This window comes from Tympanuchus pallidicinctus, unplaced genomic scaffold, assembly GCF_026119805.1.
Source record: "Tympanuchus pallidicinctus isolate F22 unplaced genomic scaffold, pur_lepc_1.0 scaffold14, whole genome shotgun sequence".
Classification (NCBI taxonomy): Eukaryota; Metazoa; Chordata; class Aves; order Galliformes; family Phasianidae; genus Tympanuchus; species Tympanuchus pallidicinctus.
In genome coordinates, this window is record NW_026294659.1 from 8,938,974 (window position 1) to 9,227,331 (window position 288,358).

Here is a 288,358-nt window from a genome sequence, read left to right on the forward strand (position 1 = left end):
TCTGGGCAGAGCAGTTTTATGATCTGCATTCATGTCTATAACAGGTGGTGTCTTTATAAAAGTGACAAACACTACCACACTACCACTTAAAAAACAGAGTCAAGGGGAATGTTGGTTATTTGCAAACATAATGGTAAACAAAAAAGAATACAGGGAATTGGATTTTGGGCTATATATCATGATATATCTTACCAACAATACTGCTTGCCAAAATCAGAATCCACAACATTTCTAAACACAAAAGTAGTTTTTAAATCTCAGGCTAAGTTTGTAGAGCTGACATAAAATACTCTCTCCTAACTTAGACATGGACCCAATTTGATGTAAAAATCTCCAGAAGAACATAAACATAAAAGTCTGTATTTTATTTTATCAACTTTACCGATTATAGCAATTCCCTGAAGTTTAGTGGTGTTCCCCAGGGCTAAAAAACGTCCTGCATCAAAACACGTCCCTGGAAAGCATATCTGCTTTACTCACTTCTTCATAGAAATGGCACCACCCCCACTGTGCATCCCTTTCGTCTTCCTCCTGCACAGCAATGCATTGTAATGCTCAGATTTACACAGTCCCTTTTTTATCATGAGATTCGGTATTGAATCCAAATGACTTTTCAATCATTAAGAACTCTTTCAAATGAGTCAAAAACTCCTTGATCTCCATAGAGGTATATTTCTCTTGGTTACCAGCAAAAAAAGAAACTAACAAATATATACACCATTCAGGACAAATGTGGGACAATTCAGCAGTGTCTGAGTGAGGAGTGCCATTCCCCAAATATATGGGAAACCATATATTCCAAGGACAATCAATAGTTACAAAGCATTACCAGTTTTGACTATCCTTAGAAAAGCTATAGATGACCCTATGTTAATTAAAAGTCTGAGTATGTACAGTCATAAGTCTTGTTTTCATCCGTGTGAATGGCCAGTGATGCAGGTAACTTTTGTGCCTTAAGTGTCAGTGACAGTGGCACCACAGCTTGCATGATATTCCCTGTGCTGGTGACTGACATACACACAGGAACTCATCACCTTATCTTGAAGGTTGCTGCTGATATTGCTGTCCACCTATTACCTCATAAGGAGGGACAGAGAAACACATAGGCATCATGTCCTGGTATCTTTTCTGTGCAGCTCTATGCCCTTCTGCTGTCTATTCACTTTACCTTGAGCTCATTCTTTCACTCCTGCTGCTTGAGCATATGGTGCTTCATTTTCAGAGCCAGGACTTTCAGAATAGGCTGTGTATGCCTCTTTCGTTTTCTGACAGGAGTCCATCAACAGTTGAGGACTAGCTAGGAGCAATGGCATTGGTTTGGACATGGCTGCAATTTAGACAGAATGGAGCTCCAGCAGAGTTCACAGGTGCAGTACTCTTCTTGAAAGAATCTGCTGAGGAGTGCAGCCATTGCCACAAAGACTTCTCGCAGTTTTCTGAAACACCTCTGATTCAAAATGTGACACCTGCAACCAGTATCTCAGCTGGCTTGGAGCCCAAGCAGTCAGGGCTCTAAGAAGGGTAGGAGGGTGCGCTAAAGGGCCTGACAGGTTGCTGACACTGCTAACTCACATGGATTGAGTGCCCAAGAGTATGCTGCTTCTCTAATTAGAGGATTGGAGCTCTATACACAATAGCTTAGAAAACTGCCATGTGGTTGTGGAAGAAATGAGGCTGCTCTCTGGAGGATCCTGAGGAGGATAAGCAAAGGGTGTCTCTGAGATTGATCTTCCAGAAGGAAGGGATGTAAGTGCAGAGCGAAAAATCTTCTCAAGGAAAGAAGAGTTGCTCTCATCTGCCTCTTGGCTCTTACAAGAGACCAGCAGTGTCTGAGTGAGGAGTGCCATTCCCCAATACCACCATGAAGGAGCCTGCTCTACAAACAACAGCCAGGCCTCTAACATGGAGCTGTATCTTCTGTCTGTTCAAGTAACAGATACCTATAGGTAACTAGCAACATCTTGTCCTTAAAAATCGAGATCTCCACCTACACTGGCACTGAGGTGGGCACAAGGCATGCTTTTAATGTCACTCTTGTTTTAAGATCTGTTGTCAGTATACTTTATCTGTAATGAATTGTTTTTTAAATGTTACTGCTTTATTTAGTTTAGCTTTATCTGCCAAAACGTACTGGCTATATAATTGTGGTAATATTTTCTCTTTTTATTATTTTATGCTGTTGTAAAATAAATGGTTACTTTAAAAAATCAATCTTTTTGTTTTCTGACTGCATGAAGAAGGGACATCGATTGGAAGAGAAGAAAACCTTGGCCCCACATCAAAACACACTGGCTTAAAATTCATGCAATTGTCTTGGGTTTATATGGCAAGGCTTGGTGGTAGGGGGCTGTGAGGGTGGCCTCTGCAATCAGATCAGAGCCAGTTCCAGCTGCTTTAAAAGTGACCCACCACTGGCCAAAGCTGAGGCTTCACAGTCTGTGAGCTCTCTTATGCTATGCACGAGAGACACAACAAATCCAAACAGTTGTAACTGATTGGAGTGGTCACTGCCAAGAGGTTTCTGATACAAATATGGTTTGCACAAATATTCTGGCGTCCATGGCTAGATCAGCTGGCTAGGAGCAATCTACTGATCTGTCTGCCTCCTGCCCTGCCTACCTGCTGGTGGCTGCTAGGACAGTGCTGGGCAGGTCTTGAAGGCCTTTTACCATAGAGAAGTCAGAGCAAACTCAGAGAAAACAAGTGACAGCTCAGCCAAGGAGGGAGAAGGAAGAAAATGCTCACAATTTTGAATATTGTGGTGTTGAAATTTTAAGGCTTGGCAGAAGCTAAATAACAGAAAAACCAGGATAAGGGGACCTTACAGATGCTTCTTAATCCCTCACATTGATATTTCCAGAAGAAGAAACTGTGTAATTCCTACATTACGTACTAAATTTAAGGATATTTCCAAGTATTTGAAGGATATTAAAGCAGAATTCATTGCTGGCATTTGGAACTACAAAGAAAGAAAATAAATTAAAAAAAAAAGAGAAAATGCAGTGTGTGATAAACTGATCTGAGTAACCTGGCAAGTGTGCAGGGTTAATTGTCACTTTATTGCCAAAGATGGAGATTATAAAACTGAATGGCTCCATTTTTCTTGCTTTGTGTCAAAACTCATATCATTTAGAGATGTAATAATGCTTCTCCTGAAGTTTCATAGATATGTTCTTCTATATTCTTCTGCTTTCTGACCTCTTATCTTTTCCAAGGACCCAAAGTCCTGCATAATTTCTCTCTAAATGCTGGTGATCTTCACTCATCTCGTTATGGCAGTTATGCTCAGTCAAAAATGTATTTTTGGTCGCTTCAGACAGGGCATTTTTGCATAGCTTTGAGGTAATCAGGAAAGTCATCACAAGCTGTTAGGAGTGCCTGCCTACAAAAAAGCTAGAATCTTCCCTTTTTAAATCAAGGTATTTGCTGAGCTAGGAAAAGCTGAAAAGCATATCTGAACCAACATTACTGAAAATAGCTAGATATTACATGCCTGCTCCGAAGAGAGAAGATGTGAAGGACACCCCTCCCACCAAACTCTCCATTCTGTGTCGACACGTGTGTGTGCACAATGGTAGCAATTTGTCCCCCAAAATTGTGTAGCACAGCACTCTTATGAACAAAGGGCATGGAAACATGCAGAGAAAACAGGCAGGGGAAGAATAGGCCACAGTTTCAGCACAGACAAATGTATGTGGCCTTTACAGAATGGACAACTTGGGCAAACTAATCTAGTGCCTGATTTAATGGTTGGTAACACTGCAGAAAGAAATGGAGGTTGGAAGTATATGATTTTTGAGATCCCTTCCAACCCAAGCCATTCTATGATTCTATATTTCTATGACATAAGCACTGAGGGCTGACATCTGAGAAACTTGCTCTAGAGAAACTATTCACCAAAGGACTCTAAAGGACTTAAAACTTTCCTAAGACTTCACAGTCACAGAACAAAGGGGGAAAGAGGGAAAGAAAATAATATGGTATAAATCAGAAAATTGAATTATACTAAAATTAATAGAAAGACAAGGCTACTTACTACTAAAAATGCGTCAGTTCATAGCCATTATATAGCAGCAATTGGTTGCCTTTGGAGACAAACCTGCTTCAGCTTTGTAAGTAGAGCTTCAGAGTGTGACCTTTAATGCAGATTAGCTAATCTCTGTAATAAATTTTGAATTTATAACTGGGTACTTTGTACTGTGAGAGGTGTAAAGTTCACTCCTTTTACTGTTTTTCTCTCCTAAAACTACTTCTCTCAATTCTTATTCCCCCAGCTTATCTTTTAGGTGCAACATAATGCTTTAGTTACAAAGCATCATTCATAAAGGATGACGTACATTTCTGCAAAGCAACTCTCTTAAAAGGTCCAGGAAAGTTTCATAGTGACTTCAACTTTCTCCATAAGTATATGCCACTTACTCAGTTATTTTAGGTGGCATTGTGTCTTGCAGTAACACAATGCCATCCCACAAGCCCCTTTTCCAAAATTGTTGCTCAGTATGTGTTTCATCCTAATTCATACCTGTTGCCAAGCTACATAAGCAGAATGTCTGTATTTGCTCCCTTATCTTTATGCTGCAGGAGGCTGCATCTTCATTTGTTGTTTTTCAAGTGAGGCACCTCAGCTGGTTTTATCAACACCACATTTGCTGATTCACAGGGTCTCTTCCAACAGATCTTTCTCCGAGATTGGCCGCATACCCTTCATGGATTCCTTTGTAACACACAGAGCCTGAGGCTTTCTTATAAGAGTCATGAAGTTTTGAAGATCAGGCCTGACCGCTTGATCCCTCTGATGCACTTGCCAGAATCATGCAGCTACAAGCCATCGAAAGCTACAGCTGCAGTGCAGGAGCTCTGCAGATTCCAAAGTATGGCCCAGAGGTTTCTGTGGGGCCTACGTGGAGCTACCTGAAGTCACCAGAAACAAATGAGCACAACAGCATTATCAGACTTGTGTCCTTTTCCTCTGCTTTCTGCATTCTTCCCAAAAGCTGTTCTTTAATCAGCAGTGGACTGACCCAGGATGTGGGTATGGTTGGCTGAGGGCAACCACAAGCGGGAATGAGAGAAAGAGAAATAACAGAACAAACCGCTGGCATCAGGAGAGGCCTAATCAGGTTTGGATTATGAGCTCAAGTGCCCACTAACAGATGGCAGAGACTGCAGACAGAGGCTGCAGTCTTTACCTTAAACAGGGAACCTGGGAAGGCCAGAGTGAGCACAAAGAGAATACAACAGAGGTTTCCCTGACACTTTAGAGGCGCTAGGCCTTACTACACTGGACAAAATGGCCGCTTACATCTTCGTATCAGTTCCTCCAGTAACCTTGTACTTAACCATCAAATCAACAATGTTAGCCTTGGGTGAGGATGAAAGCATTCATCTTCTTTGTCTATAGTATGATGCTTCCCTGTTGTGGGATAAAGGGGCTCTTTCTGCACAGAGGCACTGCAGAAAGACTTATGAAGAAAGAGGATATTCCCTGTGCATTACGAAGAAAAAGGAGCTCACAGGCACCGACTTGTCAGATGAATCCCCTGCAAACCACCGGTGTTCTAAAGAAATATTTTTCAGATGACACAGTTAGACAAAAATGTCCTTTTTAAAATAAATACAAGAATGCTCTCTCTACAGGGAGACGTAAGGAGCAATTACATTCCTAGCTTTGCAAACACAGATTTCAGTACTGAAAATGTACCTCGCTTTAGAAAGTGTTGCTTGACTTTGTTTAAGAAATGCTTAGCACTCCCAAATCTGAAAAAATAGGATAAAATAATTTTAAGAGGTAAACTTGTTTTGAGGGCCAGCACTTGCTCTGTAATTCCATTTAAGCCTAAAATGTTTTTGATGGTTTGGTGCTTCTGTCACATTTTAATGGTATTTACTGTAACTAGACAGATTTATACCCAGTTCTGTTCAGACCTTCTCATTTTTAATCCAAAATTTGCATCTACATCCAATAAAGTTTATGCTGTTTCACTGTATATCAAAAAGCAATTCAGTGTTTTTCCAGTCTGTGCAGAAGACTGCAGTTCGGGGTGGAGGGAGCACAGAGCCTCTGCTCCTCACTGCTCAGGACATCTTCACTCCAAGGACAATTTATGAATGAAGGAACCACATTTCCTGAGGTGGACTTCTTGCACCTATGCTTTCTTTCTGCTTCCCTGGTGCAAGGGTTTGAATCCTCTGTAGGTTTTAACAAATCGGGAGAGTGAAGTGCTGCAAGCAGCAGAATCCCTGACATATCCTTCTGAGAAAACTCAAGGGCTGATGGTTCTTCTAAAAACAGCTTGCCTTCCCCCACATTAGATGTCAGTGGGAAATCCTTTACCCACAGGGTGGTGAGGCGCTGGCACAGCTGCCCAGAAAGCTGTGGTCCGTGGAAGCGCTCAAGACCAGGATGGGGCCCTGGGCATCCTGAGCTGGTGGGGGGCAGCCCTGCCCACAGCAGGGGTTGGGATAGGTGGACTGTGAGCTTCTTTCCAACCCAAACTACTTTGTGATTCTATGAAAATGGTGAGTCTATGAAAAAATTCACTTCCACTAAGATGACCACATGTGCCTTCCGTTGGCTGGATATTTAAATTCTGCTTGATACTATGCTTTCTTTGTGCTTTATTAAAAGTACTTCAAGGGGAGGGGAGATACAACCACAGCTGCTGAAATAAACAGTGACTGTGCCCCAGCCTGGAACAGCAGCATTTATCATTTCCAAAGCCCATGTGTGAGAGGCAAGAAGATAAGTTTCTTTCGCTCTTGTTTGGCTATTTTCTGTCAAAAATCTTACAGTAGTTTTTGTACAGTGAATATTTATAACTGTTGTTAATGTCAATGTAATTTTTTGCAGTTACTGCACTTATTTACATTTTAATGGCCAAGTCAATAAAGATTTATGCATCTGTCATATGAATTTTCCACAAAAGTGGTGAATGCCTCACAAAACAGTAGCTCCCGCAGTATGCTCCCCCTTCGAGCATCCTCTAAACGCTTTCATTGTTTCTAGAAACAGTGGGCTATCCATTAAAATAACCAACCCTTAAAGTCATAAGTCAAACCCAGCAGAATGTGTTGTGGCATTCTTCCTCACAAAGCTTCTGCATATTGCAAAAGTGCTTGCTCAGGGCTCTTTTTTTTTTTTTTTTTTTTTTTCTTTCTCTCCTCTTCTAAACATTGTCCCTTGAATATCTCAAAGCTTGGTTTATCACCTTGGTATGTCAGCTGCACGAACTACATTGATTTCATAGCCTGAGGACATGCTGCACAGGTTGCCCTTGATTCGATTTTAGTGCAGTAAAAAGTATAGTTTGGAGCACCAGCCTGGCAGGGAGTTCCATTCTTCTCCTCAGCTAACATGGTTATTTCTCAGCCACCCACTCTAGTTGGGTACAGCAGTGTGCTGATCGCTGCTGTGACAATAACTAGAGGCAGGCTCTCTCCTGAGGGCTCTGCTCTCTCTCTGGGCTGGAAATAGGCTGTGGATCTCAGAGGCATGCAGAGGGAAATGGCTTCTGGTCAACTTCAGTTGGGGTTCAGCGTCAAGACGAGTTCTTGGATAGAGTTCAGATTTGATGCTATGGCAAAGGCAAGGTTAGGAATCAGTCTCCAGCAGCATCCCAGAGTCATGACTTGCACTTCCAAGGTGAAATTCATACATACAACTCATTAAGGTTAGAAAAGGCCACTAAGATCAACTAGCCTAACTACCACCCATCACACCATGCCCACTGCCCATGTCCCTCAGCGCCACATCCACACGGTTCTTGAACACCTCCAGGGACAGCAACTCCACCACCTCAATGGGCAGCCTGTGCCACTGCCTCCCTGCTCTTTCTGAGGAGAAATTGTTCCCAATATCCAACCTGAACCTCCCTAGAACGTGAGGCCATTACTAAGCCGACCTCCCCCCCCCTCACCCCCAACCTCCGAACGCTATTCGGGAAAATCTCCCTTCAGGAACGCCCGGCACAGGGGTGCCGCCCCCTGCCCGCTCAGCCTCTCCACCGCCGAGAGGGGCCGTGGCGGCCTCCCCGAGTCCCGGCGCCCCCTGGCGGCCGCAGTGTGTCGCCGGCGGTCCGGGGGCGGCAGCAGGCGGCGCGGTGAGCCGCGCGGCGGGGCGAGCCGAGCGCTGAGCTCACCTCCCGCTCCCCCCGCCTCCCGCCCGCCTCCCCGCCTCCCGCCCGCCTCCCTCCCGCGCCCAGCCTGCAGCCGGGAGCTCAGTATTATGGCATCGAGGAGAATGGAGACCAAACCCGTGATAACGTGTCTGAAAACCCTTCTCATCATCTACTCCTTCGTCTTCTGGGTGAGTCAGCCGCCTTCCGCGGGTCACCCCGGCGACCCCCACCTGCCCGACGGCGCGGCCGGTGCCGGGAACCCCGGGGCGGGCTGTGCGCGGGGCTCCGCGGGGCTGACACCGCCGTGCGTGGCGGGGGGGCACGGATGGGCGTACGTCCGTGTATACAGATATATACGTGCGTATGCACAGATACATACACACGTATTCTATATGTATATACACACACACATATATACGCACCACACGTATACATTCACACATACATATATATGCACATAGACACCTATATGTATGCACATCCGTGTGTGTGTGTGTGTATTTTTTGGCTCTCCACCGCGGGGGAAAGTTGCCGGCACAGCCTCGGAGCGGGCGGAGGAGGGATGGAGCCGCGCCTGCCGCAGCCCCTCTGCCTCCCGGGAGCCGCGTGCCCCCCCGGCCCAGTGCTGCGGGCACCGCTGGGCGATGCTCGCCGGCTCGCAGGCAGTGGGGGGGTTTCCTGGGTTCTGCTGTCCGCCGGTGTGAAGGGAGCGTTTCGTAACGCGGCTCCCGCAAACCGTTTTTCTGACCCAGATACATTAATTGAGTGGCAGCGATTGAGTGCCGGGGAGCCTGGATTTGCAGGCGGCCCCAGAGGCTGGAGATAGCCGCGTTGTCCTGGCCTGTTACTCAGCAGATCACTGACATCAGCAGCATATTGTGGCAGCAATCTGGAGATTAAAGACCTTTTAATGGTGCGCGGTGACAACACAGGATAATGGCCCCACTGTGTACTATTAAAGACCATAATCTGCGCATCATTGATGCGATACGCTGGAGCGAATTTGTCACCGGCTGCTGAGGAAAGCTGATCATGTTTGATGATTGTAATGGCCTTATGCTGGGAGAAATGTCTGTGAAATAAGTAACTGATTTTCATTATTCTGCTTAAAAATGTATTCTAAACAAAGACTTGCTTATTCGTCGCAGTAATACTTTATGTCCTTATCGTGAACGTGTGACTCTTCCTGTTTGACTTCATAGGCTTTTTCAAGCGAAAACCTGAAAACAGAACCAAAGACCATTCTGCTCCCAGCAGTACGGTGGCTGTGACACACACGCATTAAACGTGCCCACCCTTCTTATCTTAACAACAGTAGTGGCACCCACAGCAGGTCTGTTTGAGACAGATAGGGAGCCAGTGTCCTCTGCTGGTTTCTTGTTGACAAGTGACTCCTTCGTGCCAGTCTTGGGGAGGTAGCTTGTGAAGTTCCTGCACTTAACTCAGTGGAAGGATTTCCCCCTCCCCATGCTCTGTTCTCAGCAGATCCTCGCGAAACCTCTGCAGGAACTCCGCTGAATTAATGGTGTCTTTTCACATGAGGTCTTTGTGAAAGCGACGGTCGTTATCTGTTACATCCTGACCAAAGAGAGGGCTTCCATCAGCATGCCCGTTGAGCTAGCGCATTTCATGAGCGCTGATCTGATCTCGTTAAGTAAGAGAGAACTGTGCACCAAGCCAAGCAGCTGGCCGAGGGCTTTGTGCTTCAGGCTGTGCCGATGGCAGGCCGGCTTGGCAGCTGGGACCAATCAGGGCAAGCTGGACAGCTGAGCTTTGGCCTGGACCCTTGCAACGGTGGGATGCTCAGATGCAAACCCTTTTCTTCCAAACAGGCTGTTACTGTGTGACCCAGTCTTTGCCAAGGACACGGCTCCTCTGGGCACCTAAAGCCTAGCAGCTGTTGGCGTTTGTCTGTGTGTCACCTTCCTTCAGCCTGAAGGAGGAATATAAACAGCTGGAGACAGAATCTGAAAGAGAAGTGATTTTATTTTTCCATCATGCTCAATGTTGCATCTGTTCTCCCAGGGAACCAACCTAGGGAAATCTAGGCTGATCTTAGTGGGGGAAAGTCAGCAGAGGGCTTGGTGAAGGGGCAGGGTGGCTGACAGCAGTCTCTAAATCTTTGTCATTTGTTCCTCCTTCCAGGATACAAGAACAAAAACTAATTTATGTATTCTGGCCTTTTTCTGGGTTTGAATCAACCCTTTAGTATAAATCGGAGCAAGCTGCACCTATTGCCATAAAGGACAAAGCAAGAAGGGGCTTCTGTGCATCCAGTGAGCTGCTTCAGAGCATGGAAAAGGAGCTCTCTCTGATTATTATTATTTACACTGATTATAAAAGAAGAAAACCTGTGTATGCAGATTGTTCCTATAATGAGTGGTAGTTTATTGAGGTTACATCTGAATTGTGTTTTCTGTCAGTGGGTGAGATGTATGTGGCTGAAGGGTTTTAGTATAACTGTTAAATAAGGCTCCACTGACTACATAGGAGTGTCAGTGTGTTAATGAAGAGACATGGCTTATTTGCATTCTGTATTGCATAGCTTGTTCCTTTCCAGATAGGTTTTATTTAACAGTATTTGTTACTTTGATAGCTTTCTCTTCTCTCCTGCACCGTGTTTCCCTACTTCTATCCATAAATGTATCAACATGGTGGAAAAATTCCATAAACAGAGATAACAAGCTTTTATGTGCTCATATGTATCGTTATTCATGGTGCACATTAATGCCTGGGGTTACCGCTTTTAGTCCTTAAGGGACATAGTAATAAAAATTCAACAGCCGTTTTTTTTTCTAATCAGAATTCTGCACTGAATGCATCTGGTTTGGAGCCAGTAGATTAAAAAAGGCAGTAAAAATGCTGCTGGGTTGTTAGCTTTTCTTTTTTCTTTTCTTTTTTTTTTTTTTTTTTTTAGTCCCCTTTTGGGTATCATAAATTGCTTACCTGGCAATCTGAGATATCATCTGCTTAATTTTTAAGAGAAGGCAAACTTTGGATTAGAATTCAAAGTGCATTTTCTATACGGGGGTGAAATGTTTAAACCTTTTATTTATCCAGATCTTTTGTTATCTTAAGCTGTATGTATTCTCAGTTTTTATCACCTTAAGGGCTTTGAAATGTATTCTGTTACCAAGTTAACTGCCTGCCTTGGAGTGTTTTCAGGGGGAGTTTCAGGGGCAAGCCCACTGGCCCTGAAGTCAGAGGGCTGCAGAAAGTGGCTTTCATCTTCTATGCAAATATTACTGTTGTCCCAAACAGACCCCAGAGCAAAGTTGTTAGCTCTGATTTTAGGTCCTATGAGACATTTGGCACTAGAATGAGTGCTTTGGTCATACAGTTCTGCTAGTATGGGGATTCTGGAGGTTAATTAACGCAATAACAGCATATTAGTAGAGTTTCAGGTATTTTGCAAGACATATCACTGACCAAGATTGATGTCTGAGATACTGAATTAAGTTTTTAGAATTTGGTTTGACCTTTGAAATGTCATAGAATTGAGACTTGAGATATTTATAATAGCAGTTGTTTTCCAAGTCTTCACTGATTGGGAAATAACCCTGTGCATCCTTGTACGTTCCTGTGGAGCTTGGTAGGTAACAGGATTGCTGCAGTGTGTGACAGGACGGGTGACCAGTGCTGTAATCTTAAAATTACCCATTGGAAACACCCCTTTTTAAATCGTTAACCTTCTTGCAGGCAGTTCCTGTGGTTGCCACAGGGATGCTCAGAACATGGCCCTGTGACATAAAACATGCTCGGTATCACGAGGGCTCGGTATCATGTGGGCTTCTCTTTGGAAGAACAGCCCTGCTTTTCCATCTTCTCGCAGGCTTCCAGAAAAGGAGAGCAGCAGCTAGGGGCTGGAGCAGCAGCATACTGCCTACCCCATATCAGCTTCTGGAGCTTCACTTGATGTTGCTGCGATGACCTTGGTATGGAGGAGGTGGCATTTGCATCTGGTTTTGGGAGCTTACCATGCCGTTTTCTGGGAAATGCCTGAGACAAAGATCAAGTGTGATGGCCTGCCCTGTAATGGGAATTTATGGCTGCATTGGTGGCCCATCTTCAAATACAGCAGTTCAAACTCTTTGTTGTAATTTGAGATTAACTTTGTGTGTCTCTTTGAGTTACCAATGGCATTAGTAACCTTCACTATGGATGTCCAACTGGTTTATTGGAATTACCTTTTTTTCTTCCCAGAACTTCTTTTCAGTGCTTCTGAATTGGTTTCTACGTACGTCTGGTTTTTTAAATCTCTCTCTCCATGCTTATGTTTTTTTTAATGTTTGTTTATTTATTTTTTAATAGCTGGTTAATAGTTGTTAGTAGTTGTGAAGGAACTATTCTGGGAAATGTTTTAGCTTTCCCACATGGTTTGGACTGCTGTGTCGTTTGGTGGTTTTGTTGACTGCGAAGTCATCAATGCCATATTTCTGGAGAGAAATTTCATTGTTTGCACTTGGTTATTTGAAATCCAGAAAGATTTCACTTTCAGAAGTGCACATTATCCCCGACTTGGTGGATTTGAAGTGCTCTATTGTTCGGGCACAGACCTCAAGCCTTTCCTCCTTAGGTCAGTTGTTTCCCCTTCATCTCATAATAACATACGTGAAAGATTAAAGATAATGGTGATGTGAGCATTGCCTAAGGTGCTTTCTGTTGGCTAAATAAATAACTGGATTTACAAAAAGAGGGTAGATGGTGTTCAGAAACATAGCTTTGGATTCGACCTTCTAAATTTCCTGCTGAGGTACTTGCCCAACTGGTCTTTGCGTTGGAGTGGGATTTTTTTTGTTTTCATTGAAGCTATGGTACTAAAAAACCCTTAATTGCAGTCCTGCCTGTGACCACGTTAACTCTAAGCGAGAGAGAACAGAGTAGATAGAGTTGTGGCATAGGAGCTCTGCAGTGGTTGCCCCGTAGTCCCCTCCCTGGGTGAGGATTGGGGGGCATGAAGCTGCCTTGTTGTGTCTGCAGGCTACGGGTAGTGTGCAGATCTAATGCCTTTCTCCTTGGCAGTGAATTGCTTTTCCAGCTTTAGTTGACTTGTATATTTTGGAGCAGACTTGTTGGCAAAACTGTATAGCTTTTGCATTGCTGATGTCCAATTAATAGAATTATACAATAATTAAGGTTGGAAGGACCACGAAGGTCACCAAGCAGCAGCCCATCACACCATGCCCACTGCCCACATCCCTCAGTGCCACATCCACACGGTTCTTGAACACCTTCAGGGACAGTGACTGCCCCACCTCCCTGGGCAGCCTGTGCCACTGCCTCACTGCTCTTGCTGAGAAGAAAATTTTTCTAATACCCAACTTAAGACCATTCCCTCTTGTCCTATTGCTGTTACCTCAGAGAAGGGGCTGACTTCCACTTTGCCACAGCCTCCTTTGAAGCAGTTGTAGAAAAAGATAAGGCCTCCCTTGAGCCTTTTCCAGAGGAGTTATGTTCCATTCCTTCCATATTTTGTTACAATTAGCATTGTAGAAAAGCCTCGTTTAGGGATGTAATTGATTTTATTGTTGACCAAATGCTTCTTCTTACCTTGCTATCTGTGTCACTCAGATGATGTTTCAGTGATGTCCTTGCTTCGTCTTGATCTTGGAGTTTGCATTAAGGACACTTCTCTAGCTTGAAGATGGTAATTTTTTGCATAATAAATCACTTTGGACTGATGGAGAGAGATAATGCTCAGCTTGAAGTGCTTCAATTATATTTGGGAAGGTATAGGCTGGATTTGTAAGTAAGCCATGGTAGAAGACTGATCTTTCACAGGTGGTGTGTGGTAATACTGTCTGTGTAGTGATCACTGCTGCTTAGTGTTCACTTCTGCTCTAAGCAAACTGTGGCGTGGTCTAAATAATGCCAATAAAAATTCTAGGAAGAGTTCTCAGGAGGTCTTGTTAGTGCTTTTTGTTCAAGAAAGCAGTCAAATCCTTTTTCTTGGATGCTGGCTCCTGGTAGCCTCTCTTATCAAGGAAATGGAGACAATTACTGTAGATAAACCTAGGGAATGTAAATGGATCCAAGAATCTGATTTGATCTCTCATTATGTGACTATTTGTCAATTCCTCGTGCTGCCAGTAAGGTAAATTAGATTACATGGTACCATTAGTTGTCTCTATCTCTGGATTTTTATCGTTTCTTCTAGTGTTGCAACTGTCCTACAAATTTGTGTGCAAATGAGTTAATAGATGAATATCTGGAAAGCTTGTTTGTGCATGCATATCCTACAAGTTTACACACTTGTCGAAGTATCTCCTTCAATCTTTCACATGCTTTTAAGTCCAATGCAATTTGTTACAGAGATGCTAGCTTAAGCATAACGCTGAATGCATTCAGCATTCACCACGCTTGCAGGTGAAAATCCTGTTAGCCTCTCTCCAGTGCAGTCACAGAATGTTTAGAAGGACAACTACAGAGGTGATGATTAAGAGCAGGTAACAGTTACAGTAAAACCATTTTTGTTTGCATGGCACCATTTCTTAAGGCTCATCACTATTAATTAGCATGTAATAGTCTCCTAGAGAATAGACCCTTCCTATCTATGGAGGAGCCCTGTTTTCCATTTCAGTTTCTCTCACTTGAGTGGGCAGATGGCTTGCATGTTCTGCACAGTGCCTTTGTAGCAGTTCTGGGTTACAAGAAGGAAGCATTTATATGTCTTGTGTTCTGAAAGGCCTCTGAAGCACACTGTGAAGCATGGCATGCTTGTGTCTTGCTGGATTACTGTTATTTCATAGCGTAGAGCTGAGGGAGTAGGCCATGGCACTTTCAGGAGCTGTGATAAAGGAATGCAAGTGATGCTGTTAATATGCTGTTAATATTAATTTTGCCATGATTTCCATTTTGCATATGTTTTTGCAAATGTGTTTTCCAGATGTTCTTTTTTGATTTTTTTTCATATGTACTGTTTTGGGGAGAGTGCTAAAAACCTTAAAAGGAGAAAGTGCACCACAAGAAGCCTGGGCTGGGCAGAAGGCTGCAATTGTGTCTTGTGGTCGTTTCCTTCTGGGAGTTACTCCCTGGCAGCTTTGAGCAAAGCAAGAGTTGGGTTTTGAATATGGATGGATCAGGGTGAATTTGTTTGTTTGTTTGTTTGTTTTATTTGCTAATGAAAAGTGGTGGCATGAATGATGAGGTGGTGGCCTTTATCTACAAAAGCCTGTGAATCTTGGGGGTGGGCCTAAAGCATGAGTGTATGGTGCAGCAGAGGGAGATGAGAGAGGTGGATGGATTGAAACCCTGAGAACATCAGTGTAAGAGGAACGCCAAGTTTCCCTAAAACTTGGGAGTGCAGAGAGCTCCCTGATAACCACCTGGGGCTAGAATGTACTTTAGACTTTCTTGTGGGTTGCTTTGAGTAGCAAAGTGTTTGAAGTGTTTAGAAGATCTCTTTCAGCATTTCTTGCAATAGAATGTGACAAAGCAGTCATATGTGTGTGATTGTAAAAAAAAAAAGTAAATGGGAGCTGTATCAAAACTGAAAACTTTGGTGGAGGTCGTCCTCTTAGGGATAGAACCAGTTTGAGAAAAAAAGACCTAAAAATCGCAAAACTCTTAAAAAAACAAGAAGTTGTGGAATATGCCAGATAATGCTGACGTTCTTCTTTGGACCTTGATGTTAAACTTAAGCCAATTTACAGCATCACCTGTTGTCACGGGATGTGTTGAGTCAGTCCAAGCAGGTGGAACCAAGGCCCTCCCTTTTGGTAATGTATGGAGTGTGATGGCTTCAAGTCACGGCTTTGGCTGGGGCCTGAACCAGCACTGAAATTTGTTGGTTGTGGAGAAACTGAAACCTCTGGACACTTTCTAGACCAGCAATGACTAAAGAAGAGATAGGAACTCAATCTTCTTGTATGCTCTTCACTTCAATAGTATTTAATATCTAAATTGCTCTAATTAGGCTTGGAATGATAACATAATTAAGTATGTGTCATTTCTGTTTCCCTTTGAAAACAAACAAGTAACCGAAATACCAGTAAGTTAGCCTCCATATATTGTAGCTGGGTTTGATTTCTGCATCTCAGTGCAGTGGGCATTTCTGCTGCTGCAGCTGCTCCAAGGTGGCTGAGGTGCCTTCCGCTCTGTGATATGCATTGATTGCAGTGTGGTTACGTTTACCATGCTGTTTATGATATTATTTTATGTTTAGATTTTTTTTTAACCTCCTCTGAGTTTACAGTTCATCCATACTCAGGAGTTGGACTCTGATCTTTTATGGGTCCCTTCCAACTTGGGACATTCTGTGATACTACGTTTGGATTTCATCAGAGCATTTTTCTGTAGCTGTGTTTTCAAGTCAGTTGAAGCACTCACAATTTGCAGTTGCTAGCTAGTGTTGAGACTGCATATTATTTGGGACTAATTTTCTTTTTCAGGTATACGTAAGGGAAAGTTACTGAGTTAAATTATATGAGCAAAACAACTTAGAAGCTTAAATCCATCTCCCTCATCCCGGAAAAGCTTACAGACTATCTGTGTTTCACCTTCAAACCTCAGTTTTTATTTACAGGCAGGTGCAGTTTAAAGACTCTCAAAGAAGGAATCAAGATACCGGGGCATTGGGAGCTGGCTGGCAGAGTGGTTCAGTATTGTTTCCTGTAACAGAGAGGCCAAGCCCAAGTTTATTCCTTGCTGCCTGTTCTCATAAAGCAAGGAGCAATAGAGAGTGGTTGGATCAAGAAGTACTGGCAGAAGGTCACACCTTTCAAGAAGAAAAAATACATGTTTTGCAGGAATGGCATTGCTAGTTTATTTTTGTCATGACTGGTAAGGTCAAGGCAGCTCATGGCCTCTCTAGGAAGCAGCAAGAGGTGAGTGCTTGCTGGGTGTGTGTGGGATCATAGAATCATGTGAATGGCTTAGGTTGGAAGGGAACTTGAAGATCATCCATCCCCAATCCCTGCTGTGGGCAGGGCTACCCCCCACCAGCTCAGGCTGCCCAGGGCTCCATCCAATGTGTCCTTGAGCCTCTAGGAATGGGGCACCACAGCTTCTCTGGGCAGCTGTTCCAATGCCTCACCATCTTCTGGGGAAAGAATTTCCCCCTAAGAGCTAACCTAAGTCTCCTCTCTTTAGTTAAAGCCATTTCCCTATGTTCTATCACTATCAGACAGTGTAAAAAGTCTTTGTGCAGCTCAGTGTTTGGCAGGATGGTATAACTGGCTTCTCTGCCTGCAGGCTTCTACATAAACACATTTTCTTTATGGAAAAATAGTCTTGCTTTAATTCTTTTCTCATTGTTCTCTCTGCTTCAAAGCAATGCTTTTGTTGTGTGTCTTTCCAGAGTGGAATCACAGAATCACAGAGTGGCTTGGGTTGGAAGGGACCTCAAAGATCATTAAGCTCCAACCCCCCTGCCACATGCAGGGCACCCAACCTCCCCATTCAATACCAGACCAGGCTGCCCAGGCCCCATCCAAGCTGGCCTTGAACACCTCCAGGAACGGGGCATCCACAACCTCTCTGGGCAGCCTGTTCCAGCACCTCACCACTCTCATAGTAAAGAACTTTCCCTGATATCCAACCTATATCTTCCCTCTTCAACTTAAAACCATTTCCCCTTATCCTGCTGTTATCTACCCTTGTAAAGAGTTGAATCCCCTCCTGTTTGTAGGCTCCCTTTAGGTACTGGAAGGCTGCAGTGAGGTCACCCTGCAGCCTTCTTTTCTCCAGGCTGAACAAGCCCAGCTCCCTCAGCCTGTCTTCACAGGAGAGGTGCTCCAGCCCCCTGATCATCTTTATGGCTCTGCTCTGGACCCTCTCCAACAGCTCCCTTTCTTGTACTGGGGGCTCCAGACCCCAGCGCTCCAGATGGGGCCTCACAAGAGCAGAGCAGAGGGGAACAATCACCTCCCTGTCCCTGCTGGCCACCCCTCTTCTGATGGAATCAGCATCTCTGTGCTTTGGGTCCCCATGCATGTGTTTGGCAGTGGGATAAGGCCGTCCATGTCATAGCCAAGTGCTTGCTGTCCAGAGGAGTGGTGTGATGGAGCATGGTCATAAACAGAGTGCTGCATCCCACAGTTAGGGTGTTGTTTTTTTTTCCAACTGAAACTAGCAACAAAAATAAAACCTCCCACCTCCAGGAGTTTTGTGTTTTGTAGACAACAGCTCTTTGCTTTCTTCTGTGAAACATAGTTGTCCTTAAAATAGATACATCTGTGGGAGAGAGAATTTCCAGCTGGTGAAATTGTCCAAAAGAGTACAGAAAAGTTGCCTTAGTTTCTGTGAGCTGGCACTATGTACCTGCAGTACTTAGACAGAGAGACGTATGCTCTTGAGCATAAAACAAACTCGGTCCCTGTTTTACCGAAACCTGAGCATGCTGCTCCATAGCTATTTTTTAACAGAAGTATCAGATTTAAAGTATTCCCTCCTCCCTCAGTCACTGACCTAAGATTGCCAGGACCAGAAGGGATTCGCCCCTGTGTCCTGAAGGATATCCAGTGTTACAGTAAGAAGCCCGGCTGCTTGCTAGAGCAGTGCAATCCCCAAACGAACAAGGACATAACCGAGCCACAACCGCTAAGCTGATATATCCTTTTAATTTCATGAAATGCTGAGCTTTGCAGTTTCACGCTAGGTGTTAGACCAAAATGTCTTCCTATTTTTTCCACAACTCTTGAATATACTGAAGACCTAAGATGGCAGACCTCTGAAGGATACCAAGAAGAATTTAAAAATTATACCCCGAATCATTGCTTTTAGTTACATTCAAGCTAGTAATGCTATTTAAAAAAAAAGAACCATCTCATCAATAAGAAAAAGTTAAACATTTTTTCTTCTAGTACCATTCCCTAGCAAATCAGTTGTACACCCAAGCCAGATTTCACATGGCAGTAATGTTTGCCTTCTAAAAGTTTATTTGCTCTATATATTCACGCAGTACTGGTGAACAAAAGCATATGATGTGAAATGACATTTTAAGAAGTATTAAGTCAGCTGAGGTTGATGACTGCATGTTGATATACTGAACTTTGTCCATATGAAATGTATAAAATTATCTTGCAGGGCCATCTTTCTTTGCTTAAAACTAGTGAGTAGTTTGTCCTGTGAAGATAGTTGATTGTTTTTTAAAATTCTCTCATGCATAATGCTCAGGTATGTTAAAACAGAATGTTTCCCTGACTTGGATATTGGAGTTCCCATAGCTCACCCTTATTCATTTTTCTTTTCTGAATTAAAATAAACCTGGTAAGTGTCATCTTAAACCTGCAGTGCCATTGGTACCTGGTCTTTTCCTAATTCAGACTGTTTTGCTGTATCTGTGTTGTTTCTGGGGAGTATAAGACTTCTTTGTCCTGCTCTTCTGTGCTTGTATGACTTGGAGGTGACAAAGCCATTGTATAGAGGGGAGAACATCACTCATTTAAAACAAAGCAGGGTAGAAGTAGCAGACAAAAGCGTGCAGTTATTTATCCTTGACATACTGAGTGGTTTCTCAGTTTGCTGGTGCTTGTGATATTAAGGCCCATCTGCCCAAAACTGATAAATTGCAGTGGAGAGCCTCCTGTGGCTTGCTGTAGCTTTGCTCAAGTGTTAATGGCAGAATTAAGATTGAGGTTGGGAGGGTTTATCATTTGTTCTTGTGATGGATATCACAGCAGGATAAACCTTTTTTCTTTTTTTTTTTTTTTTCCCTTCCCCCCCCCCCCATCCCCCTTTAATTGATAAGATGGAAGACTTGTAAAGTTCTACCTTGTGTCTTTGGACTTGCCCTTTGATTCTGCAGCGCAGTGTCATTCTGTAGGAAGATGTGGGGTTCTCCTGGGGCTTGAATGGACACCACAGAAGGTAGAACTGTGTGTAAAATATTGCAGCTTCTATAAAAACAAAGCCTAAACTAAAGAATGCAAGAGCAAAATACTTGATCTGTATACAAGAGATAGCATGCTGTGAGATCACACGCAAGTCAGTTGATAAACAAATAAATGCTGAGCATTCTGACCAGAATCAGAGGGCATGGCAAAGTGAATGTACTTTGTATTACAGTCTGGGGAAGAAATGGAACCTGGCTGCTCCTGATGGATTAATAAGGTGGGGACTTTTTTACAGCATCGGTGGTTATGTCTTACATTTTTTCTTTTCTGTTCACAAAAAGCATTGGTTAATTACAATAATTAAAAATTATTGGTTAATTATTAATTATTAATTATATGGAGAAACAAAATCTTCAGATTTATTTACCAGTGGTAGTATGTAAAAAATAATAATTGTTACACCCATATTTAAGAGGGAGATAATGATGCAAGTCAAGCAAGATATCTAAGGAACAGTTTGACAGTCAAAGTGGGCACAATTTTGAATCAGTTATTTTAAGCCTCTGACTGTAATCATTACTAAACAGTAGCACTCCCTTTGACATCTTATTTCAATTGCAGGAATAGCAAGTTGAAATAAAAATTGAATTTTCCCTGCTGTTAAGGTAGTTTGTAGACTCCAGGAAATATTTCTAGGAAGTCTAATGAATACTGCTTGTGGAAATAAATTGGATGGAGCAGTTGGCTGTTTCTGAACTATGAAATTAGCAGGCTGTAATGCTACTTTATTCTAAAGTTGCATACACAATGTGCTGCAAAGAGCATATCGAGTTGCTTAGTATCTTGTGAGAGGGAAGAGAGCTGCCAATGAACGGTACTAGACCGCCAGCTCTGTGGGCATCCAGTGCTGGGAACGACCTAGGCACCTTTCCTGCCCTCACAGATGTGGCAAGCCCCATTGTGGGTAACAAAATTGATTTCCCCTCATCTAGAAAATAAGAATGGTTTCCTTTGAGGAATGAAGCGCACAGTTCTGTAAACGGACACCCACCTCTATTTTGAAAGGTGACCTGACTAGTGACTAAGAAGGGTTTGTTGACACGCTTACCCCAAAGGAAGGAAATGGTGTGCTAACTTAAGAATGTCCTTATCCTCTTCATACCAAATGTCTGTGATCTGTTATCTACATGGTATGTACCAAGTGTGGCAAGCGAGATCAAGTTTAAATGTTGACCTCAGAACAAGCTAGTTTGCGTATTTTATCTTCCTGTGGGCATCAGTGGAGAAGGATTTTGTTAAAATGAAGCTCTGCTTCAAGATGAATGTACAAAATTTTGTGATTTGTGTACTCTGTCATGGATTTTCTGAGTGAAATTGCCAAGTGTTCCTAGGAATTAGACTGCCTTCTTAACTAATTTATCTCTAATTTACGTGTGAAATGGATGCTATGACAGCTGTGAAGACTTCTTGGCAGTTTTCACAGATGAATTTTAATTGGACAGCAACAACGTACAGTCTTCTTGAGGACGGCAGCTCTCTGGAGTCTGCCTTAGTGCAGGAAAAGTGCATTAGTATCAACTTGGGCTCAGGCTGAGTTCTGCTGAAATGGACAGAGTTGGGCTCCCCAGCTGCCGCTGAAAACCAGAGCAGGTTGTGAGAATAAGGCTTTCAGACATTATTGCTCACGGGAAGCATTTAGTTTGGAGACTTCTTCAAGAAGAACAGTTTGTTTGCATGGAGAGCCTATTCTGTAGCCTATGTGATAGATCTTTGCATTTCTCCACATCCGAAGTGAGACCTGTTGGGAAGAAATTAATGCTCTGTGCATTTGATTTTATGTCAGAGTTACATTAAGGTCTCTCACTATCTGCATGTAATGTGTATTTTGTTGTTTTGTGCTAGTGAGTGTCAGAGTGACAGCAAGAAAGCAAGAAAGGAAAGAAGAGGTCGTTCATCTTAGTACTCATGTTGAAGCTGAGTGGATTTAGGGGTATATGCAATTTCTGTTCTGAGGGCCCCTTCCTCCATCAGTGCAGCTTTATCCTAATGTCACTTGTGATTACTCTTGCTTAGTTGTTGGACTAAGAGCAAGGCATGACAATTGAGAGCAGTCACTGTTTTGTTCTTATCTGTATGTATAGGCTGGTGAACAAGAGTTCCCCCAAATTACAGGGATTCAATATTTTGCAAAAGGTCATTAATTCCCATGGCATTTTTGGATATTACTATCTAAACCACAGAATTATTAGGTAAGCCCCAGTGTGATTTCTGTTTCCCTCTTCTTCTTCATGAGCGGTACCATATAGAGAGTGAAACTGTCCTGTGGCTTAGTTCCTGCTTTGGTATCCTTTATCACTTTACTTGGCATAGTTAAAATTATACTTTCCAAGTACGTAAATCACGAGCAACTCTTACAGTAATTTAGGCAAGGCTTCATAATGGCGTTTTTGTTGGCAGTTTATTTCATTCTTTTCACATAAATGTTACCAATCTACTGTTTAGTAGAACTGTCTGCTAAGTACTAACAGATGGCCCATGTAAGCTAGGACAGGGAGGATCATAATGGTAGGAGCCAGTGATTCTTACATATGTGTTTTGGGGCTCAGCATGCATGTTTTGCAGGAGGGAACACTGCTAGCACTGGAATTGTGGCAATCTGATTTTTGGTGTTCTTTATTCCAGCACTTGGCATGCTTGAAAATTAATGTGTGTGGTTCATGTTGGACTGTATCAATAATATTGAAATTACATCCCTGCTTGGGTAAAACTGCTGCGCTTGCTGTTTTTACCCTTTCTTGACTTATCCTGTAATCAAGAGTACTTAGTGACAAAGTAAGTATATAGAAGAGAGCAGTCAGTTCCATTATGTAATCTCACTTCCATTTGTGCTGTGCCGCACGATAGCCCAAAATGTAGTAACTGATGAAAAGCTGCAGGAGGAAAAACAGAATTAGTCATAGGTGTTTTGGACCATCTTTCCCCTATGGCCTCTCTCCTTCACTAAAATGTTTAAATACCATGGTGGGCACAGGGTGAAAGAGGAAAGGGAATGTATTAAGGACCAGCTGCCTTCAAGTGTTGTTCTGGGACCTTATCTTCTTAATGTGGTGAAGGCAGCATTGTCCACGCTCTGACTTGGTTTTCTTGTGTAGCAGTAAGTGTATCTGAGGCAGGGAGAAAAGAGTCATCTTAGGTACAGTCTGCTGAGGTAAATCTTTGATTCTGCTGAGGTAGCTGAAGCTTACCTTGGCCAAACTCACTAGCCTTACAGATTGGTTTGCATAGTACATGATGGTGCTTGCTTGTGAAGGAGTGGCATTACCAGGCAAAGGCTGAGAGATCCCAGATAACAGAATTACAGAATTGTAGGTGTTGGAAGAGACTCTGGGGAACAAGTCCAACCCCCTGCCGAAGCAGGTTCCCTTCAGTAGGTTGCACAGGAAAGCATCCAGGTGGGTCCTGAATGTCTCTGAAGAGGGGACTCTGAGGGAGATGTGGTCTTGTGATTATGATTTGGTAGATCAGGCCTTTCTGAGTCCTTGTGCAGTATGTTTACTGGCATCCGTCTGCTCTTGACACTAAAACAAATCTCTGTGAGGAAGGAGACTGCTTTTTTGAGTAAAACAGACCTTTGCTATGGTGTGAGTCCTCTTGACAGTGCAATCACTAAAATGACATTTTGAATAGTATTCTTGCTATCCTTTTGCTGAGATCAACCTGGCTGATCTCAGACCAGGAAGGGTGAGAGCAAGGTCGTTTCAAGGCTCATTCTGCCTGAGGAAGAATGGCCTTTGTTAAGAACATTTTCATCCTGGGCATATGCAAGACAAATGTGTGATCTTTGTGCAGAACATCTACAAAGCACTACTTCTGTGGGTAGTTCTGTGCTAGCCTATTAGTTTGGCAGAAGCTAACTCTAATATAAAAAAGGATCCAGATTTGTAAAGAAACCCTTGTTCTCTGTACAGACAGTTGAGCAATGTCTGAGCTAGCCTGTCCTCCTAGCACAGTGTAATATTGTTCAGTGGTACCTAGATCTTGGAAGAAGCATGGTCAGGATTAAAGATGTATTCTTCCTTGCTTCTTTAGAGGATTTGGTTGTATTGTGTGCAGTTGTACAGCTGCTCCACAGTGCTGCGTGGTGTACTGCAGATGTAGATCTAGATGTGCTCATTCGAGCTCTCCAAAATATTTGAACTTCTGGTTTCTGTGCAGGTGCCTAATAGATGGTTTGGAATCAATCTCTGGGGTGTTGAAGTGATATTCAGCTATTTGGAGGGATGTGTTATTCTTATATGTATTTATATTCATATACAGCCTTATTTCTTCTGATGAGCAAATCATTCTATAATTTATCTAATCAGTGAGAGGATTTTTATTTATATATTTATCTGTTCTCAATTTATTCAGAATCCCTCAATGAACATCTGACACGGGAAAGGTGAATTGCTGTTCTCAGTGGGAATTTATTTTTGCTTGGAGATTGAGAAACCCAGTGATTTTCCCTCTCCTGTGAGACCTAGAACTCAGCTTAAGTGGTTGGCCCAGTCTTGTGCCCTGCATTTTCATCACCGGTTTCATTTGTGGAGACAGAACTGGAATAACGTGGTTGGTCTTTCAGGGCAAGAAAAGAATAGATCATCCTCACATGCTCCAGGAGTCATTGAATACATGACTGTGCAGTATGGTCAGATGCACTTACCCTTGGTGGAGGTTACAGCTGAGCCTTTTCTGGCTCTTTTATTCTCCATTAGCTATGATAGATATATAGTATACCTTCTGGAGAACAGCAAAGAAGAGAGCATCAGCTTTTGTACCTAAGCTCCTGAAGGGATAAAAATATTTAATGATGACTCTCCCTTGCGCTTCCTTTCTTAAGCTCAGCTCTTGAGAAATTGCTCACTAATTTGCTAGTGGCCTTCCAACCCTTCCTTCCAGCTGAGAAAGGAGGGAGTGCAAGGCCGCTCACAAATTTGCGCCATATTGGGTGTCTCCTGAGCAGTCAGGAGAGAGTTCTTTCTCTCTTTGCTCCAGTGGGGAGATCTGGAGCTGGATGAGGTGGGAAGTGCTTTATTTTGTGCCACAGACTACCTTGCACACTGTGTGTAAAATCTGTTCTTGATGGACATGAGAAGTTGCCTAAGAAATGATGATAAGGGCTGTGTACTTTACATAAAATTCTAACTTAATCATCACCTTCTTCCCAAAGCTTAACTCCAGAGACTAAATGTAGTACCTTTCCTTTCCTTTTCAACAATCTGTATGTATATTAGGAGTTGATTGTCAGAAGGATCTTTAGAATAATACTCTGACCTTGTGTCACCTTTTCAGTAGATGGAGTTGGCAAGTTTCTTTTGTGTGGTCTGTCTAACAAGCACTGCTAGAGGAGAATACAGTTCATTACCTGTTTAGGAAAGAGAATATTGGTGTCCTAACACTGCCCGTTGCTGATCTTTTCTCCAGCTCATTGCTAAGTATATTACGATGAGCAGCAAGCTCTCTGCTTGACTTTGGAACTGGCATGAAAACCACAGGAAAACTTGAAGTGTAAATATTTGCACTTGTTTCCTGTTGTGGGAAGATGCTGTGGATTTTGAAATTATTAATGCATTCAAGTTGAAATTAGGTGTAATTTTGGGCAGAGGAAGTGTCTGTAAAGAAAGATTTACTGTGCTTTGTATTCCAGCAAACAATACGTGAAAGATGAATTATCTTGAAAAATAAAAAGAATTTTGGTAACTTGATCTATGATGAGATAGAAAGATATTTGTTGGAGGAAAAGCCCCAGCATTGCTTATTTTGAAGTTCTCTTTACGAAGTGCCATAGTTCCACAGAAGAGTTGTGCTACTGGAGTTTTAGATGTGTTTGTTCCTGATGGACCTTCTCATGTTTCTAAAACACACTTGGGTTGCAGCTTTTGAGGCTTCTCTTTTCAGGAACGCAGGAACAAATGGCAGTTTGTGCTGGATAACCTGACAATAAAACGTTATTCTTGTGTACATCTAACCTAAATAATAGTAATGAATTCCATAACAATATTGGCAATCCTGAAGGTGATTTTGAAGTTGAAAAATCACTCTGAATCTGATACTGTGGATGCCTCTAGCTGATGACATGAAAAGTTACCTAAAAATAGAAGTATAGAAGTGACTGACCCCCACCTTGCCACAGCTTCATTTCAGGTAGCTGTAGAGAGCAGTAAGGCCTCCCCTGAGCCTCCTCTTCTCCAGGCTGAACAATCCCAGTTTCCTCAGCTGCTCCCCATAAGACTTGTGCACCAGACCTCTCACCATCTTCATTGCCCTTTAGACACAGTGTAGGGCCTCAAGATCTTGAATGCTGTGTTTGTGCACTTCCTGATTATCTGGGGGTTAACAATTCCTTGCAAAATAATCTCTTGGTTTTTTTTTTTCCCCCCACTCAGTTTAATGGGTTATCATCTAGTGGTGGGTTGGTTTGAATGAGCCTGGCTCCTTTCCCACTGCTCTCCCAGTCCCATCTTTGCAGTAGCTTTTGGGCTGCACAATGGCCCAGGCATCAGTGAGCTCACCAGAGTCTCATTTTGCAGTCTAAGGTTTAAGGAGAGGTGCTGCTATGTGTGGTGGTTACCAGCCTTTTGGATGCTGCTGCTGGTGGGCTTTGTGCACGGCTGTGCTCAGCTTTGCCAGGCAGCGCGACCGTTAGCAGTGGAGGCTTAGCCACGAGGGAAAGAGATTTATACAGACACTGAATAGGACAACCACGCTAAATCCATCCTGTGCCAGCTGCATCTTGGATCTGTAATGCTCCCCTAATGAGGCCGCAGTTATTTACTGTGCAGACTAAGCACAGCAGCCGATCCTCCTACGCACCTGCAGCAGGGTGCAGGGCTGAGATGCTCTGCAGTGCCAAGCGCTCTCCTCCAGCCTGCATTTTGCCCTTGGGATGCATAATTTGTCTTCGTTTTTTTTTTTTTTCTTCCTTCAGCATTTTGTAAAGTAAAAAAAAAAAAAAGCTGCAGTGCACTAGTAAGATGGAGCTAGAAGGAATGAGATTTGAAACAAATGGAAAATGGTAGCACAAAGAGGAGTTCAAAAGCATAAACTTCAGTGCAGTGCATGCTGACACAGGTGGCAATGGCACTGGATGAAGCCACAGCATCCACAGGGATGCTAGGAGTGCAAACTGGGCTGCAAGACCCTAAAAGCTTTTGTGTCACCTTACTTACAACAAGCTCCCTAGGTAGTGTTACCTCTTCACTGTCCTGCACCGTGTGATATCAGCAGCCTGCCCTGGGGAAGGGTCCCTGCCCCCTACCCTCAGGTGTTTCTGGAAGTGAAGGCAGAGCAGCCCAGGCTATGCCTCCTCTGCACTGGAAGAAGACATCAAGTTTCTTAAGGGAACAGGAAAGGTGGGTAAACTCCCTCATACCTTTTTCCAAGTGGCTTTGTCACATAGCGGCTCTCTGTGGTATGGTGGTCCATGGTGCCTCCTCCAAAAAAGAAAGATCTGAGAAGAGGCTCAGGGGAGACCACATCACTCTCTACAACCATTTGAAAGGAGGCTGTGGCGAGGTTGGGGTCAGCCTCTTCTCTTTGATAACAAAAAAAAAAAAAAAAAAAAAAAAAAAAAAAAGACAGGACAGGAGGTAGTGGCCTTCAGTTGTGCCAGAGAAAGTTCAGGTTGAGTATTAGGGACCATTTCTTCTCAGAAAGAGTGTTGAGACATTGGCTCAGGCTGCCCAGGGAGGTGATGGAGTCACTGTCCCCAGAGGTGTTCAAGAGCCATGGAGGTATGGCATTGACAGACGGTCAGTGGGCATGGTGGTTGGACTAGATGATCTTAGTAGTCTTTTCCAGTTGAAACAATTCTATGATTTTAAGTGACATCAGCCATTTGCAGTGTAAATGTGAAGGCTGAACCCTGTGCCAGGCACCTGTGCTGTAAATCAATCCCCGTGCCTTTTGGTATGCCCTTGTCACAGCACTTTAAACCTGCATTTTATATCCTGGCTGCACAGGGAAAGGGAGTGCCTATCAAGGATACTTAGCAAGCGTCTCTGGCTGCAAGCACTCGTGTCACCTTCAGAATGACACCTCACAGAAACACGCACAGCAACATCTTCAGCTGTCAGTCTTGGGACAGTGGGTCATGTTGCCATTAGTGAGTGTGAGCATGCAAGCCCCAACATGCCAAGCCATTTGCTGGCAGCTTGGCATGTGCCTGTTTGATCCATTGCTTCTAAATGCGTTCGTGCTGCGGAAATGGGGCCTTTAATCCAATCCTACAGTCCAAGGATCCCTGGTTTCCAATTAGCTCTACAGGTGTGTAGGCTCCCAGTGTCTTGCTGTCTGCTGCACTCTTGTAATAAATGCTATTTTCCTATACTTCTCAGCCAAGATCAGTAGTAATCTTGTTATTTTTAACTATAAATTTCAGAAATGCATGAGCTGCCTGGGGGTGATGGAGCATCCCTTTTGTTTACAGAGCAAACTGTGAGATTTGTGCCAGAACGTGCTTGATGCAGAGTGGCTGTAAGAGGCTTTTCTGATGACAGCAAGGGACAGAATATGTTAAGACAGCCGCAGCTTCGCCATTACTCATGCTTATTGCTTATGGGCGGTGAATCTGTGCCGACAGCCGAGTACTGCTTCAGAACATTTGTGCTAATAAACTTTCTTTGTGCTCCGCTTGTTTATCTGCTTTGTCCCCTGAAATGATGGTGCATTTGTGGATAATTTCCTCCTCTGATGAGCTACCCCCATCCAGTTGAAAGTTGTCTATTTTTAAAATGCCAGCTGCCTCACGCATAAAAAAGCCACCGCTGATGTACTGTTGCTTGCAATGCATTATTCAAAGTCCTTTTTAGACTCCCTCATATAAAGAGCTTCATTAATATTGCAGCAGTTGCTGTGATTCTCTGCAAGGGGCTCCCCTCCCTTCCTTTTACTGCTTGACACCCCTATGGGTTTTTGCATGTAGCAAAGATGCTTGGACTTTGAGGTACTTTTGGTGGAGCAAGCTCATCATTTTCAGAATGAACTGGCTCTTAAAAGAAATGCTGACCTTGAGATTTGGGCTCAGCAAATTGCTGGTGTACCCAGCTTTGTCCAGCAGCTCTGGGAAGTGGAGTGGTGCAGGGTTTGGAAGGCGCTGTTTGTGTATCCCTGGAGGCACTCAAGGCCAGGTTGGATGGGACTCTGGGCACCTGAGCTGGTGGGGGGCTGTTCTGCCCACGGCAGGGGTTGGGGCTGGGTGGACTTTGAGATTCCTTCTAACCCAAACCATTCTGTGATTCTATATTTGGTAATAAATCTGTGGTAAAGCCGAGCTTTCAAGATTGAACAGATTTATTTCCTCACCTGAGGTCCTGGTAGAAAACAAGTAGCAGTGAGGTCTGGGAGAAAGTGGCTTTGCCTTCAAATAAGAAAGATTGAGACAAAACTGGCCAACCATTCTGAGCTCTCTATGTGAGAGCAGCTCTCTTAATCCATAGGGACCTTACTTATTTCTTTCTGATGCCAAGATGAAAGAGTCTTTTGGCTTGATTGTGCATGACATGTTTGCGTGCTGGATGATAGCAGTCTGGTGATACTGAGCTGTGTAATAACTGTACAAGGTAGATCTTCAGTACATCAAGCAGTTAAGTGTGTTGTAGGAAGACAAGCATTGGAAGCCGTTGCTCATCTGTGAAACAGGAGGAAGGGTGGAAATGCATGCTAAGCACCAGTGAGGAAACATGGCAGCTGCAGCTGGCAGTGTCTGCACACTGGTGGAGAACAGGACTGGGGTGTCACCTCCTGGTTCACATGTTGGACAATTTCTGTATGATAAAGATGGAGGGAGCACTCTGCAGAGCTGGGCTTTGCCTGTGGAATCCTGGAAAGTAGTGATCAGCAGTGGCAGATCTTCCAGAAACGTGAACTCGGTCTGTTCTGTTTTCTGATGAAGAAAATAGTTGCGAGCAGGTTTAAGAATAACAGGGTATTTCCCTGCTGAGTCAGCAGTGAAGTGAAATTGTGGGCAAGAAATACACTTGGCTTTTTCCAGGTCCCTGGAATCATTCATGACTTTCACACAATGTATGTAGTGCTTAAAAAAGGAGCTTGGTCTACAAGCTGCTCAGAGGGTGCAGGAGAGCGTGTTGCACAGCGATGGCGTGACACGGATGCCAACGTGTTGCAGGTGTATTTTAACTGAACTGTTGTTTCTCTCTCACCTGGGGAGGGCAGCAGGGAGCCCATGGATGTCCTGCAGGTGCTGGGGACTTGTGCTGCAGCATCCTCTGGGAGGACACCTTAGCTTCGCATCCCTACATCAGCTTTTGCATCTCCCCATCACTCTAGCACCTCTCTCTTCTCTGGCTGCATGTGGGTGTGGAGCCAGGGAAGAAGATGGGCTGCGTTTCTTCCACAGCCTATTTGGCATCTGCAGGAGATTAGCATGTCATGCGCTCACTGGTTGACCTTAATCTTCATAATATGGGATCACCCTCTGTGAGAGAGACAGTAAACAACCCAGATTTTACTGCTGATGGTAATGTGTCTAGTGAAGCTACTGCTTCAGGGCAGAGATGCTCTTAGAAGTCTGCAGTGTGGATGGACAAACTGCCATGGGGAAAATGGATGAGAGGCAGAATTCCTTCTGACATGCCTTTCTGTGTGTCCAGCAGGGCTTTGGGGATTAGCAAGTTCCTTCTCCCCAGCTTGCTTTTCCTGGCCAAGCAATCTTCTTCCCATTATGCCAGCTGTCCCTAGGAGCTTCAGTTGGCCTCCGTCTGTTCTTTCAAACCTCTGGAGACCTCTGTTACTTACACTCTATCTCCTCTCCTCCCCCAAAAAAGTGGAAGCCACTGTGTATATTGTTCTGTGTGTGATTTAGAGGGTGGCAGCCCTGCACATGACAGGGGATTGTTACTGGATGAACTTCAAGGTCCTTTCCAACCCAAACCATTCTGTGATTCTTTGACTGATTATCTGTGATTCTGTGATTCTGGCTCTGCTACATCTGCCTTCCATTCAGCAAGCTTAATTAAAATTAAATATCTGTTACCAGTGAATGCTCCAAGTGTGGAATAGGTAGCTACCTTGCTTTTACCAGGGCTGTATAAGGGTCCTGGCCCAAGGGACCCCTCCAAAAGCTGTTTGCTGCTTGTTAAGTGTTCCAAGCTCGTTATTTAATCCAGATGGAGGCTGCTGGAGAAATTGGTTCCATTGTGTTTGAGGATTGACTGTTGTAAGAACAGATGCTCCAGTGGAAGTTTGGTGCTTGTGTCCATTGAATTTAGGAATGGCTTAGCTTGGGAAATAGAAGCCAAATTTGTTTTAAAAGCTCTTTAAATCTGTTAAATCCATTTTCCCAATTTAGGAAGCAAAGGCTGTGTGTGGAAGAGGAGGAAAGACAGTGACCAAAAACAGTAACAAGTTCAACTCCTCTGGGCAGATCTTTGACCAAGTGTCTTAATGGAATGGGTGAAAACGTGAAGATTTCTTTTTATACCTTTAGCCACTTCTTTTCAGGGTGACATGTTTTCTGACAATATACTTCATCAATCAGTGTTGGCACTGGTAAGGCGTTTTTTCTCTCAAATTGGGAAGTTTATGCTTTTTGTAAAGGCAAGAAGATGTTAAGACTTACAGTGAATTAGTTGTCTCTTATTTCTTTTCTTTTTCTAAATTGGCTCTGAAAAACACCTCCGAGATTTGGTTGTTAAGTGCCTCTCCTAATGGTAAGAAGGCTTTCAGTACCTAAAGAGACCTTATAAACAGATAGGAGAGTGATTTTTTACACAGGCAGGTAATGATAGGACAAGGGTGAGCAAATTTAAACTAAAAGAGGAGATTGGAACAACTTTAAACTAAAAGAGAAGGGATGATTGGAACAATTCTAAACTAAAAGAGAGGAGATCCTTTACTTGGAGAGCCCTGGCACAGCTGCCCAGAGAAGCTGTGGTGCCCCATCCCTGGAGGCTCAAGGCCAGGTTGGATGGGGCCCTGGGCAGCTGAGCTGGTGGGGGCAGCCCTGCCTACGGCAGGGGTTGGGGTGGGTGGGCTTTGAGGTCCCTTCCAACCCAAAACATTCTGTGCTTTTCTGATTCTGAGGCTTTCTGCAATCCTCGTCATTCTTGTTTGCTCAGAAAGGGACCAGGAGGTTCAGTGTGTAAAGCTGGTTTGCTTGGAGGCCAGCCAAGCAAACAGGCACTTACACAAATCTGTGGTACTGATAGAGTGAAACTCTGCGTGGAGTGACTCAGAGGAATTGGCTAATACACCCTGCAGCTACAAAGAAGTGTACAAAGCAAAATGTTGCTGTCAGCAGAACATCTGATGATGCAGTAGGTAAACTTGTTTTTAATGGAAAGTGGGAAGTGATGCTTGGAAAAATGTCAGGCATAGCTTGCTAGGTAGAAATTGAATGCAGTATTTTTGGATGTTTGCAAGACCATAATGCTTATTTAAGAGAGTAGAAAGTTAATTTGTTAATTGAATGTTCTGTCAGCATGCTCCTCAGTGCCAGCACATCTAAGTCACCACTGATCAGCCCAGCCTTCCTTCCTACGTGTGTCATAGAGTCATAGAATCACAGAATGGCTCAGGTTGGAAAGGCCTCAAGGATCATGAATCTCCAGCCCCTCGCTGCATACAAGGCCACCAACCTCCATATCTAATTCTAGACCTGGATGCAATGTGTCACGGGCTTCAGTTTTAAATTTTTACCACAGCTTGATCTACGTGTATTGGAACCTGAACCTTGCTCCTTTAAACCTATGCAGATCTAAGTGGTGGCCTAGCTAGTGTGGTTAAGCTTACCTCTTTTGTGGGCAGCATATTAGAATAGTAGGGCTGGCTCACATTTTATTCTGTGAACAACCACTGTACTTTTGCTGGTAGTGCAGAAATAACTCACGTTTGTACCGATGGACAGGCAGGAAGAGGAGAGCATTGATAAAGCTTGGTGTGCCTGTCTGAGCTCTTGAGAATCTCACTGCTGTTGTGTGAAGTGTTGGGGGGGCAGATAGCAAGTATCTGGTGCAGCATCTACATTGCCTTCTGTTTTTTCCTTACTTTCCATGTCTTGGCTCAGTGCAGCCTCTTCACACCTCCCAGCATTGGAGGCGAATGGGAGACTCAAAAAGGTAACTCAGAGAGGTGAGAAAATCAATGAGAAGCGCCTGCTGAGCTCTCCCAGCCTTCTGGTGCTTTTAGGATGGAGCTCAAAGTGCTCCTTGTTTGTGCAGAGGAGGGCAAGATTTGCCTGGGAGGCTGCCCAAGCCCAGGGGCTCTCGCAGAAGGACGCTCAGGATTCCCTCCTCCTGCTGGCTTCCTACTTCTGGTCCCTCTGTTAAAGGGTCAGTGTTTCTCCAAAATAAAGAAGTGAGCCTTTCCTGCAGGCTTTTTGTTACCTCCTGAAACGGTAGGTAGGAGATGGCTTACCTATTTCCTATTTCACCGGTAGGAAAAGAGATGGCTTGTTCTGCTGAGTATATTGATAGCACTAGAAGTACTTACTAAATCAGTTTTTAAGTTTGAAATTAAGCTGTTGGGGCTCCTTATCTTTGCCAACGACAGCAATTCAAAGCTGTTTTCCTGCTTTCTTTATCTGCTATTTCCCCTCTCACTTTTCTCTTTTCTGCTTTTAGACCTGAAATAATTTAAAATTGTCACTATGTGGACTTTCTGAGAGGGCACTCAGGATTATCCCAAACTATACAAACCTGGGCAGCAAGAAGCGTATTTCCTAGTGCTTGTACCAATTCATTGTTTGTGAATTATTAAAAAAAAAGGGAGGAAATTAACAATTCTGGAAGACCTGCTTGTTGAACAAGTGGAAAACACATTCATACAGCTAGGGAGATGGAGAAAATAGGGAGAAAAAATGCACTTGCCAACCATACCTGGTCTGTTTGGTTCACATCATCCCTCTTGTGTCTCTGCTGTCCCTGGTACCTGGGGTGAGGTGGTGGCAGCACTGCATGATTTGGCTGGCCTTAGGGTTGCATCCTCCACTGGATGCTGTGCTGTAGCCTGGGGTACACTGCTGGTCCCCATCCTGGCCCAAATGGGATGTTCAGGAGAGGACTCCAAACACTTGACACCCCTCTTGGTTATGACCTCCAGCTCCCGTCCATCCTCCCTCATGTTTGTGTCGTGCTTTTCTTTCTTTCTTTCTTTTTTCTTTTTAAGCTATGTTTCTTGGGGAGACTTTCTGCCACTTTCCCCTTGCTTCCTTTTGCAAAAGCTGCAATTGCATCCTGCATCACATCCTGCATCATTTGCAAAAGGGCTGCCTTGCTTGTGGTGGCATACACCTGTCTGAGAAGTACCATTTATCCTCAGTGCACTTTTCTGCAAAGCCATACTTGCTGCCATAATTTGTCCTCATATGACTAGTCCCATTAACTTTAATGGCTTGCCTAATCAAGTTCTCACATTATTCCACTCTTCGCTGCGTTTTACTTTCCTTCTAATTCTCATCCAGGCCCCTGGGGAGCGGCACACAATGCTTTGCCTGGGGACCAGCTCGTGCTGGTTGATGCTGAGGACTGTGTTGCACCTGAGCAGGTTTATCCTGCCCTAAGCAACCTCAGGAATCACGCTTTGCATTATAACTGATTTTAGGGTACATATTTTGATTTTCAGGCACTGCCAACATCAATTTAATAATAATAATAATAATAATAATAATAATAATAATAATAATAATAAAATCGTGATCAGTATAAGTTTCATGGTATGGACACCCAGCATTGGTAAACAATGGGAGTGCTGGCCTTAGTCCAGAAGAAATGTGACCCAGTAAACTTCTTAAAGGACCATTCAATTGTCTTCATTATTATGGAGGAGAAGCAGGCTATACATAGGATGAATAGCATTTTCTTAACTGCTGCCAAAGGAGACATTTTCTACACCATGTGTAATAATTTTCTCTGCTTTGGCATCTTAGATCACAGCAGAATAGAGCTGCTGCACACCTTTCTGCAGGGGTAATGTGTAATGGTGCAGTCTGAACTAAAGGGAGGCACACGGGGCCCGTCATGAATACTTTGCCTCCTGAAAGTCTAACAAAGCTCAGCTGGCCAGTGCCTTGCAGATGGATTTCAGTAGTAGTATAGATCAGGAGTGAAATGACATAGGAAAAAGGTATTTTTCATGAAAAATAATGTTGCCAGTGATGAGGATTGGCAGGATGGAGATGCCATAATTGATGCTGGGATGGTTCAGTCTGTAGGAGGCTCAGGGGAGACCTTATTGCTCCCTACAAGCATCTGAAAAGAGGTTGGTGAGAGATGAGGGTCAGCCTCTTCTCCCAGGTAACAGCGATCAAATGAGAGGGAATGGCCTCATGTTGTGCCATGGGAGGTTCAGGCTGGGTATTAGGAGCAATTTCTTCTCAGCAAGAGCAGTGAGGCAGTGGCACAGGCTGCCCAGGGAGCTGGTGGAGTCACCTTCCCTGGAGGTGTTCAAGAGCTGTGTGGCACTGAGGGACATGGGCTGTGGGCATGGTGTGATGGGCTGGTGCTTGGACTGGGTGATCTTAGTGGTCTTTTCCAACCTTAATGATTCTATGCTCATTCTCTCTTTGTCCATCTCTACTGTGGAAGCATGCTTGGTGGGTGGAGGGCTCTGGCAGAGAATGGAAAGCATCGTTGGACTGTGTTTGTCTGTGTTGAAGCCAAGTTTGTGTGCTTGCCATCCTTGCGTCAGCACATGGCATCAGGAGGAGCCTTGTGAGGGGCTTGGTACACATAAGCCTTACTATTCACTGGTGTGGGGGGAATTAACCAGTTTTGGCTTCCCTAGGGTGGTCAGGCACTGGAACAGGGACTAGTCAGAACCCCAAGCTGCCAGATGTCAAGGAGCATTTGGACAGCACTCCCAGATAGGGTTTGACTTTGAGTGGTGCCGTGCGGAGCCAAGAGCTGGATTCAGTGATCATTGTGGGTCTCTTCCAGCTCAGGATATTCCATGAGTCTATGAGTGTGCTGTTGTTGACCGTTTGATGCCTGCATTGATGAGGCAACTCAACAAAAATCCGCAAACATGCTGGGAATATTGCAGTGTCCTCAGGTGTGTGTTTGTTTTTTTAAGGCCTCCAGCCTTTGCCCTTCTCAGAGACTTATTACTTTCCCTAAATAGGTTTCTTAGGAAAAAAAACGTTCCACTGGATTTATTCCCAAGCGACAGTAACAAACTGTTTATTTATTTAATTGGTTTTATGTCTCAAGAAATAAATTAATTTCTGTGTCTGATTTTTAAGCAAAGAGGAGGGATAATGCATACCAGAGTTGTGCTTTTTGTTCTTTGGTGCTTTTTATTTCTTCATGCCCTTATCAGCTCTTTATTTAAATAAGAAACTTAATTAAGCATAGCTTTCTCCTTACAGTCTGTATAAGAGTGGAGTCTAAAGATCATGGAGTGGGCTTAAGAGCTTACTATTCTTATGCAGCCCAACATTTCCTTTACAGAAACAACTCCTGCATATAATTATTTGGTTATTCCAGTATATTTATCTTTTGCAACTTAATGCGTGAGTCTTGCAGATTTTCCTGACGCTCTGACAGCCTGAGCTTCCCTTGTACTCAGACTATATTTTTCCCCCAAGCTTCTGAAATTACATTAGAGTGGAGTTTTCTCCTTACTTTTTCTAATCTAAATTTGTTTTTTTATGCTTCACAGGTCACAATGCTCAGACTTGTGTGTACAACCCATCTGCACACAGAACAGGAACATGCAGGGTTCATTAGTCAGATAGGGTGAATGGCTTGAAATGTTTAATTAAAGAAAAAACACAAAACGCCCAGTGAATCAGATGCTCACATAGTAGCAGAAGTGGGGATAAGACTGCAAATAATTTTGAAATGCGAGGTCTCTTATTTGCACACTGATAATTTCCACCAATATCTTTATGCAAGGAAGATCAGTCAATAAAATATATGTCAAGTAAACATGATATATCTTACGGAAATTCCATTCTAATGGAATGGCAGACTTATTATTCCAAGTCTGTTCTAAAGGGAGGCATTTCTGGAGTTTACAGTGTACCTTTGTTGAAGACTGAAATGTACAAATCTTTCCAAACAACAGCCCTCGTCTGAGAACTGAAGCCTAAGAGAAGTCCATTCCCACTTACTTTTTACAGAGTAGCTTGTACAGTCAGACTTGGGATATCCTTGCTAATTGGCACTTACAATATTTAAAAAGTACACAGAGAAAGTAAGCGCTCCATTTATCTAGTTGTTGCTGTATGACTACTGTGTATTTTTAAACCTGCCCTGATGCACGCTTTTTGTGAGCTTTGCATCAGTAGAGAAGTTGAGCAGAATATAGGTTATTTTAGATAACTACAAGGTGATGTGATAGCTTGAAATGAAGGACAAAGAATGAACAAGCACTGCCGAGTGCGCTGCCCGTATCTTATTTTGTGCAGTCACGCTAGGAGCTGTATCCGTTGGCACATTTTAAGTTTGTGTTAGTCTCAATAGGGGGATGTCTGCCTGTGGGCCTCCCTCTTACTCTGTTTGGGGCCAGTGTGTTCCTGACAATGCATGCACTGTCTCTGTGCCCTGAGCCGGACGGATGGTTGTGAAAGGGCCTGAGATATTACATAGGGCTGTCAGTGATGCTCGTCATTTGTATTCTGCTCAGGGACCACGCTGCTGAGGAAGAGACTTGCCAGCATGCTTAAAGATCCTTTGCTCACTTTGCTCACTCTAATTTTTGCTTGGCCCGTAGTGAACTTTTCAAGGCATAGCTTTTTCTGCAGCTCATAGTTTGGTTTGGGACAAAAAAGAAATTCTCCCTTTGACTAAGATACAATTTGCTGTACCTATAAATATGTGGGCTGCTTTGGGACTCCTATTTTTCAAGTGCAAAGAGCTGATTCTCCTCGTGGTCCAAAAAGGTGCACGTTTTAAGGCTGGATGTGCTGATTCAGGATGTGTTTGCTGAAGTGGTGCAGTGCTGTGTCTTGTTGTGGCACTGGCTCTCACTCGTGCTGCTCTCACACACTGGTGTGATTCTTCTCTCCTCCAGCCTCCCCACAGCTCACTGTTGCCCTCTGCCCTTGAGAACTCCTATGTAAAGGCCATATCAAACCATCACGCTGGAAGGAAAATGCAGAGTAGAGAAAAGGGAATTTCAGTGAGGCCTGCAGGTCATACATCAAGTCAAATCAGTCCCTTCTGGGGTCTGAGAAGAAAACGTAACATTGCAGGAGCACATGCCATTCACTGAGGCTGTTTCTGAAGACTCTCTCAGCAGTTAAGCTCCCGAGGGCAGCCCTGCAGGGCCTTTGTGCTGAGGACAGTCAGAATGAGGTGGCTGGACGAGGACGGGTGCCTGGCTGTGTGCATGAGCCTCATTAGAACAGGACAAAGCGGTCCCTGTCGTGGTATGCCAGGGACTGCCAGGCCTTGGAGTAAGATGTTGTTTCTTGTACTGGACTGATAATTTCCTCTGAGGCTCCCTCTGTCTGCTTGCCTGTCCTGCGAGGCACATTTAATTCCAGCATCAGAGAATTACAGACCACAGCAACGCTCATGCAAAATTTCTAAAGGAAGTTGTCTTATGTGTCCTATTTCGCCAGTCCTTTTGCTATGTATGGAAGCAAAGCTTGAGCTTTGGTAGCTTTTGGTGTGGATGCTGATGGGAGGAAGAAAGAAGAGCAATTTGGATGAAGGCCTGGTAACCAAAAGAAGGCTCAAACAAATTCGGAGAATAACATGTCCTGGATTCATGCTAAACAAACACACGTGCTAGCTGTGAATATAGAAAAGTGGCTCCTAGTTTAAAAACAGGTCCAGAAAGAGAAAGGTAAGTGCAGCTGCAGACGAAAAGCTGCAATTATTTGTTGTGTCCCAGCAGGGATGTGTATACCCAATGCTGAAGCAAACATGCAGTGTGCTCAGCAACCCCTGCCCAGAAACTTCCACCAGTCCTTGGCATCGTCACAGACTGGTGGAAAGTCCTGGCGCCTCTTTTCCTTCATTGCCAACGGATGACAGGAAGAAGACTGGAAGGAAGGCATGTCGTGGTGAGGAAGGAGTGGGTGAATGTAACGGTGGACCTGCTTGGTCCCTGATTTGTTTGGAACCAGGCCTTAGAGGGCTTGCAGCACTCTCTTAACGGAGTAGAGTGGTCTGCTGAGGTCTCGAAGCACCATTCTTTCCACATATTACAGGTTTCTTCTTGTTGTGGCAATCGTCATCTCAGGAGTTTTCATATCTTATTAGACAGAACATGATTGCCTTGAACCCTAAGAACAAATTGACAACTGCAGGAGCAGTTCCCATGTGAGGGCACAGAGCAGACAAAGGGGAAAATGGCTGCCATGGACGTGATGCCACTAAGCAGCACAGTGTGCACCTGCATATGTCACTCACTGCAGAGTAATTCTGTGTGCTGCTGACTGGCCATTTTTCGCTTGGAATGAAATGTCTCTTGGTCTGTGTGCATATCTTGGTTTGGAATGATGAACATCCTCACAAATCTGTGCATTGGCATTGCTGTACATCTTCCCTTTCTGCTTCTCCTTGTGCCATTTGATGGCAAGAAGAGACCCTAACTCAAACCATTAATGTTGATCCTTCTGGTTTTCTCTTATGTAAGAATTTTCGTGTTTCAAAGCTAATCTTTCAACCATAACCAAACAAATACAAATTTGACAACAAGACAAAGCAATCATCCTGCTGACCACCATTTGTCCAACAGCAGTAATGTGTGGTACTGGCTAAGCAAAGTCTTATTTTAAGGAAGTGAAATATAGCTTGGGATTGCTCTGAGAGCTGGGCACTGTATTCAAGTGTTTGAGTAAAGGATTGGTTCTTTCCTACAACATTTCTAGCAGGCTTAGAAAGCAATTCTGGATTTAAAACAGCTTCCTGCAAATGCCCTCCTCATTGCTCTTCAAGGCCCTGTAGGATGGTTCTGCCATCCCCTCCTCATACTCAAGGCTACTGACTGCATTGAGCCTCGGATGCAGATGTCAGCATGTTTCCAATTATTGTGGTAATTGTCCTTGAGCCATCTCTGATCAGACAAATCTGTACAGATGAACATAGCGAAGTGTTATTTCAGACCCAGTAAGGACTTCTTCCAGCTGACAATGCATTTATTTCTAAAGTCAACTCCAGAACAATTATTTTTTTTTTAGCTTTTTTTTTTTCCTTTTTTTTTTCCTTCTTTCCTTAATCCTTTCTCCTGGAGACACATAAGGAATGAGAAGCCACATATATTGGCATCCAAAAGATACAGCTGAGTATGAAGTCACAAGATTTCTTATGTTTTTTTTTCAGTTAGTGTCATATGCCATTTTTGGCAGAAATCTTTTCCATGAATGGGTTCATCTGTGGGAGGAGAGGGGCTCTCTGATCACATTTTGTTTGGGTTGTTCACATTAAAAAGTTTGCCTTCCTTCCCATTAGAGCTAGATGCTAAGCTTCCTGCCTGGCTGCAGAAGTCCTGTTGAAATATATCTGTTGGCTTTATTACCCTGAGAAACAAGAAAGTGCTTCTGTGTTTGTCTGAAAATGTTCTTTTGTTAAGAAGAAATTTTGCCAGATTCAGCCCATCTTTTATTGCCATATAAAGTTTCCAAAATAATAATGGACACTGACTTCCAAATATTTAGACTTCTCTGATTAAAAGAAATGGTTGCTGTGCTCTTCAGTAGGGGAATTTTATGTGTCTTCCTCTCCCTCCCATCCCCAAAGGGGCTGGAATGAATGCTGTAATGTAAGAAAAAAAAAATAATTGCTAGATATTTACGAAATCTGAATTATGATGAGTATGGCAGGCTGGTGCCTGTTGGACGCTCAGATTCTGCCCAGGGTTTGTCGGCACTGTGAGGGGCTGGTGGGACCAAATCAGTGCTCTTGTTACTCCATGAAATAAAAATTTGTTTTAAGCATGTCCATTTATCCTGTGCTGGTGTGTCTCATAGAATATGGGTTGCAGCATGTAACTAAAAAAGGGCAGATTTAGACTGGATTTGAAGCAGAAATTCTTTCCCTAGAGGGCGGTGAGGCGCTGGCACAGCTGCCCAGAGAAGCTGTGGTGCCCCATCCCTGGAGGCTCAAGGCCAGGTTGGATGGGGCCCTGGGCAGCTGAGCTGGTGGGGGGCAGCCCTGCCCATGGCAGGGGTTGGGATGGATGGGCTTTGAGGGTCCCTTCCGGCTCAAGTCATTTTGTGGTTCTATGACAGCTCTCCAGTGGAAGTGACTTCTAACACTGCAGCATCACCAAGCTGCATTGTCAATTCTGGCAAGAAAGAAGAAGCCCAGTGAACAAAACAGCTGAATTTTAGCATATGGTCACTTCTCTGATGTTTAAATCATGTGGACAAAAAGGTGGAGGCAGACCCCAGCCCTGAAACATAATCTGAAAGGTTATGCTTTTCTTTCTTGCAATGAGTTAGACCTGATGATTCAGTGAAGATATGTTTTGTCTGATAGTGTCCTAAATGCTGTTTTTGGGGAGAAAAAAAAAAAGAAAAGAAAAGAAAAAAAAATAAGGTTCTAGAGCTAGTGATAAAGCTTCCAAGAAGGTTTCCTCTTAAAAATATGCTGACATTCCATACAGACTAACCTCTGTAAGAGTCCTGAAGCACACTGTGGTGTTTTCCTTTCATATGTAGTAAAGGATGCAGGCAAAATCCTTTAAGAAGAGGAATATAAAATCAATCTAAGATCTTGTGTGCAGGTGCTACAGAGCTTCTCTTTGTGGTCAGTTGCATTGATGGGGAAGTGAGTGGAACTGCAAGCACCTGAGCCAGCTGGGCAAGGCCCCCTTTCCAGCCTTCTGGAAAGAAAGCACTTCTCTGGCATAATTTATTGTTTTCCTAAAGCAGACACCAAGCATGGGCGTTTTTAGAACGTATTTCTCTGCTTTGACTTTGCTGAGAGATGAAGGTGATACTGCACAGAATTTTCTCTTGTTCTGTTAAATTGATATCGGCTGAATCTGGTACTCAGTAAAAAGCGCTTCCCTGTCATCACATTGGCCCAGGTAGCATAGACTACTTGACTTAATTTGTAGTGTTAAACAGGTACTTTCTGCATGTACACTTCATTATGCTTTTGTTACAGCTCATATGGTTATCGTGTTGTGTTCTTAGTGCTTACATTAAGGTGACATTCACACAGAACTAGGAAAAATTGGTTTGTACATCAGGAGTTTATCATGTTCTCCCAGAATCCAGGTGTGTTCAGAAGTACTTCAGCCATTCTCTACCAATTTTAATCTAGTCCGTGTTTAAAGAACACAGCATGAAATCTATTCTTGTACTTCCATATCATCAGATGTAGTTTTTATGATGTTTAATCTGAGTCTTTTTTGCTTAGATTTCAGCCTATTGTTCATTAGCTACCTGGTCATTGTTCCTTATCCTGGTTATGGAGAACAGATTGTTGTATTTACTTTTGTGACATGCTTTTATGTACTGAGAAGTCTTTTACCAGCCCACCCATCACATTCTCTTCTCTGGATGAAAACAACATGATTCCTCACAAGTCACATTTTCTAGCTCTCTTTGTTGTTCTTTGACTTCTCTTTCTTTGGTCTCCATATTTTTCTTAAGTGCTTAAAGCAGCAGATAATACCTCATCTGGGTCTTCATAAAGCCAAGCATAGCACAAGAATGACCTCTATTGTAGGTGATATGTGCTCCTTTTTATAGATCGTGGTGCATTTTGTTTTCCTAACAGTATGACTTCACTGAATCACTCACCTTATACAGTCTCCACCTCAAACCCTGTGTTTATGTGGTTCGTTATCTCTCTCTATGTAACAGTGTGCTTCTAGCCGTGTTGAATTTCAAAATGTGTTTTCAAATGCTGAAATCTCATATAATCTTGTCTACCAGTATACTTGCATTCCCTCCAGATTTGTGTGCCGCAGATTTTAATAAACATCTCATAGAGTTCATCCTTTCTTTCACTGATATCAGTACAGAAGAGAGCCAAGCATAGGAGTGTAAATTAATCATAAACTTAAGGATTTTGGGAGCTGCTAAGTAGTATGGTACAGCCATATTCTTGGTTTTAGAAGCTCACGAATGTATAGCTGTTGCAGTGGTGTTTGGTTCAAAGTCCCCATGTTAAATGGCTCCACAGAGATGGAAATTAATGTATTTCATAGACTGAAGTCAAATGTAGGTCATATACATATACGATATGTACTATAAATATCCCCAATCCTTTGCCAATGTGTGGGATTTACAGTAGGTACTTTTCATAGCACTTTAGCTCTTCTATGTGTGTCTTAGATGTGACATCTGAGGAGAGTGGAGACAGCATGTGTGGCACTGACAAATGCTCAAGTTGAAAAATCCTGAGAGTTGCTGCGGAACTTTGTATTTGGGTTTCTGATGATAACAGCCATGTCTACAGTGAAGGAAGATGCAAGCTCCTGCTGTGAGAGACTGTAATAGTGTGATGCATTTGATGAGCTGACTGTTTTGTTCTTACTGATGAGTTGATACTTTTAGAGTACAAGTAACTGCAGCACATTTGATAAAATTTAGTTAGGTGCAACTGCATTTGATTGCAAGAGATGAGGCTTGTGAGGACTGAAAAGTAATTAAGATGTGGTATGGCTGGGTGCATATCTTGGCTTTATTTGTCAACCTTTCTCCATCTCTTTTTACTCATCTACTTGGAACTCAGTTTATGCTAAGAATCTCCTTAGACTTGTCCTCTTCAGGCTTTACAGTCGTGTGGCATCATTTTGTTTGCATGGTTATCAGAAGCAGAGGTAGAGCTGACTTGTCATTACATATTAGTCTCACCGTGCTTTTTTGCCTGCTGCTGAGTGTACCAGAAGAAACCTGTGGGAGTTGCATGGGATGAGAGATTTCGGTGGCTGAGGCCGGCACCGCACTTCATAGCAGTCATTCCAGCCTGCTGGACTGTAATATTGCCAGTGAAAGGGGACTGATACTGAAGTATCTTCACACATCGCCGCTAATCATGGGAAGGAAAGTGCCTGGGGGAAGGACAAAACTCTGTAAACAACTCTGAGATGGAAATATGCCTGGCAGTCCTTGCAGTTGTTTTGACGGAGGGCAGGCCAGCATGAGGTTTTTAGCAAACTGTTGGTTTTTCCAGGTTAAGGAAAACATTTTAGGAGTGTTCTCCCTTTGCTTTATTTTGCTGTCTCTTCTTGCAAAACATTTGGAACTGAAGTGTAAATGGCAGCAGTTACTGCTTTGGAACCAGCACCCCAGGGAGGCGTGTGCAAGGGACTCAGATCTGTAGGGGTTTGAAATAAATATCCCCTTTGCCCTCCATAAGGTTTTGCATTGACTTTGCCTACATGGAGAAGAGGGCTGTTGGCCTTACTTGTGCCGCGTGGTTTTCCCTTGCGCTTTCAGATGTGTGCGCTCGTCTTCGTGCTTCATTCAGAGGCTCCTTCCTGCACACTGCCGGCTCGAAGAGCTGCCTGCAGAGCAGGAGGAACAATCAGTCGCGATGGCTTTGCCCCTTGCCACTCTCTCTCATCTTGTTAGTGGCTCTCCACTGTCAGCGAAGTGCAATTACCAAGATGTGAGGCTAAAAGAAACCGAAATTGGCTGCAGCGCTGGGATGTGTGTGGGGAGAGACGCAGGTCGTTACTCCAATTTATCTTCCATGGTGGCAGTCAGCAATTAAATGGAGGCTGTGAAATTCAGGCAGGCGAAAGCTGGTCATTTTTGGAGCGCGGCTGGTGAATGTGTCACAGAGCTGTCTGCCTTCACACAGCCCTGCCAGCCAGGCCTGATAGCAAAACCAGCTCTATAATTAGCAGGGTGGCAGTCATTAACTGCCTGCTTCTGTCCTAGGGGGTCAGAGGATCTGAAGCAGGAAATAGCAGATGTTTGGGGTTTTTGCTTTAATGACTGTAAGTTTCTTCCCAATGCCAAAACCAATCGGCTTGCTTAACCTGGATTTCAGATTGATTTGTGTTTTTATTTTTGTAATTCAACAGTCAGATTGGTCTTTGCGCTCCCCAAGTAAATTGTGGATGTGTTGAAACATCAAGAGGCCTTATTGATGTTTCTGCGCAACCCCTTCAATTTATAGTGAGCTCCCATCTAATTAAAAAACCTCACTGATTAGAATATGTGCAAGATCTCTTGCTGGAGACTGTCTCAGTGCTTCCCTTTGCCCTATCTCCTTCGCCTTTGGGAGTAGAAGAACTCTTCTGAGGCTTGAAGTTCGCTGAAGTCTTTTTGTGGTAAGACTTAGGACCAATTTTTTGCTAAAACTGACTTCCACAATGGTGGATGGATAAAAAAACGTTCCCCACAAAATCTGACTTTACCTGTGCCTATTTCCTGGAAAAGACTGTGATAGCATATGCTGCCAAATGTTGCGTTTTCACGAGCTAAAGCTAGGGTAGGGCATCACATCCTATTTGCTCTGTTTTTCTTTGTATTTACAACACACTATCATAGAGTCATACGATAGCTTAGGTTGGAAGGGACCTTAAAGATCATCTAGTTCCAGCCCCCTGCTGCAGGCAGGGCTGCCTACTACTGAATCAGGCTACCTATGGCTCCAGTATGCCAGTGTATCAGGATTTGTGCTGATGTTTAATAGTTTTAATAGGGTTAATAGTTTAATAGTAGTAGGGTTAATAGTTAATAGTTTAATAGTTTAATAGTAAAAATTTAATAGTTAGCTTAAGTGATTTGGTACCTGCCTCATCTGTCAAGTTATCCATTCCTCTTTTTTTTTTTTTTTGAGGTGATGGGAAATGATCTTCAAGATGGGATTCAAGTTGGTGCGAACTGCTGGCTTCACTGAAAGTTGTTCAGTATTAATCTGTGTTTCATTTATTTCTTGAATCTAAAGTTTTCAATTTTTAAAAGCAAAGGAAAGCTATGGGAAGGTCCAACAATTGGGAATGGATATGTTTAATTTTAAAACAGCATGTTCATGTAGATTTCTTTACTCATATGAATTACGTATCCTCTATAAGAATTGGTTGCCATCTTTCTGGATTTTGTAAAGCACTCCCGTAATTTACAATACAGCTTTTGAGAATACTTTCATTTATCTTCCAAAGATGCAAATACTGATTTCTGTACATATATACATCAGCGGTCACATATCGCTTGTTCTAAGAAAAGAGCAGCTCTTCTTTGGAACTGGAAAGCAAAGAAAGGTTTGAATTTAGTGTGGAGCAAGATGTCTTGATTCCCCCCTCTCAGTCTTGGCTTCTTGTATCATGACCCCACCTGTTCTGTTCATTTTCTTAGGCAGTGCTAATAGGTAATTTTTTTTTGTTTGTAATGCATAAGCCAAGAACTGGCCTACCTTTCCTGCCTGCAGTGAAAACATTCCCCATATTTCAGGGGCTGTGTTTTCCTGTAACCGGCATGTCATTCTACAGCACTAGCAGGTCTCTGACAGCTTTTAACAACGTAATGCAGGGAAAGGAGAATGAAGTCTCTCGTCTTCTTGGTGAGCAGGGCAGGATCCAGAAGCCTGCATCATATCAGTCTGAGCAAGGCTGGCTTTGACCTCGTTCTATCAAACTCAAGTGCTGACAGTAGGAGCTTGAAACATGAACTCCTTTTCAGTGTCTGCAGTTACAGGGTGTGATCAACCTGCATTTGGCTGGAGATTTGGACAGTTTCTCAAAGTAGACTGGCTGTGAATGACCTTTATGGTGGTGTTTCTTTTTTTCAGGATAGTTTATTTCAATCTATCAGATGAAGTTTCCAGGGTCACGTGTTATGAAATTAAGAGTATGCTCAGATTTGCAGGTGCATCGAACCCTCTGTGAAAGTCAGAACACAGGTCTCCAGGCTTTGCCTTTAATTTGTGAAGTCTCAGCCTACATCTGAGTGCTTGGTGCAGCCTCCTACTCTCTTACGCAAGGATAAGTGCACAGTGAGCTCAGTGGGTCTGTGCCTGGATCTCTGTGGTGCAGCTTTGAACCATTAATCTCTCCTGTGGCTGCTGATGTGTGTTTGGAAGCATGAAATGACATCATGAGGCTTAAAGCCAGCACTGTCAGATATCTTTGCAGTGTTATCTTCTAAAGTAAAATGTTTTTTCTTCAGATCTGTACATATGTTATAATTCTGAACACCTCATTTGTCCCTGTCTCTTTCCTTTGTCTGCCCTCTTCCATGAATTATTCACTGTTTCATAAATAAATAAGGATGCAAGTACTTTTTTGGAGATTTTGCAAATGCTGTTTATAGAATAAATTTGAAGAGTATAAAAAATAGCTCTAGAAAGCCCTGGGCATCAGATAACAAAACTGTAATCCAAAACACCTGCTTCGCACCCAGGTTACCATAACCCAAGGCACCAGTGGATAGGCTGGGAATTTGTAGGAAGAAATACTGCTTGATGTGTACCATACTGGAAGTGCCTGCTGCCTGACATATTGTGGAACTAATGTAAAGCCTCGGTGGCAGCAAGATACACCACAAGCAGAGCTGCTCTTTAGCATCATGGGAATTCCCTGGTGTTACATGCTAACAGAAGGAAGGAGCCATCTCATCGCTGAGATGCTTGGTGCTCAGCTCCTCTGAAGGAGTTTCCATTAGGCTGTGCCACATGCCCTGTGTACTGAATGTTTCATATTGAGGCTGCTGCAAACCAATTTGTTGACACTCTACCATGTGTCTGTGCTGTGCTCCCTCCTTGCCTGGGAGAGGGATCGGGATGGGAAGATGAACATCCAGTCTATGGTGACACACTGGAACAGGTTGCCCAGGGAGGTTGTGGATGCCCCATCCCTGGAGGCATTCAAGACCAGGCTCTGGGCAGCCTGGTCTACTGGTTGGCGACCCTGCCTGTGGCAAAAGGGCTGAAACTAGATGATCATTGTGTCCTTTTCAATCCAGGGCTGAAACTAGATGATCATTGTGTCCTTTTCAACCCATGCCATTCTGTGATCCTGAAGCATGAAGCATCCAATGCAAGGTGCCGGCCATGCAGTTCCGATGCTATCCTTCTATTTTCCAGTCATGTGCTGATGTCCAGTCCATCAGATGTGCTCATGACTGTTGTTCATCTCAGGTGTCCCTCTGATACTGGGAATGGGATGCACAAGGAGTTGCTCGCTAACTCCATCTAAACACCTCCTCAGATGCAGCTCCTTAGGCTTTTGCACTTGGGTGTAGATGTCTATGCATATTCATGTGGTGCAATGCATAAAATCATATGTGCAGAATTTCTAAGGAAGTAATTTGTTTGCCATATGCTCTCGACTGCCTTGCCAGGCTTCGCTCTTCTTCTTAGCCGATGTGCACTCTCAGCCTCGTTTGAGTCCTTAAATGCCTCTGTTAGACATGGTTTTCATTTGTTCAACTCGCCACAGAAACCCTGTTTGCTCTGGACCTCCAAATTTCTCTTCTTGAAATGATTCAAAGGAGCTGTTTAAACAGCCATAACTTTAGTCATGTTCTTGGACTGCTCCTGGACAAGATTTACTCCATACGGGAAGTGGGAATTTTTCCTTTCCAGTGAGACTTGTATCACTTCCATCTTACCTTGGAAAGGACCCAAGAAAGCAATTCTTCAAGTTCTTACTCTCTTTACAAGACCGTGTAAGCATTCTGCATCACCTAAGAGACTTCAGCATCCTCCAAGCTTTGTGTCCATCATATTGAAAGGATTAAAAAAAAAAAAAAAATTTTTTTTTAAATTACCTGTAATAGGATTTGGAAGCTGTTGGGTACATTTCTAGAAAGGTAACATATGGGGAGAAAACAGAGCAGTGGAGTGTAAGGGTACTTTTTTTAACATTTCCACCTTGTAATCCAAACCCAACTGTGGCTTTGCCACCTGTGTGTAATGCACAACTTCAAACTCATGCTGAAATCACCTTGTATGCCCTCCTTCCCCATAGTGTGTTACCATATTCTGTTACAGAGTGATTTAAAGGGGCGCTTTAAATTTGGCAGGAGCACTGTGGCTGCCGACGAGCCTCTAATGCATCCTTCTGTGTTTTATTCATCACTGACAGAAGATTTGGAGAGGGGTGGGGATATGAATAAAGCACGTTAAGATTTGCTGCCAACAGCACGATAATTAAAGGAGAGAAGATAACAGTATAGGTAATAATATTGTTATACATGCAGAAAGCAGAGGCGATCATCGTGTTGGGAGCCGTGTATTTTGGAGCTGTGTGCCTTTAAGACCTACATACTACGGCTGCATTACCTCGGGGTTTTGCTTTTGAATTTCCAGCTTGAGAAAACCAGGATGGCTTTTTTTTTTTTTTTTTTTTTTTGGTAATTCTCCTGACGGCACTCTCAAGACCTGGGGGTGTTTATGTGAAAGAAGACTTCAGTGCGTATCAGATGTTACGGTGTGATAAGACACGTTGTAATAAATAGGGCCCTGGCTGTCACAGACATGGCTGTTGAGCTGCACTTGTTACCTCCCCTCTACAATGCAGTCTGACTTAGGGCAGCTACCGCTGATCTTTCTCTGTTGCTCTCTGACATCTGGTGGCAGCATCAAGTAATGCAGTTAATGTGCTTAAAACCGTACTTGGCTCAGAGGTTGGGTTTTGAAGCCCAGAATGCATAAGCCTGATGATAGCAATACCTCAGGATGGTTTCTTGGTCTAACTATTAATGTGCCAAATAAGCTGGATTTTAGCTCGTGTGGTGAGCTCTGAGAAAATGGCCAACTCCGGAAACAAAATTGCGCTGTCGTTCTCAGCTAAAAAAGAGGATTCTAGCATTTGCTTTTGCTAGAAACCATCGGGCCCTTTCTGTTCCCTTCCTTCTCTCTTCTCTTTGTGAGCACTGAGAAGGAAACTGATAAAGCAGGCAGAATGCCCATGTGTAGCAGGTGCAGCAGTGTATGAACTCACTGCAGTAAGCACAGGAGGTTGAGCTTTGTGTGCGGCTGCTGAGGAGGTGTGAATGAATCCCTCGTGATAGTCAGGTGCTGTGCTACTGACAGGTACCACGGTTTCTCTTTGAAGGCCAGCAGCAGGAATTGAAAATGTGCTGTTAGCAGGAAGGGCAGCTTGCTTTGTGCTGGTTTCATTTCTGTTCTCTGGTTGCCCTTGTAACACTTGCTGCTGCCTTATCAGTGGGTACTGAGACATCAGTGGGAATGGAAAGCGATGGTGATTAATTTCATGTGGCGTACTGCAGATTGCCACTTTCGTTACAATTTTAGGCAGCATGCTGGAAAATCTGTGTTTCTTTTCCTCCCCAGTCTCCAGTAATAAAAGAAGAAAGCAGCCAGCTAATACTCAGGAGCATAATCCCCACAGCTTCTTTGCTGTGCAGTGAGATGTGTTGCATTCACAAAGGGGCTTTTCTGCCACGGCTTCTGGTTTTGCACACTGTGCTGTATTGCCTGTTCTTGTATGGAGATGCCATAGTATTATCAAAAGCTTGTTCCACATTTCTCTAATGTAATCAAATGAGCCAGTGGCTATGAGTAACTCCTTGTTTTTTTCTTCGTTTTTTTTCTTTTCTTTTCTTTTCTTTTTGTTTCCTTGCTCCAGAACCCCTTTCTTGCTGGATTTTGTCTAAGAGATTTCACAGTTCTTATTTCTCAGGCATAGCTGCCATTTATTCATCACCTTGACTTTTTTGGCACAGTAGATGGCTGCATATTCCAGCCCTTGTTGTTTGTTGCTAGACGACCTGGGAGCAGGGCAGAGCAGGAACAGTGGTGGCTCTTTGAACAGTCCTACTGGCTGTCCTCAAAGGAAACCTGAGGCAAAATTTATGTCCATCAACATTGCGGGGATGAACTCCGCATAGAAGATACTTGAGAAAAGGCTGACTGTTTAGTGGATGGGACAGTTTTATGGCAACCTAAATTCCACCAGAACTCACGAGCCTGTTTATTTCCTACTGAAAGCCCATGGTGCACTAGTGCCAGCTCACAGAAAATGCAAGACAGAGGAACTGAGGTGGAGGTTGGGCTGCTCAGAATCTGCTCTTTGATAACTGGCTGAGAATGCTGTCACCAGCACCCTGAGCTCTAACACTCTCTGGGTGCAGGATGGGTGGCATCACAGAAGGTGCTTGGAGGAGAACAAAATTGCTCCAGTACAGCAGGAGTGATGGTGCTTCTGGACCAAGCATCTTCTATTGTGGGGCAACCCCACGTTGTCTTGCTCTGGCAGAGGGAGCCAAGCTGTGACTAAAAGGACTAAGTGTTCTGGAGAACAGTGTCAGGTCAGTAAAAGAAAGGAACATCAGGATACCTTGAACACGTCATATCCATTCTTCATGGTCTGCTTTTGAAAGTCGTAACAAAAATCACACCATAGGAAGGTAACAGAATTTGTACTTCCTTGCGCATAATTTCAGTGTTCATGTGCTGGAAGGAGGGAATGGTGTAGCCCTGGTGTGGCAGGCCTGATGTGTCTGCCAGAGAAGCCCAAAGTACAGCAGTGTTTCAGCCACCTGGCTTCTCTCAGTGCCTTCAGGAGATGTGTTGTCCTTATGAAGGGGAGAAACCAATGCCCCATTTCTGATTATCTCCTTTGCTGACACTAAAAGACTTAGAAACATATCTGAAGTGTGTACATTATACAAGGAAGCTATGTCCTGGCTTGCTAACTTGGCCATTTCCTGTAAGCAGTACTAAAGGCTCCCCCAAAACTGTACGCCTCTGTGGCTTATTCCCCACCTATCTCTCATCTCCACTTTTATTTGCTTACTATTAAATGACAGAAAAAAAGTTTGTCTTGTCTTAATTTTGATGAGCCTGCTTTATCCATTCATTGTAAAGACCGTGAGTTTAATCCATTATTTTGGAAGTTCTTCCTGCAGAGACTTTGGTAACATCATCTACAGAGCCATTTCTTGCTAGACAGAAGTCAGAGGTATTTCATTCTTATTCATAGTGCCATCTTATAAACATCTTGCTAAACAAGGATGTTTAGTGGTCTGAATTGCGGCTGTCCATCCCTGGAGGCTCAAGGCCAGGTTGGATGGGGCCCTGGACAGCCTGAGCTGGTGGGGGCAGCCCTGCCCACGGCAGGGGTTGGGGTGGCGTGGGCTTTGAGGTCCCTTCCAGCCCAAACTATTCTATGAATTATTCCCAAGTCCATTATAGTTTATTGGGTAAATATTTAACAAACATAAAATGTTCAAGGCCAGTCTGGGTAGGACTTTGGGCATCTGAATCCTGGTGGAAGGATGTCCCTGTCCCTGCAGGGGAGTTGGAAGGATATGATTTTTAGTAGTCCTCTCAAACCCAAAGCATAGTGTGTTCCCATAGTGCGTTTTTCCATTATGAAAGACAGCTAAACATGTTTGGAGGTTTAAATGCTAAAATAAGGAGTTTAGAGGAAGCTCTTGATTTGTTGCAGAGGCAGCAGGAAAGAGAACATGACCCTAAGAGCTGCTGCAAGATCTCCCAAGCAGTACAACTGCACTATAATCTTTCATGTTCAAGATGACATAACTTACATAACAACGATTTCCTGCTTACTAGTGAACAAGCAATCAGCATGCAAAAGTCTGCTCAGTCCTTTCGTGGGGAATGAGCAAATCCATAGATTCTGAGAGTTCTGTGTGGAGACTTGGCCTGCCTCCTGCCCTGGGGAACAGCGTCCTCTTGACTTTAATTATTGTCCCTGCCATGTGCCTGAGAACAGTTCCTGCTCTTCTTCCTGTCTGCTGCCTTTCGTGTGGATGTGAAATAACCTTGGTGTGCTGACAGATGGGGTTTCATATAGTGCAATGGCTCCAAATTCTTCAAGACCACAGATCACACCTATGTAGAGACATTGTTTCATGCTTACAGTAGTCACTTCTACATGAAAATACAGATTCAGTGTATTTTAGCTGTATTTATTGCAGTTTAGTGATTGGCTCTAAGAAGGGGCAGCACAGCTCTCTCTGCTAATGCTGTACACAGTGCACAGCTTGCAAGCAAGTAGTTCAGCATAGCTGTAAGAAACATCCCAGTGCTGTGTGCTTTTAGAATCACTTGGGGAATTTGCTTTGGGAACCTGCCACCACAGAGTTAGGAGCTGTTTGCAATTGCAGGTTGTTCCTTATGTATGTAAAATGTCTCTGCATTGGAATAGAAGATTTTTATTTAAAAGCTTCACTTACCACTTGGGAAGGCTTTTTCCTGTCCAGTTAAAATTGTTAAAATAGGTCAGGGTTGAGATCCAGATCATCACAAATCACTCTCCCTTTAAAGACAAATGTTTTCCTATGTGGCTCAAGGGACCAAAGTCAAGTCTGACAGGCACATAGGCCTGCATTTTATTCTTGGCTTTTCTGCAATGCCTCTGCCATACTTTCATCCGTCTGGAAAGTGGTGCTTACCTTGCACTGCTGTTGTGGGGATTAATTAATCCCTCTATTTGCACAGTGCTTTGAACGTGCCCAGATGAAATGCTGTTACTTTAATTGCCTTGTGGCTCTGTGCAGCATCCCATGACAACAGGCTCTGAGCCCAAACACACCAGCACAGCAAGGGCCACCCAACATCCTTCCTTCAGTGATCTGCCACTGTGTCCCCCTTCTAGTCAGCTCAAATTCAGGGGGACATGGCCTTACTGGAGCTTGTGTGCTCCATCACCAGGGCAGCCTCCAGCACCCTCCTCCTCTGGAAGATGAGCTGTCTGCGCTGCAGATGCAGCTGCCAAGGGAAGGTTTTCTTGAGCAAGTGTGCAGGTTGCTGTGTGGCATGACATGGCTTTCAAGGGCAATCTAGAAGCGTGGACCTGAATTTAACAGCTGCACAGCTGTAGTAAGTTTCCTGATGGCTTTTTGGAGCACAAGAGGAAACAGCTGGACTTTGCTTAGATGTCAAAGCATCATATGATGATGTTCTGCACAGTATGAAATGTCTGAGAACAAAATGGGTCTTAGCTGTCTTAAGGGTGGATTATCAATTTCATTTGCAATCTTTGAGGCTCTTTTGCTGCCATTTGCTGCCCAGGGAGGTGGTGGGGTCACCGTCCCTGAAGGTTTTCAAGAAATGTGGAGATATAGCACTGAGGAACATGGTCAGTAGGCATAGTGGGAATGGGCTTGTGGTTGGACTAGATGGTCTTAGTGGTCTTTTCCAACTTTAATGATTTGGTGATTCTATAAACCAGATCCCTAGTACTATCCTTAGAGGGCAGCAGGGTTTGTATATTTCTTTAACAGAGAGCAGTCTTACATACTTGTGGGCTCACCTCAAATGTTCCTTGTTAAGCAGTGTATTTGGAGAAGGGAACTAGTTCACAGCAGAACAGGGGCATTTTAGAGGCACAGGAAGAATATTAATCAGTCATAGTTACAGCAGTAAGTATTTGCATACCAATGACTGCTTTTCTTTACATCTGTTCTTACAAAAGAGTTACATATAAGTAAAGCATATAAGACTTTACAGATGGGCTGTAAAACATGAATATAAACATTGTGGAGACATTTGCTGTTTCATTTCGTTATGTCTCTTCGTTTGCTGTCTTACTTTGTCACACTCTTCCTTTTTTGTCTTATCAGTCTGCATTTCCTCTGTTCCCTCTTGGCAAAGTTATTTTCAAGCGGCACCGGCTGTGAGTGTGCTGATGCTCGTGCAGCACTGTCCCCATCTATTGCCTGCTGCCACTGGAGCATGTCTTGGTGCGGCTGGCTAAGCAGGAGCAGTGGGAAATGCAGCCCACAAATGGACAAGGGCTGGTAAGCCGGAAGACAGAATTTATTTTGCTGTCATCGTGACGGTGGATCCTTTTCCAGTGATATATTCAGGACATTTGGATGCCAGTGGGAGGAAGTGCAGCATAAGAGCATGTAGAGAGAAAAGCCCTCCAGGAAAACATTGAGGATACTATTCGTGGGTCAGGAAGCAAATTAAGGATGACGGTGCTGCATGTACAGTGGTGGCTGTGGTCAGCCTGTGGTGTCCTGTTGGACCGATGGTGCAGGCTTTTCCTTGCAGGGAGGAACAAAGTTTTTAGGCGTGTTGCTTTTGTTTTTAAAAGGAAGCAACTGCTGCATTGGCGTAGCCCTCAGAAAATTCAGGTCTGTGGGGAAGTTCAGGCTACTCCACTTCTATTTTAGGCCCATGAAAAATAATTGCATTCTAGCCATCTTTATTTTGTCAATTCTGTGCTGCATTAAGCATTCCCACTAAGTGGAAAGCATGTTTGTGACTCAGAGCTGTGGCAAATGTGGTGTTAGACCTCTGTGTTTCCTGGAAAATCAGAGTTTGGAGCTACCAAACTCAGCCAGGACCTCATGCTGGAGTGATACCAGCGTGTGATGAGCTGTGGATTAGTGTCATTTCCATCTTTCTGTACGTACTTTGCCACAATGTAAAACTTTATTTATGCCATTTGACATAAAGTAGCATCTGTAAGAGGGTGAGGAATAATGATTGATTAGCAGCCCAGCTGACTGCCTTTATATCTATTGCTTCAAAATATATTGACTTTCTTGCTTCAGTTGAAGCTGCATGCTCTTTGCCTTCCTCCTGCCATGGGTTGCTTTTCACGGAACAATCCAAAGACTTCTCAAGGCTCTCTCTTAGTAATCAGGTTGCTCTTGGCCATCCCTGGAGCAATTTTTTAATTTCTTGACAGTGTCCCCTGTGCTAGCTGCTCTGACTGCTAGCTCCTCCAGAAAATAAATAAATAAATAAATAAAATTAACACAGTAGCCCTGGGTAATGTTCATTCTGCTTATCCATTCTGCTAGTGTGCTTTGCTGCGATAAAAGGAACGACTGTCACTTGAGATAGCTGGAAAAGGAGATGAGGGATTTATTCAGCAGAGTTCAAACTGTAGCGTTTGAGTTTTCAGGGAGCCAGCAGGTACCAGTGACTAGCATGAGGTGGAAGATGGCATGGTATCAGAGACATGACTATGATCCAAGCCACAAAGATTGCTCCTCTTCTCCCTCCTTCCACCAAAAAGAAGGAAGCTCTTGGCTCTTGCTCCTTGACCGGTGGAAGATGGCTTTAATGGTCTTCTGCATTGTGTCTTTGCAATTAAAACACTATGTGAGGGCCATCCTTCTGCCCCTTCTGCTGGGCCTTGAGCACTGGGAGGTGGGGGGTTGAACCCTGAGAGGACCACAGGTGAGGATCACCACTGTGTGTGGATGCTTGCGGCCAGTGTCAGGGGGGGTGAGGCAGTGTTTAGACCTTGGCTTTCAGGAAGAATGCCTAGGCACTCCCACACAGCTTTACCTGCTGGCTCAGACCTTTCTGTCTTGGAGCCCATCGTGTGCTTGTTTGACTCCAGTTTCCAGGATGGTCAGCCTTGTATGGCCTGGGGATATTGTGAAGATGACACATGAGTGTTATATTCAGGCAATCCTGAAGCTTTCTCCAGCAAAGTGCTATCTTTACGTGGAACTGGCTGACCAGAGAAGTGGTAGAGTCACCATCCCTGGAGGTGTTCAAGAACCCTGTGGATGTGGCACTGAGGGACATGGGCAGTGGGCATGGTGTGATGGGCTGCTGGTTGGATTTTAGCGGTCTTCTCCAACCTTAATGACTAGGAACGTGGCATGGAGTCTGCTTGAGGCTCCTCCTTGTCAGAGGCAAAACCATTCAGGCCAAACAGACAGGGCCTATCTGGGATCTTGTGTGAGGTGAATCTTCATGAGAGTGTTTTTAGGAGCAGGTAAATTGGCATATTTTGAGTTTTTGTTGTCCTGATACATGATGCCATCAGTTATTAGAAGTGCTGCTGTTTTGTTGTCTTTTACTTCTAAGGTCCCTTCCAACCCAAGCCATTCTATGATTCTATGAGTCTATGAAATAAATTTATTCAGAAATTCTGGTCAACTATTTATGTTGTTTTCTTGCTATGTCTTAAATGCTTAAAGTTGGTTCAGAACCGAGTATTTGTAATTGCTCTATATTCACTTATTTTTAACTTGACTCTAAGCCCCAAAGCAACCAAGCAGAAAAAGTATTTAATAACAGAGAAACATAGAGAACAGTACACGCAGCACAATGTGGTTAGCATCCCTCAGCAAAAAAGATTAAGTGTTACTGTCGTCAGTGAAGCTTTGGGAGGTGAAGGGGGGGGGAGGAAGGGAGAGGGGAAATGTCTGATCCACTTAATGCAAAGTATAAATAGATGTCGCTTTAATTTTCTTCTTGTAAGATTTACTGCTTTACATGTAAATACCAGCCAGTGATGTTCCTATGCTAGATTTCCTATTCATATGGAGAATGTGTTCATCGACTGGAACTTAACTGATCACACAGAGTTAAGGGGAGGATAATAAAAAGCTATGGAGTGAATAATGGAAGGATTTTAAAAATGAGGCATGGGGGGTAGGAGATAGAATACAGTCTGATTTTGGAGGTAAAACTACAGTTGAGATTAAATGTATATTTGTGGGTATCTGACTGATCTAATGTTTTTCAGAAAATTACCTTGTAATTGTTAAATCTGCCTCCTTTATGGGTAGGATTAGGTTTGTTAAATACACACGCAAAGAGGAGGACGCTCACTGGTTCTGTGCAGCACCACTTGTGTGAATCTTAATTTGGAGTGGAATGCTTTTCATTCCTACTTTAGTTCATACATGTATGGTTCATGTTTTGCTTTTTTTGCAAAAGTATTGTCAAAATAGGAGCCTTTGTGAGGAGCTTAGTGGTAGGAGAGAGTTTAAGATAAGAAACTGTTACCATTTTTAGAGGAACTATTTGAGGAAGAAAGAGTGGCTGTGCTATTAGGCTAAAAATGCATCTTCTGAACAGCTGTATGGAATTAGCGCCTAATAATTCTGCGTCTGCATTTAATCACTTTCACTATCATAGAGTTTTAATTAAAGGCTGACTTTGCCTTTTCCCCAATTAGTTTCCTATTTTAACCTCTGTGCTTAGTGAGACGTGGTCACAGGAGCTCTGCTGAACGTTCTCAGCGCTGTCTGTAAAGAAAGAAAACAACTAGGAAAAGCACATTAATAGCAGCTCTCTTAGAAACACTCAAGCATTTCATTAGTAGTTGTAAGCCAGAGAAACAATAGGAATGGCCTTATTAGAGGAGAGATGGTAAACGGGAAATTGGTAATAGAAAACCAAAGTTTGATAATCCCCCCTAACAACGGCAACATCGTCTTATTATCTGTGTGTTTGCATTTCCATCATGCCCTGATCACAGGTTTCTAAGGCCACGCAATAAATAACAAACCAACCTTAACGAGCAAGAAAAACAATACGGTGGCTCAGCGCCAGCAAAAAATGCTGTGCAGCCATCTGCTCAGAATCAGCCCAACCAGTGCTTTGTGAGCGGGTAGTACAGATCATTCCTGAAGGCCTGATGGTCAAAATGTCACTGATTTTATGTTCTTTGCAAAGTGTATTTAATGTGACCTTTTCATTACAGAACCAGTCTCCACTAGGTTTTCTAGTTACATATCTATGTTTAAAGTTCACTGTAAGCATATAGTGTCTATATTAAAAGGCTAAGAGTAGGGAGATGAAAGAGCATTTTGGTACGTTACCCTAAGACAACTTAAATGAAAAAATGAATAAATGACAGGAGATGTGGGAAAAGGGACAGGTTAATATGGGTATGAGTGGCCAGAAAAGGTAATGTTTATGTTTATGTAGGTTTCTGCAGTTGTTTAGTTACTTAAAGGTGCAGATGGGTCCTAGGGTTTTCAGGCGGCCTGGCAGCTGCACCTCAGTGCAGCAAAAGACAGACTTTGGAAAAAGGGTGCCTGTTTTTGGTTGCCTTATCCCTTCTGAATGCTTGGTGCTTCTAAGACTTCCCTGTTCGTATATTGGCCTCCTAACGACCTCTGATAATCTGGTTTTTAGTTATGTTATAGCTATGAAAGCTGCTCCCCTGTGTTTTATCTGTGGGCTGTGCTGCCCATTCCTGGGCAGTGCCTTCATGGTTCCATCGCTAGTTAATATTGACAGGCAAGCGCCAATACTGGGATTATGGGCTGAGAGAACAACGAACTAAATAGAGGTCATCGCTGCTTAGCATTTATATAACTGAAATCTGATAAAGTGAGTGGGCTGTATCCTCCAAGTGCCTCAGTGGATGGAGACTTGTGAGCTTTTCTTTCAGTATTTCTGTATAGTTGGGCAGTATTCTTATGTGGGTGTGAGTGCTCTTTGTACTTGGAGGAGCTAATCACTTGCTTATGTATTAAGAAAAGAATAACGAGATCTGCAAACCGTTAAGTAACACTGAATGGATTTACTCAGACAGCCATACATGATTGATGATACTGAGCTAGGGTTTGTAGGTTTAACAGGCATTGTTGGGTTGGAATGGAAAACCAGTAAACAAGAATGAGATCTTCCTCAGAAATACTTGTGCTCGTTTTTCAGCCAGTTCTCAGTTAACCTGGCTGTTTTGGATAGCCACTTGGGCCATGTGTGCTTGTGAATAAGAGATTGTGGCTGGGAACTAACCTTAGACCTTGCATTTATACAGTTGTGAGAATGACTCTATAGACAGTAGACAGATATGTTAGAATTGGTGTGCAAATGCATCCCCAATGTGTTGTGGGCATTCAGTGCTGGCAGCTCGAATGCAGAGTTGCTTGGTCTCCCAGGTGGTATGGATTACTTCAAACTTCTGTCTGCTTCAGGGTTTGGGTTCTTTGTGCTGAGCGAAGACCAGGAAGAGCAGAAGTTTCATAGACGAAGCCAAGCAAGGTTAAAAGACAGATTGTATGTTATAGCACTAAAAGATATGACATTAATATGGCTTTTTTTAGTGCATAGGTGTTTCTAGGATTGTAGAAATGTTTGATGGAAAGCACCTCCAGGAGTGAGCAACCTGACTCCTTGCTGCTACCGCTATCTGTATCATCTGATGCATTTATAAATCGGCCAAGCTCTTCTCCAAGTCAACAGGCTGTTGCCTTCAACAGTCCTGTGCAAAATCTATTCAGAAGCTCATTTGTATAGGGTTAAACTCCTAATTTTATCTCAGTTTGATACTGTTGTAGTTTTGAACCCAAACCCATGCAGTTCCCCAGCAGATCTGAAGGACAGTGGGACTTACTGCTGTGCTGCATTCAGCAGAGCAAGCCACCATCTTCTGGTCTTTCCTTTTATGGTGGGTTGACCAGAGATGGAATAGCTGACCATTTCTTCCCTGGACCTTTCCCACTTTCCTTTTATCATATTTCAGCGTAAATATCCAGAACTATTATTCAACTCTATCAGTGCTTTCTTGTATAGCACTCCTATTTCCAGGTACATGCTTGAAATGCGTCGTTTGTACAAGATTTTGTCACACCTGCATTGCATTGGTGGCATTTAATATTCATCTTCTGAACACCTGGTATCTGAACAGTTTTGCATCTGTAACTCCTGACTGCTGAGACCAGCGTGTGGCAGACTCCTGTGTTCTTGTGCAGAAGACTCCTCTCAGTTCATTGTGTGCCTTTTGTTCTGGTCTTAAACTTGTCCATTTCCTCCATCATCCTCTGTGTGCTTGTTTGTGTATTTTTCACGTTGAAAGTGCTGGCCAAATTATATCACTGGTAAAATTTCCTTAAGATATCCCTATTTTTTTGAAACCTTCTTCTGTAAAAACAGTCAGACTGAATGCGGAATGCCTGATGAATTTCTCCACTGATTCCAACAGTTTTGCCACCAGCAAAAAGCTACAGCAGCTTTCCCCACTTTCCCAGCTTCTTTATCAGATTTTGTACAGCTCTGTCCTGTTTTCTTTGTGGTGCTCTGTCAGCAGGTTTACTGAAGGGAACTCAGACAGTTCCTGTGGTATTTCTGTTGTCTAAAAAGTGAGTCAGCTTTTCAGGAAGATTTCTTGGGATTAGCTTGCAGTAACTAAGCTTTAGTAAGCTATCTTGCATGGCTTTATACCATTTTGTACTTATCTCCATAGTTTCATTTAATAGAGCAAGTCAGACAAACATTTGGTTTTGTTGTTGTTAAGAAAAAAGACATCTGTTTAAATTAATAAGTTTTTTTTCCCCTTTCATTTAGCAGCAGTAGTCCAGGTAATGTTGCAGGAGATGTACACTGGTGACCTTTGTTTGAAAGTTAATGCTGGCTTTAAGTTTTGAAAGAAACATGTTCACAATATTTATGCATTGTAATGGAACATGATCAGTTTAAGAAATAGCAGTGGAAATAATCCCTTGCTGATAGCCTGCTGCCAGGTGCCAACCATTGCAAATGGAGCAGGCAGCAGCTCTTACCAAAAGGTAAGCTAAATTGCAAATGAAAAAATACATCTTTTTTTTTTGTTTTTCCCCAATAGGTAGCACTTATTTTTCTATTTCTGTTGACACTTTATCAGTATGAACAACGAAAGTGAGCTCACTGATTTCTAGTAAGTTTTAATTTCCACTTTATCTTTGCTTTCTTAAACAGTGCCATTCCTATAAAGATGCTGCAATAGGGCATTTCCTTGCACTGAGTTAAAAATATCCATTTGAATGAGAAAATTTTTGATCTGGAACATGTGTAAATGTGTTTCAGAGGCCTTTCCAGATCAGAATTTTTCAGCAAATTCGATCAGGTGGTGCCATTTCATTCCATCCACTGCTTCTGTCCCTTGTTTTGCATTCTTGGGAGTTGAATTCCCTATGTCAGATCAGCAGAAAAGGGGAATTTGCCTGTGTCTGTGTGGTCCTGTTGGGAAAAAGGACAGTGTATGTAAAAAGAACGTTTATTCATGACAGTTGAAGCACAGATTGCTTTGAAAGATGCTTGAAGTATTCTTCATATGGTATCAGAAAGTGAATAATATGGTACAGTAGAAAATAAAGTGCCTATGTAGGATTGTCCTTGCCTTTACAAGCGTGTCCTCTTATGTTTGGATTCAGAGTCAGGCTGTAACAAACTAAACATGAATATTCATTCTGTGTGTTTGTACGTCTGAAGGATTTGATTTGTGCTTCTGACCTATGCTTAACATAAAGTTGGAGTACTTCACACTGGAGTCCTGCTGGTGTTTTCATGTTCACAAGTAGCCATTTGCATTTCTTTCCAAAACCATTGTTTCATTGTAATGATGACAAACTAAGTAGATGTTTTGAATCTTCATTTTCTCAGGTAACAGCACTGGTCTAACATCAGAGGTACTGTGCATTGCTAGATCAAACTACCCAGGGACTTTGAAGCAGATCAGGTAGTTATTGAGGAAAGAATAGATTGTTGAAGAAAATTATGAGAAGTTCATGTACATGACTGCAAGGCAGAAGATCCAGTCAAGAACAGAAAAAAATTCCACTCTTTTAACATAATCTTTGGTGGACGGAGGAGAAAGGGAGGGCAATAATGGCTGTTTTTGACAAGCCCATTCTACCCCTGCCACCTACAGGTGCAACTTTGAGCAGCAGTTGAGACTCTGAATACCCTATGATTTTTAAACTCCATGGACAAAATTATTCTGTTCACATTAGGCAACTCCTTTGAAATCAAGTGGCAGAGAGAAGAGGTTATGTGTGTTTTATTTAGGCAGTTGAGTGGGAGCAATATTTATTAATTTACTCTAAGACATATAGGAAGACTGATAAAGAAACTTTGGGAACATACCTATGCATTGGGATAGGCAAAGACAAACTCAGAGGTGAAAGGGGGAGAACATCTGAAACAGAAACGTCTGAGGAAGGTGTTACCCTTGCTTCTGTGTAGTAATGCCGTATGAGACAATTGTCCCAGCTGAACTGGTAGTTGAATTGGCTTTCTCTTCTTGGAAGGCGGTGGAGTTGTAACAGCCCAAGGCGCAGTCTAGACATGTTTGTAATACTTAAATGGAGAATGCCTCTCTGGGGTTCACTAGCAGGAGAAAATGCTGCTATACGCTGGAGTCATTCTGCTCTACCTTTCTCTACCCAGCAGATGTGGCTTTTGAGTGTACCTCTGTGGAAGGAGGAGATCTAAAACCATTGAAAGCTTGGGAAGCTCCTCTTTGTTCTTTTGTTGTTGTTGTTGTTGACTTTTGTGTGTTTTGGACTGGCATTTAGAAAAGAATGAACCTACTTCTGAGTTGGAGAGTCCAAGTGCTTGTCAGGCATACCCAGAGGGGGTGCCCAGCCACTTCTGAGGAGTGAAACATGGCGATGGAGCAAAATAGCAGCCCAAGATGAAGGAGAAGGAGGGAAAGGTGGCACAGCCCCCTAGAACAGCTTTGATTTTCTTTTTTTTCTTTTTTCTTGAGGAAAACATATTTTTCTTTTCAAAATTTGCTTTGTTGTGTGTTTATCTCTGCTATTTTCTCTATTTCGATTTTCCTGCTTTCCCTCATTATTTATCTTCTTTCCATTCCTGCTCTCTGAGTAACTGAATGTACTGCTGTGCTGTCGACTGTAGCACAAAATAGCTATGGTAAAACTTCTTCCAAACATTATGTACTTTAGGGCCAAGCCTTGAACTGTACTGGCAATAATATTTATGTATAATGGGGGAACATGTTGTTATACTGTGGGAACATTCTCATGTTCTGATTTCCCAATCTAAACGAACCATTTCAGTAAAAATAGAATTACCTTTTGAGAACTTGACATCCTCTTATTATACGTATGGTGTATCCACTGAGTAGGTAGCAATAGCAGACCAAATACATCATAATATTCTAGACTTAGCAGGCTTCCTTCAGGTTTGCTTTCAGCCTTGTCTCCGATGTAATGCTGAGGTCTGGTTTTTTTCCCAGTGAGGGGTACAGGGACATCCATGTGTGCAGCAGTGCTAGAAGTACTGAGCGGTGCCCGCTTGTTAGGACTGCCATGCATTAGTCCTCTCTGGTGTCACAGGGCTATGACTCCTGTCCACAGCTGGGGAACTAATAAAGGCAAGTCATTCAGCAGGAATCTAGGAACCTAGTGGTCTGAGAGTCAAATCTTGTGTGATTGTAAAAGACAGAAGGGGTTGCTTGTAAGTGATTTGTGTTGCGCAAAGTCTTTTTTTTTTTCCTTCTTAATGTATTACAGAATGCCACCTTTTCTAATTGGCAAGCCATTCGTTTGGTATTTCATTTATGTTATGCATTGTGTTGGAGTAACCTGTAGGTCAATGAGTTTCAGCCTATGTGTGTTTAAACTGCAGTGTATCTGAAGCAGCTTTTGAAAGTCTGGCCCTTTTGGTGCAAGCAAAAAGCATTTGTTTATGTTAAATTGTCTGGCTCTTCATGTTTTTTGATGTGGCATGTTTTGAGGTGCTTGCTATTGACAGTGAAAGCATCTCTGCAACTGCAGTCCAGCGAAATGCAACATTTGCTGTGTCAGGTGTTTGCGCTGTAGAAGCTTGTAACAGAATGCCAAGATTGTTCTAAGTATAAAGGAAATGTATATGAAACAGTGGAAAAAAGGTTAAAGAACAGCATGTGTTAACTGCTGTGGAACATTCTTTATATTAGTTCATTCAAGGAACCAGACAGCAAGAAGCAGAAGAAAAACCTAACCCGAAGATGGCATAGTCTCATGAAGAATAAGACTGGAGCCGTAGGGTGGCTGGATAAAGAAAACAAAACAGCAGTGACATTCAGAAATATTTCTGAGCAGAGTAAAGCAAAATAATGAAGCAGTAGATTCCAGGTGATATTCCCTCCCAAGTAGTATGGAGGATGAGCCCCAAATCTTTGTTTTCTTCCCATGAAGAAGAACCAAGGTGTTGTGAGGACTAGATGTCCAATGTTTCCTGAACTCTGTGGTGTGCACTGGAGATCCTGGCCAGACTGACTGGGTGGGCACAAGCGTCCTGATGCTTATTTGAACATGAGTGTCCCTAAGAAAAATCAGCATAGGAGTTTTGTATAATGAAATTGTGTTGTTGTTCCATAAAGTCTTACTCTGAGCTTTATTACACTAATCTCCTGCAATTCCAGTGTTTATAGATGGAGAAGTGAGAGATAATGTAGATGGACTCTCAGCAAAGTTTCTGTTATTTGTCTTCTTCTCGGCAGGCTGATCTGGGAGCACATGAATGGAAATAACCTGATTTTAAAGAACTGAAACATAGGCATACCAAAATCCCAGGGTGTTTGTCAGGGCTACCATGGCTGGAAGGAGGCTTTGTTGTGCATTTTACCCCCTTGAATCCTAGGAAGGTACATGTTTCCTGAGCTTTATCCTCAGCAGTGGCCAGCCAGAAATCCCTGACAGCCTGGAATGCTTGGAAGCCATGACATCCATCTGTTAATTAAAAAGAAAAAAAAAAAAAAAAGACAGTCTTTGTATTTTTATATATTAATTAAGCAGGAGGATGTGCACCTTTTCTATATGCCTGGAGTACTGATGTGGAAGCACTGCAGTGTGTCAGCAGCATGATTGGCAGCACAAAATTGAAGAGGGACATCTGGACTTCTCCAATAGCTTTTTGTCTAGTTTTTTTTTTCTTTCTCTCTCTCTCTCTCTCTCTCTCGCTTTAATTATATGTGGGTGAGAGCAGCAACTTTATTTGCTGTGCCTTTTTTGGTGATAGCACTGTTTTGTTTGCAGGCAGGCAGGCTCCAGTACCTTAAGCTTTTCATAGCCCATTTGGTAAGCCACCATGTCAGTGGCGTGTCATCCTAGATTAAGAGTAAGCATCAGCTAGAGCCAGATAGAATGGCAAATCTGGGAGCTACTTCCCTGCCTGCAGCCAGTCACAGCATGGTCTTAGTGACAGCTGCTGGCAGCGTGTAGTAAGAGCTGCCGAAGTAAAGTAGGAAAGCTTCATAAACGTATGGGAGAGAGTAATGGGCTAGGAATCTGTATGGCTCATGCCCAGCCTTTTAATGCCTTCCATTTTCTCTCGTTAGTAGGTGGCTCCCCAAATTGCAACCATTTAAGATCATAGATGAGGCTTGAGCAAGCATGGCTGGCAACCGTGCAGACATGAATTTTACAACGACCGATCAAATGAAATAAAGCAGAATGATGTGTATAATGATGGGAGCATTAGCTTGTCTTGCTGTTAATATGAATGCTAGTAAGATAAATATTGGATTTCTGTAAATAAACTATCATTATGCTAGTGTGAGACCTTCCTCCAGACTGTAATTCTTCCTGAAAAAGAGACGATAGTTTTCTTTTCAACGGGAGCCCTGCACTGAATCATTTCCTTTAATTGCTGTTCTAAAATATATAACAGGTTTTTTTTAATGCCTACTTTTTATATTTATGTTTTTACTTTCCATTAATTGCAGTATTTCCATTCAAGCTTGAAAATGAAATTGCTTCCTCAATGTATTTCTTGTCTGCTCTATGTAAACATGGGCTTTTTTTATTAGCCTTGTTCCAGTGAGGCTGAGAGCACACCAGAGCCGAATGCACCGAGAGGCTTCTCTCAGCTGTCCTATTTACAGGCATTTTAAAGGGAACGCAGAAAAGCTGCCATGGAGGGCAAACCTCATCTCTTTCTCTTATGGAGAATTCATCTTTTGTGCTGGGGACTGGTCTGCAAAAGCTTCATCATGGAATTTATCCTTAATTGGGTACAACTATCTACTAGTTAAACCTCAGGTTTCCTTTCTTTTTTCTGAATGTGCCTCACCTCTCTTTCTGAGAAGAAATTGTTCCTAATATCCAACCTTAACCCTGGCACAACTTAAGGCCATTCCCTCTCATCCTGTCTCTGTTATGTGGGAGAAGAGGCCAACCATCCCCTCACCACAACCTTGCTTCAGGTGGTTGTAAGAGAACTATAAGGTCTCCCCTGAGCCTCCTCTTCTCCAGGCTGAACAACCCCAGTTCCCCATAAGACTTGTGCTCCAGATCCTTCACAGCTCTGTTTCCCTTCTCTGGACACACTCCAGAGCCTCGTTGTCTTTCTTGTAGTGAGGGGCCCAAAGCTGAACAAAGCACTCAAGATGCAGCCTCACCACTGCCAAGTTTTGGGAGATGTGGGCAGTGATTACATGAACCTGCATCTGCCCTGCTTTTGGCAGGTGGTAGAGAACAGCACCAGGCACCATGATGGCTGCTCAGCTCTGCCTTTAGGGTGCCTGCTGCAGGCAGCCCAGCAAGGCTTCCTGGTGCCTTGATTTGTAAGTGTGAGTCGGAATGGTGTGTGCCAGAACGAGGGATCGTGATAAAGTCCTTCTCTCCTTCTTCTTTTGAACAGCCCACCTACTTGATTTATTTGCTTTTCAGTTTGAATTTTATTTGATTTTATTTTTGATATTATTTTTTTGATATTATTTGATTTTCAGTGCATTTGGTTAGCGACTATGTTAGCGTTATGTTAAAACCTGACTGGAGCTGATGAGATGCTTAGCAAAAGAGTAGACATATTTCAAAGTGATTCATCGTTAATAGCAGTAAAATGTGCAAAGCTGGGTACAATTTGGCCCATCTGTCATTAGGTACATCTCTGTAGCTTTCTGAAGAAAAGAAGCCTTGAAGGAGAAATGAGCAAATGAGCTGCAAGTGCTGCATGTGGTGTGTGAGAGTTTGGTCCATACCTTCTGCAAACCTCTTGCTGCATCTCATGCAGAAGGAGCATGCTTGCTCAGAAGTTTTTAGGTCTGTCGCTATTTTTGACGAAGGATGTTCTGCAGGCCATCAGTATTGGAGGCCTGAATGGTCTGCAAAGGAGACTGGCAACCACTGCACCAAAAGACTTCTTAGGTTCTTCTGAAGGGTTTCAGAGCAGCTCAGCTACAGTATTAGCGCCTGTGTTCCCAAAGATGCTGTGATGAAGCTTCAGGGTGGGGTAAATGTGCCCCATAGCTTCTGGATCCATATCAAGATGTAAGATGAGTCACAGTAGTGGGAGACCTCTGAATAAAAGCTCTTCTGATGTCCTTACAGTCTTCGTGGATCTGAGCTGCAGATCAGGTTATCCATTTATTGATGACCATACCAGTATCTCTTGTAACTTAAAATAGCGTTTTGGAGATGTCTGAGTATTTGCATCTTAGAACAGCATTAAATACAAACAATATAGTTACCTGTGAGTTATCAGGTGCATATACCTGTGTGTTACACATATGTATATATACATACACATATACACAGAAATGTAAAACACAATTCAGTTGCTTCTTTTATATAATGCAGAATCTTCTAGTGATCACTTTGCTTACAGACCATGAGCTGTTTTGAAAGAATATTTATCAACTGTGGACTGTTTGTCAACTGTGGACTGTAAGATGTGGAGGTGATCATTTTGAATTTTGGTTCTTAGGGATATTTTTCCTTTAATATAATGTACTGCAAGGCCAGTTCACTGCAGTCTTGTGCTGGATGCTCTGTAGCTAGGAGCATGCTAGGGAGTTGTTCCTTCTCTTCCTCTGCACTATTGCTCTTGCCCCGTTCAACCAGTCCAGCTTGTGGAACAGTCATCTTTTTTCTGCTGAGGATCAGTATATTCTGATAGCACAGCTTCACTACACAGTTGAGCATCACTTGCTTGAATGACCAGCTTGCTTGCAGATGAAGAGGTGGTATCCCTGTTAAACCTGTGAAGGGTGTTGATATTCACTCTAGCTGAGATCTGATCTTGCATAGGAGAACCCTGACATCTATGCTGTGTTTCAGAGGTGTGTATGTGATTTGTTTGTAGGTAGTTGCTGATTTTAAGGACTGTGCATTCTAAAAATGCACAGTAACACACTGTCACAAATGGCTGCTTCTTTAAGTCTTAGAAGTTAAGAATTGTCAGTACACGGTGTCCATTTGCTGTGCAGGCTCTGGAGGAACTGACAAATTGGAATTTCATCAGCCTTCTTCCTCCTCCTTTTTTTGCTGTTAGGAAGATGCGACTGGAGAGAATACCGTTGGTTATTAAATGCAGAGGAGTGCAGAAAGCATCTGCACACCATAGTTTGTGGGAATGCCTTCCTGTTTGGATTCACGGCTGATATTTCCTTCCCCTCCCTAAAAAAAGTATACGAGTCTTAAAAAGCACTGCTTCTGACTTTGGCTTTGGTTTCTTTAGTAGGAACGGCACGCAGAAAACAGTTACAAATGACAAACAGAACAGTATGAAAAACTGCTGTGTAGGTGCTAAGAGAGAGCATTGGACCTTGACTGGGACAAACACAGGTTATTTTGGAGTGGTACAAACCATGACTTGGTCCTCCTTTGCCTTGTTTGGTTGTCTGCTTTCTTGGATGCATTGCTACCTGATTTTGGGAGAGGCAGTAGCCAAGGTGTGGGTGAGAGCAAGTGTAGGTAGCTATGGAGAACGTTGCTTTTGATGAGCTGAATTGGGTACACTGAAATGAGAACGCTTGCTTTCTCATGATGACTCATTTGAGCTGAACTGCAACGTGGTGAGGGTGCACTATGTGTACCTCTTTCTCAAACAGTCCTGTATGCACCAGATACGTTTTATACAGCACAGTGCCAGAAAGAGCTGCAAAGAAAACATGGGTTGTGCAAAGGGAGAGAAGGAAGGATGAGAAGTCTTCAGGAGAAAAGAAATACAGACTTTCAGGAAGGAAAGGGTGTAGAGAAAGAATGACACTTCTCCAACACTTGTAAGAATGATTAGGAGAATGTAAATAACCAGTGGTTTCAATAAAATGGGATCAGTACATTAGGGGTTTATCTGCAATAATAAAATCCTTTTTAAACTTTAAACAAAGTACTTACCAGATCACTTTGCGTGCTCCCAAGCTGATTTTTCATAGCTTGAACTGCAATGCAGGCTGCAGCTGACAACTACCTTGGCAGAGGAGCCCTGGCACTGAGCAGATGGAGGCTGCTTGCCCCCCCCTTCTCTCACAGGTTCCAGCCAATCTGAGTTTATAGCAGACCCCCTGCTCTCCACTTGCGCCATTGCCCAGCACCCCTCCTCCCCTCCATGAAGGGACACAAGCTGCCCACTCACCATCTTCTGCAGGCAGTGACCCTAGGACAAGGGGGAATAGCCTCAAGTTGTGCCAGGGGAGGTTCAGGTTGGATATTAGGAAACAATTCTTCTCCAAAAGAGTGGTGAGGCAGTGGCACAGGCTGCCCAGGGAGGTGGTGGAGTCACCGTCCCTGGAGGTGTTCAAGAGCCATGTGGATGTGGCACCGAGGAACATGGGCAGTGGGCATGGTGTGATGGGCTGCTGGTTGGACTAGATGTTCTTAGAGGTCTTTTCCAACCTTAATGATTCTGTGACTGTGAGTCTACCTTCTTCACCCTAGAGGAGATTCCCAGCCTTTGGAGTAGCATCTCTAGGTTGTGTGTGCCTTCTTCTCAGATCTTTGTGCTGTGAGGGGTGCCTCATAAACCTGTGGTCTGCTACGTGAAAAATCCTTTTCCTGCTCGACTGTTTGCAAATTTAGGAGCTTGAAACTTCTGGCCTTGGTCCCAGCAGCGCGACCTTGAATTTGCAACTACTGAATTTCATCATACATCTATTATCGCCCATTTCTGAGATGTATGTCTGAATGCAAAGTTGTTCCAGGAGAGATTCATTCCAGTGCTGTTGTATGCTGTGATTAATGAGCTTGTTAATGAGTTTTTAATTCAAGGACAGTAGATAAACAATCTGATAGATCTGCTTTGCCTCCAGTCTCCTCAGCCAGCAAAGAGAGCAATCGCTGTAGTTCTCATGCTGCTATGGATATCATTACTGCCTCTCGTTACATTTGGGAGGAAGCTGTGTGGGACTTCTGCAGCCCTAATTACAAATATTCAATTGGCATACAGGCAGCAGCAGACCAGTGCCTGGTTAGGGATGGAATGGGACCTATACTGCCCTGCATCTGCCCGAGAGTATCCATGAGCCCAGCAGGCCTGGCTGCTGCTGTTGTTCTCTGGGCACATTGCTGAGGATGGTGCAACAAGAGACCCTTTTCCACATCCGGACGTTGCACATGTTTGAATGAATGCAGCAAATGAAAAAGAAAAAAGAAAAAAAAGGCCAGACTGCTGGATTGTAGTCATGGCCCCAGCTCTCAAGCTCTGAAGTAGTGTTCTCGTCCACCCGTTGCTGCCTTGCCAAAGAGGGGTGGAAAGCATTATGAGAGCAACATATCTGGACAGAAGTCATCTCTGATTATACAGGCCCAGGGGCTGGTCCGGAGGGGGGATGCAATCCTTTCCATTCCTACAATACAAGGAATTATTCTGATGGTTTCCCTGTGCACGCCGTGCCTTTTGGCACACACCACAGTCCTGCTCTGTTACAGAAGCACTATGTTGTGGTGGGTTTAGTGACCACTGAAATACTATGAATCTGGTTATCAGTCATGGATGGTAGGAATGGGCCCTCTTTTGAGAAAAGGATATTCAGAAGATAAATCAAGGAGCCACTTAACTGCAGATGGGTTTTTGGCCATGCAAGGCAGTGCAGCATGTGCAGAGCAACCTGTAGGTGTGCTGGCCAGAGCCCTGCTGCAAAGATGCTGCCTTACTGTTGCATCAGGCCTAAACCATGAAATACACACACACTACACTCTTTGTTAGTGCTTCATCCCACAGAAAATACAATTACTCAGATTACCTTCCCCCAGTGAATTAGAGGAGCATTGGCCTCTTCTCTGGGTGTCAAGAATATCCCTCTGGGAGAGTTAGGGATATGGACACACTCTATTTCCTATAGGGTCAGTGGTGAGCAGTCTGACCAGTTGTGTTCTGTGTGATCACCTACTTGTCACTTTGATGGTTATTTGAGAGTTATTATTTTACTTCTTTTCCATAATATGGGTAGCAGCCCTGCCCACAGCAAAGAGGTTGGGATTGAATGACCTTTGAGATCCCTTTGAACCCAAACCATTCTATGATTCTTAATATTTTACAACTAGATTTACGTTTTCAGCTCTGAGGATATGAGAGCTGCAGCAACTCACGACAAGCATTCATGCACTTGCAGTAGCATCTCAGCAAGAAAGAGCAGTGAAGCTCACAAATATTTTTGAGAAAGAACTAAGAGTTAAGTCTGCGCAGAGGAAGCAGGTTGTTAAGTTTGACGTCAGCATATCTAATCAAAATCTGTATGTCAGGGCAAACTTACGGCTGTCTGCTGACCCGAATGCTGCAGCTTGCTCCTGCTGGTATTCCTGACTGTTTCTGCAGGGAGGGTACGGACCAGTAGTTTTAATAAACAGGAATCACACTTGAGTATGAACAGTGAGAGCTGTGCTAGGTAATCTGTTTTGTGACAGCAGCTGGTACTAGATGGATGCTCAGCAGTGTGGATCATAATTCAAAGAGATTGCTGGGGCAGAGGGACAAGCCAGGAGCTGCTGGACTTCCTGCCCACTAAGCAGCAGGAGGCAACTGGGAGCTCAAAGATCTGGGCAAAACAGGCAGTGGATTGCAGAGAGGGACAAAATGTAACAAATTCAGGTTGCGGCATTCTTCTTCACATCCTTTAGGATGGATTTCTTTAGAAAGGCATTGTTCAGGGGGAAGCTGTCAGAAAAAGAGAGGAAGGAGAGGGACAAGCCTGAGTTAGAAAAGATGGGAGACACTAGATTAAAAAAAAAAGTTTTTAAAAAGTTCTGACTGAAGCATTTGTTTCATCGGGTTTTTCTTAGCAGCTTCATTTTTTTGTGGAAATACTGGGCTATAACTTTAATAATTGCACCTTTGGTGGTGGTTTTGTGTTGCTGTTTTCTGTCAGTGTGCATCCTTTGTTTTTCCCAAAGCAGACAGAAAGCCATGAAAGAGTTGCCTTCTTCCAAAGACACAGCTTTCTTTTAGTTCCAGCAGCGGTCAGTACTGTGCAAAAGGTAATTGAGGTAGGTCTGTAAGGTACAGTGAAGATGCCCAGATACGAGGACAGAACATTCAGCTGTGTGGCTGGCTTACGTGCATCTCCACATTGCATCACATCTTCTCTTACTGCTTTGCTCCTGCCTCTGAAGAGCTCACACTGACGCTCCAAGGAAGATTTACGTCTGGTTTAGTCCCCTGCTGCCTGATGAGAGCCCAGTGAGGGAAGCAAAGATTCAAAGCCAGCCACTCTTCTTGCTCGGCAGGCTGCAAAGCAAGAACATTTTGAATGTGATCCTTCACTTATTTTGGGAAACTCATAAAATTTTCAGAGGTAGGCCAGTTATTTTTAAGCCTTTCCAGACATGCTTTTAACGCAAAGTATGCTCTGGATGCTGTCAAGGTCGACCATTTCTTTGTGACAGTTTCCCTCCCTTGGGGAAATATCTGGTAGATGTAATTAGCTGTGTGCCTTGGTCCTCTCTCATTTCCTCACAGCCTGCCTCACAACCGATCACTAGGCCTTTCAGCTTCAGCCAAGATGGATCACATGAATTCTTGTCTGCCTTGCCATGGCTTTGTCCATTTGATGTACAGACATTCTCTAACCTGTTTGAGAAGATTGCATCAGAATAGTTCTGAGACAGCATACCTCTACTGTGGTACAAGGAGGCTGGTGTTTGGAAATCAAGTAGCTGACATGGGTATTTTTCCATTAACCTCTTTTCTGCTGCTTTGGATCTCTTTTTAAGTTACACACATTTTGCATTCCTTTACCAAGGGTGTGAATATGAAACAAAATAAAATTAAAAAAAAAATGCCAACAATGAGATCTCGATTTATGAAGCTCACCTCCTGTTTCTTTTTTCTGTGGATAAAGAACTAATCCAGAGAAATGCTGAACTCTCTCAGATGCTTTGAAGTCAGTAGGGCTTGTTGCGTGCTCGGCATCAATGAGTATTGGGTACCAAGTCTTATTTTGCCACAGCTTAGGAAGCAAAATAGCTGACATCTGTAATGAACAGGAGGACATGAATTATGTAGACAAATAAACTAGCAATTACTGCTGCACATTTATCTTCACCTCTGTAAATGATAAACTTTAATGTTCCATATGGAAGCCCTGTGTATAAATTAGTTTCTCTGCATTTGGGGCTGTTGAAATCTCTGTGGATGTGAGATGGAGTTCCTTTTATATCTCCTGTCTCAGTTTGAGGCAGCAGCTCCCTCTATGCCATGCTGCAAATGCTCTGTGAGGTTTTGGGTGTGAAGAAAGCAGACTTCATTAGGATGCTGTGTGCATCCCGCTTGAAGGAGTATACAGTGTTTTCCTGAGTAATTCTGATGGAATTAAAGATAGAGTACTTTCAGAAGTTATTCTCTGGTTCTCTTATTTTTGTATTTCTTCCCCGTTATCCAGGGGAAGAGGGAGTTGATGGTTTAATCTTCATCCTGATACTATTAAAATATTCCTAGGCATTTTTGTATTGTGCCTCATTGAGAAACTGGATGTGTTCAGTCTTACTTCTGATTTCAGAAATACATAGCATTATCAAATTATCATTCTCTCCTTAGCTTCTATAAAGCTGCAGCATATCCTTGTATAAAAGCTATTGGCCATGTCTTTGTCTGCATGTCTCCTAGAAGGATAAGGTTTATTGGACAAGTGAAGTTACACCTAGCATTTAGTTCGGTTGTATGTCTGCCTGACTGAAGCATGCTAGCTTTTTCACCCCATCCAGTCAGCTCCAGGATTGGTGACAGTAAGGACCATGACATTGAGAACATCCATACTAACTCTGAAGGAAGGCAAATGAACTAGAAAGCTCGCTTTTTACTATCAGTTTTAAACTAAAATAGAGGAGGTTAGATGTTGGGCAGAAATCCTGTACTTAAATGATAGTGAGGCGCTGGCACAGCTGCCCAGAGAAGCTGTGGTGCCCCATCCCTGGAGGCGCTCAAGGCCAGGTAGGATGGGGCCCTGGGCAGCCTGAGCTGGTGGGGGGCAGCCCTGCCCATGGCAGGGATTGGGGTGGGTGGGCTTTGAGCTCCCTTCCAACCCAAACTGTTCTGTGATTCTATGAAAATCAGTGACTGGTGAAATGTATCAGTGATTATATGCTTAAGAAGAAGCAGAGCAAGATGCTTTGGTGGTCTCTGTGTTGTCAGAGACAAAGCCCAGTTTGTTCAAATGCTGAATAAGAGTATCTATACGTAGAGACATTAACTGTAAAGCAGCAGGAGATGATTTAGATTGAAACACTCCATGGGTACTTCATTTCAGTGGAGTTTTTCTTGGAAAATGACCAGGTTGCCTACCTGCTTCATTTCCTGCCATCTAGTCGGTCAAGGGTTTCGGAGCTGTGTTTGCCAAGCCTGAGTTCAGGAGCAATGAAGTGTGAGACTTTCTAGCTCTAAACAATACAATTTCTAGTTGTGTGTAGTCTTTATAATCTTTGCCTTGCTTGGATATATGTTTGATTTTTTTTTCTCCTATAAAATGGTTGACTTAATGATGGGCAGTCCTGGTGATGTTGTATTGAATGCTGCATCTCAAGTTTCCATGCTGAAGAAAAATGAGTCTTAGGGCTTCTGCAGTAGTGAATTTTTGTAAAGCCCTGCAAGGCATAATCTATCTTCAAAGAAATCCAGGATGAAATATCTTCTTAATAATGTTTAAGACTGGAGAAATAGCACAGAAAAGAACAAAAAATTGCATAGTGGTTTCTTACTCCTTTTTAGATCCTGAAGCACTGGGGGACGTGGTTACTAGGCATGGTGGTGATGGGTTTATGGTTGGATTAGATGATTTAAAGATCGTTTCTAACCTTAATGATTCTATGGTTTAAACCTTGTCACCATGTCACAACCAGGGCCACATAAGTAAAAGCTGAGGCCTAGTGACGCAGCTTAGGCCCTTCATGCCTCCCCTAGGCCATGGGAGTCCCAGTCTACCAAAGGACAGCTGCTGACCTTTCTCTCACAGTTCCTAATGTTAGGGCAAGATCTTCCCTATTGGCTCTTTTTAGAGGCAAATCTTTTTTGTTTTGTTTTGTTTTGTTTGTTTGTTTGTTTTCTTTCCAGTGCTTGTTTGAATGTGCCGCGCCAGATCTCTGGTCTGGGGCTCTGCAGTTTCTTCTGTGCCTGCTGCAGAGCTCGGGTCTGGTTGTGCTTTGAGACAACATGGCTTTGTATTAGCAGGGACACTGAGCCTTTCCAGGACAAATCTTAATTCCTAGTAAGGAAGGCCAGATTTTGCTGCTGCTCTCCTGCCCTATCTGTGCCAGCTTTTGCAGATGCTTATTTGTAATGTAGCTGTGGACTGTGATCCGTGGCTCAGGCAGGCTCTAAAAGGCTTTTAGCAACTCTCCTGTGTCTGCTAGGAGAGCTGAAGTATCTCCAGGGGATGACATGATAATCATATGCATGTATGTGCTGCCGTTTATCTTGGTGATTTGCTGATGTCTTTTCAAAGAAAGAAATACGTACATGCACAAACATACATGAGAAAGGCTCAGTATTCCAAATGAAAACATACATTTTTCCCCAATGAAATCCAATGTTTTCTAGCATATATTTCTATAGAAGGTCTGATTTCATAATGAGCAGAGCCTTGGAAAGAGTAAGGATAGCTCTGAGGACCCTCTCAACATTCTGAGATCTAGTGACTAAAATCTAACAGAGCATTCCAAGGTGTAATGTTTTTTTCTTTGAAGAGCCGAGAAGTCTGAAATCTGAATAGCCATTCACCACTGGTGTTTCAGATTTGCTGAGGATAGGTGGCCCTTGGTAGCTTTCAAGTGACAGAAGGAAGCTGCCATCTTTCACCTGGATTTCAAAATGCTTCAGATACCATAACTGCTCAAGATCCTCATGAAGCAGATGGCGTTACCTGTTTCACTGTGCTTTGATGGAAGCACATTCAACCTTATGCCTCTTCCATTGAAAAGTGTGAATGGAAGGAAAGGGAGTGGAGAAGATGAGGGAAATGAGGGAGAGGCTGTGCATTGCAGGAGGTACTTTAAGTTTACTTTCAGAACTTTCGTTGTGAATATCCCCACTGCCTTTAAAGAAAGCAGACCTGAAAACCAAAGAGGCAGCCAATACATAGGTTATGTGATGGATTCTTCCCCAAGTCTTTCCATGTCATAAACTGGAGAGGAACCCTTGAGATACAGGGAAACCAGACTCTTAAAATGCGCAGTAAAGGGTTATAATTGTTTCAAATAGTGGAGCATAAATGCTTTTTATTGTAAGACCAGAGTTCTCTTTGCAGTGTGAAGCCGCTTGTTTGTTTTGGCAGCAAAGGCCACTTTTACTGCTCCCTAGGGGTTGTGGTAAAACTTTCAGCAGCTCAGCTCAGGCACAGAAACCAGCCCTTTGTCCAACCAGAGGCAAGAAACCAAGTTTTGCTCTTCGGATTTCAGAATCCCTTGCAGCTCGCTTCCTGGCTGAGTAAGGACTGAGAGCTTTTTATGATGCTGCACTGAGAGATGAACAGGAGTTGGATCTACTCTTACTCTCCTGTAGGCAAGAGAGCCAAAGTTTTTGCTAGTCTAGAGGTGTGGCAGAAATACCAGCACCTGCTTTGGCAGGTCAGGGGCTAAGGGATGTTTAGAGAAACAGCAGGAATTGGTGGGTTTCTCCAGCAGTGCTGCACCCTGCTGTGCTCTGGGCAGGGAGCCAGACAGGGACATTTCTTTTCCTATAACTCAGAGGTGAGCTGGGGAGGAATACAAGGAGATAAAAAGAGTTAAAATTACCAGATGAAATTATTTTCTCTGTGTTATAAAAAGAGGGGTATGTTAATTTGATTTTCTCTACCTGCCCTCCAATCCTTTGGTTTCACTTTAAGCTACTCTTTGACCTCAAGGATAGCAGTGGCACTTCCTTCTGCTCTATGCCCCAACTCCCTCCATTATCTCCATCCCTGCCACTGTCCAGGGAGCTCCACTGGGGACTGCCTTAATGCTTTTAACTTAATTTATATATATATATATATATTCTTGTTAGCAATACATTACCACTGGGTTTCCAGGGTGTGAATATCTAATTCACACCTCAGGTAAGAGACTGGCTGTTCCCAGGAACCCATACTTAGGGGAGAAGATTCTGCTTCGCTTGGGGTCTCACTTGCTGAGCGAGGGAGTGGGAAAAGCTCAGCTTCCAGAGCCACACACTATAAGGGATGCTGTGTTTCTAGAGCTAGGTGCTTGAGCCCAGGTTGAATGGGGCCCTGGGTAGCCTGATCTAGTGAGTGGCATCCCTGCCTGTGGCTGCAGAGTTAGTATGGGTGAGCTTTGAGGTCCCCTTTCCAATCCATACCATTCTGTGGTTCTCTGAAAAAGGGCAGGATTTGTAGAAGCAAATTTGGTGGTTGTTCAGTTTTTGTGGCAAAGCTCAAGTATGGGCAGTTGCTGGTTTTTGGTAAGATAGATGGATTTGAGCACCTTTCTTGGCATGCTGTAGAACATAGAGCCTGTTCCTATCCAGAGTGGGGCTACCAGCAAGCTCTCTATTCTCCCTTGGCAATCATAAGCCTTGCAGTGATTAGCCCTAGGTGTCTGACCTCTGTTTGTGGCCTTAATATAACATCTGCAGATACTGGAAATTGTCCATCCCTTTTTCTATCCATCCCTTTGAAGTTAGTAAAAGTCCTGAGGTCTCCTACCAACAGAACCGCACCGATGAGTCTCTTCAGGATCACTGTGTACTGAATTTGGATGTCTTCACTGATAGCTCCTGACGGCTTTCTCCTCTTGCTTTGCAGATCACAGGCGTTATCCTTCTTGCAGTCGGCGTCTGGGGCAAGCTCACTCTAGGCACGTACATCTCTCTCATTGCGGAGAACTCCACCAATGCCCCCTATGTGCTCATTGGGACGGGAACCACAATCATTGTCTTCGGGCTTTTCGGTTGCTTTGCCACTTGTCGTGGCAGCCCATGGATGCTGAAACTGGTAAGTGTGTTGAAGTGCCAAAGTGCAGAAAAAGGGTTTTGTCAGTACGTTATGATTTCTTGCTCCTACCCCAAGCTTCACCAGATGTTAACATGTTTTTTTAGGCACAGAATCTAGATTTTATGGATCTTAATGTTCAACACATGTTTCTTTTGGATAAAGAAGTGAAAAAAAGTACCTGCCAAAGCTAGTTGTTGATTGAGTATGAATGAATTTTGCTACTGCACAGCATACAGGCTCGTGTGTGGCTGAGAGCAAGGGTAAAGTGCCACTGATGAATTACTCCGTGACCAATTCTATGGCCATTCTGTATTTATGTGAGCCAGACAGGTGTATTTACAGTCTTAAAAATGTTCACAGCACCATAAATGTGAAATGCATTTGAAATATAGATTAAGGGGGTCTTTTTAATACTCTGGTGTGAAATCTGCAGAAAAACATTTGATACTTTCTAAATGCATGCCAGCCTTGCTTTTTTTTCCTAACATTCACTCTAATAAAGTATGTCAACCCCAGAAAACAAAGCTCTGTATTGTATGTTTTTCCAAAAAGCACTGTGGAACGGAGCTACTCAAAGCAGAGGTACAGCAGTCATCGCTCAGTCCAGTTTAACCTCTCTCACTATAAGTTTCTCTGAGTTTTCCAGTTCACTTTAAAATGCAAAGTTACTAGTAGTTAAACAAATCTGTATCACGGACTGTGTATTTTAGGAATATTCAGGAGCAAAATCTTACATATGTACATATGTAGTCATTTGTTGGGTAGAAATACCACTTGTGAAACACTGACATGATAGAAAAGCACTTGACAGTAAACTCATCTGCTGCCAAAGTATTTTGAGGCCAATTTCCTAAGAAGATGAGCTGATTCTCCCCTTAAAAAGGGCTTTGTAAAGGGAGTTAATTTGCTAAGGTGGTGGCACAGTGGGGCATAAGCATGAGCTGCAGACTGACAGCGGGTATGTGCACCTATACCTGATGCTGTTGAAGATGCACTACTGTTTCTGGCTGGTGATGTGTTGTCAGGGTGTGTGTACAGGCTTGTCAGTTATTGCAGTCCAGATGTGAAAGAAATAAAGAGTGAAAGAAGATAAAAGTCCATAGGAAATCAGGCTCTGCTGGTTGCTCCATAAGTCATGTAACTTGTTTAAAGGTATGTCCTCTAACTTAGCGTGGCATGGTGCTGTTCCAGGCAGATCATTCTGTTTTCATTGTGCACATGAGAAATACTTCAAAACCTTATTTCTTTGCCTGAAAACAGGCAGTGATGTGACAGCAGCATTAGTTGTGGAGAGTGATTTTTCTTGTTCTGTCTCTACTTTTGTCGTCCCTTCTCCAGCAACCTTCAATTAAAATTAAATTTCCTTCTTTCCATCAGAACTGAATTTAATTTGTTTCCTTTTTGGAGTAACTGTTGAGTATTTAGAACATGTTGCAAAAAGTCATTTTCCCACAAGAAGATTAAGACCCAACTTCACGTTTTACCACCTCACTTTGCATTTATTTCTTCGCTTTTTTTTTTGAATATTTTTGGCCTGCATGTATTTTTCATAGTTTGTGAGAGGAGCTATACTGAAAGCTACTGTTCTCAAGGTTTATTTAGCTCTGAATCCAAATGCTGCAAAAATTCAAACGTGGGCTTTGGCTCAGCAAAATGTTAGGGGCATCTGTCTGGTATTCCCATGAGAATGTTTCCAGTGAAGTCAGTCAGTTCATTCTTTTGAGAAACTTCAGGAGTCAGGCTAGAAATCCCAATCTAGCAGCAAGAGATGGATAAACGTGAGCCAGAACATCTGGAGAAGCTTATTTACTTTATCAGAGGGCCATACAAACAAAAAGGGACTGTTTGTATTCCCTACTGCAAGATCAAAACCCTAGTGACTTGTGATCCATCTCTGGAATGTGTGTTTTAATTTATATGAAAACGCTAAGAAATACAGGAACAGAAAGGTCAGAAGAGCTAGTAATTGGAAAGTGCATGTAATTTGTGAGTTGCATAAATACATGCTACATACTCGTGCAGTAGCCTATGTATTGCCTTCAAATAAACTTTGTTAACATCTTTAAATGGTATCAAGAGCAGAAATTGTGGATTAAACTCTGTGATGAACAGTATTTGTGCTGAAAGAAAATCCTGTCACACTGTGACTTCTCATGCCTCCTTTCTTTTCAGTACGCCATGTTCTTGTCCCTGGTGTTCCTGGCTGAGCTAGTGGCTGGCATTTCAGGGTTTGTGTTTCGCCACGAGGTAGGTGGAAATGTGCTGAGGTTGCATGTGGCAGTGCCTCCCTGGGCACGAGCTGCTGAGAAGTGCTCTGGAGCATGGGCAGTTTGTAAGTGGCTGAGTTCAGCAGCTCCGTATGCATCTCCAGGGATGTGGCTGATGTTCAACAATAACGTGCACAGCTCTTAAAAATGATGCGATTCCAAATGAAGGGATTTAGCCAGAGCTCTCAGCCTCAGCTGTGTGGTATTTACTCTGGAGCTATCGGTTTTTGTGTGTCCATCGCATAAGATCTTCTTTACTCTTTTGCGTATGCTGAAAACTGCAAAACAGATTAAATACTTTTCTTAAACACAGCTTCTTCAGCCAGGCAAGCACTTGTTTATGTAAGGCACAGAGTACTTTTGCATCAGAGCATGTTTGATGTTTCATAAATCTTTTTTTTTTTTTTAGGGAGGAGGTGGAATAGGGTAGTATTTCTATACTGGGAATAGGGAGAGATTAGAAGTAGCGTGAGATAGGAAACTGGGACAGGAAGAAGCTTTAAAAAACCATGATTTGTAGTAGCACTTCTGCTTCATCCACTGTAATCAGGTCTATCTCTGGTTTTAAGTCCATGAATCTATATGCAATTAATGCTGAACCAGAACAAAACCCCAGAGACCTTCGTAGTCTCCTCTCTTTGTTATTAGTTTTTTTAGTCTCCTCTTTTGACATGAGAATTTCCTTAGTATGGATTCTTCTGGTTCCTTACAAGTGGTGAGTGGCTTTTAATTCGATCTTGAAAGTCCTGTCCATCTGCTCAAGGTTGCCATTTTATCTGGCCTTGGCAGCCTTGGTGTGTGACACTGCTGCTCCTCCTTGGCAGAAGCAGTTTCTTGTGAAGGTCACCACAGCGTGGGTTGACCAAATCATCTCCTACCTGTCCCCTTTACCGCCCCGCTGGAAGCACCTTTTGCAGTGATGTACCTGACTTTTGCCCTGAGGGATCTCAATTTCACCATGTGTGCTAGAGATGTTCTCTTGGTGCCCTCCTAGTTCCTTAGGATGTGCTAAGTAAGAATGATGGCTTTGTATCTTCTTCTGTCCGGGGGCAGTAGACTGTGACCTGTAACCCCCCTGCATGGGCCATGTCCTGGGACTGTGGCATCATAGTCACTGCTACATGCTGTGTCAAGAAACTCCAGCTCTCATCACATAGCCCTGAGCAAAGAGATTCACGCAACCTCTTTAAAAATCAGTGCTGAAGCAAAGCATTCGGGGAAAAAAGCAACAAAAGATATCCTTCTCATAGGTGAAGTCTTTTTATCACCCCCTTTTAGACACCTGGCAGGCTTGACTTCCCGGGGTGCCTGCAGCCGATGGTGGTACATCCACCTGCTTCCTCTCCACATCTTCCTAGTGTTTCATAAGGGACTTCCCTATTTAACCACTAACAGTTCTTGTCTGCTTTCAGTGGTCACATTTTTGCACGTTCCTTGGTTGCTGATTAGCTTGAAAAGGAAAGAAAATCCTTGAAACCAATGATTTTCTCTTGATCTCGGGGAAAAAAAAAAAACAAGATTAAAACCTTAGCTGGGTAGTATGCCAAGGATCTGTGATCCTGAAGCATCTGCTTTGAACTGTGATTTGTGGAGCCATCCTTTTGCTGTCCGCTTTTGCTTCTAGAGAGCCGTGGTTCAACTGAACCAGTACATACAAGCCCCAAACATCCCCAAAACTTTTTTACATTAACACCCAAACCATCAGTATTCTGTTTTTAAAATTAAAGCAGTTTGCTGGGGTAGTGTTCCTTGAATATACCCCAATTGGAAAATACCATCAGTAGACTCCTGGCAGTAAAGAGGGACCTCCGCCATCTCTGAAAGCATTCTTTAAAAAGAGTTTGAAGGGCTACCTCAGTTTGCCTTTTTAGGTTTAAAAATGTGTTTGTTTCCTGCAATTAGTGCTCAGATGTTACACCTTTCATTTTTCACTGGTGGTGGCTTTTTCTTCCTCGCCTTCTTAGATCAAGGATACCTTCCTTAGGACATACACTGAAGCAATCCAGAATTACAACAAGAATGATGAGCGGAGCCATGCAGTGGATAATGTACAAGAAAGTGTAAGTCTGAAATTGGATATTAAAAATGAATAAAGAGAGACAAAGCATACTTTCACATTCAATCACTGAACATGAAGTGCCAACGTCTCAATCTGCGAGCTGTATTTTGCAAGCAAAATTCAGCCTTTAAGGTTTGGTCTTGCTTCGCATTTCTGACTGTAGCCCTGCCTGTTTGCATGTCTGGTTTTTTACTATATGAAATTAGGCTTGTGTATGCTTGAGATGACATGCTGCTCTGGCAAAGTTAATGGGAACTTTACCATATGCACCAGTGAAACTAGGTTTTGCCCTGAGCGTCTACCAGTTGTAGAATAGTTGCCTCACAAAGCATGCCCTATTTTGTTTAGGAGATTTGCTGGATGCCATGCCTAAGGCATCAGGAAATACTAAATGTCAATATTTCAAAAACAATATTGCAACAGCACCATACTGGTGTACTCTTAATGCTGTTGTTTTGTCAAATTGATTGCAATTACTTCTAATCTTGTGCCTGGCTGATGTTAGAAAACGTATACCAGTGGGATGGAAACTTTTTACAATTGATTCAGATAAACTGATGTGAGCCCAAATTAGAGAGTGGCAAAAATCGAAATAAAAAGTATTGCATCCAACATGCTTGTACAAGATTGCTAAATTTTAATGAGCTCAGTACAAACTGCCCAATAAAGATGAGACCTGTACTGTTTGACCCCAGATCCTGAACTACATTTAGGAGGCAGTTTTTTCTTTAAGAGTGGTGGTCACTGGGCAGCCCTTATTCTTCAGGGAATCTGTCATTAGGATTATAAAACATTGTAGATCTGAGCTGGATCAGATTTTTTTTTTATTCTCTAGTATCCTGCATCATTCATCAACTGCAGCTGTTTTGTTCACAAAGCACAATGAATGGCTGGCAGAGGAGACCGATGAATTAACAGAAGAAACTGAGTGTATTTTTTCCAAAAAAGAAAGCAGATGTAGCTACTGATAGGTACTTATGGGTGGGATGTAAAAAGGGTATAAGGCTCTGATTATTCTTGTTTAGCAGCACAAATCAAGTAAGTATAAAATTGAGGAAAGTGGGAGATGGTTTTCAAGAAAGTTTGAAGTAAGATTTCAATGTCCATTTTGTCATTCTTTGTTTGTTTGTTTGTTTGTTTGTTAAACCTACCTCTTTTTTCCCACAGCTGAGCTGCTGTGGCATTCAGAGCTATACCAACTGGAGCACCAGCCCTTACTTCTTCAAACATGGCATCCCTACAAGCTGTTGCATGAACTCCAGTGACTGCAATACTCAGGATCTGCGCAATATGACCGTGGCTGCCACTAAAGTAAACCAGAAGGTACTAGAAATGTTGTGCCAGTGGAAAATGTTATGAAAGTATCTAGTATGTCAGTGGAGCATATGGCTACTTGTAATGGCATTTCATTTCACGTGGGTGTTGATAACAATGTGTATTGGGGTGGAGTGATGGTAACGAGAGGCTTTGCCTCACTCTTGCTTTCAAATTCCTTAATCTGACCTTTCTCAAGTGTGTGGTTGCAGTGACATTTCTGATAAGAAGGAAATTTGTTCCCCTTCCTTGTAACACTGATTCGAGTACTGCACTGCACACAGAAGCAATGCTGACCACGCCAAGAGTGCATGCAGCACGTGTTTGCCATTAAGAGCAGGGTCTGTCACTGCTTCTCTGCACTCTGCTGCTGAATGCTGTGCTTTTCTGTAGTGAGGTGGAGGGAAAGATAGGTTTTATTCCTGCTTGTGTTCCAGTAGAAATATCAGTCATAGGGCATAACTATGGGAAAGCAGAACAGGAGTAGGAAATCAGGTTAGGAAAACAGGGAGGAAAGGAATAACTGGGAAACAAAGACACAGGGAAGGGGAGAGTAAAGGGCAAACGATGCAGCACATATAGCAGACGCAGCACTGGAGAGATACAACTCGAGTTTTACCCTGAAGTACTGCTGCATCATCAATTCTTTCTATGCAAAATTTGCAAGAGGCAACAGACAGTTTATTGATAAAATGAATTGTTTGTAGCCTGTTTACCAAGCTAAGTTGTGGCGTACCTCACTTTGACTTAAGGATTATTTTCTTTGCTATTTTTGTTTTCAGAGCTGAATACACAAAAGAAGGGAAAAAGAAGAGATTAGGGAAAATGGAGAAAATAGACATGCCTTTCTGTTTTCTGTTTCTGTCTTTTTCACCTCAGTCACTGTGGATCAAAAAGTTGGAATGGTGGCTGAGCAAGCCTGCAACATCTTTTTTTGAAAAGCAGTCAAGTGGACAACATTTTCTAGCATATATTAACAAAGGGATAGAAGAGAATTATTTCCCAATGACTTTTTCTCTTCTGAACAGTTTATTTTCTGTAATAGTTTAGTGAGAGCCACTTGTTGCAGATGTACTTGGAGCAGTAGCGACATCCATCTGTTATGAAACTCACAGTAGTTGCCAGCAAAGTAATGCTGCTGGGTTGCATAAGATATATATATAGAGAGAGAGAGAATATAAAGGATGATCAAGGCCATTCATTTTCACTTTGTGAACTTGTAGTAACTTTCTGTTTTCATCAAAGTGGAAAAATGGTGAGAGGCAGGATAAAGGTGGATCAGGAAAGCATTCTGGTGTGTATGCATCCTCGGAAGGTGTCCTGTCCTCTAATGGGGGGTCCTATTTGGGACGGCCATATGCTTTGACCCTTTCCAGGCTGCATAACTATGCAGGTGCCATTTCGTTTTCACTGCCAAGTGTAGTGTTGCACTGAGGACTTTCTGTCCATTTGTGAGTTCTCTTGGCAAAGGCCACCCACAGATTTTGTAAGGAGCAGCTGAGGAATGAACTTGTGTTAGACCAGTGCTAGTGAGTCACTTCTAGCCACGCTTACTCCTCAGCTTGTATCTTCTGTCTAATGCCCAGGTCACCCAATAGAACTGTTGATTCCTCAGTTGGAAAGTCCTGTGACTTCTGAAAAACTGTGTCCAATTTTCTGAGGTAGACATTTGTATTCAGAAGTTGTAAAGATTTCTACTTAGCATCTGTCAGATCTTGGAGTTGTCCTTAATGCTCGAACAAGGTGAGATGTGAAAGGGGCATGAAAAATAAGAAGGAAATTGTGAGAAAAGGTTGTGTGGCCTCCTGGTTTCACTTCAGATAAGAATCAAAAGCCATTCCCTCTGGCACTTTGCTCTGTGTGTTTTGAAGAAAAATGAAAATGCATGTTCTCCTCACTGCAGAAGATCCTTGTTACTGTTCCTATGAAAAAGTATATTTGAAATACAGATTTTTGGTGGATCCTGCAAAATGATCAGTAGGACAAGCTCTGTTCGATGAGCTAATCAAGTTACTGGTAGTCTGTGAGAAATAATGATAAGCTATCCAAGAGGATTAACTAAAGATCAAACTGAAGGACTAGAAGAAAACACTCTCAGATTTTCTTTGCCAACACTGCCACTGACTTGCTTAGTGACTTTGGGTATATCATTTAGTCTGCCAGTTTCTTCATCTAAGGTGGGACTAACACCTAGTTTTAAAAGCTGTAATTAAGATTAACTCATAGTGCTCTTAATCTTCAGAGTTTCTTACCAACAAATCTCAGGAACTATTTCTCTCTAAAATCTTAATAAAGGAAAAGATGGATGTTGTCAAGAATACTTGCTAGATTGTAACTTATGTCCTCCGAATCAGCATCCGGATGCATGCACACAGCTTCACATACTGCATATGCATCTCTTGAGTGCTTCTTGCACTCTTCCTCACATGCACTATAAGAACTGAGCAATTAGTTGTACTTATGCAATGCACTTCAGGAAACAGAATATTGTGATTTGGAAAAACAGTCTTCAGATGGGGAAAGTGATGACACCTATCTCTCTTGCGTGTGTTTTTAAGGAGATCTTCTGACGCCTTCAAATTACCATTGCTGTTAGGTGTTGCATCTCTCAAAGGTTGTTGAACAGAAGAGATTTCAGGCAAGCTAGGAGAACATGAAAGATCTGGTTGAGAAATCTAATCTTGTTTCATAATATGTAGAACACACACAGAGCTATAGTTGCTTGATATGTTAAATACACAAACTTGAATTTAACATACTGTACAGTGTTGTAAGACATAATTAATCTGTATGCGTAAACATTTCACAACTGAATAATGGCTGTGCTGGTCCTTGGTTAGTAGTGGTTATTAGGTTTACCATTTCATTACTCCCAGGATTAAACAAAATGTCTTCTGATATTACAGAAGAGGTTAGAGAAATGATATCTTTTAGGCCATGAATGGCCTGTCTGCAACAGATGACACTGTCCTTTCCTTCTAGCTGTTATTTCTTTCAACCGGTATAGAGTTGGATGCTGCTCCATATCTTGCCTGGTCTCTTTGACAGATGAAGGCAAGCAGAATGCCTCACTTGACACCTGAAGCATGTTTGTATTAAACATCTGGAATATTAGGAGATCAGCTTTGTTTACTCATTTTTGACACCTCTGAAATAACAGGGAGAGTTCCTTGAGTGTTTGCAAAAGTAGTGTGTGTGTGGATAGAGGGCAAATGGCAGAGATGCATATCCAGCAGGACTGGAGGCCAAACTGGGAAAGGGAACTCACACTTATTTCTGTCATTTCCATCTTCTGATAAAGTGGATAAAGTTCTAACATTAAATGCAATGCCTTGGGACTGACTTTGTGCTGAGAGTGCTGTTGATCTTTTGGGTAATGGTGGCAGAAGGGCTGAGAGATGGCTCTCTATTGTGTGGGCAGGTGGTTTAGTAATGAAAGAAAAAATAGATTCCTTTAGGGACCACAGACTAGGGAAACTAATTTCGAAGTTTTTTGTTTCTTTGTGTGTTTTAAGGAACAGTAGGCAAGTGGAGAAACTCACATAAAGTTAGTGTAATGATGGGGACATCTCAAAATAGCCTGTCCCAGAGAAGGGCAGCTACATGAATTTTCTGGTATGTGCTGTGAACTGAGAGGTATGAGGGAGCAGGTCAGCTGGTGCAGTCAGGGTTTGAGCCAGAGATATAAAATCGGATTTGGAGAGCTGGACAGATTATTGTATGTCCTAGAGCAAACAGACAAGGAAGCTTCATACAAATGTTTGATGACTTCATTAGATGGTTTAGAGTTGGATGCTGCTCCATGTCATGCCCTGGTCTCTCTGACAGATGATGGCAAGTAGAATGCCTCACTTGACACATGAAGCATGCTTGTATTAAACATCTGGAATATTAGGAGATCAACTTTGTTTACTCATCTTTGACACCTATATTGTATTATAATATTACTATATGTTGTTACTGCTATGGTTTCAGATCAAAGCTATATTGATGTTTATTCAATCAATGCAAACTGCAGTTCCTTTAATAAGACCTATAAAAATGAGTGCAGCGTAACATTTAGCTTTTAAAAATATTCCAATGCAGTTTTTTGGTAGAAAGAGCCATTTTTGTCACATCATTTTGTTCCATCATTCATTCAGAAATCCTATTAAATAAAAAGGCGACTTTGTTGGATACAGCAGCAAAAAATATCATCTAACCCAAGAACATCTGAAATGAGGTGTGTGTGTATGCATGCATGCGTGCCAGGGAAGATCTGTACAAGGAATGATGATGTTTGTTTTCCAGGGCTGTTACGATTTGGTGACCAGTTTTATGGAGACAAATATGGGAATTATAGCTGGAGTTGCTTTTGGAATTGCATTCTCACAGGTAAGTGCATGAATGCGTCCTTCCCCCACTTTTTTCCCCCCTCTCTCTCTTTATCCTGACTTCAAGGAAGGAGGGATTATGTAAGGGACTGAACTCAGCATGCTCGTTAGTCCTGAGGTCATCTGTTCATTGATTTTCTTTTTTTCAACTTAAATGAAGTTTCTCCTTGGGAATATCAGTTACGGTAGAGCTAATGACTAGCTCAAGGAAAACAACTTGTCCCTTCACTGGGTCAAATAGAGGTTAACCCAATAAAACATTGGCTTAAATGGAGCATAAACAGCAAAGAAGACAAATAGCTTGTCCATTGTTTGGATAAGCTTCTATCTTCTAAGCACTCTTACTGTTTTTTAAAGGAGTGAAGAATACAAATAAGGCATTTCAGGCCTCCCCAGCCTGAAGAAGGGGAAAAAGAGCCTGGAAGAGACGCTGGGTTTGGTGATTGATTTTTTTTCCTTGTAGCTGCGAACTCTTGGAACAGAAATCTGCCAAAACCAGGTTATTAAACCAGCTCCTTGCCTGCACCAAAATATATATTTGGCATATGAAGGATAAGAGGAGAGCTAAAGAAGTTTTTGCTTGTCCCTAGTATCCAAACTGCCTTTTCCTAGCCATGAGTCGGGGAAACTGAAAGGCTAGTCAGAGTCATTTAATCAAGAAGTGGCAGGAAAACACCTACATCTTTCAGCAAGTCCTATGCTCCTTTATGCTCATCGTTTCGTATATGATGGCAAGGACTTTCTTGGAGATGGGCAAGACTGAGAGGGGTGGATATACCAGCAGTGAGAAACTGCTTTCAGAACGTTGCAGTAAACTGCGTGACAATGTATGTGATGTCCAAGGCAGTTACTTAGGAGAGGCAGGCTGCCTTCTCTCGTGGATATTATGTGGTATGACTGCAAGTGCCATATTCAAAAATTGTTGTGCAACTTCTGCTTGCCTCATTCACACGGCATTAACGATCTGTTTCCTGAGGCAACGCTGGAAGTGTATCTGTTGAATGATTCAGGTTTATCCAGTGCATGAAAAAAATGAACTGCTGCGACACATTATTTGACTTCTTAAAACTCATGAATTCAGTTTGCAAGATGTAAATTTACACTGTGCTGCACTAAAATAAGTGATTTTCCACTGCTGCTACAGGTGATGGGCAAGTGAATTAATGCAGGGGATGTAGTTGCTCTCTTGCCCTTGCTGCCCCGTATGGTCATCCTGCTCTTGGCTGCACAGTGCTTTAGTCAGAGCTCTCTGGGGCTTAATTTGCTCAGCAGTTACTGTGGTTCTTCAGAGTTAGTGTTCCCAAACCCTGTAGAAAAAGACCACCATGTCCTCTTGGTCAACATATGCACAGCTCTAGGTAACCCTGAAAATGCGTGTGCTCAGACCTGTTGCTAGCTCTACATTGGGCATATCTGGAAACCTGATTCCTTCTTGCTTTGAAGGCGTAGTGTTAGGTGTGAGAGGCCCCACACTTTGCCTTACATCCTGTTTTATATGAGTATAAAACTTGGTTTGCCAAATCCATCTCAAATTCTCCAAAAAAATAGAATAAGTAGAACTTTTTGAGTAATTCATGTGCTGCTGGGGCGAGTTCCTCAATCAGGACTGATGTCATGTGAAACACTTTAATCAGTCTACCATACATAGGATAGACAAATAAACATCTTTTCTTGTCCGAAAGTTGCTTGCAGCTGAGAGAGAGACTGTAGGAAGAGTTGGGCTGGAATTGTTAGTATTCTGGGATGTGTCGAGATGCTTAGTCTGGGTCATCCGTTGTCTGTGAATGTGACATGGGAAGGCAATGCTGCAGCAAGGGCAGGCAACGTATATAGTGCTTGGTCCCCAAAACCAAGGAGGCTTTTGGCCTAAGGGCAGGCAGCACAGCAGGGAGTGCTCTTTGCTGCTGTGTCTCCAAGTGAAACCCAAAGTGTGTCTGGATGTGGTGTTGGCAGGTCGCCCTGCCTAATGGCAATGTGAGCCTTGCTGCCAGCTGGGATGTCACTGCTTTCCTTAAACACAAGCTCTGGCACACTGAGGAGATATCCCAGGGTGGGAAAGGTCTGCTCAGGGTGTTTGTGAATGTGTGAAAAGGAGAAGAGAGGTGCTACAGGGGAGAAAAATGCTCTCCTGGTGTGTGAAGAATAGAAGGCGGACAGTTGTCATTTACTGACTAACCCATTTTGCTGGACCTGATTAGGAATGGTGTTTACAAATTGCTTTCAGGTTAACCCTGGCTGGCAGTGATGCCAGGCAGTGTTCCAGCTGTAGGCGGGGTTTCGCTCTTCCTACTGAGAATAGTTTTAATCTAAATAAAAGAGAAATTAGATCGTGTAGCTCTTCTACAGCAAAGCATGCTCCAGGGGCCTTTCCTTGAGATGATTTGTTAGCTGGTGAGGTTGACTAACATGAAGAATGTGCTGATTCTCCAAAACAGGGAAAGCTGATGTAACAGCATTACACATCTTGCAGGCTTGGCACGGATCTCCCAGTCAGAGTCAGAGTTTAAAAAAAATCTGCTGTGTTGCTGACATTGTCTGCATGCTCAGAAGCAGGCACTGCTTCTTGGGTTTGAAATAATAATAATAAAACACCATTTGATTGTTTTCACAATCAGATGCGAAAGCTTACTCCCAGCTGGAATAATTTCAGGTTAGCAGGTGCTCTTCAAGAGCAGCAAAATGATTGCTCTGTTCTGCCCAACAGAGAATAAAAGAATGCAAGATAGATGATGAAGAGCTTTTTCCTAGAGAAAACTACAGTGCAGGGTGAAAGAGAGAGGGTTTGTCACAGGGGTTATGGACTGCATTTGCTTTAGGGTCACTGAGTAGGAAACTGTCAGTGTGCTGTTGGGGCCACATTCTTCCCTTCTCTACTGAAGGATTGGAATCCAGGTGCTGTCCATATGCTCGAAATCAGACACAGCGTGTATGTACAGCTCCCATCTGTAAACGAGTGCTCATGTGGCTTCAGTCCCTCTGTGCAGTGCAGAACCCGCCTGCCCTCTCACATGTGGGTATCTCTACTGATTGTGGACACAGTTCTGGCACAGGCATCATCCACCTCGTCTAATTTAACTCCTGCCTAATGTATGGAAGCTGATACTTGGCTTGGTCCTGGCACAGCCCCCAGAGAGCAGTATTGCCCCTTTTGCAAGGGCTGGGGAGCTGGACCTTCATTGGGATCCAATGTGTGACTTGAAATCTGACATAGGACTAAGTCTGCTGCTTCTGAAGACCAACTGCTGTGAATCGAGTGTGGAGATATGACCTGTGCCAAGGATGTATCAGTGCACAGGAGGCTGACTTGGGTATGATGATGGCATGGAAAACATCATGTCTTCTAAAACAGAGGTAGGGACCCTGGTTGCTTGAAACTCTGCAGATTGAGAATATGGCAAGGTAAATCATTGAACTACATACACTATTATTCCTGATGGATAAAATAAGTCATTTTAGGTTACCCAGTACCCAGTTACCCAGATGAATTCACCATTACTTCAATGTATGTGTATTTGTAGACTTCATTGTGGCTCCAATTAATGAGAAATGGTGAAAATGCCGAGAACCAAAATAAAGAAGAAATTCAAATTACACTTCAGTTTCTCTTCAGTATAATGAGATATAAATATGCCCTGCAGGACAGCTTTCACTGTTAATTCCTGTGAAAGACAGTCTTTGTGTGTGTGAAAAGAGATAAGATTGCTAGGAAGTTGTTGTGGATAGATTTCAGTGATCACATCTAACGTATGTCTAAGATTAGTCCTACATACCATGGAGAAATGAAAAATGCATGTACTGCATTGTGCTTCCTAGAATGAACTTTGGCCAATAGGATGGTTGTAAAGAAGATATGCCTGAGGGGTGTTGGTTTTCCATTGCTCTACCCCAAAGAATTTGTCCACGTTTTCAAGTTTCCTATGGCAAGACCAGAGGTATCAGAGTGAACCCTCTGGTTTTCATTTAGTATTTCAGGAGTCAAAGCTAATCTTAGAAGAGAGGGGAGGAAAAAGTGAGAAAGAAGACACACCTTGTAAAATACACACTTTTATGTGTTCAAAGTAATTCTAAGATATTTCTTACAGCTCTGCTGTGTCCTAGTGATAGCTCAGAGTGCCTTATGAAATCAGTGTATGCAATAGCTTCATATACACACTATTGTTTTGAAATACAGAAGTTGAATATTATGGTACTGTAACCACTTCAGTGCATAAACCAGCATAAATAATCAGGGCCAAGAGTTAAAGAGCAGACCAGAGATCAGAAAGACATTTGTGCGTTCATGCGTAACCTGTCATCTTACAAGTCACTTGCTTACACCAAAACATGATCATGAGCTTGCAAGTGCTGTGAATCTTTGCCAGCTACATACTAGAGAGTTGCAGCCTGCATGAAAGAGAAGAATCAGTGATTGAGGTTAGCTGGGGGAGGTCTTCTGCAGCAAGCTTTTCAGACTGCAAACATGGGATCGAGTACAACAAAACCACCTCTGGGTCAGTTGCTGGATAATGTTGCGAAGAGTAGATGTAGGATCTACCAGCAGCTTGGTATTACTGGTTTCCAGCTGAATTTTCTGTCAGTGCCTATCATACTGCTGTCCTTTGGAGGACAGCCAGACCTTCTCTGGCCTTCCCCAAATCTTTTGAGTGTAAATGACACCAAGGTCCGTCACCAAAAGGGACACTCTGTGTCACACTGTGTGCAACAACAACAAATTGTTGGCGTCACTGGTCACAGGCAAGCCTTGAGCACACTCTAGCTACCAAGTTTTCTGCAGGACCATCTGTCTAAAGACATGAAGCAGAAAAGGCAACAACGTGGCTAAAATGTCTTCTTGCTATCCAGTGAGATTTTCAAAGCTGTGGAGGGTTTTTGGACCCACATCTCTCTCAGCATCTGTGAAAATGTAGCCCCCAAAACCTAGTAGCTGAGATTTGCATTGGAGGCTGTTCAGGAACCTGTGACCCAAGACCAGTTATAACCAAAACCATATCATCCTTGTTACTTGGTGCCGAAATTGGTGTTTGTGTGTTGGATGGAGCTGGTAGAGATTCAGGCTGATGACTCCATGCCCTTTGGAGGTGCCTAGCATAGTCATGGCGGGACGTGATCTGACACCCACCACTTGTGCCATGCTGCTCCTGAGGCGGTTGTGCTGGCTGGAAATCAGGCAGTCTCTGAAATAGGAGAGAGAGTGATAGCAGCAAATTTCCAGCTGGTGAAGTTTGGCTTGACCAGAGATATGAGGTCTTAGGGACATAAAGCAGTTTATCTGGATGGGTGGTACCACAGCTTGGCCTCACTCTGGGCTTATGCCAGCTCAGCTGCGACATGTGTTGAGTCACTGAGCTGTGCAAGACTCCTGCAGCAGAGTCTGCCTTCTTGAGCACAAGCCAGTCCCAAAAAAGCTAGCTGGGAGCTGGAGCAGCTGGGACGCCCCAAGCGTTAGCAAGAGCCACTGCAGCTGGTTGGAGCAAGGTCAAGGAGAGGCTGATACTCCCACAGAGGCAGCCCCCTCGCCTCGCCCCGTGGCTGGTGATGAACTGTGACAATCTGGATATGCTCATGAGTTAATTAATTGACCAGTCCAAATGAGAAAAATGAGGCTGAATTATGTATAGCGCATTAACGCTGTTAGCATATGGAAGAAACGCTAACAAATTGCAATAGGCAAAACGTTAAAATGACTGAGAGTTTATTGAAGGGTGGAGACGAGGGATCTGTTTTCAATAATCTGAGTTATATCCAGGGGAATAATGAAAGGCTTCTTGTTTTTTTTTTCCCTTAATTTCCAGATTTATAGTGTTCATTTATCGAGTGCTGCATCATTTGTAAAGAAAGCATAAATGCCCGGGGGGGTCAGAAACTGAGTGGAGTGGATGAGTGAAATGCAGCCAGGCAGCAGCCCATCAGGTATCCTGCCTGTGCTGGGCTGGCAGTGGCAGCGGGATGGAAAAGTAGCAAAATATGTGCTATCAAACAAAGAGGCTCTGATAATCACAGAATCACAGAATCGTAGGGGTTGGAAGGGACCTCCAGAGATCATGGAGTCCAACCCCCCTGCCAAAGCAGGTTCCCTACAGCAGGTCGCACAGGTAGGCATCCAGGCAGGTCTTGGACATCTCCAGAGAAGGAGACTCCACCACCTCCCTGGGCAGCCTGTTCCAGTGCTCCGTCACCTCACTGCAAAGAAGTTCTTGCGCACATTGGTGCAGAACTTCCTATGCTGCAGTTTCCAGCCGTTTCCCCTTGTCCTGTCTCCACTCACCACTGAAAAGAGCCCTGATCAAGAGGAAGATCCCATGAGGAAGGACAAGAAATTTTAATGCTATTTCTCCGATCAGAGGACAGGGGATAAGTTCTGTTGTGGGCGATAGCACCAGACGGTGAAGTCTCTGCTTACCACAGCCTCTCCTTTGCTCTGCATTCACTCAACCTAACTTGTTCCGTTCTTGTTTGAAACAGTTGATTGGGATGCTGCTGGCGTGCTGCCTGTCCCGGTTTATTACTGCTAACCAGTACGAGATGGTGTAACAAGGTGAGCCTTTCCTTCTTTTATTAAAGGTAGTGGACAAGTGACATAACAATCAAGATTTTAGTCTTCCCATGTGATTTCTTGCTTTGTGTTTTTCATTCCAGCGTTCTGTCTGGTTGAAAAAGAAAAGGGGGCAGAGAAGGAGGGGGGAGGGAGGATGTACGATTGACTGTCTTGCCGCTTCAGCTTCCTTCTTGAACAGAGAGTGCACAACAGCTGCTGCCGGCACCCAAACCGACCCACCTCTTGTCTTTTGTCCCTTCGTCCAGTCTTTCAGAAGCGTGAAGCCCAGCGCCTGTCCCGAGACCAGGAACTGCAGCGTTCAAGGAAGACTGACACGAATGTTATAGCACACACTGTCTCTCGCACGCACGCACGCACACCCCCACAAGCAAGCACGTGCGCGCGCACTCGCCCCCCACCCTCCCGACCTGTCCCATGCGTAGTGAACCATCCTGTGAAGCACCGCGTGCGCCCAGAGCCGACCCCCGGGCCAGGACGGCGCGCTCTTGGTCACGCTGTAGTTGCATTGTAAGTTAACACAGGTAATTCATTAACAGCATCGATCAGGCTGTGCATGTAGTGACCGGAGGGCACGATTAGCCTTTCGCCATGGTTAATAAGTGTTGCACACATTCATATAAACCGGTATATGAACTATGTATTCTTTTGGGTTTATCTTAATTTCTCGGTTTGTTTATGCTTTACTAAGGTTTTCACCCTTTCCCCGCTCCCGTTCCCCACAGACAAAGGAGTCGGTAACATAACATAAAGATACTTGAAAACGATGTGAAAATGTTGTGCTTGAAGGGAACCGTTCCTCCTGGTGTTCTTCGACATCTTTGATTCTTACTCAGTGTTGTATGCCCAGTGCGTATCCCAGTAGGCTTCGTCTAGTGCATTTTGCCTCTGAACCTGATCCTGTGTAATACTGTTATGAAGCTGTGTTGTCGCTTACTGTGAAGGCAGTAATTTTGCTCCCTTTATTTTTATTAGATAGCTATGAACTAATTGAACCGTGCTGTACCGCGGCCTTCGGACTTTTTTCCTCTTCTTTCTTTTTCTTCTTTTTGCATTGAGGTTGCAGCCACCAAGTACATCGTTGAATCAAATCAAAATAGAAACAACAAAAAACTCACAGACACCACCACCAACAGGCATATGGAATATTTCTGGGGGAAAGCAAAAATTTAAAACCTTTTTAAAAAAACAATAGGACTTTTTTAATAATGCCTCTGTCTAGCATGCCAACGAGAATGCATTGATATTGTGAGTATTTGTGATATATGTATTAATAAATGGAACCATTACAGATTTCTCGCTGCTTCCTTTTTGTTCTTTAGTCATAACAAAACTCTTTTGAGGGGGGAAGTGAAAATGAAACACGAGTGCACAGCTTGGAGTGACATGCCTTTATGCATATTTTAACAACCAACTTGTTTTTGACAGAAAAATGTTATTACCCTGGGAAAAAAAAAAAAAGAAGAGCTGGAATTGTTTCAAAGCTCCGAGAAAAGCCTTCCACAGCTGGTTTCGCCATGTGACAAATACATTCCCTCTGCTTTGCAAATTCTCTTCTTGTGACTGATACAATCTGCAGCGTTTAATTATCCCGTCCTTTGCACCACGTTTCTCTTTGATTTTGGTGAGCGTGTGGGTGGGGGAAAAGGGACGGCGGGGAGGGGGGGATCACAGCCATCTCTGCTGCATTCGTGGAAGAGCCTTTATCTCTTTGTCATGCGCAAAGGCTGAGTACATCTGTGTGAGAGGAGCACTGCGTGTTGGGGAGCCTGCAGCGTGCTCTGTTGCAGGAGCCTCTGGTGGCTGGGGATGCCCTGACTTCCAGTGCTTTGTGCCTGAGCTGTTCCCTCACCACCATGCAGGTATAGGAGGCACAGAATGTCATGGTACGTATCCTGCGGAAATGCGCTTCCCTGCCTCAAACGGACGCACTGACGTGCCTGATGTGAAGGCTGTGGGCTCACCCAGAGCTGAAGAGGAGCTGAACTTTCAAGATCTGAGCAGCTCGGGCTGAGAGCTGTTGCACACCAAATCCTGCTTATCTCATAGAAGCATTTCTATTCCTTTTCTCCTACAAACCAAATAACTCCCTTCGATCAAATGAAGCTCACAAAAGCAATTTTTCCATCTCCCTTCTCTCTCCCCATCTTTCCCAGCAATCAAGCTGTCCTTGAGATTCAAATCTAACTCAAAACATTGACTGCATGGGGTAGAGTGGAGACCGAGCTTTTGTTCTGCTCTCTCATTAGCCCTTGCTTGTTGTTGCTTGATTTATTTGCCTTGCATTTGTTTTCTCACACAAACACTAAGCCCTGTCAATTGGCACTGAAGTCACTTATGAGCCCTGTGGATTCAGGCTTAGCACTTGCACCTGCAGTCCATGCCCTCAGATGAAAAAACACTAGTGGCTTGAGCAATTGCTTGGGCCATTGGATGCTAGAGCAACGCCTCTTACTGCATGTCCACACTGGGAAGATCTCACCCATGAGCTACCCATGTTTTTCTCCCCTGTTAACCTCCAGGTAGGTGTCCCCCAGGAATAACAACCAGGAGCAGGTCCCAGCATCACTACCAATCCTGGTGTCAGTGAGGATCGCACATTCCTCTGAAAATACACACACACACAGAGCCAGGTGCTAGAGCCAAATTGCTTCTCCCCTGAGAGCACAACACGGCACTGGCAGGGATGAAGCAGTAGCAGAGAAAGTTACCAGTGTGAGCTGAAAAGGTTTGTATCGATGAGCATCACTGTGAAGGAACCCCGTGTCACAGGACCTGGGCCTGATCAGGCTGCCCAGGGCCCCATCCAACCTGGCCTTGAGCACCAGGGATGGGGCACCACAGCTTCTCTGGACAGCTGTGCCAGCGCCTCACCACCTCTGGGGAAAAAAATTCTGCCCAACATCTGACCTAAGTCTCCCCTCTTTTAGTTTAAAGACATTTAGCCTTGTCCTATCACCATCTGCCTGGATAAAAAGTCAGTGATGACGAGCAAATTGATTTACTAACAACACTCCTGATCTGGGTTTATCATAGAATCATGGAATCAGTAAGATTGGAAAAAGACTACGACCATCTAGTTCAACAGCAGCCCATCACACCATGGCCACTGCCTGTGTCCTCAGTGCCACATCCACACGGTTCTCAAACACCTCCAGGGACGGTGACTCCACCACCTCCCTGGGCAGCCTGTGCCACTGCCTCGCTGCTCTTTCTGAGGAGAAATTGTTCCCAATAGGCTGTCTGGCAGGGTAGGAAGCCATGCTTCGTGTGCTCTGTCTGCATGAGAGAAACAGAAAACACGGTACAAGAAATGATTGTTGCCCTGTAGGAGAAATTCTGGAGCGGGAGAAAAAAGCGAAAATGTATCCCTCTATTTTTTCAGTCAAAATGGTTTTAAGTGGGAAGCATTTCAACGTGCTGTAGGGACTGCAATACTGCAAAAAGCGTGTGGTGCACATACAGTGACGTTCACGGCCAGCTTAAATCCATGGCATGGCCTGAGGCTTTGTGAGAGCGGTTTGTTCCCATGGGCTTGTTGTGCTTATGTGGGATTTACTTTCATCATTGTATTTGTAGTTTATTACATATCCAAAGAACCTGTTAATCCTTTTGTTGATTATTCGGTGTCTTCAGGCTGATAGTTATTTGTAATTAAAAGCCAGTAAAAGTCGCCTGGAATTTTCTTCCTCCCAGGATTCACCGTGATGCACGTGTTGGGTGTGTTAGTTCTTCCTCCAGCTACAGAAGCAGGCCCACTGAGCCCCTGGGTTACTGTGCATGCCACTGCTTTTACCTTCCTACAAGTCTCTGGTCCTCAGTGCAGAGGATGGCTTCCCCTCTGCACAGAGAAGAAGCTCAGCCTGCAGTTTGTTTGGATGGCGTAGTTTATCTGCTACAGTATGGAAAAGAAATTTAAAAAAAAATGGCTTTATGAGACCAATTCAATAAAAATGTTATTGGCAATTAGCAAGCTCTTTTTAAAAAAAAAAAAAAAAAAAAAAGTAATTAGCTCTCCTGCCCTGAGAATTAATGAATGCTTATCATTAGACCCCAAGGAGCAGTCAACCCACTAATAATCCATTTCAGGTTAATGTTGTTCTAAGCCAGCGTTGTTTGAAAATGCAGGCTGTGGGATGATCACAAACACGAGGCACTCGTACTGCTGGTGAGCACTGGAGCAGGAGGCTTCAAAATGAAAGGCCATTAAGGGTAGGTGTGGCACTGAGGGACGTGGGTTCATGTACAGCATTGGTGGTAGGTGGGCGGCTGGACTGGATGATCTGAGAGGTCTTCTCCAATCTTAACAATCTTAATCTGAATTTTAAGAGCTGGTTCTGCTGAACGTCTGTTTCCGTGTGGCCACATCTCTTCTGCTTCACCATTACGTGCAGCAAGATGAAGCTCCCAGGTGAGCAGAATGCAATGAGTGCTCGGCATGCAGTGCTGTACTGCCTGGGGCGATCGCACAGTATCACAGCACTGCCTTTCTGGATGCGTCAGGGAAATACAGTCATGCATGGAGCACAGGCTGCGTGTAAGGGCTGGAAAAAATGGGCAGAAGATAGAAAGGAGAGTATTTGGAAATGCAGACTCCATTGAGGTCATCTCAGTGAGCGCAGAGCCACGTTACGATTGGTTTAGGCAACCTCAGTCTTAGCATTTTGTAGATTGTGGATGCCTAGCTGCAGCTGTAAGCAGTTCTCAGCAAGCATTTGTTTGCATGTAGTTACTTAGTTTTAAAAAGAATTATACAGGGGAAACTTTTTAATTTTTATTCATCACAGTCATGTTCTGAGGGAGGCTGAAATCCCTACAACAACCCCTCAGTTCTTGCTGGACGGGGTCACTGCATGATGGCAGAGCAGCACTTGGCTGTGGAGAAGTGGGGATGAAGGGGGAGGCCGATCCATGTGCTGCACTTTGATTTCAGCATCAAGGGGAAGAAAGCATTCTTCCATTTAACACCAGTGATTTACCTCTTCTTGAGCCGTTTTTGCTGGAAGGGTTAGGAGAGCTCTAGGGGAAAGTTTTACAAGGGAGAAAAAAAAGACTTTTTTTCTAACTTAAAAGGTTTTTAAAAGGTCAGCCAGCTGGGATTAGTTTTGGAACTTGAGTAACTAATCACTTACCCGCCACATTTACAGTATCTGGGCATAAGGATTACGTGTTGGGGTATGGTAATGGCATATTTAAATTAACACATTTGCAGTTACTGCTTTGGGAGAGTTGCCCTGTCTTGCTCGACTTTTGTTTTTCTGTGAACTAAATGGATGAAGATTTGGTAGGATCTTAATACATAGAATTGAGGAAGGCTGAGGTGGGTCTCCCATGGATTCATACAGTACTCTGGAGCCCATCATTTTCCGTTATTCATTTTCTTGCAATATCATGGTGAGTAATATTGGCAGGAATGGCTGAAGCTGGAAACCACGCTATCAAAGAATATCCCGAGTTGGAAAAGATCCACAAGGATCACCTCGTCCAATTCTGGCCTCCACATAAGACCACCAAAGATAGAACCCTATGTCTGAGAGCACTGTCCAGACGCTCCCAGAACTCCAGCACTGGTGGCCGTGCCCACAGCCCTGTGCATCCTATCCCATGCCCACCGCTCTGTGGTGCAGCCCCTTTCCCTGACCCCCAGCTGCCCTCCCCTGACGCAGCTCCATGCCGTTCCCTCGGGCCCTGTCGCTGTCACACAGAGCAGAGCTCAGCGCTGCCCCTCCGCTCCCTGTGAGGAGCTGCAGCCGCCATCAGGCCTCACCTCGGCTCCTCTGCTCTGCACTGACGACACCCAGGGACCTCAGCTGTCCCTCATATATCTTATCCCCAGAACCCTTCATCGTCATCACAGCCCTTCCTTGGACACTCTCTAATAGTTTCATGTCCTTCTGCTGTGCCCAAAGCCACACACAGCAACGAAGGTGAGGTCACAGAGTAGAGCGGGTGCAGGAGCAAAGCCACCAGGTCCTGGTGGCTGCTTGCTGCTGAGGGGCTGAGCAGGCAGACGGGGGCAATTGCCAGGCTCCGGGCAGCCAGCCAGGTTGGATATCCAGAAAAACAAAAAGCTCATTTCTGAAAGCATCAGTTACAAAGATTGCAGCTCACAGCCTTGCTTCCTCCTCTCAAATTATTGCTTTCAGGTGGTCAGCCTCAGGTGGGGCGAATCCTCCGGCCAGCTCTCAGCAATCAGGATTGTGAGAGGCTAAGGGTGCTGCTGGTGTCGTGCCACTGCTGGGCTTCAGAAAGAAGACAAGGACAGATGCACCAGATGAATAAGGAGGCCCTTTATCTTGCAGGTCCTTATGTATCCTTAGATGAGGTTGTGTTGCTTGTTTGTGCCAAAGAACTGTACCCTGCAAGGGCACAGTGTCTCCTCTTGCTCCAGGCTGCGTCCCTCATCCTGACACTGCATCACCACCCAAAGGATCTTTGCAAACTTAGCTCTTCCACACCACGCCTGCCACAATGACATGATGGGTCCACTTCTTCCTTCATGCTGGAATTACCGTGGTCTCTCTCCAGCTGGTTAAACTTCAGCCATGCTGTGGAAGGAACCCCAAGCCCAACTGCAGGGATTCAGGTCAGCCTTGCTCCTCCATCCCAGCAGCCCCTTGCAGCCCTACATCAATGCAGACAGTGCTGTTTTCAACACTGCATTAAAACCCCTGGCATTCAGCTTTTTCTTTCCCAGTTAAGATTCTCAACACTTTGGCTGCTTAAGACAAAGGTCAGTGCCCCTGGGGAAGGCAGGAGATGGGGTCACAGCCTTGAGTCTGAGGCACAGTCCCCAGACAGCCTTGCTGCCAGCAGCTGCCTGATGGAACCACATATGTTGGCAGCAGCCTAATGAGCTGCCCTTAAGATGTGTGCTGCAGAGGGTGAGTACAAAGTACCAGCCCCCATGCAATCCTCATCTCTGTTTTGTGCAAGTGAACGAGCAGAAGAATCCCTAGCTGTGAAAAACTCTACATGGGCTTTCCAGTTTATCAATACTCTTTATTTTTACCACTTACCCTTCATGAAAGAAGTACAATCAGATAAACTATAATTTGGTGACATTTTAATATGCTGAATATTTTCTGTAACAAAGAAAACAAGTGTGTGATGGTACTCATGTCGGGTATGTGTGTAAAAGGCAGTTATTATGCCATGTATCACAATAACAACAGTAATAATATCATTGTATATAAACCCATTTATCATGGATGAACTTGAATACATTTTTTGCCTTATGGAAAAGCAGAGCCCCATCGCAATCCCACTTTGCACCTCCCATGCACCCATGCACAAGATGGGCAGATCTAATTTCAGGCCCGCAAGCGCCGCAGCGTCCCTTCAGTGCTCTTGCAATTGCACCTCTTACACCACTGCTCCTTATTCCCACTCAGTGTATTGTAGCACACTCAGTGGTGTTGCAACAGCGACTGACAGCTCCCTTTGCAGATCTGTTTCTGTCGGTTGCAGGTACTGCTAATCGGATAAGGCTGTTGTTTCAGTTGTGCTCACGTTTGCCTATGCTAAATGACAAGCAGTAGCCTGTATTCTGCGTTCTGGTGCTTTCTTTTCCAGTCTCACGGCTGTGGTTGCAGTGTCACCTCTGGAACGTATCAAAGTTGTTCTCTTTGCTTTGCAGTACAGTGGCTCTCAGTTGCAGGGAGGTGTCTGGCAGCGGGTGAACCTCATTAGCCCATCATTGAGACAGCTCTGAAACTGATTGCGAGCGAAGGGCAGTCCCCTGATTCTGGTCCCAGTCTAGTTTCTGTTGGTTGATCTGCCAGATGGAAAACAAGTCATGCCGGATGCTGTGTATCTGTGGGTTCCCTCTCCTCATCCGAGGAACGTACTTAGTAAGGAGCTGAGGAGATAAGCACAGGAGCAGTGGCTGCTTCTGTAAATCTTGTTCTCACTAATGAGCCTTGGGGAGAAGGCGGCCTAATCGAAAGAGGGCGAAATTAATATATCACCCTCATGTCTGAGATCAGGGCAACTAATCTTGCTAATAACACGATCTCCCACTATGGCAATGATAAAGGATGTCTCGTTCAGCGCCGCTTGGAGGAGCCTGTGCGAGGTTCAATCTTTACACACAGAGGTAATCTCCAACGAAGTGTTAAGCCCAGCAGTAAACCTAAAGCTCCCGTGCTTCCTAATTGGTTCTTGTTCAGCACCAAGCTTCCAGCTGACTTTCACAGCGCCTTGAACAGGGAGCTGGGAAGCGGTTCCCAAACAGCGCTGAGCTAGACTACAGCTAGACAGCTAGACTACAGTGCCACTGGGGGCTACTTGGCAACTTTCCCTTTGCTTACTTCAGAAATGCATCCTACAGATCAAGTGCCAGGCTTAAAAGATTAAATGTAGTGAAGGTGGAAGGATACCTTGGAAAAAATCCAAATTAAACCTTGCCTCTTGGCCTGAGGTAGGGTAGGAGGTTGGGAAACAGCCTAGTGAGTGGCACCTATTCTCAGTAGTGGTTTCAGCTACAAGGCTGAGTGATGGTAAGAAGGGTAAAACGTGACTTCAGAGACAACACTTTTAAGTGAGTGGCCTACCAAAGTTCAATGTCCCGCATAAGAACTTAGAAAAAAGAACATACATATTTTAAACAGAGTCAAAAGAAATATTAGATTTAATTACCCTTCTTAATCTGGCATGTAAAAGAAACTCCACAACTCAAGGATGATCAGTTCTTGAGAATTCTTCACATAGCACCCCACAAGTGTACAGAGTATCTCCCTGTTGAGCTTCCAAAAATGACAACACAGGCCACCTGGGCACGGACACCAAGACCCTACTGGGCCAAGCAATGTACCCATGCCAAGACACAATGCAAACACAACACAGTGGAACGTGTTGTGTTTGCACAACAACCCTTTGACCCTTCTCGAAAGGGTCAAAGAGCGTGTGGCTGGAAATGCCAAAGTAAAGCTTAGTGAGCATGGTGGTGATGGCTTGATGGCTGGACTAGACAGTCTTAGCGGTCTTTTCCAACCTTCATGATCCCGTGGTTCTACATGGTTCTAAGGCAGAGGAAAAACACACACAAAAAGAAGGAAAGTCTTTTCTGCTAGGGATGATAAAAACACAAGTTTGGTGCACATTCTTCCAGCTCAAATCAATCACCAAAACTTCAGAAAGGAAAAAGTTGGAAGCTAAGATAGAGTGTGAGTAATTGTTACGAGAATGAGATGAGCAATGTGCAATAAGAAGACACTGTGCTAATGTTTAAGGATATGACTACGAAAACATGCAATGATGGTCACTGCAAAGCTAACTGCAGCCACACAAAGGAGTAGAAGAGCACAAAATTTTAAGCAAAGACTAAAACTTGCAACATCAAACTTTCCAATAAGAGATATCACTAGACTGGCTACTTCCCACTAAGCCTACTAAAGTCAGTGGATTTGACAACAGAAAGCAGTAGGTCGTGAGATTGCATGTATGAGTGCTGTTGGGCCCAACCAAGAGGGTGTATGTTACCCAAAGCTGGAACAGAAATGAAACCCTTCTCAGGAGCAAGGGGACATACTGTAGCCTTGTAAAAGACAGAGGCAAAAAAAGACACAAAGGTATGTCATGGTAAAGGTGAGCCTCACTCTTACTACCACCTGTATGGTTTCCCAAACCTGAAATTAAGGGATTAAAAGCAGTATTGCAAAACAGGAGAGCAGATAGCATAGCTTGTAGCACATGGGACTTGAGAAAGAAAGCTTCATGCTGGCGAAGGACATGGGACAGGAGAGGGACCTGGTTGTGCTGTGACCCTTTGACAACTACACTGAAAGCAGGAGGGGACCAGAATCTTTGGCGAATCAGTTGCTTTGGCAGGGTTTTATCAGCTGCCAGAGGATAAAGGAAAGCTCCAAAGCGGAGCTGCAGCTGGGTGTGAGGGGGCTGGCAGCCCTGGCAAGAAGGGTGGGGACTGGGACCCCGGTACACCACTGCGGTGTGCTGCGGGCTCCAGCATGCAGCTGAGGCTGAGACTTGAAACACCCTTCTGAAGTGCTCTGAGCGTCAGAAATACTTCCCAGCCTAGGGAAGCACTTCCAAGCACTAGGGAGTCTGGCAGGAGCAAAAGCATCCATTGATTGTGTGCCACGCGGGGGCAGCGTGGGGATCAGAATCCCAGATGAGAGAGGGCACTGAAGCAGCCAAAAAGATGCCAACCAAACCTCAGCCAAGCCAAATGCCAATCCCAGACAATTTAATTACGTCTGGAGAAAACAGCCACGAGGGGAGTAAAGCCACTGTTATTAGCTACAGTGAACAAGCTGAGAGTGAGAGGGGTAAACAAGGAAATGTAGAAATTGCAAAAGAGGTTGAAATAGGTCGATATGTTCACACCCAGCAGTGCAACACAAGCCTCTTACTAAAGAAATTGATTCACTTGGATACAAAATAACTTTGGTAGCTAGGGCAGAGAGCAGAGAACAGTGAGAGCAACTATTCGTGCCACACAGCTTGGTGATCTGTAGGCAGCAGAATCTCCCATGTGAACACGATAAAGCCTAACGTGCTGTCTCTCCAGAAGAAAAAAAAAATGGGAAAATGGGAAAGGAAACAGCCAAAGAGGAAGCGCTGCAACCAGCAGCAAACCTTCAACTTTGAGGACAGTGCAATCAGCCCTCCCACACAGCTCCCAAAAATGAGCATGCAGCCGTTTCAGGAGCGTTCACGAAAACAGTGGACGCCGCATTTCCCACGGTGCCAGGAAGGAAAGCACACAAGGGGAGGGTGGGAAAGTACTGCGCAGTCACTGCAATCGCTGACGTGAAAAAGGAGAGAAAATAGCCTGATGTCCAGGGGTGGGCAGTGCAAAGGACCCCTGTTTCCATTCTGAGAGGGTCAAACACGTGCTGTTGACCTCGAGAAAGCTCATATCGACTGCGTTACACCCATGCTGCTCCTTGTCATCCCATGTGCTCCAGCTGTGCTCTTGCCCAGACCCTCCAGTAATGTGCCCAGGCCCTCTGGGAAATAACTCATGTTTCAAGCACAGGAGGGTTGCAGAGTCAGCTAAAGTATTTATGGACTTTTAATGTCAGGCTGTAACTCCTGGATACCAACTGCTCTTTTAGGTCCAAATCTGCTCTGGGTGATTGGTAGCTGGGATTTTATCATTGCACAACAATCACTGTCCTCTTTAACTAGCAAAATCTGACTTCTGAAAGGGCATCAGTCTGTCCCCCATCTTACTTCAATTTACTAGATTGTGCCATCTCCCCATCTGGCAATTGGCTGGAGCTTTGCTTTTTGTTTTCCTCTCGAGTTATTCATGGAGACTCAGAGCTGGCTGAGTACAGTGGGTCATTATATGCGTTTTAAAGTAGTTGCTGGATTTATTTGAATGGGGATTAAAAAGACTAAGAACGTTTTCTTTAAGTGAATATAGTAGCCTGCAACTTTAAAATGGTGGTTTGGGCCCATTATATTGATTTGTAGTTAGAGGACTTTGATGTTTTTACTACAGTGTGAAGAAAGCTGTAGGTATTGATGCTGGGGAAACCCAGCAATTCTAGAATTTTGTTCAAGACTGTGAAACAACAGGTGCACAAATCCCACTGCAATTCAATGAAAATTGGTCTCTCACCCCTCTAAGTTACTTTGTAAAGCTCGTTTATAGTGCTTCCTGTAGATTTACACCCAATTAGTATTTCCTATCAAAAACGCTTCGTACATATTCACATATTGTTATCTGGGCAAAAAGAAATTGGAAGGGTGTTCCTGACAGTGTTACCTGCAAACATGTTTCAGCCTTTTCCTTATCTGTCTTCATCTCTGAAGTCCTACAGCTCGGTTTAGCTCTGTGGTGCTGACATCCACACAGTGCAGGAGGAAACCTTTCCACATGAAGCCACGGAGAGCTGAAGGTGTGCCGCTCCTTTCCCCCCCTAATGCTTGTATTATCCAAGCTTATCCAAGTGCTGACCCTTACACCAGCCCATGGTACTTTGCTGTTTATGCCTATCCTTAAGGCTTCAGTTGCTCTTGGCTTCGACCCCCTGTCAAAGATCATTCAGTGAGCGAGTGCCAACTGTGTACAGCTCCTTTCCGCACTCGCTGGCATAGCGGTAAGCTAACAGAGCTGCTAATGCCTCCCTTCTGCAGCAGTATTATCTGCATGTTTACAGACAAGGCCTAAGCTGGGCTGTAGGAAAGGAACGCTTAATTATTCGGTGCCTGTATCCTGCACAAGGTTCTGCATGAAAACCACGGGATTTTATTTTTGTTGCTGAAGGGAACAGGATGGGGAGAAACGAGGAGCACAGAAAGCCTTTTCTTTCCTAATCACGCTGCGTCTATCCAAACCATTCAGTCATTCTCTGTGCACGCTCGGTGGGAGAACAATAATAACAATAATAACACCAAAAACAATAACAGTATCTTAATGAAACGCTGCAAAGAGGAGCTAATTAGTAAGTGTCACACTACCTTCTCTGTGTGTTTGCTAAACTGCAGAGTGAGCACATCTGTGTGCTGATGGCAGGTGAGTAATGAGAGCTCAGCCTCTTCTCAATATACAACCACCACTCGTTTCAGAATCTGTAAATATTAAAAAACAGCACTCCGTAATTTTGTCTTTCTGTGTCTTTGTATATATATCCTCATACCTGTGTGACTCAATAGCTAATATTTCTGCAAGCACATACATTAAAAAATAGCCATGCTGTCCCAAAAGCTGATCTAAATTGCATCTCAGCAGCAACACCTCTGGAGGGTTTTTGATGGTCATTTCTACCTCTTCGAAGGCATCCTTGGCATCTGGAGGCATTCAAGGCCAGGCTGGATGTGGCTCTGGGCAGCCTGGTCTAGTGGCTGGTGACCCTGCATGTAGCAAGGGAGTTGAAACTAGACGGTCCTTTTTAACCCAGGCCATTGTACGATTCTATGATTCTATGATCCAAGCCCTTAGAACTGGAGCATTTACCAGTTTGGTTTTGAGGCTGCATTTGGAGCACGCTGTGGATCTTTTACAGTCTGTGCAGTGGCACATCACTGCACAGCTTATGTAATCAACTGCCATCATTAGGCATTCACAGCACAACTCCGACCCTAACTCAGCTCCTTGTACTGACAAGCCATTGGCCTTGGGATGTGTTAGCTACAATAATCCTCACTTTTTTGCCTACTCTCGTCAAGAAAACAGTGAGTAAGACGTGTACCATTTAGGTCCTGGCTTTCTTGCTTTAGCATAAAAAAAAATCTTTTTTTTCTTTTTTGGAAAGAGACTCCATCTGAATGTCTTTGTCTAAGATTTCCTCTCCTTCCACTACTGATGTGCAGTGCATTGCCAGCCATGTGATTGCCTTTGTCCCATCCAAAGGGAGACTATCCTTTAGAAATGCTGCAAAAATTATATATAGGTCGTATTGCATTTGGAGAAAATTACTCTGAAAGCAGAAGAAAAGAACCTTGAATAGCACTTTGAGATGTAAGCTATTACTTAAAAGGTCAGCTGTTATTGTCACTACTTTATTAGTCATCATTGTTGATAATAATGAAAACGCTTGCTTGGCTTCAAAAAGGTCATTCTTTCTGCTGCTGTTTGATTCCATTTTGAAGTCTGAAGTTTTCATCCCTCTAACTTAGTATTGATTAGCTTTGAATTTGCTAAGGAAGCAGGGCTAATTCCATCACTTTGGTTGATTTTCAGTCCTGGTAACCTCAACAGTTCTTAAATTCACCTGTCAATTTAAGCCACTGTGACAGAGGGCCAAAGATGTCAAAGATAAAAACTTTCTATGAGTTACAAGAGGGTGGAAATCTGAGTAGAAAAGACCCTGTTACTGTTCCCAGGAGGGAAAATGTACGATGTGAGTGTAACTGCTGTTAGGCAGTACAAAGTCCTCTTAGGTGCTGAGCTTCAAGCCATAAATCTGTAGAAAACCAGGTCTCACTGGATCTAGTCTTCAAACACTTCTTTGTTGTTCTCTCTTGATAATGAACCCAATGAACTCCTAAGTAAAGATTTTAATTGTAGATGACAGTATATCCTGTGCTAGCATGTAAAGTTGAACCTTGGTGTTATTCATAGCTCACCAAGCCTATGGGGTGTGGTGTTGCTTTTCTTGAAAGTTGCCAAGTTTTCTGGTTGGTGGTTCAGCTGCTGCCTTGTTTTCCCATGGAACAGGTGGTGGAGGTTCTGAATTCAGCTCGTCACCTTACCATCATTTTCTTCACTCGTTCCTCACTATGGCTCATACCCACCTCAAATAAGTTTGTTTTACTTTGCCCCATCACCATCCACTTTTTAACATACTTAGCATGAGATTTTTATACTCATCCTTACTTAAATAATGCTGACACTCATCCACAACAAGTTCCTGTGCCTATGATGTATATGTGGATCCAACTGCAGAAGGAATTTTTTTTATAAAGACATCAGAGATTATTTCTAAATCAGTTTCTAGCACTTGCTTGCCAACAGTGAAATTTTTTTTCTCTAAAGGAAAAGAAACTCAAAGTCCAACCTGTCTCTTTCTCCCTCACTGCCAACTTCCACTCACGAATCAGGAGACTTCAGTTCTGCACACCCAGAGCTGACTGTGGGGCGGCCAGAGTCACTTCTTTGCCTTCTTCATTTTGGATGTGACTAAGGTGAACTGGAATCAGAACTAAAAGCAAGACATTTACCAACAGTTAATTTGTACTTAATAGAAAACCAGGCTGGATCACATCCCCAGCTTTTTTTTTTTTTTTTCTCATATCTAATTATAATCTTAAAAAAGTCATGGCACTGAGTTTGCAGACGCAGCATACCCTACATGAGCAGGGAGAATGGATTTTGGAAGTAAATCATAGATCTGTACACGAGTAGCCCTTGTGTTTCTTGACCAAAGGACTTAGCACAGCATTACTCTACTTCTAGCCCATTGATTCTAGGGCTCCCCAAAAAACTGCTCGCTCACACGTTGCAGGCATCCCTACGTTCACTGGAAATATTCACCAAATGCACTCAGAAAAACGAATACACTTGAGGAAATCATGACCTACTCATGGACAATTACCAAAGGAGGGGAAGACCCACAAAAATTGCTCCGGGTCATTATTCACTGTCACTGAAAATTATTCACCTGGCTCTGCTCCCAAGCTTCCATATGTAAATCACGTCGGGCACGACTAAGCCGCATTTGCCAAACAAGTTGAGTGCTCGGCTAATGGCTTCGCTCCCTCCGCAGCTTCAGCACTAAATCAGGCGATCCAGTGATTCCGAATGACACTAGATGTCTACTTTTAGGAGGTATCTAATCAGCTAAAGAAGTTTCCAAATGAGCCACAAATAGCGCGGGTGGCCGTTGGTAATTTATCCCCTTCCCGTTGCTATTGACAATGTGAAATAGAGTCTCTTTGCGCCGGGGTTATCCAGCCATTACGGCACATAAAATATTGATGCAAACGAATGGGAAAGAAAAAAAAAAAAAAAAAAAAAAAGGAAAAAAAAAAAAAAGAAAAAAGAAAAAAGAAAGAGAAAGCCGGAGATCCCGGCAATTCCGGCTTGCTGAGAAGCCTGATTCCCCTCGGCGAGGCAGGAGCGCGATGCGGGCGGGCGGCACTAGATGGCGGGGCAGCGCCGGCTATCGCGGCTCGGCCCGGCTGCTCCCGGCTCGCCCAACCCGGGCTGATGCGGCTCCCAGGGCTGGACGCCCGGCGAGTCCCCGTGCTCGGAGCAACCCCTGCTCCTCACCTTCACATGGCGGGGATGGGCCTGCAGCCCAGGAGGGGTTCGATGTTGATCTTAAACGACCAAAATGGTGCGGCTGGCTCTTCTCTCGACTGCTGTTGTTGGCATCGGTTGCTCGCTTTGCAGCTGCCCTCCTGAGCTCCGGACCCCGGGTGAGACGAGCAGCCCTCTCTCCAAAGGAGATTACCCAGCAAATGTGTGTAAAAACTCGCCTCGTGTCCTCATTGATCTAAAAGAAATTTGCATTTAACAGTCCCACGGGAAACACCTCTCCTATCAATTTTATGTCAGTCTGCACACTGCTGTTTTACTGCGTGAGGAGCTACCAGCTACGCAGTTAAGCTGCGAGGTCTTTTTATTAGGAGTCTGTTCTGCTTTTTCTACATGCAGATAAGAGCTGCTTATGCGAAAAGGAGGAACGGAGGAAAATGGGATCCCATTCTGGATCAAATAACCAAAATCTAAGCTGAGGAAGGCACTGATCTTTGGGCAGGCCAATAACTTCCCATCCTGTTTGTTTTGGGTTGTTTGCTTTGCTTTGTTTTGGTTTGGTTTGTTTTTTTTTTTTTTTTGTAAGGGTGTGATCGTTACAGTCACGTCAATAAACTCCTCCTCACAACTGTAACCTTTATCCTGTTTTAGGGGTAGCATCTGCACTGTATCTAAAACCTAATCTCAAAAATGTGGTTTAAGTTGGAGATAGAATAGGCAATACCAAATGCTCTGTTCTTTTAACACTTAGGAATGCAGAGACTCCAAGAGTGATGTTCCTCTCAGTGTGGTTGCAATAGAGTTTATGTGGCTCTGGGTGCTAATGAAAAAGATGGGACTCCCTTGGAGATGTTGTAGTCCTCTTCCTTGGTTGCAGTTGAGCCCAAATGGCCATTCAGTGCTGCAGAATGACTTCCAAAGCAGAGATTTCTCTCAGAAGGTTTTGCAGAAGCTTTGAGCTGTGTCCATCCCTTCAGTTTTTCTCTCCATCCTTGTAATACTCCACCCTTCCTATTCTCCCCTGCCTTTCGGGAGGTGTTGGGCAGGCAGTCCCAGATCACCCTTCCATAGGAAGCTCATCATATGAAGAGGCTGCAATGATTCCCAAGCTGCACATAACAGTAACCTAAGGTTATCTTCTCCTTGGACTGGAGAAGGCTTGGCAGTTGCCAGGCCCAGACAATTTTTGCATTTAGGACAGGAAGAGGCTGACTTGAAAAAATCCTGCTTTCTGCTGGTGTGGACTTGTGGCAAGTAAGATGTATTGCGCTCATCCTTGGCCATTTAAATAACATGGTCTCACTCCGTATAAACCAACTTATAATAGGAATGAAAAAATAACTATGGATCATGAAACAAGTGGGAATGGATAATCAATTTTTATCACTAATATTGTGGGAAAGACCAATAACTCCGAATGAGTTATGAAAGGCTTTCTCTGCTCTGAGCAGATATGTCTCTTTTTCAAGCAGTCTCCTTTTATCTCCATCTTAATAACAGAGGTTATACATATTATATGTTGAGTTACACACATTAAAACTAACTTCTTTTTTTCCTTATCCACCGTATTTCTTTTTAAAATAAAGGAATATGAAATTCACACAGGTGGGCTGGCTGTAGAAGGCACCACACTGATGAAATAGAAAAGCCTTTCAGCTTTACAAACATGGGTTCAAATCAAGCTTAAGTAAGTGACAAGCGAAATGGGGCTATTGATTTCAATCTAGTCCCATTTGGCTACAGCAAAAACGCAGCTCAAGTGTATCAGTGCTTAAAGGGACACTGCCAGCTGAAAGATAGTGCTTCTGCTGGATGGCACTAGTGGCCTTATTTATGCCAGTTGAGATTAGTGGATTGGTTAAGATTACTCAAGCTGAAAGACATCTGAGAGTAAATTCATCTCCCCCTGTGTTGGGAGGTGCGGATGTGCTTCCTGCCAGACCCGTACCCCAATTCTCCTTTCCATTTACATAGCAGAGCACATGCAGAGCATTCAGGAAGGTCAGGCTGGGAAGACATTTTCTTGAGACTTGTCTATCAAAGAAACCCATTTGCATGGAGTCAAAAGTCCTAGCTACTCTGCACCCCTCTAGTCAGCATCCCACTTGGAAAAACACTGGGGAGCATTGAAGGTATTGCCTTCCAGTCATGTTTCATGGTGCAGCTTCGTTTTCTGGGAGTTATAATGCAAGTACTTATAAATTCAGACCTTGGTGGGGAAATTAGCGTGAGAGAAGATAATCTTCTGCCTTGTTCTGTACTGCTTCTGTTGTTGAAGTCCAGTACTTGAAGAAGTAAAAAAACCTGGCTTCTGTTGGTGACAGTCGAAAACAGGCTGCACAACATACTGGGAGGGAGAGAAAACAGGTGGAAATAGAGCCGTTAGATTGTAAAATGACAAAATTATTTATAACCTCATCTGAAAAAAAAAACCAAACAAACTCGAAAGAGCCTGGCACATATCATTAGGGTTTGATTTTTAAACAATTTGTATGTAGCTCCTTTGGATGCGGAAGTCTCGAGGGCTCAGGACTGAGCTCAGAGAGCCGTGTCCAAAGTTTGGCTTTCCCTGTGGCTGCTTCACTCCCAAATCCCCGATCAGAGGTGACCCATGGAAGCCCACAGAGGCAGAGACCTGGGGTTAAAACGCAAGGGTTTCTTGTTCTCACAGGGCTCTTTTACCCGCCTGATCCCGCTCTGCTGGAGCCCCTTTCCCGCTGCTGTTGAAAGACACAGCAGGGCTCAGCGGTTGGCTCTTTGGCTGCCCCTCTGCTTCCTTGCACTGGGGGACTTGTGTCAGAAGTTTAGCATTGCTAAATGTCATTTTGAGGGATTCTGTAGTTCTAGGTTAATAAACTGCCTAGTGTCATGGAGGAGCTGAACCATGCTTTACTCCAGTTGCTACGGGGAACCCTTTTTCTTAACCATGCATACAAAATATGCAGTTCAGAATGATTCTCAATAGCCCTACATTTCCAGATTCAAATTTTTAGTTAAACAGCATTTTCAGTCTTCTGTTTCTAAATGGGCACACGCCTAAGCCAAGCAGGGGGAATTAAATGTCCCCGACCTCCATGACTGGAGCATCTCAAGCTCCACTCCGGCTACAGAGAAAAAAATAGTAAAGAGTAGTGAACTATCATAACTTGCAGAAAGCAAGCTCCCAGCAATTATTTTGCTATTAAATTATGAAGAAAAAAAAAAAGTCTTAGCAATTCAAAGCATCTTCATAGTGATCCAGCTTCAGTGCTGTCTAAAGATTACGTTTGGCTCTAATTTAGGGAGGTCCTTTCTCAGTTCAGGAGGGAAACCGAGTGAGACCTCCGACCCTGGTGAGAAAGAAGATCATTAGAAAAAAATTACTGGTGTTACTGTCTCTAATATAGCATAAACACACACGTGAAAGGGTTGGATTGCTAGTGCCGTTGTGAAAATGACTTTAAAACACATGCAATTAGGTGCTTTACACATACATAGGTAGGTATTCTGAGACTTTCCTTGATGCTGTGGGAAGTCAACTGCCTAGATATCGCAGACGTCACTTTTTTTGCCGTAGGCTGCTGAACTCTGTATGCATGCCCTCCAAAACCACCATTTGGTCTAGATCCAAAACAAAAGACAGCTTTTGTTCCGGGCCCCACTCGGCACTGCACCCCGTGGTACCTATTGGAGGGGTGTCTGCCAGAGTGCTTCTGTCCGCTCGCAGTTCTTCCCGCAGGCACTGCGGTCTGTATTCCTCACGAGCCTGGCCGCAGCTTTCAGAAACATTCAATAAATCAACAGTTAAAAGGGAAGGGTAGACACGGGGAGCAGGTGCTTATTATCTGTGCATCTCTGGAGAAGAATAACCCACAGTGTATTTCCATGCCCATTTGAAATGGAATATGGCCATGACCCTGCAAGTGGCTCTGCTTGAATTGTTCTTGGCATCGTGCTTTACTCCTAATATTTTCATTGTCTGCCTCCATCAGTTTTACCTCCCACTGTAGCATTAATTTTGTATGTGAATATGGAGGCTGTGCTTTAAATAATACAGCATATGCTTTTTATTTGCCATGTAGAATAATATTTTTTTGGCTGATTTATGTTCCACCTGGACAAAATTATTTTTTATGATGGGTTTATTTCATTTGTTCCCACTTCCCCAAATGGAGGGGGGAGTGGGGGGGAAGGAGAAATCTTGTAAACCACCAATAATGATGAACATAGAAATCTGCTTTGAAATACAAATTTCCTGCAAAAACAGATCCTCTCCAACCATGCAAATGAAAAAATGCTGTTGTAATAATTTCAAGCTAGCAAATGCATTGTACTGCTGAAGAGGGTAATCTTTGGGCTCTTGTCTTGTCCCTTACACAATGGGAGCATGGAGAAATTATTCATAAGGATAGAGCATGGATTTAATTTAACTCTCTTCTGAACTTCAGCAAGAAACAAAACCAGGACAAAACCCCATGGTCTTCAGTTTGTGGATTTGCTGCACGACTTCACAGGCAAAGCTGCCAAACCCACTTCATTTCCCGTTTTCACAAGGGCTGTAGAAAAAGATGGTACTTACCACTGAAACGAGTTAATTCTCCCGGCACGTGGCTGTATAGGGCTAATTTGGGGATTAATAGCAACAAAAATAATACCTGACGTACCTACAGAAATATTCATATCAACAGATCTGTTAAGAAAAAAATATGCCTTACGTAACGCTTAGCACAGTTTAGTTGTGACTTGGACTTGCAGCTTTAGGTGCTTTTAACAACGAAGCGTTAATCACACGAATCCATAACAGTCATTGCACTCAGAGAGCTCTGGTTCTATTTCTGGTTGCAATAGACATCTTTTACCATAAAACATCCTCTAGCCAAACCACATTTTAACAGGAGTGCCTACAATAAGGACACGGAGCGTCATCTCCACATCAACTCTGAACTGCCAGGTAAAGTAAGAGATCCTTCAAGAGCAGCTTTCCTTTCAATACTGAATGTAACGAGAGAATACTTCAACAGAAGAATCTCACTGCTGCTTGTCCCATCCCATAGCTCCCCAAAAGGTGGTAGAAATCCAAGCTGATGTCAGGCCCTCTGCATCCTCTGGCAGCAACTGGAAGATTTGTTCTTATGCAACCCCTCTTCTCCCCAGACAAAGCTCTGTTCCCACCCCTTTTCCTGCCACAGCCCGAGTTCTTCTTCCATCAACTAGCACAGAAAGCTTCAGTAAAATCTGGCGCACATCGTTTCTGCTCCATCTAATCAAGTGCAAAATGTATCAAACAGCAAGACAAGCACTGAAAATTGCATCACTGGTTGAACATGAGGGAAGGTGAGCTATGGGACAGGTGTGTATTGGATTTGTTCCACCATTGTTCCCAGCCCTGGGCCTTTCCAAGCCAAACTGAGCTCACATTCTTCCATCAGCTCCTCGGAATGAAGGCAGCTCCTGCAGGAATCGTAAGCCTGCAATAAAGCTACAGTAGATGGTGCTAGAAAGGTGCAAAAGACGCAGCTAGTCATTTGAGGATACCTGCAAGATTTACCCCTAAGCTAAGCGGTTTAGAAAATGTGCAATTTAGATTTATCAGTTCAGGAGGGAGATTCAGATAAAAACAGTTGAGCCGGTGAGATTATTAAATGCAGAACCCTGCGCTGAGACAATGCCCACGTTATCTCCCACTCTGACTAAGGGGAAATAGGGAAACGGGCCCCCACAGCACCCAGGCAAGCAGGCCAAAGGCAAGGTGTGGCAGAGTCTGGGAGGGAAGGGCAGGCAGAGGGCTTACCCTCCATCTGGGGACTTCTTCCACGAGCTGCAGTGGGGACAGGCAGCAGAAACTGCACACGTGCTGCAGGTGATGCAATTCCTGATGTCAGTGCCATGCCCAAACTGCACACATTACAGAAGGACGGCATTGTGTGTTTACTCTGATGGATGCTGCATTCGGTGCATCGCTTCTGTGCGGATTTACTCGGTGTTTCAGTGTGTGTGCTGCCTCATCACAGAGATTAAAGGCTCTCTTCAGAACCCAGCGTATTACACACAGATGTATAAATCAAGGCTTAATATATAATATTTGTCCATAAAAGTACATCATTGTGGCATTTGTTTGGATCTGTGCATATTAAATACTGTTACAGGTTTACAGGTTCACAGGTTTACAGAGGATTATTTCCTTATGGCAACGAAGTCCTCTCCCATTTGAAACAGGTACCTTATGTGTCAGAGTATGGACGCAACTGCAAAGGGGAAGGGGCAAGGTTTGTTCCTGACCCTGTGTGTACTTTCATCTGTGGCTGCCGCACAAAGACCTGCTATCCCTCAATTTGGCAGTAAGGATATTGAAAAGACCTCGTGGGAAACGCTGGTGGGGAGGCGTAACAGGCAGTGCTGAAAGGTGATGCCCACCCTGCTGACAGGTCTGCGAACTCAGGCACATCGGTGCCGCATCTGTGCCATGGCGTGCCTGCACCCAGGCCAGACCCAGCCAGGCAGGGCAGCGAGATGACACCGCACACCTCTAAAGGAGAAAATTGCATGATGTATTGCCACTCAGGAGCACCCGCTGGAGAGCTGTTCAGAGTGAGATTGCAGTCTCAAAGGAGGCTCTCATGCCTCTCGGTCACAGGGTTACTATGATGATGCAGTTGCAGCTTGTATGCAGGAGGTAGGAGGGATTTAAATGATGGCCGGAAAGAAAAGCTGGATCAAACCTCCACAAACCCTGCTCAGATTAACCCAGATTCCTAAGTCCCCAGCTTTGAGGGTCTTGAAACCAGCCAAATTGATTCTTTTCCCTTAAATAGAAGAAGAAAAATGCAAGGGAGAGGATGAAGTTTATAGCGCAGACAAGAGTTTACAAGCGGCATTTAAGACTGAAGGGAAACAAAGCTATTTAAAATCAGAGTTTGTGCAGCCCAAAGTCTCAGTTCTACTCACACCACTTTGCTACCAACACGGCCAGGTGGATTTCTCTGTGTTTGTTTCCTGAGAAGCAAGGGACAGAAAATAAGATTCGGTATTGCAGTCTGACCCCCTTCATCCTCTTCACACTGAAGGTCTTTGTTTTTCCTTGTAACTTCCTATTACTAGCAGAGGAGGAAAAAATCCCTCGGATCCCTGGTGCATCCTTGGCGCGGCTGTGGCTGCATGGCAGATGACTAGGCACAACTGCTACTGTGCCACCTAATGAGGAGCACGCATGCTGCACCGGGAGAGACTAATGAGGGAGCTACAGCCCACTTAGCCCTCTCCAGTAAATCCGTGTCTGCAACCCATGTTTTATTTATCAGGCTTATTATGGGAGTGCTAAGGAGCCACATGAAAGGGATCACCATTGTCCCGGGCACCGCACATCACCGTGTCTACTCTGACGGGCTTATGGTGAGAATAGATGAGACTGGCAGAAGGTGGGAGAGAGGGAGGTAGCACAAGAGCAGTGTGAACATGCAACGGGAACATTTATCGCATCACCGGCTTTCTGGCGGATTTCAGGCTGCTTTGACCTGCTGGTGGTAGCTGAGCACCACTTGGGAGGGACTCCGGCCCCCAGTTAACAGCTTGAAGCCGAACCTGTGATGATTTCCAGGCATGCTGCTGAGGAAGCCAGGGCTTGGCAGGTTGCCGAGTGCCGGGTGCAGAGCTGGATGGCTCTGGGGGTCTTCCCAGCAGCCCAGCTCCATGCTCCTCCTTGAAGCAAGGCTCCAGCTGCAGCCCGCTGCTGCTCTGCACCTCGCAGGCAAGATGCTGCTCCGAGCCGTGGGGATGCAGCATAGCAGAACCCTTGCTCTGTCTCATGCAGAGCTGTGTGTCTGCCCAAGGGAAAGGGGATTTATGAGCTCTGCTCTGTTCTCCAAGCGTCCTCTTCCTGACCCCTCTTTGCTCCTTCCCAGAGGCTTCTATCAGTGCAGGAGGATCGTTCCTCTCACAGAGGACCAAAAGAAACGAGGGCAAAATCAGATGGAAGTAAATCTTTGCAAAAGTCATGCCACAGATCTCAGCAGGACTCAGACAAATTGGTCTGCATTCCTTTAACGTATTAGATTTTTACTCACCCTGTTCATTAGCATGTTAAGCTACGAGTGCTGATTATACAAAGCTCGTGGAGAGACATCAATTAAAATGATAAATTTACATACATTCCATCTAGATGAGAGATGACGGGTTTCCCCAGTTCGGAGTTTGGGAAAGGGTGGGAAGGAAGTGCATCTGTCCTGCCACCCAAAACGATGGAAGCATTTCATGAGTTTGGGCAATGTATACCATTTAGGAACAGAATGAAAGCACTTGCCGTGTCCTACACTCAGCTATAATTGCCTTGTAAGATCTACAACAAATTGCAAGAGGAAGTGAAATTCCCAAGAAATACTGCTCTTACAAGGCCGACCCAAATGGCACTCCCAGCCTTCAGAATGTAACACTAAACATTTGCACGTTTTTTATCGCTTCTCACCCACACACGACCTCGTCTGATTCTGCAAACACCATGCAGCAGAACAGCTTCCCAGGTGCCAAAATGCAGCCACTGCCAGACTGCAGTGTGCCCACTGCTGACAAAGGCACTTTGTTGTCCGGTTGAAACAGTACCACCAGAGCTGCCAGCCTCTTCTAGAGAACTGCTGGGCGCTGGCAGCACTGCTCAGAAACAGCAGCAGCTCTAATGTCCCTGTGACTGTCAGGGAGGCAGCCCTGCTCTGTAAGACCTGAGCACCCCCAGCTCTCCTTGGCACCACTGGGGGCACCGTGCCAGCGAGGGATCTTGCTAACAGCCACGTGCACAACGCTGGAGCCCCTTAGCCTTGTACCAGGGCACAGGGAGCACGCAAGTTTCCTCATTGCTCAGGGCATGAGATAAGGCACTTCCAGCTGATCCTCATTCCGTGTACTGCATGGTCAAAAGGCACTAAATAAGGGGATATGTGAAGTGAGTGTTGCTTGCATATAAAGCCACAAATGTGAATGTCATTTTGTATTGGAGGGGAGGGGAAGGTGAGGCCAATTGTCAGGCCCCGTATTTTGGCCACAACAGCCCCAGGTAATCCTATAGGCTTGGGGAGGAGTGGCTGGAAAGCTGCCTGGTGGAAAGGGACCTTGGGGTACCGATGGACAATTGGCTGAATGTGAGCCAGCAGTGTGCCCAGGTGGCCAAGAAGGCCGATGGCATCCTGGCTTGTGTCAGGAATGGTGTGCTGAGCAGGACTAGGGAAGTCATCCTGCCTCTGTTCTCAGCATTGGTGAGGCCTCACCTCACTGTGTTCAGCATCTCAGTACAGAAAGGACATGAAGGTGCTGGAGCAGGTCTGAATAAGGGCAAAAGGTTTGTGAAGGGCTTGGAGAATATGGCCTATGAAGAGAGACTGAAGGAACTGGGGCTGTTTAGTCTGGGGAAAAGGAGGCTGAGGGGAGACCTTATTGCTCTATTCAAATACCTGGAAGGTGATTGCAGTGAGAGCGGGGTAGGTCTCTTCTCACTGGTGACAGGTGACAGGACAAGGGGAAATGGCCTCAAGTTGCTCCAGGCTAAATTTAGGTTGGATATCAGGAAAAACTTCTTTACAGAAAGGGCGTTTAAGCACTGGAATAGGATCCCTAGAGAGGTGGTTGAGTCACCATCCCTGGCTGCGTTTAAAAACCATTTGGATGTGGTGCTCAGGGACATGATTTAGCAGAGAGTTGTTCGAGTTCGGGCAGTATGGTCAGGTTGTGGTTGGACTCGATGATCTTTAAGGTCTTTTCCAACCTGAGCGATTCTATGCTGCGGCACTGCTCCGGTCACTCTGCGTTATCAGAGCTGAGCAGAACATGGCGAATTTGAACCTAACCCTACCTATTGCCACACACCGTGAGATGTGAGGCAGCACACAGGGAGCGGGGAGCTACGGCGCGGCTCCCCACGCCCTGCTCGCGCTGCCCCGAGGTCGCGCAGCGAGTCGCCCGCGCCGCCCCCTCACCGCTCTCCCCCCGGCCCGCGCGGCAGACCCGTTACCACGGCAACGCGCTCCTCCCTCCCCGTGCTGCTCCGCCCCACGTGACCCGCGGAGGCTGTTACCAAGGACGCGCCAGCCGGAGCGCAAGCTGCACGGAAGGGGGGGGGGGGGGAAAGACTCTTTTTTCCAGATTCTTGCTTTTGATTGGCCGCAGCCCCCCCGCTCGCCGATTGGGCGGGGGGCGGCGGAGCGGGGGCGCCGATTGGCTAGGTTCGGAGGTGAGGCTGTGGGGTGATGCCGGCCGCCCCGGCGCCGCCGCCGGCGGGCGGCTGTGGCGGCCTTTTGGCCGGCAGACAAAGACTGAGAGGGGAGCTTGGCGCCCCTCCTCCGCTCGCGGCCCGCACGCGGCGAGGGAGCCGGAGGGGGGAGGCGCGGCAGCGAGAGGGGCACGCGGAGCGGGCTGGGCGGCCGGCGCGGGCGTCACGCTGCGCGCGCGGCCGACAGCCAATGGGCGGGCGGGGAGAACGCAGGCGGCACGCGGGGCCCGCGTGTCCCCGCCGCCCGCCCGTCAGTCAGCCGGCCGGCCGGCCAGTCACTCGGTCGGCGCCGCCCGCCGCGCCGCGAGGAGCGGCGCTATAAATACGGCGCCGGGGATGGGAGCAGCGCTGCGGGCGGTGGCTGCGGGCTGACGGCGGAGCGCTGACAGCGGAGGGCGGCTCCGGAGCGCGGTGGGTGCCGGCCGGCCCCGCGGGTTTTTTTTTTTTGTTTTTTTTTTTTTTTTGTCGGAGGGAGGCGGGGCGGGGAGGGGCGGCCCGAAGGGAAGAGGCCGCCGATAAAGCGGCGGGGAGGGAGCGGGGCAGGAAGGCGGGCCGGCCGCAGTGCAGCGCATCACGGCGGCGCCTCCCCGCAGGGATCTCCGGGGCGTCGGCGAAGCGGTGCGGTGCGTGGCGGAGGGCCGGGCGGCCGGCAGCCAGCCCCGGCGGCAGGATGCAGATCTGCGATTCGTACAGCCAGAAGTACTCCCTGTTCAACGCCATGAACCGCTTCATCGGCGCCGTCAATAACATGGACCAGACGGTGATGGTGCCCAGCCTGCTGCGCGACGTGCCGCTGCTGCTGGGCGAGCTGGACGCGGCCGGAGCCGTGTGCCCCGAACGGGAGGCCGCTCCCGGCGACGCTTACTTCTCGCGGCGGGACATGTATAGCCACTACGTGCTGCTCAAGTCCATCCGCAACGACATCGAGTGGGGCGTGGTGCAGCAGGCGGCCGGCGACGAGGCGGCCCGCAAGAAGGACAAGCTGGGCGGCGGGCCCGCCGAGGAGGCCGAGGGGGAGGAGGACCTGGAGCAGCAGTTCCATTACCACCTGAGCGGCCTGCACACCGTGCTCTCCAAGCTGACCCGCAAGGCCAACGTGCTCACCAACCGGTACAAGCAGGAGATCGGTTTCGGCAGCTGGGGGCAGTGAGCGAGGCCGTCGGGAGCGGGGTTCCCTCCTCGGGGCGGCTCCTGGTCGGCGCTCCTGCTGTCCGGAGGGCGTGGAGGCGAAGCGTCGAGGCTCCTTGGCACGCCGGCGGGACTGCGGTTTTTTTGTTTTTTTCTTTTATCAACGCACAAATGAGAGAAAGAGAGAGACGTAAATTAATCGATACTAGCTCATTAATTTTATTATTTTTGTTTGTTTGTTTTTCCCTTTATTATTTTGTACGGGCTGGTCGCTGAGCCGGCGACATGTTCCCGCTGGCCCATCTGAGGCTCCACACAAGCCGATGAAAGCGAGCGGGGTGGCACGGAGCTGCCCGCTCACGGGGACGGGTGCCCGACCCCGCGGTGTTGGCTGGCAGGGTGAAGGGCTCCAGGTTGAAGTCTATTTAAAACTTTTTTTTTTTTTTTTTTTACTCAGACGTGTAGAGTATATTCTTAAAAAATAAACGCGAATGTATTGACTAAAAGTGACTTTAACTTTTTGGTATGATTTATGTTTCGTTAATTAAATGATATTTTTAACATCAGAAATTCATCTGTTGTTCTTCTTTCGGACACTGCCTTAACAGAAATGCTTCTGGATGTGTGAGATGTGGTGTTGGTGTTGTTTGTTTTCCCATTTCTCCAAAGGGAGTGACGGGTAGCAGCGGTGCTGGGAAGCGCTAGGACTGACAGATGACTGTAAATGCACTGCACGTGGCCTGATGCTGGCAAGCTGTCCCCAGCCGCTCTGTGCTGCAGGTGTGGATGAGCAGCAGCGTGAAGGTCAGTGCCTCTAGCAAAATCTGAGAAGATGAGAGTCCTGGCTGCTTATAGGCAGCAATTCAAGGGGCTGGAGCAGAACCGAGGAATGACTTGTTTTTCAGGAGGTAACTCAGTGTACTGTGCACGGGGAGCTCTTTTCTCTCCCTCAGAATAGGAGTGGGACGCTTGCCTCTCCTGTCTCCTCTGCTCCTCCCTAATCCGCTTTGGTAACTAGAAGTTAATTGGGTTTATGCTAGGCAAATCGTATTGCTTTCATTCTATTTTTTTCTATTTGCTGAAGGAAACGTGCCTTAGAATTGGGTCTCTATATTGTTTGCTGTGTAGGACCAAGTAAAGGCTTGACATGGAGTAAGCTCTTACGAGAAAAGTGTACTTGATGATTATAATAATGTGTGTGTATCCTAGAGCATAACTTCATTACGTAGGTATCTCATTCTGTAAAGTACACTTTTTCAGGCGCTGAAATGCTAAGTTTCTAAATGTGCTGAAATTTCACTCTGTCTTCTTGCCCTCAGATGAAGGACTTTTTTTTTTTTTTTTCTTTTGGCTGTAAGGATAAGGATTTTTGTTTTGTTTCCATTGCATTCCCTAGCATAGGAGTTGTTTTCAGCTCAAATGTTAGTACACTGTAGCAAAGCATAGGTACTCCAAACCTTATACTAATTGATGTTTTTAGCATAGCAAAAAGAAATGAGCCTATGGGTATGCTTAAGATGGTATTAGAAAGCTTTCCCTTCTAAGGTAAAGAAGAAACTTAAGGCTGAATGATTTAGCTCAGTGATGATTGCTCTTACTGGTAACGTTTTTAAACACCCCTCGCTTCTTGGGAAGATGCCAGGGAAAAAATCAGGAACAGAGGGATTATCCTGGCTTCCTTCTGCTTGCCAGCACTGTCATAGTCTGTGTGGCCCATCAGATGCAATGCCTTGCAACAGATGATGTTTTGCTCTCCTGAATGCAAATGGTGAGAGGAAGAAGGAACTTGTTCTGCTCTGTTCCTCACTTCTGCCTTGCACTCGGCCAGCCAAAAAACATGTCACTACCTGGTTTAGAAGTGCTTGTAAAACCCTGAATTAAACCAGCTAACACTGTGTCAACGCTGCTCCTTTTGAACTCCTGGTAACTTCTCCCAGATCCAGACAATGCTGTTAAGTGTTGCATAAGAGGCAATGGGGTGCTGAATTAAATGATGAGTAACATTAGAAAAAGAGCTGGCATTGCAGTAGTGCAGGATCAACGTGAGTGTGACATTGGTTCTGTTTGCATCCTAAAAAGGGAAAACTTCCAGTGAAAATGAAACTAAGCATTAGTGGTGTAAAGGAGGAACTTCCTTAGAAATGCAGTTGCAGGTAGCAGAGAGCATGGCTGTAGCAGGATGGCACTGCACTTTAAGGGTTTGTCCCGTGTGGGTTACACCCTGCTGCTTTTGGGTTGCTCCTGCCTGTGGCCTGGGCAATCTGGATTCAGACTGGACAAGAAATGACTGAGACACGGGCCAACAAGCCAGCAGAGGGGGGATGCTTTGGAGTTCCCCTTTTTAAGTCATCTGAGAGGATCAAGAGAATGATCTCATGCTGGGAAGGAAAGTAACACATACCCCCTGTTTATCCCCCCTGTTTATCTCATGCAGAGGACAAGGAGGGGAGTTGCTGTTGGCTAGCACTGGTGAGGAAAACAACTTGCATAAAGTATGGTTGGGCAATTACATAAACACTGGCACATGACTGCAGTAAGCAAAGATAAAACGACAAAGTTTTCATCCTCGGATTTTGTGTTAGATGCTGAACTGGAAACAATTTCCATCAGTGATGCTGGATAACAAATTCATTATTAGGAGATTGCATTTCCTTCTGAAGGACGCTTATCTTCAAGTGCACCTGATTGGATGCTAAGTCCCACAAACCTTTAGTCTATTCCAGTAAAATGATTCTGATACCTGTAAGTGATAACGAAACATGACGCAAATCTAACTTAAAAATATCTTAATGATGTCAAATATTTTGATCTGTGTCTTTCCTTCCAAGCTAGACTTGAACAGAAAGTCAACTTGCAGAACCACAGCAGCTGTGCACAAACCAGTGGAGTAAACAGATACACTGTGAGAAGCAGCTGTAATTTTTAGCTTGCTGAAACTAAGCAGGCTCAGTATACAGTAAGGTAGACATTAGCAGAATAATAAATGATGAGATTCAGGACTGTTTGCATTTACAAATGGATTATAGCCAAGGAGCCTCAAGGACATTCTTCATTGGATGCATCAGTTAATATATAAAGTGAAATTGCATATTTATCATTATAGTTTATGGGTTAACTCTTGGTTTTGTGTACACAAAAGAACAGGACAAACTGGGATAAAGCCAAGGTTTGGTCTCCCAGCACTGTATGCATACCTGTATACAACAAGTGTGCTGAGGAGTAGGGCTGCAGAAAACAAGTGTGCAGGGAGTTGGCTGTTGGTCTGAATGGACAAGAGGTCTGTGCTGAGTCATGTCTCTTTGCACTATCAGGTTTTTTCCCTTGCCTGCCAGAGATGTGCTGCTGTACCTGTTGCTACTTGGGGAGCTAAGAAGCCTGAGACCAGCTTGCTGAGCTCTGTGTTGGCAGACCCTCCTGCTGGGTGGGTTGCATCTCTCCTCTGACTCCTTTCCAGTGCACAGGGCCCTTCTGCTGCTGCAAAGAGCTCTCTGTGGTCAACACCAGTGGGAAGGAGATGAGTGAGGCTGGATCAGACTGGGCTGTCATCTTTCTCCTGTTTCTCTAAAAGCTTTTTCTTGCAAAGCATATTCAGTAGATTAAGATATCTCTGTTTTGTGGTTTGATCTCCCTTCTTCCTCAGGAATGTGCTTCAAGAAATGACATCAGTGTAATTTCACTGAGACATGCGCTACCATTAGTGGCCAGATAGAAGGTTACACTAGGACCTTGTTATTATGGAGTTAAGACCTTGTGCCTTTTTGTCTTATTTCTTTGTGGAAAAGTCAGTAGTGATTTCTCCTGCACTTACTTCTCTGAAACACTGAGCAGGGGAGGGGATTGTCTGGTAGCACTGCTTTTTATTTGTATCTCACAGTGTGCTAGGTGCTATATTCCAAAGAGCTCAAAGATCTTAGATGATAATACACAGAGGAGAAGAAGCAAGACCACATTGGATTATAACCTGCCATAAAATCTGAGCAGACTGCCGGGAAGGTGAGCACTGCAAATGCAGTTCCAGCTTTGCATGCATTTTTTATTTGTTGTTGTTACCTTCAGACACCCAGAAATACCCAAATGTTTTAGTGCTGAAGCTGCAAATCATTCTTGTTACAGATCACAGACTTGCATGACCGGTTTGGATCAAAATTAGTTTTAAGGAATTAAATTATATGCTCCTTTCCAAAAGGAAATCTGCAAATAGGAATGCAGTAATTGTATACCTTGTTAACGGCCAACTGCCAGAATCAACACGCTTTATAAGTAGTATTCCTTCTACTGTCAAACAGACTTATATTACTAGATCTAGAGGCAAGGAATGAGGAAAACACTTTCTAGTTCTTGTGCTTGTGAATTTTGTTCTGTAAGAGACGGCACAGAAGAAGCTTGGAGAGATAACAAGGGCCTGTGTATTAAATCACAGGGCAGCAAATGAGCCTGCCTAATGATGTTTGTAAGGTTTGTCATAGTACCAATTAGGGTGTTGTACCTTTTTATCATGTTTATCTACATACATATGAATCTAATGTAATTCTTTTCTCTTTGTTCTGTTCTGTTTTAGCTTAGCAACTGCAGGCTGCAAACAACAGAGTTGACATCCCACAGACCTAGACACAGTACTTAAGACTGAGACTTTTCAAACACATCTCCCACTTCATCTGTATTTGAACTGGAAAGGCAGGCAGAGTGTCTGCAGCAACAATTCAGAGCAGAGCACAGCGCAGCAGCGTGACAATCCCCTTGCTGTTGCTTTGTCATTGACAAATGTCAAAGAAAAGGGAATAGTGGAGCACCTTCTCCCTGCTCCTTAACAGCAGGGCTGCTGCCCATGCACAAAGGCTTTCCACCAAATGTGGAGCAGAAGAGATTGATCAGAGGCCCATGCTGATGGTATTTGTGGTTTATCACAACACCTGAAGGCTGGCAGATTAGAGACCTGCCAAGTCAGCACTTGTCTGCCAACAAGCAGATGTGGCACGGATGGAGGCTGCGTGAATGCAGAGATGAGATATGCTGGATAGACTACACCCCTTCACTTTTTTTCTATGGTCTGTAGGAAGCCTGGCTGGCCAGCTGCTTTCACTTACACTGTACTCAACTGAGACTTTATTGACATCTGAGAGTGATATTTTTTTTTTTTTCCAGGTTTGAAGAAAGAGTTTTTTTAGCTTTCCAATATTTTACTGTAACATTCTGTTCCCTTTGTCTCTTCTGCAGGTAGATGATCCAAATACAGACCCAAGGAAACAGAAGGTTCTGATTAGACATCAGCAAAAGCAATTTTTTTTATCTTAATATCTGTACATCTGAGATACTGTGTTTCATCTTACTCAAATTTCTTCTTTTTCTGCTGACAGGAATGAGTGTATGCCCCTGGAAGTCTGAAACTGCAGCTTGGTTTTCTTCAGTTTTCAAGCAGGATAAGTAACCTGCAGGACATCGTGCATTTTGTTCATTTGGGTCATGTTTCATTCATATTATCAGATCCTTTTGAAATGGGAGTGCATATATTTTCTCATGCAGTGTACTTCTTGAGCCTGGCCATATGCAACTAACTGAAGAGCTATGTAAATATGCACAAGTTTGAGTATATTGACAGGTACAGGGCTGCTTGGCATTCTTGCAGGGCTTGTTACGAAACTACCCATATACAGTGCTGAAGCAGACAAAGCTACGGACCCAATACAGAGATCAAACTCATCACAAAGGAGCTTGTCCCTGCAGCAGTGAGCAGCCTACAAGAGAAAATTGCCACAGCCACTCTTTCAGCCAAACCCCTACTGACCTTATACATTTATTTTCTTTGACTATCTGCCAGCAAGTGGCACTCAGGATGGCCCAAACCACCTTTCTTAAACACTGCTTGCTTGCTCTGGCTCCCCGTTCCCTTCTCTTCACATGTTCCCTGAAGGTCATTTCCCTTAGGGGTTTGGCCATTCCCAGTTCCCTTTCCCAACTTTCAGTGAGGCTTTTCCTCGCTGAAATTCCTGGTAAACCAATCTCATTTCACTGCTCAGAAAGGTCTCAGTTGTGAACCCAACTGCAAGAGGTAATAACAGCATATTAGGTGATCTCATGATATTTCCTTGTTTGAATCGTGTAATTAAACCTGGCCTCTTTTATTAACCCGAGTACTTCTGTAGTGGAGGCCCTGCATTCTTGAAAGCATGTTAAGTATGATGGCTGATCACCAGCCCATATTTGAATTGTATCAGAGTGGTGTTTAGAAGGCAGATCCTTCATAGAATCATGCAATATCCCAAGTTGGAAGGGATTCCCTAAGCGTCAAGTCCAACTCCTGGCTCCACACAGGACCACCCAAAAATCAGACCATGAATCATCATCATACCGTATGCGTTCCTGATGCTGACAGTGTAATACAAAAATGGCCTTGTGTAAACAAGCAGAGAAATCTGGTTCTAATGAAGCAGAAGATGGATTACTTTCAGCTTTCACTGGTATTGTTCTTTCAGTATTTAGCGAAAACTAAAATAATTCCACATCTAGGTGAATGTAGGGCCTGTAAGTCTTATAAATAAGACCAAACTAAGAACACGTGTGCTATTTCAAAACGTTATGAATGCTAGGACTCAGACGTGGCTGTTTCTTGAGTGGTTGGGCAGCACCAAAAGGGTTGATCCTGTCCTGCACCATCTTACTCCTGCAGCCGTGCAGTTACCAAACTAGGGCACTGATCCAGCTGAAAATCAGCATGCACAAAAAAGCTTCCAGCTGTACTAATTCCCTCATTCAGCAGAACACGTGGCTGCATTAGCAGTGGTGCCAGTGCAGAGGAAGGACTGGGAACACGCTGCCGGGAGGCAGAGTGGGACTTCCCCTGCTGCCAGCTGCTTTCATGTTGATAGTATTAAGTTATGAAAGTGTAGTCTTGAGTCTGTCTTCAAAAGACATTTATATGCTGATGAGTCTGAGTCTCACTGAAACTGGCAACTGCTCAGGTGAGACATGGAGCGGGACTTGGATACCTTCATCCACTCACAGTGGCCATTACAAAGAGCAGATACTTCTATGTGGTCTTCAAGACCAAGATACTTTGCTCCTTTGTAGCACAGCCAACAGCTATGCTATTATGCTGCCACCACTGCCAGGTGGCTTCCCAGCCTCTGCCTAAGGGATGGCTGTGATGTGCAATGTCACAGTTCCCTGGAGAGTACCTCAACCATGGAGCTGCAGGGTGTTATGGGACAGCAATGCCAAGTATGCCGTGGTAGCAATTATGCTCAGTGTGGAAGGCTTTAATATTTATAGATTACATGGGAGGGAAAAGAGAAAAGAGCAACGAGAATGCTCATCTCCTTGAGTGTTGGGTTCATCTCTTGTGAAGGCACTAATACATGCCAAGCCCCAGGTCTAGGCACAAGCACTGGAACTGAGGAGTCACCCTCCCTGCCAGCACCCCCACCACAAGGTCTGCCTTGCCCTCTAATTAAAGGATGCCATGCAAAATAAAGCCCTAACTGGAGGGCTGGGAGCCAGGTGAGCAGAAGGGACTGGAACAACTTGTGAAATAACTTGGGGAGGTGAACTTGGGGGATTGGTCTCCACCAGCACTCTAGAGTTGCTCTAGAGTGGGTAAAAAGACAAAGTATTTTGAGGGGAGCCCCTCTCAGCAGATGTGCCCCAAAGACCACTGACAAGAGCGAAACCTTTTCTCTTCGAGGTTGATGACACAGAGGAGTGCAGATTTTGGCACAGCTCTTCTCTTTTCTGGCCTGGCTCATTTCCCACGGGAGATGGCATCTGGCTACGCTGCAGGAACAACCAAACTTCTCTTGCTTCCACACTTTTCCCAATTATCTCTGCTGGGTTGATGCACGGCACTGGCTTTCCCAACCAGTCTCCCTGTCTTCCCTGTGGCACTGGAGTCTTGCCATGTCCAGCTCCACCTCTCCTCCTCTTCTTGTTGAGCAGCCATTTGGAAAACACAGCCGGGTGCAGGCAGGATCTTGTAGCGTCAGGACAGAGAGGAAGGCATTGTCTGTTGATTTTGCCAGCAAATGCAGCCTTCTTCTGAAGGGGGGGTTGTAGTGGGAACAAGGGTGCAAACCAATCCACTGGGCTCTTCCAAACTCGTTTATCTCCCTTGGGTCCTGAAGTCAGCCTTTCTGGCTGTTTATTTTGGACAGGATCCCTTTCTATTAGCATCGATGCAACCACTGTTTGTATACCCATCTGGGAGAGGAACTTCCCTTGCTTCCTGCTCCTTTACATGTGGTGCTGCAGCTCGAAGAGGGGAAAGGAGGCAAGCACCATCCAACGAACCCGCTGTCTGCGGGCTGTCAGCACATAGCATGAGGAACACAGCGTGGCTGCCTTCAATGATTGGTAATTCAGTGTCTGTTGGCTGAGTTACAGTCCGTCTCATTTGCATTCAGTTACCCAGAGGACACGGGCTGGGCCAGTGCATGGTTTATGCGACAGCATTCTGGTTATAAAAAAAGTGTGGTCCGTCCCCAGCTCACAGTAAGAGGCCCTTCCTGGAAAAGCAGCATGACTCATGCAGTCTGAGCATTCACTCCCAATTCATAGCTTCAATTCTAGAGAAACTAGTCTTCACTTTTCTTTACTTCCCTTTCCTTTAACTGTTGTTAAAGAATGAGACACCTTTGCTCCAGCCTCAAGGCAGCAGATGTAAGTAGTTAGGAGCAATAATACAAAGAGCAAAGTTAAGTATAGATGCCACAATTTAACTAATGTCAGAGAGACGGTGAGCTTTTTTTGACCTCAGTCTTCTCCATTTTCTCTGTGGAGGAAACACAAATGCATTTCTGAAGTCTTTTGCATTACTTATGAGAGGCAAGCATGTATGAAGATACGTAAGTATCCCTCAGTTTCCACTAAGAAATCAAGATGCTCTTATGGAGGGAAAGAAAAGCACACCAAAACACACTGAGAACATGGTGCATGATCTGCCACTTTGGCTGGTGCCCCTTCAGTTCACTGCAGTGTGCAAAAGTGGATTATGAGCACTGCAGAAAAGCTATACTTTGCCACTTGGAGCACAGGGGCTTTTCTGAGGATGCTTCTTAACCTGTGCTCTGTGATGCACCTTGTGTCCAGAACTACATTAGGCACAAACTCTTTGGGTTAAAGTTTGATGTATAGAGATTGCCAACAAATCAGTCCAAAAGGGGAAGACATTGTTTGAGGAAAGAAAAAATATCTTTTCATTTCTAATCAGATGGAAGTTCTAATTTCTAAGAAACCACAATTTCTCTGAATTGGCGGATCTGAGTTCCCCAGCATAAAGAAAACAGTATTATATACTGCTGCTTTGCCAGCAGACATGCTGCCTTAGTTACTGCTTTATTTGATGAGTGGTAAAAATCTGCTATATTTCTCCTTAATATTCTGATTCTAGGCAACTAAGGTCATGTATGTGTAGCAAATCCTCACTATGTGGCCTGTAGTAGATAGGATTAGCAATCAAGAGAGGGGAAACAGCGTATGTTGAATTTGTCATTGTTTCCATATTAGCTCCTGCTGCAGGAAAAGATGAGAATTCAACTTACAGGGGCCTAATTCTGATGGCAAGAACATTATGGAAAATGCACATCACTTACTAGTAATACACTTAACACATTGTGGTGACTAGATAGGACAAGTCAAGGCAGTTTTTGCTTACAAGCACATTGCCAATTTGAATTTGGGTTAATTAATAGATTTTGAATGATTTTCTACAACTTTATTTCTTTTTCCTTCCATGTGCATCTTTCTTTCTCTCTCTTTCCTTTTCCCTTTTTAAAAAAGCTGCCTGGCAGCTCAGGATGCTTTTTCTGCCTGCATTTTCTGTGCTTATCTTCTGTGCTCTGGAGCAGCGCTTGCCTGCAGCTAAGCCAGCCCAGGCTGGAAGCACGCCTTCTGAAGGACGTGTGTTGACTGACCCTCTCCATCATAGTTGAAAAGTCATAGCTGTCCAGAGAAGTCCCTGGTGACTGGAAAAAGGGAAACATCACTCCCATTTTTAAGAAGGGGAGAAAGGAAGATCTGGGGAATTACACACCAGCAAGGTTCACGTCTGTGCCTGCAGAGGTCATGAAGAAGATCCTCCTTGAAGAAAAGCTAAGGCACATGTGAGATGACAAGGTGATCTGGGACAGTCAGCCTGGCTTCATCAAGGGCAGATCATAACTTACCAATCCAGTAGCCTTCTATAATGGAGTGTCAGCATTGGTGGATAAAAGAAGTGCAACTGATGTCATCTACCTGGACTTCTGCAAGGTGTTTGGCATGGTCCCACACCATATCCTTATCCCTAAATTGAAGAGATATGGATTTGAAGTTCAGTGGATAAAGAATTGGCTGAATAGTTGTAGCCAGAGGGTTGTTGTCAATGGTTCTATGTCAGGGTGGAGGCTGGTCATGAGTGGTGTCCCCCAGGAGTCTGTCTTGGGACTGGTGCTCTTCAACATCTTTATCAACACAGTGGGATCAAGTGCACCCTCAGCAAGTTTGCTGCTGACACCAAGCCGAGTGGTGCTGTCAATACAACAGAAGGAAGGGAAGCCATTCAGAAGGATGCTGCACAGACTTGAAAAGCAGGCCCCCGAGAACCTAACAAGGTTCAAGAAGGCCAAGTGCAAGGTGTTGTACTTGGGTCAAAGCAATCCTAGATATGAGTACAGACTGGGAGATGAACTCCTATAGAGCAGCGCTGCCAAGAAGGACTTGGAGTTGCTGTTGAATGAAATGGTGAATATGAGCCAGCAGTGTGCACTTGCAGCCTGGAAGGCCAATGGTATCCAGGGCTGCATCAAAAGAGGGGTGGCCAGCAGGGACAGGGAAGTGATCATCTACTCTAACCTTGTCATGCCACATCTGGAGTACTGTGTTCAGGCCCGCAGTGCAAGAAGGACAACGGAGCAGGTCCAGAGGAGGATCATCTTCACCTGAAGATGATCAGAGGGCTGGAGCACCTCTCACATGATGAAAGATTGAGGGAGTTGGGATTGTTTACCTTGGAGAAGAGAAGGCTCCAGGGTCTGATTGTAATCTTCCAGTACTTGAAAGAAGCTTACAAGCAGGAGGGAGACCGACTATTTTATGCAGATAGATAGTGATAGGACAAGAGGAAATGGATTTAAACAATGAGGGGAGGTTTCAGTTATATGTTAGAAGGAAATTCTTCACTCAGAGGGTGGTGAGGCACTGAAACAGACTGCCCAGAGAAAGTGCGGATGCCTCATCCCTGGAGGTTTTCAACACCAGGCTTGAATGATTCCTGGGCATTCTGATCTAGTGTTGGCAACCCTGCCCACTGCAGGGGGACTGGAATCAGATGACCTTAGAGGTCCCTTCAAAGTCAAGCCATCCTAAGATTCTATGACCTCATCTTTGTCCGTCTTCAGTTGTGGGACTGATGACATCCCCAAGCCCTCAGCCTTGTGGAAAGACCAGGGATTCCAATATGAGTGTCTCTGTGTTTTCTGGTTTTATGGAAGTTTTTGGGATGGAGAGAAACAGGATCCTCTTTACTACTGTCAGGTATATCAAATTCCTTCCAGACCTGCATGAGCATCTGCTGTGATTCAGTATGGGTGAAGCAGAAGTTCTACATTTCTGTACATTTATTTTTTGGTTTTGGTTTTGGTTTTTTTGTTTGTTTGTTTGTTTTGTTTTTCCCCAGAATAGCACGCATCTTTGAGGAAAGCAGCAACTGTGGGAAAGTGGCTTTCTTATGAACTGTGGCAAACAAATAGCTGAAGTCATAAGGAGTGGATCCTCCTTTAACATGCTCTCTAGGTCAGCCCCTGGAGGCTGACCCCGGGGATTGCTGATTTGTTTTAGAGAAATACAGATTTCAAGGGAGATCCTGAGTACAAGGGAGAAGACCACTCTATCTGCGTGCTTCTTCTAATGACCCTTTAATTCCTGTATCTTCTACAAATCTCTCCCACATCCATTTCTTTTTCCACACTTCATTTTGCAACCCCTCTTGTCCCATGTCCTGCTCCTGCTGAGCTTACTATCAGTCTTTCCGTTGGCATAAAAATCATTACATCAGGCCTCATCTCCTCTTCTGGGAGACAGAGACGGTAAAATTCTCATGTGTTTAAAAGAATGAGTGCTAACTACAGTTTTCTGTAATCCACGTCCCTGGCACTCTGTTTCTCCAAGACATCTAGGGGCATGGAAGGCGGAGGCGGAACTACTGGAAAAAACATATCAATCTTTTCAGCATAGTTTGAAAAGGCGGGGGGGAGAGAACGAGAGAGATTCCAATCTTACTATGTATTAGGTGCTCACTTACAACAGCAGTGGGTGTGGACTGGAAAGCTCAATAGTGGCTAGATGGTAGATTAGGCAGCTTGTTTGTCTTGTGACAGACAGATGAAAAAGTGGAGGAGAAACACAAGGAGGGGCTGGAGTAGAATGTGTGCGGTGAGCAATGGAAAGAGAAGTTCAAGCGAAGTGCAGGGAAAGACTGAAACAGGAACCGGGATTTGTGAACAGAAAGAGAATGCGGCCCCTCCCCCCCGGAAAAAAAAGATGTGAAGATGAAAGCCATGGGAGATAGGTTATGTCCTATTACAGCTGACAGCATTATGCTTTAGAGATAGCAGGTCTGGCTGGCAGAGAGATTTTGAAATAGGACAGAAGAAGGGAAGGCGGACTGATAAACAGAAGACAGGCAAAAAGAAAGAATGAGGAGAAGGAGTAGGCTAAAGCAGAATTAGAGAAGAAAGAGTGTTGAAAATGAGTACTGAGAAGCATGCTTCATGTGTAGGAAATACAGTGGAAAAGGGCAGGGACATTGAAATGAGAGCAAAGAAAAATGCATTAGATCATTTTATGATTTCAGTGTCCTGGCTGTGGAGAGAAGGCCTTGAGAAAACCCTGTGGCACATGTGAATATGTAGACGGGAGAAAATTCTTATAAACTATAAAATGTATGATTTTATGCCCGTTAGATGTGACCTCACTTTTGCTTAAGTATTACACTCTTGAAGCAAAGCAGGCTGGTCGAGCATCCTTAGAAGTTGGGTAGGAAAGCTAAAGAGTAGTGGGTGTGAGGGCTACAATGCATGCTTTTCTATGATCAATGTCTTGGCCTTGACTATAGAAACAAAAGCTTCAACTGAAGTTTTTCCAGAGTCTGGGACATCATGAGGTCTGTCTGCACCGTGTTTCTTCTAGCATGTTCCCTCTGATCCCAGGCCCTGTTTCTGGAAGGTAAGCATGAAGGGGCATGCAGCACGCTGCTCCGTGTCTCCCAGCACACCCACCCCCAAGGCATGCACAGCCCAAGAGGTAGCGCGCGCTCTGCCTGGAAATACCAGCTCTTTTCTCAAAACTGGTTAACCTGGGCTGATGGCTTCAAAAATCTTCCTGGGATATGCAGACATTGATGGACATCCAAAGCAAAATCATGTTGTTGGGTTGGGTTTTTTTGGTGTGTATGTAAGAAGTTTAAGCAAGATCCATGCCTGGGGGCAACGCTCTGGTTTTACTCCTGCTACTCATCTGCTCCTCCAGGGCCAGATCAATAATGCTTGAGTGGGAAAGCACCAGCTTCAACTCTCCATGTTATATACCGCAGACCAGGGGGAAACGCTTGGCTGGGCTCTTGAAACCTGCTGAAACAACTACAGCCAGGCTCCTGCCACTAGGAATACCACCCCAACTCCACATTGACTGGCATAGCAACTTGCACCCCTGCAGAAGGAAACCTGCTGTGACACAGGGGTGCTCATGCTGAGTCAAGATGCTTTTCTGAGCGCTCTGTCTTCCCCTCTGCATTTTCGTGACATGAGCAAGTGCTGATGAGATCATCTTATTTTTCTGCTCAGTGTTGTAGCAGGCAGAGATGGGAGTGGTTCACGGATCTTTGCTGTTGCAGCTTCTGGTGCTCAACCCAGGACTTAAAACATACCTGCAACAGGAAAAGAGGATCTTACAAAAACAGGGCCCAAAGGGCCCAAGTAAGCCCAGTAGATTTATGACAGCACTGACAGCACAACAATGAAGAAACAAATTCAAGAAGATAAACATATTACATTACATATTCTTGAAACTCAGTGTAATGCTGGAAGCTTTTTGTGCATACGCATCATGGTTACAAAAAGCAAATTCCCAGGCCTCATTTCCTTGTAGCATCCCTCAAACCACAGCCCCCTGGGTGCAGCCAGTATGCCTGGCACGGGATACCAGTCCTGACTCCTTGGGGCTTCAAGACTCTTGCTTCAAGCTTCATCAAGAGCTTGCAAGAGATTTAAAACCCTCAGGTCTTCTGTAAAATTGCAAAATAAAGATGCACGGGGGTTTTTTGCCATCAACAGCTTTAAATCCCTTAATTATTTTTTCCTAGTCTCATTGCAAACTAGGAATTGCATTGTGCATATGCAGCACAGATTCCCCAAGCTTTGGGACTTTTTTTCTTTGTTTCCAGCTGTAGTGCATTTTGTTCACTGTTTTTCAGTTTGTTTACAGATTCTCAGCTTTTTCACGACTTCAAGTGCCTCTTATTCTGTACTCCTCCCTTTCCATTCTCCCCCTCCTCCCAAAAACATACCAGCCTGCATTCTTTCAGGCTGAATCTCAGTTTATTACTGCCTTTTTAGGAGCATGTTTTTCCTAAGGCTTGCTGAAAGAGAGCTGTCCGCTAGATCTAGTGGATGGGGATGTTTTCCTCCTGTTGAGAAGGACTTGCTCTTTTTCCTTGTGGCAGATGTGAGACTGCTGAAAACATAATGCACTATTTTTTCATCATTCTGGTTTCAAATTGTTCGGGCTGAAGAAAAGAGAGCCTGAACAATGCAAGGGCTGGAGGAAGGGTTGCGATGAACAGTCCCATCTGAGTACTTTTCAGCTCTGGGAAATATACAGAATACCAGTGCTGCAATAGCTGCTAATGCCTGCTTCTGCATGAGGCAGTTCTTGAACCCCAGATAACCCTCTCTAAGTGCCAGAACTGGCTGTGCTGTTTGCCTGGTGTTTCAGTCTTGCATAGCGCTTCAAAAACTGATACAGTGCAGCTCTCCCAGAAACATTGCTGTGAGGTGAGTGAATTTAAATAAGCTTTCTCTGTTATTGCTGAGAATGTACAGGATGAATGCCTGAGATTTGCTGTGTTGATTTTGGTGACAGGCAATCAGATAAACCTTTGCCAATGTTTTGCTCTTTAAAAAAAAAAAAAAAATCAATAAAAGTGTGCCCTGGCAAATAGAACATTTGATATGTGGCCTGTCTGCTGGGGTGTTTGAAAGGCTGACAGACACTTGGCATCCACAGTGCTGTGCCTCCATGCAAGATGAAGGGCTCAGGGAATGGAGAGGCTATGTCACCCCGTCATGTTTGAGTTGGATGGGACCTTTAAAGATCACCTGGTCCAATTCCCCTGCAATGAACAGCTACATCAAGTTGCTCAGAGCCCCATACAGCCTGACCCTGAATGTCTCCAGGGATGGGGCATCCATTGCCTCACTGGGCAACCTGTGCCAGTGCCTCACCACCAGTACTGTAAGAAACTTTTTCCTTATATTTGGTCTAAATCTTCCCTCTTTTAGTTTGAAACCATTTTCCCCATGTCTATAACTATAGACCCTGCTAAAGAGTCTGTCCTCTTCCTTCTTATGCCTCCTTCCCCCCCTTCAGATACTGAGAGGCTGCTCTCAGGTCTTCCAGGACCCTTTTCTTCTCCAGACTGAGAAAACAGCACCAGCTCTCTCAGCCCATCCTTTTATGGGAGGTGTTCCATCCCTTGGATCATTTTTGAGGCCCTCCTCTGGACATGGTTTAACAAGTCCACATCTCTCCTGTACTGAGGACTCCCCATCTGGACACAGTACTCCAGATGAGGTCTCACCAGCGCAGAGCAGAGGGACAAGATCACCTCCCTCACCCTGCTGGCCACGCTTCTTTGGATGCAGCCCAGGATACAGTTGACTTTCTGGGCTGTGAGGGCACACTGCTGGCTCATGTCCAGCTTCCCGTCTCCCAGTACCCCAAGTCCTTTTTGTCAGGACAACACTCCATCCTTACATCCCCCCAGCTTGTTTTAATAGCAGGAGTTGACATGTCTCAGGTGCAAGAACTTACACTTGGATTTGTTGAACCTCATGAGGTTCACCTGGGCCTACTGCTCATGCCTGTCTAGACTTCTCTGGATGGCATCCCATCCCTCAGGTGTATCCATCACACCACACAATTTGGAGTTATCTACCCAAGGCTCGGCAAGGCTTCGCACATAGTCATGTTCCTCCCCTGCACACCCCATGTTTCCACTTGTAGGTTGATAAAGGAAGCACTGCACATCTTCTACTGAGCCACCAAGGATGTGTGTGGAGCCCAATGAAGGCTTCCACTGAGACGTTAATGATTTATTCATGATCCTATGTGCACTTTCAAATCAGGCAGCAGTTGCTAGCACATCTGATGGCTAGAAACAGCTGTTTCTTGTGCGCATCTCCAAGGGAGGAATCTCTGCTGCTCTTATGCTATGCGGACCAGGTATGCTCCATAATACTTCACTCCTTTCAAATAGTGCTCGGCAGTGTGTCTTCTTCATTACTGCTTTTGGTCAGTGTATGCTACAGCAAGTAGAAGTGATTGGATAGTCTCCCTCCAATTATATTCCTGCTAGCATAATTAATTGTCATTTAGAACATGATTTGCTGCTAGAGACATAGTTAATTTGGATTAAAACACCACTGAATAAACAAGGATAAAGAAAAGAAAAATGGCTGCTGAAAATACACCATCTTCGTACATTGGTTCATATCTTCTAATTAGCCATCAAAAAATAAGAAATACTGGAAAGTTTCTTAAGGGTTGAGAGAAGTCTCAAAGCAATCTATTGATTGTTTTGGAATTAGTTTGAGCGTAACTAGTGGTGTTAAGCATGGCAAGCATATAAAGATTGACTGGAGAGTACCTGTACACTTCCCATACAGTCTTTTGTATGGTCTCCTCATCCTTGTAACCCAAGTGAATGCTGGTGTAGTGCTGCCTGGATATGATCAGCCAAATGTCTAGCTGAAGCCATGGTTCTTGAGATCTGTACTATGTGTTCCATAAAATTGGAAGGAATGGAGAAATTGAAATCATGTTCCTTTTGGCACCTGTCTGTTCCATAGTCCATGGATGTTCAGATGAAAGTTTACTCACATTTCACTGTAGCTATAGATTCAAGAAAGCTAATGTTCCTATTGCTGATTTGAAGGACGAGTTCTTATTCAAGAGCTTTTGGCATTCACATTTCTACTATGCTCAAGTGGAATATTAAAATGTCCATTTTTCTAATAGCTGCAGAAATATCTTAGCTTGACAAAGTTACCATGTCTATGAGCAGATAACTAAGCGTAAGAACAAACTTCTACATTACACATCAAATAAGAGTTTAAAATACTTTGTGCTCTTCGTAAGACTGAAAGAGAGAAAGAATGCATCACTGTAAAACTACCCATTTAGCTCTTAACAGTCCTCACCCTGAATCTTTCTGCCTTCCTTACAACAAGAAAAGTAATTTGGTTTTGGAATAGTTCACAGGGGTTACTTTCAAGGAAAGTTGCCTGGGTAAGAAGTAATGGAAGTAGCCTCCCAAGCCTTTATTTGTTTATTTTAAGCTACTTGACGTGATGTCTTTTGCTTTCTTTTTTGGCTGACAAATGTCGTCAACAACTTTCCTGAGAACAGTACTCTTGAAACTAACAATTCTGCCTAAATCTCAGCAGCTGCATCAGGAAGTTGCATAAAATTTAAAAGCTGTGGCGTTTGACAGTGGGCCACAGGTTGTGACAGGTGAGCTTTTGTCAGCGTGTGCAGAAATTCCAAGTGAGAAACTTAACTATGGAATTGGCTGATGTACTTTGTTAAAAATTTGGTCAAGTTAGCAATTTGGCTTAGTCTTTATCCTTTTAGGGGAAAACATAACAGAGAAAGTTTTTTGCTGTAATTTGGCTAAGTGTGTCTGAGCCAAATGAAATTTGCTCTGCGTACACTTTCCCAGTTAGAACAATTATACTCCTAAAGTCTGAATGAAGTCAGCAGTATCATTTGTTGACCCACCTGAAGGAAGTGACCTGCCAGGGTCTGTTGACTTTCCTGGAATAGCTGTGGTAGGCTGAAAGGGGGACGGTGACCTGCAGACCAAGACTTTTGGTGGAATAAAATCTTTCGTGTTGACTTTTGCTTGACATTAGAGGTGGTAGTGACATTCATTTACATACTTCTGTTAAGTAAGCTGACAGTTCTTGTGTCACCGTAGCCCCGTGTAGCATAACCATGGGTACTGTGGATATGTACGAGAATATGAAAGAAATAACTACCATACCTTGGAGGGATAAGAGGTGGAATGTTTACTATGCAATATAGAAAAACCAGCTATGCCTGGATCCCTCAAACTAGATTTGAACAGGTGAAATTCCTTCCATTGCTGTAACTTCGTATACTTCCAACAACAGTCTAGGGAATTAAATCTTAAAGGAAAAAAAAAATCAGAATGTAATACAATGAAAACTGTGAGAGGAAACTGGATATGTGCAGCATATGGTAGACATTTGGTGTGACCCTCCACTTGCTAGTATTGCACAGAAGTTTTGTGAAGGAACTCTAACAACCCAGAATTGCTGCATTTTACAATACAAATCTACCCTGAAATGTGCCTGGTTAACTTCAGCCTCAATTGGTTTGCTTCCTGAACATACCCAAACTGAGCTGGCTGAATTTAATGATAGAAAGAATTGTTATTACTTCATTGCTCTCACTAAGCCAGATCCAGCTACGCTTTGGGAATGTAAGCTTTCATGGCCCTTTCGTTACAGCCAGAAGTGCTCAATGAATTCAAGCTGTAGCAACTTGACTTTTGGGGTAGGTCATTATCCTGACAAAAAGATCAGTTCACAGGGATGTTGCAAGATTTGCACTATCTGAGCTGCAAGAATATACAGGTCCATAGCATTCTCTCCAGTGGTCTCAGTCATACCACAAAGAAAGCTAGAAGCAGAGGGCTGCAGGGTATTCCAGTCTGCTCCAAAGTCTGAGATCTCAGTTTAGGCACCACGTAGGGGAGCAGAACGTAGCTCTGCCTGCACAAATGCTCCAGCCTGCCAAAGATCTCAGCCAGCTATGTTTCATATTGACTGCAGAGGTGTGCCAGAGTGGGTCATGTCCTCCCTGCCTCGGGCAGCTCACTCAGAGCCAGCTTGGCTGGTGCAGGGCCATGCTGCTCTCTGCAGTGCAAACAGACACTCTGAACCCTGTCCCCGAATTGCCTAGGTCATTTCAAAGTATCCTCAGATGCAATGAGGAAGAATGAGGCCCATTTGGAATTAAATCTCAACAGGGATGTCAAGGACAAGAATTTCTTCTTCACATATGTCTGTAGCAAAAGGAAGACTAAGGAAAATGAGTGCTTGCTGCTGAACTGAATGGGTGCCTTGGTGAAGACAATGACTGAATGCCTACTGCTAAGGCCAGCCCTCAGGAATCCCAGAGCCTAAAGACCAGGTAAGTGACACTGGTCACCTTCCCTTTGTCCATCAAAGCTGTCACTCCATTGTAGAAGGCCACCAAATCGGTTAAGCATGACCTTTCCCTGGTGAAGCTGTGCTGGCTGTCTCGGATCACACGCTCATTCCTCGTGATCAAGCATGCAGTCCAGGGGGATCTGTTCCATGATCTTCTCAGGTGCAGAGGTGAGACTCACCGGCCTGCAGTTCCCCAGGTCCTTCATGCTCCCTTTCTTATAAATGAGAGTGATGTGACCCTTCCTCCAGTCATCTGGGACCTCACCTGACAGCCACGACTTTTCAAATATGATGGAGAGTGGCTCAGCAATTACCTCAACCAGCTCCTTCAGAATCCTGGGATGCACACCGTCTGGCACCATGGACTTGTACGCATTCAGTCCTTGAGAGCAGCCCTGCAGAGAAGGACCTGGGGGTCCTGATGGATGAAAAGCTTAACATGAGCCAGCAGTGTGCCCTTGCAGCTCAGAAAGCAAGTGGCATCCTGGGCTCCATCAGAAGAGGGGCGGCCAGCAGGAACAGGGAGGTGATTGTCCTTCTCTACTCTGCTCTTGTGAGGCCCCTCTGGAGTACTGTGTCCAGGTCTGGAGCCCCCAGTACAAGAAAGACAGAGAGCTGCTGGAGAGGGTCCAGAGCAGAGCTATAAAGATGATCAGGGGGCTGGAGCACCTCCCCTGTGAAGACAGACTGAGGGAGCTGGGCTTGTTCAGCCTGGAGAAGAGAAGGCTGCGGGGTGACCTCATTGCAGCCTTCCAGTACCTAAAGGGAGCCTACAAACAGGAGGGGAATCAACTCTTTGAAAGGGTAGATAACAGCAGGACAAGGGGAAATGGTTTTAAGTTGAAGGGGGGAAGATTTAGGTTGGATGTCAGGGGGAAGTTCTTTCCTATGAGAGTGGTGAGGTGCTGGAACAGGCTGCCCAGAGAGGTTGTGGATGCCCCGTCCCTGGAGGTGTTCAAGGCCAGATTGGATGGGGCCCTGGGCAGCCTGGTCTGGTATTAAACATGAAGGCTGGTGGCCCTGCATGTGGTAGGGGGCTTGGAGATTCATGATCCTTGAGGTCCCTTCCAACCTGGGCCATTCTGTGATTCTGTGATCTGTGTGACCAGAGAGAAATTCTAGAGAAAGGAAGACTTTCCACTGGTCAAGGAAGACTGCATTAGAGATCGTGTAGGCAAATCTGACACCCCCAAATCTATGGGCCCCAATGGGTGCACCCACAATTGCTGAGGGAGTTGGCATATATTATTTCTCTCTGTTACCTTTCATAGGTCATGAAGAACAGAAGAGGTGTCTGAGGACTAGAGGAAAGCCAGTTTCCTTCCAGAACTGCCACTCCAGTTCAAAAACGGCAAGAGGGCCGACCTAAGGAACTGCAGACCAGTCAGCTTTACCTCTGCCCTTGGAAAGGTAATGGAACAGCTCATCCTGGATGTCACCTCCAAGCTTGTGGAGGAAAAGAAGGTGATCATGTAGTCATGATGAGCACAGATGCATAAAAGGGGAACCGTGCTCAACCAAACTGATGGCCTTCTATGTTATTATGTCTGGCTGGGTAGATGAAAGAAGAGCAGTGGATGTTGTCAACCTTGACTTGAGCAAGTATTTTAATACTGTTTCCCATAACATCCTCATAGGTAAGCTCAGGAAGTGTGGGTTAGATGAATGAATGGTGAGGTGGATTGAGAACTGCCTAAATGGTGAGTCTCAGGGTCTTGTGATCACTGGTAAGTCCCAATGGAGGCCTAAAGCTAGTGGTGTCCCCTGGAGGTTGGTACTGGGTCCAGTATTGTTCAGCTTACTCTTCAGTGACCTGGATGAAGGGACTTAGTGCACTCTCAGCAATTTTGCTGATGATATGAAGCTGGAGGGAGTGGCCAACACACCAGAAGGTTGCCATTCAGTGAGACCTGGACTGACTGGAGAGTTAAGTGAAGAGGAACATGATGGAGTTCAACAAAGGCAAGTGCAAGGAGTACTGTGTTCAGCTCTGGGTTTCCGAGTATAAGAAAGATGTGGAACTACTGGAGAGAATCCAGTGGCAGAGTATCTCTCCTATAAAGAAGGGCTGAGACAGCTGAGCCTGGAGAAGAGAAGACAGAGGGAATCTTATCAATGCATCAGGGATCAATGTATCTTAAGGGATGGTGTAATGAGGATGGGGCCAGACTCTTTCATGGTGTTCAGCGGCAGGGTAAGAGTCAGTGGGCACAAAATTAAACAAAGGTAGCTTTGTCTGAACATGAGGAAAAACTATTCTGCTGTGAGGATGACAGAGTACTGAACATGCTGTCCAGAGAGACTGGAATCTCCTTTCCTGCAGATACTCAAAACCCACCTGGACATGACCAGCGCAACCTGCTTTCTGTGTCGCTACATGACATGGTTGGACCAGACAATTTCCAAAGGCTTCTTCCCACCTCAACCATTTGTCTGTGTGTGTGTATGTGTGTGTGTGTGTGTGTGTGTGTGCAGCAATTGCAGTGCTGCAGAGATAGAGAATGACCTCAAAGGAAAGCAGGCTTGCTGCTTGGCCTGGTTCATACCCACTGATGCATTCCAACAAAAGCAGCAATAAAAGCCCTGTAGATCATGGAAGTCCTTATATATCCCAGAACATGTTGACAGGAGCATGTGCTTTCTCATTATAAAGTTTATTGTAATGTTGTTAATTGCCCTAATTTTCCTTCAGGTTTGATCCTGAAAAGAGCAGAAATTGTGCTCCTAGAGAAGAAAACCAGAAGGCTTGGCAAACTTCACTCCCCGAGACTCTGTTCTTGCTCTCATTCCCAGGTGGGGAAGTCACAGGTTTGTGCTGAAGTGTTTTTCAGTAGCTTTCACCCCAGCCCAGAAATGAAACCTCTGCTTATTCCCCGGTAAGGAACCAGCAACACCCAGTGGCCTGGGCATTTTAGGAGCATGACATCCAGATCTGGAAGTAAACATCACAGTCTTGGCTCTTCTCAAACTCAAGAACTGTTTACTTGAATCTAAATTCTAATACCTGTCACAGGAGAGAGCCATTATTCAGGAAGATGTCAAATGATGCACTTAAGATAATTGAGCAACTAACTGGCTGCTGGGGGGTGATGAGGATCCTTCTGAAACATCACTCTGCTGTTTGCAAGGCACTTCAGATAAACCAACTAATTAACACCTCCATCACCAACATAGCAGACCAATCTCCTTGCTGTCTCCTTGAAATCAGCTGGAATCCATTGGACAGCCCTTGGCGTGTTCCCAGATGAGCTGGAGCAAACTCCAGAGATCGCCTGTAACCAGATCCAATGCAAAGTCACACAGTCAGACTGGACAGCCCAGGGAAGGGTTCATCTGCAGCGTTGCGTGGTCCAGACCTGGCCTATGGTAATTTGTCAACATACAGACAGTGCTATCTTCAACATCTCTGCTCACAGAATTGAATTCTATGCACATGGCAGCTTGTGCTACATGCTCCCGTGGTAAATAAATGCAAGTTGTTTCTGCAACTTCTGAATTAAATCAGCCTCCCAGCCTGTGCTGCACTGCTGCGAAACCTTCGTCTGTGTGACCGCATGGCATGGCACATCTTTTGGAACGTGTTGGCTCTATGAAAGCTGGATTCCTTTTCTCAATGGAAAATTTTAAGCTGTTCCCACCAGTGACATCACGGTGCTCTCCACTCCTACAGCCACAAAGGCGTATATTGATAGGCATGACATTTTCCTTTAATGCTGTCATTGTTTCCAGCATTTCATTTGGGCTGTTGCTTGAAGCCAAAAAAACAAGACAAAAGGCAAAGTATGTTAAAAGGAGACCTAGGCTGCGTGCAAATATGTGGCACGAGAGAATCTCTGACTCCAGGCAATTTTCAAGGAATTTGCTTTCCACGGGGGATTCTCCCGAGTGAGTTAGGATGACGCCGTCATCTCAGGCTCCTGAAACTGCCACCTCCCTTCTGTAACTTGCTTCAGGCAGATGCTTCGGTATTGCTGAGCTGTGCAGGGATCTGGCATTGGCTTTTAGATCTTATTTTACAAGATTTGTGTCAACTGCATAAAAGAGCACACTGATGGGAGCTCCTGAAGCCCTGCCGTGCTTGCTTTGTGAATTTCTCAGGAGTGGAACACTGGATCCTCAAGGGACGTTTGTGCGTTTCATGCAGGGCAGAGAGGAGAAGGGCAGCAAAAAGTGTTGCCCTTTGTACCTTGTTTCTTTCTAAAGTGATAGCAGAGCTCAAAGCACTTCTTACAATATTGATCCAAAGTTCCATACTGTTGGTCTTCCCAAAAAATTTGGCATAGGTCAGGGTTGGGCACTGAGTTTCCCAACCATGTTAGTTATCAGAAAGGAGAGAGTTGAAGAATTGAACTGGTGGAGGTGAGCTTTTGGGCTGTGTGTCTGGATATCTGCAAAACATTTAGTGCTTGGAAACTGCAGCTCCTTCCACAGTGACAATCTTTGACATTCAGGGATCACCTTTTCTACAAATGAATTGTCTCTAGTTTTCTGACCAGCTTACTTTCCACTCTGCTTGCCTCTATAGATTATTCTTTTTTAAATATTATTATTCCTGAGCATTACCCACAACACTTCCAATGAACTCTGTCCAGGTTACTCTTACATTTATCAACACTCCATTTGTCAACACTCTTATATTTGTTTGTTTCACAAGAATTACCCTGGGCTCTTCCGAGGAACTGTTGTTCGGAATGATATGACAGCTTATAGATAACCTCACTATTATTTATTTTATTAAATATGCCTTAAGAGTTGCTTTGTGTTTCAGGGAGTTTTCAGACATCCATGCTGATTACTTTTTGACGTTAGTTTGTCTGGCAGTCTGGACAAAACAGTGCGCCAAAGGTATAAAATGAATGCTGTGGTAAACCGAAGTTAAATGAACATTTGGAAAGGGGAGCAGCTACTTTTCTATTACACGGTGCTGCTGGAAAACCTGAACAAACCTGTTAGCTAGATGAAAAAGAGCTGAAGAAAGAAAGGGTGCCAGGTTTTGTGTCTCAACAGCCTCTGCCCTCTCACTGTGTGGTCTCACATAGTGTTTGGACCACTTGACAGTTGAACACTTGATCTCACAAGCTCTGCTGGCCTTTTTTCCCTGTTGTTTTGGTTTCTTCTACAAATTAAGACCCGTCATCAAGACAGCCTGTGAGCACAAGTGCTTGCCAGTGCTGTCCTGACTGGGCAAGGAGGCTGCAGAGTGCAGCTGGGCACACCTGGGCTGGCCAGAGGCCGAAGATGGTTGAAGGTGCTGAGAAGACCACCAGCAGTCCTTTGGGGCTCTGCTTTGCCCTTTTAATTCAGTGTGGGCATTTCCCCTCTCTCATTTTTATCTTTCTCCTTTTGGCAAAATGCATGTTGAAACCCTGTTGGTTTTTCCCACTGAGATCAGTAATAAGTGAGTGCCTTCTCACAGGCCTGCTGCTCAGAACAGAGGGGAAGGAGGAACCCCTCCTACCAGCAACCAAAACCCTATTTCTCCCTCTCCATATGGCAGAAGGTGGAAAGTCATAGCCAAAAACTCCATGCTGCTTCTGCTCATGCTTCATGGATGTCAGGTAGGTGAGCAAGGTGGGCACCTGAGAGTGCCAGGGTCACGGAGAGCACTCAGGAGCAGTCAGGAACTTATTGCAGGCAGTGGTTAGAGCTGGCCTGCTGATGTGGGAGGTCCCTAAGCCTCTCCTGAGATGGAAAAACATGCTCGGCCCTTTTTGAGTTACATTAGTTATATGTAGCAGACAGGTTTTCACATAGCAAACATCTGACTGCTGCCCGTGCTCCTGCAGAAGCAAAGATGGTGACAGCTGTGCTCCAGTGAAATGGTAGCATACTTCTGCAAAAACTATTTCTAATTCTGAAAGCTTTTCTCTCCTCAGGATTGACACAGAAGTTAAACTGAACCTCTGGTTGCATAGAGTCCCCTGCACTTGACTCAAAGCACTTACTCGGCCCGAGAAACTGCTGTAGGGGGTGGCCTGCTTCATTTTGCCTGCTACCAGCATGGAAGGAGAGCAGTTTGTCTGTTAGCAGACTGGGGACCGAGGTTGAGTAAAAATGTGAAAGCGGGCTGGGAACAAGGCTTGTGTGAAGTGGTTTGTTGTGAGAAGATCTGGCACAAGGTGAGCTGAGACCAAGCTAAGCCACAGCCCTGCTGAAAGTGGCCTTTGTTACCTGGCATCAGCAACCCTGAGTGCCCTTTTTTTATTTCCCTTCTTCCATGCAGTTACCTCAAACAAACAAGTGAACCGAAGCAGCCGGGCCTTTTGCTCTGGGAGTTCTCACATTCCCTGTAAGCAGGGAGGGGCAGCTTGTGTCTGGGCATCCAGGCAGGTTCTGGTGGGTCACGCTCCTTACTAAGACCTGGTGAACGCTGTGGGCATTTTAGTCTTAAATTCCAGCCCCAGAAAACTCAGTTCTTGTTTGCACTGTTAGCTGTGTCCCTGCAAGAAGCAGCTCGTATGGAGCAAGGCTACATGGGCATGTTGCAGAGCTGTCTGGGCCAGTGGCTAGGACTCTCGGGCTGCTCTGCTGATGTGAGGAGCCTCCAAAAACATCTTCATCATACAAAAAGCAGCCTCTTGGCAGGGAGCTGCATGGTGGCATGGGACGCCCATCACTGCTCCTGGAGCATCTGGCCCCAGGAAGGGGCTTTGGGGCTCCTAGCCCAGGATTTGAGGGCTGAGCCTGGGCTGAGTTGACAGATTTCAGAATCTTGGCCAAGAGGAACCATATAATAGCACTAGAAAACCTGGCACAGCAGTTGCTGCTTAGACTGCATGCCCTGTGCTGCTTGACATCTCAGGCTGCTTGACATCTCAGGACACAAGCCTGCTGCTGGGCAGGGCCTGAGCCATTCCTACTCCTTGTTCCCCAGTGCTTGTGGAGGAGACACCTCCCCCATTCTGAATTGACAGCCCTCCTCCCAGCTCCTTCGGTATCCAGGAAAGGAAGCCAATTTCCTTTGCATAGTAATCTGAGCTCCAGTAGTCAACAGTGCTATTTAAAGAGCAAGGCAATGCTGCTGTACAAGGAGCTTATGGTTTGGAGAAAGCTCTCCGCCTCCGTGCGTAAAAACTAGGCTAATAATGGTTTTCTGCCTCACACGAGCTGCTGGGAATTAATTAATTTTCAAAGCAGTTTGAAACACAGCCACAACAAAGGTGCTAATTTTTATTTATTAATATTTCATGTTTGCAATGCAAGACTAATTATGTGCATGGCAAAGAGTGCATTTTACATGTTATTAACTCAACGGTTGAGATAGTACTTATATTCATCTGTACCTCAAAAAAAAAAAAAAAGTTTCATGAGATAAAAAATGGGGAGGGGGAGTCTCCTAAGTGTGATCTTTATTGTGCTGTTTCAATCTCGTCTCATGCTGAGCCTGTCAAGACCAAACATCTGGCTGTTGCTGTAGCACGCAATGCCTCCTGAATTGCCAACTCCCGCTCAGGAAGAAGAGGATCAGAAGAGCCAAGCAAAGGTAGAGGGGTAGGGAAGGAGCCAGGTTTGTTACCCACACTTTAGCAGTGACAAGAAGGGGGAAGGGTCTGTGTTGCTGCAGAGCAAGCACGAGCACAAAGCACAGAGGACTTCCACATGCACTGGTGGGGATGTATTACTCAATCTCAACCCCTGCTTGGGCAGGGCTGCCCCCCACCAGCTCAGGCTGTGCAGGGCCCCATTCAACCTGGCCTCGAGAGCCTCCAGGAATGGGGCACCACAGCTCTGGGCAGCCTGTGCTACTCTAAGTGAAAAATTTCCCCCAACATCTAAATTATGTCTGTATGCATATGTGTGTCACTGGCGTGTAGGGAAGATGTCCACTACAGGATAGCAATTGTGTCTTTCTGCATGTTTGTATAGTAGCTAAACTAATAGTAGCTCACTGTATAGTAGCTGTGAAGGCAGCTGCTAGATGTCCTGTGAATATGCTCCTTGTCAAGCTCTAAAGAAGAGCACCTTTAAAGAATATCAGAAATGAAACTGGAAAATGAAAACATTGTTTGGAGTATTTTCTCCCTGCCAAGTCTGATAAAGTCAAGAGGGAACAGGAAATCCTGGGAAGTCTAGCTGCAAAGAATTTGTGGCTATAAGCAGGTGTGGATGTATGCCTTCACATACGTAGGAGATGTGAAAGAAGCACTCTACCCTTTGCTCTGCTCTGGCTCATCTAGAACACTCATGTAGAAATATAGGGAACCCTAGTGTTTCCTAGTCCTTCAATCATGTGTACAACAAGGACAATAAAAATGAATACAAAACATCCAATTTCCATCGTTTGGGCTTTGAAGCAGCCAAAATCAGAGTTTGTGGGGTCAGTCATTAGTCTAAAACTTAAATGCCTTGTAAGTAAAATGATCTCAGTCTGGGTGATTAAGAAAATAGGTCCCTGTGAAGAGATAAGGCACAAAGTTCGATGCTGAGCAAAAGAGACATCTGAAAGGCGACTCAAAATTATAAGCAGAAGTTGGAGAGGTGCCCAATGTGACAGACAGAACTCACCTTAGTTCTCGTTAGATAAAGAAGGTAAGTTAACAATTAACTAAGATTTTTGCAAGTTGAAAGGTGAGTTGTAATTCCCTATGATAAAGAATAGTGAGAAACAGAAGCATATTTAATGATTTAACATGTTGGTCTCAAAACACATGAATCCGAGTTTTGCTGTCACTGGATTTAGCTCTGTCTCATCCACACTTGCTGTTGATTCACTAATAAGTGCTGTTTGCCTCCAAGTAACTTCTCATTCATAGCAGCCCTTCTTTAGCTGTGTAGCCATGAAAGTGGGCACGAGTCGATTCTCTGTCCCACACGCTGACGGTGCCATTTCACCCCAGCCTCTCACTGTCAGGGTTGTGGGAGAGGATTTAATTCCCAGCAGTTTATCAGATTTTTCTGTCTTTTGGGGTGATGTGCATTTCCCTCCTTGAAATTACATTTTCCTTTCCGACTTAGGATTTTTGTGGACTTACGTTGCCGCCTAGATTGTGTGTTGTGAGCTGGGAAAGAAATCTCCACGTCGCTTGAAGCTGCCACTGCCTGTAAGGTAACTAGAGCTGACAGTGGGCTTGTACGAGCACAGAGCTGTAAATCACTGAAATGTATTGCACATAATTTCCTGGTGCCTGCTCTCCTTGGGAGCGGAGCCCCGCTGGGATGAATGTCATTACAGCGTGGAGGCTTCTGGCTCTGATGCTCCTTTTGTTTGTCTGGAAATGGGGCTCTGCTCAGTAGAGGCGAAGGGAATGACCCAGGCTGCTCCAGGGACACCAGCCTCCTGCCTTTACAGTCACCTCGTGTTTCTGCCATCCCACAAAATGCGTGGCATTTTATTGCAGGTAGGCAGGCAAGGTGGGAACTCCTTCCTCAAGTGCTATTTCTTTAATGGGCAAATTCATCAGTACAAGGTCTCTGAGCAACTGAGGGCACTTTGTTTCTGTGTCCCCTGGCAACTTGAGCCAAAGCCTCACAGGCAGGAGAGAAAAGCTCTTTATTTCACTTATTTCACCCTAGAACAGTCTGTAAGAGATGGTTATTGTGTTAGTTATTAAGTACAATTTCCACGCTTTCTGCCAATACATGCAGGTCAGTGTTTGGTACTTTAAAACAAAAAGGGAGCAGACCCCACAAGGTTAAAAAAAAAAAACAGAATAGTTTCTGAAAATACCTAAGCCATCATTTTTTTGTGGTTATCTGCCCATTCCATCAGTGCAATGTCTGCAGCACCCCTGGGGCTCAGTGGCATGGTGGTACTGCTCCTGCTGTCACTGGCATTACCCTGCCTGCTTCCAGTCCCATCTGGCTCCCAGCGCTGCCAGCAGACCCAGATACCTTTGTGACTGTGGCTTTTTGTTTTGTTTTTCTTTTTAACCAATGCACTTTATACTATTTCAGTGTGTATTTATTTTCACCCTCACTGCTTCCTTTTGAAATTATGCAAGCTGTTTAATCCTCTTAGCATTTTCATGGAAGGGTGGACTCAGCAGTGCATGGAGCAGTGATTTCCCACCAAGGAAAGTGGACAAAGCACCACCACCTCCTGCACATCTCAGGATTCTTAAGGTGTTGGCATCTCAAAATTTGACTCAGTGGGATCCAGTATTCCAAAGGCTGGGCCAAGGGTCTCAAAACTGAGCTAACAAGTCTCAGTCCTTTTGAACTTAAGAGACAGGACTACCTGACAGTGATTGCAACAGATTTATTTCTGTTGTGTCCTTCAAGAGCTGGGCATTGGACCAGATGGGGCATGCGAGCCAGCAGATAAAAGAAACACCTCTCCTGGGTCAGTGCTGGCTCTTTGTAGCTGTACCAAATATGTGATTCTTCTGCAAACAGTCATTTCACAAACCATTGCAAACATTTCATTGGGAAATTTAGAGCCTTGTGTGATCCCCAGCCCAGCCCCACTGAGTCCTAGGGTGCCCATTGGCCTCAGCTGGGCTACTGGGAACTCTGCTCAGCTGGAAAACAAGGTTTTGGCTGGGCAGAATGGAGAAGAGGTGGTTTGCAGTACTTCCCTTTGATCCCCAATGCCTCGGGTGCTCTGGCTGCAAAATGAGCGGCTTTTGATGGGCCCACTTGCACCCACTTCACTTCTTTCTCTTTTCATGGTTGGGTAGATGAACCTACCCAGACTGATGATGAATGAGAAGGGGAACTGGACCTGCTGGTTCCCTTTTATCACTGTACCCTCAGTGCACCGTTAGCTGCCTTCAGTCCTTCTAACTGGCTCCTCTAGCTTTTGACTGTGCATCACAACTACCTATAAAATATTTTGTCATTCTGGTCTGGGCTGCATTTGAAAAGTGAATCCTATTCATCCTGGAACATGCTGCACTTACTGATGCATTGCACATGTTTTGATACAAGCAATTTCAATTTGGTCTTCCCTACACAGTGCAGTTTTAAAACACTTCTGTAAAATGTAAGAGCAGGTACTTTAGACTAAGTGTGTGCAATCATGCTGTGAAATGAAGGCAACTCTTAGGACCATATAATGCATTTCCAGCATTCACTCAGAGGACCATCCCTGTCCTGGCTCCACCACTCCGTCCCTCTTGTGAACTTGGGAGCACCTTTGCCCAGCAGTGCAGAAGGGTAGAGCATGTGGCTTCTGTCAGACCTAGGATATTTCTGAGGGCCCTGTGCATACGTAGCTGTAGAACTGGTAAGGATGCTGAGTTACCAGCTCTCAGATTCTCAGAGGAGGATGGAGCTGAGCCATTGCCAGCAGATGTGCTGCTGGAATGCTGCTGGGGAGCCTTGAAAGAGATGTACTCAGCTCCAAGAGGTGTCTGAGTCAGCAGGAAAAGGGGAAAAGAATGGCTTGAGCACAAAACAGTTTCACAATGTAGAAAACAGCTGTGGATTTGATTGTGGGAGAAGAGGAGAGAAAATATGCTTGTGGGGATCACAGGAGAAATCAGTATCTGGTAATTGATAATACAGCATGAAATAGTACCATGAATTCCCAAATTGTGACTGAGCTACTCAGTGTTGAGCCTGGTTTAATAATAAGCACAGCTTAACTGAAACATAAGAGGAGGACTTTTTCTTTCCACTGGGGGGTTCTTGCAAATTGGTTATGTTCTGTTTTCAAGTTTGTCTGATCTGTTAAGAATTCTAAAATGCTCTGAATCTTATTGCATGTGATGGGTTTAAGAAGGATGTTTGTCTTATTTTAAAGAAAAAAAATTAAGATAGCTAAAAACCTGGGGCTAAGTTTGGCCAATTTCAAACTTCTCTCCTTGCTAAAAATGCCATTTTCTAAATGCAAGACCGAACCACTGAAAACAACACCTGGTAGAGAACTTCTTTTTCTTACTTTTGGATTTCTTTTCAGTGTTTTTAGTGTGCTGCTGAATTCTGATATAAAGACGTAGCATTCCTGAGATAGGCCAAATACGTTCAATATCATAAATAGTAAACCACTGTATAAAGGATACTATCCCAAGTAGTTTGACAAGGAGACTGAAATATGTTATCTACATGTGAAGTATTCCCTTTTTTCTGAATAATGGAAGTGGCTGGGGAAACTGGATGCTTGGAGTTCTGAGAAATACTGACAAAATTAATGATGGCCATAAGATTAGGCACAAAAGCCACTTTATTGCCATTGAAAGTGCAAGGTATGATATTTTTGGGAAGGGGTTAGAAGCGTTACAAAGGTGCCCACTGTAAGTAAATGCTTTTATTGCAAAGGAAAAATTCCTGGCAAAAACCAAACCATACCTTTGCTGAATATTAAGACAGCATCCTCATAGAGCCAAGATGAAGCTGCTCCTGCATGGGAGGTGAGCAAAAACCTGGGTACTGTTTAGGTAGGATCTAAATCCACTGAAGCCAGGGAGTTGTTCACAGGAATTACATGACTAGCAGCAAAGATTCTGTTGTAAAATTGAACTTCAGCTTTTATTCAGTTCCCAGTAAATGTTCTGTTCGGTTCTCAGTAACTGTTCCTGATATTGACCATTCCTTAATATCCCCTTAGGTATTTACCTTGTAATGTACATCTGGAGAAAATTTTCTTGTAACTGAATATTTATCCTGAGACTTGTCAGTGATTAATGTGCATTTAATCCCCTACATATGTGATGAAACTTGAAGATGCAACTACCTGAATACTGAATTATGTCCTTGGAATTTGGCTTCCTATCTCCCACTTCTTTTCCTCACTATTTTAAGGACATTTTCCACAAAGAAAAAACTTTGCTGAGCTGTCTGCCTGGCTCATGCAGTGCCCCAACACTTGTGTGGGCACTGACCAGGAGCCGACCCCCCCTGTGAAATCTTCCCTGTGCGTGAGTCATTAGGCAGCAAACTTGGCAGTGTTTATTCTCCCTGCCCTGTGTGATGGGGGGGATGACGTGTACTGCAGATCTTGAAGCCTCTAATGTAATTTAAACCTGCTTCTAACAAAGAACAGAGAGTAATATCAAACTTCATTTCAGTGCACTAAAGAGAAGAGGTGCTGTCTGTGTGCTATATGGAGGATAATGTGCAGTGTGGGGAGTCTCCAACTCTCCAGCCCATGGCACCCACACCATCTTGTACTGAACAAAAAGAGGAGGGAGAAAGCTGCAAACTCCTAACAGGTTCAGGTTGGGTATTAAGAAAAAGGATTTCTCCGAAAGAGCGGTGAGGCAGTGGCACAGGCTGTCCAGGGAAGTGGTGAAGTCACTGTGCCTGGAGGTGTTTGAGAACCGTGTGGATGTGGCACTGAGAGACATGGGCAGTGGGCATGATGGGGATGGATGAGGTTGGACTAGGTGATCTTAGCAGTCTTTTCCAACCTTAATTATTCTGTGATTCTGTAAGCCAGGCAAATGTGAAGCAGGCTTAACTGCAGCCGAGCAATGACAATTGGTGCCAGAAAAAAAGAGCTCCTCTGCTCCTGGCCGCAAGCAGCTCGTTCCTAATTGTTCGCAGTTAGCTCAGATTAGCTGTGAAACTGCACAGCAGAAACCCGGGCGTGATGCATGCTATGTCAACAGGAAATAAAGGAGATGTACATACATCTCTCTGCATGTGCAGGCAAAGTGGAAGGGGCTGGCGAGTGATCTCAAGCTGCGGAAATGCCTGTATGGTTGTAGGAGCACAGTCTGTGATAAGATCGCATATGAGTAGGGTTTGGGTTGAGACCTTCTGGGAGAGATGAAAGAAAGGTTTACAGCTAGTGCTTGACAAAGAATGAAAGCTTGTCAGGAACAGGAGGTAAATCATGGAAGGAGGAGGACAGCCTCTTGACAGAAAGGACAAAGTAAAAAATCAAGATGCTGCAGGTAAAGGTTTGACTCAGGAGGTCATGCAAAGTTAAAAGTCAGATTCCAGCAAAAAAAATGGCCTGGAAAGAGGCACATCCTGTGATAGTCATCGTGAACTAACTGTTCTTTGGATCAGGGTGGTGTGAAAGGATGTGTTACATCTGCAAGAGTCAGTGAACAAAGAGGAAGAAGATCCCAATTCTCATTGCAAGGAAAGCTTGTGGAGTGGTGCATTTTGGAGTCTCAGAGTACACTCTTATTTTCTCCCTTCTTCTTCTTCTTTTTTTTTTTTTTTTTTTTTTTTTTTTTTTGTGCTATACCATTTATTTGCTCAAATGTGTGATCTAAAATTACATCGCTCCTGACTGTATTGCTCTGCTATAGAAAACTGCCTCGGGTCTGAAACACTTTAGTAAGGACCTACAGTGGGGGATGATCAAATAAATGCTAATTAGTGTATCAGGGTGACATTCCCAGCTCCCCACCCTCCCCAAGTGCCAGTGCTGCAATCACCAGCAGAGACAGGATGCAGGTGTGAGAGCCTGTGCCGTGCATCCGGTCACCTGCAGTGGCTGCTCCCTGCCCTTGTGGGGCTGGTGCTCACAACCTTGCTGGTGACTCCTTTGCAAATGCTCCTTTTGTTGACCCATGTAAGAGCCCACAGTACCAGGGGTGTCCAGATCCCTGTCAGTCCCTCCCTATTGGTGTTCCACCCCAAAGTGCCACCTATTTTCCAGCTGCAGAGGCAGATGTGGGCTCTGCTCCCCATTCCTCAGACCTCAGACCTTCACAGCATGATTAGGATGCTCAGAACTGCAGGGTGGGAGCTAAATGCTAAGGTTGTTGATGGAGCTGCTAATGAGGACCTGAAGATGACATGGTGAATGATAGCAGATTGGTAATTGCTTTTTCCCTGTAGTGACTTAGCAATTAGAAATGGAAGAAGAAAATCGGGATGAAGTCTGAGAGCTGCACTGTTCAGAGTTCCTGCTTCTGTTCGTCTTTAACCCTCTGTTTCACTCGTGTGACCCAGCAAGTCCCTTCCCGACATTTTTGCTGACTTGCTCTGCACAGCACCATATTATATTTGCAATGCCCTGCCACTTGCACCATGTCTGCAAGCTGTCTTCTTCACGCAGGAGCCTATTTAGACAAGTTGTCAGGCTGAATGGGAAAAATCTTAAATCAATGTACTTCGGCATACAATCATATACAGGCTAATTTATCTGCTGCCCTGTTCAGCCTGCCAGTTTAAAATGAGGTCTTTCAGGCACGCTGCCGTGGAAAGTCGCCTGATTAACAAAGCAATTTTTATTGGTGGGGCGACAGCATGACTGTTTTATGGTAATTGTTATCATTTGGATGCGTGTATATGCAAATGGGGGAGATTAAAGTAAAGAAAACCTAAGGATGATGAATACGCAGCTATGCGCCCAGATGGGAGAGGGACAGAAATGCCAACGATGTTCAATGCTAGTGCTGAGGCGGGCATGGTGGGAGCTGGTGGCCAACCCAGCTGGATGGTCTGGCATTCCATGTGGTGCTGGGACACCTTGGCCTCACTGCCCCACAGCCACTGCCCCCCCTCCCCCCGCCCTCCTTGGTCTTGGTCTTGGGATGAAAAGCAAAAAGTAAGACATAAGTACACAACAGTAGCATAGCACTGTGCTTTGGAAGCAGAACTTCTCAAGACGCCCGCTGCTCCTGAGAGAACCAAGTCTTTCAGGGTGGCTTTAAATGTATTTTCAGCTGTTCTTATACTGACGTTCCTGGTTATTGCTTCCCGATTGATTTTATTTGTCTCTCTCTCTTTTTTATTATTTTTATTTTAAGTGAAATTTGAACACATTGCCTCCATGGTCATGGAGCTATTTTACCCTCGGTGACATGTAGCCATGCAGCCAGACTAAATCATAGATTCATAGAATTGTTTGAGTTGGAAGGGACACTTAAAGGTCACCTAGTCCAACCCCCTGCAATGAACAGGGACACCTACAGCTACATCAGTTTGCTCAGAGCCCTGTCCAGCCTGATCTTGAGTGTCAGTCCACTCCAGGGTTGGGTCATCTACCACCTCTCTGGGCAATTTGTTCCAGTGCCTCACGACCCTTATTGTAAAAAGCTTCTTCCTTTTATTCACTAAATCTGCCCTAATCTCCTCTCCCACTTGGGAAGAACTACCCTACCAATGAAAAATATCCCAGTCCTTGCCCCTCCATCTCTGCTGCCCATGAAATCAGATGCAAGACCCCAGTGGCTGCCTGTGGACGGCCTGGGCCCTCGGTACATGGCTTCCTCTATAAGGAATATACAGATGCTTGCTGAGCCCAGATTTCCCCCCAGAGAGCTGGACTGAGATCAGCATCTCACTTTAGACAAAGTACCAAGCATGAGATCATACCCCTTCGTTTTCCTTTTTACATTACATTACTGAGACTTACAGGAAGGGGAGTAGGACAGCAAATTTTATCTCCATTAAAAACATGTCAGCCTTTTTCTGCTTTGCAGTATATTTTGGTATCTGTGTTTGAGAGGTGGTCTGTTCCCTGCGATGCTACAGCTGCACAGCCCAAGTGTTCCCTGTGCTCTGTTGTAAATCAGAAGACAAACGTAGCCCCTCCATTTTTCTTAATGTGCCACAATCCTCAGCTCGCTCTTCGTGCCTTGCAATTCTCAGCTGCCTGCTCTCGGTGCATCTCCGAGCTGCCAGAAGCTCCATCTATTTCAGAAGAGCCACTGAGGCAAGTGGAACTTCTGAAGGAAGTGTGGTGATGGGCAGAGAGCTGGGCATGGAGACTTTCATGTCCAGGCTTGTCATGCAGCCCTGGATTGGACTGTCCAGTGCTTTTCCAAAGGGGCCTCACAAGTTTGCTGTCATTTGTGTCTAGCAAGTTAGGTATGCAGTGCTCCTGTGTGAGGTGCTGTCTGTCGCCACACTTTGAAGGACTACGCTAAAGTTGGTCCCATCATCCAGGTCGGAAGAATGCCCATATTCTGCAGAGGTTGGTTACTTCAGCTGCCCCCACTGAGAGCCAGCACTTCCACAGCAGGGCTCTGTTGAGGGAGAAGCCCTGGTTGAAGATATGCTTCCATCTGCTTTTCTGTCCCATGTCTCTCCTCTTTTCCTGTGTTTCCAAAAAATATTTACAGTGATTTCTGTACAGCCCCTGTTGAGCTATGTTAATGCAGTTTCCTTCTCAGCACGTGCTCAGTTTTGTTTTTTGTTTTTAGCACTGTGTGGATCATAGACACAGCCATGGGTGTTCTCTTATGGTTCTCCTCCCTTGCACTCTTGTTGGCACTATGGAGATAAAAAGTCTCACAACACCTCCACTGAGTGCAACAGGTGATTAAATTGCTTTGTCCTTGAGATTACCTCCGATTCTCATGCATTTACCACAACACGGCTTTCCTTGCAGGCTCTCATCATGGATCAGCAGAAGCGTGGCAGCCTGCTGCAGCAGGACAGTGACTCCCACACTTGCTGCACCTTGCACTGCAGCATCGCTTTTCTCACTGCCCTCACAATTCATTCATTTGAGATCTTTCCTGTAAACTAATCTGCCAAAACACATATTTGTTCACCAATTTCATCACCTCTGCAGTTTCCAGTCATGTTTTTATTAGAAGCTGTCACGATAAAGGCACAGGCCCGTTCCTACATGCTCTGCTCTTTGAGGAGCATTAGCCAAGCATCTTGCATAAGTTGCTTTCATTCATGAAGCATGCACACCTGAGGACACGTGTGGAGTTGCCCCTACCCCATGCCACAGGCAGTCTGTCTCAGCTTCACTGAAGCAGGACCTCAGCTCATAGTAGAGGAGGGTACTGGTACTGGAAAAGCTGATGAACTGAAAGTCAAATTGCTGGAACAAAATCCTACCATTTCAACTGGAAAATCTATTCAGCTGGAGCCAGGCTGCAGGAGAGGATGGCAATCTCATTTTGCATAAGACAGCAGCGAGTAATCAGATGATTTTCTGTGACTAATACAATAGGTCGTATATGAATGGTCGATGAAGAGACAAAAGCTTTCATATTCTGTTACCAAATCCCTAAGCCATCTGGTTCCTAATGACTTCTTTCAAAACAAAAGGTATAAAACTTCTGAGTTGTGCAACGCATTTTGACATCCTCTTTTAGACAGAAGATGGCCATTGCTTCACATCAGCAAACAAGATCAGTGCCATCAGTCAAAGCTTCCATGCATCTCTTGCAAGTTTTTCTGACCACACACCTGGCAAATATCCCTTGCTCAAGCTGGTATTGCCCATCACCAGGAATCAGAAAACAGGAAGCAGCACTTTTCCCAAGGTGGATGCTGATTCCCAGGGTCAGCATGTGGGCTCAGAGGATCTCCTTTGCTCACGGGCTGGCTCTGCTGCAGTTTGGCAGGTTTTGGGAAGGACTCCTCAAAAATGGTCATGGGCAGCAAACTCATCTGTCCACAGAGGGGTGTCCAACCCTTGGTTAGTTAGAATCATAGAATCACAGAACAGTTTGGGTTGGTGGGGACCTCAAAGCCCACGCCTCCCCAACCCCTGCCATGGGCAGGGCTGCCCCCCACCAGCTCAGGCTGCCCAGGTCCCATCCAACCTGGCTTTCAAAAGACAGAAGGCAAAATACGTGCAGAACAACCCAGAGGAAGAATGCATTTTGAAAGGGAGAAACTGCTTTTGCATGCTGAGACCATTCCTCCAGCACAGCCCAGGCAAGCCAGCTGTGCTGCTACCATTTATATCCATGATCCTGACTGCAGTATCCACACAGTGATAGCCACCTCAGTGAGAGCCTGTGCTAACCAAATTCCACACCATGCTTACTAAACTGGTAAAGTAAACCAGGCTGGCTTGCTGAAATGACAGCTCAGCTAATAAAATCTGTGGTTCCCTGCCTGAGGGAAACCCAGGCCAGAAGCTTATCCACTGGTGCTTTCAGTGTTTGGATGTTTTCAGTGCAGTAGGGTTTGCTTGGTCCCTAGCACAGCCCTGAGCCCCTCTGGTTGGGCAGTGCTGGGTCACAGCAGGGCAGCACAGAGGTGCTCACATCTGCCCAGGCTCCCTGAAATTTGAGTTCAAACCATGCAGCCATGAAGAGGTATAAAGTGGACATATTTATTATGCCCTAGTTATATAGTTTAGTCAAGCATATCATAACACAACACTGTTTGTGCTATCTGGGATTACATATCCAATAAGTACAGTATATTATAAGCATAGCTTAGCACTATTATGTATAATTATATATGTTTATAGATTCCCCCATTACACACCAGCTTAGCTCTTGTTACATTTGTGATATGCTGCTTATTGCATCACGTCACAAATGATATGCTACCTATAATTATGTACATTTATAGCTGTATGCCATATTTATTGCACACCGTGAGATTTGCATCATGCATCAGAGTCATCCTGTTGTTAGGTCAGCTCTTGTTTATTTGTTTTATTTCTTCTGATTCTTTAAACATCTGTCCTTTAAGTGCTGGGTGCACTAAATTCATCCAGTGGTTGGACCTGACTTACCCAACTGCTTAATCCAATGGGTAAAATCCTGGCTCCCTAAAGCCCCATCCAAGCATGCCTCTTGTTTCAGAGCACCCTGACTTTCAGCACATGCTGCTCCAGTTGCACATCTGCCCAATTCAGCTTTTTCAGGAAGAGCTCTGTTCTTCTATGTGTTCAGGGTTGCTATCTATGAGTACCCAGCCCTCAAGTGCAAGGCCAATCAGTGGGCTGCAGCACCACCTAAAATTTGGCCTGCCAGCTGCAGAGCCTCTGCATTGCTTGCTCAAGGGTAAGGATTCTTGGGTCTGCAAATAGCATTGATCTGCCATGCTCCTTTGGTCCTTTCTCTAATGTCTATTGAATTGCTTCTCTCCCCGTAGTGCATAATTTAGGTCTGGTTGAGTACAGAGTATTTTATTTATTTATGTATTCAAATTTTTAAAATGCATCTCTAGGCATCTTAGCAGTACACTGGGCGCCTACCACATAAATTAAAAATAGCAGCATAAAGTTAGACAAAGGACCATCCATAAATAACTCCTCCTCAATTCACACCCTCAGCAATAGCCTCAGCTTGGGACAGGGAAATAGATGGGCTTTACAGCTCATTGGGAAGGCTAATAAATCTGGAGGCTGATGGACCAAAAGGGAAAATGAGTTTCAAAACCGAGATGTCCCTCTCCATCCTTTTCCTGGAGTCACCTTCCCTTGAACTTTTCTCATACTGAGAGGAGACCCAGTTGTGCTGGCCAGCACAGGGCTGGGGACAGGGATTGACAGGGATGTAAAATCGTAGATTCATAGAATCACAGAATGATTAAGGTTGGAGAAGACCTCTAAGACCATCTAATCTAACCAGCAGCCCATCACACCATGCCCACTGCCCATGTCCCTCAGTGCCACATCCACACGGCTCTTGAACACCTGCAGGGACGGTGACTGCACCACCTCAGTGGGCAGCCTGTGCCACTGCCTCAACACTTTTTCAGAGAATAAATTGTTCCTAATATCCAGCCTGAACATCTCACACTCCTGCCATGCTGCAGAATAGCTGACCATATTCTGATCACATAAATGGCATGTTTATCAATAACTTCTGTCCACATCTCCAGAAAGTATTCAATTTAGTACAATATTTAGATGCTCTGTCTAAGACACATAAGAGGACTGGGTAGTCAGAAGATGTCTGTAAGGATAAGGCAGTGTTAATAGATGTCAGATTGAGCACCAAAATCAGTTTCCTGTTCCGAAGAGATATGTCTGTGTGCAGGCATACAGAGAAAAACGTCCTCTTTAGAAGTAATTTGCGGAAAACAGTTTTAGTATTTTGTTCCTGACCTTAGCAATTTATGAAACACAAATGAGATATTATACCAGTAGAGATGCTGAAATAAATCAGTCTAAAAACAGAACTCAAATTTTATTTCATTACTAAAGTAAATATAAAAGTACTTTAGCACAGTTGCAAATTAGATTGAGGTTTGGTCAAGCTTGATATAAATCCAATGATTGCAAAGCAAATGGCTCGAGATGAACTCTCAGCAGAGCACCATTGCAAGCAGGGCTAATAGGACATGTGTGGTGCAGAGCAGAAAATGACAGAACGAAAGGGGTGGGCTTTATGCCTGTGGTACAAGAGGCAAAGGCAGTGATATGGCATGCTGCTTCTGCGGCTGTTGTCCAGTTTTCAAAAGGATGCTGAAAAAACAGAGAGGGGAACAGAATGTGCCTACAGAATACATTCATGGCCTTGAGAAAATACCTTCCTCTGAATAAAAAAGGTAGCAGAGGTTCTGCTCCTGGCTTCTGTGCTGCCAGCACTCAGCATAGAGCTGAGTCCTACAGACTAGCTGCAAGTGAAGCATGGAGGAGGGCACGCTGCAGGGGAGAAATGTCTGCAGAAGGAGAAATGTCTGCACTTTCTGAGACCAGACTTGAAGCAGATGATGCTGTTACCTCCTTCAGAGCAGAGTTGAATCTTGTGCTCACAGCTTGAGGGTACGTGCGCTAGTGGTCCCACACCTGGATCCATCTCCTCATTGCAGGAGACCTCGGGAAAGGTTTGATCAACCAACACTGTAAGTGATGTGGGCCTGGATGATCCTGCCTTGGTGCAGAAACAGGCTCAGGGAGCTGGACTGCTCCCTCCAGCTTGCACCTCTTGCTGTTGTGAGTTTATAGAACAGCCAGTGATCTGAGTGCTGCCTGCTCAACCTGGCTGCTTCAGCAAAACAGAGAATAACTTGCTCTTGTGCATCCTGCTCTCATGAGACTCTACCTGCAGTACCATGTCTGGGCCTGGGGCCCTCAGCACAAGATGTGTAGATGCTGGTGCAGGCTGGAGCACCTCTACTATGAAGAAAGACTAAGGTAGCCAATCTTGTTCAGCCTAGAGAATGCTCCAGGAAGACTTCATTGCAGCCTTCCAGTACCTAAAGGGAGCCTACAGGAAAGCTGGGGAGGGATTTAGTCATAGGACAAGAAGGAAAGTTTTAAACTAAAATTAGGGAGATTTAGATTACACGTTAGGAGGAAATTCTTTCCTCAGAGAAGCTGTGGTGCCCCATCCCTGGAGGTACTCAAGGCCAGGTTGGATGGGGGCCTGGGCAGCCTGAGCTGGTGAGGGCAGCCCTGCCCATGGCAGTGGTTGGGACGAGACGATATTTAAGGTCCCTTCCAGCCAAAGCCATTCTGTGTTTCTATGATACTGTGATTCTACTGGCTGGGTTTTCTGTAGCCTTTCTCTCTGTACTGGGATCATTGCAAGGATGGTGAAGAGGTGGTGAATTCCCTGTTCTTGGAGACACTCATGGTCAGGCTGGATGGAGCTCTGAGCACCCTGATCTAGCTGTAGATGTTCCTGTTCATTGTAGAGAGTCGCAATCTTTAAGGGTCCCTTCCAGCTCAAACAATTCTATGGTTCCATGATATCAGCATGCTGCCTGGCTAGCTAATGTCACCTGAACCCATCCTTGAAGGTGCAGCACCTACTAATGTGTGTGGAGCAAACTAGCTTTAAGAGGAAGGAAGCTCTTTCAAGGGGCTTGAGCCTGACTGTGGATGAGAGATGGGCCCCGGTCTTCAGTCAGTGTTGACCATTCCCACTTGTGATGTCTCACAGTATAGCCAGGACTTTCTTGCTAGCTGCTTCCTGAGAAACCATCCTTCAGGATTTAATCCAGTGTCAGTGGGACCTGCTGGAAAAGCCCATGAAGCAGCACGTGCTCTTCCCTGAAGCCTGTTAAGCAGTGTGATTTTTCTTCTCAAAAGGAATATGTTCAGGCTGATAGAGAGGGAGCTCTCTTGGTGTCATCAGCACACACTGGGCACAAACAGGTTGGTTCAGAGCCATAAAAGCTATTGGAATGATGCTTGTTGGTATGGAAAGCTCTGCATCATAATGACCAATGAATAAGATCTGCTGCTGAAAGGGAAGGTTGAAACTACAGTTGCAAGTAATTTCATAGCAGGGTAGATGCTGCAATCTGTGCAATGTTCCAGAACTGACATGTTTTCTATGTGTTGTGATATACCCTCATCTCACAGCACCTGCACTGATTTAAATGTGCCTTACACATGTTCATCAGCTGAACAAAAACCCTGTGGAATGAATGATTCATTATAAAATGGTTTCTTTTGGAAGAGAAAGAGGTTTTTGTGTAGTTTTTAAAAGTACCACAGGAAAACTCCATCTATTTGTGCTTGCTTTGTTTGACAATAGCTCCTTTGTTCCTCCCTGCTCTTGCTTTTCTGGTGCCAGTTAGCAGCAATGTTTGGCAATGGCAGATAGGGAAAAGAAAGGAGAGGCAGAACCATTGTCAATAAGGGAAAAGAAATGTGTGCTTGAGAAAGAAGAAATTAAGAAACATGTTTAAAGCAAATAAACCAAAGACATAGACATCTGAGCTTTTTCTTCAAGTACATTTACATTTTCTAGTGATTCAAGCCTATCGTTTTCCACTGCTTTTCTGATTTCAGCCAAGGAAAGCATTTGCCTGTGCTGCACAGGCCTGTCCATCTGTGCTGCAACCAAGACTTGGGTATGCTTGCTCTTGTTGGGTTTGGGATGAAGCTTCCTGAGATCTAATACGGTTTGGGTACTGACTGTACCTCAAAAAGCAAAACAAAACAGAAAGAGTGGGCTATTTTATGAGGTATAAAAAAGTCACAGTTGCTGGCTGAAACTACTTATGTGAGCTCCAGGAGCTATTCGGGAGGCCTGGGATGCCTTTGGCTCCTGTGATTGACCTGTAATTCCTGGATGCTGCCCTGTCAGGTGATTTTCTCTAAAGTTTTTCCATTAATTGAATTTCAGATGCTTTCCTTACTCATTTTCAACACTTAGCATATATTCTCCGTAGGATCTCTGCAAAGTACTCTAATGACATCAGAACTGCTTGTGTCAAAAATACTATCCATCAACCTTTAGTAAGCCCATAAGCCTTCAGAGCACTTAACTTTACCATGGAATTATTTCAGCATTTAAATTCAGTTATCGTGCTGCCCCAAAATGGCATTGTCAGACCTGAAGATTTTAAATACAGGGTAAGGAGGATGTTTCCTTGTCCTGGGATTGGCATTCTTTTCACTTGTTTGTTGTTGGTGTTTTTTTCTAACCAAACCCATGGAAAGGGAGAGGAGAACCCAAGGGAGTACAAGAGGATGCATCTACCCACTGATAAAATTAAGCATTAGTGAGTCTTAGTGCCTTAGAAACACTTTTATTAGAGTGATAGACATATTAAAAAAAATACTTGCACATCCACTTCAAGGCTTCCCTGTGGAAGTTTGTAAAGTAGCCTTACAGAAGGAAGAGGAATCTGTAGTATAAAAAGGCAGAAATGAAAATGGGCACACAGAGGGAAGCGGGAGCATGTTAGAGTCTTAAAATTTGCCATTCACTTTATAATTCAAGGCACAATTGGCATAAATAAAAGGGGATGCAAAAAATCAATGTGGGTAAATAGTAAAGGATACTTCAAGGGAGATTGGAGAGGAAAGGCGTAATTGCTGCGGAGAAATGCCAAGAAATAAGCGAGATAAGGGACATTAGGACAATGGTATATGGGACTGGATGGCAGTCTGCAGAGCACAGAGATGAGCAGCCACATCATCTCATCCCACCTCCCTTAGATGGGGCAGCCCAACCACTATGTCTCCCACGGTATGGCATAGAGCTCTGAGCATTAGCCTGGTTCATCATGCCGTGAACTCATCAGTGCCCAGCCAGGTGTCCGTGGGCTCCTTGGAGGTGTTTGGAGCTTCAGCCTAAAAGGGAGGCGCATCTGCGGTTGTATAAAATCCTCTTGCAAGGCAGATGTTTTTCCCAAACAGACAGAGACAGAAATGTCAACTCCTATGACAACTATTTAAGGAAAAAATCCACAATCATTGATGAATTCGAATGACACAAAGCAAAGGAGAGTGAGGACGTGAGATGTGCTGGTAGGAGATGAAAAGCAGTGGCACGTAAATCACAGTCCACATGCACGTTTCATATGCCATGAAGTAATAAATAGTGCAGGAGTTAACACAGTGCACCATGGGTGGGTGTGCAAGCGCAGAATGTGATGAGACCTATGCAAAGCGTAACACATCAGAGGAGGGAGGGAGGAGCTATAGGGTAGAGTGGATGGAGTGCAAGAATGACATGCGTGTGTGCACACAAACACACAGAAGCCAAAGTAAGGTGTGAAAGAAATATTGCAAAGAGGTTAAGGTAAATAAGAAATTTTTCAGATATGCACAGAAAGGTCTTTGGAGGAGTGTTCAAATTTACACGGAAGACATGGCAAGCATAATTTGTGAGTATGTTGGCCACTGGTAAATGGGAAGAAAAGACATAATTCAGTGTTTTTCTTAACAGTCCCAAAGGAAGGTAGCAGGAAAGAGGCCAGGACATACCTGGCACAAATTTATATGATGGGAGGACACACTTCATGGGAAGAAAACATGAAAAGAGTGAGCCAGTGATCACAGTGTTGAGGAAGCGATGAATCTTTGGGGGGGTCAGAGAAAAGCAAGCGAGCCCTGCTCCTAAATTTGCATCTTCTCCCTGAAGCCCAATTTCCCCAGCAGACTCCCACGGGTCATAAGCTTCATCCAGATACCAACTGTGTCCACATGGAATTCATCTCTGTTCCTGGGTTTGGGGATCTAGCACCGCTTCCCTGTGCAGGTGTTGTTCAAGACAATCAGTTGTTTGGAATGGGGCTTGAGCCCATTTAAGAGATCCAGGCAACTTTTATCATCCTCCTAGGTCTCAGGAAAAGATATAAATCACAAATGGAGAGATCCCAACTCTCAGCCAGAGGGTGCCTGCACCACTCTCCCCACAAGTTACTGTAGTCTTCTACTGTATTAGTAGCTTCCTATTACATCTCATGTTTTCACTTTAGCAAGATCTCACTGGGGAGATGTCACCTCATGCTGTCAGTGTCTTGCTGCACAAAGGCAGCAGCTGGGAAGTGGCTGGGTATCACAGGGTACTTCAGGTGGCACAGGACACCCATATTTATGCACCACATCCCACCTGCTGAGTCAACATAGCCCTTTCCTAGCAGATCAGGATCCGATGCTGGCGTGGGGAAAGAGGGATAAAAAAGCATGGGACTCTCCCCACATGCAGCAGCATTTCCCCATGTGCTGCTGCTGAGCATACCCTGGATTTAGCAGGCACGGGAAATTCCAGCAGTGAATGTGAGACGAGGTCAGTCTTTCAACAGGTTTATTTTTAACCAGGGTTGTAGCATTGCCTGGGAATACTACAGGCTAGTTTGGGGATGTTGAATTTCCCAAATGTGTTGTCTGAAGGAAAAAGAATAGACTCTTTTAAATCTTTATTTGCTTCTTGCTCAGCTATGTTGGTTGTCATTTGTGTTCATTTTTAGTTCTGCATGGAGTTATGAAAAGGCCAAACTGCATTGGTGCATGTCCCCTCCTGGCTGAGCACAGCTTTTATCCAATGTGAGCGAAAAGAGGAGGCACCAGCGACCTCCTTGTGATGGGAATTATCAATGTTCAATAGATGTGGTAGAGCTGGTGGGATCTGCCTTTCTCTGCTGGTGCCGCTTAGCAGGCCTGGGAGAGGAAAAGGGTTTTAATGTTCCTCCCATGAGTGAAGGTAGGATCTAATTCCTCCATCCCTAAATCAAAAGCAGGATGAGAAGGCAAGCATCCAGTTTTGTCTCATCTCAGATTTCTGTCCCTGGAGGATACAGGGCTGTAAGATCATTGTGCCTCGGTAGCTTCCAGCTACAGAAATGACATTCAGAACAAACACCAAAACTGGTTAAAAAGGATCGCTTAGAGAATAAAAGCAGGTTGGGGATGCCTTGCTGTCCCAGATGAAATCATTGTAATTGTGTCAGCCCTTCCCTCCCAGGACCGAGCTGCCATGGGGCAGTTTGCTTTGCTTTTCCCACACACCCATCATCGCATGGTGCTTTGCAGGGGTCTTGTAAAGCAGTACATCTCTTCTCACACGCCGTACGTACAACTGCTAAATGCCCAATGGTCAGTTATGGTCATGTTACTCCACCTCTGCTAAACAAGTCCAGACTGTGTGTAAACATCAATCCAGGGGTCTGCCAAGCCATGAGCTTTTGTTCATTCTGCTGTTTAGGAGGCATCTTTAATTTTGTTTTCCTTTTTGCTGTATTACATGGTGAGAAATACTTGGCATTTATTTAATTAGCTTGGCTACAATGCAGACGATCATGATTACAAACCAAAGGAAAGAGAAGCCTAACGTGAATGGCACTTTTTTGTACCATTGGAAATTAAAAATCGGTTGCGCTATGATTAAATTGATTCTGGATTGTTTCTTTTGAATAATTATGTTCAAAAATTGTCTGCCAGCCCAATTTGCTATCAACCCTCACTTTGGTATTCCAAATGCAGGTGCATAGACAATATAAACCAAACATCCTACAAAATTATCCTTCTTTTGTGGGAATGAAATGCTGATTGTTTATTATCTGATTTAATTTCTGGTGGCTAAATCTGAGCAGTTTGATTTAGCAACATTTTCAATCAACCTTACAAATATTTGAATGCATTTCTGCAACAATCAATGTGCAAAATAGCACAGAGCAAAATCAGCTCTTCCACTACCTACAAAAGAGGGGGCAGTAACTCTCTCTCCTAGGGAAAGGGACATCTCCTTGGCACCTGGTGTGGTACCTCACGTGCCCAAGGATGAGGAAAGGAGCCCATGAAAGTTAGCCAGGGCTGCTGCTCTGTGGCTCTCGGTACTGCTGTTCTTTGGAGAAGGGCAGCAGGAATACACAGCATCTCTTGCTTGGTGAATTCAGCCAGGACTTCAAGCAGCATCCTAGGCAACTAGCTGTAATGTAGCACTGGATGAAGTCAACATCTGTCATGAGAGCAGGACAAAAACAGTCCTGAGGCTGGATGTGTTCATAGCTGACAATGCTGTGCAGGAATAGTAGTGGTTTCTGAGCTTTGTTTGTGGCACTTTGTGTTGTTAAGGGCAATTGAGTGCTGCTGTGACAGCTGAGGCACCCAATATTTTGTATAGCCACCGCTGTCCTGAATGCCTTGCTTCTATGCAGCACACGGAGCTGGTAGCTGTGCTGTTGACAGAGATGTGACTCATTTCCACCTCTGAATCTCCTCTGTACAATGCATCTATATCCTGTTTAATTTTGTATCTATCCTGTTTGCTTAGTTACATAGCATTGCTGATATATTTGGTGAACTTTAGATTGTATTATAAGGGATGCATGCTAATTGCTCATTTCATTTTAACTTGGTATTACGTTTATAATACAAACAGTTAGGAAAGTGACTTATAAGACAGTTTTAACTAGATGTGCAATTTGAGGATATAAATGTAACATGCTTCACAAAATCTTCTGGGGCACAATTGCTGTGCCCTTACTCAGTTAGGCAAATGGAAGATCACTTGAATGAAGAAGCATTCACAACCCCGGGAGTATTTTGGGAGCACTGTTAATTACAGTATTTACTACTCACAAGTCACAAATTCGGATGTTGTGCATCACTAGATCTATTCCTGGCTTTGCAGTGGATGGGCAGCGTGACGTTGAGCAAGGAGCATAGCCACTGCCAGCCTCTTACTCACCCCTGTGAAGAGTCACTCCTGATACTGATTTTGTCATGGGATTAATGAGAAGATGACCACCCTAATTTTCATTCAATATTCGGGAGTTCCTCAGGCAGAGGTATGCTATTGGAATAGGAGCCACACGACTTCATTACACTGCTTACTCTTTATTTGCTTTGGCTAGTGCTTTGCACCCGGTGGATGCTTGATCATAGAATCATAGAATCACAGAATGGTTTGGGATGGAAGGGACCTTAAAGACCATCTTGTCCCAACCCCAGCCATGGGCAGGGCTGCCCCCCACCAGCTCAGGCTGCCCAGAGCCCCATCCAACCTGGCCTTGAGCGCCTCCAGGGATGGGGCACCACAGCTTCTCTGGGCAGCTGTGTCAGAGCCTCACTGCCTGCTGGGGAAAGAATTTCTGCTCAACATCTAATCTAAATCTCTTTTAGTTCAGAGCCATTTCCCCTTGTCCTGTTGCTGTGAGACCATGAAAATTGGGTCCCCTTCCTGCTCATAAACACCCTTCAAGTACTGGAAGGCTGCAATGAGGTCTCTCCAGAGTCTTCTCCCAGCTCCCTCAGCTTCTCTTTGCAGGAGAGGTGCTCCAGTTCTTTGATCATCTTCGTGGCCCTCCTCTCAACCTGCTCCAACAGCTCCACATCCTTCTTGTGTTAGGGGCCCTCAGGCCTGGATGCAGTAGTGCAGATGGAGCCTTGCAAGGGCAGAGTAGAGGGGAATACCCTGACAGCAGAGAGCTTAGAGCTCTGTGCTCCCTCACTCCATCTGGCTCTTGAGCACCCTCTGCAAGACAGCATCCTCTAGGCACATTCTCTTTATATTCCTGACTCTCTTCTCCTCTTGATCCCGCTGAATTAGCACCTTTAGGTGTCTCTTAATTGCGTGGAGGAGCTGAGGGAATGCACAGGAATGGAGGGAAGATCAGAGGACGTGCTCAGATGGGTACCGCAAAGCTTGTCAGCCCTTGAGAGGACCCACCATGGTCTGGGTGGACAGTTTCCAGCTTGTTACTGTTTCTGCCCTACACAGAAAAGAATCTGTTCTCTGTCTCTCTTTCCAGGGTAGATTTCAGTATTGCAAATACCAGTCAGGTGAATGACAGTGAAAGAAATTGTTCAGAGTGCTCAGAGGTTGGGTAGATATTATAATTTGACTTGATGTGAACACTTGTACTTGAAATTTCCGATTTCACAGTGGAATTAAATTTTGACCTCATCAGCATAACTGACCTAGCATTACTGGCAGGTTCGCTAACCCTTTATTTAATGTTCTGATCTACTGTTTGTTCCAGCTTTAGTAAAACCTCCCTTTTCTTCAGCAAAGTATAGCAGCCAAGCTAAACAAATATCAGAAAATCCTTTAAAATGTGTCCACTTCTCCCTTTGTTTGAGTGCCCAGAGCTCCCCACCCTGCCACGGACTGTGCACCCCATTGATGCTAATCATGGCACTCATGGCAGCTCTCTGGATGGGTGGAGTCTGTGCCCTTGGGGAACAGAAGGGGACAAGAGTGTCTCTGTGCATGCAGGGTCATTGTAAGAGCAGCAAAAGATTTCAACAGTGTGAGCAAACTATCCGTGGGACAGATTTTCAAGACTATGTCAGCTCTGCTCCTTTTCCCTTGCCAGAGTGGTTTTGTGACAGCTTGAGATCAGCCATGGTGTTTGGACCAGAAGGGGAACCTCTATTGGGCTGCACATCTTCTTCCCCAGAGGCATCTGCTCCCTGTGCAAGCTGAAGCACACTCTGGGAAGCTAGAGCAAACCAAAGGGAGGTTGGGAGAAAAGTATTTATGCCATGGTATCGCAGCTGAGACAGACTGCTGTGAAAGGGTCATCAGGAGACATGGAAACCGTACAACTGTATGGTTCAGTTGTGATCACCGCTGAGGGCAGCCATAATCTGCCCAAAGAGCAGCCAGAAAAGAAGAGAACGGAAAGGAAAAGAAAGGAGAGGAGAAGAATAGTTCAGGTGGAAGGGATCCTCAAAAGCTATCTAGTCCAACTGTCTGATTCATACTGTCTCTTCAGGGCAGATATGTGCCATCTCTAGTGAAACACCCAGCCCTCAGCAGCAGTACCTGCAAGCAAATGCCATGCTTTGGACCCGTGCACATTTGCTAGTTTCTCTCCTTATTGCTGCTCCACTGACCTGCTGAAAGAACCATTAGCCTTTGGCTCACGGCCTCAGAGTCTGGGACTGCTTCTGAAGCCACTCCACAGCACGGGATTGCATCTTCCTAAATCAAGTGCAAAGTCAGGGGATAAACTGAGATTAAGGATCAGGTATTTTAGTCTGCGGACATCCTAAGAGCTTCATCTGAGTAGTTTGGCTTAAAATAAATAACCCATTTTGAATCCAGTTTTGTTTGTGACATACAGACCTCAATGAACACAAGAGAAGAGGAAGAGGAGGAGAGAGATGGGACGTGGCTCTGGAGCAAATTTTCCTGAGCCCTGCCCTGCAGCTACGCCACACTGAGCCGGCACAGGCTCACAGACACTTATGTTTTTCACTTTAAGCAACATGTCCCATTTTTCCTGCTATGTAGCATATAAGTGGTCGTGCTTTGCTGACAGTTTGGATTCCTGTGAGACTGTTCCCATAGGTCAGCCCAGGAGGAAAAAACTCAAGGCAGTAAATGGATTTTTTCCCAGTGTATTCATTGCCTTTTGTCTCAGGTCTAAAACGTTGCTGATGCTAAAAGTTTATGCACTTTTGGCTGCACACAGTTGGCTGTCCTTTTAATAACTCAATCCAATCCATTTGCAGAAACAACAGTAATACCAGCATTGGGATGATGCCAGGTGATGATAAGCTATCCTGGTTGCACTTTAATGCGCAAGACAGCAAATGTCCACTGCTCCTGCCTTGGACAGATTGGTCCCTTTTAACTCCGGCAATCTAATCCTGCTCCCCATTAGTTCCAAGTACTTTCTCCCGTGGAATCCCACCCTTCATGGTCTATATCCTATGGGATACCAATTGTGGCTGTGTCACCTGCACTCACAGCCCAGCTGCAAATTTTGTTCCTTCTCTTGTTGCTGTGCTGGTTCACAAACTGTGGGATTCATAGTCTGGAAAACATTCTTTTTTTTTCCCCAGGGTGCCAGGGATTTGGAAACAGAGGAGAGATAAGGAAAAAGGAAGTTTGTTTACTGATTTCTTTAATGTGAATTATAGCAGTGTATGGTGTTAGAGCAGGACCTCTGATTTTGGGGCATGCTAGGATGCACAGATTAGAAGGCAAAGCAGCATACTGCCTGCCATCTTGCCTCACCTGCAGCCAAATCCTGCGCTCTTGTAGTGTCTTCTTTGCCTCCAGGTAGCAGAAGGTTTGCACTCATTTCTCACCTGGATTCACCTGCCATGCTATGCCACCAGCACCACAGGGTGTTCCTGAGGCTCCTGGACTGACGGTATATCATAGTCATAGAATTCCCCAAGTTAGAAGAAAACCATAAGGATCATCAAGTCCAGCTCCTGGCTACGCCGCACCACCCAAAAATCAGACCCTAGTGTTGTCCAGATGCTCAAACTCTGGCACTTGGGGCTGTGCCCACTGCCCCGGGCAGCCTGCTCCATGCCCACTGCCCTCTGTGAAGAGCCTTTTCCTAACCCCCAACCTGACCCTCTCCTGGTGCAACTCCATACCATTTCCCCGAATATCAGAGCAGCTCAACCCCGCTATCCCACTAATTTTTGTGCAGCAGATAAACACCACATAGCAATGGGGACAGAGCGCAGACTGGGGTGGCTGAGCAGTGTGGCATGGTTGACCAGGTCCACAGAGCTGCAGTTACAGACTGGTCCTTTCTTCTCTGGAAACAGCATCCGTGTCTTGTCACAGCCTCCATGGAGAGTCTCAAGCCATTGCTTCCTCTGGGGAGATTTCTTTCTACTTCACTGATTTTTTGAAAAGAGTAGGGTCTCCTAGCATCCCACAGGACTTCTAAGAAAGGTATTTAAAAGAGAAACCCTCCGTTCTGTAGGTTTCCATCAAAATAATGGTGCTTATGATGACAGGCAAAGTATAAACGCTTAGGCAGACAAAGATGAGCACTGGTTTTGTAGCTGCCTATTTAAATCAGATCCCCACAAACGCCAGTCAGGTCGGGAGAGACCCAAAGCCTTTCTTGCTTGTTACATGAGCCTTAGCAGAAGACCTTTATTTGAAGTTTTCTTTGCTGCTTTCATATGTCAGCAGCAGTGTTCTCCAGCAGTGGAGGGCAGCTTTTCTCTAATTTTAGATCTTTCACTGGGAAGATGGCAGCTGACAACTTAGACATTTCTCTGAAAAGGCTGGGTTTGAAGGCATGCCTTCTTACTAAAGACATACATGCTGTGCAGCACGGCAGTTCCTGCCAGATCAAACTGAGCGGGTTTCACATTCAAATCCCAGCCCACTTGGAGGTCACTCTCCAAGCAACATGTCCCAAGCTGCTCGCTGATGGGAAGGCTGGCTACGTGTTTTTTTTAGTAAGCATACAAACAGGGAGAGCTGCAAAGGGGGAGCAGAAGCAATGATTAACACGCAGCTGATCCACTGAGGAAGTCAAACAGATGCATTATTGTCTCTGAGGACTCCTGGCTGAAGTTACCTGTTTTTAAACAAAGCTTGCCACCTCTCAGTGCATCATTTCAGGCAGAATGTTGGCCTGTGAGTTCCAAGGCAGAGCTTGCCTGCCTCCTTCCTGACCTACTCATTGCACCTGAGGAGCAGCAGGGCCACCTCACTCCACTTCAAGTAATGTGCAGGAGAAAGCCCCACCAGAAAATATGTGGGAAGTGTTTTGTGCTCACAGTGTACCTGATGGGTTTTCCACAGCAAGTCTGATGATACCTCAGAAAGATGCTGTGCAACATCTGTTCAAGTTATTGAGGTGATGTGGTGAAACCATTGGTGTTTAAATAGAGCATTTTGAGCGAGTAGCCTTGTGGCTTGTGACATTTTGCAATTTGGAGCAAAGTTTCCACAAGTGCAATGCCGATGTGGGCATGCAGAAGCTACCAGTTGAGTTACTCATGATGGGTGTGTTCATCTTTTTCTTCTACTCCCATATCACAGATGTGTCACCCTTTGTGTCCTTCCTTGTGCCAAGTGACACGTTCGCTCCAGGGCCCGTTTTTGTCACAGGAAGGCAATGTGAAGCATCCCTCATGTATCTGCCCAATCTTGCTCTGTCCTGATGAGGCAAGGCCAGGGTAACAGACGTGAAAATTAGGGGTTGTCCAGCAGGGCCCGGCTTTCCTTCTGACCGCCTTCCCATAGGGCATGATCAATCTTTACAGCACGGAGGGCAAACAGACAGCAGCCCGCAGGCTGAACTTTGAACTGCCATCTATTTGCATTCAATTTTTAAAACAAACTCTCTATCAGTCTTTGCTCAGGCACGGATTCACCACGGATTGATGTGTTGTGCAGGACTTTAAAGGGATGCTGGCAGGCTAAAAATAATCCTGGCCAGCCTTCCTCCTCCTGGTCCGTTCCCAGTGGCCGTGTGAACTGAATGGAGAGGGCCTGGCCGAGGGCACAGAGCCTCCCAGGGACAGCCTGGTTCAGGAGAACAGTCCCTGCTCAGAGCTGTGGACTTTAACCACATTCTTTCTTGAGAATTCAGCCACCCCTCACTTGACTTTACAGAGTGAATTTTGTCATTGCATATTATTAGCTTTTTTTTTCTCCTTTTGGACTGAATTGTACAAAAGGAGAAAAAAAAGAGAGAAAAAAATGAATCTCTGTAGCCAGGCCCTTGCTTGGTTTTCTGATGCATGAGGCCTTGCTGCAGATTTGCAAATGCTTTTAGAGAGTATTCGTTTACCACAGAACGTGCTGTTGTCAACTGAATTTTAAGCCCCCTCTCCTCTACCTTTTTATTAAATGAAATAAAATCAAGCAAAAAAATTGATACCTTCAATGATTTAGTCAGCACTCTGAGTAAGGGGCTCTGTAGGAGATGCCAACACTGATTTAGCCCATTTCATTTACAGGAAAAGGAGCAGGGGAACATTTTCTGTAAGAGAAATGACTCTCCAAAGATGGGGAGATGGCGGTTGTCAGGTACTTGTCAGCTGAGGAGTGACTGAGTTTGTGGCCTGACCCACAGACAGCTGCCCCCTTTTGCCATTTCCCAGGGCAGAGAGCTATATGAGGAGAGAGAAGAGCCTTGCATAGCCTAAACAGGGGATATTTCCAGTGTCTCACTCCGCTTTGCCAGAAAACAAGCAAACAACTCTCTTTATCTTCTTCCCCTCCTTACCCGAGTGCTATGCAGAGCCAGCCCATCTTTAAAATACCTTGGGAAATGTGTGTAGATCTTGGCCGTGGGGGAAAAGGGAATCGTGCAGTGCAACCAGCCATGGTGAAGATTACTGTTTTCTACAGGGAGAAAGAAGAAGCAAAGGTCTTCAGGCAGAAAAAAAATGCAAATGCAAAAGAACACACAAGCCATGAATCATGCAAATCTTACACTTGTCAGGCAGCGCCTGTGCACTTGGGTCTCCCCTGATGAGCTTGTGGGTGGAGGAGAGGCTTTTAATACCACTCAGATAATCGTGACATTCCACTCCTCTGCTCCTGCTGGGAACACATCCCGAAGTGATAGAGGTGGCTCTCCCGAGCAGCTGGAGCAGAAGGACAGCACCACTGGGGGGAGGCCCAAGTGTCCTAGATGCCCATTTCCCTTCTCCCTGCGCTGTTTCCCACATCACAAGGTGCTTTTGGGGAACGCTGCCTTTCCAGAGATGTTGACTGTGACGTTTGCACTCCCTCAGTCACCAGGGCCTCCGGCTGGCGACTGGTGCTGCTCTGCAGTCTCTTTTGCACCAAGCACATTATCACCGCTCATAAATCATCATCACAATAATTAGCTCCAATTAGCGACTTAATGGAGAGTCTGTGGGGATTCCTGAGCGTACCTCACCGGCATGGCTTTTTTAGGACAGTGGAAGCTGAGAAAGCCCTGAGGAATCCCAGTGGCGGCTGTCCCTGATCCCAGGCCTGCTGGGTAGGTTTGCACGCACCCTTCCTGGCCCTCACCCCCATGGGGGAATGCAGCCTGGCCAGCTCCAGCCATGCGTGGTGGCATGGCCGCCAGCCCCAACACAGCCCAGCTCCACTTCTTCCTGCCACCCCTGGTGTCCTCACTCCAAGCCAAGAGAAGGGAGAGATCAGCTGCCAGGACTAGCATGTCACCCAGACTGTAATTAACATGGACACTTACGTCTTTTCAATCCGAGTAACTCCTTTACATCTGTGAGCATCTCCTCCTCCCTCTCTCAGCTGTGTGGTTTCAGGCAGATTATGAAGCTCTCTTTGGCCTAGCTGAATTCATTCTTTCTTTCTTCCTTTCTTCCTTTCTTCCTTTCTTCCTTTCTTCCTTCCTTTCTTCCTTTCTTCCTTCCTTTCTTCCTTTCTTCCTTTCTCCCTTTCTCTTCTCTCTCTTTCTTTCTTTCTTTCTTTCTTTCTTTCTTTCTTTCTTTCTTTCTTTCTTTCTTTCTTTCTTTCTTTCTTTCTTTCTTTCTTTCTTTCTCTCTTTCTCTCTTTCTCTCTTTCTCTCTTTCTCTCTTTCTCTCTTTCTTTCTCTCTTTCTTTCTCTCTTTCTCTCTTTCTCTCTTTCTCTCTCTTTCTTTCTTTCTTTCTTTCTTTCTTTCTTTCTTTCTTTCTTTCTTTCTTTCTTTCTTTCTTTCTTTCTTTCTTTCTTTCTTTCTTTCTTTCTTTCTTTCTTTTTTGTGGTATTTCACTGGAAAGCCACAAGTTACAGGAAGACGTGTCAATAGGAGCAAATTGCACAATTACAGCAGCTCGATAGACAGATGGTTCTTAGGCCAGTATGTAAATTGGTGTTTTTAGAAATTACACATCCTTTCTTTTCATGTGGGATCTTGACTTATCTTTCCCTGACTGCAGGGATTCTGCTGTGTAATGGGGTCTGCTATTGTGTGAGAAGTTGTTTTGTAACATGATGGCAGCAGTTTCAATTCCACCAATCAATACAGGCCTTGGAAGTATAAAATCAAATTTTTACCTCTATTATCCAGTTTAGCTTCTACCTGTCCTCTGCAGGTGTACAGGGAACGTTAGATTCATCTACATCATTTAAGTCCAAATTCCAGATCACTATTTGCTTGGGATAATTTTAATTGAGCTGGCTGAAGGTGAAGCTCTCTCCAATGAATAATAATACTTTCTCTTTTAGAAGAATGACAGAGATGGAAATAGAATTAATTCAGAGATCCAGTTTTATGGTCTACCCACTGGGCACACATCCTCCAAATTAGATAGGACAGAATGGGAACTTTGAAATTACCAAGGAGCCGATTTGAAATAAATGCAAACGAAAGCTTTTTCAGACCATGTGTAATTAAACTATGGAGCTCACTGCCACTAGATGATGCGAAGGCTCCTAAAACATAAACAAGTGTCAGCAGGGCTTGGCCAGGTTTGGGAAGAAGGACTAAACTCTGAGAGTCAGAGTTAAATTTCATTTCCACCAAGAGCTGAGAAAGTGTCAATCCAATGAACCATCTTCTTCTTGCCTTGCTCCTCTTACTTCTTCCTTCCTCACCCACCCCTGGCTGCTCTTGGGTAGTACAGCACCCTTGTTTTGACCCTGCACCCTGCTTCCATTTTCTGCATAGCAGTGTGGTTCAGGTTAAGCAGTGCTATCCCTGGACACAGCAGATTGCACACATGAAAATGTCAATGCGGAGGTGCTGTTTGCCCCTCTGCTCCAAAGACAAGATTGTCCCAAGCATCTCTCCTTTCTGAAGTACTGAGGTTTGCAGGAATAAAGCCATATTTTACTGAAGGGTAAGTCAGCTCATTCAGCCCAAAGCTGGCTTTGCAGTGCCTTGGTGACCCTCCAGAGGAATTCAAGGCAGACCACATTTTTTGTGTGTTTGCTTGTTATCTTATCTTTGAAGTCCTGTGGGAGGCCGTGATCTGCCTTCAACTAACATGAACACAGTCTGACTACAAATCGTTGTTTGAGGAAGTGATTGTGTGACTTTTTAGCTCCAAGATAACAGTTAAAGAGCCTGCCCAGGTCTCTCAAATTAAATGCATAGCACAAAACTTTCATTACTATGGCTGCCAAAGGTGCCAGGTCAGAGCTCAGCCCTCCATCTTTCATGGTCCCAGTTCAGTCAGTGCTCTCAGATCTCTCACTCTTTTCCTAACTCACCCTCCCAGGGTCTCAGAAAACACTTATTTTGCAGCTCTTCCAGAGCAAACTAGAGTGTGGGTTTTCCCTGATTTCTTTTTTCATGGGGCTATCTGTTTTCTCACACATAATTACTCCCCCTGTTCTTTTTAAGGTTCTGCTGCTAGAAACTGGAAATGACTTCATGCTTCAAGTGGGAAATCACAGGTGAGCATTTATGGATGTGGAGATGCTAAGACCACCAGCAAAGCACAATTGCTATGAGACCGGAGGCTGTCCGCCTGGATCTCACACGCCTGCCCAGCAATATATTCTTCAAACATTTTTATCCATTCATGCAACCCCATAAATGTGAGTAGGTGTAATTTTTCTATAAATACTGTGCACAGGATCTGCCAAGTGATATAGGCACCAGTTTTCTGTAGAAATGCCTATATCTCAATGGTGGGTGGGTGTGTGGCAGCTCCGCCTGTTTGCAGTGGCGCTCAAGAGGCTGATTTTCATGTCTGCTCAGATGCTGTTACACACTGTGGCTGTGTGAAGAAGGCAGATATAACAGGCTATGTGTAGTGACTCTCCACAACCTACAAGTGGTGGGTAAAATTCACCCTGGAAGACCTTTCTTCAGAATGTGTGGCCCTATTTATACATGAGAACGGTGTCAGCAGCATGTCTAAAGAGAATACAGTTGCACAGTGTTCCATGAGAAGTTTTTCCACGCTGGCTTGAAAGTCAAGATGGAAAATAACAGCCCAGAAAACAGATCAGAAAGGCACACAAACCTGGGGTGGGTGAAGATAGGGAACCCAAAGGAGTTTAAAACTTCATCAGCTGGCTTATGTCTTGGGAACAGGACTTTTGGATAGAGAGGACATTTCTCTTCTTGGCACCAACTGATATAGCATTAATTCCCTTTGTGGTTCCTTCTGTGTCTGTGGGAGAGATGAGGAAAAAATTCCTGATCCATGAATGAGGTTTGGATCAGACCCTGTGCTATCAGCTGATAAATCCCCACGTCTCAGCCCTGCTGTATCAACAGGATGGTACAAATTCACACCTCACAAACAGGAAGCGCTTCCAACTTGCTATCAGGCAATCCTGCTTAACTCAGGGGTTTTCTAATATAGCAGTTTCCCTTGTGACATGACTGTACATATTCACCTGGTTTCAGGCTTATTAATAATTGAGAAATATTTAGTGACACCTGTTCTGGAAGTAGCAATGACTGATGCCAGCAGAACCATTTCCGATAGTGGGCTGGAGTTTATCTACAGATCTTTCCTGACAGAGAAATAATTACTTGATTAACATTAGTATAAGTGTTGTGACTTAAGTACTAAAGAGAGATGATCTTGTCTCTCTCATTCTCTTGCACGTGCTTGCTGTGGTGTTTAGAGTACCCACAAAATAGGAGGTTGTAAATGAGCCCATTACAGGGCAACCTACTGCTTGTACTGATAGGCTTACTTTTGTAGAAAGATTCTAAATGTGGAATTCATCTGTGCCAGTTTACAGGCACGTGAAGGGTGCAGCTGTGAATGCAAAGCTCATAGTGGTGTTCTGAAGATAAAATTCAGGATGGCTCTGGTGTGATGGACTGATGGTTGGACTAGGTGGTCTTGGAGGTCTTTTCCAACTATAATGATTCTATGGTTCTGTGTCCTGAACTCTCCCATTACTGAAGGTGAAGCATCAGAAAAGGCCTCAGACAGGCCACAAGCATTTCTGCAGGTGTAGGGAAGATTCTTTTCCGTGGTTTTGTTCCTTTAACTGTGGCCCAATTACTCCAGTTGTTGAGGTGTGCTAGGAGAGACATACAGCTGAATGCTAAATTAGTTTATTTCTCTAGCTAAACTATGCCTACCTATTTACCAAGTACAAATGCATGTGTCTCTGCCCTCACGTGGACATTCCCTTGTTTTCTTCTCCCATTGCCAAGAAACAGTTGAGTGTTTTGCAACAGCATATTGCGAGCACCCACAGCCTGGCAGCCTGGGACAGATGGAAGATAGAGGGTAGGGACGCTCCTAGCAAGAGATGGGAGCAGTGGATCATGTTTCCACTGGCAGAGTGGGAACTTAACTCTAACGTCCCACATCCTGCATAGATGTCCCAGTCACCTCCTGTTCTGCTTATCTGTAGGTCAAAAATTCAGGATTATAAATTTTAGTCAAGCCGCGTTTTTGTGCGGTGTCATATAAATTGTCTTCAAGCCAAAGTGTTTTCCTGCTTTGAAAAAGAGGGTTTGGGTTTTGTTTTATCAGATAAAGTACCCTGAGTGGTACAGGCATTGTTTAAGAGCAAGTGTCATCACAGTGACTTAGGAGAAGTAGAAGGTGTCTCATTGGAACTGCAAAGAGAATGTAAATTCTCTTGTGCTAGAGTCCAGAGCACACAGTGAAGGCCTGGAGCCTGTCTGGTACGTGGAAGCAGCTTGCTGAAGTGATGCTGGGATGATTTACACCGGTGTTTTGTTTTACTAGCATTATAAACTGCCCCATCTGAACTAGTGGCCAGGATTTAGGAGTGGGTCGATAGTGAAAAAAATCCATTAATTGATTATGGTGCTTTTCAAACTTTCTGAGCTGCTGGTGCTGTATTGTTCGGTCAGCACAACTACAGGAGGAGGCAGTTTGCAAAATGGGTGGCTTATTTAAACCTCCCTCCCCAGTATGCAGTTTTCATCTGATGAGGGATATAAAAATGCCATGTGACTTCAGCCAGGAATTGTGCCCTGTGAATGGAGTGCTGCAAACAGGAATCCTGATAAACGCTTTGCAAGAAACAATACCAGATAGTGAAAAAGTCACCCAACCCATGTGAAGAGCAGGCTGAATTCTGCTCATGATTCATCTGACCTTTTCCTGCCTAGTGACTTGCTAACCTTGTATGTTGAACACACAACCTTTCAGCAGTGTTGCTTTGCATCCAGAAGCATCAGAACCTCCCCAGAACCCTCAAAGGAGGAGATCCCCAGCTATCAGCTCCAACCACTTCCCACCACTGGTCTGAAAACTGCCCATTTGGCCTCATTCTTTGCCTAGACATCAGCCAAGAACAGCAAGAGGCAATGGCGAGAGGTGCCATTTGGAAAACGTGGTCTGTGAAATGCAAATGCTTCTAGGTGATTGCAGAGATAATATGGTCTTATGAAGGAACCGCTTGATATGTCAGTGTTAATACCCATATCCCTTCATTCGCCCAGTGTTTGTATGCACACTACATATTTTGCTTACAGAATACAGATCAGGGTTGTAATAGAGGTGTCTTCAAGCTACATTTATTTGATGTATTTGTTTTTACATTATTTTTATGCTACTAGTGAATGGGCTGTTTGGGAATCAAAATGCCAAAGCTGAGGTATGAACAGGATTGCTCATCTCCATCCCACATCAGGCATGATAAAGAAATCAGGGTGGTATTGATTGCAGCTGAGAAGGGGACAGAGCACACAACACTATGCATGCAAACCCGGGCCAGCCACTTCACACCCTGGAAAACATGGCATTTTTATATCTTAAATTTCTGTGCAATTTAGAATTGAGCTGTGTACTGAGAGGCAACGGAATGTCTTTCAGGGAGATGAAGAAGGAAATATCTTTCCGTAAACAACAATTAATGAGCAGCTTCAACAAACAGCGGTGACTAGCTGAAAAATCACAGGAAAAATATATATTTCTTTAATGAGCGCACCACAATTACTCACACCACTGTCAGAGGGGAAACTCACAGGCCTTGTCCCAGAGCTGGCAGTTTGCAAACCCCTCAGCTGTCCCACCAACTCTTCTACATTTGTGCACTCTGTCATTGGTGTGCTTTCGATGGCATTGAGACCAGGCGTTGACATCTGTCCCTCTGCAGAGGTTGCAGCCAGGGCAGCTCACACCTCTGAGATCCCAAAGCATCTCTGTTGCAGTTCTGCTTCCTATAGCTCTGTGTCCCGTCTGCATCTCCTTCCTGCAGGAAGACCCGTCCTGACCTTCTATTGCTCACTGGGGATTTGCATGCATTGCTTGCTGGCAAGTGTGAAGAACAAGGCCTGAGAATTTGAGAGCAGAGATTTTGTTTCTGTAATTTTGAGGCCAGCGTGTGAAACATCAACCTTCAGCTCCCAAAATAAGCTGCGGAGGTGTCACCAGCCTGTGAAATGCGTCTGCCCGAGGAACAGCTGCATTCACACAGGAAAGAGGGCTTGCTAATTGATTTGTGCTAATTGGTTTGTGCCTGTACGTGAGCATGCGTGTGTGTGGACAGACTGGTAGGTACCAAACATAAAAAACAGAAAATGGCAATAGAAGGAGACAGCAGTATTAAAAAAGCGGGAGCAGGTGTTTGTTTTTATGGTGTGTTTGTAACAGGCTATTTGCAGGTCTGCACAGCTGGTGGGCCACTGTGAATGCAAAGTGAGATCCCCAGAGACAAATAACACTTTTTATCAGATAGCTGATAACAGTCAGAAGAAAAAAACAAGTGTACAACTGTGGGGTAGTGTTCAGATCCACGCTCTGGAACTGTCCAGTTTGCCTAGCATGGCAGTGGCCCTGAGAGCCTGGAAGTCTCACAGAGCACTGCCTTTCTCATTTGGGCCAGTCTGCTAAAGAGGAAGCACTTCATAGAATGAATCATAGAATGGCCTGGGTTGAAAAGGACTATAATGATCATCTAGTTTCAACCCTCCTGCTATGTGTGGGGTTGCCATCCACCAGACCAGGCTGCCCAGAGCCACATTCAGCCTGGATCCATCCACTTAGGGAAACCTGAACTGGAGGATGCTTGCTTTGGAGCAAATGCTTATGTTAGGGTCTTCAGTCCTCAGAGATTTTCTACTGACCAGCTGGTGCACCCTCAGTGACCTCCCCACCCTCAACATAATATTGGAAAAGTAAATATAAACTGTTTGGAATTCCAGGAGCGGAGTACAATTTTGATTTTGTAGCACATTTTAGAACTTCTCCTTTAGTTCCATGCTAGTATGAGGCTATTTTGCATCTGCTGAAACTTGGAAACATCCTGTAAGCTCCCAGCTCCTCGACCCATTCTTTCCAGAGCCTTTCTCACCAGCAGAGCCAAGAAGACTTTCATAGTCTTTCCTTTGCTGATGTGCAGGGAGCATTTGATTCTCTCATGTATCTGTAACAAGAGAAGCTAAAATAAGTGCTTCCATACCTAGCATTGCTCTAAATATAACCAGTTTGCTGCTCCTGTGTAGTGATTTTAAAAGCACGATGTGCAGTAGTTGCAAGGGGCTGAGACTGGAGAGTGAATGATGATTCCAACAGGCCAAAGCTGTTGGTCACTTAGTGCATGGTAACCTCAGATTGGCTTGGCCCTAGACAGGAGCTGACACTTTCGTTTGTCTTTTTCTGACATAGCAAACCTTCTGTATTTTCTGTTTCACACACACACACACACACACAGACATAATAAAATAATAATAATAACTGATATTCGTGACCTGTGCAGCCCACTGTAAGGATCCTGCTTTAGCAGGGGAGTTGGACTTGATGATCCCCAGAGATCCCTTCTAACTCCTACGATTCTGTGTTTCTATAAAATCCAAGGGAGTAAAGAGGATGTGGTATAGAGGAGAATTTAGTTCACCCAGAGTTAAATGCCCCAGCCAGCAGTGCCAGTTATATCAGTCACTAATAGTAACCGTGTGTAGCTGCATGTATTAAGGTGGTAGAGGATGATAAGGCTGAAAAGCAAAGCAATCTGTTATGCTATAGCTGAAAATAGAGTCACTGCTGCAGAGAGAAAAACTTCCATGCCTTCTCCAGCTCTCCCTTCAGACGTGAAAGTGCAGGGAGTGGTGCTGAGGGATGGAAAATCTGATTTCCTACTGCTGAGAGACAGGGTGGCAGTTGAGAGGAGGTTTTCAAGGTAACAGCAACGATGCTATCAGGGCAGCAGGGAAATAAGCAGGTAGATGCCTTATGAAGGAGGCATTGCACTTGGGCTCAGCAAAGGCCACATGAGCTTTAAGAGAGTTCAGTCTCAATCCTTCAGCTCTTTCAGTAGAAGGCAGAGACTGGAAGGCAGGATGCAGTACTTACAACAACGCCATATCCCACCAATTGTGTTGTGCTCCACAGCAATGTTGGCTAATCTCGAGCAGAACATTTGCCAGCTTGGCACCTCTGTTCAACCCTCTTGGTATGGCAGAGAGAAACCCAACCCACTTCACAGGATTGCATTAGGGCTTTATAACTAATATTTACTTGCATCTTGAAGATACCTGGGTGGGAGGCACTGCAAAAGGGACATCAAAGGTGTTTGTGTGCTCAGCGCTGGTGGCTGGTGCAGGAGTACAAGAAGTGGCTTTTCCAAAGAGGCTGCTTGACCTCAGGGCAAGCAGCACAAGCAAACGTTGCACAACCCTGTCACAATATGTTCCAGGGCTCTGTTCAGACCTTCATGAACTGAAGACTTTCTAGAGGGCAGTGCAAATCTTGCTTTACTAAATACATGTATGAGGCACTCAGGAATCGGTAAGTTGATTTTGGATAACCTTCCCTTAATTACCTGATTTGATGAAGGGAGGAGAAAAATTACAGCTTAGCATGACGGTAAGAACTGTGAGCTACTGCTTGTTTTCTCACCAGATTTCTCTTACTCAACATACTCTTTCTCTCCAAACTCCAGAGCTGATCTGGACACTTGAAAGCCTGCAGTCAAGGGGTTTGCTGATTATGCCAACATTCAGCAATCCAACTGTCAGAGACACTCACACATCCTTGGTGCTATTTTGCAATTAGGGAACAAGTGCATTCTTGCAATTTAAGCACTGTGAAGGTAAGTGAGAGATCTGGCTTAATTGCTAGCTTTGACAAAATCCTTCAGAAGGATTCCAAAAAGTTGAATCTTTCTATAAATACACGTGGTTCCCAATTGGTGCCCAGTGACACCAATGTAGACTTTTTTTCTGGTGATACTGGCTACCTGAGCTGCTCTGTGCTATGCTATCTTAACTATGGCTCTTGCAGCTGTCACTGTTCAACTTCTAAACACGGATTGGTCTTCCTTTCTCATAGAACATGCAGCACAATCCTCTTGGAAACTATACATGATTTTTGGACAACTCATAACACTGGCACTCCTCTTATCATGTCCATACAACCAAGAAGTTACAGAGGGCTAAGTAATCTAACAATGCAGGTGGTGGGGAGCTAGGACTCATGTAATGGAATGAGTGCAGCTGCAGCTACTTAATATTGACCAAAAGCTGCTAAGTGTGGTGGAAACTACTCTGCAAATGTAAATACAGTAAACCAGTTCCCTGTTGGGCACTGAGCTGGAGAAACAGTGTTGTTTTAGCTGTACTACATTCACCACTGCCTTCTTCACCAAAACTTTACTTGTAGTGTGAGCCAAAGCCTTTTTCTTTGGTAGGGCTTTCCAACCAATACTATATGAAGTCTAGCATAAGGCATCACATTTAAACAAGGAAAATAGGTTTTGCTAGCTTCAAAGCTTGATCAGAAATAGGAAAACTGCACCGTTACTACAACACAAAGTTTCAGCTAGAACTTCAGAAACTTTCATAAAATCTGTTTTAATCCTGCATCATGGCATTCCGTGCCAGCAAAGCATGCTGGAAGGACAGCCTTTGATAACTAGGGGAAATGGCTCAGCTTGAGCAGCAGCCATTAATTCCTTGTGGAAACGGGAAACCAAGCAGCTCCCTTTAGGAAGCCTTTCCCTTAAGGAGGGCTGCATGAAGAACCTCAGCAAAAACATAGAACCTTCCCTGCTGTTCTCACAGCTGTGCTGCTGCTTTCTGCCCTCCAGAATGGATGTCATGCTGCATGCAGTACAAAAGCATGACTATTAGCATGGCTACTGTGGACTACCATATATTCCAAATGCAAACAGAGGCAGCAGGAGAAGGGATTTTAAGGGCAACCCAGAGTCTAAGGCTGGTTTTGTCAAATCCCAGGGGAAAGAAGCCAGGAAAGGAAAAAGGGAAATGGGAGGGGATCTGGGGTTCCAGGAATTGTAATCTAACATACAGGAAAAATAAAACTGCCCTCCCTTTCTTGGTAGCAGAACAACGAGCAATGGAGACGCTTTATCAAAATGCCAAAAACATGTATGTCTGCATATCCCTACATATCCCTACAAGTGCCTCTGCCTGTAACAGTTGCCAAGGAAAAGGAAGAGTTCTCATGATTCTCAATTAATTGCCAAGTGTGTATCAGACAGGGAGGAAATTGGAGAACTGATTCCAGCCCCCATCCTCTCCTTTACACCCAAAATATGAACTCCTCTCAAGTTTTCTAATATTTCCAGTACTTTTATGTTACACAGAGAACCTGGAGCTCCCACAGTAGTAGACAGTGAGAATTCAGCAGTGTTTCTGTTACCTTAGCACATACATCCTGAAGATGAAGGTCTTTATGAACAACAGGATTGACTCCACAATCAACTGAGGTGTGCTAGGAATGTCACCTGTATCTTACGAAGAAGAGTTTCTAGGTAAGAAATGAAAGACTGGAGGATTATCTCTTCCAGGACAGAAAACGGAAATGAGCAAAACAGTTCTTTCTGTTAACAAACAGATTCTAAAATTACTTATTTCCGATTTCTCTGCAGTCTCCCTTTCTGTACAAGTGGTTATGTTACTGCATCTCAAGTTTTGATTTTGCTCAGTTTCAGAGTCTAAACGAGTTTCTGTCTTGTAACAGTTTATGGGGATGCCGAAGACAATGCCTGCATGTATTTCACCAGTCAGTCTTGTCTTCTGCCGAGTACTCAGGAATCTCTGTGAAAATGTTGTGGAATTGCCCCCTTCATCTGTTGAGGAAACACATGGTCAAGAGCAGAAGCAATCATTTAAAATTCCTCAAAGACATTTTGATTAACAAACATCCTGTTAGATGGGCTGGGTCAAATTTAGTCCTGCTGTAAACCAATGCAACAGTGTCTGGAGGGATCTGACTTACGTCCTCTGGGTACTTATTAGACTCCATTTGCTCAGATAAATGATCTCAGTCAAAACTATTTTCATCTGGGAGATTTCTTTATGAAATCAGGAAATTATCTTTTGTGGGGGGGTTCACAGCTTTAATTCCAAGCCTATCAAACTCAACACAGGTTCTCCTGTTGCCATAGGCTGTACAGGATGCTGTCATTTCTCATGATTTTCATCTGTTTATTCCCTGCAGATCTTTCATAAATTTCTAAAAGAAACTCATCTGCCAGTTTGTTCAGGAAGGAGTCAAACCAACAAAATAATCTGAACATAATGGAATAACTTAGGAGCCAAGGAAACAGGGTACCTTTTGATCCTACCATGGGCTCCCCACATGACATTGGACGAGTCACTTTTATCTGGGTTTATTCCACCCAATTCTTGATGTCTCTGTGGAATTCCTATGAGAGAAGCACTGTCTTAATTGGGAAGATGGGTTGCTTTGAGGGCCAGTGAAGAGAGCTAGGAGCCTGAATAGATCACCCTCCTATATTGCATGTACAGAAGAAGAAAGTTCTGAAGAGTCCAGGCTTTGACTTTCCTGTGGGTTTATTTCTCATTTCTGTATGAGGTACTTAGTATTCAGTCCGCATAATGATATGGTGAAGACAAATGTTAAAAATAGTGAAGCAGTAGGATCCATCCTTCTATCCCAGTTAGATAGGTGGATGGCTGCATAAGCTTCAGGAAAATCTGAAGTCTGGTTTGAATGCTGACAGAGAAGTTGTTCCAGGTCTTTTAAAGCATGCAAGATTTCCTTATATTTCTGAATATTAATGTCTGTGGAATGATGGCAAAATGATGATCAAAGGTCAGAAGAAAGAATATCTCCCACTACAAGCTATGCTCTTCTTTGGGAAAAACAGACAAACAAACAAACAAACAAACAAACAAACAAAAAACCCAAAGCTTTGAGATTTGAATCTGTTATTAAATTCAAAAGTCCACATTTTGGATGATTTTTGGAACTGAGTGTTTTTGCAAAATGTTCATGTTTACATTTCACCTTGACTTGTGTTATCTTCCATCATGAAATGTAGGCTTTAGAGCACAGCTACAACCTTGCTGCACTCCATGCTGTTATGAGCCTTTGATCACTTTAATCACTGTACTTAAGAATAGCTTGATCTATTTTTTTCTGCTAAATTGACATTCTACAAGGCAAGAAGGTAATTAGCGATGTCTACTCTGCTGAAATAATACAGCATCTCACTTGTTCCCTCATGAGCTGTACAGCTTGGCTATAGCCATTGTTAGACATAAAAAAAGCTTCCTTCTTCTTAAAGAACAAGAAATAAAAGACAACTTTGTGTAAGCTTATTAAACACTGCGTTCACGTTCCAGCATAGATGTGTCTCTTGAAACACAAGCAAAGAGTTCTAGCTTTCCTTTGCCCTGGGAGGCCTGGATGCTGGAGTAGCCCATGCACTCCTCATCTGTACTTCTCATTTGGCTCAGGGCTCAAGCACATGGCTAAAAACTAAGCTTTCTTGTTTGGGGCATTGCTTTGCATCCCTAAGATGCTTTAAGCAGGATGTTCCGCTTTTACTGCTTGATCTTATCTGAGTCATTTAAATACAAAGAATCTGAATATTATGTAATGACCTGATTTGTGTGTGCTTTCATAAAAGATCAGATCCGCACACCAGAGTGGCAGTGCTTTCACTCTCCCCAGAGGACTCTCTAGCTGATTTGGCAGTGTTACACTGCAGAATGACTCTGCCCCTTGAGCAGCAAGCCCATCCTTTTTACATAAACCAGCCGAGAAAGCAAAGAGGTGAGAGGTGTCCATCTTGAAACATCTCAGGTCCATCTCAGAGAAGGGTTAACACATATTTATTTATGTATTTATATATCTTATTTATTTATGTAATAAATTTCCAAACTTCATGCTTTAGGAGTGGAATAGGTTTGTTTTAGAAGCGGAATAGCTGCCTCTGTTCATATAAATGCCACCGCCTCCCCAGTGGGTGGGAAGAGTCATAGAATCATACGGGTTGGAAGGGATTTCTGGATATCATCGAGTTCAACCCCCAAAGAGCCTCCCTCAAGTGCAGCATGCACAGCTCTTCGGAGCATCTCAGGGCTGCATTATTACATTTGCAACTGCTCCCACAACAAGCTGATGCCAGCAGGGAGGGAGAGGACACACAGAGCTGCTCACAGTGCTGTGACCTGCACTCCCTGGCCTGTTCTGCTTGTCTATTAAGGAACAAAATTAGGATCACCAGTTGTCACTGCATAGGGTCTGCCAAAGTGCTGGCTTCTGGAAGTCGTGGGATGAACTGGTGGTTAGGCCACATATTGTGTTGAAAATGAACGGCTCACAGGCCCCTACCCCTCAAGTAATAAATGGTATTGTCTGCATTAGAATGTCCTCCACCAGCAAAACTGTTAGTCTTCCATTAGAAGGACAGGAATCAGTTGGCTGCATGTGGATGGACAGAAAGTATGAGTTTCTCCTAATTCAAGAGCTGCTGAGATGCTTGATCCTCTTCTACAGAAACTGCTTCTTTCAAAGATGACAGGATCTAGGCCATAAGTAAGTGAAGAGGTGAAAGAAATCAGTCTCTTTTATCAAATAAACGTGTGACTGGAAGCATGTGTCTAAGACAGTGATGCATTTCTTTTTAGGCACAAAAATTAACAGTCCATCAAGAATCTGCATTTCTACACTGCAGTGAAATCCTGAGGAGCTGATGTCTTTTCCATGGTCAGACAATCTGGTTGCTGAGCTGGTGGCTGCAGCAGTGTTCTGTGCTTCTGCAGGCATTCCCCACAACAGCAGTCTCCTCCTCCTCCCTTTGCTCCTATCAGCCAGGCTCCAGTGAGAGCTACATCCACAGCACCCCAATACTTAGCCTCTCAATACCTGAAATGGTAATAGCACTGTTTTGGTTTTATTTCCCAGACAGAAGACTGTGCTGTTTCTGGCTCCTTGCTGCAATAAATTGGCAGATGATGCTCTAATGAGAACAATAACGCACCCACCCTACCGCCTTTGATCACTTATGTGCTCTTTTGCAGCTTGTGAAAGGCTCTAAAAGCTTTCACCAGACAGGTTGTTTGATTTTTAAGGAGTGTCACTAGCGCTGTTCACCCCAGGCAGGCAGAAGCCTGTTTTTGCACTGTGTGGTTGCTGGGACAATTGACATCAGCTAAGTGGCCAATATGTAGTTTGACCCAAGAAATGCCGGGTTCCGGCCATTTGCCAGCAATTTCAACAGCAGAAGCTGCCTCAAACCAGCGTATCTGAACTTAGTGCTTCAGCGAGCTGCTTAATGGGTTGTATGCTGGGGTGCAGTCAGTGGGCACCAAATGTGCTGTGCCATTTCACATCAGCTGGTGGTCAGCAATACTATTGCATGATGGTGCTGATGGTCAGCAATTGCACATATACTGGTACTAACTATATTCTTATGACAAAGTGATCTGTGTTCTTGACCCTTTTCCTTTATTCTGAGCTACCCATGCAAGGAACAGAGTTGCACTGAATTTGCACAGAATGGACTGTGACAATCGTTTCCGCTTGTGCACTCCTAGCTACAGTCCCATGACCATCTTTGCTCTCACTGAAAATTACTTGGCAACACAGATGAGCTCCCGTGGGAAGTCACCAGGACGTGATTAAAGTTACCCACAAAACAGATGTTTCTTTGGAAGAAAAGTATTGTAATCAATCTGTAAACTCAGAGCAGTTAAAATGGAGGCTGGAAACAACAACCAAAAAATGCTGAATACATCTTATCTTACCATTTGGCTTGCTGTTTCCCATGCATTCTTCTTGCACCAGCCACCTCATCCTGCAGCATCTCAGTCTGAGTGACTGAACTGACAGGTGATCTTTTGTGACTTTCTGCATACCTTTGTCTACTTCAGCACCTAAATCAATGGTCTCTGGTTATTTATGCATCTTTATCTGAAGGAGAATCGACTCCATTTTAATTGCATATGAACGGGATGATAATAAAGCACTAATTGTTTTTTCTGCCCATGAACTGATCTGTTATCTAGTTGAATTTGCCCTTGATGATCTCATAACAATGGCAAAATTGCAAACAAGTACACACAGGCCTGCTGCTTGCATTAGAAGAATCCAGGTATCTCTCTCATTTTTCACAGGCTACTCGGTGTCTTTTCATTTCAGCAGCTACACAGCATCACTGATGTGTAACTGCTCAGCAGATATGCAAATACTGCGTATCCTGTATACTGGCTATCCCTATATGTGAGGTTAAGTGAGGTTTCCGTTGGGAGAGAGTGCGTTGTCCTTTTTGTGGAAATGAAATCTTTGTTCTCATTGATTAAACAAGCAAGGAATGGCCCACACAGAGGAACCCTGAGTTCACAATACCCTTCTAAAATGCAGAGCTGGTGAAACATATATCCGTCATCCATTGCTTTCTGTGTCTTATAGCGTACCTACTGCTGTGATAACTGAGCACCTGTCAAGATACTATATTGCTAGTCATGGAAATGGAAGTCATCTCAGATTTATCAACAAAGAAGCTGACATTGCTGTCTGGCAAGTTTCTCAGCTTTTGTGCCTCAACCTTGACCCTCAAGGATCTACTTCTCAAGGCAAGAAAGCAGCCAATTCTCCTCACGGATTTAATCACCATTTCCTCTGCTATGGGTTCTGATTCATGAGGTGGTAGAGATCTCCTTAACCAAACAAGATCACCTGGAAGTAGTCACTGCTACAGGACATAGAGCACACACATGCCACAAGCTGATTTTGGAATCCCAGGACCCAGTAATACCCACAGTGAAGTGGAAATCTGCCCCTTACTTGAGACCACAAGTGGATCACTGATGCCAGTGGGCACCTTTCAGACATCAAGGCTCTGGCTGTATTTGAACTGCAAGACATTTTTTATACCCTCATTGACCTTTGAGCTCACAAAGGATGCTCAAAATCTTACAAAAAAGCCACGCTCCAAAGTGATCAAGTGATATTAGGTTGTGTCTCAAAAACCACTAGAGGTGAGTGCTCAAAGATTCCTGTCTCTTAATACTGAATTGCTCCATTATAACTACCAGTAAAAACAAGTGTGGTTTGTCCTGTGCGTTGCTGTCTTTCTCAGTTAACGCTTTTCACAGAAGTCCAAGTTTAAGTTCTCTCCCTTTCTTTTTCCAGGTTCCCTCTATTTCCCAGAAGGTGTCCCAGAGCTGGAGCCAATTCAGCTGCCAAGATGCTGCCTATCTCACCTGCTGATTGCAATTAGCCACTGCCAGCTGGGACCTGGTGTGCCATTGAAGAGCTAACAAGAAGCAGAGACCAGCATGATGCCTCGACAGCACATACACAGTGAATAAATAAGAAATGCTGCACTGTATTCCTGAAGTTACTTCCTATGCAACTTCAATTGCTTCCTAAGCAATTCCTATGTCCCAACATGCATGTCAGGGGTTCAGCTTGCTTCTCGTGCTCTTACCTCATGCTGTCACATACTTGCCAGAAAGGAAACATGGGCAATAAAGGTTACTGATGGTAAAAACAAATCCAGCTGTGGTCTTGTTAAGAAATCTTTTGGCTCATCTCCATCCTCAGGCAGCACCCATCATCACAGGGGAGAGGTCACTTCTGATTATGGTGGTAGCCTAAATTGAGAGGAGGGATTTTGTCCTCCTGGGGCACTGCTCAGCACTTGCTTCCTCATCTGGATCTCTGGAGCTCTGAAGGGGATGGTGATGCTTCTCCCCCCTTTGGGGCCCAGCCTCAGAACCAGGGTGTTGCAAATTTCCTCCATAATGAAATTCTGCACATTTCAAGTACTAATCTGAGAGGTTCCAGGAGATTTGCTGCCAGGCAGGCTCCAAAACAGAAAGATATCTTCAGGCTTTGCTTTAGGCCAACATGCCCTGGCTTAATCCGGGCCCTGAGTGATAGGGACAGGTGTCCTCTGTCCAGCTTCCTGTCCTATCTCCCAACACAACAACCCTAATGCTTCTGTCTTATGCTCAGAAAAGCACTGAATTTGCAATATTTCAAAAGGATTATGGATTTGGGATGCTGTATTTTTGAATAATGACAATGACATCTGCCCATGGAGCCTTGCTAGATTTTATAGCCATAATAAGCCTTTCCAGCTTAACCTCTCCATATGAGATACCTCTAGATAAAGCATGTCAAGAGCACGAGACCATTTTCCTTTCCAATTTACCCTCTTTGGGGATTCCTTCCTGACACAAGTGCTATATGAACTTATTGGGATTAGCTCACACTTACTGCAGCAAAAAGAGATGGCACTGTCATGGGGAGCATCCAGCCAGGATCAAAGACTTCTTATACAGTGAAGGAGAGCCCTCATTGGTCCTTGTCGTGTGACGGTTTTTTTTCTGTGTGGTGTAAGAAAAATATGATCCCACTTTCTGACTACGGATGCAGAGGATTCAGGTTGCTTTTGACTTCTTTGAGATGTTGTGCTCCACTTAAGCACATGATCTGACTGTGTCCAGCGAATGTCTGCATCCCATCCTTTCAGGATGACACACACACAACCAAAATCATTCAATGAAAAAAGAGTTAAAAGTTACAGAGGCCTGTTGTAATGTAAAGGACACAGCTGTGGAAAAAAATTATCACAGAAAGGTTGGCTAATGAGCACATGCTATGCATGGAAAAAGCCAGGCTATAACTTTAATAGAATCCTGGAATATCCTGAGTTGGAAAGGACCCACAAGGATCATCCTGTCCAACTGCTGGCTCCTCACAGGACCACCTGTGAATCAAACCATAGTTCTGAGAGCTTCCTCTAGGTCTGTAGAAGAGTGTCCAAGCTCACTAGGTCTAGAGGAATTCCTTGAAAGAGTAAGCTATGCTACTGCCTAGCTTACACAGTTAGGTTTATAGATGGAGTCTGGAAGTTTTCACAGTACTTACAGTCTGGCCTTTGCCTATTGGCAAAAGCGTGCTGAACTCATGTTAGGTCTGTGGCACAGCTCTTTACCATCTGATTTTATCTGGAAAGGTTGCCACAATATCTTTATTCTGGTGGCTATGGAAAACATGATTGAGATCATTCAGCAAGTCAAATATTTTACTGATGAGTTCTACGTTTTTCAGGATTGGTTCCCAGGGAAATTACAGAGGGGTTTGGATCCCTATCAATTTCAAGCACAAAAGGATAGTAAAAAAGACCACTCTCCCCTCTCACTCGGCCATTCAGCACTTTGGAATGTGCTGTGAAGTTATTTGCCCTGTCAGCCTTACAAGAGAGGCATCCATTAGTCAACTTCTTTGCCAGCTTTCCCTTCTGTGGGACAGGTTGCTGATGATGAGTCATAAGGACATTGATTTTAAAATTTGCTTTGAGCCCTAATTGCATTTCTAAGATGACATAGTGGCTCCCAGGGATCTACTGAGTTTTTAAATCTATAGTTGATGCTTCTTCTTCTGAGTTTAGTGCTACATAATGCACAAAATGTCCTGATAATTTTTTATTTTTATACTCATTGCTTTTTGGAAGTGGCATCTTACATCTGGAAAATTAGGTCAATATGAAAAAAAGCTTTTTTTATTCCAACTGTGGGTTTTGTTTAAAAAAAATCCCGTGTAGTGGTTCAGGTGGGTAAAACAATAACAATGCATTATAATTGAAGGTTAGTATCCAGATTAAGTGAACATCTGAGAGATTCCCATTGTGATTTGAGAGGCCGGCATTCTAAGCTGTTATAAATCCAAAATAATGGCTAAAATTATACAATTTATAATTGTATTCACTCCTATATATATAGGAGTGAAAATGAGATACACAGTCTAGTCACCTGGACTGTGGAATGATAGACATATCTTGCAGTCCATATTCACGTGGTTTGGTTGGATATCAGGGGAAGATTCTTCACAAGATGGCAGTGGACATGGAACAGCTGCCCAGGGCAGTGGGCACGGCCCTGAGTGCCATAATTCAAGGAGCATCTGGACAATGCCCTCAGATAGAGAATATCAGTTTGGGGTGGTCTGGTGTGGAGCCAGGAATTGGACTTGATGATCCTTAGGTCCCTTACAACTTGGGATATTCTATGATTCTAATGCTTCCTGCCTGTGCTATTATTAGTAGCAGTAGTATTATTATTACTGTTGTCACTTTTCTCAAGTTGGACTGTCCTTAAAGCACACTTTCCTTTGACTTCGTTTTGAATCTTTACCACGGGAGTGCCTGGGCAATAGGGGACACTTCGTCCCCTACAGCTGCCCAAGACTTCCTGGAGCCCTCTCAGTCTAGTAGCAGTCTGATAGAGGAGGAGTTGAGAGCCTCAGAAACACCTCGATGTCCATACTTTTGACCCTATGAGATGAGGATATTCTGAGTGAACATGAACATATTGAGTGGACATTGACTGAATTTCTGATTAAGAAAATACAGTATTTTACTTGTCTTCAGAAGTCATGAAGTCAGTAAGAAACTTTCTGCCTTGGTGCTGAGACCAAGGAAAACAAGTACTATGTCTTTAATGCCACAACAGTAAGAAATTTCACCTTCTAGCCTCACATTCAGCCATTTTCTTAGTAATTTGCTAGGTCAAAATAATAAAGTAAAAATCCTAAGGCATTGGTGAGGACAGCAAGAGACACGTAGACCGTGAAATTAAGAATAATATAAGAACCTGACAGGGTCTCTCTACTTTGTTATATTGCTGTTACCTGCTCCTCTTTTCCCTTATTTTTTCCATGTACTTCCAAGTATAAAGCTGGTGAGAAGTAGATTTAAAAGTGTGCAAAAGGATTACAAAATATCATTGTCATATAAGTAAATAGAAGAGAAGGGAAGGAAAAGGCAAAGAAAAAGAGGAGGAAAGGAAGGGAGGAAAGGAGGAAGGGAGGAAGGGAAAATCCTATTTCTATTTGTCAGTTTTTAGTACTATTTTGAACACAGTCAAAATGGTTCCTTCATCGTGACCTACCTGTGTGAACCAGGCTGGCTTAGGTGGTCTGAGTCTCACAGCATCCTGCTGGGGCATTGCTGACTACTTCTGACCCTGGCAGGCAAGAATCCCACAGGGCAGGTTCTCTCTTCAGGTAAGCAGGAAAGGGGCATTTTATGAGGGATGTTAAACGTGCTTGAATCCACTGCCCTGTTTGGGTGGCAGTGAATCTTGGTTCCTTGTTGTAGAGCTTTTAAGATTTAAAGTGCTACATAAATGGTAAGTATTGTATTCCCGAGACTAAACAAGGAGGCAATCCTTTTTATCCTACAACTGTAAGGTCAAGGTAAATGTGACTGTTTAGAAACACTACAGAGCTGAAGGCCCTGGGGAATTTTAATGTGTTTTATAAACTTGTTTCCAAACCAAGCTATTAGGAAAACAAGATATTTCTCCATAAAGCCTTTCTTTTTGTCTCTTTAGGGACAGCACTGCCTGCCTTACAGTGCTTTAACTCAATCAGAATCATCATTTTTATAAACAGGCCATTTTTCATGACTTGCTTGATCAACTTGGGAAGGCAGTTTTTAAGAAGTTATAGTCATACACAGAAAAAAAAAATTATCTTACTACATGTATTGCAGCCAGAGATGTAATAGAAACCATGTCCTTTTTCTGAAGGTAAAGGCAAAAGGGAAAATACAGACTTATGCACTTGCTTTCCTCCACACTCAGCTTCTCTTATGCAACACTACCAAAAGGAACAAACGAGCTGTTTCACAATTAAACTTCAGAGATAGGGTTTTTTCTTTCTTTCTTTCTTTTTTTTTTTTCTTCCATACAGAAGTTAACAAGGTGTGATGCCAATATTTACCCATCGTTTTACCTGTATCAGGAAATTTGCAAGTGACAGCTTTGCAATATTCAGGCCGGGACAAAGCATGGCTCTGGGCAGCCAGAAACTGCGAGACACTTCTAAATGTTACAGAGCTGCAATGTGATTTCAAGCACTCTTGCTGGCCTCAGCAAAGCCGCACGTTTTCACATGCCAGAAGTGAGAGCTTCCCCTCTCCTTCCCTCTCCTCCCCAGGCATGTACTTCAGATATGTAAAATACTCAGCGAAATAAAGATTTCACATGGAATCTGAAAAACTTTTATTCTGAGTCAAAGTAGTGTCTGAGTAGTGCTGACAAGCGAGCTTAGAGTGATCCAAAGAAGAGGGAGTTTTGAGACACCGTTTTAAAGGAAATGCAGCACCACATACCCCACAGAAAGCAAACAGGGATAAGAGGAAATGTCTTCTTATCGGAGCATTAGCCTTATTCAAACATGCTCTATGAGGGCAGGAAAGGAGCTGCGTCTGCAGGTTTAGCTGCAAGCAGAATACCTTAGGCAGGTGTGTTACACTCCATAGGAATGGACTTTGCACTGCAACACGGATCTACATTCCTCCCTGCCTCACAGGAAGGCAGCACTGTCGTTCCCTCAAAAACTTATCTTGCCTGCAGAGCTTCCAGATGGAAAAAGCAGCTTCCTACTGGCAGCTGAAACTTTTCCAAAGTTTGACTGGGAAAAAAGAATGCACAGATGTGTAGGCCTTTCTTCCTTTCTAATCTGCAGCTCAGCCACTTGTGGACTTGGTCAAACTATTCTGAACTTGAAAGTTGTCAGTAAAGTGCTAAAACACAAGAATAGAAAGTTTAGAAAGTTCCTTTCTTTCTGTGATCTCTCTTTACATCAGCAGTAGATGTAAAGACTCTGCAGGTGCTAGTGCAAGCAAAACATTTAATAAAAAAATCCTCCTTTTCGGATGATATGCTCAACTCTAATTGATTGGGAATGCATGGCAGAAAGAAGCAGTAACAACTGACGCATCTCTATTCCTACACACTGTGAGACAAAATACATAAAAGGAGAGGAGAAGGCATTTAAAAGGGGAATGAGGAGGGAGGAATTAAACCTGGTACACTGAGCCTGGTTGTTGGAAATGGCTTCAAGTTGTGCCAGGGTAAGTTTAGGTTGGATATCAGGAAACACTTCTTTACAGAAAGGGTTGTTAAGACTGGAATAGGATCCCCAGGGAGGTGGTTGAGTCACCATCCCTGGATGTATTTAAAAACTGTTTGGATGTGGTGCTGAGGGACATGATTTAGAGGAGAGTTGTTAGAGTTAGGGTCAGGTTGTGGTTGGACCTGGTGATCCTTAAGGTCTTTTCCAACCTGAGCGATTCTATGATTCTATGATTCTATGATTCTATGATCCATGTTCTGCTGTTGAGGTATAAACTGCCCTATTTCAGGAGCAGAACACACTGCTCACATTCCACAGGCAGTACTGGGAACTTCTCTGGGAAGTCTGGACAGTGTGGTGAACCAGGAGAAAGTATTTTTACATCCTTACTACAGATTACAAACAAGCAGTAGTGTGGGCAGTAGTGAACATCAGAAGATTGCCACGAGACATGTCTGATGTCATGGTGATGTAAGTTAGCAAGTACTGAGGAAGGAGCTGGTGAGGCAAAGGCAGGGGCTGTGCTTCCCCACATTGCGTAGTGTGCTGCAGCCACCCCGCATCAGCTCCTTCAAGCTGGCACATCTTACGTCTCTACCGGGCCTACATTTGCTCCCACAGAATGAAATGACCCAGTCAAGGTTTCTCAAGAAGTGTGTGAATATCAAGCGCTGACTAATTGAGAGGCTCCCCATTTCTTAGCCAATTTCCTTAATAACAAAACTGTCCTTCCTGCGTGATGCTTCGTTTTAAAATGAAACCTTGACCCCAGTCACGCTCTTCTTTGCTCTGCCATCAGCCAATCCCACTGTTGGTCTGTTGTCTGTAAAATCTTGGTTGCGTTTATCACATTACGATGTTTTTGCCTCCTTGGTCAGCCTCTGAGGGCAGCAACTCCTCAAATTGCTCAGTTTGCAGCAAAGCTGCAACAGAATGACCTCTGTTGCTATTGCTGGTCTGTTTCTTGCTTTCTGAGGTGCGGATGGAAATCTGACCTTCACCTTGGAGTGATTTCCCATTTATCACCCAGACAAATGGCTGTCAATCCACCCTGCGCTGCCTAGAGAGGTGCCTCGCGAGCAACTCTGTGCGCACCTCCCCACTGCAGCAGCAGAACTGCTCCACCGTGCTGTTTGCACTGGGTGAACAGTGCTCATAATCCAAGGCTTAACGTCAAATATTTTCTGCAAGGGAAATAAAAATGTCAACAGGAAGTGAAATGTGACCTGATTAACAGCTAGACCTCTGACTCTGCTTCAGTTTTGACTGATGCAGTATTCTATGAGGATAATAATACCACTGATTCCTCTTAATTGATGGAACCTGATGGAAATATAAATTAAGCAATTAATACAATTCTCTGAGAGTCATAAAAATAAACTGTGCAGACAGATGGTCATATTTATTTTTTGAATTGCTTTAAAAACAAGTGTCATAGAAAGCATTACAACATTTTTTCTAGAAGAAAACCAAGGCAAGTCCGACCTCCTTAAGAGCCAGAATATGCCATAAGAGGCAAAGCAAATAACCTGCCACAGGCTGGGGCAGTTTAGGACAACTGAAGCTGCATTTTGTCTTGTGAGTTCTGGAATCCATGATTTTCATGTTTTGTTTAAAACAAAGCTAACCAAAACCTGTTAGTGTTTAACACAGTCGCACCCAGCAGCCCAGTACAGGATCAGGAGCCTTTTGTGAAAGCTAAGAGCACAGTAAACACACGGGGAGAATCATAGAATCACAGAATCACAAAATGGTCTGGGTTGGAAGGGAGTTCAAAGCTCACCCTCCCCAACCCCTGCCATGGGCAGGGCTGCCCCCCACCAGCTCAGGCTGCCCAAGGCCCCATCCAACCTGGCCTTGAGCCTTCAGGGATGGGGCACCACAGCTTCTCTGGGCAGCTGTGCCAGCGCCTCACCACCCACTTGGGAAAGAATTTCCTCCTAACATCTGACCTAAATCTCCTCTCTTTAAGTTCAAAGCCATTCCTCCTCATCCTATCATGAAACAGGAGAAATGGGTTCTGTGGTGAATGGCCTGATTCCTGATGTATTTTTTAATGGTTTCTGCTGTGGGAGGTGGATTTAATAGTGAATAGTAGACGGGTGCGACCTTGAGAGATGCCAGCTTGAAGCCAATGGGAATTTTCAGGAGAGAGCAGGAATTCTGGGAAAGCAAAAACTGAGAGGATTTGCAATACCCAAGTGATGCGAAGCAGTATTTACAAACATTTACGAACAGGCTGCAGTTGCATTCAATCGCGCCTGCATCCTTCCACGTCTGCACTAATGGGCTTCTTTTGACTGATGTATTCTCCGTGTTTCTCATCCAACTTCTGTTTTCTGAGCAGTCAGAGTTCATATTCAAAAGCTTTCCTCTGCCACCATGAAAGCCAGGCAGCAGTGTTAATAGAGTCTGGGATTCTCTTGTAATGTCTTCAGGTGTAAAGAAAACAGCTTGTTCACCCAGAGGCGCTCAGTGCTTGCTGTTCTTTAATTCTGTTTGAAAAGTTACTCCCTGACACTAGGAGCAGAAACCACACCAGAAATTACAGGGAGGGAATAAAGCAGGATTGTTGCACACGATGTCTCCTCCCTGCCTTTGAAATTTGAGAGCTGAATAATTTGAAAAAGGGACCGGGCTTCTTTTAAAATCAAAGCGGAGCAGATGCCTGTTTTCTGGTTGCTTTTCAGCTTGCAATAACTATGCCTGTGTCCCTGTGGGCTGCTGGCTGCTCGTGCCACAGAGAGCTGCTCTGCATGCCAGCTGTGGGTTGGGAGCATGGCCTGAAGGGGTGCCAGGTGTGTGGTTTCTGTGCGTCCACGGCAGACCTGTGGATTTTCTTCACATCTGCTGGGCTGCACCAGTAGAAGGGCTCAGCAGCACTGGCTTCTTAGATGGGAGGAATGGGTGGCATTACTCCCCTCCCTGCAAGTACTGAAGGCCAGGCTGGATGGGGCTTTGAGCAACCTGGTCTAGTGGAGGTGTCCCTGCCCATAGCAGGGAGTTGGAACTAGGTGATCTTAAAGGTTCCTTCCAACCCAAACTGTTCTATGATTCTGTGATATGATTCCCCAATACTTACACCTTCCCACCTCCAGAGCCACAGTGATGCTTGGAGCCAGGCCATATTGCGTGGATCCCTTAAGTGGTGTGAGGTTTCTCTGACTTAAGGGAAAAATCTCTCAGCAGCTCTGGGAGCCGCCGTTTCCATTCAAAGATGTTAAGGATCTGGAGGGAAAGCTGTGTGAGGAATGGCTGAACCTCCTGGCTGTGCTCAGCGCGGAGCAGAGGAGCTGAGGGGAGGCCTGATGGCGGCTGCAGCTCCTCACGGGGAGCGGAGGGGCAGCGCTGAGCTCTGCTCTGTGTGACAGCGACAGGGCCCGAGGGAACGGCATGGAGCTGCGTCAGGGGAGGGCAGCTGGGGGTCAGGGAAAGGGGCTGCACCACAGGGTCTCAGCATGTTCCCAGGCTCAGGCTCAGGCAGATACGGGCTGTGACTGCGTCACAACCTGCAGCGCCTTGTGCAGGTGAGAGCACACCAACAGGGCTGTGCTGATCGCTCTTTCCATTGCCAGCCCAGCACCGCGCCCACATGACGGTGTGCTCGCATGACTCCGGCCCGTGTCCCTGCCCTCCCAGCATGCAGACAGCATTAGTTTCTCCTGACAAGATTTGCTTAATTTCTTCAGAACTTCCATTCCAATGACATTTCTTTGTCATCAGGCCAATTTTGACTGCAATTGAGATTTCACAATCCTTTTGTATCTTGAATATTGCTCATTCATGTGCGAAGCTCAGGGAGATGCTGACATGAAGACTTTATTCTTGGGGATAGAAGAACTGAAGACCAGAACAAGAAATATATATATTCTTGTATCACATACACAAGAAGACCATTTTTCATTTTTACAAAATGCAGAAATGAAGGTTGAAAAGTCAAATTAGGTACATAAAGAAACATTACATGTGCATCCTTAAATTGGCCTTTTTCAGCATGTATAATTCCTACACACGTACACATGCTTTAAGTATAACATATGCCTCTGCCAGTGCAAAACAAGACATCTTTCATGACTCCTTGCTTTGCCAGTGATTTTCCACAGTAGCTGCGGGTTGGATTAGATGAACTCCAGAGGTCCTTTCCAACCCCTATGATTCTGGTGTAAAGATGCAACCCTAATGGGTCTCCTGTGGCAAACTTCCAGACAAGCTCAAGTGGGAGGTGCAGCATCAGCCACTGTAGCATACATGCTGGCTTTGCCCATACACATGCATTTCCAAGGAGCCAGCTAGGTCTAACTCAGACATACAAATAAAACACAGAAGAAAAAATGTGCATTGCAGAGGTCTGTGTGAGTGATGCAATGGGAGCAACTGAGTTCATGTATATTTCTGCTCTACGAAATTTTCCATGTTCTGTCTTAGTGACAAATGATGATAATTCCCAAATCCTCAGATTAATTCCAGCTCCTAGCACTAAGATAAAAGATCTCAGTGAGAGCTCTGTTGCCAGACTGCTTCGGCAAGGCAGAGAAAATTTTCTGGGCCTCCTGAGTGATGCCTGCACCTCGCAGCAGAGACAGTGCTTGTACACTGGGGGCTGTGGTTGTCATATCTCCCATCCAAGAGGCCAGGAGACTCCTGCTATCAGATGTACTGTGCTGTGTGGGGCAGGGCATCTTCACTGGTCATTGTGACCCATGGAGAGAAGAGATAGTGGGAGAGGCACGTTTTAATATCCACCCCCCACTCCAGCTCAGTGATAGCTCCACAGCAGAGCATAGTCCAACATCGTCCTTGGGATCCAACAGGAAATGCAGCTGGTGCCTGAGGTGCAGGAAACTCAAAGACAGGGTGTAAATGTTGATTAGACAGAATGCTGTTGACCCACAGATCAACAGACTTTTACAGCAGGTAGATTAGATTGGATTGCTACTACTGGAACCATGTCTCCTAACAGGTTGTGCTCTGTGGCAGCATTTTTCAAAACCAAGCTATTCTGCTCAGCACTACTCATACCACAGTGTTAAAAATGCTGTTTATAAATGCAGATGCCCTAGCCCCGAGTCCCTTAACCTCTGGGCTACAGCCTGCAGCAGGGGATTGAACACTCCCCATCTGTGTCCTCTTTTTTCTCCGAGATATGGGAGGAGAGGTCATACAACTTTTGTGTGTTCAAACAAGGGGTCACACCATGGAAAAGGCAGAGAAGCCCTGAGCAAGTCTTTTCACTGGGCAATTAACAGCTAATGGAAGCTGGCCGAGCTCTGGATGGACTGTCTGTCTGCACAGCCCCTCTTGTGAAGGGAAACTGCTGGACAGCAGCGTGGGGGGAGTAATGCTGGCTCCTCACAGATGTGTCCCCTCTCTGCATACTGCTCAGCCAGCTTAGGTGCAGGAACAGGCCCAGAGCATTGTGAATTTCAAAGCAAGCCACTTAGGTGGAGGAGATGAGGAAGATGCCTGCAAGACAAAAGACAGAAGCAACAAAAACTTCGAGGCAGGCGATTCCCCTGCTTGCCAGTGCAGAAAATTTGCTGTATTCAGACTGCCTTCTGCAGTGTTAGGCTTAAATGTCTTGGCTCCCTCTGTTGTGTGAGGCAGCAATGAAGAGCAGGGGGCTGAATCCCCTGTGGTCTTGAACTACACATCAGAGCAGCTATGATAGTTGACTAAGGAGGCTGAACACAGTTCAGAGATTCATGGCATCTTCATTTTAGGCTCGGTCCAATTGTACCTGAAGCCAACAGCCAGACCTCTGTTGGCTTACATCACCTCTGATTCAAGCTCTTTTGTTCACCTTTGATGTCTGCAGTCTCAGTGGTGCAAACAGGCAGAGGTGGCACCTCTCTCACCAGTACTCTGTCCTTCATTCTGGAGAAGCCACACAGATTTACACGAAGGCAAATGTGTAGGTCTTCCAATTCCTGGGTCCTTCTGTTTAGAGACAGAAATGGATTCAAGGCACAAAAGATCCCTCTATTGAGGTTTTGGACTAACAGTGTTACCCTGAACTACAGTCAGTATGGAAAGTGAGGCTGAATGTTTGCTCTCTAGCACAGGAGACCTTTTCTTCTATGGAATTAATGTTTGCTGGTTGTTCCAGCAATGCCCAGAGTGTAACCTGTTTAGTAGAAATAAAATTCACTTTTCTTAGCCATGCTTTTCTGACTTGGGAATATGTCGCTTCTTTACATAATTTGCGTTTGCTTAATTGTGACTTTTTTTTCCCATTACATAGGGCAAAAGCCAATGGAAAAAGAGCATCTCTAGAAAGGTCGCTAGGGCAAATTTCTAATAGGTTAGATGAGAAGTCCATTTATGATCTGCTGTAAAGGTGACGATGTGTCTAACTGTATTCTAGAGGGTTAATATAGGTAGTGAGTATTTTGTTTATCTTGAGGGGAAGTGGCAAATCCCACTGGCCTTATTTGCCCTCCTAAATAGCAAATTGTTTTTATGAATAATTTTTGCAGAAACTACCTGCCCTGCTGTAGTTACCCAGGTGCCAATGTAAAGACCAGCTTTGGTGTTAGGGGCTCAGAACATGATAGGGAACACTGTGGTTTGTGATTAAATATTTAGTCTGGCAAGTCACAAGCAAGTCAGAACTAATTCCCGTTGTTGTTTTCTTTATTATTATTTCCTTCTTTATTAGGAGTGGGGGAGTGTAATAACAACTTTGGGGCATTTTAAAATTAAACAACAAGGGTGAAAAACGAAAACCAGACCAAATGGAAGTGATTGATACTGCTTATTTGCTGGTATGTTGCCAGGGAGCACTGAGGGAGAATAAGAGCAGGGAATAAACAATGGCAAAGGGGGGTGGAATAGGCTTTTTTAATTATATCACATCATTTTTCAAAAGAATGTTGTTTTATCTCTCAAAGGATCTTAAATAAATATCTTGGAAACACGTCACATTATATTTTTACATGTTGATTGCATCCTTAGCTCTGGTTAACTGCTGACTTCCTGTTCAGGTTCCTAACATAGATAGGCTACACTGTCATGCTTACCCCATTGAAAAGATAATAGCCCGAGAGAGATAGGAAATCAGAGAAGAACTGCAGGAATGTGTTCAGCATCCAGAGGATCTCCCACCGAACACTTTCAGAATAAACCCTCCTGCTAGCGAGATGAGCGGAGCAGTGCCTAGCATGGAGGGTGCATCCTAACAGTAGGCAAGTCATCGCTGTCTCTGCAGAGATGTCCCCTACCTGGGGAACTGGAATGATCACATTATGTGGGGGCACACCAGGCACAGGTGGAGAGCCCCCAGCTGAGGTCTGGAAGATGTGCTCCAAAGCTATGCCAGCTGTAATGGAAACTGTGTTCTTCTATCTGTTCCTGATAAGCCAAGCAGTTGTGAAATACAAAAAGTAGAGAGATCCTTTCATTCAGCAATAATGCAGCTAAGAGTCAAGCTTGGATGTTCAGCTTCCCTCGTGGTGCTTCACTGCAGCTGCAGTGGTGTCCAGAAAAATCCAATGAGGAGAATCCTTTCTTCCAGCCCTACCCAGGCTGGAACTTGTCTGCTATGTTGTGTGAGATGTTCTCCAGACTAGGTGTTGTTCAGCCTGGCAAAACATAAAGTAAACCCAGAGCCAGCAACTGGAACTGCTGACCAATTTGGTAATGTAGACAGAGCCACACAACCTGGGACTTCATGCAGTTACATCAGAATTGGCCTTAATTTCAAAGACTGGATCTGTGCAGCTCCACAGGAAGCCTTAAAGGACTGAATGCAATTCATTCCATGGCAGCTGTCTGTGTCTACAGAAGACTCTATACATCCCAGATAAGCATCAAATACAAAATCTGTGGTTGCAGAGGAACCACGGTGACATGAAATCACAAATGAACTTGGGTGACTGGACAATAAAAGTAGCAGGCATTGTTTTATTGCCCTTTCCTGTCCAACAAAGTATTTGCTGGAGGAAGCTGTGCTGCTGCTACCTTATCAGTGTTGTTTATGGGCTACCACCATGAGGTAAGCAAGAGGAAGGACACCTCGTAGGTGTGACAAAGCAATACTTTGCGTAGGGACTCAAATGATATTTGCCCAAGCCCTACATCCAAAGAGTGAAGGAGATACTTATAAGAAGAATAAAGTAATTGGGATCCCAGGCCATTTTTATCGCTTCCCTAAAAATCCCAGGCTCCTTTCCTCTTCTTTTTGTGAATGAAAGATGCATCCTTCTCATTTCAGTCAAATCCAGGCACCTTCTTTCCCCCTTGATTCTCAGGGGCACTATATTTTTCTTCAGCACATTCCCAGAAGAATGGATGGAGGAAAAACATTTTCTCCCCACAGCGTTTTGCCACAGCGCCACAGTATTGCTGAGGCCAGAAGACATGTTTGCAGTGCAGAACTAAGCTTTATAGGTAAGACCTGAGACCCTACCTTCATGTCTACATATGTCCATGGGCATCTCCAAATCAGAAGACTTGACGTCATGCAAAGCTTTACTGATAGACAATTTAAAAAACAGAAAGCAGCCCAGAAGGCCAACTGTGGGCTGTATCAGTAGAGAGTGGCCAGCAGAGAGAGGGAGGGGATTGTCTTCCCTCTGCCCTCCTGAGGCCCCACCTGGAGTGCTACATCCAAGCTTGTGGGACCCAGCTTAGGAAAGATGTGGAGCTGTTGGAGAGGGTCCATAGCAGGAGAGAAAGACTATGAGAGGGTTAGAGCCCTCTATCTACCTAAGATATACTTAGGGATCGGGGCTTGTTCAGCCTGGAGAATAAAAGTCTCTGAGAACACTTTGTGGCCTTTGGGTACTTGAGGAGAGCTTTTAAGCAGGAGTGGAACTGACTTTTTACATGGTCTAATAGTGATAGAACAAAGGGGAATGGTTTTAATTTGAAAGTGGGGAAATTTAGATTAGATGTTAGATAGAAATTCTTTCCCAAGTGGATGGTGAGGCGCTGGCACAGCTGCCCAGAGAAGCTGTGGTGCCCCATCCCTGGAGGCTCAAGGCCAGGTAGGATGGGGCCCTGGGCAGCCTGAGCTGGTGGGGGGCAGCCCTGCCCATGGCAGGGGTTGGGGTGGGTGGGCTTTGAGGTCCCTTCCAACACAAACCATTCTGTGTTTCTATGATACTGCGATATAAATGATAAGGACTGTACATTTCTTACTCTTATCACAAGGAAGAAAAAAAAAAAAGAAAAAAAAAGAAAATGAAAGTGGTACATTAAAAAAAACTAAAATTGAGGTGCCTGGCAAAGCTGGGGTGAAGACAGTCCCCACATTTCTTGCCTGGCTTTATGTCTGCAGAGTCTGTTTTTGCAATGATTAATATAACAAACAAGGGACTCACAAAAAGGCTCCTAATGCTCACTGATCAGAAGTATAATGACGTGTAAGCTGCAGCTGTTCCAGTGGATTTCTGAACAGCAGGCTCTTGTTGAATGAGCCCCATGATTATTTATCTCCATCATGGGCTCTTTATTTCAAGGTATTTGTTGTCTTCCCTGCATTTTGACCGGCTGTCCTTCTGCACAAAAAGCTCTGATAATGGATTTTTTTTATTAGGCTCCTCTTCCTCCTGCATCTACAAACACAATGCAGCCCTGAGTCACTGCATTATGAAAGGGAAGGTGCTGCCAGTGTTTTAACAAGGGCCTCCCACAGCATTCTCCCCCATTAGCCTCATAAACACAGGCTAGCGCGGGAGCATGTGCTGCAGAGAGAAGGGTCAGGAGACTATTTATTCTCTCCATTTAAACAAAAATGCTTTCTCGTGAGCAAGGAGAGAAGCAAACAAATAAATTAGGCTGTGCCTTGATGGAAGCATTTATACTGTGTCCTTGGGAAATGTACCGAGTGTGGCAATAGTGCAGGTCAGTGTTTAACTTGGCTGATTTGAAATGGTTTGTGTGTAAGTGGAGACCTTGCAGAGGCACAGAGTGCTGTCCGCCACTCTGTTTTTTCTTCTTTTTTCATATCTTGTGTCTGGTGCAGTCTGTACTATTTAAAGGTAAAGTGCTCGTGATAAAGGTGCCTATTCTTGATAGCATTGTGAGCTGGAGCTGCAGGCCTATTGCTTGATGAGAGAGGTCCCAGTTTTACTGTTTTCCTGAGAAAATGCACTGTAGCCAGGCACGACTGATCACAGACTTCTCAAATAGAAGGAAAAACCCTTGGCCAGTGTCTCCTGTCTGTGTCCCGGCCCTTTGTTTTTTCACTGCTGGGAAACTGCACACTCAGTCCCGCCAAGTGGAAGTTACACTTAGGAATTGATCAGTCCAAAATAGAGCAGGGTCAAAGGAAAAGCTCTTTGGACAGCATGAATTGGCATAGCAGAAAGTATTGCTGACTTCTATCCAGCAGCGATAGGGTTCTAAGTGACTGTACTCGCTAACATTTTAATATGAAAAGATATGTTTCTAGTATTGTGATTCATTTTCAGCTGGTTCTTTTTCTCTTTTTTCCCTCAGAATGACATCACTGGCAGTAACACTTCTCTCCTGTCACTGACTGGACAGACAGTATTTTCCTCTCTATACAGTTCTCTCAGGGCCGTATACTAAGAAGGCTCTTTGATTACCATTTTTGTGCAAGGTCAGCATATATAGCATGACTGCTATTTTTAATAGAGCTTTAAACTTCTTTTTTTTTTTTTTTTTTCTGAATAAGTAAACATAGAAATGAAGGGGCTGACTCTTTGAAGCTCTTTTGAGCTCCTTCACTATACCTTCTTCCTGGAAACCAGTGTTACACGGACTGCAGAGGGCACCAAGTTTATGCATTCCTTGAATGGGTTGGCTCCATTTTAAAACGGGTCATGAGCTGGCACAGGGCAAACCTCTAGGTACAAATGAAGCCTCTGAAGCAGTATCAGTGTGGGAATAGGCTTTTCTGGTCAGGCAACTCAGTATGAAAAGAACCTGCTATTAAAAAAGGAGGGCATGTAGAACTCAGAGGCGTGCTGAGGCCTCTGTCACAGCAGCACAGAGAAACCCTTAGTCTCACAGTGCTGGAAGAACAGCCATGAGGTTGTGTTCTTTCACAGGATGTGAAGCAGAGCCAGGAGGGCAGGTAGATTAGGGTTCTTTGGATGTGTCCTGGCAACCCCTTGCTCTGATAGCCCATTGGCTCAGACTGTGACAAGACACAGCAGCTGAACAGGCTGGACAGCTGAAGGCAGCAGCAGGCCCAAAGGGCAGGAGGCAGCCTGCACACACTGAGTGGCAGCTTTGGTTTCCCAGCTGCCCATAATGTTATAAGTAAATTTTTTTATGTCCAAGCAAGAGTCAGTAGGGGTTGGTTTTTTTTTTTGTGATGGAAACATATAGGATAGTGGTTTATTTTTTACATAAAGCAGTCCAGTGGATTCACCAATGGCTGCACAGCTCTTGCACGTCATAGGCATTGATCTCATTTTTAGCCCCATATCTTGTTCTGCAGCTCCTTCAAGAATCTCTTTTTAGGACGTACTGGGCAATTGCTCACCTTCTATGTCTGTGTTGGCCTCAAAGAGCTGAAGAGGAGCACTTCTCAGCTCCTGTATGGGACCGTGCATCCTGACCATGCTCTTACACCATGTCATGTCGAGCCTGAGAAGGAAACAAGGCTTTCTGGGAGCCAGAGATGCAGCATCCACTGCAGTGGGTGCTTCATTTCCTCAGCTGGGCATGAGCCTGCTGGAGCTCTGTGAATGTAGTTCAGCCAGTGAAATGTAAGGGCACTAGGACGGAGGTAGCAGGGAAATCAGACTCCTCCACAACTGTATTGATTGTAGCAGGGCTGTATTTTCTCCCTTAGTGCTGAGAATGCATCACGATTATTATTAGACACAGCTTCTTTTCTTGTTGCGGATGGTTGCATACATTAATACTCAAAGGAACCAGACAAAATTACTTGCCCACAGCTTTTTATAAACCTAGAATTTAAAAAAAACATGAGGTGCTTTTAGCTAGATTGTAACATTTTTGTCTCATGCAGCTGATGGGATGCCTGTTCTACATCCATTCTTTTTCTGTTTAAAAGGTCGTATTTAATTTACTAAATGAGCCCACCTCCCCAAGCGCTAAATTCTTAAATATCTTTTGTTTCTCTGTGGCAAGACGTCACTGCATTTTTTCCTTCATTACTGTGCTTAAAGGGTATTCTTCCTTACAAAGCTTGTGTGCAGTGATGGAGAGAAAACATCTGCCAACAGTGACTTCCTAGACATGGTATATTTACAAACCTTGTTAGTTGCCATGAACACGTCATGCCTGGTTGATGCCCTTATGGGCAAAGTAAAATTGTATGGAGAGTATTCTCTTTTCTCCCCTATGGAAAAAGAGGCTTCATTTTGTAAAAGTAGCACAAATAGGTTTGGGAGTCCCAGGGGATGGCGAAGAACATCCTGTAATTCACCTATAACCAAAAGCAATCACCCATCTTTAGAAGTTCTGTCACAGCTAGGTGACTGCAGTCTCTCTTCCCAGTCCCACAGCAGCATGGCACCTGCCACATGCCAGTTTTGGTCAATGCCTCCGCCTAACAAAATGCGATGCCAGAGGAATACTATTCAATATCTTCTGTGGTAGAGCTGTGCACCAGTTAGTCTTCACCAATAGAAGTGATTATCAGACATCGCTATTGCTCTTAGCCTCCCTAGAAGACCTAGAGGAGGTCCTCTAGTGTTATCTGCCAAGGCTCTGTCACACTGAAAGGCTCTGTTGTGTATATCGGTAATGTTTTAAACCTCCAAAGACCAGCTAAAGACAGGTATGGAACTTGCATAGCTCTCCTGTGTGTTCTTATGATTTCTGAAAAGGTAAATTCTTTTTCAAAGAATTTTTTTTAGTGGGATCTATTTTAACAAGATCCTCATTCTGGTTGGATTGGAGCTCAGTGATCTTTAAAGTCCCTTTCAATAGGAGCCATTCTATGATTCTGTAATTTTGTTATTCTCTACTGTTTCCAGGAACAATTTTCTTCATTTCTTTAGCCTATTAATACTTTCTGACAACATCTATCTGTTACCAGTTGTTATACATAGCAATCCAAAACTCTTTTCCCTAACTTGATTCAGAGGACATTACAGAGTAGTAACTGAGCCTCATGCTCTCTGCAAAGCTGATTATTTCGTAACAAGGCAGCAGGTTATCATTAGAAGTTCATGTAAGCAATAGTTAAACCTTATGTAATAACTTTTACTCACAGACTCTGTGAGCATGATGGACATGTATATACCAGTAGTCAGAGGGTTGGAATTCCTTTTCTATGCCAGCACCTATTTCTGTACTGAGACCTTTTATTTATCCTGATTCAGTTTCCTCAGCATTTAGCTGAAGGATTTGGAAATGCTCACGATTGCACCCACTGGCCAAGCAGTCCTCCCGTCAGAACCCAAATGATGAAATTTGGGAATCACTCAGATTCAAAGCCAGTTAGATTTATTCAACTGCCTTCTGTTGAGCATTTAAATTTGAAAATCATTCTCTGCCACTTTTTTTCAGGTACATCTGATGCTTCCTCTTACAGCTTTCCATAAACAATTGCCTCTCACTTTTAAAAACTTACTGCTATCTCCCTGCTTCTGTAATGCGGTGGTAGCAGAGCCATTTGCGGAGACTATTCTTACAGTCTTAGAAAGGCTTCACAATCTCTCCCTGCGTATAACAGATTGCATAAAGGAAGAGCAGCAGACCACTGACTTCAGGTTTCTTACAGGAGCACTTTAGTGATACTGGCTTATAGTTTTTCCCCATGAACTGTGGAAGTTCTTTGTTTGGCGCACCAACTGCATGTCAGTGGGCACAATTACTGTACTTTACAATACACTGGTACTTTCTGGAGCATCAGACACATGCATTATGCTCTGAGTTGCGTGGTGGTCTGCCTCTATACTTGCATGCCTTTTCCTTCTCATGCTTGAACTCTCAGGTTTGCAAATACTGCCACTTACCAGTTAAACAGTGCTTAGTCAGAAACTGCTGCATGTGAGCTCCAACACTGCCGGTGTACGGCACTGTGCAACACTGCATGAAACTGAACAAATGCATTTTCCTATCCCATCTGCCTTTTAAAGGTGTGCTGGGGAGCAAGCAGTTACAGCTCAAGGAAAAGCAAATTTTGGGAAATAGGAGTGTATTATGAGCCCACTCCCATAAAGCAATGAGCTCACTCTGAAATTCCATGTTCCTGAGATTCAGTTCACAAGGTCCTTGCACAGTTAGATCTTTATACCTGAAATCCCTCTCTAAAACAGAATGCCATTTTCTGAGTTGCAAGCAAGGAAAGACCAAGCTCTGGAAACAAGAAAGTGCAAACTGCCACAGGTCTATAGGATGGCAAACCAAAGGTACAGAGCCAGAATGGAGACAAAAGATGTGATTAGAGCAGCAGTAGCAGCAGGTGAAAGACCACAGTATAAACAGAGACAGAGCTCACCTCAGCGTGGCTCAAAAGAACGGAAGCTAAAAAGAGGCTGGAAAGAGGCTGCTGATGGCCAGAAGAGACGATAAATCTGGAAGCAGCACAAACCAGTCTGCTATCTGTCTGAAGCAGTCAGGCAGCCCTCCCTCATAGACGAATTCAGGAAGCAATGACATTAAATAGATGTAAACAAGCTGTCTCAGCTCTAAAATTTTGTTACTATCCAATTAAATTCGATCATCAGCTCTTAGCTGGCGATCCAGACCTGCAGTCCCTTCGTTCTTATTGTTCCACAAAGATTAAACATGTTATATACTATTTCCATCAAAACTGGAAGACGGATGGAAAGCCCTCCCCTCTTCTAATGAGGCTGAAAGACACCTTACTCTGCCTATCAGAGAGTCTTGTCACACTTACTTTAGTTGATGCTGAGAGTTTTGGGATTGTTCAGAAAGCATTCAGGGCCAAAGAAGGAGTGGGAGACCCATAGAAACTTGATTAGAAAGAATCTGACTGTGCATTAAGGTGGCCTGTAATTTTCAAACCACTATTACTTTCTGAGGTTTAGCATTTGTGCTGCACCAACCATCTGGAGAGCCAGAGTCCCTTTGACTGTTTCATCCTGCAAGCAGGCTGTTTTTATTAATGCTGAGAAGCCCACAGAGCAGAAATGTGCTGCTGCAGCCATCACCTGCCTCATTCTGCCAATGATGTTGTCCACACAAGTATTTTTGTAACTGTAAGTGACAATGCTGCTTATAATTCTTATGTTTCAGCTTTTACCTCTTCAGTCCTTTCAGTGTTCTCAGAACTAATGATCTCAGCACCTTTCATTTTGCATCACCTTCACCATTTACTGAAATGTCCCTTTCTTGGGGACAATTTCTTCTTTTTATAGCAGCTTTTGCATGAAGCTCTTCACTTCCAGACACTGCTTGTTGTGTGATGGCCAACAGTAAAGTTGAGAGAGAGAGGGGAACAAAGTAATTAATTAGAGAAAGTGGAAACTTCTGCAAAAGTGCAAGGCTTAAGCTGTTGGTCCTGGTAGGCCAAAGGCTGATGCCTTTTGTGAACAACATCACTAAACACAGAATGATTGAGGCACTGGCACAGCTCCCAGAGAAGCTGTGGTGCCCCGTCCCTGGAGGTGCTCAAGGCCAGGTTGGATGGGGCCCTGGGCAGCCTGAGCTGTTGGGGGTAGCCCTGCCAATGGCAAAAAGATGAACTTTAAAAGATGAACTTTAAGGTCCCTTGCATCCCAAACCATTCTATGATACTATTATTCTATGATTCTATGATATATGTATGATATGTGACTGACCCCAGTTTTACAAACATCTCTCCAATTTCAGCTGCAGCGCCAGAGCCTCTGCCTGCATGCACTCTGCTTGCCCCAGCTGAGGCAGCCTCTGTTCCCCCATACTGACAGAGGGGTTGTGGCAGGGAGATTTCTCAGGTGGCGACCACAGGTAGTCCTGCATTTTGCACATGGGCTGTTGTTGCACATTTCCCCAGAAATGAATTCACCTTGGCCATTCATCATCACCACAGGCAATCTAATTACAGCCCTGTCTGGAGAGGAGAGGCTCATTTATAATAGAGACTTTGTTATGAAAGTGTAATACCTCGAACTACATTTTTACAACATTTTTTAAAGGAAAATTAATTAATTGTCTGGTGCATTTTAAAATAACCAGCCTCCTGAGGTTGCCGCAGCAGCACCTCTCAGTGTATTCTCTCCCCACCCAGACTGCTTGCTGTGTGACAGCGAAGTGCTAAAATTATTTTGGCATAGAAATAGTCTCGGAGGCTGTTGTTTATTTTCTATGGCAGAGGAATATCTCAAAATGCAGCCTGCACCTCTGCCCTGTGGGACTGTCTCTAATTGCATATGGTGCTCTGTAAAAGTGTTCAAAATGCACAGTTCAGAAAGCAGAATTAAATGGGGGGGGGGGGGGGTTGGGGGGGAGAGGAGAGAATACCACATCTAGCATGCACCCAGCTTGCTCTTTAAAAGAGCCAAATGCAAGAATACGCTTCTCTGAGAAGCACAAAAATGGATAGTGGAGTAAGGCAGCTAATCTCTTACTAACATGCAGGCAGCAAAATTGCGAGTGAGCCCGTTTAAGAGCTGAGGATCTGGACGGTATGCTTGCCTCCCTCCAGCCTTTGTCCCATCGCTTCTTGTCCCATTATTGGAGCAGTCTCGTGTATGGGACAGCTCAGGTAAGTGCTATTCAGGAGTGGTTTCAGACAGAAGAGGATCAACTGCAAAATAGCATAAGGTAGAGAAAAGGTGTGAGACCCCATCACTGACAAGGATGCATTAGAAAATTCAGTGTATGCTCTTAACCAGATGAAAAGCCTGAAGCAGACTGTGGCACTTTTTAAAGTGAGGCAGGTTCTGTTCTGAACCTCTCCTGTTGCCCATATACACCACCTTGGGTCACTCCAAGAAAAATGTGCAGTGGATGGATGGCTTTAACTCATCTTTTTTTTTTTCATATCTCCAGGGCTCAGTGGATAGTTGTAGCTCTTCCAACCATATTTTTTTTTTATGTAGAGAGGCCAAGTGCAAGAAGAGGTTTTGATGCAAAGGAGCAATCACAAAAATATTAAGTCAGATCCCAAGGCCATTTACTCCCCAAGGAATAAACAACAGCAGAATCTGGGAGAAGGGTACTCCAGAAGCTCAGGAAGGGATCTGCTGTGTTTGGCAGTAAAAGGTAGAAGATACACTGTGGAAGAAAGTCTTTGCAAAAGACTTCTTGCTATATTGCAAGAAGGTTCTGAGGGAACTTCTTGCCATTTTTTCCTATGCAGAAGAGAATGAACACCTACTTAAAACTACATTAATAGAAGAAAGGGTTTTCTGAGGAAAAGGTTGAGGATAGGGCAGAGATGGTAGGAACACTTTTGAAAACTTATTCATATGACACTACCTTTTATCTGCTGGATGAAATGCTAAAGAAGAGATGGAGCCAGAGCAGTAACCATTAAGAATAGGAACTCCCAGGGACAGGAAATTTTGGATGTTCTTTCCAGCTGTTCTTTCCTGCAAGCATGCTGCACAAAGTATATTCTATTAAGTTTGTACACATCTCCTCATTCAGCATTGCTCTTCACAACACCAGGAGTTCTTTGTTACTCTCTTGTTCTTTCAGGTGATGTTTTTCATGCTAATCTGAATATCTGGACTTGGATGAAGCCTCTTGTTCTGATTGCTTGGAAGAATAGATCACAAGATACTACCATGAAGCCACTGAGAACAACAGATTTTCTGAGCATTTTGCCACGTACTGCTCTAGATTCTGACCCAAACCAAATGTAGGCAGTTTCTGCACAGAACAATCTGGCTTCCCAGAATTTGGATGACAATCATGGGTTTTCTCTTCCTGAGCACCACATTAGCCAACACAAGCCACCTTGGTTTGGACAAAGCAGGTCAGTGTTTTTATGAGAAGTCTACCTTGTGCCCACACATTCTGCTCGCTTAAAGGATGAGTAGATGTCTTTACAGGTTGGAGGCCTACACTTTAAATGCAGGACTGCGAATGGGTGGAGTACCAGAAGGAGTGCAATGAAGAGATTAGAGTGGTTGCCCGGCTAAGGCATACCTTCATCTCTGCAGGATTTCTTACTCGACTGCTTAATGGTTCTTCCTTCACAGGGTTTTCATTTCACATTCTAGCCTGCATCCTTGCAGCTCCAACTGTGCGGAGCACTGCATGCTTTAACCCGTAGTTTTGCTATTTTGATTTTGAGCTATGTTTGGTCTAATTAGGTATTCATACAATGATAAATATTTGTTTCTTACACTCATTATGCAGAACTTTTCATGTTTTCCTGTGTTTTTCTTTTATTTCTTTTGTAGTGTTAAGAATGAGTCATGTTTTGTTTGAAAAAGGAAAAAAAAAGAAAAAAATTTTTATAATAGGACCCTACACAATCAGGAAAAAAAAAAAAACAGTGTAGTCCTCATCAAACTGGTGGACAGCACAGAGCTGAGGACCTCTGGACCTTTCACTAACATTTAGTGAAAAACACTAGCTAGCTAGGTCCACTAGCATTTGCAAGGCCTACAGAGTAATGTTATGCCGGCCATCTCAGCAGGAACCTGTGCACTTGCTCCACTGGAGTCCAGATCTGCTAAGCCAGCCAGGTGCTCTGCTATTATCTGCTTGTTTGGCAGTGGTGGCAGCCACTTTTCAGCAAACCCCAGGAAAGGATCTCCTTCAGAGATATGGGGAACATCATATAATTCAGACTTTATAAATCCTACCTGTTTTGGCCACCTCAATATGCGTGTTTTCACTCTTGCTGTGCAGGTTGTATGAGTATTTTCATGGCAGGGTTTTGGAGGATTACTTTTGACGTCATGTTTTCTGGTATCCATTGACTGTCTTCAATGAGATGATACAGCTACAATAATCCAAATGTGATATGAGCAAGAGGAAAGTCAATCTTACAGATTTCAGAGGGGAAAGAAGGATCCTTGAACTTGACAATACCTTAAAGCTTAGTTCAGAAACTTACTATTGTTAGGCTTTATTCATTTGGTTTTGTCTGTTTTTTTCTTTTGTTTTTAAGGGAAATCCACAGAAGCACACACGTAGAAAGCAATGTTAATGGGTTTGTGTAATAAAAAATGGATTCATTTGGAAAAAATGTAATGTAATATAGCCTAAAGCTATACGCTATGCAAAATGAAGGAGCATACACAAAATAGTTGGAAATAATGCATGCTGTACATTGTACTGTTTATTGTTAGGGTTTTCTAAGCTGTACAAGAGACACTATGTCAAAACGCAGTCCTCTGTACAGAGATGATTTTACAACATTTTACATAAAAATCATAGATTTTACAAACCTATCTGCTGGTCAAGTTTTGCAATTTTTGCACTGTGTATTCAGGTAAACAATTTCACATGACATACATTAATGCAAAATTTGGTGCTGCATGTATCATATGCCTGAAAAGAAAGAAAACCAAAGCTAAGAAAAGGGGCACAAATGGGCACAGAAGTCTGACAATTTAGATTGTAGATTTATTGGACCATATAGTTCATCCTCCCACATTGCAGAGCACCTACCAGCATCTCTTTGTTTCATTTGTGTCCCTCATAATCAGTTTTTGTCCACGTCTTTCTTTTTCTCCTGGTTCTTCCATATCCTGGAGAACTTTGAGGTTTTGTAAGGGCCATCTTGTTCCTAACAGGAGAATTGCAAAAGGCAGCGGATGGCTTTCAAGAACAGAAACCAGGTCAGCACCAGCAGTCAGTGAAGATGCACAACTGTAGTGCCTGCACAGTGTTCCTACTGCCCTGCACTTCAAGTAGCCAGGATGGAGAGGACATGCGAACATTTCTTCTCCACAGGCGATTCTTATGGTGCTGAGCCATACCCAGACACTTTCCTCTGGTCTTCTTTCCATGACTAGTTTTGGTTTTATCTATTGCTTTGCCATTGAAGCTGGCATTTTACAGCCAGATTGTGTAAAACTGCTCAGTACCAATTTTGTCTTGTAGATTGAATGGTGCCAGGGGAGCAAAAGGCTTCCATTGGCAAGCAGAGCCTCAATGTTCCAGACTGGAGGAACTTGATATGTGACTGGAACACCTGATAGTGTTCAGTGGAGGAAGCAAACGATGTGGTTGGTGTGAGTCACCCGGAGAAATCATGCTCCACTTGAATTTTAACATGGCTCAGCTTTAGAATGCACTCATTTTTACATGCATCTCCAGGAACTTAGAGCATGCTTTAAAATTTCAGAGCTAGACAGGCTTTTGCTCCAGAGCCTCCAAGGCACCTGCATAATCTGTGCAAACACTTTAATCCATCACAGAGATGACGTGTCAGATGTTTGGAAGCACAGAATGATACTGCACAACAGTTGGGGTGAGGCAGTGAAAAATGCCGTGTTCTGTGGGAACTGTGGGAAGGAATTAGGCAGAGTGAAAGCATTTACTCAGTGGGGACATGGCTGGGGCATGTGCATTGCTTGTGAAAAATGCTTTCATATCTTCCATCATCAGCAGAAACAGATAGAGCCCTGGTAATGTATCTCCTTCAGACAGTGATGAAAATTGCACTCTTTTGATATCCTGAAGGGAAAATGCTGCCTGCTGAATACTGCCCACAGCCCCTGGCTGTGGGCCTACTGTTGGTCTCTCTTCTAGCCTTACAAAGCCCAAACTCAGGTGATTCCTGGGTTAGTGTGGGCTTCCATTATTGCAGCCTGAAGCATCTGAAGTCTTCTGTCATCTGTGTCTTCCACTGTTCACTTGCAGCTGTTCTCCTTTGTTTTTGCATCTTTATTGTAGAAATCATAGAATCACAGAATGGCTGAGGGACCTCAAAGCCACGCAGCTCAACGCCTGCCCCCACCAGCTCAGGCTGCCCAGGGCCCCATCCAACCTGGCCTTGAGCGCCTCCAGGGAAGGGGCACCACAGCTTCTCTGGGCAGCTGTGGCAGCACCTCACACTGGAGGAGTCCTTACAGCTGTTTATACTGGAGGAGAAAAGCAAAGAACACCACATCTCTTTTAATACCAAAAGAGGCAGAATATGGAGGCTTTTGGGGGACTGAGTGTGGGAGTAGTGTTTCACTGAGAGACCTGATGGGAAACCAGGAACAAAAAATAATCAGCTGTTGAAGTTTTAGCTGCCACTGTTGAATTTTTTATATTAGAAAATAGGAGATCTATCATAATCCATGGGCAAGCAGATGAATTCAATTGTGTGACATTCTTCTTTGACCTGAAACGCACGAGCAAGGAAGAGGTGGTTCAATTTGTGTATCAGCAGGCTAGGAAATCAAGGGAAGGAAAGGTTCCTAGGCAAGCTCACCGGTGTAGAAGAAGACAAAAATTTGCCTCATGCAGCGTTGTTGTGGGAAGCTTTCAGTAGAACATATTGGAAAAAAAAAGATTAGTAGAGAGGGCTTCTCTAGGTAAAGGTGTTTTTGTCAAAATGTAATTATTTTGTGGAAATGTGTCAAAATTTAAAATGGGAAAATGAGAAACAATTATCTTCTTGCTTTTTCCATTTCGCTGTGATACTGTCAAACTGTTTCATTTGTGCAAGTGAAAATGTCGTACTCCGATTTCCTCATTTAAATCTGGACTTATCTACTGCAACATTTGCTGCTATATTTACATATTTCTCTCTCTATATATTCTATACTTACATTGTTTCAGTGTTGCAGAGGTACAGAATTTCTGGTTCTGCAGAAATGTTGCCATTTTGGGTTTTTTTATCCTGATTTGAAACACTAGTTTTATTTACTTTTTTGAGTGATGGTCTTCCCTGCACATACATAAAACACAGAGCAGACCTGCAGATTTCTGTAGCACCTCTGCTTTTAAATAGAATAATTCATTTTGCGCTAATTTTGTATGCAAAGTAACTCCTTCTGATATGTCAACAGCTGTGTTTTGGATCTGTCACTATCCTCTGTTCCGGTTTGATTCTGAGAACCTAATGTAGTAGTAAGCAAACTCAGAGCCACATATGTCTTCCTAATGCTTTCCAGAGGGATTCAGATTACTTTCAGCTCCTTTCCAGACTTCCTTTAGGAGTCCTTCCTTTCATGCCCCAATGATGCCACCGTCAGTTCCACTGTGCAGTCAAGCTACAGTCACTTTATAAATGTATGCCATATTTTTACCATTTCAGCCCCATTTCCACGCTCAAAGTTAGGCCAGTGTGCAGTGTGCATCCCTACTTCATCTGCTTGCCGTGTTTTTCCTTTGGATTCTGTGCACTGTCAACTTGAATTTTGGGCTGCTATTGGGTTGCCATGTTGTAATTATTAACAGCAGCGCATGGATGAATTAAACAGTGATCAGAAATCAGCAGTTTTGGGAAATAACTGGTTGTGAATCGCAGTCCCTGTGCCTTGCTTCAAATCCTTTGGCATGAGTCTGCAATTTGGGAAAGGGCAAAAGAGATTCCAGAGATGGAGACAATTTTCACAGGAGGATATGCGTATGTGTGCATGCAAGGGGAGAGAGTGTTTATTGTTCCCTTCTGCTCCTTGTGTCCAAGCTGACCTGGCACAGAAATTAAGTTGGATTTAGAGCAGATGTAAACCAGGAAGGCCCTCCCACACTGAGCCTTGGGAGGTTGCTGCTGCATTAGTGGAGGATGACTGAAACATGCTTTCACAGCAGCAAAAGTCGGTTTTAAACAATCTCCCAGGTGAGCGTCAGCATGCTGCTAATCAAATTGAGGGTTGATTGCAAAACTAAAAATGAGGTAAATGCTTTGCATAATTTGGTAGACTGCTGCTACGCCTGTGTGTATGTGTTTATAGACTCTTCTTTAAGCATTGTGAATTGAATTAATCATGGAAGGAGAGGCACTCTGTTCGTGTGCTTAGTGCAGTTCAGGAGCTGTTTTGTATGTTCTGGCCTGGAGTAAAGACTGGGTTAGAAGATACTGGAGAGATCGCGCTTTGTTCTCAGATTGCTATATTTGTGAGCAAGGTTTAAAGGCAGTTCAACATATTTTGCCTGACATGAGAAAGTTTTGAGTGTGTTCTTCCTCAACTGTGTAGAAAGGGAAAGAACTGCTTTATCTTGGTGTCTAGAAATCCTTCAGCTAAGTGCCCATGTCTATTTTGGTAACCACAGCTATCAGAATAAAGCAGATGACAGCCCAGACCCAGTTGCAACACCCCAAAAATGCAGCCCTAGTGCTTTTCAGAAGGCCCTGCAGATTGCCAGTTCTCATCAAGCATCAATCAATACCTCTGAAGCTGAGCCTATTTACATCAGCCCAGAGGCTGGAGCATGAAACAAATTCATGTTCTTTCTCTCACTAAGGCCTCAAAAATTCCCCAGCCCTACTGAGACTAAGGCATCTTTCTACCTCGTTTACATTGGTTTGTGTTGGATGAGTTAAGATTACACAGAGGATTGCACACTAAGGAAGATGGTCGACTGTCAGTTGGCTATAGATGCGTTCAACGATCTCCCTTTCTCCCTGTGAAGATTTCACACCATAAACTGCTTCCCCACAGTGTACATGGACTGTGGCACTCAAGCCTGTCCTTTTTTGTTCTGTGAGACAAAGCAAAATGACCACAGCTTATTTGACTAGCTCTAGAATTATTGCTTTGACATGTTTTCCCAGCAAAGCCGAACCCAACCTGTGCCAGTTACCTCAAGCACTGGACTAGACCCATCATTTTTTGTTTCTCTTCTGTCTTTGAGGATGGAGGAAGTTTCTTAAGGCTTCCTCATTTCCCCCTGTACTAATCCTATCTGTCAGGATCTCACCATCAGTCCTAAGGCATTGTGAGGCTGCTGTATAGCTCGCCTGGTGTGCCAGCCCCTCACCCCCACAGCTGCACACTCATAAAGAAGTGTGCTTAGGCAACACAAAAGGAAGTTCTTCCTAGCTGTCATGGTGAAAAACACAAGTTTCAGTCTCTATGCAGAGCTCTCCCAGTGACTCTTAGCATTCAAGTACCTCTGTTTTTCTGATGGTAGGAAGGGCCAAATAGAATGGGGAAAATGGAATGAAATGGAACGAATGCAGAAGCTTTGGGAAGCAGCCAGTGGTTGGAAGGAGCTGGGAGAGGTCTCAGAACACACCTCCAGCAGCCTCCCTGCTGATCTGCTGCTGCAAGAAGAAGGTTAATTCTGTATTGTCCCTCAAAAACTGCTGCCTTGTTCTCTATGGATGCCTTCTTCTAGCTGCCAAGGAGTATGTGGAGCAGTGCAGCCAGAAAAGCAAGTGGGGCAAGGAAAGTTTCCCCAGCACCATTGGCCCAGGGGACTCATGCTGGCAATGACAGAATTTGCAGTAAGTATGGGACAGCATATGGTCACAGTGAAGTGGTTTGAGGAGCAGTGAGAAGACAGAGGGTACACTGTCAGACTGTGTCTTGGGTGATCAGAAATGCATCTCTATCAAGGACGTGAGATGCATGTTTGTTAACATGGTTGCAGAGTGGCAGAATCGAGCAGACAAGGATGAGGAAATTGCTGGTGTCTTTCTGCAGAGGTGGTGCATGGCAGGAAAACTGCACTGTTGGACAAGAGAGAAAGGGGAGGTCTCTGGGTTTCCTGAGCACACTGAAGAGGGCATGCTGAGCTAGTGTTTCCCACCTAGCTGTCATTCTTTCCTTGCCCATTCTCTTCTGCTGCCTGGCCCAGTTCTCCTCGCCAGGCAGTACCTTGTGTTGTTTCCTTTTTGCTTCTCTCAGTCTCTAATAAAGGTATAGATAACCTTTTCCACGCCACGTGGATCTTTGGGCCCAGCTATACTCCTGCAAGGTTAAAAATTGTCTGCAGCTGAACAGCTGCTGTGTAGAATTTATCCAGGTAAAAGATGAGAATCCCTGATTCTTATGAGTGGTACAAGTCCTCATTTATAAAATAGATCATAGCTATAACCAACATGTAAATCACAATGCTCCCTACTGAGTTGCAAATCTACGCATCTATGAAAATTGCCATAACTGCATTGATTTCAGGAGGCTGCTGTGATTTATGCCAGCTGGGGACACATCCTAGCGTCTGCCTGTCCTGCTGGAACAGATGAGGATCTCTCTGCAGTGCAGCCTCTAGGCATCCAGGCAGGCTGGGTCAGTTCTTCTGCTTCTCTCTGGCAGTAAGATGGCTCTTAGCCCCAATGAACACCAAACCTTTGCCTTTGCCTCTTTTAAAAAATTGCTATTGCTCTGCTATAAGAACTGGCTGCAGTGTAGGAATGATGGAGTGGCAGTGCTTTGGCTAGGAGAAGCCTTTGGGGGGTTTTCATAAGCTTATGTGGCCTGTCAGACATGATTCAGGAAATGCCTTCACAGAATACTTCTGTGTTACTGTCCATAGACAAGCTCTCAGGGCTGATTCCTCAGAATAGCAAAGGATGCATGCACAATAATCACTGAATCAGATTAAGAGCAATTGAGTCTTTACTTTGTACAGTGAGGAATCTTGCTTTCTGTATGCTGCATAAGCAGAAACTACTGCAAGATTAAAAGAGGGTGAGCAAACAGCAAAGGGGAAATACAGAGAAAAATCCCACACCAGGCATTTTGTTATGCTTGTAACTCATAAGGAAGCTCAATTGCTTATCATTAACTGGGTTTCTGTGGCATTGTTTTCAAGTAGAACAGCAATTTACCTTATCATTTCTGGAGTAAGAATCAAAGTCACAAGAATTTATTAAAGCCTTTGCTGATGGTGAATGTTAAAGCTATACTTGCACTTATCTTACAGTGGTTTTCTTGTGCTTATAATTTTCTGAAAAAATATTCCTCTGGATTAAAGTTTCCATGCCAGGCCTTTGCTTGGGGGAAAACTGTCTTGTGGAGAGAAGTATATTTACCAAGTTTCTGAAACAAAAGAAGTGGAAAGCAAGCTTTTACATTACTGAGTTGCATTCTTTTGCGTACAGTTTAATAATGATGAAATAAATCTGCAATTGAAAATACCAGGTTTGCCTAATTCTCACCCTGGACTGGAATCAAGGTCAATTGATTTTGGACATGTTCAAAGAATAGCTTCCACTGTGCCTAAATTCATGAGAGTGCAAGTCACAGCAAACAAATATTGATGGGACCATGAGAGCACAGAGTGCAGCCAAATCCTTCCTTTGGCCACAGTTATATCTCTGCAGGGATATCCAGGCCTTGGAGGACTTTCAGGGATGAATTCTGCCTTAAACACTTTTGTTATGGTGTTAGGACCTGGAAATACTAGTGAAAGATAATAATATAATAATAGATAACAATATTAATAATATGTAACAATACAATAATAGATAGTAGTATTAATAATAGATCTTTTAGTGACCTACCTAAAACCTGCAACTCAAAAGAAATAAACAATAGAGCCATAACATTTCTCCCAGCTCTGTTGCAACGCCACTTCCAGTCTTGAGCAGAGAATTCTGAGATCCTATCAGGAGTATGAGTCTGCCATAGGTTTCAGTCATTAGCAAATAAAATAGACAGTGGCTCTCAGTGCAGGGTGTGCACCCTCCTCCTCACTCCTTCTTTGGCAAGGAAGGGGTGTTTGGTCATCCAGCCTCCTTCATCCCCGAGCTGCACGCTTTGTTTCAGTGAGTGCACCTGGGAGTCTGCGCTGTGCTGGAAAGCCCAGCATCTCATAGAGAAAGCCAGAGTTGTGCTCTGAAGCATCTTTTTAAAAATTAGCCTGCTTACATTTCTGCTTGCAGTCTCAACCTCCATTATTTTGAAAGGGAAGTCAGCCCAGGCACATTTGGGATGAAAACTGTCACTGATTGCAGGTTTTATTGGCGTGTACCACAGCTGGCTCCAACTCAAGTTTCTATGAGCTAGGTGTGGTCCCAAAACCTCCATCCCACTCAGGCCAGTCTTGTCTTGCTTGCTTGCACGAGATAAAGAGCTCATACGTGGGGCACAGAAGACTTCTATGTTTAGGATCTCTTGACATAGCTGCAAACGGGATGAGGATGCCTTCTTAGTCAGTGCACTCTTCTAATCCTCCTTATAACTTCAGATGCTGTGCTTTCTTTCTCACCACCTTACTACTAAGGAAACCACTGGAAAATGCTGATCTGATGATGAAACCATTCAGGGACATCCCTGCCTCATCAGAAACTCTGGTTTTGGCGAGCCCACTGACTGGCTTGCCTTGAGGGTGATGACTCAACTAATCTTCATATAGGTGAGTGAAACAACTGACTGGCATGGCAGCTGACTGGCTGAGGAGTGGCCATGCTGCCTGATGTCACCTCATCAGTGACAGCAGTGGGGACCCAGCTAATGTGCAGTCTGGGCAGATCTCTGGCTGAACATGGGCTCCCCAGCCAGCTGGTGGGAAGTGGGCTGGTGCCTGCCGCTGGTTGTTCCTTGCTGCTTGGTGGGTGCTTGTACTGCAGTGCAAAACGAAGCAAAATATTGAAGCTGGCTGAGACAGTGTTGTGAGGAAATCCTCTGATCTTCCTAGCTCTGCTCAGCGTTTAGCCTTTCATCAGGACATGAGCTCGTTTGTGTTTCAGGGTAAAGACAGCGCTTTGTGTAGAAGCTCCGCTTTCACTCTTAAAATTCTCTGTTTGACTTGCAGTTTGTGTCAGAAAGGGCCTGATCACAAAAAATGTTAATGCTCTCACCAGAAAAGTTAGTAAGCACTTACGCATCACTCTTGCAGGGATACAGGTGTGTAAGCAGAGGAGTCACACATCTCTCTTTGAATCGGGTTCTCAGAGCATCCGTCTAGATACTAATTATCTTCTGCAGAAGATCTCTGCTTTCTTTTATGTCACTGAGAGCTCCAGTTGCCTGGCAATACTCAGAAACATCCAAGTGCCTCAGAGGACTGGATGTAAACTGCAACGCTGCTGCACTGTAAAAGGAGGCAGGCGTGTTTCAGGATTTGTGCTGAAGAAGAGGCGCACGGAAGGATTTAAAGAGACAGCCGAAATGAGCTCCTTTTTATTCACATATATTTTACTTTTGCTTTTATTAAATAAACTCCAGAAAAACGTCCCCCAGCCTTGGTTGGATGTTTTATTTTTATGTTCTTGATCTGTATCTCACACTCATGGCTCTGTTTCTACCAAAACTTAGGCAAGGGAGTGCTTGACTAGGATATTCAGAGCCTTGCCAGAATATGCAGGGCAGGACTGAGGAACACAGACTGAGGTTTCAGCCTGTTTTGGTGCAGACTGAGGGGTCCAAAATCACATAGACATGGGCTCACATTCTCCGTAACAGTAAGCATGGACTGTGTGAACTGCTGTGCAGCTTACAGCAGGTGCAAATGGCCATTGCTTCAGTTTGTGATCACATCTCTTTCCCCAACACGAGCTTGTTAAGTGCTCATTTAAAACAGTCCAGAAGACTTAGGGATATATTTAGTCTCAGCTTCCAGAGTCAGGAAAGAGAGGAGCACACTCCGGCAATCCTCTGTCATGCCTGGTCTGCCGCAGAAGAGTCAGTAGCCCCACTCTATGTGTTTGCCCTCAATGTATCCCCAACCTAAGCGGTGCAATTGCCTCTGTCTTACTTCCTTGGTTTCATTTCTTGCCATGCACTGGTCACGCTGTGCTGCACAGCCAGATCATGTACCTCTGTGCTGCTGCAGAAAGAAACCGACTCCACCACTCAGAACATTTAAACTACAATTTATGGCTTAAATCCAGGGTCAGCAGCAGGTGGTTGCATATACTAGTGCCAGCCTTCAACGCTGCAGCCATCTATTGCTGAAGCAAGAGAAAACTTCAGAAAGAGGGGGCAGTGTCAGACTTGTTTTATTTTCTATTCCATTTGCTATTTCATCTAACTGCCAAGGGAGTATAATTTGTGGATGCCCCATTCCTGGATGCATTCAAGGCCAGGCTGGATGTGGCTCTGGGCAGCCTGGTCTGCTGGTTTGCAACCCTGCACATAGCAGGGGGACTGAAACTAAATGATCTTTGAGGTCCTTTTCAACCCAGGTCATTCTATGATTCTATGATTTTTTTTTTTAATTACAGTCTTTTTCTTTGTGATGCATCTGAATACAGGACAACAGGTGAATGTATCTGCCACATTGCTGGGGAAATGCATGTTGCCTTTATTAGTGATAGGAATTAGTTGTAATCAAGCACCATTGTAGAAATCACCACTGCTTAATTCTAAGGTGAATCCTGTTTGTGTATATTGTAAAAAACAAAGACCAGTTCAAATTGTGCTCTTCAATTCAAAGATATGTAAAATGATTGTGGCATGGACAGTGAATCCACAATTCAAGTGCTTTTTGTTGCTCCTTTTGTAGCTCCTCAAAATCTGGAGTAACAGCTTTCCAAATGTGTGATAAAGCAATCCCAAGCTGTTTTCTGGGGGAACTGGGTTTCTAAACTAATTTTTTCCTTTTTTTTTTTTTTTTTCAGTCTTAGAGTGATACTTGTAGGAGGTAGAGGAGCTGCCATATGCCAGCCTATAGCAACTGGAGATAAGACCCTGATGATGTCTTTACTGTCCAACAAGAGGCTCCTTATTCCATGACTGTTCCATGAGTGGAACGCTTTGGCACCTCTTCCTACATCCCATTATCACAAAGGTGATTCTGGGGAAAGACTAACCATTATATTTTGAATCCAGAAAGCACAGCGTGCAGAATGATGTGCTCTCTCTGTTGTCTCTTTGGACTCCACAGTCAGCATAGCCTCCTTGCAGTTCCTCTCTTTTCCTTAGTATACGAGAGTGGCTCTCAAGAAGACATTGTGCTCCATGACTTTGGGTGGTGTTTGGTACAAGCCAGTGAAAATTGAATTGTCGCTGCAGTGCAGTTCATCTTGTTCTCACTGCACAGCTCTGTGGAGGCCAGGCTTCAACCTTTCCCTTCAGTGTAAGCACTATCATTTTTGTTGTTGACACTGAATCTGCAGGTTTCCATCACTTGCCTTTTCTTCTTGCAGTGCACTTCTTGCAGTAGCAGCAGGCTGCTGTTGATCAGCAAGTGATTCATTTGAATATTAAGAGGAATATAGGAGAAGTATGCCAGGGGCATAGGGAATTTGGGCTGCCATAGATGGAAGGTTGCAAGATTCTTGTACTTTCCAATTTTGATTAATTTTTTCCTTGTTTATTTTTTAATTGGTTAACTTTGCTCTACACGTGATATGAGTAAGTTATACAATTCACTGTAATACTTTTATCACATTGTGAAAATCAATCTTCATTAATTACAACCAAAACACTTCCTAGAAGCAATAAGGAAAAAAGCTACGTTTCCTTGTCAGTGGACTCCCATATCTCCATAGGAATGCTATTAGCAAACCTGCAGTATGTCATCTAGATTGTGTTTAGTCCAAAATGGTTTTCCAAAGCACCTGTTTTTAATATCTCACCATTTATTTTATTTTATTTTATTTTATTTTATTTTATTTTATTTTATTTTATTTAATAACTGTAGTAGCTCTGTTTTTTTACACAGAAAGATCCATTCTCATGATTGCAGCATCAGAACATTCACAGATGTAAATATTCACAAGGAAGGAGACAAAGTAGTGTCATTGCAGCTGATTCTGTAGTGCACTGCGCATCGCACAATCCTTTCTGCTTTTGCCACTTTGGGTATGAAACACCCTTGGCTTAGATTAGTAGAGGCTTTAAGTTGCTTACTGTGGGTCTGAATTACTATGTAAATTGCAAGAGGCAGAGAATTAGATTCTGCACCTAGAAATTGTATCAAACCAGCTGCTTGTCAAATTTCATCTTTGCTTGATTTGATCATTAGATATTACAGTGAGAAAATTGTACATTCTGCTGTGAGTTCTTTTGGTGTAAATCTGGAATAAGAGCCTAATACTTATCTCGTTTGGACTGGTATCACTGGAAATCAATTCCTGGGAAATTTACTTTAGATCTAAGCTACTGTATTTGTAGCATAACATGGTCCTTGTAGTTCTTAAAACAAATGCAAGAAATGTCTGTGGCTGTAAATGATCCATGTTAGCTGATTTTGTGTCATAGCATTCACTTTTCTCTGCTGCACAATATTCTGCTGCACACCTCTGAGCATCAGACATCCAAATGGCTGGTTGTTGAGTTAGCTGTACTTAAATAAACTCTCAACGAGTCAATTCTCAGGCTTGTAGGAAGAGGCAAAACTGCTAATTGTTGCAAGGGTACCTGAAGCACTTGGTGTGGTTAAGCTCACAAGTATCTACCATTCAAACAGAAATCAGCTTCCACCTCAATGTCTTGGAACAGCCTCTCAGTGCGTTATATCATCCCTTCTGCTCACTTTTCCTACAGATTTATCCTGGGAACAGAAGGGATAGATAGGGTAATATGCCCTGCTCTGTTTGTCTTCCGTGTGGCTGAGGCCATTGCAAAACAGCAGAAGAGATGCTCCAGATCAAAAATGAGGGTTGGCCACTGCAAGCAGTGGGGCAGGAGCAGCTGTGGGAAATTCCAGAGTGGAATTGGTTGTGTTCCAATTGAACCCGAGCCCTGGTTCTCCACAAGAAAGTACTCTGTAGGTGGAGAGATGTGAGTTATCTTTGGTCTTAGGACAGACCCACAGTACACCCACGGGCCGATGCATTTTAACACAAGAGGTGTTAATGCTGCCATGGATGAAGGGCAGAGGATCTGCCCAGCAGGGAATTTATCCAAACTGGTGCCGTTCCGCTTCTTCCTGGCACTTCCCATGTACAAAGTATTGAGAGAAGGACATCTCGCTAAAGGGTGTTAGCTCTCCAATTACCCTTGCCTCATCTAATGGCTCCCAGAGGCCCATTCTTTGCTGCTATAAATTAGAATAACCCTTAAGGTTGACTAATTTGTCCGTGCCCTTTACCGGGAATGAGGGTGATACACAGGAGATGGAGAGCTGCCTTCTCCCCTATAGCCTCAGGGCTCTCTTATCCACCTCAGCCCAGCCAGCTGAGGGGATCAGCTATAATCCTGACTTGTAAGAAAAAGCTGCCTAGGCAGGATGTCACATAGGCCAAACTAAATCCCCGCAGAAGCATACTGCTCTTCTGCGTTGCGAGAAGTCTGCCCAGCGAGGCGTGCAGCAGCCTGGCACGCTGTGCTGCTCTCAGCACCTTGCTGCTCCCTCTTCATGCCCCCCTACAGATGTGTCTTAAACCTGGTTGTGAACAGGTTTCACTGGCTGGGCCTATGCGAGCCAGCAGGTGTGTGTTTGGGAAGGACCACCCTGCTCACACGCACGCAGGTGGCAGGGAAGGCCAGGCCTCTTTTTGCTTAGATATGTGCCTTTTTCTCTACAATGACTTGAAAGGAGGTAGTGGCAAGGGAGGTCAGTCTCATCTCTCAGGTAATAGCAATAGGACTAGAGGCAATAGCCTCAAATTGCAGGAGGGGAGGTTCATATTGGATATTAGAAAACATTTCTTCTCAGAAAGAGTGGTGAGGCAGTGGCACAGGCTGCCCAGGGAGGTGGTGGAGTCACCATCCCTAGAGGTATTGAAGAACTGTGCAGGTGTGGCACTGGGGGACATGGGCAGTGGCATGATGTGAAGGACTGGTGTTTTAGTGTTTTTTTCCAACTTTAATGGTTCTGTTATTCTATGATTCTTTAGCTGTCCTAAAGTTGCATTTTCAGCATGGAAAGATACTGGCAGGAGCCCAAGGAGGCATTGATGTACTGATCTACATGTATAGTTTAAAGAAAAAGTGAAAGACCTTGCATGGTGAAACCTTCACCCTAAATAAACAGAACTGTTTTAGTTCCATTTTAATCTCTCTTGTTTGATTGATCCTTTCTGGTGATAAATTTAGCGCTCTGCTGCTGTACCTTTGAAGCCAAGCAGCAAAGGTCATTCTCCCTAGAAATGCTAATTCTGACAAAGTGCTAGAGGTGAACGTGCAAGGTAGGGATATTACCCAACCCGAAAGTTCCTTTAACTCTAAATTAGCACAGATATAAAAAGAGGTCCCAGAAGGACCCCTGCAGCCACACTGGCCAATGGAACTTGGCACACCTATTTTGATGTGATACAGCTAAGAATGGAGGAGTCCATACTGGTTTCGTGCAGGCACCTCAGAGGGCTTTGTTAAGCTATGGGTTGGTATAGATCTTCAGGGTTCCTTGTCCTCTCCTTTGCTCTCTCCCAGCAGCTGTGTGATCACTCAGTAAACCAGCTTAGGGAACTGAGCCCCCGAAGAGTAATCTTGGGAGGAAGGAGGGAAGCTGAGTTATATTTCAGCCAGATCAGGTTTACTAAGCCAGAACTGCCACCAAATAAAAATGCCTTGAGTTGCAGTGAATCTGTCACCATTTCCCTTCCTTCCTTCCACGGGGAAAAAGCCTCTTCATGACAAGGACAGGGAAATCTTAATCTGAAAGAATCCAGATATTCCTTTGTTTACATTTGTCTGGACAAACCACTGTCAGCTGTCCCATTTCCTTGAATTATCTTCATTGAGTTCCCAGCAGTGCCTTGAATTTACTCCGGTGGGAGTGGGAGCAGGCCTGAGCTCCAGAGGCTTAGTTCCCTGTGTTTTTCTGAAGCACACCATCCTGTGAACTGGGGAGCCCTGTGCCTTACCTGTTGGCTCAGTCAGGAGGGAGGTGAAAGCATCTGAGTGTTTGCACAAAAGGGCTTGAAGTGACTGTTGTCCGCAAGCTGACAGGTCAGACGAGATGGTAGCAAAGGACGAGGAAACTGACCCCCATACACTGGCATGAGTGTTTATTAAGAGGCTTCTTTTGCATTATTGTTATCACCCTATTGTAAACAGAGCAAACGGAAGAATCAGGCCCAAGTTCAAATAAGCCTGACCCTCCGTGCATTCACCTGATATGACTGCTCCCTCCCCTTGCACTGTGTGTAACAAGCACAGTTGTTATTTGTCACAGTAGTCCCACCTCTAGCAGGGCTGCACCACAGTCAGACTTCCTCCTCTCCCCCCCCTGCCCTCACACACACACATTCTGTAGAGTCTGCAGTTGTAGCAGTCAGCAATTAGGGGGAACTGACTGATGACCACAAGCTCAATTCTTTGCTCTCAGCTGTGCTGCTGAAAACAAACCCTTTTTTCTTTTCTTTCACCCTGTGTTCTCCTGTTGCTATGTCAAGGCAATAAGGAAGCCCTGGATCTCACATGGATTCCACTGGAATAGGAGTGTATCCAGCCACCCTCAGACTTTGTCCACAGCCTCAATAAGGTTTGATCTGGTTTCACAAAAGGAAAACAATCTGAAGGTGTGGAGATGTGGTGGATTTTAATGTTTATCCCACTGGGCAATCTACATGGCTGGCTAAACTCGTCCATAAGTCTGAATGTTGGGGCCCATCCCAAGTCTTATCTCACATTAACATATTAAAGAGCGTGGAAGTATTTCTCCATGAACGATTTCCCAAAACCCTGTGGAGAAAGCTTCTGCCTCTGTCACTTGCACTGGCTAGAAACCAGAGGTGAAGCTAGAACCCCTAACTCTAGCAGGTTGGACCAGTTCTCATCTCTGTTCCTCCCTGACCTGGGGCTGCTACCAGCTTACTCAGACAAAGTTGCCTCCATCCATGCCCTGACTCAGGCATCTGGCCTGAAGATGCAGGTGCTCCTGGTTCCTGGAGAGCCCTGGGGTTAGTCTGCAGAAGGAGCCAGCAGAGTGGGACAGATACCATCTACGTGGCTTCCATGCCATCCTCCAGTTGGGTGTTAATCTATGAGGTTGTTCTTTATTTCTTAACATCTTAGGGCAAAAGCATAGAATCACAGAATGATAGAATTGTTTGGGTTGAAAGGTGCCTTTAAAGGCAACCTAGTCCAGCTCTCCCACAATGATGAGGGACATGTACAGCTGGTTGCTCAGAGCTCCATTCCACCCAACCTCAGGGATGTCTCCAGGGATGGGGCATTCACCACCTCTCTGGACAACCTGTGCCAGTGCCTCACCACCCTTGTCATAAAAAGCTGCTTCTTTATATCCATTCTAAACCTCTCCTCATTTAGTTTGAGACCAAAAATGGAGACTAGTGATGCCCTTACCAGCCTTACCAGCAGATAGATCTTCAGTTGGTGCTACTCACCAGGATGTCACTGGACTTAATTCCAGCAAAGATCTTGGCCTCACATCCTTTAAAAGGAAGCAGTACTCAAAAGCAGCATAGAAAATAAATGTCCTCTCTTTAGCTGTAACAAATGACTGTCCCTTTGGAGATGCTAATCATAATGTTGTTTAATTCTTTTACTCAGTGTCCTGCCAAGGAGAGTTCAGTGCTGGATAATACAAGTAAAAGCCATCCCCACCCTGAGAGGCTGACAACTCAGGAGATGACATACTGCAGGCTGATTTTGTCTGGGAATTAATAGGCAAGCCTGGTTTCACATTCAGTACTTTTACTATCAATGAAGGGCAGGACAGATTCAGAAATCAGTAAGTCTGAGAGAGTCTCTTCTCTGATTTGTTTGTGGAAAAAATATGCCATCCAGCGAATTTAGCTGAATTCAAAGGAGCAAGCAGCCAGAGAGGAATGGTTCACTAGTTTGAGGAAGACTAGCTGTTCAGACCCAATTCTCTCCACAGGAGGAAATTACCTTAAGACATTTCCTCTTTTATCAACAGTTCTCGAATGCCCTTTAAGGCGCATGTATTGTTAACTGTCTGATTTGTTACCCTGTAACAAAACTCAAGTAGTTAAACTACATTTTCTTATTTAAACAGAGTATCTGAGAGCAAAGGGCCTCTCAGCAACTTAGTACACTTCTTCAAAGGTTGGAGGCAACTGACCAAACTTTAACTTGCTATTCTGGCTATGTGAACCTACGTTTCTGTCCTTGCCTTAGCTATTAAGAGTTCTCAGTTACAAGGAAAGCATGCAGCACTCAGATCTGTTGCTCCATAAATCTGCACAGGAAAACAAGATTCTTGGATCATTATACCACGACAGCATTCACATGCATCTATGCATTATTCTTTGCTGTGATTCTCTTGTTCTTTGGCTATTGCTCGTTAAAAGTTTTCAAGCTTTCTCCAGATGGCTCCGGGTAGCCTAGTCTAGTGGTTGTGACCCTGCATATGGCAGCAGAATTGAAACTAGATGATCACTGTGGTCCTTTTCAGCCCAAGCCATTCTGTGATTCTATGATTTACAAAAGCTTGTATAAACTTTACCTGCTTCACGCACAGAAGTCGAACAGCAGTGATTCACACCTGCCCCTCCTGGAGGGGATACGCACCTCTTGCTGCTTGTTTTTGCAAGTGGGCCTGTTCGGCCGTTAACCCAGTATTTACAGCATCCATTTTCACAAAGAAATGCATTACATTTGATTATCTATTCAAAGCTGTTCATATGTCACAGTTCATCATTAAGCATATATGATAAAGGAACGGGGTAAAAATGAAATAGAAAACTCTGCGTTAAAAGGTTAAACACATGCAGAAATACGATGAAGTAAAGTGTGATTACCATGGTATTGATGACTGAGCGTTTTGGTATTTCTGGGAGCCTTTAGAACCATCTGCACTTATAGTACACACTGGTACTTTATTGCACCTTTTCATTTGAGAAATTAAAGTATGACATTCTCATACACTAGTTCTCCAGGCTTACAAAATTTTTATACGCCGTCAAATCCTACTGGCATTCATAGGAATTTGCTATGAATGTGGGATCGGGCCCTGCTGCACATTTCTGTTTTGTAAGTCAATTAGAGAAATGAAAGAATAAGCAGGCAGTACATGTGCAAATTTTTACTTTAATCTCTGGGTGGGCATGAGCAGTTGGTCATTAGTTAATGATGACATAAGAGCTGGCATTCCTGATAAGCCCACAGTTCCTTCAGGCTTGCTGGAGGGCTGCAATCCTATTAGTCAGATGCTATAAAAGTTGTTTTTTAATTATCTCGGAGTCAAGATAACTCTGCCCCTACCGAGCTGCTAGGAGTTCCTTATGGATACATGTCCAAGGGAAGGATTTGCCCTCCATGTTTTAATTAAGATCATGTTTAGATACAGGGTAAGCTGGGAGGGCTGCAACCTTTTTCTGCAGTACCCACCAAACCTCTGTCCTACTTGACCATTCCCAGGCCTTATAACCAGACCTGTTCCCTAAATCTTTATCATATTCCTTCAGCTTTCAGTATTACCCACATCCCACTGGCATCCTCTCACCTGCCCCTCAAAACACTCAATTTACCTGGAGAAGCAGGGGACCTGAGGACAGTGAGGGGACAGGTCTGTAACACAGTTTGACTGTGTCAAAGTCAAAAAGGACTGTAAGAGGGGATCTGAGGACAGCAAGCTGGCAGACAACCAAGAGGAGCGTGTCAAGCTGCTATGTTTTGTAAACTAGCAGCAATCCTTTTGCCACCATGGATTGCAAAAGCAGCAATGCTGCCAATGTTTGTATGCCTTTGGCATCCTGACTAAGAATATTTTAGTTACATCATAGGTGTGTGCAATAGGGTTTGGTTTTTGATATCTAGCAAGGAGATTTTGGCTACATGAGAGACACGTGGCAGAGCATGCACCTGCATATTGGGATTATAACTGGGGCAGATGGAACTGAAAGGAGACAGCCTTGTTTTAGCAGTGGTTGGGCTAGTAATAGAGAAAAGGGGGATGACTGTTCTCTTAGGTCAGAAGCCTACCAGTTGTGCTTCATTTTTTTGTAGCAGACTGAAGTACAAATTTTTCAGCAGTCTGATGGACCTGCAGATATGATGCTAGATATCCACCTAATTTGCTGCCACTGGATGTTTCTTGCGGAACAAAATAACTGTCATCAAAAAATCTCTTTCTCTGAATAGAGGTTTTTCTATTTTGAAGACTTCCAAATATCAAATACCAAAAGGGTGAGCACAGCTTGAATTTTCATAAAATGACAGCATGGTTGGGGTTGAAAGGAACCTCTGGCTCCATCTGACCCAACCCCTGCTCCAGCAGGGACACCCAGAGCAGGGTGCCCAGGACTACAGGCTTTTAAGGTTCTCCAAGGAGACTCCACAGCCTCTGTGCCAGTGCTGTGTCACCCACACATTACAGAAGTGCTGCCTCGTGCTCAGACAAAGCTTCCTGTCTTCCAGTTTGTGCCCACTGCCCCTTGTCCTGGCACTGGGCCCCACTGAAAAGGGCCTGGCTCTGACTCAGTCCTCATTGCATCTCCCTGCCTGCATTCAATGAGAGCACTGTGGTTCTAGCAAACTTCAAAAGGAATCTGAGATTCTGCAAAATACTTCATACTTCTCTGTATCAAAGTTTTGTATTTTTCCAGGGCTGTGCAAGCTAACACCACCTGCCTCATTTACCCACATCACTTTCGTCTGCTTCTGTGTTGAAGATGAAGGCTCAAAACTTGCAAAGGGTCCACTTTGGCTGCTTTTGCACAACCTGAATTCATTCTCCTTCTTAAATCCCAAAGTGCTTTGTCCATTTTTCCAACTGAGAATTCCAAAAGAGAATTTCCCTTGATAGTGAGAGGCACAGCAACAACACCATGGACCAAAGGTTCCCACTTTCGTTTTGCAAATTATTTACAGGGAAACAAAGAGGAGACAGAACCTGAGGAGATGTTTACAGCTGAAGTTTTTTCTCCATTCTTATGATGATTATGATGATTTTTACTCCATTCTAGCTAAAGTTCCATCTTCTTTTAAAATACTGAGTGTTCTCCTATTAAACCTTGAATCCTGCTATTCATAATACAGTATCCCAGAACTTCAATATCTGATTGAAAACTGCTGAAATCCCCAAATGTTCGATTTAATTTTTAAACCACCACTATTGTAACAGTGATAGCATATATTTTCTCACCTTCTATTTCAGCCTATCCAGCTTGGCGATAGATCCAGTATACTCCTATTGCTACAGAGGAGGGGCATGGGGTGTTTTCTTCAAAGTTTTCTCTGCTGCTAAGATGGGATGGAAGTGGTGTCTGTGCCATTCCACTGCACTGCATATTCATGTTCCATCAGGGCACTTTCAGGCCTTATTGCTTACATGAGATGTACAGCAGTCTGTTTGTAACAGCAATCTGCAGTGTGTGTACTTAACCTTTTTGCTTGGGTTAAGCCCAGTGTTCACTCCAGTAAAATGTTGTATCCATTGCTGTGTTGATTCCTGTCTTTCACTGCTTCTTCCTGCTCAGCATACAATACCTATTATTCTCTGTGCAGAGCCAGACCTTCTTCCTAAAGTGTTAGTGACTGAAAGGAATGCCAGAAGGATCAGTTAGCAGTGGTTCAGAGTTGAGCAGCAATGAGTGCTTGACTCTCAGAAAAGATTGTTTTGTGACAAGGCATCATCTTCTAACAGATAACAGCATGTGTTCTTTGCTCCTGGTCACTGCAAAAAGATGCCAGCTCCTGCTACTCAACTGAAAATCATGAAATTGCAAAGTGCTCTGGTGCGTGCTCCCCTTGTCTAGGGGTCACACATAGACCTGTGACCAGAAGAGATGCTACCGAAGGAAAAAAAATCATAGCTGGGCAATAAACTCTTAGTAGAAATTAGTCCCTAATTATAGGAAGTTAGCTGTTCACTTATAACCCAAAGTAAAATATTTAAGCACCATGCAGTTGCCATTTTTTTACACACACACAAAAAAAGTGTTTTTTTCATTCCTCCAGTTTCTTTACCCCGAAGAATGACCTGAGAAGGCCACCAGAAAGAAGGTTGTGGCAAGGTGGGGGTTGGCCTCTTCTCCCAGATAACAGCATTAAGAATGAGAGGGAATGGCCTCAAGTTGCACCAGGAGAGATTCATATTGGTTATTAGGAAGAATTTCTTTTCAGAAAGAACAGTGAGGCAGTGGCACAGGCTGCCTAAGGAGGTGGTAGAGTCACTGCCCCTTAAGGTGTTAAGAACCATGTGGATGTGGCACTGAGGGACGTGGGCAGTGGGCACGGTGTGATGGGCTGCTGGTTGGACTTGGTGTTAGTGGCTTTTTCCAAACTTAATGATTCTGTGATTCTATGTTAATGGGAGGAAGAGAGATTTTTAATTTTAAATTTCTTGCCTATGGCAGAAAGGAAGAATAATTTGTTCTCTGACTGCAACTATTCTTTGTGTAGGTTGTATCAGAAATGCTTATGACACTTTGTCCTCTAAGAAAACAGAATATGAAAGCCCAAAAGGTATGATCCCAAAAAGGACCTACAGATATGACTGAAAGGTAGATGCCTAAGTACAGAGCTGCGTACCCAAAGCTGTCCACCTCATCTTGTATGTCATGAACTCTAATATTCCTCATCTGGCTGAAACAGCACACTGGCTCATTCCCAGAAATGCCTCTGTCAAGACAGAGCTGCACGAGGTGATAACTACCCCATCTTCAGCCCAGCAACTATGCATTCAGTACTTATTTCCTGAGAGATCTACTCTGATAAGTATTGCCACACACATCTGGCATGCACTATCCAAATGGAACAGGGTAAAAAACCTGACTTTTCTTTATGACATGGCAGGAGAAGCTGTCAGGGGCAGGCAGCATTTATTCATAAGGCTATCCAAACTGACTCAAATCCACGCTTTCCCCAACAGGATGCAATCCACCAAATTAAAAACTAATCTAGGCAGAAGAGTGCATATGTTGTTCTTGTTGAAGCTGCTGCAGTGCGAAGGCGGTCAGGCTGTAAGGAAGGAATGAACTTATACAGGCATATGACTTGCTAGGCCAGAAACCATGGCACGCAGCCAAGAGATGGGAATTCTGAATTGCTGATGATGATTTTTACCCCAGAAGTATTCAGCGTATAATAAGGAACAGAGATCACCTCTCCACTAAGTAAAATCCATGGGTACATAGCTTGCTCCAGAAATAATGCCTCCTACTTGTTTCTATGGAAACTCCAACAGATACAAAGAGCACAATAACATAAGATTTGATAGAGCAAATTCTCAGTGTCAGAACATCATCTTTCAGCATAGTCACCACCATTAGCTATGATTTTTTTTTGCCAGCAATGAACAAGAGCCTGTATGCTGCATTCATAAAAAATCTGCACCAAATAGAGTGACCCACTGTTTCACAGCTGCTATCCGTCACATGGCAACAAAATGTAATGGAATATTGTTTGGAAGGTTCATCTTCTACTGCCATGCCACCACCATCCGCCTCTGACATCATGGGCCAACATCATAAAATAGGAGGCCTGCTTTCTGTAGATAGCCTAATGCATCTCCTATTTCTGCCTGCCTGGTGGGGCAGCACACTTCATATACAACAGAGGAAATATGAGTTGATACTTATTTAGAACTAGCTCTGCTAAGTTAGAAGTTTATTTGCTCTGTGATAAAGAGCAACCCCTCTTTCACTTCTGCAAAGGTAGAGATGCTAACCGTCAGGGGAGGACCTGGGTGCAATGCCTATCTTTCAGAAAGGATTTTAAAACAACTCTGCTATTACTTTTCCTTTTTGCATAGCCTTCTGTGCCTGACACAACAGCTGTTCCGTTGTGCCTACCAAACATGATATCCAAGAATACTGGGCCCACCCCAAGCACCCCAAGAGAAGAGCTTGATTTTGATTTTATACCCTCAGTAAAGCAAATATTTGGTGGCAAAAACTACATAACCTAAGAGGGAGAAGGAGCTGCAGGTGACACACAGCAGCCCTGTAAATAGAGATCCAGTTTGATATGTCTGTACAGCTTGTTGCAGAGCTGTTCATCAAGGAAGGCTTGGAAACACAGAGTCACAGAATTGCAGGGGTTGGAAAGGACCTCAAGAGATCATAGAATCCAACCCCCCTGCTAAAGCATGCTCCACACCATGTGTGTTAGTATGGCGTTCTTCTTAGACCTCTCAGCAGAGCCAGCTTCTTTCTGCAGTGCCATTTAGCACAGCCACCTGCTTCTGAGGCCAAGCTTAGTTGTACCACATCCTAAATCGTAATGATTGGGACTAGGATCCACACACACATTGGCTTTCCTCAACAGTAGTTACTGTGGCAATTGATGCTATCATTATCATCAGTCACTCACCTGCTTCTTGCTCAGTGCTGAGTCACAAACCGATCCAAGATGGCATGGAGAGCTGTAGTCCTGTCTGCAGTCTGGGATCCCTGACAAAGAGCTTGATTCCTTCCTTCCTTCCTTGGGGTTAATGCAGCCAGAAAAGTACAAATAAGAAGGAATTCTAGCCCACCATATGACTTGAGGATGCTCCAAGTTATCAAAGAAATGAGCAAAAAGGGGAGCATACCCTCAGAAATAAAATTGCATGTATCTATGACCTCATATTTTTTTCTTTCCAGCTGCAGTCCTTTTCTTATGTTTCCCTGAAAGCAGAGGAAGTAATAACATGGGTGGCATGTATTTGTCACGACATGGTTATAGAAAAGGTGCCAGAGCCCTGTGATAAATTATTTGTCTGAAACACTGAGCATGCAGACAAGGAACTGTCAAAGATTTTCCATACGCAGATGGGAGCTGCAGAAGAGCAGATCTGTGGGGTCTGAATCTCATGCAACACAAAAGGAGCCCTTTCATGTTACATGAAAACACCCTGCAGTGTTTGAAATTAATTCCTTTGGATCAGGGGGAATCAATTTTGGTCAAATTGCCTTCAATCAAATGACTAATGGTTTTGTTAAAAATCTCATTGTCAGTCTTGAAGAGAGATGTTGATCTGGATAAGCTGTGCTGAGCTTCCCTGTGCTCCTTCACCGCCCGTGGCTTGAGAAAGCTCTTCAGAAAAATATCCCATGCAACATATTATGATGTTATCATGTGTTAGCACATCTCATTCACAGAGCTATCCGATTTGATTTTAAATTGCACATAAATCTTTGACTGACAATAATCCAGATTTCATATTGTTTTGTTATTTTCTTCCTCTATACCTGTTCCCAGAGTGTGTTTAAGAAGACTGTATCTTCATTCCTCTGTCATGAATATGCATTATGTCCAGGGTTACGCTTTGAGATCTGAGACGAATGAGGTTTCCTTCTTCTGAAATCTGTTTGGTCAGGAGAGTTGTGGTTTCTTAATCCTCTAAAATTCAATAGCAAGGCAACTCTACATCTCTTTATCTGATCAAATTTTGATATGGCATTAGATTAAGAAAATGCCATTGTGGACAGTAGCACCTGAGATTTAAAGAGAGAATTCCATCCATTCAATTGTGAATTGTGAATGCTATTTCTTTGTGCAGGTCTTCTATTAGATCCACCAGGGTTTGCTTCGGTTAATTAGGAAGGGATTACGTGAGACCTAAGTCGATTATTCAATAATTACTCAGGAAAAAAAAAAAATGAAGGAAAATCAGGTAATAAACATCATCTGCGTAGGAAAGAACAGTCTGTGAATGGTTGTTGTAAATCTCTCCTATGTGTGTGTGCAATATGTTTTCCACATCCCAAGTTGAGGCAGTCAGTCCACACACGAAGTCAAAAGATTTCCATTCCTGCCTAAGTCAGACAAGAAGCACATGAACATACTTACCGTGGACATCTGGTGCTTGATTTCCAGATCTTTCTTTAGGACAAGCAGAGAAAATGTAGTGAGTTTTGCATGTCTCTGAATACTGTCCTCACTACTACTAGTGAGGTCCATTCTTTTCTTATTTACTAGTCCAGCTCACCTGAAGATTTCTTCTGCAGCTTTGCTTTGAGTAATTATGGTGATTTACTTGCTTCTCTGAACAGCTTCTTACACATCTGTATTGATTTTGCTGTGGGTAAAGAAAGCTCTTTTGCTTAAAAATATGAAAAAGACTTTTCATAGTATTTTTATTTTTGCTTCTTTTTCTTCTTTGTCTAAATATGCATATCCAATGGGGACTTGGTGCCAGGCCTTGGCTATACTCTATTTCTTTATATGAGCTATGCAACAACCAGAAGATGCTCTGAACTGAATTTTCCAGTGTCTTGATGTTCACTGATGGCTTCACTGTTTCACGGGTGGGCCGTCAAGTGGAAAATCTCCCATTTTGCCCCTTGGGTAATTTGGTTGTTGGTGACCTTTCAATTATGGCCCTGATGGCTAGGAACTGTGATCTGTGGACTACTCTATGATTTTATGATTCAAGCAATGGAGAACTGAGCCCTTGGTCTGTCATGGTGAATCCAGACTAATACCACAATCAACTTCTTCTGCACTTGTGGGGTAGGGTATTTTTTGTGTTTTTTTTTTTTTTTTTTCCTTTAATGCTCTTTTCAAGCCACTTTCTTGAAGGTAACATTACAGTAGGAAACATATGATGTTTGGATGCTGACATTTGGGTCATTTTTCCAAATATTTGAGAAGCTGATATAGATTTTCTTTAAGGTTTGGCTGCCTTCCTTCCTTTGACTGAAGTTAATAATTGTAGACAGCATTTCCAAAGGGCTTTATGTGAAACTGATCCTAACTTGCTAGTAACAAAGAGAAAGTGGAAAGATTTGGAAACTGAAATGTCATAAGATTCTTTTTATCACTATGGAAAACTCTTTTTGAACTGATATATTTTATCTTATCGATGGTTTAAGAAGCATAGTGATAGCAAGCTCATCACATAGAGATTTTCAAGATTGATAAGTTATTGCAAAACTTTCTGCATTATCTCCACACCAGCTCACCAAGCTTTCTGCATCTGCATGTTTTAGAGAGGCTTCAAATGATTTTATGGAAGTAGCTTAAAATTCAAAGCATGCCACAATGAAGGCTAGTTTTTTTGTGATGGCTTTGAGGTGACCAAGTAACCTACTGACTTGCATTATACTATACAGTTCATGACACACTATCCTCATGAATCACTGAAATTGCTCTTTCCAGTCATGCCCAAGGCTCTCCTCTTGCCTTCCCTTACACTGCTTTCTTTACCTCTCACCATGAGCTGCTTTTATCACCCTGGCTCACTCAAGACAACAGCTAACAAATGCTTTCCAGCATTTGAGGAAAGGTGATTTCTCTTCTCTAAGCTCACACACATCCTTTGAGGCAGTAGGAATCCTAAGAGCGTTCTGATAGTGGGATAAGAATTGGGGCTCACCTATTTCTCCTCTCCTTTTCTTGCTATTTTTTGTCAGGCTTTCCAGTATTTAAAGGGAGATTGTAAACAAGAAGGAAGTCAACTTTTTACATGGGTAGATAGTGATAGGATGAGAAGGAATGGCTTTAAACTAAAAGAGAGGAGATTTAGGTCAGTTGTTAGGAGGAAATTTTTTATCCAGATGGCAGTGAGGCTCTGGCACAGCTGCCCAGAGAAGCTGTGGTGCCCCATCCCTGCAGGTGCTCAAGACCAGGTTGGATGGAGGCCTGGGCAGCCTGAGCTGGTGGGGGGCAGCCCTGCCCACGGCTGGGGTTGGGGAGGGTGGGATGGGATTTGAGGTCTCTTTCAACACAAACCATTCTGTGATTCAGCGATTGTATGTTAACTAAACATACTGGATGGTGTTTTACACAAATGTCTAGCACATGCGAAAACTCACAAGATCTTCTCTTTCTTCTCTGTCTTGGTTTCAGGTAGGTGTGAAATAATCATCTTCATTACATTCAAATGCTCTTTTTTCCCCTCAGAATGGCTGGGTATATAACAGTGAGACCAGTGAGAAATTAGTTAAGATGAAGGTGCATTCTTTCCAGCATTCCTCTGGCTTGTTCTGGAGACATTCTGGCAGGTGCTGTGATTGCACCTGTTTGCTGACCCAGGCTGCTGCTAGCGACAGGCTGTATAGCCCATTCTCAGTTAGAATGTGTTAATTACATCAGTGTCACCAACATAGCTGCATGGCAAAAGCTTTTCAGACATGCAGCATGTGAGCCTTTTCAGAGCAACAGAAAGGGGAAAAAAGCAGATTTGGATCTGACCACAGAAGAGGTTGAGAAGATTGCTAGAAAGATATGATGTGTGGACAAAATCATAGAATAATAGATTGATTGTATCACTTGAGTTTAAAGGGACCTTTAAAGGCCTGGTCTAAGTCCCCTGCAATGAACAGAGACAACTACAGATACATCAGGGTTCTCAGAGCCCCGTCCAGTCTGATCTTGAGTGCCTCGAGGGATGAGGCATCCACCGCCTCTATGGGCAAACCAGAAGAAGCTGACTTGTGATTTTGTCTAGGGATGTGTGAGAGGACGGATGTTTGGGCACGCGAAAGTCCTGTCCCATGAGGCCCTCCCTAGGCACCCAACAGATTGTCTTCACATGTGGGACCATCTTTGTTGGGTTGCATAATGTACAGCCCAGTCCCAGAACATACACCACAACTTTCCATCTAGGTATCCCAGAGCACTTTAGAACAATAGACTGCCTATGCTGGAGAGCATTTGCAAACATCCCTCCTCTCCACCACATTTCTTTTTATTGCCTCCCTTCTACCTGTAATGAAAAAGTCCCCACCATGGTCAGACCTGGTACTGTGTGATTGCAGCACAGATCGCAGTGATGAGGGCTTACTACAGGCCTTTTGTGTGTGCTTAACACTACAGCTGCCAGGCTGAAGAGAAAACTCAACAGTCTCAGCAAGATGGTCTAAATACTAATAAAGTCTAAGGATGATTGGAAGGAGTGGAAATGGGAAAGCCCACAATCCAGGTAATTAAGCTGTAAAGCCCACAGGGGAAGGGCTGTCACCAAGTCATCTGATGTCGGATGAAGACCAAAGCACAGTGTGAGTCTTTGTCTCTTAATCCCCTCCTCCACTCCCCAGCATGTTCTTATTTCCCTATAAAGTCTTTATACGAAAGGTGGAAAAAAATGATTAAAAAAAATCCTGAAGGATAAATCTTGTAATTCAGAGCACCGAACAGCTGGTAGTTTGAAGCGCAGAACAGCAGTTTAGTGATTAATTTACCTCTTTAAAATGCTGAACAATACAACGCAATAAAATATAAAATTTTATTTTGTATGGCCTCCTTCAAACCAACCGTATCCTGGAGTGCTTTCTGAAGTTAAAGTGCAGCTACAGAGTTAAATAATCAGTAATAGCAGAAGGGAGAGGTATAAAGCGAGATGTGTGAGCAATAGAAAGATCTGCTTTTCGGGAACCCCCCTCCAGTCTATTTAATTTTACTGAAAGGAAGTAGCCTTTGCCATAATTTTTACATATTGATGGATTTTTTGCCTATTTTTTTATGGATTTTTTACGTATTGATGGTACCACCACCGAAGAGACTCTGCCCTTTTGTCCTACTGCCCCAGACAGAAGATCCCAGTGACCTGCCATATATTTGCATCTGCAATTTGTGACCTCTCTGGAGACATTGAGGAATGAAGTTCAGCCTCCTCTCGCGTAGATAGCTGTGACTGACATGCCAGTGAAAAGAAGCTTGTGTGTGTATGCATGTGTGTATGCACAGAGGGGAGAGATAAGAAAGGTGGAAGGGAAATCAGGCAGATGATGATTTTGGTGATGGGGAGAATTGCATTAGTATGAGGCGTAGGTGGGGAAATGCATCCCTGGCGTAACATTGCCGAGCTCCCTGAGACAACATCAGGGATTCATTTTTTAGCCATCAAAATAAGGCACCAGTCTGGCCTCAATTGTCAAGTGCAGCTCAAAGTGGAAGCTTGGAGAGCCCTGGTGTGGGGCAGGGCCAGAGGGATCTGTACATTTTGGGAACCCTCCATGTCTGCAGCATTCAGGTTTCCTGAAGTAATGCGTTGCTTGCCTATGTTTTTCTTCTTCTGCTGGCTAATAATAAGGAAGTTAGTTAGCAGACAGATGCTAAACCCCCTCTTACTGCATTTAGCATTTCAGAATAATGAATAGATTTGCAAATGATGTTTCAAGGCTGCTTCTTTTTCAAACAATAACATCGCTAATGTTCCCAGCTCCTTTGACTTTGCAATTGTCTTCTTCAAACAGTAAAATGTTACAATTAGCTTTCTGGGAGGGCAGAGGGGAAATGTCATTTTTAAGTAATTTCAAGAAATGTCTTTTACAGGGAGAAATGTATGGTATGACTGGTAAGCAATCTGCCTCAACTCTGTCTAGTGGTGCTGTGCTGCTGGGGCTGCCCTGTAGTACACCCACGTAACATGGGAGCCATCCCCCTGACATCCACGGAGCAATTTTTTCCCCAGTGGGCTTTCACCAAAGTACCAGCGAGCTCAGACTCTGGTCCTGAGACCGCAAAGCAAGGCTGCCAGCTGAACACACAGCGTGTGATTTATCTGAACTCTTACATATTCAGCCCGAAAATCATGACAAATCTCATCGCAGGGTTTTGAAGGTCACCCTCCCAAGAGCAAAATATGTGATGCTGCAGCCTGCAGTTGAAAAGGCACCTTATGCTTTTCAAAATCTGACTGCTGCTTGCCACACAGGCTCTTGCTCCCTCCCTCTCCGCTAACTGATCTTTAATATGGATCTAATTCCAACTACACTGTAGTGTGGCAAAATCACATTAGGCAGCACAAGGAGACTCACAGCCCCTTCAAGCATGATAAACTTGAGATTGCTTCCCCAAAGCTCCAATGAGTCTGCGTGGGTCAGGAGTGATGGAGAGCTGCTGGGGTTCGGGGCTGCCAGCAGCTTACCTCCACTAACACTGCAGAAGGGGTTGTGCCTTCTCCTCCTTTGGAAAGAGCAGAGCACAGAGTGTATACCTGCTGCCAGTATGAGCTCACTTTCTTTCTGAAAATATCCTTGCAAATGACCTGAATGTAACTCAGAAAGCGTGAGAGTGTGAGGTTCCCCATCCGCATTATGGATAGGTGGGTAGCGACAGGAGGGCTGGCAGGGAAGCAGCACATCCCTAGCCTTACTTTGCCTTGCCTTACCTTCCCCTGTCTTGCCTTCTCTTGCCTTGCTTTGCCTTGCCTTACATTGCCCTGCCTTTCCTCTTCTTACCTTACCTTGACCTGCCTTTCCTCGCTTTCCTTCGCCTTCCCTTCTCTTGCCCTGCCTTGCCTTGCCTTCCCCTCCCCTCTTTTGCCCTGCCTTACCTTGCCCTTTCTCGCTCCAGGGATCACAGTGTGGGGCTTCTTCCTGCCCTGGGAGAGCTAGACAGAAAGGTTGCTCCAAACGTGGGACGGCTTAATGATTGGTTGGCACAAAACAGCACTTATCTCTTTAAGAAATGGAAATTAGACCTAATTAGCATATACTGGTTGCAATTAGCATATAAGTCCCGTTCTGGGATTTGGAGGAAGGAAAAGGACCAAGCAACAACTTAATGGGATTTTATTAGATAAAATTAGCCACCACTGAACAGTCATAAAAATATCTAAATTATTAGTAGCTCTGCAATTTATTGTGAGTGCTTCCCGGACATGCTAATATCTGTTGGATATGCATTGTGCCTGCTAATCACAAAAACAAACTGTAGGACAAGTACATTCTATCTGCTGCACATTGCTATGTTGTTCTTGGCACAGTATGACAGCTGTATACAAATATATACGTGTGTGCATACATGTGACTTGGTTGGAGCGGTACGTTTTTGCTAATGCCTTATGAGTTATGTAAATGGAATACATTCAAGCAAAAATGATGAACCAGTCGCTAGAGAAACAATCTCACCTACAGTGCAGGAGAAGAGGAGGGGGCTGAGGCATACAGCTTTTGTTGAGTCAGAATGAAACACAAAACCCCCATAGTCATGGCAATCTGATGTATTCAGAACCTGCAATAAAAGCCCTTCTGTATCAGACAGTGAGCTCAAGAGACAAAAAGGATTTAAAAAATACTCAAAATAAATGTATTTTTCAGCAGATTCACGTTTTCCTTCATCCTCACACAGGTCTGACGTGCCTTTTAATGAGCACAGAGTACAATATCTGCTTTAGGTGGGGCCCAGTCTATTCTTTCTCTCTAAATGAGATCAGCTGAAGGCGGGTACTATGGAGGGGACGTGGTGAAGAACCACCATTTTTAATTTATAGAGGTCAGTCAGACTGACCCGAGATGGGATCTAACAGAAAGTTTGCTGTGAAATCTCAGTGATAAGACTAATTGTACGTCTGTTGCCAAGATCATTGCTCAGTGTTTGAAGAAGAGATTCCTGCAAGCCTTTTCTATTGAGCACGTACCAAGGTGGGACTCCGGTGCTGGGCCCAGCAGAAACTGAGTTAACCAGTGGATGTGGATGCTGTGGGAGTGGGATGATACCAACGATTATCCTCCTTGTCTTTCTGCAGGAATTTGGGATCGTCCCAAAGATTGCACAGAAAAGCCTGAGCTCTTGACACCTGGTCATGGTTGTGTTTTCACTGCACATAGGATCAAAAGACAGCCAGATGAAACACAGTAATGCACTCTTTATGGCTTAGGTTCCTAGTACATATTTTTGAGGGGTCAAGTTTCTAGTGTTTATTTATAAGCAGTGTGTTTTGTCATGTTATATATGTGAGTAACTCTATATAAAAGGTCAAGTTTGTCTTAGGTTGGCAAAAGGATTGTAGAGACTAATTTAACATAAGCTATGGTTAAAAAAAAAAAAGGAAGAAAAAAAATCTTAAATGGTTGCCATAGCCCATTCTGCCGTCCATTTTGGAATAGTATTTGGAACAACTTGTGCATTTCATCTGTTTGATATGTTCAGAGCACGGTGAGTTTCTCTGAAATGTTGACTGGTGCCTGATGAGGAGCCCAATTTACATATTCTCAATTTAATCTAAAGTAGGTGCTAATTGATTACTGCTGAATGTCAGCACGCTCTGATTATCTGTTCAAGATGCTCTGAAAAAGAAAAAAAAACCTGCAACCCTGAGCTGCAAGTAGGAAGCAGGGGGAGGCTGAATTCAACCCGCTATGGAAAGACTGTTTACTCTTTCACCTGATATTGCATAAAGGTTTTAATTATCCAGGCCAGAGTCCGTTGAGTGACTTCTACTTTATCATGACCTTCTAAGGCAAGAGAGACAGAAGCAGGATTGCCTTTGCTTTCTGTTCTGGATCCTAACCCTGTCATGAGTGTACGAGGTAATCTTGCGTTTCCTTTCCGTAACTTTCAAGGCACAGTGTGAGACACTGGAGAAAGAAGGAGAGCCTTATGTCATACAACCACAGCAGAGTTGTGCTCTCTGACCTTGGGACTGAGGAGAAAGCAGTCTGTAATTCATTCCAACTCCGAGTTCAACTTGGAGAAAATCTCATATCTTTCTTTAATCTCTGATTCCTCTTTCATGACTCAATTGCCTCTTCTTTGTAGATAGCAAGAACTGTCTCCCACTGCGTAATTGTACAGGACTTCTCATAAGGAAGTTTTGATATGTAGCTGAAAACATGTAGGTTGATGTAACAGAATAGTAGACTCCTAGAACCATAGAATCATAGAATCACAGTATCACAGAATGCCTTGGGTTGAAAGGAGCCTCAAAGATTCTCCATTTCCAACTCCCCCAGCGCCCCTCATACAGGTACATTACAGCTTATTTACACTCATAACTCACTTTGTGACTCTTCTCTTCTGCTGAGACCTGAGCGTTGAGGTATCTCGTTAGTTTTAGTCAGTTTTCTTAACTGGGCACTGAGCCCAGCTTTAATTTGTTTACATACTTTGTAGGATGCCAGGTTCTGTACCTGGAGGCAGGTATATATCTATTATTTAAATAAATATCTACATTCTGAATGCAGAATAAGTCACCATAAGCAAAATAATAATATTTTTTAAAAAGCTGAGCTAGAGGTAGTGAGGAAACACTGTCTTACTGTTCTCTTTTTTCTTTTCCTTCCCTTTTTGTGGCCAGCTACAATTAAGTAGCAAATTGCTGTTTCTTTGGGTCACGGTAGGATTAATCAACAACACTCCAGTGAGGCCGTTTTTTCCTGGCTCCATCTTGGCATGTGGGGCTATTTCCCCAGCAGAAGTGCCTGCTAGTTTAAATCCTGCCATGCAGAAAGCTTTTTCTTCGTGCCTGCTCTCCCTCTGTGGTTTCCACAGGAGCTCTGCCCTCCAGCTTTTCCAATTCAGCATTCACAGTACGAACTTGTGTGTTTGGGAAGCTGCCAGGGGACAGGGAGCTGAGGTGGCAGCCAGCACCGTGTGGAAGTATTGGGTTTGTTATTACTTTTGAGCAGTTAATCTCCATTAGATTGCCCAACTCCTATTATGCATTTCTGATATGGATAAAGGACTGGGTAGGAAATGCTGTCATTAAGAATTTTCCCTTTCTGTTAGTGCTGTTAAGGACCGAATGCTTAAATGCTATTTAGCTCTTTCAAGTAGTGGCTCAGAAACTATTTAGCCTTTTTTTTTTTTTTTAAATCCTGGAGTACTTTGGCCTCCTCCCATGCATGCATTTCTGATACGCTTTGCTCTAACCCAAACACTTACCTCCCTGCTTCCAGCTCTTCATCTACTGCTGATAGAACGACCCATAGGTCTTATGGCCTAGCAAAAGTATTGTGGCATCCCTAAGCCTGACTATCAGCCCTGCCCTGGACAGATCTGTCCAGAATTTCAACCCATGCCAGATTTTACACCCTGTCACTACCTTACCGCCTGCTCATCCATTCCTCTTTGCCTCTCTTCCTCTCTCTTTCGCTTCTGGCATGCACTCACACTGCCTTCCCCCAGCCCTCCTACCTCCTTGACGGCCCCTTTGAGGTGTGCATGTGTCCTCTCCCACAGCCAGCATCCTGGGGCCCTCTATCACCTTTGGGCCCCTTTGTTCCTACAGTTATCTGTCAGCAAGGCCTTCATTTTGAAAGCAAATCAAAGGCGGTCTGCTGTGAGAAAATGGAGAAGTGGAGAAATTACTGGGGACAAGAGGAAGCTGACGTTAGAAAACCCCCTTATCTTCCCCCTTTCTCTTGTTTTGGTAGTGCCAACATTGTATGCTATGTAAATTCTTTTCTCGTCATAGGCAAGAGCAGTTCCTACTTTATAACAGGGAAAAACATACCAGCAGAAAGGGGAACATGGTATATACTGCAACTGTAAAATGCTGCATTAGAAGAATTAATACAAATCTCAATGCCTAGGTGATGATTTCAATAAAGTACTAGGCAGGAATCTCTGGAAAGCATAATTAATAATTAGCTATTATCCTATAACCCTCACAATAATTAATGTGCAGTGTTTTGCTTCACCAGGTTTTGGTTTTTTTTTTTTCAAAATATTTGATTATTTCTGCCTTCGTGGTGTGGATTTCAGGTGATGAAAATGAGTTGCTTTGCACCGGTAGAGCTCCTGAATATGCAATGAACAATCCCGCAGCAGCCAGAGCCCCAGCCAGGGCGGGAGATGAGACGGCGAGCCGGGAAACAAAGGTGAAGGAGAGAGGCAATGAAAGCAAAGCTCTCCATACAATAGCTAAAATACGAATCTCTGGAGACTTCAAGATATTGCATGAACATCAATTTCGCATGCCTATTGTCTGAGCGGTATTAGTGTGTGTAGGACTCCCCTCCCCCATCTCTCTGAGCATGGGGAGCATCGCAGCAAATAGGGAAATGGCATAATTGAGCCGACCCCATCGCATCATGGGGTGTCAGAGTGGACAAGGCACCAGGATGACCACCCATCGCAGGCCCCTTGGCACCCTGCCCCCTACAGTCACTTCTGTGAGGATCGCGAGGGGATTGAAGCCGCAGCAGGAGACAATCCGGCCGTGGATTTCATTAGTGGTCTCTTTTGCCATCGGTGAGACTTTATGGCTAAGAAGCAGAATGAAAGAGCTTTCTAGAAAATTCTTCAGAGAAAAAACAGCTCAGAAATGCGAGTCATGCTTAGGCCCTTTATGGGGAGCTAATTTTGTGCTTAGGAATAAAACAAAATGCCAGGAGTTCCCGCTGCTTGCGATGTGAGCTAGCACGCAAGTCAGACCATGCTGCTGTGGGTTGGAGGGTACCGTTCCCATCCCTCCCTCTCCTTTCACCCCTACGTAGAAGTTGACAATTAGTTTTTACTGCACATACATGAAGGAAGATACATGCTTTGGCCTCTATGTGAGAGCAATAATTCTCTTAAATTGATGTGTCAGCGAACTAAAACTCAATATTTTTTTCACATAGTGTATTTTGCAGTCAGAGGACCTTCACTAATCGGAATAAAGCAATTTGGCTCCCTGTCATTGCTCACTGAAAACATATGAGCTGGTTGGCACGTATGGCCTCCCAGATTTATCAGTGTCTCCCATCTAGTGCATGGGAGGTTCAGGGCTGCAGCTCAGAGAGGAGTGAATTTTTATGAATGCTTTTTTTCCCCTCCCTAAGAATTCCCACAGATAGATTTATTCCTTAGTTTCAGAAATGTTTTATTTATTGTCCATATCCCATATCCTCTTTAGGTCAAATCGAAGTCATATTTTACATTTTTTATTTGTATTACTATGTCCTTATTGCTTTGCTCATTAAAAAAGTGCATTGGCACTATTCCCATAGCTCTCCTTTCCTTTATTGTGAGAGCACCATGATATGAATGTCTACAGCTGTCCCTTCAGTGGGACCACAACATAATGAATTCACTGCATCTTGTATCATGTTCACCAAAGGCCAGGGTAGGTGGGATCGCCATGTTTTAATGGCAAGACTTTACAGCTTGACGACACCAGAATATCCCCTTTTGTGTCACTGACCCTGTGCCCTGTAGTTCCCTCACTCCCTCTGCAGCTTCAGAGACTGCTCTTTGCCAGATCTTAGGATCGTAGAATCATAGAATCATTAAGGTTGGAAAAGACCTCTTAGATCATCTAATCCAACCATTATCCCACCCCCACCATGCCTGCTCATAGAATCCTAGAATCGTGAAGGTTGGAAAAGACCTTCAAGATTATCTATTCCAATCAATCTTGATTCTGTGCTTTTGTCTAGAGGAGTGTTTCTTCGTGTTGGATAATGGAAGCCACAAAAATGTGATAGATCCCACTACCAACACCATGTCACACCTCTAATTAGAAAGGGTGTTATGCACCAAGTGTGTCAGACATTGATTGTTCTACCACCAGTGTGTATGTTACTTCAATGCCAAAGGGAATGCCTGCTCAGTGTGGGAAAGCTCCTCGAATGTTTGGACAGCTCTTCCAGGGTTTGCCCATAACTGAAGGAGCTGGGGCATTCACTGGAGAGAAACAATGTGGATAGATTCCCATCCTTCCTGGGCACGTACACTACCTGGCACAGGGGTAGGACTAGCACCGTTGACTCCATCAGCCAAGCTAAGCCTTCACCAGGACATGCCAGTCTGGAAAGTGGCATCTTACCTCAGTCCTTTCCACAAGAGATATAGCTGCTCTACCAGAAAGAAAGGCTCTGCTCTGTGCACCCCTTTCAGTCTCCTCAGAGGTGACCTGCTGATGGCAGTGGCCAGAGCAGGACCTGCTATACTTGGCTTCTCCTGCCTTTATTCCTACACAGCCTTGGAACGTTTGTGGAGGGAATGCTAAGAGGATTGGTTAATAACCAGAGAAAAATGGCCCAAGCCTTTGTAAGTCCATTTATCCTTTTAATCACACTCTCTCTAACGAGCTATATTCTTCTTACTTATCATTTCCTTTGTTCGTGCCCATTACAGTGTTATTCACAATTTTGGCTCAAACAATACCTCTTAAATAAGAGGATAATATTAAGTGCATCAGCACGAGGAAGGGAAGCTGCTTTTAAAAACTGAAAGTACTGCTTGATTTCCACTTTCAAAGCATTTAATTTCACCTGGTCCACACTTTTAATATTTTCCAATAAAATAACTAGATGGGGGCACATTAAAATGGTCTCAGTTGAGCTGTTTTAATAAAAGGAGAAAGTTTAAAGAGCTCGGCCATGGATGAAAAGCTATTTAAAGCAGGCAGGTTGGATATTTCTGGCATGGATGCATGAGGTATCTGCCTCCACCTCTAATTAAAAGGCCTATATTGTTCAGCTCTACGACACTCCACATGATAGACATATTAAAGACCCAGGAGACCACCATGTTGTCCTGCACTGCTTCTTACTCTAGTAGTGACTCTGTCTGCGTTCCTGGGCAAGCTTGGTGATTTGGGCTTTGCACCCCACAGCTGCAGTCTCAGAAGGTGGCTCCTGGAGAAATGACATTGTCTTCCTCTGGCATAGGTGCAACTGCAGAGCCCAGAACTGGGAATGACATTAATGACACAAAGAAAATTTTGCTTTGTTCTGCAAGTCTCTCCATGCAAATGGTACCACTGACAATTCAGGGGGGATTACACTGACAGATGAAAGAGCCACTGGGTCCTTTTCCCGAAGTCACTGGCCTATCAGTACTTGCAAAGAGCTGGATTTACTTGAATGGGGAGCAAGTACCACACTTTATTTATCTGAGCAATTCCCAGTCTGTGTGATTCTGCTAAAAATGAAGCTGAAAAGGGCAGCAAGTGGGCTAATAGACTGAAAACTTAACATACAGGGTTCAACCATCAGCCTTGGTGCTAACTGTGACTTGCAACCCTGCAATCCTTCGTAATGTGATACCACAGTTCTATGAGATACGAAGCAGCCAGAATGCTCTCTGGCAATTTTCAGCTCTACAAAAAGAGGCTCCAAAAATGATCTATCTGTCTTTTTGAAACACTGGCTTAGAGAGGCTTTGAATAATGAGTAGGCAGTTTGCTATTTCACCATGCACAGCTCTTGTGTATCAATAGGTGGAAAGTGTATGTAGTGTTTTAAAATACAGATGTCTCAAAGTGCAGGACAGTTTTTGCTGAACTTGTGCAGGGATAGAAATATGTGCATGTTTATAAACGTAGAACTCCCCTAAGATTTTGGTAGCAAAATCTTGTCTTTCACTGAGGGTTTCCTGGTGAAAGAGTTTGGGAATTTCCCCTCCTCCAAGGTTTCCTCTTCTTGTATGTAAACATCCAATGCAAAGCATGATGCTCTTTGTAGGTGATAAGACAGCCATTGTGTAACTGCATAGAAACACTATTAGTATCCTCATAAAATGCAATTACTGTCTAGAAGGAATACTCTGATGGCAATAACAGCGTTAGAATTCTTCATAGACAAAGGAACTAATTAATTTTGGCATCAAATAAGACATGTGGGTAGTTAATTGTTTTAAACCCCATTTCACAGCTAGGTGTAGGAGCAAGTAGGACTGTATGTCAGTGATATCATGGAAAGACAAATCAAGTGACTACTGTGATGCTAGAAAACCAAGCGAGAAGCAGGGGCAAGGATTTGACATTCTCAGATTCCAAATGGAGCTTTTGCTAATTACATTATATTATATCTCGAAGATGTCATGTGTATTTGATATGTTTTTGTTGGCCATTTCAATTGCATGTTAGTTCCCTATGGTTTTTAATCTAGTCTTTTAAGTTCAACATTCATTGTCCAAAATTCTAACAGCAGATGACATTATAATGGGAGATTTCAAAGCAACCTGAAGCAAATTTTCTCCTTGTATCTCTGCTTTCATTTTTTCTGGTACAAACCCTCTCAGGATAACAACACAAACAAAATGTTGCTGAGATTTTAACCACACCATCAAGTAAGAGTAGCATATTCCTTTGTCTGTGTTGGCATCTCTAAGAAGAGCTGCAGTGGTGCAGCTGCCATGTAACCAGTAGCTGACACATGAAGCTCATTTGTTCCTCCAAAAGTCCTTTTTCCTAACTGGCAGTATTGAAGAGAAACCACCTGGTTCCCTGTGTTCTTGACCATCTTGGTCATGTCCTCATACTTCATATGCTCCTAGTCTCCCCTAGCTGTATGCTGGCTTTGATCACACTGGAGAGCAGCAAGTAGTAATAACTGGAGAGTGTGAGAAGCTTTATCAGTGTCTCCACAACATCCTGCATTCTAAGCTCCAGCAAGAAGAAAACATCCCTAGATAGTGAAACATATTGGTAGGTGGGGACCTCTGCTCCCTGCTAGTTACCCACTGCTAACACCCATAGCTTCTTCCCAGTTCTTCATTGTGCACAGACCCTTCTACAGACAAGGAGACCACCATGAAGCTGCAGTTGGAATGGAAGAACACTTCTCACGTTTACCCTTCACGCGGTATGAAGTAATCCCAGGAACTCCGGCAGACAGCATGGGAGTTTAGGAGTCTTGTTTCTTGTGTCCTCTAGCCACCAAAGAGAGATACTGGAGAAAACCAGTGTCACTTCTTGCAGCTCTTGTATTTTGCATGCTAGCCTCCCCTCTGTTGTCTGCCTCATGCTACATGGTTTGAGATCTCATCAAATCACAGTTGCAGTTGGCATAGTTGTAGCTCGAAATGCAACTTCAATACAAGGGAGAGCACTAGTATCTGCTGTACTTGCTCTATATTCCTGGTTGCATTTGTTCGTTGCTCCATTTAGCGATGTGAAAGGTAGAAATAGAAATGCTTTGAACAAGTCCCAGGGGCTTGTGAACAGAAAGTGGAATATATCTGAGAAACAGAAGAGTGCCTGAGAAGAGTTATCAGTATGAGAGACCTCAAGCTGAGTGACTGAGAGTTGACATTCCTTCTATTTATTTATAAAATTTGTAACTGTGGAAATTAGCCTTAGAAGCTGTAGACCCATTACTGTTAGTTTTATCATCCTTCTAAGACATACCCTGAGGCATTCCTGGAGATTGAATCCTATTGTGCTTTGCAATAAGCCCATAATTGATTATGCTATGGAGCTTTAATATGGGTTGAGAAATAGAATCCAGAGTAAATACATTCAGAATTTTGCTAGCAGGCCAAATTTAAAGCTGGTTTTCTAAACCTACCAGGATTAGTTCTTCTCAGCTAATGATTTAATTTGAACCAGCCACCCTAAGAGGTGCAGTGTGTGAGTAAGTCCAGGCTATCTGCTTGCTGGGCTTATTTAAAGAAGTTCATCCCCTCTACTTCACCTGCAAGTTTGTAAAGCTAAAATTAGGTTATAATATTGTTCATTATAAGCCACTGTAGGTCTTGCCTGGCACTCCCCCCTGTAGTGCCATCAGACACAGATTTGCAGATTTGTTTCAGTTCTGAAAAAATAGGTGCATTACACCATATCCTCCAAAAATGAGGGAGAACTGAGTTGGGTGGTAGCTTGTCTTTATATCTCCCAGCTTGAAGTGTAGTCCATGTAGCTTCCTAGTCTTCATTAGGTTTTTTTTTTCCCCAATTCACTCATTTGTTTAAAATCTGTCCTTCCTAGAAGGAGGTTGTCCATTTTGCTCCTTCATACAGGGATGAGAATGATGTCGATCTTTTCTCATCCTTTCATTAGCAAAAATTGTCTTTTTTTTTCTCTGAGTTACTAAGGACTGTTTTACTTCCTTTGATATGCAGGTGGTGACTGTAACTAATTTCACAACGTAAGTTGGGCTAACTTGTAGGTCTACTAGAAATTGAAGCTTCTTAAACTACTTGCTATCCAGGAAGAATTTAAACAAGTAAACTCAAGAATTTTGTTACAAGCAAAAGAAATGTTGTTCAGAAGTGACAGAATTAGCACTGCTTTCTGACCGTTTTAAATCCTTCTTTTGTTTCTGGGCTTGAAATCTCAAAGGCAAAATTTGTTTGTGAGATTCAATCTTCAGAATTGGTTTAGGGTAGGGTTTTTTTGGTTCACAATATATATTTATTTGAAAATGCTCATGAAACATTGTTATTGTCTGTGCAGGGTCTTAAGGGAAAAAACAATTAGTTTCATATTTCCCAGGTGCAAAAGAACTCTCTCTCTCTTTTTCTTTCTTCCTCTCTTACTTTTTCTCATAAAAATTAAAAAACTGAGTATTTACCCCAAACCACCATGCCACTGGGTCTGTTCCATTAAAAACTGATACACTATGCCCAACGTGCTAAAGATGTAAAACCTCCATTTGCGTGTTCTCACCAAATTTATTATACTGCATTTTTGTATTCAGTGACCAGCTAAGGGGAAATAGTGCAAACTAAAGAGGAAAAGTGTCAGACTGGAGAGAGCTGCAATGAAAGAGCATCTTTATTTCAGTGTTTGAGCTCTTCCTTACTCTGTGCCACTGTAAAAGGACATGTATTATCTTTGATCCATAATGTTTGCAGCTGCACAAAGCTGGAAATGGGACAACAGATGTGTATGGGAAGACAAGGCACAGGAATACACGAACAGAAAATCCTTAATATAAGCTTTTTTGCAAGCATAGCAGCATCGTCTTTGAATCAAGTTTTGGATCAGATGGCAATTTAAATTTCAAGAAAAAATGAATGCTGGGTAAATTGTTGTAAGAAAGACATGCTCCTCCTTATACCAGTCTCAGTTATACTATGGAAAAGACATACCTGGTGTTACGCAGTAAACTTAAGCTTTAATGCCATCTTTTCTCACTTTTTAACTGCATTTTCATTGCTCCAGGAAGACTTTGCATGTAAACTGCCTAATTTTTGCTCTGGCCTTGGGAGGTTCTTAACTCTGCAGACAATAGCCCTCTGCAAAGCTCTGCTATACAAAAGATGTTTTTCCCATCAGAAAACAACACCTAGAGCTGTTTCAGACAGGAGGAGATGATATCATAATTTAAATTCAAGGTTTTCCTGAGGATTAAGAGGTTGCAATGAGGGGTTGGCTGCAGAGATTCTAGGAGAAAAGGTTGACTGGCTTGAACAAATGTAGATCAAAATGTAAAATCATTGCTGACATTGCTGTAATAACTCATACAGGAGTAAGAAACTATTGGTGGTCTGGTAGATGGTACTGCTCCTCCCTGTGTGAAGCTCTAACTCTCAGGACTCAGGAGCTGCAAGCACACGCATGCTCACACACACACTGGGCTATATATGTGCAAGTATTTATGCTTGTATTTAAAATACACAAATTTGGAGGGACAGTGAGTAGTCTTTACTTCATGATGTTTTATGAGCATCTCCGAAGAGCATAGAATCATAGAATCATTAAGGTTAGAGAAGACTTCAAAGATCATCTAGTCCAACTATCAACCTATCACCACCATGCCCACTAGCTGCGTCCCTCAGAATTTTGATTCTTGCTCTCATTTGTTACCTGGCATATTCCCCCCGCTTCTGCCCGTGTTTTTTGTGAAGTGGGAAAACAGCATTGCCTGACGAAAAAGTCTGTTTTGGAATGACATCTTTCCTACCTTGATATATCTCGTTGTAATTCTTTGGTATATTTATGAGATCTTTATTAAGACAGGCCAGATTTATTTTTCATTTGTGTTAAATCGTTTGCGCCCTTTTAAAGGTGCACCAGATCCTCAGCATTGGACTTTTGATTGTCTGCCTGACAACGATGAAGTGTTCTGTTCTAACAAATGCAGTAAAATGTTGTCCTGTTGCATTTTCTGTGCTATTTGTGAAATGTTAGTAATAAGGAGGGACAGACAGATATGGAATGAATTTGGTATGAACTTATCGTAATTTTGGTAAATTGCTCCAACCAGACTGAGCTGGTGGTGATCAGTGATTACTGGATTTAGAAGGTCACAGTCTCCCTTTCCAAAGGAGCTTCCCTATTTCTAAACAACTGAATCGGGGTCATTGCCAAAGCACTCATTGCTAGTTTGCAAAGACTGCTCATGAAGCTCTGTTTTCTTATTTTGGTGTCTGGGTGACAGCTCTGATTCACCCAATAAAAGGGCTACTACCAGTTGTGGTTCTAGTACGGTAACACCAAAAATAGCTTCTAATTGGTATGCAGAGTCTGGAGCAAATTTGCTCCTGTTAAGTATGCTGGTCAGGTTCTTGGGCTTGTGCATTCTGGATAGCCTCTGGCTAGCCAGGGAATTGGATGCCTTGCCTGTATGCTGCAGCTTTTCCAAGGGAATTTGTCAGAGTAATTAACAAAAGCCTCTATCTGCCTCTACAAGTAGTATGTGTGCCATTTCAAGCCTCTTGAGTGATGAAACATCACTCATCATAGAGGACAGCAGCTTCAGCAAAGTGGTCAGAGCCTGGCTAGGCGTGTGGTCTGGGCTGTGTCATGGTTGGGCTAGATGGTATTAATGGTCCTTTCCAACCTTAATGACTCTACGATTCTGTGTCATTCTGGATGGGAAAGATGATTACTACAGCCTAACTCTGCCCACACATGAGGTGCAATCCGACCATGGCATGTGAGTTCCTGATGCATGGGAAGGGCAATATGCAAGCCCTGAACTTGCAACAACCAAACTATCATGAGCTAGTAATGTGAACCGAAATGTTGCTTGTGAATATTCCTCCTTTGGGAATAACAGGCAAGTTTCTGCTCCTAGAGAAGTTTCCTCTATGTCTTCCTCAGGAAAATGAGCCTTTGAGCTCAGTGACAAGGACAGCAGCAAAATGTGTCTGTGCAGTAGAGCCCCATGGCCTCTTAAAGTCCTCAAACTCTTGATGGATGGATCAGAGCTGACTTAAACAACAGAATGAGTGCTATTGATGTTTCTCTGCTATGTTGTTGTTTTTTTTAAACCATTCAAGTAACAAGGCTATTCTGAATCTTTTCTCCATGTTAATGAAAACAGCCTCAGGAGTTTTTCTCACCCAGTTCCACACTTTGCCTTGTCGTCAGATTAGAGAGCAGTACCGAGTGGAGAAGAAGCAGAAGGAATCTCACTGTGAAGAATGCAAAGGGAAGGTCACACAGGTTAGAAGATGTCTATCAAATCAACTCATTGTCATAGAGAGGGAGGGAGGCACATTAATTTGGGAAAGCAGTAGATGCAATTTCCCACTCTGATAGAATGCTTTTTGTAGCATACACCTCATTAGTTTCAGGAAAATTTGTTTTGATTTGCAGCAGAGAAAGGAAGGAAAGAGTGGAGGCCATTGTATTTAAATCTCATCTGAACACAAACTGAGAAAAACTTTGCAGACCTTTGGACTCTGGTCCTTGATTTCCACTGATGTCACTCATTGTCAGGTATTTGTGGTCCTGCTAAAGCAGCCCTTGCTTTTGCTTTGCCCACAACAATCTTAAATACATGCCTAAGGAGAAGTGTGATGGAAATGCCTTCGCTGTAGAGACACTTGCAAAGAGGTATGTGAGCCTGAGAAACCAAGTGGTTCTACTGATGCTCACTGTAGCCAAGCAGGCAGATTTGGACTCACTGGAGAAGAAGAGGGAGATGAATGCATACAGGAGATCTCTAACATGCCATGAGATGGGTTGTGTGGCACCTTCAAGCAAGAATCAGTAATACTGATTCTTAGAGCTTCTTTAGAGCTGTTAATAGCATTTCTTATTTTTCTCAAAAAAAAAACTAGCAAATACTGGCACTGAATAGATATTCATTTCAGTCTCAGATTTTGCCTTTTTATTTTCTACTTTGTGGAAACGCACCAAAAGAAACTGCCTGGCCAGCTGAGAAGATAGAGACATGCATACCCAGACTACTTTCCCTGGGCCCATATTATGCACTCTGTGACATTCATGATGTAAGTGAAAAAAGTCAGATCTATCCTGCCTTCTCGGCTCTTGTGTCCCAACTATGGAGAACAGCAGCAAAAGGGGGGGGTTCTCATCCAAGACACTGGCCCAAATTCACCTTCTATAGATGTCAGTCTGGTGGAGAGTTAATACCAGCTTGTGATTACTTAGGCTATAGTATTTATGGCAAAGTGACACATAAAGCAATGCTTGGCAGCTCCTGCTTTATCAATAAGGAAACTGAGATCCTTAAAGGCTCTATAGCTAAGCTGCAGATTCATCATTTGCATTCCAATTATCTATGGAGAGCTGAGGTGTGTAGGTGACGCACTAAAGAAGACACCTCGTGTCTTACCACGTTGAAGTCTGGGAGCTGCTTAAGCTGACTTTGCAGACTGTAAGAATGTAATTGAATAACCTGGTTGGAGGGCAAATTTGAAAATTAAGCAGGGTCTTGAGGAAGTGGACCCTATGGAAACCTTTCCAACCAACAAATACCATCAAAGGACTTCTGCATTGTTTGTACAAGGAGGATAATGTTTGCTTAAACTGGCTGTCGTCCTTGAACAGCAAGGCAACAGAAACTAATTCAAAGAAGCTGAACCAAATAGAGGTGTGATAAACTATTTGGAGTCTGAAATTCAAGTTGTGTGGTACAGATGTTGTAGAACACATCACATCACATGGGTGATGCCTGTTTATTACTGGAGCAGTGTACTTTCTAGAAGATAATTTCCATTGTGGAAAGGGGTTTTTTTGCTTATTGAGAACTCACTGGTGGAAATAAAGTATGTTAAAAATGAGCAGAAGTGGCAGATTCCTGTTCTAGCATTTGTAACTTCCATTTTACTCAAATTACTAGCAAAGTTTTGAGGTCCCTTGTACTGATTGTGTTGAAATAATTAATGATGGTTTCTTCCTGGATTCAGTTTCTTTAATTTACATGTACCAAAAGGCAGCCTGCTTGTTCCCAAGGGGAGTCACACACAGCCATAGAATCATGGAATCACAGAATGGTTTGGGTTGGAAGGGACCTCAAAGCCCACCCACCCCAACCCCAGTCATGGGCAGGGCTGCCCCCCACCAGCTCAGGCTGCCCAGGGCCCCATCCTACCTGGCCTTGAGCCTCCAGGGATGGGGCACCACAGCTTCTCTGGGCAGCTGTGCCAGCGCCTCACTGTCCTATCTGTAAAAAAAAACCCTAACATCTAATTTAAATTTCTCCTATTTTAAAGCCATCACTAGCTCTTTTCTCAAGCTTTCAAGCCTTTTTCGGATCCCATATGCCCATTCTCTCTGACATTTCCCATCATTCCATTCTCCAAAATTCTGTATGTATCTGAGGTTTTATTTCTGCTTCTTTTTTCTTTTTCTTTGTATTCACTGCATTTTTGTATGCATTGACACAGAGCCCTCTATTAAGGCTATGCCTAGCAAACATCTTTCTGTACTGTGCACATTCTTCAGGAGCTTCACATGTCTTCATGTGAACCTTGATATGAACACATGTTTTGGCTGGATAGTGCTATTGCTTCAGTGAGCTGTTTTCATGGAAGAGCTTATAGCTTCTCACAATTATTTTCAAAGAAGAGTGAATGTTTCACCCAAATATATTTAGTCCACTATGAATATGCCTTCTGAGGCTTCAGCTAGAGAGTTAAAAATGGAGACTAACTGTTATTCCTCGAAAGTACAGTGTTTGGGGCACTGCAGGTATTTAGGTGCTATTTGTACAACTGCATAACAACGAACAGTAGCATCGTACAAAATGTTCTTCAGGGAGGAGACCAGGACCCACAACCCCCACAAAGGAGAAAGCATTTGTTTCTAGTAACTTTTGCCTGGCCTCCCTGAGCCTGAATTCAGAAGGCAGATGGAACAACGTCAAAAATTCCCTACAGAGAACATCTTATGTGAGGAAGGGCAAAATAATAAAGATGCAGTGTGAGAAGCTTCGTAGCAGCAGCCCTCACTTCCACTCACACAACCCCAAGGGCTGTCCCCCTCCACAGAATTTCATTGCATCTTCTCCTTGTTCTTTCAGAGCAGATCGTTAGCAATACCACTCTGCTTTTGCATGGCTGTGCGTCATGGAGCTACCGTGAGCATTTTCCAGGATTAACTTGGCTCTGCTCCTCAATTGGTTTCAATGTGTTTAGCAAGCCTTTTTTTAGTCAGCATGGAGAAGTTAATGCTCTTAGTTCTCAAGCTTTTTACAAGTGCATGAAGCCAGATCATCCCCTCTCAGTTTTGCCACAGAAGAGATATAGCTAGCATAAAGTACCCGAAGTCAGTTTGAAGTCTCTTGGAGGAAAGAGACCGGAGCTTAGGAGATCTCAGCCTCCAGCTTTCTCATCACCTCAGGACTCTCCCATGTACTGCAAACTGCAAAGCAAGGCTTGGGCAGATGTTGATGAAAGGCTCTCTCAAAACCAGAGAACTGCACAGAAGAACCCCATTCCCAGGAAAACTATTGGGAAATACCTCCAGACAGAAAACTCATGATTCACAGTGAGACAAATTCACAGTGATGACTGTATCAGATTCTGGCTGACCTGGAGAATGAATCTTCCCATTCCCAGGGAAAGAGGATGGAAGCCAAAGCCTAAGAGACTGGCTCTGTGCATAAAGTCCCCAGCTTCTGGTCCTTTGGGTAAGGCTGGTTTCTTGCTTGGATAGCGTTGGTGAGATTATTGTTAAATATATTTTATTTCTGAAAGAACTGTAGGAAGACTGGCACTGCTACAACCTGAAGCGCAAGGTTGCCGACATGCCTCCTGTCACCGCTGAGAACTTCCAGGAGAGAGTCTTAGCACAAAGGGCTGTGGCTGAGGAGCAGGACAAAGTCACTGCCACCTACTGTATGGTTTGCAGCAAGAGATTCTCCACCTTCAACGCCTGTGAGAATCACTTGAAGTCCAAGAAGCACCTGGATCTGGAGAAGAAAGCTGTTCAAGTCATCAGCAAGAAGGTGAAAATATTAAATGAGAAGAACCTGGAAAAAGGGCTCACTGTGGAGAGTGTAGACAAAGATGAAATGAACACAACTATACAGCAAGCAGTTAGAGCTCAGCCATCCTCATCTCCAAAGAAGGCACCCTTACCTCCTAACCATGCAAGCAGTCCTCCAGTTCCTGTGGAAAGCGTCAGTCCATTGCAGAGTAAAGAACAAACCGAGAAGCCTCTGCAGCTACAATGGTTTGAACAACAAGCAAAGAAGCTGGCAAAACAGGAAGCAGAGGTAGAAGAGGATTCAGAAGAAGGCTGGGAAGACATGGATTCTGATGAAGACTTCAGCTCTGAAGAAGAGATGGAAGGTGTGGAAGAAGAGGAGGAGAAGCAAGCAGAAGCTGAAAGCACTTGTGCCATTGGGGCCATACCGGTCACAGACTGCTTGTTCTGTTCCCACCATTCCAGAACTCTCACGAAGAACGTGGCCCATACGACAAAAGTTCACAGTTTCTTCATTCCAGACATAGAATACCTTGTGGATCTCAGAGGACTAAAAAATTGTATTGATATAAAATAATTCATTATTTTGGGAGTATTGGTTGATGCTCGGCTGAACATGAGCCAAAAGTGTGCCCAGGTGGCCAAGAGGCCCAATGGCATCCTGGCCTGCATTAGAAATGGTGTGGCCAGCAGGAGCAGGGAGGTGATCATCCCCCTCTACTGAGCACTGGTGAGGCCGCACCTCGAGTATTGTGTTCAGTTTGGGCCCCTCACTACAAGAAAGATGTTGAGGTCCTGGAGCGTGTCCAGAGAAGGGCAACGAAACTGGTGAGGGGTCTGGAGCACAAACCTTATGAGGAGCGGCTGAGGGAGCTGGGATTGTTCAGTGTGGAGAGGAGGAGGCTCAGGGGAGACCTCATTGCACTCCTGAAGGGAGGTTGTGGTGAAGAGGGATCTGGCCTCTTCTCCCAGGCAACAAGCAGGACAGGGGGTAATGGCCACAAGTTGTACCAGAGGAGATTTAGATTAGACATAAGGAAGAACTTTTTCTCTCAGAGTGTGGTCAGGCACTGGAATGGCTGCCCAGGGAGGTGGTGGAGTTGCCGTCCCTGGCAGTGTTCAAGAGGCGCCTGGATGATGTGCTGTGTGACACGATTTAGTGCAAGTGGTGATGAGGAGACGATTGGACTAGATGATCTTGTAGGTCATTTCCAACCTTGTGATTCTATGATTCTATGAAGACATTCAGGATGCGTTTTGCTAAGCACAGCTCAAACATCCTGCAGTATTGCCTTGAAAAGCTCACAGTGTAAAGGAGTTTCATGAGGTAAATAGAGGTGTTTGGGGATTTTGGGGGGGAATGTGCTTCCAGGCTCTTGGGTTATGAAAAGGAGTGTGTGTCCTCCCACAGGAGAAAGAGACAAAACACATGCAGGAGAAAAAAAAATATTTGTTCCCAAAGGTATACACTCACTGCTAATCAGGATTAATCCTGAACCAAGTAACTCAAATACTCCTGCAAGATGGGAAAATCACACTGGGCCATAGTCAGTCAACTGTAGAGATAATTCTCTAATGGAAACTTGGACATCATGTAGTTTTGATTGGCACAGCACACATGTGTTTAGAGGACACATGTGGATGGTTCTCTCTTTCCTCTTCTTTACCTCCTTTTAGACAAAAAATAAAATTGATGGTTAGTGTAAGACCTAACTAATGTCCAGTTATATAACCTTGTTAAGCACTTGACAAAGCTGTGGAAAACAGCTTCTCCTTGCAGATTTCTGTTGACTCAGAGATTCTGTGTTTGTTATATCAGTACCATACAGCAGCTATGGAAGAACAAATCAAAACTCACTGAGCTTGGCCTGCTGGATCGTCCACCAGGCTTACCAGCACGGGGACATCAGGGCTGTGCTTCTGTGAGCATTGGGCGGTCTGCTATCCCCAGCGGAGGGCTGGAGTCATATGAATGGCTGAACTTATGTATGGCACTAATCAAACAGGACAGAGCTTCCTAGACCCAAACTTTGTCAGAAAAATATCTGCTGAAACCATTTGCTATTCATGAGTTTTCCATATCTGACTCGGAGATATTTTTGAAATATTTTCCTACTTAATCACTTCTGCTGTCTATGGTTTTGGTGGTTGTGTCTCTTGATATCTAAGTGTAGGTCTATCTTCCCCATCATCCCAACGGCAAGAGCGAGTGAACCGAGAAACCCGAGAGCTTGAAGAATTTAGCTGGTTGCACTGAAGTCTGAATGTTTTGGCACAGTGGGGCAAAAAGATTTGTTGGGAGCTTTGTAACTGCAGGATGATTCCAGGCTGTAGGTTGTCAGAATGCACCAAATTCCAGCACGCCCCCATTGAGGCACTGCTGGTCACATCAGTGCATGAGAGGGACCCGGCAGCATGAAAGGTGACATCATTGGCACCAGCAGCCTGCAGGCTTCTTTGGTCCCAGAATCACAAAGTGGGAAAGGATCATCAAATCCAGCTCCAGGCTCCACACAGGACCACTGAAAATCAAACCCTATGTCTGAGAGCACGGTCCAGACTCTCCCAGAACTCTGGCACTCGGCGCCATGTCCACCACCCTCTGGTGCAGACCATTTTCCTAATGCCCTTTCTGGCAGTGGGTTAAGTGGTGCCTCACATGGAAAGGGAACATACCTAGAGTTTGCTTACACAAGGAGAAATGGGAAAGTGCACGTGGAGGAGGAGTGTTTTCTCCAGATTTTTTCTGTGGACTCCTTGATGGAAAACAATTCACTGACATGAAAATGGATGGCTTCTCTTGCTGTTTTAGCCTATGGCATCATGCAGCTGGAACCTGCATTCAGGGAAACAGCAGATTTTTACCCAAAGCAATCTACATCTGGATTTCCTCCCATTTTCATTTTAATTTGGAGACTGCAATCGAACCAATGACATGCATGAAAAATAATAAGTTCATCATTATTATTTCAAGATATTTTGTTTTCATTAGAAAGCAGCAAGCAGCAGGGGCCAAGGAATTCTGCCTCTCATTCCTCCCCTCTCTGAGCCATTTCACACGGCATGGTGCTCAAGGTCTTCCCTGGCAAAAGCCCAGCACGCATTTCCACTGTTTTTGTGTGACTACAACTGTGTTCTTTCAGTCAGATTTTTTGTTTTGACAGAGTTTCTGAGTTGGATTTCCCCTTTACTCTTAGTGGATTTAAAAATTAATGTAGCTTACATGTGGATCATTCATCCAAGCAGCCTATTGCAAAGAATTATTTGGAAAAAAAAAAAAAGCACTTTAGGCATTTAGTTCTTTCTAAATTCTAAATCTCCTGCATTTTTGAGAAGGAAAGGAATGGAAACTTTGCAGTAGATCAGTTTATTGTTTGCTCTCCCCCTGCATTCTACAGTATTTGCATATATAGTGGCATGCTTGCCATGTATCTCTAGCTAGAAAGCACTGTGAATTGTGCATGCAGGGTACTTTTAATCAGCAGGCAGTGGTTATGTGTCCAGGCAGGTGCCTCTGCTTGGCCCTGCTGCACCAATGTATTTCTGGAGGGTTTTGTTTCCCTGGATTTAGATGAGCGGAGCTGCGTATTTGAATCCACCCTGCTGTCTCCTCACTGGAAAGGCTCTGAAATGGATTTGTGAGTCTCAAATCAGTCCCTGGGGCATCCTAGTCCACGCTGTAAAACCACCGTATGTAAATTGTCACAGTTAAATAAGTTGCTGGGAGAGAGGGAGACAGGGAATTGGAGGAGGCCCGGTGCCTCGCTGCTCTCCCAGCTCAGAGGTCACTGCGGCAGCAGGGAGGAGACCGTATGGCTGCCATATGTGCCGAGCACAGCAGATGGGGAAGTCATCTCAGCTACCCTTTTTCTGCAGAAAAAAAACAGAAATCAGAAATGGGACGTAAAAAAAAGCAGGCTCCTTTCTGTTCAGCGGCAGGATTGGGGCGGAACAGGAGAGCAGGTCCACTCTCAGAGGATTTCTGGGGTAATTCATGAGCTGATGTCAAAGGGTTTTCATCTCTTTGGGGAAGTCCGCTGAGAATTTATTGCTGAGCCATTAACTGATTTTTAAACTACTGGAGAGTAATGTAAATAAGTGGGATCTCTGCTTGTCACACAGCCACTATTAGGTCAAAATGCGCACGTGGGAATCGCTGCTTCAAGTAGGGGGTAGCACTTCACACACAGCTACACAGCGGATGGAGACCCCTGCACGGCCCCTTTATCCAGAGCCCAGATTTTGGCTCTCCCTTCTGAGAGCTGAACAAGGACTTGCAGGAGAAGAAAATGCCCCTATTCCCCATTGCTAATGGACACTTGCAGATCTTTGCCCTTCCACCCACACCAAGGGCGAGTGACATGGTACCACGATGCTTAAGGGCAGCAGGCATGCTCCTTGCAATCCAGCTGGTGCTCCTAGTTTCCCTAGTGCTGCACCCACAAAAACACTCCTTCTGCCAAAGCCCAGGGATTTTTCCCCAATCCTACATTAACAGTGGGAAGTAGAAATGGCCATTTGTGATGGCAGCAACAGTCAAATACAGTGGGGTTTAATGAGTTTTAGCTTCTGGCCTTTAGTTTCATTAAAACCTTAAGCCTTTCAACAGAACTATTTACTACCTTTACAAACATAGAAGAAAAAAAATAAAACAACACCAGATGTAACGGTGGTATCACTTTAGGCAAATGTATCTTCAGCAATGAGGGTTGATTTGTCCAGCACAAGTGGTTGGTTGTTTGCTTTTTGCCCTTCATGGAGGAAAAAAAACAACTTTCCTGCTCCAAAATAGATAATCATGCATGAAACCCAGACATGTTAAATATCACAAGCAAGGACTGATGTGCCCAGGTGCCTGAAGTCCAAAGAAAAGAGTCACATTAATGTCAATGTGCTTTGGATCATTAGCTCTTAAGCCTCTAATGATGTTCCCTAATGACCTTACTGCTCTTCCTCCTCCATCCCTGTAACCTTCAGGAGCCATGCTAACATTTCAGGCGTTTTCTTTAAGAGAACCTTTGAAAAAAGCATGCGAGTATCCCAGTAAAATATAAGAGACATTACCCATTGGGAGCCTGGAATGTAATTTATAGGAGGTTGTATCCACAATATTCATTATGTGAAGGCTCAAGTTCTTATTCATTTTTTATTTCATTCATTTATTCTGCTACAGGGACGAGAATAAAAAAGAACACCTGTCCCAAGATTAAGACAACTTGCCATCAATTTCAAACTGCAATATAGATGCTGGTTAAAAAAAACAGCCCCTTGCACACACTCTGCCATATACCACCCAGCAGTCAGCGCTTCTCCTGGCCAAAGCCAGAGCTGGGGCAGAGCAGCATCAAGGTGCTGCCTTCAGCCTTCTCTGGGTGAAACCTGGAGTCTACACACTTTGTGCCCATAGAAAGCTCCCTTCTCTGCAATGTTAAGCCCAGCATTGCTTCGAGTCCATTAGTTCATCTCCCAGTGCCCTCTTGATGTCTGGAGGAGCAGGCACTGGGTGACCCCTGCAGCTGCTCTCCCTCCATGGGGACCACAAAGACTTCTACCTTGTCAGCACAGCGTAGGCTTAAAACACATGCTTTGTACATAGATTCTTGAGCACTGCAAGGAAATTTGTTTCTATTTCCCTCCTAAGATAAGGGCACCACGAACATTGCGATCTTGAACGGTCCTATGTGGAACTAGAAGTTGGACTCAATGATCCTTGTGAGTCCCTTCCTACTTCGGACGTTCTGTGATTCTGTTATTCCATCATGTAGGTCTGTCATGCTGCCTGTTCTTTCTCAGACCCACAGAACCACAGTCTCAGTCTGGATCTGGCAGAACACGTGCAGCACAGCACAGCCAAACCAGGCCAATAGAGGACTTACATTGTTATCCAGAAGAAGACCTAAGAAAATTCTTGAGAGGACAAAACCTTGGAGGAAACCACCGGTAAGTGAGTCAGCAGGAAACATTTTGCTGACTGTCCATCTGCTGATGCAGCATCCTCTGCGCAACCCAATCACTTTTCCATCACCTTGGGGAGGCATCGAGGCACCTGGAAGGAGGCAGGCACCCAGCCTCAGCCTCTGCTCCCTGCCATAGAGGTATCCTCAATGCGTGGGATGAATTGCCCCCTAGAGGTGCTTTTCTCTCGCTCTGCTTAGTGTGCTGGAACCTTGGGCAATCAGGCTGTACTTGGGCCTTAAAGTAGGCAATATTCACACAGTTGATTCCTCCCTTAATCTCCATAAACTCAGTCTGCAAAATGTCTGGGAATTCAGCCTCTTGTGATCATTTGTCCCCCCTCCCTGAAGTCTTGGTTGGGCACTGCAGGAATCTTTGTGCAATCAATATTAACTTCATTAAACTAATATTAAGTTATTAGAAGTACAGACAAACTGGCCCTGGTTCTGAATATGCGAACGCCGCGAAAACAAATCGAAACAATAGAAGAGATCTTTGCAGTAACGAAACTTCAAAGCTGAACTTGTAATCACACAGAAGCTAGGGAATGCAAATGTGTGGTAATCAGAGTGTTGTAGCTCATCCATCCAAATGTTAATAGTATTTTCTCACCATATATTACATTAGCATTAATGGCTTAAGTTCAAATTCTGCACTGTTTTCTACAATTATGACTCATTTTCAGCTAAGGGGACAATCCATGGTAATCAGCATTGCAGGAGCAGGATTTTTAAAGGCTTATGTGAGCATGCTGTGTGCGCGATTCTCCTCACAATACATTATGAAGCCCCTGGCCAAGGCCAACAAAATGTAGAAGCATGCTAGAAGTTGCCCAGTAACTCAGTTCCTGCAACCATAGGCAGCAGTAAAGAAAAAAGAACTGCCTCTGGAGAGGATGCCACATGCAGAATGAGCTCAGCCATAGTAAGGCATTGGAGAACTCACATCTTCCTAAAGCAAAGCAGAAATAATGCTCACCTCTCAGGGCCCAAAACCACCTGAACCTGACACACATTTCCATGCTAGTGTTGTGAAAATACAACAAAAAAATATTGTGGGTTGCTCTGGGGATTGTTTGGACAGACTAAGTTAGAAAAGGAGTACAGAATGAATGTATGAATTATTATGTATCACAGCTACGGTCATTAGTAAGGTGCTATAAGCCACAAGGTGTTGTCTTTTTTTTATTAGAAATAGCCCTAGAAATAAAGTTTACTGCTACCTAGATAAAACCAATGCTGTCTAATCTGTCTTCTCTTCCTGCTTAGAACTCAGGGTGGAAGTTTTGGAGGTTTTGGTTGATGCTTGTTCCTAATTTATTTTGCAATCCTGCTGCATCTTGCATTTCTAAGTCACCAAGCACTCTGAGCAAACACCCACGATGCTCAGAAGATGCCTGTGTGGCAAGATGCTTCAGTATCTCCAGCTCAGAAGCAACTGTGGTAAGATAGAGCAAGAAGTGGTGTAGCTTGCCTCTGTGCTGACCAGAGGGAGACAGAACCAAGGCCAGAGCACAGGAGTCCTGTGATGCAGATGAGCCCTCCTGTGTTGCTCTGTTTGTTGGAGCCTTAGCAGAATGCCCCAGCCCCAAGGGCTCACCACATGCTTATGGGCAGTACGAACAGACTCACTGTGCTTTCAATGCTCGTTTTTCACTGACATTGAACTTTGAGTTGAACTTCACCTGTTGTCCTCCCTAATGAGCTTGCCTTTGCTTGTATTCTTAGGTAGAAGGGAGAGCGGATGGCAGGTCGCTGGGTTAATCTGCATCTAATCTGCAGCACAGTCACAACACTGCTCAGAAAGCGTGTTCAGCTCCTGCTGTGAGCAGCTCTCCTGCCTGCTGCGGCAGGCAGCCAGGCTTTTCCGCTACAGAGAGCGTGACAGCGTGGTGGCAGGTCTGAAGGGGATGATCTCTGTCCCCAGGCAGGGGCAAGGCCACATGGTATTTTGTGGGTACACAGGAACATTTTCTTTTTGAATTTCTAGTCAGCTCTACCAAAGAAACTGTTTTTATTTGTAAAAGATAACAAGGTAGGCAGCCCTACTCACATGATGCTCTCACCCTTTTCTGATCTTAAGCTTGTTGTTCCTTTTGCCATGAGTCTCTGCTGTGAAGGTGGCCCAGCACGCCCTCCTTCAGTCCCTGCTCTATTACAGAATCACAGAATCACAGAATCGCAGGGGTTGGAAGGGACCTCCAGAGATCATGGAATCCAACCCCCCTGCCAAAGCAGGTTCCCTACAGCGGGTCGCACAGGTAGGCATCCAGGCAGGTCTTGGACATCTCCAGAGAAGGAGACTCCACCACCTCCCTGGGCAGCCTGTTCCAGTGCTCCGTCACCTCACTGCAAAGAAGTTCTTGCGCACATTTGTGCAGAACTTCCTATGCTGCAGTTTCCAGCCGTTTCCCCTTGTCCTGTCTCCACTCACCACTGAAAAGAGTCTGGCCTCGCCATTCTGCCCCCCACACCTCAGATATTTATAGACCTGGATCAGGTCCCCTCTCAGTCTTCTTTTCTGGAGGCTGAACAGACCCAGTTCACTCAGCCTTTCCACATAGGAGAGATGCTCCAGGCCCTTCACCATCTTTGCGGCCCTCCGCTGGACTCTTTCCAAGAGATCCCTGTCTTTTTTGTACTGGGGAGCCCACAACTGGACACAGTACTCCAGGTGAGGCCTCACCAGGGCAGAGTAGAGGGGGAGGATCACCTCCCTCGACCTGCTGGCCATGCTCTTTTTAATGCACCCCAGGATGCCATTGGCCCTTTTGGCCACAAGGGCACACTGCTGGCTCATGGCCAACCTGTCATCCACCAGGACACCCAGGTCCTTCTCTCTCAGCAGAGCTCCCCTCCAGCAGCTCATCCCCTGACCTGTACCAGTGCATGCAATTATTCCTCCCCAGATGCAAGACTCTACACTTGCTTTTGTTCAACCTCATCTGGTTTCCTACTGCCCAGCTCTCCAGCCTGTCCAGGTCTCGCTGAATGGCAGCACGGCCTTCAGGCGTGTCAGCCAATCCTCCCAACTTCGTATCATCAGCAAACTTGCTGAGGGTGGCCACTATCCCCTCATCAAGGTCATTGATGAAGATGTTGAACAAGACCGGACCCAGCACAGACCCCTGAGGAACACCGCTGGTTACAGGCCTCCAACCGGACTCTGCACCACCAACAACGACCCTCTGCGCTCTGCCAGTCAGCCAGTTCTCAACCCACCTCACTGTCCACTCATCTATCCCACACTTCCTCAGCTTTGTTATAAGGATGTTGTGGGAGACAGTATCAAATGCCTTGCTGAAATCAAGGTAGACTACATCCACTGCTCTCCCCGCATCCACCCAGCCAGAGACAACATCATAGAAGGCTACCAGGTTGGTCAAGCATGACCTCCCCCTGGTGAACCCGTGCTGACTACTCCTGATAACCTCCTTCTCTTCCAGTTGTCTGGAGATGGCATCCAGCACCAGCTGTTCCATCACCATTCCAGGGACAGAGGTGAGGCTGACTGGCCTGTAATTACTTGGATCTTCCTTCTTGCTCTTTTTAAGACCGGAATGACATTGACTATCCTCCAGTCTTCAGGCACCTCTCCCATTCTCCAAGACCTCTCAAAGATGACAGAGTGGTTCAGCAACCACCTCTGCCTGCTCCCTCATTATTATAGAATCACAGAATCATTAAGGTTGAAAAAGACCACTAAGACCATCTAGTCCAACTGCCAGCCCATTCCCACCGTGCCCACTAACCATTTTGCTCAGTGCCACATCCACACAGTTCTTGAACACAGTGACAACTCAAGCGACTGTGTAGTGCAATGCTCATCTGCCACAGGATGCTCCTTGGTGAGGAGGTTTCTACAGCTGTGTCTTTATTCACTCTTTCTTTTCCATGACTTTTAAACCCACCAGCAAAATCCTGCAGGATTTAGGAGCATGAACGATGCTTTAAATACAGTAAAAGCTAAGTCTTTCCAGGCTGGATAAGCAAACAGACCCTACTAATTCCCCAGCAGGAGTGAGGCCACCCTGTGACTCAGTTTATCATGGACACCAGCAAATCCAACAGGGATTTTCTCACTCCTGAGACCCAAGCTGACAGCAAACCAGACTTTATCAGCCAGCTTACACTCAACACAAACTTAGGCCCCAACATACACAGGCCCACCCCCATGAAATTTTATATGTGAGCAATCCCAACTATGGGCTAGGGGCAAGAAGTGCCCAAATATCGTGGTGTTGCTCAGAGGATTTCTTTGAGCCTCAAGGGTTGCAGCTGGTCCCCTCACTACAAGGCAAACACTGAGACCCTGGAGCACGTCCAGAGAAGGACAAAAAAAACTATGAAGAGTCTGGAGCACAAGTCTTACGGGAAGCAGTTGAGGGAATTGGGATTCTCCAGGTGGAAGTCTGGAGAGGAGGAAGCTCAGGGGAGACTATCACTCTCTACAACCGCCTGAAAGGAGGTTGTAGTGAGGTGGGGGTCAGCCTCTTCTCCCAGATAACAGTGATAGGACAAGAGATAATGAACTTATGTTGCCCAAGTGAAGGTTCAGGTTGAATACTAGGAACAATTTCTTGTCCAAAAGAGCAGTGAGGCAGAGGCACAGGGTGCCCAGGGAGGTGGTGGAGTCACCGTCCCTTAAGGTGTTCAAGCACCGTGTGGATGTGGCACTGAGGGATGTGGGCAGTGGGCGTGGTGTGATGGGCTGCTGGTTGGGCTAGATGGTCTTAGAGGTCTTTCCCAACCTTAATGATTCTGTGATTCTATGACAGAACTCTGGGCTGCTGTAGAAAGAGAGGGCCTAGGCACACCTCTGCCTGTGCTGCAAAGGGAAAGAAACAGAAACACCTCTGTGCTGGATCAACCTTAGAGAAAAAAAAATAAAAGAGAAGCTGGTTTTGCTAATTCACTGAAGGTGGTCAGGGAAACATAGAAATGATTAAAAAAATCCCTTAGGTCAATATCCAGCTTGCCTTTGGAGAGATGCAAGGGTTCAGTGGGTGTAAGTTTAATTAAGCCAGCCAAAAACTGCAGGGAAAATTAGAAACCATTTCCAACAATGCTTACAAAACCTTCCCATCAACACAGAGACATTAATTGAATGGGAGCTGTGCTGCACTTTGATACACGCGCCCCAGCCCGGGGTGCCTCTCACTGCAGAAAGCATCACTGTGAGGATTCATTTAGCAGCAGCAGCAATATCTTACTGTTATCCTTTCCTCGTTGGCAAACATCAGCTCCCTCCCACTTCTCTTTTTTTTTCTTCTTTTTTTCTTTTTTTCTTTTTTTTCCCTCCCTTCAATTAAATGTTTAATTAAAGTAGCATGACTCCCTTTCATTTGGAAAAGTAATTGAGGATGCAAGTGTGTAAAAAGTGTGCTGAGAGACTAGCTGGAGTGCTCACAGCACAGGCGCCAGGCAGGCCTGTGGAAATGCCAACTTTAATTTGCCTGGGTGCCACATCCAATTGCCATGATGGGGAGGTGATACAGCCATCAGAACATCTGGAAGCAGCTGATAAACATGCATCTGGTTGGGTATGAAGCATGTGTCTGGAGCAGCTTGCTTGTTGGTTTGTTTTTGTTTTTTTTATCTTGAATGGTCAGTTCAGTGTGGCTGGGAGAGAAAAGTGACATTCGCAAAGATGCATTATTGGTCACTTTTCATGTTGTGATCCAGGAGAGCTTGTTGAGCTGCTGATAAGCAGGCCGATTGTAGGCTGATGGCTAATAAGGATTTTCTGCAGTATCTTGTAGATCAGCCTTTGCCGTGTTGCATGAAGCCTCAGCACCCTGACATGTTGCAGCACCAGAGAATGTCTCTACTCTTGTTGTGGGGCTCTTCCGTCCAATATCTTCACGAGCCTCAGCAGAAACTTTCATCACACAGATCAGCCATGAATCCCATTCCCAGTTTGAAGGCACCCCATTTAACTCTGACAGTGTTATTTTCCCAAGCAGGCTTAAAAGCAGCATGCAAGAATTCCTCCTTTTCTGTAAATGGAAAGAATTTCCCAGAATTCAAGCTTTGATGCCTTCTGAATTTTCTGTGCCAGTAGTATTACATCTCTCTTCATGCACTGTTAATACCTCCCAGCCTTAACTGTTGACCAGTTTCTCTGAGACACCTGTGCACCAAAAGATTTCTTCCCTCCCTCTGATGAACTGCAGTAATGGGGAGCTGCTCTTCACAGGTTGTCTTGGGGCTGGTTTTACCTGCTCTTTCCAACCCAAATGAAAGTTTGTGGAGCACACAGGGTTGATTGATGAAAGCTGATAACAAGCCAGCTTGATTCATTACTGAAAGTGTGCATGCATGCCTGATTGATAGCGGAGGGCTTGGAAGTGAACCTGTGTCAACAGCCAAGCCTGAGGCCTCTCTGGAAGAGCAAGCACAAAGCAGAGGCTGGTAGGTCGCATCCCCTCTCTGTATAACTTGGCTTGGAGGCAGCTTCCCTTTGCTGCACTGCCCATGTCGAACTCAGAGCTGATTGCAGCAGGGATGCAGCTATCGCAGTGCAAAGATTTGCTCCCCATACTTCCCTGGCTGCTCATTTGGCTTCTGGTGCTTAGTGTTTGGAATGCAGCTGGTCAGAAATTTGCTGGCATGCTTGTCTGGTGTAGAAAAAGCTAACGCATCGGCACTGAAACATGCTGGAAACATGTCAGTTTTGATGAGATCCTCCCAAAAACCAGATTTAGGATGGCATGCCGCCTGCTGAGCTTGGTGTAAATGTCTGCCTACCTTGTGCCTTGCAGCTCACCTGGCAGGCTGGGGATGGAGGCTGCCAAGCTCCAGCTCCCTGGCACCAGCAGCTTCTAGGGTTTCCCTTCTGCGGAGCTTCCTGGCCAGCCACACTGAGCTCAGGGAGTTTTTGGGAAATGGCAGTAGATGGCCAGGCTGCTTCATGCTGTCCTGGGCATCACAGCTCTGTGAGAGAGATGGCTGCCTGTCTTTATACATTTTTTCTTCTCTTTTGGAATCAGTCCTGATTGAGGCTTGTTTGCTTGGTTGGGTTTTTCTTTTGTTTTGTCTGCATCTTTTTGTCTACTTTCTTTTTCCCAGGGCACAGCAAGAGTAGCTTCTAAGTCATCTCCTAGGAATTAATCTCTTGTGAGAGAAAAATTGACCTCTTTCAGGTGTTTTGGCTTTCTATGATGCTTTTCCTCCTCTTCCCTCACCACCATCCCTGGTGAAGATTTGACTACTGCAATTCTGGCCAGAATGAGCACCCTTGTGCAGAATTCAAATTGCCGCTCACGGGTACTCTTAGGTTATTTATTATGGCTCAGTTAGTGGATTTTGAGGGTTTTAGATATGGGGTAATACTAAAGGGCAGTTCTGAGGCATTCTCATTTCAGACTTGAACCCAGTTCAAGGCTCTAAAGCACGTTTGTCCTGGCTTCTCTGCCCCATAGGGCAGAAAGGGAGGCCAAAACAGGGAATTAAAGGCTAAGCTGAAAGATGGAGCCACTTGGAACAGTGTCAAGACCCCTGGAGATGCCAGCAGAATCTCCCCTTTGATCAGCCCTGAGAGGTCATTAGGTGATGTTTCTTTCTTGGCACAGTTGCAAACATGGTCCGCTGCCCCTGTTGTTCTCTGCTAGCATTGTTTTCCCACTGACTTCAGTGTTGACCTAACATAGCTGTTACCCCTTATTCCCACTTTGAGATGACATACAATCCAGGGCAGGACTGTTTTCCATTAGCAATGAACTTGCAGCTCGGGAACTTTCCCTTGCATGGTTCATAAGGGAGCTGGCTATGGCCTCCATTTCTCTGCTGGCTCGTGGGTTTCTCTGCAGAGCTCTGCCACTGATCCCAGGGGCCAGCACTAATTCCTCCACACCCCTGTGCAACAGAGCCACTCTTAGGAAGAGACTTCCAATCATGACAAATTATCTGTGCTGATTTTGTGACATGAACTGTTACCCATTAGGGAACGAACTGACACCAATAAATTCATTTCACTCACAACCTCACACAGTGCATGAATTGAAGTTCTAGAGGTGAAAGACATAAATTTGCCAGGTGGGCAGACGCACAGCTTCCCCCTAAGACTGTGCACTTCACCTTTGCTATGTGCACTGCCTCTGCTAGGCCAGCCCAACATTAATTTTGCATAGAGTAACTCTCTCCCATACTGCACGCGGTCTGTGTGATTTATCCTTGCCTCAAATAGCTGTGAGAATAGCCTTACCACAGAACAAACTTACAGGCTGTGTCCTCACCAAAATAAAAACTTTGAATCTAAACGCAGCTTTTTTGCCTTACAAGATAAGAACAGTTAGTATTTGCATAACATCTTCAGACTTCCAGGCCGAGTCAGTAATTAATGAGTCTTCCCTATGCCCTGGTGGGGCACTTAAGTGAGCATTATTTATTAGGAGAAAAGGAGTTCCCATATGTGCGTATCTGTGTCTTAGTCATTCTGGTGGTGAATTCGTCAAATCCTTCCAGCAGATAGAGCACTCGTTCTCCCCAAACACTGTCTGTCAAGTGGTTGAAACTTTCAGTCATTTACCCAAGTGCTAATCTCACAGTTCCCTGGCCAAACACAAACTTCCAAGCATTTAGTTAGAAGCCTCTTGTCATGGAATTCTGCTGAGGAATAGTTATAAAAAACAGGCTTTCCAAAAGGGCAGACAGAAGTACATACACAGATGGAAAGTCCTGAGAGCTCCTGGCCAAGATGGGGATCCCATCAGGCCATGAGGCATAGTCACAGAGTGGTCCTCAGCCTAGAGCACTCATTGCCACCAGCCATGTGTTCAGAAAGGGAAAGAAAGGTGCTGTGTTGAACTGAAAAATTTTCTGTAACGTGGCCAGATGAGCTGTTAAAAGTTTACTGTGCTTCCTGTGTCACAGATGGCACATCTTGAATGTGTCTTCCCTAGCCTGCATATTTTGAATAGCTGTTTCAAAACAAGGTTTTTTGGACATAATATGACATAATTGAGGATGAGGTCCCTCCTCCCCTTTTCTTAGAAACAACTATAGGGAGGATAAGGTGTGCTTATGGTGACAGGCTCATAAACAGTTATTAAAAGGAAAGAACAGACAGAGATGTGCCTTTCAGCATCCTTACACACCAACAGGTGTGGGTGTCAGGGGACGGATGAAGAAAATGGGGTCACAGGCAGTGGCCAGACTCATGTGCTCTCCTTAAATTGCTGCTTTTAAGACAGAGCACTGGGCATGAGGGACTGCTCATCTGACCCAGTTGGGAAGTTTTTGTGTTCTCGTGTTAAAAGGGAAGGCTGAAAACAGCCTCCATAATGTCTTTACTGGGTCTTCCAAGTAAGGTAGATGCTGGAAACGCCTCCAGGGTTGCTGCTGGCTGAGCTGCTTCCTTTTTGTTTTCATCCAGCAATCACGTATTTTCACATCCCTCTGAGGAGCCAGGTCTACCCCCAGCAACAGCATATAAAGGTCACATTTCTTGTTCATGTGAACCTAAGAAGAGCCAGTGGCTGGCAATCTGGTCAGAAAATGGTCCTTTTTTCTGCTTTCTTTTGGCACAATATCAAATGTCACGATTTGGGTATACCATCTAAATGAATCATAGTAGTTGTTGCTTAGAAGTTTTTCCTCTGTTCCATCAAATATTCTATCTTTTCTTGAACTTTATTAATTCAGTGAATTGAACCTTATTTTCGGTAAGCATCCTGTTGACCTCTCTGTAACTCAGGAAGCTCTTCACCGTAAACATAGTATCTCTCCTCAGACACTGCTTGTCAGCTCCGCAGAAGAGAGATTGCAGTGTCCTCTCTGCCTCGAAAATAGTTATCCTGCTGTAATAAATAAAGAGGACGGACCAGGAATGGGTAAGGTGCCTGGGAGGATCTTTGGGAGCCAGAGGCCAGGGCCTTTCTGCTGCACAGGAGAAGGATGGCCACGTTTCACTCCAAACCTGGCCTTTACAGAGGAGAGATGAGGCTCCTCTGCTCGTTCAGGTTGGATATTAGGAAAAAAATTCTTCTCAGAAAGACTGGTGGGGCATTGGAACAGGCTGCCAGGGAGGTGGTGGAGTCACCATTCCTGGAGATGTTCAAGAGCCGTGTGGATGTGGCACTGAGGGACATGGGCAGTGGGCATGGTGTGATGGGCTGCTGTTTGGACTGGGTGATCTTAGAGGCCTTTTCCAACATTAATGATTCTATGAGCCTATGATTCACCTCCACCTCTCACACAGAGCAGCAGAGACCCAGCCCATGCTCTGGGTCACAGTGATGTCCCCACTCCAGACCCCCCTAACACAGCCTCAGTGGAGGCAGAGATATAGCAGCAGGGAGCATGCATGCCCTCACCCAACACTGCTCATCCTGCCTGTATTGCCTGTCTCACAACTCACTGTCCTTTCCCTTTCCCCAGCTTGTCTCTCCTTGGCCCAAAAGGTCGGGATGTGTGAGAAGGGGCTCTCCTGTGTCTTTGAGGTCAGACTGCTGGTACGACAGAGGCTGCTCGGACATGAAAGTAGGGACAGCTGTGTTCCTCTGTGCCATAGGCCTCAGGCAGGGTTTGCTCATGCTAAAGCCCCGGCACATAAAGGATCACACTCCAGTCTGACTGTTTTATAAAAATCTGTTCCGTCAGTGTCCAGAACCATGATCGCATCTTCAGTCATGTGGCCAAATGCCCTCCAGTTTTAATCATCTGATCAAATGCCCTAGCGAAGCAGCCATTTGTTTGAATGATTGAAAGTTTGTCATTTGACCAAATTACTAGTCTGGCAGAATGACTAACGGGTTATGCCACAATGTCAAATTCTATTAATGTCACACATGAGAGACAGGTGAGTAAGGCAAGGGTTAAGGGAGGATATTTACAGAAGTGTTTCTTCCCTAGGCACATGCAACCATGCACAGGGTGTTGGCTCCAGACCTCCTTGGATGGTAGATGGCATCAAGTGGGGCTCTGCTGGGATGTCCCTCAGCACTTGGTTGATGCCATTTAAGGAGCAAAAAGCAGCTGATCCAGAGGAGAAAACTGGAGCTGGAGTGCCTGTTTGGGCTTCAGATAAGAGTTGCCACTGCTGAGTCCAGATGGAGAGGACAACAAGGACAAGCTTCATTCTCTCCTAGTGCCTCCTAGTTACCATGCCTTCACTGACTGGTGGCTGGGAACACTGGTACCATTTCCTCATGCCGTGTCCTTTGCATTTCTGGAGCTGCCTTTCTTAGAAGCAGAGAAAGGAGGGGCAGAGAAGGAAAGTCAAAAAGCAGCAACTGGGAAAGGTGAGGACTGACAGCAGCCATATAAGGGGGTATTAACCTTTCATAAACCTGCTCTCTGGCCTGTGACTGGAACCAGGGAATAAATATCACTGCTGTAGTCAGTCTCCAGTATGCAGCACAGTTGTTCTGGCATGCACCAGTTTCCTGCAAACTGCAGTTTCATTTACAGCGTGTTAGCATAGAGGTGAAATGGATTTGGCAAACACTAAAGAAACTGCAGACCTCAAGCAGGAGGCCATTATTGAAGAACAGACTTTCAGGAAAGGTTTGCAGTAGGTAGTTCAGGTGAGCGATGCCCCTGATGGAACGCACCTCACCACAGCCCTATCCATGCAAAGGTGTGAAGTGACACAGGTGACTGCTGCTATTAGTTATACCACAGCTTCTTTCTCTTTTTGCCTTTTTAGCACATCTGAAATCCAGCACCATGTGCTTGAAAGCCCAAACTTCCTTCCCTGTAGCTTCTCAGGGCCTGGAGATTGCTGCCCAGTTCCCGCAGCACATTCTGAAGTTTACAGTGTATGGTACGTGTTGTACATCATTTGCACCTCTGCATATACTTGTGGACTGTGAATACTTAAGCCTGCAAAATGTTATACACACAAGTGCAGAGCAAGCTGGTATTGCAAAGATCTATATTGGTCATAAAAAGATAGCCAGTTTGGCCTCAGCTTGAGGTAAATGTCTCAAGCAAATCCATTATGTATTCTGTGTATACACAATGGGTTTGATTTGGGATGTATTTATGCTCAAGAATATTATGTATTCTCTTTATACACCATGCAAGGTTAAATTTTTTTGAAAATTTATATTTGCTTTTTATCATAGAGGCACACAAACGATTTATGGCCAGACCTGCCGCATCTGAATCTATTTGAAAATGCCAATTTATTCTTGATTAACTCCAGAAGTGCTGGAGATAGCTAATTCATTCACTGTTACTACTGTATGTAGGAGCTAGACTTGGGAAAGTTTAGTTAAACCATTGTGGAAGGAGACATTTCAGAAACCAGATTTGGCCTGTTTTAGATAGAAGGGTTGATGTAGAAATCCAACTTTATATTGCAACTCTGGACTGGGGGCACTTAGATTTATGGCTGTGATCTGGACCAGTCCCTAATCAGTTCCTAGACAGCACTTTTTCATCAGCTGCTTTGACAGCCTCAGGAAGGTCAGAGCCATAAATCCACCCTGTCGGGCTGTGGGAGCCAGGCGGGCAGCGCCTCCCCCAGGCTCACAGCAGAGCTGGGGCAGAGGCTGAGCTGCCTGCCATGGACACGAGTCTCCTGCGCAGCTTCCTTCCAGGGTACTGCGCCCCACCACCCCCTCTCTGGAGTTCAAGGAAAGGAACTGAGCTTGCATGAGGGCACTAATTAAGTGCAGTTGCATTCTGTCCAGAGCTAGTTGGGTCAGCTGAGAGCTGGAGGCCAGCCTGAGACATGAGCACAATTCTCCCTTATCTAGCATACATCTCCTCCTGTTCTTGCTCCTTCCTATATTCCATGCTGTGCTCCCAAAATCTGGGATTTGCAAGTTGAGTTCTCCTTTGCATGATGTGCATCAACAGAGGTGATATAGTGTGCAAAACATGAGCTCTGCAGCAAGGTGTCCAAAGTTAGGCACCAGCTGCTATATTTAGCTCTCTGCATAAGCCACCTGGTTTTCAGATCTGCAGATTTTTGTTTCTAACTTTACACAAGCTTAGCGAACACTGCGTAGGCGGTTCTGAGCTGCAAAGTGCTCAAGTTTGGACTTGATCCAAGAAAGACACTCTGCAGAGAGGCAGTGAGTGCCTTTTCATCCTGGGCCACCTCTGCAGATCTTCCACTTCTATCAGGTGCCGCACAACCTCTGAGGCAGTTCCTCCTCTTCCAGTCCATGGTTGCAGCTTCTTGGAGCCACCCTCTCCTCATAGAAGCATTGAATGGCTGAGGTGGGAAAGGACCTCTGTAAGTCATCTGGTCCAGCCCCCACTCTAGCAGGGACATCCAGAGCAGGGTGCCCAGAACCCTGTTGCCACTCATCCTTGTTCTTGATTCCAACACATTACACTCTTGCAGCCCACTTGCACTCAGCACTACCGCCTGCTGCCAAACCTGCAAGCAGGCAACTGAAGCATTGAGGGCATTGATCCTGTCTCAGATATAGACTGTTTCAAATAATGTACAGTTTGCATTAACAGGCTGCCCAGAGAAGCTGCGGTGCCCCATCCCTGAAGGCGCTCAAGGTCAGGTTGGATGGGGCCCTGGGCAGCCTGAGCTGGTGGGGGGCAGTTCTGCCCATGGCTGGGGTTGAGGCGGCATGGGCTTTGAGGTCCCTTCCAGGCCAAACCATTGTATAATTGCCAAATTAAATGCTGACACAGTATGTTGCTACCAGAGGTAGCAAACCAGCCTGTTTGGACCCTGTAACAGCTTCAGGGCGGCACGGTACAATTCTGCCTAGCTTCTCAAAAATGAAACTGGCATTTGATATAAAAATAATATTTATCTATCGCACAGAGCATTGTGAAACATATCGGTCAAGGAGAGTTCCTACAGAACAGCTCAGCACTTAGTTCAGTGCAAAAGCTGCAGGAGGGTATGAATTATTATGAGTAGTTTTAATCAAGTAACAGATACAGTTGGTGCAGTCAGGGTTTTCAGAAAAGCACAGCTCCTGATAAATATGTCACATTCTGTGATAACTTTGCCAAGTCCTTTAATATCCGACAGTCCCAGTCATTGCCGTCTGACTCTTGCAAAATGTGGGGAGGAAAAGCAAATGTCAGTAAAAAAGCTCTGTCTCTTTCAGGCCAGGACATAATCTACCTCAAGGGTAAATGCATGCAGTCTCATTACCCTCTGGTGGATGCAGAAAAGGTTATTTGTTTACTTTGTTCTTAGCCAGTGGTTTTACCCCTTTAAAAGGTCTCTCTATTTGATTTTCTAAAACAGTTTAAAAGCCACCCACCATTACTTGCAATGCTCGTGTGCCCATCCACGATAAAGCCTGCAGCTCCTCAGCCTCGCTGGTGTAACCTTTTACTTCACCAGATCTGCCTAACAGCTCCAGCACTTCTAGCTTCAAGAATAATGGTGTACCATTTCACTTCATAGAATTTAACAAGAACATGGAGAAGGTAGACTGAGGAACCTTCCTCCTCTGAGGCATTACAAATCTGATCTAAGGAATGACCGTTCAGTGAAACGCATAGTAAAATAACTGCAAGGCCTAAAACATAGAATCATAGAATGGTTAGGGTTGGAAGGGAACTCAAAGCCCACCTAGCTCCAACTCTTGCCATGGGCAGGGCTGCCTCCCCTCAGCTCAGGCTGCCCAGGGCTCTGGGCGTCTCCACAGATGGGTATTCACACCTTCTCTGGGCAGACTGTTCCAGCAGCTCAAAAGACAAAATAAAACTTGATTCTACCTCAAAACTGAGAAAAGCTGGGATGAGAGGAGCAGTGAAATCGCAGGAGTACTTTCAGCAAAGCAGAACCATGGGTAAGCTGGGAAAGATGGTGCCATAAATCCAGTTCAGATCATACTGAAGCCCAACCTGCTTTCAAAATAATATTTTAAGTCTATCTTTTCAGCTTTTAGTCTGCAGCTGCAATGAACAATACTGAAAGGACTGAGCTTTCCATTCACCATCCATTTGTTCAGGTTATTTACCTCACCCTATTCCAGAGATGCCACAGTCTGGACCCATCTTCCACGACCATACCCAGGCTCTGCAGCATATTGGGTGCAGGATTAGTCCTGCAGCATATTGGGTGCAGGATTAGTCCTGCAGCGTGAGCTCCTCTAGCACCCTTCACTTAGCATGATCCAGATTGATTTTCTGTGGCTGGCAATGCCTTCATTCGACACTTCCACCAGGGAATAAAGTGCTGTCAAGAGGTCTTTAATAGCAAAAGCACTGCTGTCTCATGCACTTGCAGGAATCTGGGTGAGTAGGATGACGCATGACTGCTGGAGCAAGTGAGCTGAGCTAGGAATGCTCTCCCAGGACAGGTTTGAAAAATCATAAAATCATAGAATGGCTTTCATTGGAGGGGACCTCAAACCCCATGCTGCCCCAACCCCTGCTGTGGGCAGGGTTGCCCCCAGCACCAGCTCAGGCTGCCCAGGGCCCCATCCAACCCAGCCTCAAGTGCCTCCAGGGATGGGGCACCACTGGGTCAGGGTCTCATTGCCCTCTGGGTAAAGAATTTCTGCCTAACATCTTAACTAAATATCTCTTCTTTTAGTCTCTGAGGATAGAAATTGCCAAGGTGGGAGAGGAGAAAAGAGCAGTGTGTGCAAAACAGGAGCTCAAAGTGCAAAAGTAAGACAAGGAAATATTTTTATCTTTTATTAACCCACCTGAAACAGCAGGACAGAGAACATTATTGAGAAATAGCCGCATTGGGAAAATCTGCAGACTTTTCCTTCTGGCACAACTCTACCTGTGGCAGTCATGCAGATGAATTAATGGCACTGGTATCTAACTGTGGCCGTTGCTGTAGAAAACAAAGCTCCATGTGTCCTGGCTGCCTTGCAGAGGTGCCATGATCCAAAGTATCCTGGACCCAGCACACATGCCTTTAGTTTGCTCTGGTTTTAGAAGGAAAAGGAGTCAGCAGCCAGGTCATAGCAGCACTCACCTGGTTGCAGTGGCTACTGCAGTGGTTCCCAGTGACAGGAGCTTAGGTGGTGCATTTAGAAGAGAAGCTCAGAGTCTCCCATGCTTATATTCTCCCTTTCTGCCTGTTACCAAGGCTGCTGCAGCAGTGGCTTATGAAATAAGGGGTGGCTTTTCAGAGGAAAAGGTCTCTGGGCTGCCCAGAGAAGTTGTAGGTACATCCCTGGAGGTGCTCAAGTCCAGGCTGGACAGGGCTGCCTGGGCAGCCTGGGCTGGTGGAGGGCAGCCCCACTGGGTGGACTTTGCGGTCCCTTACAACCCAAACCACTCTGATTCTATGATGAACAGAAAGCAGCAGAGGTGGATGAGCCCACCTCTCAGGGAGCGAATGCAGCCTCCGAGGTCAGTGTTGCACGTGTCACAGCTGGGCTCATCGTAGTGATCGCTCCCCTCTGCGGTGGCCACACTGTTCCTGTGTCACGCAGCACCAATAACTCATGGAAATAAAGCACGTCCGACACCCCTCTGAGACATGTATTCTATATGAAAATTTGGTTTATTACTGTCAGATCCACAAATCTGGATCCGCTGTGTAATTCTACCGGCGTCCATCAGTCAGACAGACACATTTAATGAGAATGAGAATTTATACCACTACTTCCTATATTGGCTTCTGCTGAAGTGCAATTGACAGTCAGGATCTTCTGTTGCCAAGAAAATTGTCCCTGAAAGAGCGCCTGCATCTCCATGTTTCGGAAGAGTAAACCCACAGGCAGAGGTGTGCCTTTCTGGTGAATGGAATCCTTCTGTGCTGTACACAGAACAAGGGTATATGTTCTGTGCAGGTGGGCGGGGGATGCACAGGCAAGTAGCAAAATAGATGGAAAGGTGTAATGGATGATCTTGCTCAACGCTTGGGAATGTGTATTCCCTGCTCTTCCCAGGAAGCAACATGTTTAATTTCCTCCCGCTATTTTTTTTTTTTTGAAGTGCTACGTTGCGAATATTGACATGTTTCAGTGCATTTGCATCAGCTGTAGCTGTGGGGGGAGGGAAAGCTTCTCAAGTCAGGTGCTCTGCTCTCATAACAGAAACACTGCTGAGAGTCTCCTTTCACCCACCTCCCTGCTCTTTCTTGCCACCTGTCTGGTTGCTTCGCAGTAGTCAGTAAGTGTGAGAAGGAAGAGGTGCAATGTTATTTCAAGACTTGGATAGGTCTCTGTTTATCAGAAAGGCTGCTGTGGCCCAGACCCACCCCTGCACGGTGTGCTCTTATCATACTTTGCGTCATATTTGTCCCCCTGGGATTGCCCCACCATTAAACCAAAGCCTTCAGCCCCATGCAACTGCATATTCATGCGAATGACTTCCAGCTGTGAGCAGGATCACCACCTTCATACTGTGGTTGCACGGCATATACCAGCTGCTGAGAGCATATCCCTGAGCGGGGAGAGGGCGTTCATGTTTCAGCAGTGTTAGGGGTTGACCGTGCCTCTGAATTAAATACTTCCTTCCTTCTATTGAAACCAGACCTCTTGCACCTTCAGTCCTTCAAGAATCAAAAATAAAAAAGGGGAGCTGGAAGCATTCTTTCTGATATTATCCTACTTGCACATTTTGATCAGTGGCTGAATTTGGTGTCGGTTTCTCTGGAGCACAGAAATCTTGGCTGCCTGGGTTTAGAGTAAGACGAGAGATGGAGAAAACAACCTTTCAGCACAAGGTCCATTTGGACCAGGATCATTTCCTTTCTGATGTCAGAGAGGTTTTGTGGCTTAGAATGAAGTGCATATGTGTATATTTTAGAATCATAGAATCACTGAGGTTGGAAAAGTCCTCTATGATCTCTATTCCCCTGCTTTACTGAGGAACAGAGGTC

General features: G+C 44.4%; 3 protein-coding genes and 2 long non-coding RNA genes across 6 annotated transcripts; 4 read left to right on the forward strand and 1 right to left on the reverse strand.

The window, feature by feature from the left end:
• The first annotated feature begins 8,165 nt into the window (after positions 1-8,165).
• On the forward strand, positions 8,166-96,166 carry TSPAN7 (tetraspanin 7). The gene is made up of 8 exons (XM_052674317.1): positions 8,166-8,305; positions 78,116-78,304; positions 80,477-80,551; positions 82,536-82,631; positions 83,798-83,953; positions 88,235-88,318; positions 94,780-94,852; positions 95,119-96,166. The coding sequence occupies exons 1-7, from the start codon at positions 8,225-8,227 to the stop codon at positions 94,846-94,848; spliced, it is 750 nt and encodes a 249-aa protein (XP_052530277.1). The 5' UTR covers positions 8,166-8,224; the 3' UTR covers positions 94,849-94,852; positions 95,119-96,166.
• On the reverse strand, positions 93,993-95,188 carry LOC128076540 (uncharacterized). Its single transcript, XR_008204427.1, has 2 exons — positions 95,093-95,188; positions 93,993-94,961 (listed from the first exon to the last, which is right to left on the reverse strand). It is a non-coding gene; the product is annotated as an uncharacterized LOC128076540 (long non-coding RNA).
• Positions 96,167-121,031: 24,865 nt separating the features above from the next.
• MID1IP1 (MID1 interacting protein 1) lies at positions 121,032-122,472 on the forward strand. The gene is made up of 2 exons (XM_052674318.1): positions 121,032-121,185; positions 121,368-122,472. Exon 2 carries the CDS (start codon positions 121,445-121,447, stop codon positions 121,922-121,924), a length of 480 nt encoding a protein of 159 aa, XP_052530278.1. The 5' UTR covers positions 121,032-121,185; positions 121,368-121,444; the 3' UTR covers positions 121,925-122,472.
• A 24,532-nt stretch (positions 122,473-147,004) lies between these two features.
• LOC128076541 (uncharacterized) lies at positions 147,005-193,393 on the forward strand. 2 transcript variants are annotated; one of them, XR_008204428.1, is made up of 5 exons: positions 147,005-148,546; positions 150,342-150,432; positions 179,086-179,282; positions 192,323-192,891; positions 193,046-193,393. It is a non-coding gene; the product is annotated as an uncharacterized LOC128076541 (long non-coding RNA). The 2 variants fall into 2 exon arrangements; XR_008204429.1 differs by lacking the exon at positions 147,005-148,546 and adding an exon at positions 150,067-150,121.
• Positions 193,394-260,419: 67,026 nt separating this feature from the next.
• Positions 260,420-265,250, forward strand: LOC128076572 (cytoplasmic 60S subunit biogenesis factor ZNF622-like). The gene is made up of 3 exons (XM_052674367.1): positions 260,420-260,497; positions 260,864-260,938; positions 264,450-265,250. Exons 1-3 carry the CDS (start codon positions 260,420-260,422, stop codon positions 265,248-265,250), a joined length of 954 nt encoding a protein of 317 aa, XP_052530327.1.
• The last annotated feature ends 23,108 nt before the right edge of the window (positions 265,251-288,358 follow it).

Coding starts and splice junctions, on each gene's coding strand:
- MID1IP1 (XM_052674318.1), top strand. CDS start 121,445: ATGCAGATCTGCGATTCGTACAGCCAGAAGTACTCCCTGTTCAACGCC.
- LOC128076572 (XM_052674367.1), top strand. CDS start 260,420: ATGGCATGTGAGTTCCTGATGCATGGGAAGGGCAATATGCAAGCCCTG. Junction 260,498..260,863: donor AACCAAACTATCATGAGCTA/GTAATGTGAACC, acceptor CCTTGTCGTCAG/ATTAGAGAGCAGTACCGAGT. Junction 260,939..264,449: donor GCAAAGGGAAGGTCACACAG/GTTAGAAGATGT, acceptor AAAGAACTGTAG/GAAGACTGGCACTGCTACAA.
- TSPAN7 (XM_052674317.1), top strand. CDS start 8,225: ATGGCATCGAGGAGAATGGAGACCAAACCCGTGATAACGTGTCTGAAA. Junction 80,552..82,535: donor GGTTTGTGTTTCGCCACGAG/GTAGGTGGAAAT, acceptor TCGCCTTCTTAG/ATCAAGGATACCTTCCTTAG. Junction 82,632..83,797: donor TGGATAATGTACAAGAAAGT/GTAAGTCTGAAA, acceptor TTTTTCCCACAG/CTGAGCTGCTGTGGCATTCA.